The 288,358-nt window shown below is 47.6% G+C and overlaps 4 protein-coding genes, 2 long non-coding RNA genes and 1 other non-coding gene across 30 annotated transcripts in view; 5 read left to right on the top strand and 2 right to left on the bottom strand.

The window, feature by feature from the left end:
- Positions 1–55,503: 55,503 nt before the first annotated feature.
- LOC115511714 (testis development related protein) lies at positions 55,504–95,733 on the top strand. 2 transcript variants are annotated; one of them, XM_030312035.1, is made up of 4 exons: positions 55,504–55,531; positions 56,403–56,595; positions 92,076–92,179; positions 93,324–95,733. In XM_030312035.1, exons 2-4 carry the CDS (start codon positions 56,488–56,490, stop codon positions 93,667–93,669), a joined length of 558 nt encoding a protein of 185 aa, XP_030167895.1. In that variant the 5' UTR covers positions 55,504–55,531; positions 56,403–56,487; the 3' UTR covers positions 93,670–95,733. The 2 variants fall into 2 exon arrangements, with proteins under 2 accessions (XP_030167895.1, XP_030167897.1); XM_030312037.1 differs by lacking the exon at positions 55,504–55,531 and adding an exon at positions 90,977–91,094 and having other exon boundaries at positions 56,526–56,595.
- On the top strand, positions 56,608–58,304 carry LOC115511715. Its single transcript, XR_003968142.1, has 2 exons — positions 56,608–57,030; positions 57,220–58,304. It is a non-coding gene; the product is annotated as an uncharacterized LOC115511715 (long non-coding RNA).
- On the bottom strand, positions 92,173–236,782 carry FBXO25 (F-box protein 25). 14 transcript variants are annotated; one of them, XM_030312020.1, is made up of 11 exons: positions 236,529–236,782; positions 149,538–149,679; positions 131,577–131,680; positions 130,622–130,671; positions 127,988–128,101; positions 119,559–119,652; positions 117,254–117,438; positions 113,382–113,561; positions 111,957–112,100; positions 109,578–109,604; positions 108,243–109,038 (listed from the first exon to the last, which is right to left on the bottom strand). In XM_030312020.1, exons 1-11 carry the CDS (start codon positions 236,710–236,712, stop codon positions 108,949–108,951), a joined length of 1,314 nt encoding a protein of 437 aa, XP_030167880.1. In that variant the 5' UTR covers positions 236,713–236,782; the 3' UTR covers positions 108,243–108,948. The 14 variants fall into 14 exon arrangements, with proteins under 14 accessions (XP_030167885.1, XP_030167880.1, XP_030167879.1 ...); XM_030312019.1 differs by having other exon boundaries at positions 113,382–113,564; positions 236,529–236,779; XM_030312026.1 differs by having other exon boundaries at positions 108,243–108,975; positions 113,382–113,564; positions 236,529–236,778.
- On the top strand, positions 206,057–206,163 carry LOC115513122. The gene has a single exon (XR_003968549.1). It is a non-coding gene; the product is annotated as a U6 spliceosomal RNA (small nuclear RNA).
- A 15,611-nt stretch (positions 236,783–252,393) lies between the features above and the next one.
- On the bottom strand, positions 252,394–254,751 carry LOC115511710. The gene is made up of 3 exons (XR_003968139.1): positions 254,663–254,751; positions 253,727–253,774; positions 252,394–252,989 (listed from the first exon to the last, which is right to left on the bottom strand). It is a non-coding gene; the product is annotated as an uncharacterized LOC115511710 (long non-coding RNA).
- LOC115511704 (zinc finger protein 596-like) lies at positions 254,746–273,355 on the top strand. 10 transcript variants are annotated; one of them, XM_030312001.1, is made up of 8 exons: positions 256,272–256,632; positions 264,501–264,545; positions 266,118–266,204; positions 266,984–267,149; positions 267,851–267,977; positions 268,706–268,801; positions 269,313–269,395; positions 269,844–273,355. In XM_030312001.1, the coding sequence occupies exons 4-8, from the start codon at positions 267,036–267,038 to the stop codon at positions 271,632–271,634; spliced, it is 2,211 nt and encodes a 736-aa protein (XP_030167861.1). In that variant the 5' UTR covers positions 256,272–256,632; positions 264,501–264,545; positions 266,118–266,204; positions 266,984–267,035; the 3' UTR covers positions 271,635–273,355. The 10 variants fall into 10 exon arrangements, with proteins under 10 accessions (XP_030167866.1, XP_030167863.1, XP_030167861.1 ...); XM_030311997.1 differs by having other exon boundaries at positions 264,501–264,895; XM_030312003.1 differs by lacking the exons at positions 256,272–256,632; positions 264,501–264,545 and adding an exon at positions 254,788–254,812.
- Positions 273,356–288,230: 14,875 nt separating this feature from the next.
- The window catches only part of LOC115511705 (ubiquitin carboxyl-terminal hydrolase 17-like protein 6), a 2,399-nt gene continuing 2,271 nt past the window's right edge, over positions 288,231–288,358 (top strand). The window contains 1 exon segment of the mRNA XM_030312008.1: positions 288,231–288,358. This exon segment is cut by the window's right edge and continues 128 nt beyond it. Within this exon segment, the coding sequence (XP_030167868.1) occupies positions 288,265–288,358 (94 nt within the window). The 5' untranslated portion in view covers positions 288,231–288,264.

Below are 288,358 nucleotides of genomic sequence, written 5' to 3'. Positions count from 1 at the left end.
TAGATGAGTCTCCTTCGTCCTCGTATTGTCTCCAATCTTTCTGAGAAATCCGAGGCTCAGAGAGGTCGAGTGAATTGCCTAAGGGCACGCAGCAAGGAGTGAGCAAATGTGGATGCAGGCCTGGGCCTGTGTTGTCTGTTCTGGTCTGCCTGGTACCACGACCTTGACTGGCCCCTGGTGTCCAACAATGCGTGTGTCCCTGTCCAGCGGGAGCCCCATAACATACGAGTGTGGTCCCCCAAGGAGACCAGGTGTCTCCAGGCTGAGTGCTTAGGAACTACTGAGCTGAATTCCTCTTACCTCCTCTGGAGCTGATCTGAGCCTCGTTTTGGCCTGTCCCGGAGGATCATGTATCGCCCTTGGGAAGGACCACAGGAGCCGAATGCCGCTACGTCTGCTCCGGACGATCTCCCAGCAAGACCGGGACCGCCGTGTGAACGAAGGTTTGTCTTTGCCTCAGATGTTGACTCCTCGGCTCGGAGGCTGGGAGTCTGGGATGACGGTGCCGGCGGGCTCCGCTCCTGGCAAGGACCCCGTCCTGGCTTGGGAACGGCACCTTCCCTCCGAGTCCTCATGTGGCGGGCAGAGAAGCGTCTCCCCTGGTCTTGCGAGGGCCCTGCTCCCATCGCAGCCCGATCCTCACGCCCTCACCTGACCCCAGTCACCCTGAAGCCCCCTCCCAACGGCACCCCCTTGGGGTTAGGGCTCCATCGTGTGTCCGGGGGGCGCACACGTCGGTCCCTAACAGCTGGCCAATGTAGAAAGCGGGACGGAACAGAACACCTTCCAGGACTTAAAGCTGAGTCCGAGCTTAAAGCCACCCCTCGAGGTGGGCCCGGCCTGGAGGGTCCCCAGGCAGGGCAGCCGACCCCTCAGGGCCACGACTCGGCTGTGCCCACCGAGTGTCATGTCTGACCCCGTGACGCTGCTCAGAGCGGCACCTTCTCGGCCCCCGACAGGTCGTCCAGTGACAGTTTCGTCCTTGCGTCTGAGCAGAAGTTCCGTGTACTTCCTCGCGCACACGCCGTCCAGTGGCGTTCAGAAGCGCCCCGCGCCCTGCCCCGCGCACGCAGCGGGGGACCCGGAGTCGCCCGGAAGGAGGGCACGAGGTCTCTGGAGGAGCGACCAACGTCCTTCTCTAAACTGTGCTGAAGTCCTGGACGCCTGGCTCTCAGAAGATGGGCTTTTCTCACCAGACGCAGTCACAGTTTCTCACCAGACGCAGACGGAATTACAGGCAGTTCGTGCGGCGAACTTGAGCCGCGCGTCTGCTCAGATTCCCTGAGACGACGTCAAACCCAGACCAGCCTGCTTTCCCCGGGAAATCTCTCCGGGAAGGCCAAGGTGGGTGGGGGTGCTGTGGAGGTGGTTTGCACGCCTGCAAGATCTGTGTGCAGGGGCGGCGGCGTGGAAGTCTGGTTGGCGCTAAACCTGCACCCCCGATGGGCCGAGCACAGACGTTTCTGAACAACGTGACTGATGGCTATGGCATGGAAAAGTCTGCGTCAGTTTTCTTGTTCAAGGGCATTTTTGGCCCCAGGCGACATCCATGTGGCCTGACTGGAAACACAGGGAGAAATAGCCTGTCCCGGGGTGAAGAGAAGACATAAGTCAGTGAGTCTGGAAACTTGAGGAAGGGGCCTAGGGTGATGCACGGCTCAGAGGCGGGTTTTACACACATCCCCCGAGTGTCCCCTGGGCTAAGGGAGACGTGTGAGCGCCATGATCTGTTCTGCAGCGCGTGTTGGCTCATTCGCTCAAAGTCCGCACCTCGAAGGCTCCCCTGGAACCACCGCGTTGTGCAAACACTGCCTGACGGGGTTGAAAACGCTTGTTGCCCCCAGAGAAAGCCCGTGGCTCCGAGACTTTAGCATCGGCCGCGCTGTCTGCTCACAGCCCCTGGCAGCCTCTCCTCTACCTGTGGGTCTGCGGACGCCCCCCGGGAGTGGGCCCCCTGTGGTCCTCGGGGCCCCGGCCGCGCACCTGCGCAACATGTTCAAGTTTCCGGTGTGTCGGCCCCTCATCCCTTCCCAGGCCAAGTGATGCTCCAGCGTGCACACCGCAACCTGAGATGAGGGACGCGGGCCTGCCGCCACTTGGGGCCGTTAGGAGTGATGCTGCTGGAGCGTTCACGCTCTGCTGTGTGGACACCGCCGTTGCTTCTCCTGCCGCGCCTACACCGGGAGGGACGCGCACACCTGTGGGTCACGGGGCCATTTTATGTTCAACTATTTGGGGAACTGCGGCACCACCCTATTGTTTTTTAAAATTTCTTATTATAAATTTAAAAACACTTTTTTTTAACTTTTATTTATTTTTGAGAGAGAGAGTGCGAGCAGGGGAGGGGCAGAGAGGGAGGGAGACACAGAATCCGAAGCAGGCTCCAGGCTCTGGGCCATCATCCCAGAGCCCGACGCGGGGCTCAAACTCAGGGACCGCGAGATCGTGACCTGAGCTGAAGTCGGACGCTTAACCGACCGAGCCACCCAGGCACCCCTACATTTAATTTTTTTTTTATTATTTTTTTTTAACGTTCATTTATTTTTGAGACAGAGAGAGACAGAGCATGAACAGGGGAGGGGCAGAGAGAGAGGGAGACACAGAATCTGAAACAGGCTCCAGGCTCCGAGCGGTCAGCACAGAGCCCGACGCGGGGCTCGAACTCACAGACCGTGAGATCATGACCTGAGCCGAAGTCGGACGCTCAACCGACCGAGCCACCCAGGCGCCCCACATTTATTTATTTTTGAGAGAGAGAGTGCGAGCAGGGGAGGGGCAGAGAGGGAGGAAGACACAGAATTGGAAGCAGGCTCCAGGCTCCGAGCTGCCTGCACAGAGCCCAATGCGGGGCTCGGACTCACAGACTGGGAGAGCGTGACCTGAGCTGAAGTCAGATGCTCAACCAACTGAGCACCCCTCCACCCCCACCCCGCACCCCGCACCCCATGGCAGCACCATTTTACGTTCTCGTCAGCAATGTGTGCAGCTTGTTTTTCCGTCTCAAGGGCTCCAACCTCCGCGCGTGTCTGACACTCCATGTGGTCTGAGTCCTCGGTTACAGCGGTCCTAGCACCTTGGAGGGACATCTCAGTGTGATTCTGCTTCGCATTTACCTGGCGGCTGCTGAACTTGAACATCTTTTCGTGTCTTATTGGCCATTTGTATGTCTTCTTTGAGGACGTGTTTATTCAAATCCTTTGCTAATTTATGATAGGGTTTTGTGGGGGTTTTTGCCTTTTTATTATCAGGTTAAAAGAGTTCTTTATATACTTTGGAGGCCAGTTCTACCTTAGATCTTGCAAATGATTTGCAGTATTTTCACCCACTTGCAAATATTTTCTCCCATTCTTCTTGGGTTGTCTTACTTTGTTGACACCACTTGCAACAAAAAGTTTTAATTTCAGTGTGGTCTAATTTATCTATTTTTTCTTTTGTCGCTGGGCTTTTGATGTTGAATCTAAGAAACCATCACTGACCAAAGGTCATGAAGACTTACACCTGTTTTCTCCTAAGAATTTTACACTTAGGTCCATGGTTCACATTTAGTTAGTTTTGTGCATAGTGTAAGGACCAGGCCCCAACTGTTGTTCCTTACAGGAATATCGCACTGTCCCAGCACCACTGGTGTGAAAGACTGCCCTTTGCCCGTGGACCTGTCCTGGGACCCTTGTCAAAAATCACCTCACGAGACATAAGAGTCAGGCTGTGGAAGTTTCCTCGTACTGTAGTCTGGCGAGCATTTTTGTAATGGTGGAAAGGTGATGGGTTTTGTCGGGATTATTTTCTGCATCCATCGAGATGCCCGTGTGGGTTTTGTCCTTTGTTCTATTCATCACACGGTGGATTCCATTGATTGCTGTTAAGCCAAATGTACACGGCTGGGTAAATCCTGTTTATGCATGCTGTGTCGTCTGCCTCCGTACGGCTTTCCTCTGTGCTGGTGAGCAGATGGACATTCCGTGTCTGTGTTCCTAGGGGACATCAGGCTGCACTTTTCTCCTCCCCAGGGGTCCGTGCCTGGCTTTGGTGTCAGGGTGGTGAAGAGCTGGGAAGCATCCACACCTCTGACTCGTTGGTAGAATTTGGGAGGTGTCGACGCCAATACCTCTTAGATGTTCTCAGGAAGTCACAGTGCAGCTCTGTGGCCTAGATGCTCATAGAAAGTTTGCATTATTAATATTTCTACTTGTTTTATATCTTTTCAGAGTTCCTCTTTCCTCTTGAGTCTGTTTCAGTGTTTGTGTTTTCCTAGGGTTTATCCACTTCAGTGAACTTTGCTGATCACACTCAATTCTAATCTTCTATTATATTTATAAGGTCATTATTTTTATAAGACATCCCCCCTTGTTCCCGATTTGCTAATTTAATCGTTTTCTTTTTTCCTTAGACTCGTGAGAGGATTGTCATTTTATCTATTTTTTCAAAGAAATATTTTGGATTTGTTGGGTTCTCTATTCTCTTCTCTGATTCATTTTTCTGCTTTAATCTGAATTATTTCCTTCCTTCTGGATTTGGGCGTTCTCTTCTTTTTCTAGTTTCTCAGGGTGAGAAGTTATTGATTTGAGGTCTTTTTTAAATATAGGCATTTGTAGCTATGCTTTTCCCTCTGAGTGCTGTTTTAACCACATACCGTAAATGTTAGCATGCTCGCTAATCTCAAGGGTTTCTAATTTCCCTTGGGATATACTCTTTGACCCAGGATGTGTTGTTTAATGTACATATTTGTGAATTTCACAAATTTCCTTCCATTATTTATTTCATATTTAGTTCCACTGTATGCAGACTGCATACTCTGTATCGTTTCCAGCCTTCTAAATGTACTGGAGTGTTTCATGGCGCCTGACACAGCACCAGAGAACGTCTCGGTGTACTTGCCCACGTCTTCTGCTGTTGGGTGGAGCATTCCCTGGGCATCGGTTAGGTCTAGTGGGTTTGAAGTAGGGTTCCCTTGTGCTCGCTTCGGCAGCACATATACTAAAATTGAAGTAGGGTTCCCTGATGATCTCTGGCCTGGCCATCCCATTAATTATTGACATTGGGTATTGAAGTCTATAACAGCTGTTGTTAAATTGTCTGTTTCCCCTTCACTTCTGTCAGTTTCATGCACTTGGGGTCCCGCTCTTCAGTGCATATAAATTTAAAATTGTTATGTCTTCTTTATTAATTGACCCTTTTATTATTATAAAATGTCCCATTTTATCTCTAATAACATTTCATGATTTATTTATTTATTTACTTATGTATTTATTTTTGTATTAGAACAAAGTAATTTTTCTTTTCTTTATTGAGGTATAATTGACACAAAATATCAGTTAACAACATGGTGATTTAATATTTGTGTACATCACAAAATGATGATTAGCACAGTGAGTCTACCTCTTGTCTCCACCATACAAAATGATTACAATATTATAGACTACATTCCCCATACTATACATTACATCCCCATGACTTATTTATTTTATATTAGAATTTTGTATGACTTGATCTCTTTCACTCATTTAACTGCCCCCAACCGCTCTCTGACAACCACCAATCTGTTTTGTCCCTAATAGTATGGGTTTGGTTTTGTTTCTTTGTTTCGTTCTGTAGATCACACCTGTAAGTGAACCCATGCGATTTTGTCTTTCTCTGTCTGACTTATTCTACTTAGCAAAATAGGCTCATGCGTGTTGTTGCAGACAGCAGATTTCATTATTTTTTTAGGACTAATATTCCATTGAATACTAAACCACATCTTTTTTATCCATTCGTCTATCAAGGGAAACAGTTTACTTCTAAATCTTTACTATTGTAAATAAAGTGGCAATAAACATAGGGGTGCATATATTTTTTCCAAATTAGTGTTTTCGTTTTCTTTGGATAGATAACCAGTAAAGGAATTGCTGAATCTTATGATAGTTCTATTTTTAATTTTTTGAGGAACTTTCCTACTATTTTCCACAGTGGCTGTACCAATATACATTCCCACTAACAGTATGCAAAGTGTTCCTTTTTTTCCATATCCTAGCCAATACTTGTTATTTCTTGTCTTTTTGATAATAGACATTCTGACAGGTGTAGGGTGATACCTCACTGCAATTTTGATTTGTGTTTCCCTAGCGCAAATGACTAGTGATGTTGAGCATCTTTTCATGTGCATGTTGACCATCTGTATGTATTCTTATGAAAAATGTCTATTTAGATTCTTTGCCCATATTTTTAAAATTTTCAGTTCAAGTTTATTGTTTTATTTTATTATGTATTTTTAAATTTGCATCCCAGTTAGTCAGCACATGGTGCAACAATGATTTCAGGAGGAGATTCCTTAATGCCCCTTACCCATTAACCCATCCCCCCTCCCACAATCCCTCCAGTAACCCTCTGTTTGTTCTCCATATTTAAGAGTCTTACGTTTTGTCCCTGTCCCTGTTTTTATATGATTTTTGCTTCCCTTCCCTTATGTTTTTCTGTTCTGTGTCTTAAATTCCTCATATGAGTGAAGTCATATGATATTTGTCTTTCTCTGACTAATTTCACTTAGCATAATACTCTCTAGTTCCATCCACATAGTTACAAATGGCAAGATTTCTTTCTTTTTGTTTGCTGAGCAACACTCCATTGTATATATATACTACATCTTCTTTATCCATTCATCCATCGATGGACATTTGGGCTCTTTCATACTTTGGCTGTTGTTGATAGTGCTGCTATAAACATTAGGGTGAACGTGCTCTTTCAAAACAGCACTCCTGTGTCCCTTGGGTGAATACCTAGTAGTGCAATTACTGGGTCATAGGGTAGTTCTATTTTTAATTTTTTAAGGAACCTCCATACTGTTTTCCAGAGTGGCTGCACCAGTTGGCATTCCCACCAGCAGTGCAAAAGAGATCCTCTCTCTCCGCCTCCTCGCCCATATCTGTTGTGCCTGAGTTGTTAATGTTAGCCATTCTGACAGGTGTGAGGTGGTATCTCATTGTGGTTTTGATTTTTATTTCCCTGATGATGAGTGATGTTGAGCATTTTTTCATGTGTCGGTTGGCCATCTGGATGTCTTCTTTGGAGAAGTGTCTATTCATGTCTTTTGCCCATTTCTTCACTGGATTATTTGGCTTTTGGGTGTTGAGTTTGATAAGTCCTTTATAGATTTTGGATACTAACCCTTTATGTGATATGTCATTTGCAAATATCTTCTCCCATTCCGTCAGTTGCCTTTTAGTTTTGCTGATTGTTTCCTTCACTGAGCAGAAATTTTTATTTTGATGAGGTTCCAATAGTTCATTTTTGCTTTTGTTTCTCTTGACTCCAGAGATGTATTGAGTAAGAAGTTGCTGCAGCCAAGGTCAAAGAGGTTGTTGCCTGCTTTCTCCTCTAGGATTTTGATGGCTTCCTGTCTTATGTTTAGGTCTTTCATCCATTTTGAGTTTATTTTTGTGTATGGTGTAAGGAAGTGGTCCAGGTTCATTTTTCTGCACGCCTCTATCTAGATTTCCCAGCACCATTTGCTGAAGAGACTGTCTTTAGTCCATTGGATATTCTTTCCTGCTTTGTCAAAAATTAGTTGGCCATATGTTTGTGGGTCCATTTCTGGGTTCTCTATTCTGATCCACTGACCTGAGTGTCTGTTCTTGTGCCAGTACCATACTGTCTTGATGATACAGCCTTGTAATACATCTTGAAGTCCAGGATTGTGATGTCTCCAGCTTCAGTTTTCTTTTTCAGGATTGCCTTGGCTATTCGGGGTCTTTTCTGGTTCCATACAAATTTTAGGATTGTTCTAGCTCTGTGAAGAATGCTGGTGTTATTTTGATAGGGATTGCATTGAATATGTAGATTGCTTTGGGTAGTATTGACATTTAACAAGATTTGTTCTTCCTATCCAGGAGAATGGAATATTTTTCCATTTTTTTGTGTGTCTTCTTCAGTTTCTTTCATAAGCTTTCTATAGTTTTCAGTGTATAGATTTTAAACCTCTTTGGTGTATAGGTTTATTCCTAGATACTTTATGGGTTTTGTTGTAATTGCAAATGGGATTGATTCCTTGATTTCTGTTTCTGTTGCTTCATTATTGGTCTATAGGAATATAACCGATTTCTGTGTATTGATTTTATATCCTGTGACTTTGCTGAATTCATGGATCAGTTCTAGAAGTTTTTGGGTGGAATCTTTTGGATTTTCCATATAGTGTAATGTCATCTGCAAAGAGTGAAAGTTTGACTTCCTCCTTGCTGATTTGGATGCCTTTCATTCCTTTGTGTTGTCTGATTGCTGAGGCTAAGACTTCCAATATTATGTTGAATAACAGTGGTGAGAGTGGACATCCCTGTTGTGTTCCTGACCTTAGGGGGAAAGCGCTCAGTTTTTCCCCATTGAGGATGATACAAGCGGTGGGTCTTTTCATATATGACTTTTATGATCTCAAGGTATGATCCTTCTATCCCTACTTTCTTGAGGGTTTTTATCAAGAAAGGATGCTTTGTCAAATGCTTTCTCTGCATCTATTGAGAGGATCATATGGTTCTTGTCCTTTCTTTTATTGGTGTGATGAATCACATTGATTGTTTTGCAGATATTGAACCAGCCCTGCATCCCAGGTATAAATCCCACTTGGTCATGGTGAATGTACTGTTGGATCCAGTTGGTTAGTATCTTATTGAGGATTTTTGCATCCATGTTCATCATGGAGATTGGTCTATAGTTCTCCTTTTTAGTGGGGTCTCTGTCTGGTTTTGGAATCAAGGTAATGCTGGCTTCATAGAGAGAGTTTGGAAGTGTTCCTTCTGTTTCTATTTTTTGGAACACCTTCAAGAGAATAGGTGTTAACTCTTCCTTAAATGTTGGGTAGAATTCCCCTGGAAAGCCACCTGGCCCTGGACTCTTGGTTTTTTGGCAGATTTTTGATTACTAATTTGATTTCCTTACTGGTTATGGGTCTGTTCAAATGTTCTATTTCTTCCTGTTTCCGTTTTGGTAATGTATATGTTTCTAGGAATTTGTCCATTTCTTCCAGATTGCCCATTTTATTGGCATATAATTGCTCATAACATTCTCTTATTATTGTTTGTATTTGTGCTGGGTTGATTTTGATTTCTCCTCTTTTATTCTTAATTTTATGTGTTTAGGTCCTTTCCTTTTTCTTTTTGATCAAACTGGCTAGGGGTTTATCAATTTTGTTACTTCTTTCAAAGAACCAGCTTCTGGTTTCATTGATATGTTCTACTGTTTTTTGGTTTCAATATCATTGATTTCTGTTATAATCTTTATTATTTCCTATTTTCTGCTGGTTTTTTTTATTGATTTGCTGTTCTTTTCCAGCTCTTTACGGTGTAAGGTTAGGTTGTGTATCTGAGTCCTTTCTTCCTTCTTTAGGGAGGCCTAGATTGCTATATACTTCCCTCTAATGACCATCTTTGCTGCATCCCAGAGCTTTTCATTGGCTTCCATGCACTTTTTAATTTCTTCTTTAACTTCTTGGTTAGCCCATTCATTTTTAGTAGGATGGTATTAAGTCTCCAAGTATTATTTTTCCAAATTTTTTCTTGTGGTTGATTTCAAGTTTCATTGTGTTGTGATCTGAAAATATGCACGGTATGATCTCAATCTTTTTGTACTTGTTGAGGGCTGATTTGTGTCGTAGTATATGATCTATTCTGGAGAATGTTCCATGTGCACTGGAGAAGAATGTGTATTATGCTGCTTTAGGATGAAATGTTCTGAATATATCTGTTAAGTCCATCTGGTCCAGTGTGTGATTCAAAGCCATTGTTTCCTTGTTGATTTTCTGTTTAGATGATCTGTGCATTGTTGTAAGTGGAGTCTTGAAGTCCTCTACTATCAAGATATTATTATCAATGAGTTTCTTCATGTTTGTGATTAATTGATTTATATATTTGGGAAATACACATTTGGAGCATGAATATTTACAATTGTTAGATCTTCTTGGTGGATACACCCCTTAATTATGTTATAATGCCCTTCTTCATCTCTTGTTACAGTCTTTATTTTAAAATCTAGACTGTCGGGGCGCCTGGGTGGCTCGGTCGGTTAAGCATCCGACTTCGGCTCAGGTCACGATCTCACGGTCCGTGAGTTCGAGCCCCACGTCGGGCTCTGTGCTGACAGCTCAGAGCCTGGAGCCTGTTTCAGATTCTGTGTCTCCCTCTCTCTCTGCCCCTCCCCTGTTCATGCTCTGTCTCTCTCTGTCTCAAAAATAAATAAACGTTAAAAAAAAATTTTTTTTAAATCTAGACTGTCTGGTATAAGTATGGTTACTCCAGCTTTCTTTTGTTGACCATTAGCATGATAGATGATTCTCCATCCCCTTCCTTTCAGTCTGAAGGTGTCTTTAGGTCTAAAATGGGTCTCTTGTAAACAGAGTATAGATGGGTCTTATTTTCTTATGCATTGTTACCCTATGTCTTTTTATTAGAGCATTTAGTCCATGGACATTTAGAGTGAATAATGAAAGATATGAATTTATTGCCATTATGTTGCCTGTACAGTTGGAGTTTCTGGTAGTCTTCTCTGGTCCTTTCTAGCCTTTTTTGCTTTTGATCTTTTTAGGGGTTTTTGTTGTTGTTTTTTTTTTGTCTTTTCTCCCCTCAGAGAGACCCCTTAAAATTTCTTGCAAAGCTGGTTTAGTGGTCACAAACTCCTTTAATTTTTGTTTGGGAAACTTTTTATTTCTTTCTATTTTGAATGATAGCCTTGCTGGATAAAAAATTCTTGGCTGCATATTTTTCTGATTCAGCCCATTGGATATATCCTGCCACTCCTTTCTGGCCTGCCAAGTTTCTGTGGATAAGTCTGCCATGAACCTGATCTGTCTTCCCTTGTAGGTTAAGGACTTTTTTCCCTTACTGATTTTATAATTCTTTCCTTGTCTGTGTATTTTGTGAATTTTGCCATGATATGCCTTGTTGATGTTCAGTTTTTGTTGAATCTAATGGGAGTTCTCTGTGTTTCCTGGATTTTGATGTCTGTGTCTTTCCCCAGCATAGGAAAATTTTTCTCTAGGATTTGTTAACATAAACCTTCTACCCATTTTTCTCTCTCTTCATCTTCTGGGACCCCTATGATTCTGATGTTGTTACTTTTTAATTAGTCACTGAGTTCTCGAATTCTTAAATCATGCTGTTTTGCCTTAGTCTCCCTTTTTTTTTCTACTTCATTATACTCCATAAGTTTGTCCTCTATATCACTGATTCACTGCTCTGTTTCATCCATCCTTGCCACCATGGCATCCATTTGAGATTGCAGCTCAGTTATGGTATTTTTTATTTCATCCAGTCTAGCTTTTACTTCTTTTATCGCCACAGAAAGGGATTCTAATCTATACTTTCAACCCCCGCTACTATTCTTATTATCATGATTTTAAATTCTGGTTCAGACATCTTGCTTGTATCTGTGTTGGTTAAGCCCCTGGCTGTCATTTCTTCTTGTTCTTTCTTTTGGGGTGAATTCTTTCATTTAGTCATTTTGAAGAGAGAAAAGGAATTAATAAAGTAAAAACAATAAAAATTTAAGAAAAAAAGGAGAAAAGAAAAAAGAAAAAGGACATGTGAAAATTTGAAAAAATGAATACAATAAAATAGAATGAAATGAAATGATGAAAGTAGAATAGAATTTTAAAAATTTATGAAAAGGTAAAAAAATAGAAAAATTAAAGAAAAATCTTTTTAATAAAAATGGAAAATAAAAATTTTTTTCTCTTTCTGTATTCAAGAAAAACAAAAGAAAAAGAAAAAAATTGAATAGACAGACCAGTGAACAGAATGAAGTATGATTGAAATTATATCCAGTTTCTCCTAAAAATTGAACTATCAAGCACTTTATAGTCCATAAACTAAGCAGGCAGAGATACTTGTGGTGTTCCTGAAGAGCAAGGTTGGCCCAGTTGGGCGGGGTTTATTTAGCGTAACATCTCCGTTCTCCACTAGATGGTGCTGCTTAGCTTACTGGGGTGGACCGTTCTGCCAAGTGTAGGTATGTATGTGCATGCACGTGAGGGTTGAAAATGACGTCACCCAACTACCCAGTCTCTAGTATCAGAACTCTGTGCTCTCCCTCACCAGCAATCAAGCACTCCTCCTTTGTCTCCAGCTTCTGTCCACTCACTGCTTCTACACTGTCCCTGACCAAGCCATCAGGCTGCCAGGCAGCACCTCCCTCCTGAGTTTTATCTCAGATGTGGCTGTGTTTCCCAGCCCCTCACTTCTGAAGGACTGTGTCTTTGACACGTTCTGACCCTCTGGGGGAGGGTCTGGCTGAGCAATGGATGGGTGCCGGCCTGCCCCCAGGAACATTCGCGAGTCTGTGCCACTGCTGACGCCAAGACACTAGCCGGGTGCCGGCCTGCCCCAGAAGAAGTTCACACGATTGTGTAGCAGCAGCATCTCAGGGATTGTGGGAAATCACAACATTCATCTGGAGCCAGGCTTCCCCTCAACGTCCTTGTTCCAGCACCAGCAAATGTGTTGTTCTCCAGGGTCTGCTGGGACCTTTGCCTGTGGGATGGCCACACAGCCTCTACCAACGGTCCTCCCAGCAGGGGAACTGCCTCTCCCCATGTGGCCTGAGGATCCCTGGACCTCACTCTACTCCTGGGGATTTGCCTTTGCCACCAGAGCACCGCCAGGTATCGAACTGCAGAGTTTCAGACTCTGCTCTCCTCCTGTGTGTAGAGTCTTAATGGAATTTAAATCCTCTCCTTTCTCCTTTCTCCCTTTTTAGTTCAGTCTCCATGGCTGTTTCCACTCTCCCCTTTCTCTCTGGCTGTTTTTCGGGAGTGGCGGATGCTTTTCCTGTACCCTCCCCCCATTTCTCTGTCCTCTTTCCACAGAAACACCTGCCTACCCTCTGCAACCTCTCTCTCCCCCAGTTCACCTCTGTGTGCCGTGTACCTGCCGAGTTCTGTGGTTCAGGTTGTGCAGAGTGTTGTGTTAATCTTCCACTCAGTTTTTGAGGTGTGCAGGATGGTTTACTGTTGATCTGGCTGCATTTCAGGGACAAGAGATGCAAAAAAACTTCCGTGCTGTTCCGCCATCTTGGCCCCTCAACTTTTTCTGTTTTAAAGTCTATTTTTTCCTGATGTTAGTATGGTGTCCTCATCTCTCTCATGGCTGTGGTTCACATGGCCATCTTTTCCCGCTCCACACTGGCCTCCTGTGGACAGTGTGAATGTGTGGACGTGCGTATGTAGACCCAGCGTGTGCAGTATAGATGCGCGTCTATGTGTATACGCTTCCCTTTACCCAGTCTGATCACCTGTGAGTCCTGAGGAGCCATTCCAGTGATTCACAGACAGTGTCACAGTTGGTGTAATTGGATCCACATTTGCCATTACGCTCTGTTCTCCCTGTATCCCGCTCCTCTGTCCATCCTGCACCACCTTCCGTGCTCAGTGGCTCTTTCCTGGTACGAACGTTTCCATTCCTTTCAGACTTTTTTACCGTACTATTGAGTTGTTTTCTTAGTGGTTGTCCTGGGGCCTACAAGATACATGTTAACACCAGGATCTACTTCAGATGTGTACTGAGTACCCATGAGATACAGAAATGTCACCCTGCACAGCAGCTCTCGTGACTGCATTTTCATGCTGTCACTGTTGTCTTCGCCAGTCTGTGTCTCAAATACAGTGACACATTGTCATAATTATCATTTTATATAATCTTAACTTCTTAAAGAAGCTGAGGGAAGAGAGAGCGGGTATGTATTTACAAAGTTTGCTAAATTCAAGTTCTCATTTGCCATCCGACCCTTCGCCCCTTCCTGTGGGTGGGGGCACCTCTGTCACCCCGTTTCTCCATTGCCTGCCTCCTTGGTGCTGTTTTCAAATGTATTACATTTCTCTATGATACAACCAAATAATACAATTGTACACATATTGTCTTATGCAATTATTCTTAAATCAGTTAAGAGAAGAAAGGGGGAGAAACAAGCCTGGACCATCTTTTAAAAAAAATGTTTAACATTTATTTATTTTTGAGAGAGAGACAGAGTGCTAGCGGGAGAGGGGCAGAGAGGGAGACACAGAATCCAAAGCAGGCTCCAGGCTCTGAGTTGTCACCACGGAGCCTGACGTGGGGCTCGAACTCACGAACTGCGAGATCATGACCTGGGCCGAAGTTGGACACTTTAACCGACTGAGTCACCCAGGTGCCCCAAGCTGGTACCATCTTTCCTAATTATAGATGCAGTAGCCTCTGTTTTACCACATGACCTTGAATTACTCTCTGGAGCCGCTTCCTTCCAGCCCGAAGAGCCTCCTAGCGTATCTCGTAAAGCGATTCTGCCAGCGACAGGATCTGTTTATCTTCATTCGCGGCATTTCTGAAAGACCGTTTTGCTGGATGTGAGATCCCTGACTGACGGCTTTACCTTCAGCACGTGGGGTGTGTCCTTCCACGGCCTTGTGGGCTCCTTTGTCCGCTAACCCAGCTCTTAGCCCTGTTGGGGTGTGTCGGCGGCCTCGGGAGGGGAACGGGACGGCTTCCGAGTCCACATCAAGTGCAGCCTGGTGCTTGGGGCTGCTTCCTGCCAAACAGAGACAGAGGAAACACGGACACAGTCTGAGGAAGACGAGGAGGTGACGAGCCCTCCAGCGTGTCCCAGCCCGTGGCAGGGTTACCCCGGCCTCGCAGGCTCAGAGGAGGCTGAGGGCTGGCGTTGGTGCCCAGGGAATTTTGGCCGCTTGACCTCAGCCGGAAGGCAGAAGTCCTGCAGTGGTGGTGCTGTCCCCGGAGGCAGGTGCCTTCATTAAAGGCCCCGCAGGAAGTGGGGAAGGTCCCTGAACGGGAGAGGCCGGAGTGTCTCCTGACAGGCCTCTTAGCCTCAGTTCCTAAAACAGATGCTCGTCCTACCCTTCCTCAGGCCTAGGCCTCATCCTCCCAAATACGAAAATCAAGCGCTACCCGGATCTGTGCCTCCAGACACAGTTGGATGTAGAGAAACCGTCGTTAATCATCATGTCCTTAGTGTTGCTACACTCGGCTAGTTATTTCCTTCATTGGTACCCTTACGTGTGACATTTAGGACGTATGAATGTACCCACGCAGAGAAGAAATTACCAGAAACACTTCCTTCCTGTGCACGTTCCTGGACGTGATGTAGAACTAATACCAGCAGAGCCGCTCACAGGTCCTGGTAACTCCTGAGCGTTTACATCTTTGAGAAAACAACATTCTACAGTCATCTGGACCATCTGAACTTGGTCATTGAAGAGGATAATTTTCTTAGCTTCTCTTTATTGCATGGGACTGCAGCATCCTCGTGGAAGAGGAAGACTAAGGATTGACAGAAAACAGGAGTTGGAAATCTGTAACAAGATGAAACGTAATTTTCTGTCTCATGCAAGCTGTTACCACACAGATAACAACGGGCGCCTGCCTGTCGTTTCTCTTAATTCACACCCGAGTCGACCCCAAAGCAGCAGAAAATATGTTCTCTTGCTGTGTGGACCGCAACACTGACACAGCATTCCCAGGACACACGCGTCTGGCTGGCTGCGTTACCATGGAAACCATGGGGACCACTTTTTGAGCACAGCCTTTTGCAGGAATGGCATCATCCTACCCAATGCTCGTAGAGGTTAAGAGCCGCCCCGGATGCTGCTGGAGTACTTGGTCCTGTCATCATCCTCACTTTGTGGTGGAGGAAATGAAGTTTAGCAGGACTGACCTTAGGGTCCCTTCCGCCCCCGTGGTCAGCACCTGTCTGTGGATCAGTAAATGTGGAATTAAAGCCGAGACAGTTCATATTCCCCAACCAGCTATTTCTGGGAGTCCCAGGCAGATCTAACACCGACACAGTAGGATGATGACGGACAAAGGTAGCAGCGAATTGACTTACAGAGCTGACCCCGGCTGTTTCAGGTCAAGATCGACACTGTCTTCCTTTTACTGAAATTATTCTGTGTAATGAGTAACTTTCTTAGGAAAGACCCAGGAGCCCAACACTCAGCGATGCAGGGACTTACGGACAGCTGAAATCTGCCGTCCTTCTGCCCAAAGTGGTGTGAATGCAGGTGCGGCTGTAGTCCTTCTGACTGGAAGAAAGCCCACAGCTCAGACCTGTCCCTTGTCCATCTCCCGATACGCGTGATCCACAGACGATCTCATGCAGGCGAGGCACTCTACTGGCTGCGTGGGCTTCCTCCACCCGACTTCCACCCAACCTGAAGGATGCCCTTTTCAGATTAACCAATCTCAACGTCTAAACACCCCTTCCTACTTTTTATTTAGCCCCATATGAAATCCAAAAGGAAAATAAATTCCAGCCCTTACCGGAAAGCACTTGGAATGTGGAAGGGGACACACGCGGCCATCAGTGGTGTCGGCAGGTTACCGCCAGCAACGTGACAGATCTGGTAAGACGCTGCCTGAGTAGCCTTGCATCATCCACACTAATGCAAAGGGGGCTTTGGCAAACCTGGAGCCACGTGACCAAGCGCGCGAATGTTAACACGATCCCAGACCGGAGGAAGTTAAGTGTCTGCGGGCATACGAAGCCTGACCAGATGGCCCCCTTCGGCTTTAAAACAAGGGGGTGAGTGCTGCTCTTTATTTCTGAAAGGTGTGGTCCCAAATCTCAAAGCAAATGAGTTTCCAAAGGATCTGACCGTTCTGCACACCCGTCCCCCAGCCAGCTGAGAAGCCACGTGCAGGACGCAGGTGAAGACAGGCCCACTGCACGGTGGCGGCAAAAGGGCAGCTGGAGACGGTGGACACGGCGGAAGGCGAGGCATGGAGTCGCCCCAGAGAAACGTACGACCGTCCACAGGTTCTCAACAGCAAGCAGCCTGTGGTTTGCAGGCGATTCGGGGACAGAAAGGCGCCGGTGTTCAGACGCCGACTGAGCGGCCTAGAAAGGTGTGCACCGACATTGGCTCAGCTGCCCCTGTTGCCTTCCTGCCTTCTGTCTGTGCTGTGGGGACACTGTTCCTTCTGGACACACTGCTGGAGAGAGCCGGGCCTGTCCTCTCCCCCAGGGACACACGTCTGACAGCCACCACCGCCCCCACTCGCCTGCACTGCTTCAAGAACTTGACAAATATTTAAGGAATAAATGACCAGTCGGGGCGCCTGAGTGGCTCGGTCGGTTAAGTGTCTGACTTCGGCTCAGGTCATGATCTCTCGGTTTGTGAGCTCGAGCCCTGCTTAGGGCTCTGTGCTGACAGCTCGAAGCCTGGAGCCTCCTTCGGGTTCTGTGTCTCCCTCTCTCTCTGCCCCTCCCCCACTTGCTCTCTCTTGCTCTCTCTCTCTCAAAAATAAACAAACATTTTTTTTCAAAATTTAAAGAATAAATGACCAATAAACCAACTCAGCATAGACTTAAAAATTTTCTAGCCAATTTGGGACTTAGATCACATGTCAGAGAACAAAGGCAGAGAGAAACGAAGGAGGGCCTTGCTGATCTCCTCAGTCAGATCAGCTTTGACCAGGATTTCATCACTCACTTCACTCTCCTGTTCCTTAGATCGAGTCTCGCGAATTTTTTATTTCTCCTTAAAAACACGTGGTTGTGTCTGCATATGTGAAATTCAACCAAGCAGACTTAAATTTTCTCACACAAGATGACCAATGCAATTAAAATACACTTGGGCACAGTATTTCGGCCGTGTGTGCACCCATGCTGTTGGGCCACACACTCCATTTATGGTCATGTCGTTTTAAGTAAGTATTGGCAATTACATGAAAATAAGTCTTTTTACTTAGGAGAGTGATCGTTAGTGGAAGATGTAACAGATCTGCAAAGATTTTAGTCATCCTGGGAAGCAGGCCCCGAATGGCTGAGCCGCGTCTTCCAAACGCTGTCATTTTGCCTTCTGTCAGTGCTCACCCTCCATCTTCAAAGTCAGCATTAAATTGTGCCACTTGTGTGTCATCAGTTCTGTTGTCAGTCGCCTTTGAGTCTCTGTGCTTAGAATAGGAAGCTCGTACTTGACATTGACTGGAAAGACCCAGTCTGGCTTCTCTGATCGACCAACACTGATCTCGATGCCTCTGCTCCTGCCTCTACTGATGGTAAGAAATGGAGTTCAGAGAGAAAATAATGATAAAACATAAGCTTTTCTTCCCTGTTTTTTAAGAGTGAATTTCTGTGTGCTGCAGAGAAATTACCCATTTTGTACATCTGTTGGGATTGGTGATTGAAATGGATCGAGAAAGTTTCATTCCTGTGAATTCAGTCATTTGGTGGAAGTTCATGGCTGTAGACCGGCCTGACCTCAGATCATGGCTGCAGGGAGCTGGAATCCTTCACACCCTGGATAGCAAGCATCACCCAGGCTGCTTTGAGGAGCTTGGAGGGAAGCTCGAGCTTGGAGGGCTCTTGAGTGCCCACCTGTCCTCCAGGACGCAGCCCCTGGGGTCCTGTGGGCTGTGTGTTGTGTACAAAGATTCCTGGGGGCCTTATACGCGACAGAGACCGAGCCCCCACGGTTCTGGAGGCTGGAAGACCAGCATCAGGGCACGCTGGCAGGTCCGGTGTCTGGCGAGGACAGCGTCCTCACTCGTCTTCCTGGGAGTCTTCTCGCTGCCTCCCCACGCGGTGTGGGTGGGGGATGGCCAACCCTCATGACCTCATCTCCCCCCCGCATGACTCAGGGAGTTACTTTGTGGGGACACAGACATTGGGTCCATAGCAGCCTTGAACAAGTCAGTGCACTCTGCTTTCCATAACTGTGACATGGGGACGGGACCAGAGGGTCTCTAGGAGAGTCCCTTCTGTGTCATTCCTGCCAGGACTCTGTTTCTTCAGGGATAGCAGATGCCAGGAATCCCACCAGGTCTATTGCTTCCAGAAGTGACAGGACATCGTCAGTTAAAACGTAATGACATTAATAAAACCAGCTGTGTGTAGACATCTTAATGACAAGACCGTTGTCTAACACGTGTGCCGGTCTTCACCCCTGTCACCTGTGGTCACCTTTGGAAAAGCCCTAAGGCCCTGTGACCAGAATTTTCCATGTTTTGCCTATGAGAACATTGAGCAGCCGATTTGAACATCTGTGTTTCCTTCCTTTGGATGGACTGACGGAGCACATGGTGGAATGTGAAACCTAGAAGCAGAGCCCCCAGTGCCCCGGTCTCTCTTCTGGGTCTCAGGCCCCGAGCTCCGACCTCCCCTGTAGGGAGGTGCTGACGTGGGCCTCACTTGCGGTGACTTTCCTGTGGGGCTGTCCGTGCTGAGAAGGCGGTGTCCTGGGAATAACATGTCTGGGGAGAGCCCACGTTCCCCCCAGGGGGTGTTTGGCGCCCGAGATGTGAACGGTAATTACCCGCCCTGGTCCTGGCGGCAGAACCCACCGCGGCTGCATGTCAGGTGCGGTTCGCGCCACGGGTCTTGTCTCCAAAACGGACTGGTCTCTAGCGCTCACACGCCTGAGTCCTAGAAGAAAAAATTCACGTGAAATAAACAGCCATTAACACGTGGTTTCACTAGGCCCACAGAAAACAAACAAATTGTTTGTCTCCCAAGCTAATGTGGGTCTACGGATGTCACTCTGTCAGACCTCCGTCTTCTCAAAAGTCACTTTGGGACACCTTCTTTATGTCTCCGATCTGAGATTAATTTTTCTCATGTCTTTTTGAACCAAACAAAATGTCTGTTGGAACAGTGGTAGCAGTGTCTACGATCTTGCAATTAGGCAAATGCTCGCTGAAATGTCTCCAAATCAGAAGAGAGGGCGCCAGTGGCTCTTCCAATTAGGGCACCCAAAAGGATGTAAAAACTAATATCTGGAACCTGAATGTGGACACAACGACACTGACTGTTCCAAGGTGAAGTAGCCCATTAACCTCCTTTACAAACATTCATTTGAAGACGAAATAGATGAAATTGGCCTCACGGAAGCCAGCGCCCACAGTCTGAGTTCCGGACCACAAGCAGGAACAGCCAAATGTGTTCGTAACTGCAGGCCCTTTATTTAGGAAGTGACAGCCACACTTAGCACTTATTCTGTTGCCCAGAAAAGAGATGTTACAGTATTTTGGTAACGGGGTAATTTTTGGAGAAAAGTTTTATATTATTTTTAAAGCATTTTTCAAACAGATGCTAGTTCTAGAAAAAACACAAATCAAGTAGAAATGAGACAGTTTCTGTTTTGTTGACAAGGCAGTGACCTATTAATTTGCCGTCTGTAGACAAATGTGATGCCAATCATTTATTACAGTCCATTAGAAACCAAGTCATTAGTTACACTGAACAAGCACAGGGCACCTGGTGGCTCAGTCGGTCGAGCACCAGCTCTTGATCTTGGCTTAGGTCATGATCTCCAAGTTCGTGGGATCGAGTCCCAGATGGGGCTCTGTGCTGACCGTACAGAGTGTGCTTGGGATTCGCTCTCTCCAACTTCCTCCCTGCCCCTCCCTCACTTACTACACGCACTCTCTCTTTCTCTTTCAAAATAAATAAGCAAACATTTAAAAAATTTAAACTGATCAAGCACAGATGAATGTCACTAAGATTATCTCCTTGATGTGCTCACATTCACCTGCTAATGGTTTATGTGTCCCGGAGAACTTGCAGCTCTACAGCCAAGGGGCTCATAAAATAGAGCTCGAAAGGCACCCCTCCTCCCCCATGACCTCCGGCCACTACTGTCACTGACAAGTGTTACATAAAATGAGGGCACTGTGCTGGTTTCTTTGCTCCATCCAAGGGGCTGCAATGAACCTTCACGAGCCTGTGAAGAAAGCCGCGTTGTCCCCACTGGCAGTTAAGTCTCAGTGACCCTGACGGCAAGGTGCTAGTGAGTCATGGAGGAGAGGGGCAAGTCAGGTCTTCCGATGCATGCGGGGCTCCTGCCAACCCCATCAGCCACTGAAATCTGCCCATCGGGGGTCTCTCATCAAGTCCCTCCCCTGAGATTTTCCTAGACCGTTAGTTTCCACATCTTTAGGGACAGATGAAGACCATCCTCCACACAAGCTATTCAGACACCTTCTTCATGTGCCTTTATGCTGTTGCATTTTCCCCCAGAAAATCAGACACCTTCTTCATGTGCCTTTATGCTATAGGATTTTTCCCCAGGAAGTTGAATGAGATTAGTATTTTACTGATTTTAAAAAGAATTGGCTTTCCTTGCATACCGTTTGACTTAAACAAGAAACAGAAGTAAGCTCTGACTGTTACAAACAAAAAAGGGACTTAGTGAAAAGATACTGGGAGCCTGAACCAGAACCACAGCCCAGGGAAGCCAACAGAGTTACTGGGAGGTACCCCACGGCCCCCTATGACACCAGGACACAGGGCGACCACTCTCTGGTCCCCAGAGGGGCGGCAGATTCAGAGTCCCAGCAGGGCTAGGTCACTTGCAGCTCTGTGCACCACCCCCATCACTGGACTGTAGTGTGGGAATTGCCCGATGGAGGCAGAAGGATGGGGGGTTGCACGTGCAGAAACTCCCAAAGAATCAATTCAAAAAAACCCCCAAAACAAAAACTCCTGCAACTAATGATTACAGTAAGACTGCAGGATGCAAAGTTTATGTACAAAAGTTAATTGCTTTCTTATATACCAGCCACAAACCAGTAGGATTTGAAAGTAAAAACACAATGCCATTCATTCATATTTTCACTCTCCAAATTAAGTATTTAGGTATGAATTTAATGAAATGTGTGCCAGATCTATGTGAGGAAAACTATTAAATTCTGATGAAATCAAAGAAAAATACGTGGAGAGGCAATTCATGTACATGGTTGGAAGGACTCCATATTGTAAAATGTCGCTTCTTCACAACTAGATCTGTAGAGTCAATGCAGTCCCAGTCAAATCCTGTTATTTTGTGGGTATCAATGAACTAATTTTAAACCTTGCATGGACAGGCAAAGGAGCCACAATAGCCAACACAGTGTCGAGGAGGAAAACGTACTTAAGTGACACTGTCAGACTGGAGCACTTCCCAGAGCAGTAGAGTAACCACGACCACGCGGCATCAACAGAAGAGTAGACACGCGTATTAGTGGAGCAGAATAAGGGTCCAGGAACGGACCTACGCAAATACAGTCCACTGATCTTTGACGAAGAAGCAAATGCAATCCGATAAAGGATGGCCGTTTCAGCAAACGGTGCTGGAAGAAGTGGACATTCACGTGCACGCCAATCACTCTGGACGAGAACCTTACACCCTTTACGAACGTTAGCTCAGATCCGAGACCTCAGTGGAAAATGCAAAACTACAAAACTCCCAGAAGAGAACATAGGAGAACCAAGCCGCCTTTGGGTTTGACAGTCCTTTCTTAGCTAGGACACTGAAAGCATGATCCATGAAAGGAAAATGGACAAGTTCATTAAGGTGAAAAACTGTGCTCTGTGAGAGCTAGTGTTAAGAGAATGAAAAGACAAGCTACAGACTGGGATAAAATCTTCGCAAAACCCCTCCCTGATAAAGGACCTGTATCCAAAATATACAAAGAACTCTCAAAACTCAACAATAAGAAATCAAACAGCCAAATTAAAACTGGACAAAAGATCTGAACGGACACCTCACCATAGAAACTAGACAGCAGATAAGCATATGAAAAGATGTTCCACTCGTATGTCACTAAGAAATTGCAGACTGAAATCATGAGCTACCACCGTGCACCTATTAGAACGGCTAACATACAAAACGTTGACAACATTGAATGTTGATGAGGATGTAGAGTAACAGGATACACACAACAGAACACTACTTGGCTTCGAGAAAGAATGAAATCCTGCCGTTTGCAGCAACGTGGACGGAACAGGAGGGTGTTATGCTGAGTGAAATAAGTCAGTCAGAGAAGGACAGACACCATATGTTTTCACTCATATGTGGATCTTGAGAAACTTAGCAGAAGACCATGGGGGAAGGGTAAAAAATAGTTACAAACAGAGAGGGAGGGAGGCAAACCCTCAGAGACGCTTAAATGCAGAGAACACACTGAAGGTGGATGGGGGGTGGGGGAGACGGGAAAGTGGGTGATGGGCACTGAGGAGGGCGCCTGTGGGGACGAGCACTGGGTGTTGTATGAAAGTGATGAACCACGGGAATCTACCCCAAAAACCAAGAGCACACTTCACACACTGTATGTTTGCCAATGTGACAGTAAATCGTATTAAAAGTAAATAAAAAAGAAACGTGCCATCAAGTCATGAAAGGACATGGAGGAAGCTTGCATGCATATAAACTAAGTGAATCTGAAAAGGCTACACATGGTATAATGCCACCTATATGACCTTCTGGAAAAGGAGAAACTCTGGAAACCGGTTGACCAGAGTTTGGAGGAAGGGGGGTGAGTAGGTGGAGCACCAGAGACTTTTAGGGCAGTGCCACTACTCTGCATGACACCATAATCATGGATATGTGTCATTATACATTTCCCCAAAGCCACAGAATGCACAGCACCAAGAAGGAAGCCTGGACTACTGTCAATAATAATGCGTTAGTGCTGGTTCATCCACTGTAACAAGTCCCCACACTAATAAAATGTGTACGTAACAGGGAAACTGAGAAGGGAGAAGTATGTGGGGACTTTCTGACCAAGTTTCCTGAAAACCTAAAACTACTCAAAAAAAAGTACTGTTTCTAAATGCAATAAACAAAACTACTGCATACATAGAATATGATCCAAATGGTATGTTTAAACATGGAAAAATATGCTACAGTGTTCATTACGGTTGCTGATAAATGGTGTTTATGGGTTGTTTTGATTTTCTTCTTTATATTTTTTTTTTTTTAATTTTTTTTTTTCAACGTTTATTTATTTTTTTTGGGACAGAGAGAGACAGAGCATGAACGGGGGAGGGGCAGGGAGAGAGGGAGACACAGAACCGGAAGCAGGCTCCAGGCTCCGAGCCGTCAGCCCAGAGCCCGACGCGGGGCTCGAACTCACGGACCGCGAGATCGTGACCTGGCTGAAGTCGGACGCTTAACCGACTGCGCCACCCAGGCGCCCCTCTTCTTTATATTTTATGCGTTTTCTTATTTTTAGGCAATGAGAATGATTCTTTAGTAATTAAAGAACAATAAAAGTAGCTCATTTTGTTTTGTTTAAATAGGATACATGTGACTAAAATCTAAATTTAAGAAAAGGGGGAAAGATAAATAAATAAGTAGGATCCACAGTCCCACAAGTGTAACTAACCCTTGGGGACAGTGGCAAAGAATGTTTCAAATTGTTACTGTCCCAGAAAATCCAGGGTCAGTGCTTCCTGTTATTACACGGACCACTCACATCCATCGTTAAGGAGCTGACACTAACGTGAGAACAAATGTTGGACAAACCTGTGTGTCTCTAGCTAGTTCGAGGCGGTCAAAGGTACCCAGGTCGTTGAGAAAAGGATCTGCAGCAAATTCTGACTCCACTAAACCCCTAGCTCATGACCTTGAATAAATCCCTTTTCCTCGTGGAGCCTCAAGTAAAACGAGGGGTTTGGATTGGCTGAGTGGTTTTCAAACTGTTTTCTGGCCATACGACCCTATGTTTAAATGAAGTTTAATTACACAGAAAACCAACCTGGAAAACAGATAAAAGAGGTGTGGTGTTCCTGGCACCTTGCAGCCCCTAATAGGGTACACGTAGAACAAAATCGAGTACGCTTCTGTCCTACGAAGTCTAAATCTACTTTAATCTGTAACACGACACATGGAAGAACATCTCTGCCCTAGGTCAGTCCGTTGGCTTCAGCACCTGGCCAACAACCACATACAGTTTTGAAAAGTTAAACTCTCTTCACACTTACTGGGTATTAAGAGTCACAGCTGGAACAGGAGATAAAATGATAACTAGGATCAAAGCAGAGGGACTGGGTCCTAACCAACCACTGCTGCGGTGTTCTGATATTGGACAAAGGGCTTCGGCAGTCGCTCTGTGATGAGGACGTGATACCCCAGCTGCTAAGCCACAAGTCAGATGACGGGGAGGGAGCAGAATCTGTGAATGGTACTGGGTACGTTCAGCAATGATGCTGGGTACATCAGAGGGAAGTGAAGAAGTCCTTCAAGTATGGTGTCAGGTCTGATGTGGCCGTCATAACATCTGGATAGATGTACTGGCTTTATTTATAACCCGAAACGCACCGTGCAAGACACTTCACCCATGAGTTTAAACTGAAGCCTTATGGATCGTGGAAGGGAAACATCATGGAAAGCTGCTTCCTGCAAAGGATTCTATCTGAGATCAAGACTGTCTGGCACAAAAGCCAAAAATAAAATATTTACCGTTCCTGAAAGGTAATGTCCTTTATGACATATTTGTGAAAGTCCCTCCACTGAAAGGGAGACAGCTCTGATTTCTTTCCTTTCCGCGGAAATGACCGACTAAGGAGGCGCCTGGGTGGCTCAGTCGGGTAAGCGTCCAACTTTGGCTCGGGTCATGATCTCGCAGTTTGTGAGTTCGAGCCCCACATCGGGCTCTGTGCTGTCAGCGCAGAGCCTGCTTTGGGTCCTCTGTCCCCTCTCTTTCTGCCCCTGCCCTGCTTCTGCTCTCTCAAAAAAAAAAAATAATAAGTAAATAAAAACACTGAACAATAAAGAAATGCCCGACTAGGACTTGTGCTCGTGGGAAGGTGCAGTAGCTGTACTTCTCTCCGTTCTTCCCACAAGTGCCAGGAAACCCCACACTGTGTGTCAGGGAAACAAGTGAAGACTCTGAAAGACTGGCTAGGGCCATGACAAGGGTCTTCCTGTTGTCTCGGGGACCTCGGCCTTGGAGCTGAGGAAGCCAGAAGCCTGGACACACCAAGAATTCGGCAACAGGAGCCCCGACAGAGCTGCTCTCTTGACCCAAGGACCAGGGAGGGGGAGCCCAGAAAGACAGAGCTTGAGGCAGAAGCTGCCAGTCACCTACGGAAAGGGCCGCGGCCACAACCCTGCCCCCCGCCCAGCCAAGGACGGGGAAGGACACCTACAGGTGACAGAATCCACGGACCTCCACCAAGACTGACAGAGAAACAGAGAAGACCCAAGTGACGGATACCAGGATGGAAGGGGGGGGGGGTCCATCCTGCACACATCCAGACGACAGGTAGCAGGAGAACACTGTGAGCACCTCTAGACACAGACATTCGACAGCTTCGAGAGACGGACCAATTCTTCAAAACACAGAATACCACACCTCAGCCAGTATGATAGAAGCATTTGAGTAGCCCTATCCGCCATTAAGGTAAATTGAATTCATAATTTAAAATCTCCCCCAAAAGAAGTCTCCAGGCTCAGATGGTTTCACTGGAGAATTCTACAAAACGTTTATAGAAGAATTAACACCAATCCCACGCAACGTTTCAGAAAATAGAAGAGGGAATTCTTCCTAATTCATTATATGAAGATAGTATTATCCTGGTGCAAAAATCAGACAAACAGTGCATAAAAAGAAAACTACACACCTACAGCCATGGACGTAGGTGAAAATGTTTAAAATTATTACTAGTTTAGTTTATTTAAATTCCATTTAGTTACCATACAGTGTAATATTAGTTTCAGATATACAGTATGTAACTCAACACTTCCATACAACGTGCCCATCACAACAGGAGCATCCTTCACCCCCATCACCTCCCCCCAACCTCCCCTCTGGTGACCATCAGTGTGTTCTGTAGAGTTGAGAGTCTGTTTCTTGGTTTGTCTCTCCTTTTGTCCCTTTGTTTTGTTTTGTTTTGTTTCTTAACTTCCACGTATGAGTGAAATCATATGGTGTTTGTCTTTCTCTGACTGACTTCACTTAGCATAATTCTCTCTAGCTCCATCCACATTGTTGCAAATATCAAGATTTCATTCTTTTTATGGCTGAGTAATATTCCATTGCATATATCTACACACATCGTCGTTATCCAGTCATCAGTCTATGGACATTTGGGCTCTTTCCATAATTTGGCTATTGTTGATAACACTGCTATAAACACAGGGGTGCATATGTCCTTTTGAATTAGTGTTTTGTATTCATTGGGTAAATACCTAGTAGTGCAATTGCTGGGTCATAGAGTTCTACTTTTTTTTTAAGTTTATTTATTTTTGAAAGAGAGAGGTGGGGGGGGGGGGTACAGAGAGAAGGAGAGACAGAATCCCAAGCAGGCTCTGTGCCATCAGCGCAAAGCCCGTTGCAGGGCCGAAACTCACAAACTGTGAGATCATGACCTGGGCCAAGATTAAGAGTCGGATGCTTAACCAACTACACCACCCAGGTGCCCCTAGAGTAGTTCCATTCTTAACTTTTTGAGGAACTTCCATATTGTTCTCCAGAGTAGCTATATCAGTTTGCATTCCCACCAGCAGGGGGTTCTCTTATCTCTACATCCTCGCCTTGATTTTAGTCATTCTGACAAGTGTGAGATGGTATCTCATTGTGGTTTTGATTTGCATTTCCCTGATGAGGGATGTTGAGCATCTTTTCATGTGTCTGTTAGCCATCTGGATGTCTTCTTTGGGGAAATGACTATTCATGTCTAATGCCCATTTTTAACTGGATTATTTGTTTTTGGGGTGTTGAATTTGATAAGTTCTTTAGGTTTTGGATACTAACCCTTTATCAGAGATGTCATTTGCAAATATTGTCTCCCATTCCATAGGCTGCCTTTTAGTTTTGTTAATTGTTTCCTTTGCTGTGCAGAAGCTTTTTATCTTGATGAGGTCCCAGTGTTCATTTTTGCTTTTGTTTCCTTTGTCTCAGGAGACATATCTGGTAAGAAGTTGCTACCACTGATGTTAAAGAGGTTACTGCCTGCTTTTTCCTGCAGGATTTTGATGGCTTCCTGTCTGACATTAAGGTCTTTCATCCATTTTGAGTTTATTTTTGTGTATGGTGTAAGAAAGTGGTCCAGGTTCATTCTTCTGCATGTCGCTGTCCAGTTTTCCCAGCACCACTTGCTGAAGAGACTGTCTTTATTCCATTGGATATTCTTTCCTGCTTTGTCAAAGATTAGTTGGCCATACATTTGTGGGTCCATTTCTGGGTTCTCTATTCTGTTCCATCGATCTGAGTGTTTTTGTGCCAGTCCCATACTGTCTTGATGATTACAACTTTGTAATACAGCTTGAAGTCCAGGATTGTGATGTCTCCTGCTTTGGTTTTCTTTTTCAGGATTATTTGGCTATTCGGGGTCTTTCCTGGTTCCATACACATTTTAGGATTGTTTGTTCTAGCTCTGTGAAGAATGCTGTTAGAATTTTGATAGGGATTACATTAATTCTGTAGATTGCTTTGGTTAGTGTAGGCATCTTAAAAATATTTGTTCTTTCGATCCATGAGCATGGGATATCTTCCCATTTCTTCATGTCATTTTTTTAATTTCTTTAATTGGTTTTTTAATTTTTTTATTTTTTAGTGAGAGAGCAAGAGAGCATGCACATATGGGGGAGGGGCAAAGGGAGAGAGAGGGAGGGAGGGAGGGAGAAGGAGAGAGAGAGAGAATCTTAAGCAGGCCCCATGCTCACCATGGAGCTCGATCCCACGAACCTGGGATCATGACCCAAGCCAAAATCAAGAGTTGGATGCTCAACCAACTGAGCCACCCAGGTGCCCCCTTTCATCATTGTTTTATGGTTTTCAGAGTATAGGTCTTTCACCTCTTTGGTTGGGTTTATTCCTAGATATTTTGTTATTTATGGTACAATTGTAAATGGGGTTGTTTTCTTCATTTCTCTTTCTGCTGTTTCATTATTGGTATATAGAAATGCAATAGATTTCTATATGTTGATTTTAAATCTTGTGACTTTGCTGAATTCATTTATCAGGAATAAATTGTGTATGTTTGTATGCATGTATGTATGTTTGTATGTATTTTTTAGAGACGGAGAGCAGGGGAGGGGCAGAGAGAGGTGGAGGGAGAGAGGATCCCTAGCAGGCTCCATGCTATCAGTGCAGAGCCCAACACGGGGCTCAAACTCATGAACCCTGAGATCATGACTTGAGCCAAAATCAGGAGTCAGAGGCCTAACTGACTAAGCCACCCAGGTGCCCCAGACTTCATCAGAATTTTTAAACTTTTGCTACGTGAACGGTCTTGCTAAGAAGATGAGAAAACAAGCTACAACGTGGAAGAAAATATTCCCAAATCATCTTTCCAACAGAAGACTGGTGTCCAGAATATAGACAGGAAGCTGGCAGTTCAACAGGACAAATGAGTAGAACGGAAGAGAACTTCAGCAGAGGATCTACAGATGTGCCCCCTCGTTAGCCGCGAGGGAACACAAATTACAACCACAGTGAGAGGTTCCCTGTCGGAATAGCTAAGATAAACACCAGTGACAACCCCAGGGGCTGGGAGGATCGGGAGTCATCCTTCTTCAACTGGCGGGAACGTGAGGGGGCGCAGACTCTGGAGAAAACAAACGTGCGGCTCCCCTGCGCTCCAGCACCTGCCCGCCTGCGCATTCTTCCCAGAAAAACGACGACGCCTGTGCTCACACAAACCCGCATGCGAATACTTACAGCGGCTTTATGCACAGATCCCATCCTGGGAACTGCGCTGGAATCCTGAAGAAGGTAAAGGGCCAAACAAACACAAACATTCCTCGGAATCCCGCTCGTGGGACGGGGATTGAACACGATCCAGGCCACAACCCAGATGAGTCTCCGGGCAATCGTGCTGAGTGAGTCACATTAGTTCCCAGAGGTTACAGAAAATGTGATTCTATTTATATAACATTCTTGAAATGATGAAACCGCGGAAGGGGAAGCCAGATGAGTCATCGTCAGGGCTGAGAAGGGTGTGGGGATACGAGGGCCACATGGAGGACACTTTGGTGGCAGACGTTCTGTGTCTGGGCCGTGGGCGTGTTCACGACCTTGTCAAGGCTGGAGCATGCTCAATGAAGCACACACTGGACCATCTGTGTTACTTCTTTTTTTATTATTCTTAAATTAAAAAAATTTTTATTTGAGAGAGAGAGTGTGTGCACGCACACACACGAGTGAGGGAGGGGCAGAAAGAGAGGGAGAGAGAGAATCCCAAGCAGGGTCCGGGCTGTCAGCATGGAGCCCAACGTGGGGCTGAAACTCATGAACCATGAGATCACTGCCTGAGCCAAAATCAAGAGTCAGATACTTAACCAACTGAGCCACCCAGGCACCCCTTTATTATTTCTAACCACTGCATGTGAATCTACAATCACCTCCAAAATTAAAACTTTAATTAAGACGCTGAATGGCCAAATCTCTATTTATGAAAACGTGTCTCACCTAATTCTGAAAGCAAGTAGATCTACTGGAAACATCACCTACACTTCCTCTCTAGAATGTTATGTATATTTCCTTACTCTGAAGACCTTAAGGTGCTTTAGGGGTCATCACTGGGAACATCAGTTCTGATACCATTTTTAAAATAATAAGTAATAATGACAATAATCCTGAGCTTCGTGCTGCGTCGGAACTCGTGTCAACAAGGCAGCCGTACCCCCGGTACCACGGAAGCTAGAAGATCCAGCGGTCCGTTTCTCCGTGGGCTCATGTTTGTCACGGTGAACTGTAATGGATGGATGCATCTTTAAAACCCACATGCCATCCTCACCTGGAATGTGCCGGAAGGCAAAGCCATCTCAGAGGAGAGACACTGTCCCCAAGTGCACAAAGGGCCGCCACAGAAAAGAGCCGCCTTCTTCCTGCAAATGGGGGCGGGGGGGCGGTGGGGAGAGGCAGGGGGGCGGGGTTCACAGGAATGGAGATGTTTTCTTCTCCAAACAAGAAAGCTTGGCACAGCTAGAGCAGCAGTGGGGGACGAGAGCTCACAGCGAGGGAGGCCAAGGCGATGGCGCTCTCAAAGCCCCGCTGTCCCCGCTCCCCGGCCTACGCCTGTGCTTCCGGAAACCTCAGCAGCCAGAGCACTACTGTCCGTGGCCACGCTGAGAGCCCCAAGGGCAAGATCCGTGTCTGTCTGCGGGTCCGCCTCAGGCTCCTACACTGGGTGTGTAACTGGGCAGATGTTATTTCTGCCCCCGAGAGTCCTATGCAACACCCAAGTCATGGCCTCATGAGCACAGCTCCCCCCACCTGCTGGCCGGCTCCTCTCCCCTTTTCCCCGAAAGAGGCAGGCATTGTCCACGGGAGCATCTCTGAGCTGGTCTCGGGGGTCTGTCCCCCACCCTTAGTTCTCCGCCACCCTCCCCAAGCGGCGCTCGGAGACACGCGCCTTCCATCCAGCAAACACCGTCTCGCTGTGAGGGTGCACCCATGATGCCGTGTGGCAGTCAGGATCGGAGGTCCGAGGGGCTGGTACACCAGGCCCCCAGTGCGGAGAGGTGGACGGTGCCCCGTGTGGCCCTGCAAGGAGACAGCGGGTGAGACCCCAGTGTTCTCTGGCGTGTGTGGGTTCTGTTCGTCACGGGCGGATAACGCCCCACGTTCCTCGTAGGATCGGGGGACGCGTCCAACGAGCTGACGCAGGTAAGGGTGTTTGGGACGAGACCCGGAGGGCAGGTGGGTTGTTGCGGTGCAGCCGGAGGACTCCACACGCACAGACCCTCGCCCGTGGGCTCTCGAGGTGACACAGTACAGAGGTAGCCACAGGCCACGCCGGCGGCCTCGTGCTGTGCTCGGAGAAAGCACCTGGCAGGACGGGGCACTGGGCGGCGATGCAGACAAGGGCCGAGCAAGGGCTGCACGTGCCGCTGCCGTCTTTCCGCTGTGCCAGGGCGGCGATCTCGTTACGAACGCTGGTGTCCATTGCCTTTCCGAGGAGAGGCTTCCAGAAGGCTCGTGTTACCGTGCTGGTAGACGATCGATTCAGGGCTGGACTTCATCCAGCTCTCTGTTCGCACCCCGTCAGGCTTTGGTCAGAGCCCCCGTCAGGCACCTTGAGCGGAAACCAGCCAAACTCAGAGCCGGGCTGTTCAGACTGTGGGTCTTGCCTGGCGTTTCTGAAATACTAGACCGAGCAGATGATACGAAAGTACAAGCACGGCTTGCGGTAGTTACGCCGGGTCTTGACGTGGAATGGTTTTCGTGGCGTGCTTCGCGGCCAAGAGGGTTTGAAGCCACCGCTCCAGGCTCTGAGTGTTTATTTAGAGCGGTGTCTCTGCGGCTGGTGTTGGGAAGCTGCCCGCCCGAGGGCCCATCCAGGGCTCCCGACGCCCTTGGAGCTGCGACAGGGATCAGGGTCACGGGGCTCCCCACCACTGAGGTGTCGAGCGGGTTCCCCGTCAGGGTCCCCGACCTTCCCAGTCCTCCTGTCCCTGCTCTCCTGGGTCCCGGGGGACAGCCCTCCTTCCATCCACAGGTGATGGAGAGGCTGTGGGGCTTTGAGGGACACGTCTCGGTAGAAACCTCGTGCCTCATGATGCAGCCTGGCGGGGGGGGGGGGGGGGGGGGGGACGAGGACAAAGTGCTTGTGGGCTGAAGTGGTCTGGGTGCCCAACAAAAACCTGTCCTGTCGGTCTCTGCAGCTGCAGCTTAAGTAAATGTCACCGCTTGTTCACCTGTGCATGGAAGGCTCCATCGAAGCCCTCCCCCTTCCTGCCCTCCCACACCGCCTCCTGCCGAGCCCTGCCTCTGTCTCTTTGTCTCTGTGTGTCTTGCTGGGACCCCCTCAGAGCCCGGGGCAGGCACTTCACCTCCATAAGTGTCCCTGTGAGCCTGCCACATGGCCCCTCCTGATGCCTCTGTGAACCTGCAGGGAGGGGGCCACGGAGCACGTTCTCTCCTGCCTCGTTCCCTCTGGGGGCACTGGGGGTGCCGTGTCTGCTTCCCTCAGAGCCAAGGTCGCAAAGCAGGAGCCTCGCCAACTCGCAAGCCCCCCAGACAGCCTGGCCCTGTCCTCCCACAGGGCACGCTCTGCTGCTTTTTCTTCTTTACTTCATTTGCTCACTCAGTCATTCAACAGACGCTCGCCAGTCCACGCTGTGACACGCGTCCCGCTCTGGAGGACGCCACACGCTAGGGGAGTGGGCGCTCCTACATGGACTCCAGTGGGATGTGGTGGTTGGGGAGGTGGGCGCAGACTCGGTCCCGCAGGAGTGACTCCGGAAGACCCCAACCCCAGGCAGATGCTGGCAACCGTCAGGATGCAGTCTCCTCAATTCCCAGCCTCTTGAGCAGGGCTCACGGTGACACCGATGGTCCCCAAGCCCCCTCACTTTGCTAGGAATATGTGGCCCCTCTGGTTTTCCCGGACCCTCTCGGGGTCCCTGGCTGGGTCAGAAAGTTAAATGACAAAACCAGATCAACGGGAGAGAAGCGCCCAAATCTTATTCCGTTTGGACGTGTGCACGAGGACGGTTCGGGGGGGACGCGGCCCCGTAGGAGAGGCCTTCAGACAAACACACACTAAATCCGGGAACAAGTTATGAGCGGGGTTGGGGCTCAGCCTGGTCAGTGGTCGGTGGTCAGCTAGGAGGATGAGGGCCAGGTCAGCAAGGTGAGGCTCAGAGGCTTCTGGCCCCCATTTCCCCGTCTCCCTCCTCCTGGTCCAGGCTGGCACTCCCCCGGGGGTCATGACTGGTTTCCAGGTGGTGAGAGGCACTTCCCGCCTCTGTTCCCTCAAACTCCTCCAGCTTCTGACACTCAGTGCCCCAGGCGCCACGTCCTGAGCCCCTCAACCTCTCTGCCCCCTTTGCCACGTTCCACTTCCCCGTGTCCACTGACAAACGGCCAGCACAGGTGCCCCGTGGGGGGTTGCTGCCCTGGAAGGAGGAGGGCCCACGGGAGAGGAGGGAAGGCAGGCGGGGAGAGCTGGTTCGGGGGCGGGCATGACGGCACAGATACATTTTGAAACATGAAAACAGAGAAAGAAGCATTTCTGGCCGCAAACAAGAGGTGCGGGCGGTGATAGGAGAGGTGGTGCTGGCGGGCGAGAAGGCCCGTAACCCGCCGGGGGCCTTTCTGCAGCAGGTGGGTGGAGACCACCGGCCGTCTGCGGAGAGGAGGCAGGCCCGCCGGGGGGGTGTCCTCCCCAGAAGCCGCGAGAAGGACGTGGGCTGCGCCAGGTCAGAGGTGCGTGGGCTGTGCTGCTGGGAGGGGCCGCGGGTGCTCGGTGGGGGGACACTCCCTCCGTCTGTTGCTCTCCTTTGTGGTCCCGCGGGGGACGGGTGCGGTGAGGGCGACGTTGGCAGGACACTGACTTGCTGCCAGATGCGACTGACCCGGCCCCACGACCTCCAGCAATTCCCCAAGTGCGACCCCCGCCAACGTGAAAACTTCCACGAGGTAGAAAGCAACGTGGCCCCGCTCGTTACTCGTGTCTTAAGTAGAAGTTTGGGAAGTAACGACCACGATCCCGCACGGGCACTGGCCGCCGCCTCCGATTCCGGGGCGATGCCGAGCTGTTTCACACGTGCAAACCCAACCACGTGCTGCCACTTAAAGCACGACTGTGCGTGTCACGCTCCTTCAGGTAAGACTTCTGAAAGCCCGAGGGGAGCTCCAGGTTTATGATGAAAGGTGGCTTCCTTATTGTCAGTGTCTGCTCCCCGCTATTTTAGCGGCTTCCCTCGGTTTGCTCCGCGAGGCTGAAGAACATGTGGCGTTTCGTGGTGTTTTCACGTGGACACCTCGCCTGCTGCTCTCCTGGGAGGGAGCGGAGAGGCCGTCTGCAGGGCGGGGTGTGGGCGAGCGGCGTGGACGCCCGTCTGCCAGCCGGTGGCCTGCTCGCGCCCTTGACGGCTGGGCCCCAGATGCCTCCCCCGCCACGTTAGGACTGCTGCATTCTCCCTGTTTGCCCCACACTTGCCAACGGAAACCTGGGGCGCCCCTCCACAGAGCCGAGCCCTGGGGCCAGCTGGCGGCCCCCCTTCTCCTTGGGGTCACCCCAGGTGGTGGCCGCACCGCCCTCCTGGCGTCGTCCTCCCTCTGCTGGGAGCACATCCTGCAGCGTCGGAGGAAGGGCTGGGGTGAGGCCTCCAGACACCCGCTTGTGTGACCCTGTCCCTCGTCCCCAGACCCGCTGTCCAGATGCACATTGTCCTCTGGCTCCCCGAGTTCCCACGTGTTGTGAGTGAAGACGACGTGGCACCTGTCGCCTGGGTCCCCACATTCACGGGGCTGTGTGCCTCTGAGCTTGTGGCCGGCCGTTCTGGAACCCGGGTGTGGTTTCTGTGAGGTCCCCTCTGACTTCTGGGTTCTCTCCGTATTTCCCCCGTGGCGGGTGCTGGACTGTCCGGGTGGATTCTGTTTCTTTTGTCTTTGCTCTCAAATTCTTCGCGTATGTGTTTTTACGTCCAGGACATGTAAGCTTTTCTTACGTCCAGCGCTTGTGCTGAGTCGTTGATTCCTGCTGGACCTTAACTCCCAGAGGTCCGCGAATGCAGTTTCGTTCTCTCCATTTGGTGAGACAGCTGCCGTTTCTGAGAACATTCTGGGTCTGTTTCTGCCCTCCGTGGACTCTGCCTCCTCCAGGTGTCTGGGTTCTGACTCGTGTTTGGACCTGTCCGGACCTCTGTCCTCTGTCCTTTCACACGGACTTTCCCAGCTCCTGCCTGGGCCCCTGCAAGCCTCAGCGGGCTCCCCAGTGGGGCCAGGCTGGTGGGGGGGCCACTTAGGACCGGGGTCTGTCCCCGTTGGTCTCCCCATGTGACAGCGTCCCTCGGCCGAGGACCAGCCCCCTGTATGCTGTCCCAAGTGTGTCACACGCATCCCCTTGGTTCAGGAGGTGGTATTGCCCATGCGCCCCCGACACTTTCCATCCTTAGTTCCTTTTCAATGACGGCTTTCACTGTTGTTCCTTATTCACGGTTTCCCGAATTCACCTGGTTTACGGAAGTCCCGTGTTTCCTGCCAGACGCTTTCTTCACCTTTGTCACGTTCTTGGCTCACCGTGGACACTTAAGACCAAGGCAGCGAGAGCCATTTGCAGGGCCTGGGGACTCACTTACCAGCGGCCCTTCCCACGGAGTGATCCAGATGACCCGATGCCCTTGCCCTTGTTGGAGACAATGTGAACGTTTGGGTTCTTCCCTCCGGGCCGGTTCTTCTCTGGCCCCACCTCAGGGGGGTCTCAGCACTCAGCAGGTGCCGCCCCTCACCCCACCCGCGGCCCCTGGGGTCTCTAGGTTTCTGCCAGGGGCCCAGACTGACCTGGCTGCAGGGGCCGGGGGGGGCATCTCTGCACCCTTGTCAGGAAGCTCTCGTCTTCGTGCTGCCCCTTAACCTGTTTGTGCCCGCCCTTCCTGACCCAGGTCGCTCCACCCTCCACCCTGTCCCTCGGGCAGGATAATCTGTCCTTCCCCCAAATCAGAGACTCAGCACCTAAAACGTGGGAGCAAAAAAGACTTGAGAGACAGTTTGGTCCCGTGGCCTTTAGTGCAGACCCCACCCCGAAACTTGCCAGCGACCCCACGTTGGTGCGATGTGAGTCCCGTCCCGAGACGGAGGACAGATGTGAAGAACGAAAAGGTGAGGGAGACGGGCCGTGCTGGCTGGGTCTGGAGGGGGAGGGACCCCTGCCAAGATGCATGTCTCGGGAAGACAGGCAGAGAGGGCAGGGGAAGCAGGAGAGCATGATGGCTAGTTTTTATCGGTGCCGTAAATAAAATTTCCTCCTCAGATCTTGGGAGCGGATTCGGAAGAGCTTTACTTGGCCCTTCGTCTACGGGCCCTTCTCTTGCTACTGTTACTGTGTCCTCAGGGCTTACTCCTGTGCGCTCACAGACAGCCCGTAAACTCCCACTGGTTGCGTCTCAGGGCCTGGCGGGTGTAGCCCCTGCTCCTCTGACCCCCTCCGGACAGGGCCGCCTGTTGTGGTGGCCCCCACGCTCCGTTCCCTGATGGCCTCTCACGCCGGCTCACACCGAGCAATCCCATCCCGCGACAGGTGAGGGGAGGCTCACGATAAAACGCACCCGGCTACTCGGGTCAAAATACTGGGGATGCGGCAGAGACGTCTCACTTAGTATCTGGAACATGCTCTCCCCTCCGATGGAGATACAGCACAGAGAGGGCATGCGTAACTCTCATTTACAGCAAGATGTAAAAATGGCCAAGACCATCTTGTGTATTTTCTCTCCCCCCTTTCGTGATCTAAATAAATCAAGCTGTGGGAACGCAGCAGGCCAGGTTTGTGGCACACTGATGGCTCCCCCAGGGACAGCTCATCGGTCCCGTTGTTCTGTGCATGGAGGTGGCCAAGGGTCTTTTCCAGCACGAGGGGTCCAGGACTCACGGAACACTCAGCTCTTGGACAGGGGTCGGTTCCTAGCAGTTGTGGGACTGGAGTCCCTGGCTCGTCACCAGCTGTCCCCCAGGGCCACTCTGCTCCTTGAGGACACCTGTGTCCCGTGTCACATGCCCCCCACCGCTACAGCCAGTAACGTATGCATCGTCCTCCTCATGCCCTTGGCCTCTGACCTCCCTTCTGCCCCCACCTGGGGACCCTCTGCTCTCAGGCTCCTGTGAGACCAAGCCCACCTGGACCATCTCCCTGCCACCATGTAACCACGGAGCACCACAGGGGGCACATGGGACATCCCGACTCCCTCTTGTCACCGAAGCCATTACCATCCCTGAGCAGAGGAACGAGAGGGGAAGTGTGACTGCCCACAGCACGGAAGCTGCCATGCTCTCCGAGGACGGGCAGGGACCGGGGCCCTGACCTTGCCTCCTGCCTTGCTGAACCCTGGAAATGCCGCCCTCGGGTCGGCCCCCTTGCAGTAACCATAATGAGGGAAGGACACGAGGGAAGGACAGGAGGGGGCAGGAGTGAGCAGCGCCCCCACCGCGGGTTTTATGCTGCCGTGAACACCAGCGTCTCTGTCCTCCATCACTTCGGTGCGTCAGTGGCTCGTGAAGTGCCTGGTTGTTTCAACTGCATACCACGCTGCCTCACCAAATCGTCCTATCGCTTGAGGCACTTTTTCAGCTGGTTCTTCCAGACTCTCCAGATTAGGAGAAGAAAATCGTCCCGGTTTTGTTATTGGCATTTTTGGTGGTAAAATGCACAAAACATAAAAGGTGTGATTAGTGGCATTCCGTACATTCACTACACCGTGCACACGTCACCCCGTCTACTTCCAGGACTCTCGTGGCCCCGAGAGGAAGCCCCGAACCCATGAACCAGTGTCTCCCCGTCCCCAGCCCCTGGTAACCAGCGGTCTGCTCTCTGTCTCTGTGGCTCTGCCTGCTCTGCACGCTCCATAAAGTGGAATATTACGTGTCCTCCGTGTCCGGCTTCTCCCCCCTCTCATCATGTGTGTAAGGGTCCTCTGTGTGGAAGTCACCTTGTTCCTTCTGGGGTGAAACAGTATTGCGCTGAATGTCGTACTGCCTTCTGTGTGTCCTGTCATCAGCTGATGGACATTTAGGTTGTCTCCACCCTCTGACTATCGCAAACAGTGCGGTCGTGAACGTCCGTGTGCAAGTTTCTCTGAACGCCAGTTCTCAGTTCTCTGGGGAATGCACCCCAAAGTGCAACGTGGGGCCACCTGGCAGCGGTACATTCACTCACTGAGGGGTCATCCGAGCTTTCCCACGGCGGGAGCTCAGGTTTCCACCGGCAGCGGACGAGCATCCCTGGTTTGCCGCGGCCTCGCCAACGCTTGTCACTTGCCTTTCTCAGAGAGCGAAGCCGCCATACTGGGTTTGGGGCGGAATCTGGAGTGGTCCGGATCCGCGCGTCCCTGACGCCGAGTGATGCTGAGCAAATGTTCACATAACTGTTGGCCACCTGAGTGTCCTCTTTGGAGAGATGTCTGTTCAGATTGTTTACTTGGGTTGTTTGTCCTTTTGCTGTTGAGTAGTAAGAACTTTCGTGTCTTCCAGATCCTAGACACAGTCTGTCAGATACGTAGTTTGCAGACATTTTCTCTGATTCTGTAGGTTGTCTGTCCTTTCACCACTCTGGTTCTGTCCTTTAATGCACTGAGTGTTTTGTTTCAGTGAGGTCTAATTCATCTACTGTTTGTTGTTGTTTGTGTTTGGATGTCACATCTAAGACCTTTACCAAATCCAAGGTCATGAAGATTTAGTCCTGTGTTTTCTTCTAAGAGTTTTATGGCTTTAGCTCTTTAGTTTTTGACTCATTTTTAAAATTTGATTTATTTAGAGAGGGTGAGCACAAGTGGGGGAGGGACAGAGAGAGGGAGAGAGAGAGAGGAGACAGAATCCCAAGCAGGCTCCACGCTGTCAGCAAAGAACCTGATGCAAGACTCGATCCCCAGAATTGTGAGATCATGACCTGAGCCAAAGTCAAGGGTTGGATGCTTAACCAACTGAGCTCCCAGGTGCCCCGAGAAAACTTCTGTTTATAAAGAGAATTTCCATTCATATAGGTTGTCACCTGCCCTACCCTGGACTCTGGACAACCCTTCTCGATGGGGAGACTCCGGCTGAAATCTGCCTGACAAACCCACCTGAACACCCTTGTTCTCCTGCTGTTCTTGGTCACCTTCCCATAGCTGCCTCGGTTCCCTTTCTTTTGGCCCAAGGTGGTGCGTGAGCCCACGCCGTGATGACTGCTCTGGGTTACTCATCATGTGCGTGTGAACATGCGTGTTAACAGACTTCTTTTTTTCTTGCTACTCTGTCTCTTGCCAGCCCGACTTAAGGGTCCTCAGAAGGCAAGTTGAGTAGAGGGGAAAGACCTTTTTTCTGTGACTGGGATCTACGCACCGCATAGCGGTGCACGCGTCCCGTGGTGCATGCCGTGTGCAAGCTGCCCAGCTCCCGGCGTCGGGGTGCGAGCAGGTCGGTGCCAGGGATCCTGCTCATGCTGGCATCACTGCGTGATTGCCGCATTGCTCCCCACACGGGGGAGGGGGGGGTCGGTCTTTGAAAACCCTAGTGAAACAAATCTGTCTTATTTGCAAAGTACTATATCTTATGTGAACGAAAGTAGCTTTAAAAATTAAATCCCTGGGCGCCTGGGTGGCTCTGTCAGTTAAGCGGCCAACTTCAGCTCCGGTCACGATCTCACAGTTGGTGGTTCGAGCTCCACGTCGGGCTCTGTGCTGACCGCTCGGAGCCTGGAGCCTGCTTCAGAGTCTGTGTCTCCCTCTCTCTCTGCCCCTCCCCTGCTCCCTCTGTCTCTCTCTTTCTCTCTCTCTCTCTCTCTCTCTCTCTCAAAAATAAATAAACATTTAAAAAATGAAGTAAGATAAAAATCGAATCCCAAAGTATCGAGACTAAGGAGAGTATCTGCACTTCTCAGGGTCCCAGACTTGAGCGTGCGTGCAGAGCCATCACCTAGAGACTCTGGAGTTGCCGTAGGAAATCTTAGACGTTTTTCTGTCCCCGTTCACGGACTTATTCCAGGCCTTTAGCACAGCATGTAATATAAGCCGGGCACTTAATACCAACTGAACAGCCTGCCAGTCCGGGTAGGGTAAAATGACGGGGACCAAAGGGACAGATTTTTGAGAGGAGTGAGATCCACGGGGCGTCGGACATTGTGATGCCTGTGTGCTGTGAGAAGAAGCAGATTGCGGGAGAGGAGGGAGAAAACCCTGTGTTCAAGAGGAAGTGTGCAGTGCTCCCGTCAACCTCCCTCCCTTCCTGAGTGAGGAAGGGATCTTCTCAGAAGGTCCTCTGTGCCCCAAATTGCCTACAGAACAAGTCACAGTCCAGTGAAATTAGAGAAAAGGAGAACCGGGTAGAAGATAGGATTGAAAATAGGTGTGTGTGGCCTTCCCAGAGAAGATGGCAAGGCCATGTGTCAGGGGCGGGGCTCAAGGAGAGAGGGGGCATTCGTGGAGTGTGTCGGGTGCGGGGGAGGTGGGTGGAAGAAATGGTAGAATGGAAGAATCGTCTGCAGGGGGCAGCGTGAGTTAGCAACAGAGAGAACCACCGCTGGGTGCGGTCCTCCCACGCAGTGGTGGCCACGGCACTGGAAGATGCCGGCGGGCCGGGGCCTGGCAGAAAGAGAGGTGTCACAGGAGTGTGGGGGTGCAGGAGCCCACGGGCAATCAGTGGGGCGCGGACTTTGAAGGAAAACCTGACACGGGACCTTGTGCGTGGCACCTCGGTCGCGGAGGCGGGAGCCCAGGATGTGACTCCACCGGGACGGCTTGCACACTCACAGCGCTCACGCACCCACAGCACCCAGGGCATCCACACGTTGTATAGGGACGGCTTGCACACTCACAGCGCCTGGCCGTCCACACGTCCTGTGGGAGGGCGGAAGACAGGTCGGGAGGAGCAGCCGGGGGCTCTGTTCCATGTTTTCCCGACCTCAGATGTGCTTCCACTCAGGAAAGGATCCTGAGACCTCACTGGACCAGACCTTAAACCCAAATTCTGTTCCCCTCAATCCTCATCACCTTTAATTTGTGTAGTTGCGACCCAGTGGTAAACTTATTTTTAATAAAGTTGTAGCGTTGAAAAAAAATGTGCCGTTAGGTTTTGGTGGGGAGTTTCCAGACAACGGTTTTTTTCTCTCATCCTTGAGGCTTCCTGTCCCCTCCCGGCCACCACCAGAGCCATCTAAGCTGCCAGCAGTTCCCCACAGTGGCTTCCTGGGGACACTCCAGCTTACAGCCAGCCGTGGCACTGAGCAGGACCGCTCTTGCTGCCCCGGGCAGCCCGTGGTACCCGTCAGGCAGCGGGACGCACCTGCCACCAGCAAGGTGACAGACACCTGCCTCCATGTCCTGGGCTGGCCTCATGTGTGACCCCCTCCCTCTGAGTGCAGAAGGTCCAATAACTGGTGTGGAAACAGCCGGGACGCACCGCGGGGGGGCCGGCAGGGGCTGCTGACTCAGAGCCTGCTGTCCCAGGGCCGTCAGCCGGCTCACCTGCCTCTGGCAGAAGGTCACGGGCAGGCACAGGAGCGGGGCCCCCGCCGGGGGGAGGGGGAGGAAGGTCCGTGTCCTGACGCAGGCTGTGGGCGCCGTGAAGTCGGGCCTGGGCAGGCCTGGAGCGTCGTCCTCAGAACTGGTTTGGGGAACGTGTTTGGCTTTCTGTGGTTGGTCCTAAGAGGGAAGTGGGGACAAAATCGGGGAAGCTGTCAGTTACTGATCGAGTTCTGGCTGTGGGGGCAGCTGTCCCGGCATGATTGTTGGGCTTCCTGGGTGGGTTGCTAGAGACAGAGGTCTGACTTCCTAGAGACACGTCTGGCTTCAGCAGGCTGGGCCCGCAGGGCTGGTGACCTCCGAGGACAGGCTGGGCCCCAGGGCTGATGACCTCGAAGGATGGGCTGGGCCCTCAGGGCTGGTGACCTCTGAGGACAGGGCTGGGCCCTCAGGGCTGGTGACCTCTGAGGACAGGGCTGGGCCCCCAGGGCTGGTGACCTCTGAGGACAGGCTGGGACCCCAGGGCTGGTGACCTCTGAGGACAGGGCTGGGCCCCCAGGGCTGGTGACCTCTGAGGACGGGCTGGGACCCCAGGGCTGGTGACCTCTGAGGACAGGGCTGGGCCCTCAGGGCTGGTGACCTCTGAGGATGGGCTGGGTCCCCTGAGTTGGTCACCTTGGAGGATGGGCTGGACCCCCAGGGCTGGTGACCTCTGAGGACAGGGCTGGGTGACCTCTAAGAATAGTCTGGGCCCTCAGGGCTCGTGACCTCAGAGGATGGGCTTGGCCCCCAGCTGATGATGTCATCCAAAACTGGGTTCTCCTCTTGGTGGATGTCCAGCCAAAGAGAATAGGAAAAGGAGGGTTTTACTTGCAACCAGTAAAGGGGAACCCGGGGATCTTTCCAGAAGCAGCATCCCCCCAACAACAGACCTGGGGAAGCTATAAGCCAAGGGGCACACATACCTGCGGAGAGGCTTGCTCAATGGGGAGTTCAGCACCAAACTGGGGCAGAAGTCATTCTAAGGCGACTGCGTCCAGGTCAAAGTCAAGAGCCGCTGCTGGTGGGGGATCTGACTACTCAGAGGGGGTTAGATCTAGATCCTGAAGAGATCAGCAAGCTATGTGAGAGGCCAGTTGGCCCTTCTGAATACGGTTAGGTGTCTCCTGGCCTCATGGTGGCTGTTTGTTCTTAGACTTTCACAAGATGTCCAGGGGCCTGAAATGACTTTTGTTGTGTTAGGAAAGCTGTATCTATCTTTTTCCGGGGATCCCCCCAACTCTTTCTGCCTACGGTGACGGTGGGGGATGGACTGGCCCCCCAGGGCTAACTGGGGGCGGGGGGGATTCTCCCCAGCCCCCAAGGGCTGTGCAGTTCTACTTCCTGTTCTCTTCCATGGTTGCCCGCCAGCCCCATGAGGTAAACTTTGTGGCCAGGGGGCCTCGAATCCACAAAAGGACGTGCATGTGACCATGAAGGTGCTGGAGGGAAAATGAAAATCAGGCCTGTTTGGAGTTCGTCGCATCCCAAACACTGCCTTTGTGAATGAGAAATTCACCCACAGGTTTATAAAGTAACCACAATCGCCTTACAGACCAAACAGCCCTCTTTCCTGTGCTCTGCAGGGAAGGCATTCCAGGAGTTTTTGCTGAGCGGTGGTGGAGGTGGGAGAGGGGGCGGGGGTCCAAGCAAACCTCAATCTCCAGAGCTTTGCACTTCAGTGCTGTCTGAGGGTCCACATTCCGCGTCCTTCTAGAGAGGTATCTTGTTTATGGGTAAGCCAAAGCATTTCTGAATGAAAAAAAGTAATGTTTTCACACCAAATTAGCCATTCAAATGGTAATTTGAAAACCTCCCCCAAATTTGACCATGGATTTTTTTTACTCACTCTGAGGCTACAAGTGTGTTTTCTGAAGGCTCAGAACCCGCTGTGTGATGGGGTCACTCGACTCAATGTGACAGATAACGAGGGAGACACACAGGCGGGCAGGTGCCCCCAAGGAGGTGGGTGGCAGCTGGCAGGAGTGAGGAGGTGGAGGGCAGGGACATCAGCGACCTCAGACCAGCTCGCCTTCAGTCCGGAAGGGTGAGATCCTGTCTCCATTGAAGGAAATGTAATTATTACCAAAGTCTTTGATGCCTGGCTTCCCCAGACAAATAACCGTAGGGGGGAGGCGGGTGGGGGGGGCGTTAGAGAGAGGAAGTCATTTTGTGTTCAGATGGAAATCCTGCCTGGCAACAAGTTCCAGGGCCTGGGTCCCCTCTGGCTGGACAGAGTCCTTGTCCTAGACCCTCCGGGACACAAGCCTCTCAGACGCGAAGCCTGTTTCCAAGCTCTGAGAAATAGCTTGTTTAGAGACAAGAACAGAGATTTAGGGAAGGCGATCAGGCCCAGTGGTCTTTCTAGAACAGGAACACAGCAAAGATGAATGCATTAAGGGCTAATAGTCCACCGCTGTCTGGTGCCCCGGCGAAAGCTGTGTTTATTTTCAAATGGGGACTTCGTGCCACACCCAGATGTTTCTCTTTTATCTCAATAGGTAAACTGGGCCTCTGAGAGGTCAGATATTGTTTTTCACTTCCTTTCCTCATGTGAAAATCAAGAACTCTTGCTAACATGTCTACGTTGTAAAGCCCTGGTTGTACTTTGAGACACGGATCTTCTGCCAACCACGGTCAGTAAACGGTCGTGACAAAAATGACTTCTGGTTTTCCTCCTTCTTGGGCCATGGATCCCGTCACAGAAGAATAATAATAATAAATTATTTTTATTTACTTTTTTCTAATTTTTTTTAATGTCGATTTTTGAGAGAGAGAGAGACAGAGCATGAGTAGGGGAGGGGCAGAAAGAGAGGGAGACCCAGAATCCGAAGCAGGCTTCAGGCTCCGAGCTGTCAGCACAGAGCCCAACACAGGGCTTGAACCCACGAGCCGTGAGATCATGACCTGAGCTGAAGTTGGACACTTAACCATCTGAGCCACCCAGGTGCCGCATTAGTTTTTTTTATTTTTATTTTTTTTAATGTATTTATTTTGAGAGAGAGAGAGAGAGAGTGGGGGAGGGCCAGAGAGGGGGGAGGGGCTGAGAGAGAGAGATCGGGAGGGAGAATCCCAAGCCAACTCCAAGCTGACACAGCATAGAGCCCGATGTAGGGCTCAAACCCATAAACCGTGAGACCATGACCTGCGCGGAAATGGAGAGTTGGACACTTAACCAACTTTCACCGTAATTCCTGCCTATTTTAAAATCTGTGGGCACCCAGTGGGCACCCATTTGAAACCGTGGTTTTTGCTGCACTCATCATGTGGAATTACGGGCTCATCTATCTAGCGGGGTCAGCGTTAGGGACGTGTCTGCTCTGAAGATGCCCCTATAACTGGCCTGTCCTTCCCTTCAGGTGGACCTTGATGTGGTTTAACCTCAGGACTGAATTAACTACAAAATGCACCAGGCAAATACGTGCAGAACCAAGAGACAGGGAGACAGACGGAGGGAGAGACGGGGAGGGAAAGACACAGGGAGTGACAGGGAGGGAGAGACAGAGGAAGAGACAGGGAGAGACAGGGAGAGAGAAACAGAGGAAGAGACAGGGAGGGAGAGACACAGGGAGAAAGACAGAGGGAGAGACAGGGAAGGAGAGACAGGGAGAGAGACAGGGAGAGAGAGATAGAGGGAGAGACAGGGAGAGACGGAGAGGGGAGGCGGGGAGGGAGGGCTGCTGAGGTAGGGTCAGTCACCCACTAGTAAGATGCTCCTGAGTAAGGAGCCCCCTCCTGGAAGGGGTCTGCATGGCCTTGGCCAAGGGGCCCACGTGCCGCCCGATGTGGGCAGAAGGTGATCGACAGGAGCTCCTGGCTCTGGAAGAAGGAAGGACACACAAGGGCCCGGCTCAAGTCCGCCTGTTGGGGGTGGGAAGGGGGCTGGGAACCCCTGGACCCAGGGGGCCCTGAGGTGGGGGTCTGTGCAGGTGCAGGGGCCACGGGGGAAGGATCGGAGCAGGCAGGGCCTGGGGGGGGGTGGCATTATGGTTTAAAATCGCAGCGCCCTGTTGGTCGTGCATCTCAAGTGCCGAGTCGCTGGGCATGATTGCTGAGCTATTGCAGATTGGTAATTGCAAAAGTCTCATTACTCTGTGCTTTTCACTATTTACCAATTGTGAACGTGTGTTATTCTTGTAAGCAGAAAAGATACATATTTTTTAAAACGTATTGAATATTTTCACATGAGTATAGCAAATATATTGCTGTTAAATTGAATGAGAAGGAACAAGCAAATTGTGTAAGAAGACTTTTAAAAATGCAGTTTAGGGGCGCCTGGTGGCTCAGTCTGTTTAGCGACTGACTCCTGGTTTCTGTTCAGGTCAGGATCTCATGGTTTGTGGGATCGAGCCCCACGTCGGGCTCTGTGCTGACAGGCAGAGCCTGCTTGAGAGTCTCTCTCTCTCCCTCTCTCTGCCCCTCCCCTCATAAATAAATGAACAAATAACACAGTTACAAAAAGAAGAACAAACCAAAGAAGAGAAGGCAAAGAGGGGAAGGAAAAGGAGAGCGTGGCATCGTGAAAGGTCCAGGCTCGGGGGGGTGTGGGCCGTGAGCGTCCCCCACCGCGAACACCTCCCTTCCTGGGACTGTGGGCCCAGGGCTTTCTGAGCCGACCTCCCGCCGCCACCCGGTCAGTGCTTCACTCCTCTGGGTTTGGAGTTTGCACAGGGGGGAGGGGGGGAGGCAGCAGTCCTCTGTCGAAGGCTGTAATTGCTGTCCTGCTGTTTTTCTTCTTAAAAAAATTTTTTTTTACATTTAACATCTTTAAAAAGGGACAGATCCGATGGTGAGTTGGGATTTACTCAAGGGTCAACGAAAGCTAATTATTCCCTCAAGTTCTTTGCTGGAGACCATCGGGTCTACCTGGTTCTCCTGCATAGGGCCTCGTGAGCACAGTGTAGACGGGCGGGTTTCCTGCACTTCCAGTGTGTGTGTGTGTGTGTGTGTGTGTGTGTGCGCGCGCACGCGTGTGTGAGCCGAAATGGGCAGCCGGCCCTGTGTGCTGACACCCTGCCAGTGAGCCGGGCACCCAGCTGCCCCAAGACCGGACACTCCCCCAGCCCTGCCCCAGGGGAGTCCTTACGGAAAGTTAACTGAAGGAGTTCAGGACACAGCAGCCCAAAGTTGATGCTTGGGTCTATTGATTACTTTGAGCAGCGGACGATGGAGAACCAGCAGGTGCCTGGAGGGGCTTTCTGTGAATGCTCGCATCTGCCTGCACACAGACCCCCCCGGCTCCCCCTGCCCCCCCCCCCAAGGAAGCACTTGGTACCAATCCCGTCCCTGGAGTCTGACCCACTGGGAGGATGGACGCTTGTCACAGGCCCCACCCCACACTGTTACACATGGCCACACCTCCCAAATGCCCCTCCAAGGGCCCACATCCCCTGCAGTCATTACTCTGCCCGGGAGAAGGGGCGGGGGCCTCAGAACAGCAGTGTTCCCCGTTCAGGAACTCACACACATGATCTCCTGTTGTGTTTGTTTCTTGGGTCCAGCTCTGGAACCCAGGAGGGCAGAGGGGGGGACCCTGGAACCCAGGAGGGCACGGGTGGGGGGGCTTCCTCCCCTACAACCCCCCAAGACCCTGAGACCCCCAGGGAACTGGCCAGCCGCAACTCTAACCCCTTCCCCCTAGGCAGCCTGGCCAGCATCTGTGTACTGGCTCAGGAGCAGGCGTTACTGCCCTGGTAGCGACAGTGGGCCGCTCTCCGTCCTCCAGGTGTCATCCCCCCAGCCCTCCCACCCCCTGCGGCCTTCCTGCTGGAGCAACCCTGAGGCCCCTGATGCAGAAGTAGCTTCCCCGGGGTTCCAGTGGCCCAGTGGCAGGGGTCTGCGGGGACGGAAATCCGTGGGGACAGGGGTCGGGGGACGGGATTCGTGGGGACCAGGGTCCGTGGGGACAGGGGTCGGGGGATGGGGTCCATGGGGACAGGGGTCCGCGGGGACGGGGATCCGTGGGGACGGGGGTCGGGGGACGGGATTCGTGGGGACCAGGGTCCGTGGGGCCAGGGGTCAGGGGACGGGGTCCGTGGGGACAGGGGTCCGTGGAGACAGGGGTCAGGGGACGGGGGTCCCTGGGGACGGGGATCCGCGGGGACGGGGATCCGTGGAGACGGGGGTCAGGGGACGGGGGTCCATGGGGACGGGGGTCCCTGGGGACGGGGATCCGCGGGGACGGGGATCCGTGGAGACGGGGGTCAGGGGACGGGGGTCTGCGGGGACAGGGGTCCGTGGGGACAGGGGTCGGGGGATGGGGTCCGTGGGGACAGGGGTCCGCGGGGACGGGGATCCGTGGGGACGGGGGTCGGGGGACGGGATTCGTGGGGACCAGGGTCTGTGGGGCCAGGGGTCAGGGGACGGGGTCCGTGGGGACAGGTGTCCATGGGGACAGGTCCACGGGGTCGGCCCGTGGCTGAGGCGGTCCCAGCTCCATCTCTGGGTCATCCTCCTCTGGGCTTGGCTGCGGGCCTTCAGGGAGACTGTCTGCAGGTTCTCTGCACTAACTGCGCCCCAGGCACGGCTTGAAGGTCCCCGAGGTGCCACATGATATCACACCTGTCACAGCTCAGGCCTTACTCACCTGTGAGGGCGGGCCAGGCACAGAGAGGTGACGTGACTCAACGTCACAGAGGAGCAGCTGGGGAAGCCGTCCCTGGGTCGGCCGCTTGGGCTCGCCTCTGCTATCCTGTCCCTGATAACAGGTTCTTTAAAAATGATGTTTAGGGAGCCCTGTGGGGGCTCTGTCAGTTAAGCATCCGACTCTTGGTTTCAGCTCAGGTCACGATCTCACAGTTCATGAGCTCAAGCCCTGCTAGGGTCTGTGCTGACTGGGCAGAGCCTGCCTGGGTTTCTCTCTCTGTCTCTCTCCTTTCTCCACACCCCTCCTCAAAACAAATAAACATTGCAAAATGCATATTTATGAGTTTCTGTTTCCATATTTCAAAAACGTATAGATATAACTATTTAAAGATAGAAAGCCTTTTAAAATGACTGTAATTTAAAAAGGAATAAATACCGCCCTTGTTAACTAAGACACAGGAATGACTCAGACGAGACATCAGATACAAACTGCTTTAAAAAGGAAGGATGGGTGGAGGGTGAGGGTGCTTCGTGGCCTTCTTGCCACTGTCTTGGATGATTGCACTCTTACCACCCCCTCGGGAGAAGTGGGGACTAAAAGGTGCTGGCCTTGGGTCTGGTGACGGCGGAGGGGCACTGGGTGGTTGGCTGACCCTCCAAGGTGGCCCTCAGTCAGGGACCAGCCTGCAGGGAAGGGCTCGGAGGCAGGGTGGGGCTCACTGTTTCTGTGCCTTCACACTTACTTTCAGGGTGTGAGGGGTGAATGCTGTTCTAACAAAGGCCGTGTCCCCACCCTTGGCACCTCTGTTTAAGAAAGATTATTCTGGGGCGCCTGGGTGGCGCAGTCGGTTAAGCGTCCGACTTCAGCCAGGTCACGATCTCACGGTCTGTGAGTTCGAGCCCCACGTCGGGGGGGCTCAGATGATGGCTCAGAGCCTGGACCCTGCTTCCGATTCTGTGTCTCCTTCTCTCTCTGCCCCTCCCCCCTTCATGCTCTGTCTCTCTCTGTCTCAAAAATAAATAAACGTTAAAAAAAAAATTTAAAAAAAAAAAAAAAAAAGAAAGATTATTCTGACATGAGGGCTAACGGTGGAAAGGGGCTCCATCTGGCGACCGGTGGGTGGGGCCCAGTGGGTGGGGTGTGCACCCCAGAGCAGGTGGGGCGTGGAGGGACACCACTACGAGGAAGCATCAGGGGCTGGGGGTTCTTCCAGACGGGTTTCATGCTGAAGGCGGGCCAGGCGATCGGACTCACCTGGGGGGCGGTGAGGAGCCTAGTCAGACACGGAGCTGGGGGCTCCCTGAGACTGGGCGACACAGGCCCCACAGGGCTGGCACTAAAGGTCGGACAGTGAGGGTCAGGGCCCTGGAGGAGCCTCCCTGGAGTTTGGTCAAGGGTAGCATTTCTGTCGCCTCACACAGGGCTTGTTAAGTGACCGAGTTCTGACTCAGGTCGCAGAAGCAGGTGTTTTGCCATTTGTGTTGACCCAGAGCCCGCACCTGAGACCCAGAAACTGTGTTCCTGGGGGCTTTACAAGCGAGTGGGAGGTAGAGGAATCATGCTCAGGCTACAGATGGAAATCCAAGGCTCAGGGAGGGTAAGTAACTCTCCCAAAGCCTCACAGCAAATGCACGTCGCATCTCGATGCGTCAGCAAGCCTTCCAGATTCCTCTTTCCTCCTCGGTTTCTTTCCTGTGAGGCGTTCCCATTCCTACCCCACAGCGAGTTGTAGTGCAAATGATGAGATGGCAAAATTTGCCAAGGGATTTTTTAATCTGAAAAACAGAACAGTACCAGAACAGAAAACACATTTCACATGAATATGTACATGACTATTTATAATATATATGGTATACATTATGTTTAATTGCAGGAATGTGAGTCTTTATGTATCACTATGTATGTGTTTGGATGCAGTCGCTGAGGTTATTGTAGGGTTTTTTTATGTGAAAAATAGGAAATAAATTAGAACAAATCAATTATTTGAGTTTGTTGTAAATTCCCTGTCTGTTGCAATGTGTGAACTGTTTATAGTTCACAAAGTAGATTTCTTTTTTTATTTTTTAAATTTTTTAAATGCTTATTTGTATTTGAGAGAGAGAGAGAGAGCACGAGCAGAGGAGGCGCAGAGAGAGGGGAGACACAGAATCCGAAGGGCTCCAGGCTCTGAGCTGTCAGCACAGAGCCTGATGTGGGGCTTGAACTCACGAACCGTGAGATCATGACCTGAGCCGAGGTCAGACGCTTAACCGACTGAGCTACCCAGGCCCCCCTCACAAAGTAGATTTCTTAAAAAATCAAAAGAGCAAATACTTTTTGAACACCTTGCATACATAATTCATAGCAGATATATACCACACGAGGCCCATACACGGTGTGTGACATATACAAATCTATGGTAACAACTTCTATAACTATATAAACCAAAGTGGAGTCTCCTCACTCTGCCCCCAGGCTTACTCCCCACGCATGACGAGCATGCATTTTGGTGAAACTCTTCTCAGGTCTTGTTTTTTCTAAGTAGAGCTAGATTTCTAATCCAGGGCAATGGGCTTCAAATGCTGTGTTCCTTCCATTAAATGAGATAATGTGTATAAAACACAACCACGTGCCTCGTGTGCAGTAAGCGCTCAGTAAATAGTAGCTGCAGTTTCCAGCATTATTTCTACCTGTGCTGTTGAGCTGAGAGAATGAGTGGATCGATTCGCGAATATTTATTTGGCCCACAGTTTGTTCTTGGCACTATGCTAGGAATGCACACGTGTGAGGGGTACCTGAGAAGCTCCGGAGAAGGTGTGATGGGTATAGAACGTTGTGTGGCTCTGTACTCACAGTGAAGGATCTGGAGCTCAGGCCGTTGGACACGGCCTCCGTGGCTCCCAGGCCGTGTGAGGAGTGAGTCCCAGACAGGAAACGCAGCTCACCTCCCTGGGAACTGTGGTCTCCAAGTCGGGAGGCGGGGGGGAGGCATGCACGCTCTCCTGAGGCAGTTGCTTTAGTTTTCAAGTAATTTTGCTAGAAAGTTCTATGTGGTACCATAGGCCATACTTTCATTTGAAATTAATTTTGCCAGGGTAAAATCTAAGTTGAGCCTTCAGGCAGAGATGGTAGGCTCGACCTTTAATAAGTAAAAAGTGTTTCTCCACTAGTGAATTTTCAGGGGCTCTAGGAGCCAGCAAGGGCAATTCAGGCTAAAGTAGCTTCCTCCGAAGGGCGGTGGGGCTCATGGAAGGTTTTTTAACCATGTCTTTCTGGACACAGAAACAAATTCTTTTTTTTTTTTTAATTTTTTTTTTTCAACGTTTATTTATTTTTGGGACAGAGACAGAGCATGAACGGGGGAGGGGCAGAGAGAGAGGGAGACACAGAATCGGAAACAGGCTCCAGGCTCTGAGCCATCAGCCCAGAGCCCGACGCGGGGCTCGAACTCACGGACCGCGAGATCGTGACCTGGCTGAAGTCGGACGCTTAACCGACTGCGCCACCCAGGCGCCCCCAGAAACAAATTCTTACGTGTAAGGTTGTCTTTGTGACACCGAATCGTGTGCAGTGCACCACGTGTGAAGTTTAATTGCATGAGTTAATTTTATAAAAATCATAAATGAGTGACTAAGTGATGGCAGGTCAGAGGCCTAGAGCACGTGGGGAGTGCTTCTCAGATTCCCAGAGGCCAGGGGCACCTGGGGGCTCAGTCGGTTAGGCGTCAGACTCTCGGTTTGGCTCAGGTCATGATCTCTTGGTTTTGTGGGTTTGAGCCCCACATTGGGCTCTGTGCTGACAATGTGGAGCCTGCTTGGGGATTCTTTCTCTCTCTCTCTCTCTCTACTCCTCCCTTGCTCACACTGTCTCTGTCTCTCTCAAAAATAGATAAATAAAACTTTTTAAAAAGTATATAAAAAAAAGAATTCCAGAACCCTGAAGCCCCAAACAGACTTCTCTCTGTTCCCGCCTGCATCAGGCACATGCTGGGGCTGCTGCGTTTCACCTCCTCCGGTCCTAGATGTCCTTCCCTGCCGTGCTCTCCTAGAAATGACACGAATGCTGTTTAAAATAAACTGGAATTTAGCATTTTTTATTTAGTAAGTCTGGCCTTCTTTTCCAGACTGTCCTGGATTCGCAGGGGGTTACAGCTTAACTTAGAGTGAAGATTTTCAAAGCAAAGAAATGTGGCTATATCGCGGAAAGGAAGCCCCTGGTCTGAGCACAGGCCCCTCTTGCATGAATAAAAGGATCTGGGTTATTTGTTGAAGTGTTCTGACTTGGTTTTCCACGTTTTGTTTGTAGTGTCCTTGAAAGGACTGTGTTTGGATCCTGGCTTTGTTTTGTAACCTCTGCTTTGTGGTGTTTGACTTTTATCAGTGTTTGTGCTTGGAGTGTGTTTATTTTGACAGGACCCCATGGGACCTGGGGTATAGACTCTCAGTGTGTTCACAGTTCATACCATAAGCATTGCCACATTGTCTATGCATATTGCACTCTTCAGCCTTTCCAGTCCAAAGGCCGAGCTGGTTGGACCTGGCTGGAAGAAGGAAGAAGCGTGTGTGTGTGTGTGTGTGTGTGTGTGTAAAATTCTAACATTCTTATTTAGTCAAGGAAGCAAGAGTTCCTAAATTTAATACCTACTGGTTATTCTGTACTGTTCTCTTGTGTTACATGATTGAAATATTTGCGTGTGGTGGGTCCGGAGATCTTTCGGGGTGGGTGTGGGTAGGTGCGAGTCTGTATGTGTGACTATTTATCTCATGATCCTCGAGACTTATGGAGTATGTGAGGATTTCTGGGTTACCAGATGGTCTTGATTTCCAGGTAGCTGGCTGCTATTTAAAATTTGGCTTATGCTGCTCAGAAACAGGGCCCCTTCAACACTAACCCTAACCCTTACCCCAACCCTAACATTAACCTAACTCTTACCCCAGCCCTACACCTAACCCTAACACTAAACCTACCTCAACCCTAACACTAACCCTCACACAACCCTGACCCTTACCCCAAAACTGACACTGATGTTAACCATGACCCTGACCCTAATCCTAACCCTAAACCCTAAAGGTTATCGCAACCCTGACCCTGACCCCAACCCCAACCATAACCCTGGCCCTGACCCTTACCCCAACCCTGACCCCAACCCTAACCCTTATCCCAAACCTGACCCTGACCCTAACCCCAACCCTAATCCTAACCCTTACCCCGACCCTGACCCTAACCCTGACCCTGACCCTAACCACTAACCATCACCGTAACCCTGATCCTGACCCTAACCACTAACCCTGACCCTAACCCTAACCCTGACCCTACCCTAACCACTAACCCCACAGGGGCCAGCATGCCTGTCTCCAGTGGGTCTGTTCTTAGGGCTCCTGCAGACCTTCCCCAAAGACAGATTCAGACCCTCTTTTCATTTAAAAGAATGCTGCAAATCACTTCTGAAAGAGCCAAAAGGTGCCCTTGATTATATTATTATTTTTAGAGTAGTAAAGTTACAAAGCTTAAGATAGTGTTTACGGTTCTGGATTCCTTTTATGAAATATATTTGTAAATTATTCAAGTAATATATGAATGTATATTTAGTGTGAAAACACGCTGGGTAGGAGGGTATGCATATTAATATTTTATTTATTTATTTATTTATTTATTTATTTATTTATTTATTTATTTATTTTTACTTAGGCTCCACACCCAGTGTGGAGCCCAACACAGTGCTTGAACTCATGACCTTGAGATCAAGACCTGAGCTGAGACCAAGAGGCAGTGCTTAACCAACTGAGCCACCTAGGTGCCCCATTAAACTTTTGATAGCTATTAGCAAATAGATGAAACTTGCCTTCTAAAATTTTGTACTGTCACTGCTGCCAGCAGCCCATGAGGGTTTTCCTACACTGTTCCCAACACTACATATGTCTTTATAAATGTTTGTTACACCCACTTCGATGGGTGGGTATCTTTTTAATTAAGTTTTTAATTTTAATTCCAGTATAATTAACATAGTGTTGTTAGTTTCAGGCATATAATATTGAAATTGAATAATTCTGTACATTATTCAGTGCTCATCACGACAGGTGCATCCTTTGTCCGCATCACCTGTCTCCCCATCCCCACCCACCTGCTCTCTGGTGACCAGCAGTGTGTTCTCTGGAGTTAAGAATCTGTTTCTTGGTTTGTCTCTTTTCTTTGTTTTGTTTCTTAAATTCCACATATGAGTGAGATCATAAGGTAACTGTCTTTCTCTGATGACTTATTTAGCATCATACTCTCTAGCTCGTTGACAGCTGGACATCTCAATTTGCACTTCTGTGATTGCAGTGGAGTTGAGTATATTTTATCGTTTGACTCTTTCCAGAGACAGGAAATAAAAGTCATTTTGTACTCTGAGATGTGTGAAGTGTCTCTCCGATTTCTGGCTTTATGGGAGGGGCAAGGACTCCTCAGCTTCAAATGGGTCCTCTGACTCTCCAGGTTGGGGTCCAGGCGGGGGGTTCTGTCACACTCCTTATGACTGTGACTGTGACCTATCTTGGCTTAGAAACAGTGTTACTTTTTAGACTGTCAAGATGCCTGTAAAAGTACCTTCAGGTGGTTGTCTGTAACCTGCACCCTGTCTGGCACATCCACACCTGTTTGTCAATAGTCAGGAAACCCTGAAAAGCATTTACACATTCTTTTGCCCCAGAACTGCAGCACTGACTAGTCAGGCTTCGTGAACGCGAGGGGCCAGTGCTGACGCAGGTCAGCTGAGGCCCAGAGCGCTGCTCCAAGGCCTGTGCGGGGTCCAAAGCGGCTAGGGGCTGTTTGACTCTGACCAGGCTACTAGACGTCTAGCCGACTCTGCTGCCTTTTTCCGGACCTCTCCCAGCACGGATCCCTCTAAAGCCGCCCCCCTCCTGTACCCTCCTGCGCCTGCACACAGCGGTCTGCTTCAGTTGGCTCTCAGACCCGGCTAGCCTGGCCGCGCGCACCTGCGGCCGCGCGCACCTGCCGGAGCCAGAATGGGGCGGGTGCGGGGGCAGGCAGGTCGCTTGAGCCGCCGGGTGGGCCTGCGCGCGTGCCGAATCCTGGGCGCGGCCGCGCCCCGGGGCACCTGTGACCCCGGGCTCCTAAGTCGACAGCAGTCGCCCCGGGGCCGAGTCCTCCCGCAGGGGTCACTGCAGCGCGCGCGCCGCCTTTCCTTTTGGGGGCGGAAGCCCGGCGGGCAGAGGGCAGTGGGCATGCGCACTGCGCCCGCCCCGCGTCCGGCGGCCGTTGCCTTGGTGACCGCAGGCCGGCCGCCGGGGCCCCGCCCCCGCGCCGCCGCCCGGCGGACCTGGCCGCGCCCCACGGCCGGGGTGAGGGGTCTGACTGGGTTGGGGTTCCGGGGACTAGGGGGTGGGCTCGGGGTGAAGGGGAGGCCCGGAGTGGGGGGGGGGCCTAGGGTAAGGGGGTCAACTCGGGGTGAGGGGTCGGCCCGGGGTGGGAGACGGGGTAGGGGTGAGGAGTGCGGGCTGTGAGGGGGGCCGAGATCAGGGGTGCGGGGAGGGGTGAGGAGGCCAGCCTGGGGTGGGGGACGGTCTGGCCAGGGGTGAGGGGGCCGGGGTGAAGGGGTCCCGGGTTGAGGGAGGACCCGGGTTGAGAAGGGACCGTGAGGGCTGGGGGTACCCGGGATGAAACAGGGTGGTGAGGGGTCCCCGAAGTAAGATTGTCAACCCGGGGTGGGGGTGGAGGGTCGGACCAGGGTGGGAGTGAAGCGGGAGCGGTCCCAGATGAGTGGGGGCCAGGAGGTATGACCCCGGGATGAAGCTGGTCGTTTTGGGGGCGCCCGAGGTGAAGACCTCCGGGGGACGTAGGCTGCGAGGGGCGGGGTCTTGCGGAGGGGGCGGGGAGGGGGCGGGACCCTCGCCGGACGGAGGGGGAGCTAGGTCCTGGGGGTCTGAGCCCGGACCCCGGGGGCGGGGCCCTCGGCCGGGGTGGGGGCGGTGACCTCCGGTTGGGGGGCTTTAAGGAGGGGTTGGAGGCCGGCGGGGGTAGGCGGGTTGCGGCCTGGTCAGGGGTGGGGGCGCCTGGTTGGGTGCGGGGAGCCCGGTGCCCAGTGGACCTGGGCCTGGCCCGGGGTGGGGGCGGGGGCTCAGGCGGCCGGGGGAGGGACGGGTCCCCGCGGGGTGGGCCGGGCCCCGCCGCCCGGCCCCGCCCTGCCCCACTCGCCGCGTCCCGGTCGTGCAGGAGCCGCAGCCCGAACGTCCGCGCGCTGCGGGCCGGCCGACGAGGGGCGCGCGTCGACGCACGCACCGCGGAGCCTCCTCGGAGCATGTGGAAGCTGAGCCGGAGCCGGGTGCTGCTGGACGAGCCCCCCGAAGACGAGGACGGCCTGCAAGGGGGGCCGCCGCCCGCCGCCGCCTCCGCGGCCTCCGCGCAGGTAGGGGAGGAGGCGGGGCGGGGGGGGGGCGGCGCGCGCGCGAGGCCGGAGCCGGGCGGAGGGAGAGGCGTGCGGCCCGTTCGGATCCGGGGCTCGTCCGGGGGCCCCGGTGCTGTGGTGCTCGCCGCCCGCCCACCCCCACCCCAGGGCAACACCCGGGCGGGAGGGCGCGGGGCGCGCACACCCCGGAGCACCCCGGTCCCGGCGCGCCGGCCTTCCTGCGGAGTGGAGGCTGCCGTCGCCGCGCTGGGCGGTGGGGGGCGGTGGGGGCCTGCCCCGGGGTCGCGGCGAAGTGGGTATTTCCTTCTCTTCAACCTTTGCCTGCCTGGAAGAAGAGGGCAGGTGTCCTTCATGCAGAAGATCGAAAGCCGCTGGCCTTATGAGTTCGGAGATATGCTTGGAATGTTTAGAATTTTTTAATTAAAAGGATCCCAGGTGGGGCCTGTGTGTGTGACACATGTGTTCCCCTCCCCCCCCTTTCCAGTGCATAGTTCTCTTCCTTGTCTCATGAAATTTAGGTCAGAAATTAAGCTTTTTTTTTTGTTTGTTTTGATGACGTAGTCCTAAAATTTCTTTTCTTTTTTTTTTTTGTTAAATGTTTGGAAACTCCTGCTGCTGTTAAAGCTGTGGTGGAAGTTCCCGACGATCTGTATCTGTCTTCTGAGGACCTGGGAACGTTCTCGGGACTGTGTCTTCCTGGCCTGCGACCTGAAGGGGCTCGTGCCGGCGGCTGCTGGTGTCGGGTGCCCGCCCCCGCCCCCGCCCGCCCGGAGAGGGTCTCATGCAGCACCTGGCTCGCTTCCTAGTTAGCTGCTCTCGCATCATTTACTTTCTGGTCATGGAGCGCCCGCGCTCCGTCTGACTTTTTTCATTTCAAACTTTTACGGTTGCTCTAAGCAGCAACCCTCCTGAACATAACGATGAGAATTTGCATGTTGCTTTAAGTGGCAGCAGAATTAGTTTGTACTGGAAATAATTATTGCCGTATCGTTCTTTTTGGAGGAACTCAAAAACTTTAAGCTGACCTTGCTATGTTCTCTGCTCCCATTTCTCTTAATCGTAAAAGCCCTCTTCTTTCTTCTTGCAGAATTGTCACCTTAGCTAACGGTGTATTTTTTTTTTTCTATTTTAGTAAACTTTATTCTTTAGGTACCCAGCAAAATTGAGTGGAAAAGGCAGAGCTGGCATACACTCCCTGTCTCCACACAGCTCAGCCCTCCCCCACTCTCCGGTCCCTTTTGTTACAGTCAGTATCCAGCGCTGACGCCTGCGTGATCTGGTGATCTCGGAGTCCGTGCTGTGCACCGGAGTTCACTCGGGCTGGGGTGCGTCCGATGGATTTTGACGAATGTAACATGAAGTACATCCGCCATTAGAGTACCGTGCACACTACCCTGAAGACCTCCCTGGTCTACTTATTCATCCCTCCCTTACAACCGCTGGTCTTTTCTGTTGTGTCCGTGGCTTTGTCTTTTCCAGAATGTCACACAGTTAGAATCCTCCAGGACGGAGCCTTTTCACGCTGGCTTCTCTTATGTAGCCATATGTGTTCAAGGCTCCTCCGTGTCTCTTCGTGGCTTGGGAGCACATTTCTTTTTAGCCCTAGGTGATTTTCGTTGTGTGCTTGTATCGTTTATCTCTACCTACTGAAGGGTGCGCTGGTCACTTCCAACTTTGGGCGGTTATGAATAAAGATGCTTTGCTATAAATACCTTGGTGCATGTTTTTGTGTGGACATAAAGTTTTACTTGGTTAAATACTGAAGAGTGGGGTTGCTGTGTCATAGGGTAAGACGTTGTCCAGTTTTGTAAGAAACCACCGAACTGTCCTCCAGAGTGGCTGTGACACCCTGCGTCACCTACAGCGGGAGAGGGACAGCTTCCGTTGCTCCGCGTCGTCGTTCGCCAGCACTTGGCGTGCTCAGTGCTCTGGGTTTGGGCTGTCCTCACAGGTGTGGGTGGCGTCTCCTTGTCTGAATTTGCGTTTCCCTGATGACACGGGGTGTGGTGCGTCTTGTCACGTGCCTTTGTCCACCGTACATCTTTGGTGAGGTGTCCGGTCTTCTGCCCCATTTCTTCACTGGGTTACTTGTTTCTTACTGTCTGTGTTGAAGAGTTCTTTGTGTATTTTGGATAATGGTCCTTTATCAGAGATGTCTTTCTCCAGTATTTTCTCCTAGTCTGTGGTTTGTCGTCCTCTCTGGCCAATGTCTTTCACAGAGCAGAAATTTTTTATTTCATTGTGTTCAGAAGTTTTTGGTTTTAATGTAGTCCAGGTTGTCAGTTATTTTTTTCATGGATTGTGTCTTTCATGTAGCATCTCAGAAGTCACGGCCACACCCAGAGTCACCTGGGTTTTGTCCGTGTCCTCTTCTAGGGGTGAGAGGTGACTGGGCTGTTGTGTTACTTTATCAAGTGTACGTGTGGTCTGATGTGTGGAAACTCTTTGCTCTAGAAGACAGAGCCGTGTTTACTCGTGATGGGTTAGTCCCACTCCACAGTTAGTTCCTGCAGGAGGGTTTGTCCCAAAGCCAGCTCTTCTTAGAATGAAATGTGAAAATTGAAGGCCAGTCTACTGTAGAACTTCTGCCTCCAAACATGGGAATTCCCAGGCAGGAGGGACTGGGGGATCGTGGCGGGGGGGGGGGGGGGAGGGCCCGTTGGTGGCCTGGGGTCAGTGGCGCGGGGCCGGGGATTGTGGACGGGGCGTCTCCCGAGCAGGAAGCTGGTGCAAGCTCTTCCCGGCTGCTGGGTGGCAGAGTGCGGGCTAGGAGTGCTGGCCTCACTCAAGAAGGTGTTAGCATTCCTCTCTGGAAAATCAGGTCATGCGGCTGTAATCCGAGTTTTGTGTAAAAAGAAAGCAATAGCTTAATGTTAAGTTTTAATAAGTTTGAGATTTGAGGCCTTCAAAATCAGTACTTGGAGTCGAGTAAAGCCTGTTAGTTTTTACACCGTAGAAAAAAACTTTGAGCAGTTCTTTGCGCCTTGGCCTTTATTGTCCTGAACACAGGCTGTTTTGCATTGGAATACAGTTAAGGTTTATAAAGCGAGTTCTTCAGTGCAGTCATTTAATAAGGAGAGACGAGTTTCTTTTTTTAATAATGTATTTTTTTAACTTGCGTCCAAGTTAGTTAGCACGTAGCGCAATAATGATTTCAGGAGTAGAGTCCAGCGAGTCTCCCCTGCGTATAACACCCAGCGCTCATCCCAGCAAGAAGGAGAGACAAGCTTTGATGAGTCTAATGTTTATTTTTAAAAGCCTCCTATGCATATAGGGAGGGATTTCTGCATATTCCGTGTTAGCTCTTCTTCCCACCTTCCCATAGGAAGTGTCGTCACTTTTTTTTGTATGGCTATCCATGAGAAATATTTATGCACACACACAAACACATTTCCTACTGTAAACATCTTTCTGCATCTTGAATTGTTCCCTCAGTAATGTATGTCTCATGGAGCACTTCCTGTTTAGGTGCAGTGGCTGAAAACAATCTCATTTTTAAGGCTGCATTTTTTTCTTAGAGAGTGCATCAGCGGGGCAGAGGGGAAGAGAGGGAGGGAGAATCAATCCTAAGCAGGCTCCATGCCCAGAGTCGGGGCTTGACATGGGGCTCGATCTCAGGACCCTGGGATCATGACCTGAGCTGAAATCGAGAGTTGGACGCTTGGCCGACCAAGCCACCCAGGCGCTCCTTATTGGACCTCTCCTGATGGACATGGAGGCTGAGCCTTTTCTGAGATCCCTGCCTGTCGGTTTTATGCAGTAGCAGAGAGGGGGGCTCGGGGCGAACTACACTGTGGGAGTTTAGACCATTCTTGGGTTGCTTTGAGCTGGGCTGCAAAGCGATTCAGCTAGCTTTAAGTTAATGCCTTTATTTTATTTTAAAGGTTTTACTTTTAAAAAGTGTTTATTTTGGAGAGCAAGAGAGCAAGCGACCAAGCAGGGGAGGGCAGAGAGAGAGGGGGACAGAGGATCTGAAGCAGGCTCCAGGCTCTGTGCTGACAGCAGAGATCCCAATGTAGGACTCAAACTCACGAACTGTGAGATCATGACCTGAGCCGAAGTCAGATGCTTAACCACCTAAACCACCCAGTCGCCCCTGGCTATGTTGACTTTTAAGAAAGCAGTCCTCTGTAGATGACCTTTAGGAGGTTATTTCTAGTCCCTTTCTGTTACAACACGCAGCATGAGTCATTTCACGTGTCTGAGGTTACATTTCTAAAAGTGGAGCTACTGAGTCCGGGGGCATATACGTCTGTGATTTGATGGCTGTCTCTAAATTGCTCTCCCAAAGAGGCCGCATGGATGCATGTCGGCCGTGCGTGACCCAACCTGTCACGAGAGGCGTGTCAGTACGGTATAGTGCAGTGTTTGCAAAGTTTTAGACCTGATGGGTGAAAAGTGGTATCTTTTTTTTTAAGTTTACTTATTTATTTTGAAAGAGAGAAAGCGAGAGAGTGAGAGCGTGAGCAGGGGAGGAACAGAGAGTGGGGGAGAAAGGGAGAATCCCAAGCAGGCTGTGTGCACTTTCAGCGTGGACTCATGAACTGTGAGGTCATGACGTGAACCGAAACCGAGGATCCGACACTTAACTGACTGAGCCACCCGGGAGCCTAGAAAAGTGGTATCTTAATTGGGTTTTAATATTTTTCTCATGGATAATATTAAAAAGCTTTTCATATGTTTATAAGCCTAAATAAGAGAGAACTTATTTAGCTTGTGAGAACTTCCTCACCAGTCCTGCCACCACATCATCAGATACGTTAAGCTATAGTCAGAGTAATTGTGTTTCCATGAAAATGTAGCCTGTTATTTCAGATTTGGACCCTGGTTTCTGACGTACTTTGCTTGAGTCTTCCTCTGCCGTTTGTTCGCCAGGTGACCTTGTACAAGCTACTTGACCTAGCCAAGCTCCAGTTTTGTTTTTGAACTGAAAAATTGGGACAAGGGTGCAGTAACACCAGCATTTGTCATCTGTTGTGTTAAGGCCTTGACATGGGTAGTGCGAACGTTTGCCAGATGGAGAGGCCGGTCACAGCAGGAAGGTGATCTAGAAAGGCCATGTAGCTAGTGGGTGGTGACAGAGATTCTCCATGCGGGGACTCCTGGCTGGCCGAGTCGGTTAAGCATCCTACTCCTGATTTCAGCTCAGGTCACGATCTCACAGTTCATGGGTTCTGGGATCGAGCCTCATGTCGGGCTCTGTGCTGACAGTGCAGAGCCTGCTTGAGATTCTCTCTCTCCCTCTCTCTCTGCCCCTGCCCTGCTTTCTCTCTCTCTGAAAATAAATAAATATTAAAAAAAAAAAAAAAAGACTCTTCTTGACCAAGCCTCAGTCAGGCTCATCTGAGCCCTCTCTCCAGGTCTGAGAACATTTGTTAGCACTCAGATGGGCTTGTGCACATCAATTCAGCTGGTGGGGCGCAGATTGACAGGGTGGGAAGGTGTGATTCTACATGCCTGGACAGCTGGCTTTGTGCTCACGATGGAGACTTGTTGCATTTTACTTATTGTCTCCTAGAGCCCTCTAGAATCTAGACAGGACCTCCACAGAGAGAGGACTTCAGGTCTGCTGCTGTGTCCCTAATGCCAACAAAAGTGCCGGGCACCTAGCTGGTGTGCGTCAGTCAGTACTTGTGAAATGAACGGTGTGGGCACAGGGTTTTCGAGGGACACCGCCACTGACAGATGCTGCTCAGAGAACGAAGTCGGGAGGGAATCCGAGAATAGGATGTGTTCTCACTGGACGTGGAGGGAGAAATAGGAGTCGCCCAGCCTCAGAAGATCTGATTCATTTTTATTTTTTTAATTTTTTTAATGTTTATTTATCTTAGAGAGAGACAGAGCAAGAGCAGGGGAGGGGCAGAGACAGAGGGAGACGCAGAATCCAAAAGACAGGCTCCGAGTTGTCAGCACAGAGCCTGATGTGGGGCTCGAACCCACGAACCATGAGATCATGACCTGAGCTCAAGTTGGCTGCTTAACAGACTGAGCCACCCAGGTGCCCCCGATTCATTTTTAGATACAGATTCATTTTGGGGGAAGCAGATACTTCTTTGTAGGGTTGACATATTGGACACTCATATGAGCTAACTTTTGTCAAATATAAGTAACTGAGAATTATGTGTGGGAAGGGGAAGAAAAGGCAGAGTTAGAAAAGAAGGAAGAGAAGAAAGGTTGTAGGTAAAGCAGTCCCTCTCCCTAGATTCATTTGGTTAACTCATTGTTTTAAATTTTTTTAAAGTTTATTTATTTTTGAGGTAGAGAGCGTGCACACAAGAGTGGGGGAAGGGCAGAGAGAGAAGGAGAGAGAGAATCCCAAGCGGTCTCTGCTCTGTCAGTGCAGAGCTCCATGTGGGACCTGAACCCAGAACCCACGAACCGTGAGATCATGACCTGAGCGGAAATCTAGAGTTGGGCGCTCAACTTACTGAAACACCCAGGTGCCCCTGAGTTAACCCATCTTAAAAAAAGAGTTGAGGATTCTTTCACTTTGGTGCTGCCTTAACGGAAATATAATGCAAAACTTTTCTAGTAACCATGTTAAAAAAGTTTTTAAAAAAAGGTGAAATCAATTTTGGTGTAATTTTCAAAATTCGGTGTGTCTAAAATATTAATTATATCAGTATGTAAACAATATAAAAATTTGTGAATGAGATTTTTCTTTCCCATACTAAGTCTTTGAAATCTGATATGCATTTTATACTTACCAGCATGTTCAATTTGGATGCTAACTTTTCATCAGAAATACTTGATAAATATTTAGATACTATAAAATTCTAAGTTGAAAAAGTAAACCATTTATCCAGGTTGTTCCAAACACGCTGAAAAGTTTTCCAATAGCTGAGTTGAGTATCTGTTTTTAAGCTGACATTTAGGGGCATCTGGGTCACTCAATTGATAAAACATCCTACTCTTGATTTCGGTTCAGTTTATGGGATTGAGCCCCACACAATGCAGAGCCTGCTTGGGATTCTCTCTCTCTCTCTCTCTCTCTCTCTCTCTCTCTCACTCTCTCACTCTCTCACTCTCTCACTCTCACTCTCTCACTCTCACTCTCCCCCCCCATTCCCCCTCTCACTCTGCCCCTCCCCTGTGTTCATGCTTTCTCTCCCTCTCAAAATAAACAAACATTACAAAAAACAGACCTTTAGATACTTACAAATGCAGTTCCTCAGCTGTGCTAGCCTGTGTCCGTCCTCTGCACCCTCACTGTGTTTAGCTGGGGTTTTGAAGGCACAGTGCAGCTCCAGAACTCTCCCAGATTCAGGTGGGCTCATCCGAGAGGGTCTGTGGGTTCTTGTGCGTGCCTGGCCTGCCCGGCACGGGATGAGGCCCACGGCCCTGTCCTTCGGCACAGTGAGCGAGGTGAGGACAGAGCCGTGCGTGCTCGATGTCTGTCTCTCCCAGGCCCCAGCACACTGCTGCATAATGTTCACCCGGAGATGCTAAGGTTAAGAATTTAGATGAAAATTGTTACTCCAGGAGTTTAATATCCTGATTGATAAGTTTACTTTCACTGGTTTTTAGTAGAGTCTAAGGCAGCATGACTCGGAATATTCTGGAAAAATCGCCACTCCTTGTCACATTTGCGTCGGACGGTGCGGGTTTCCGTGACAGACCGGGAGTCACTGAACAGAGTCCCACTTACGTCTCCTGCTCTGAGGGCATCTCACCTCACTGAGCCCTTCCTTGGTAGGTGACCCCACGAGGCCAGTGGTGAGGTATTTATCCTGCCTTTATTGGGTCATCTGGTGGGAAGCGTGGCCTTCTTTGCCTTATGTGTGGGGTTGGGATTTGGGGCTTGGGTGTACGAATAGGGGCTCATCAGCCCCAGTTATAGGATTAAAAGCCAAAGACCAAATGAAACTCAGGAGGGCCTTCACCTGTTATTTGAAAACCAATCAAGATCCAGACCAGGGACAGTGACGAGCGTTTTGTAGACTGTTGTTTCCCTGTCTGGTCATGCATCCCACATCGAGGGAGTTCTTCTTGGTCTGAGAGCTGTGGATGGTCAGATAACAGAGTTTCTTCTCCCAGAAGTCTAGTCTGAGGAAAGACTGGCTCTTCTCACTTCTGTCCATCTCGGAAATGGACGAGGGACCCCAGCAGGCAGGGTAGGAGGGGAGCAGGCAGCACCTGTCCCGTGGGGCCACCATGTGGGCTTTTCACCTTGCGCGACGGTAACAGGTGTGTGTTAAGGGAAGAAACATAACAGAGTGGACGGGAGTGCGTCATTCTGTGCGGAATTCTTATCGTCGGAACTGAGTGGCTGATGTGAATTGGTTCTACTGTTTGAAAGGTACTTTGAACCCTCTTGTGAGTGCTTGCTGTGATGTATAGTAAGTGGGGTTCCTTCCTCAGTAGGAATGGTTTCTAAAGTAAGTGACCCTGTCTCGGTTCCCACCGTGTGCCAGCCACTGTGGTGACACGTAACATGTGTCACTGCAGATCCTCACAGTGGCCCTGAGAAGTGGGCACACGCAGCCCTTGTTATTTGCAGACTCCCCTCCTCACTGAACTGTATTCGGGCCCCCAGCGCCAGTCCTGGCTGTCATGGTCGTGTCCTGCGCACACGCAGAGGCTGACCGGGCGCTGCTCTGCCTTCTTGGTCCAGCGCTCGCACTGCTAACAGGTGTCCTTTCTGCAGTCTTTTTGGTGCCTCGTTTTCGTGTTTATTTTTTATTGGTGAGTTTGCTTAGCCCTAAAGTGCCGTCTGATGTTCCTGAGGGCAAGAAGGCCGTGATGTGCCTTACAGAGAAAACACATGTGAAGTAAGCTTTTGCCCAGGCGTGGGTTACCGTGTGTGGGCTGTTAGCTCAGTGGTAATGAATCAAGATATATTAAATAAGAGGTCTTTATACAGAAATACATAAAACAAGGTTATGTAGTGATTGATCGATGGCGATGTGGCCAGAGGCTCACAGAAACCTGGCCCTGTATTTCCCCCAAGAACAGGGATTTAGTAGCTGCTAATTTCAGTGTTCAAGGCCACTTTTACCGCAGCCCTACCTCAAATGATGACAATCCACAACATTTTACATTTGAGGAAACTCGTGTGGAGTTATGTAGTCACTAACAGGAATTTGAGTGCTGATTCCTCTGTGTGTGTGTGTGTGTGTACAGATATTTGTGTCCATGTGTATGTATACGTATATGCATGTATATACATGTATATATATATTTTTTGAGTGGGTTCCATGCTCAACATGGGGCTTGAACTCATGACCCTGAGATTCAGAGTTGCTTGCTCTACAGACTGAGCCTGCCAGGCACCCCAAGTTTGTATTTTTTTTGCTACACTGTTTCTCTTACCTTATTAGGATATCATAAACTTGTGATGTCATTTTTCGTTTTGCAAATATTGATATATTTTTCCCTTCCCCTCTCCCAAATATTGGTATTTTATATAAAGAAAAATTTCAGGACTTCAGAGATCAGTGCCTAGGAACTGATGAAATTGTGTTCTGGCTCAAATTCCAACGTAGCAAACCTCATAGTATCGTTTTACTTTTTGCTGTCCTGATGTTTTGTAATAACGAGTGTACTGATAGAAGTGTTGTGTGGGGGTAAGCAGCCCTCTCTGGTGGAAAGTGCTGGAACAGGGTGGGAAGAGAACTGTCATAGACACCCACCCTCTTCTGCATCCACCCCTCGCCTCACTTCATTACTCACTGCGTGGTTTGAGTAGGAGGGTAGGAGTTCCTCTGGCCTGAGGGTACTGACCGAGGCCCCCCAGTGCCGGTTAGTTGGCACGGGAGGTGTGTACCAGGGAGGGAGGGGGGGGAGGGCTGCCGAAGCCTCGTGCAGGAGTTTAGACAAACAGTCACGATACTTTACAAAGAATACATGTCTCCGGAGGAGGGAGTGCGGGCGGGGTGCGGATAAAACGGGAAGGATTCCAGCGTAGCTGTTCAGATGCGAAATCAGAGCCTGAATTTTAGATTGAAGGGGAGTGAGCTGGTCAGTGAGCCTGTGCCTTGGGAGGTGAGGGAGCAGGACAGAGATGTCACCTGTGGCTTTGGGGGCGGTAGGGGGCACGTCTGACCTCAGACTGAAGAGTCTGGCAGGTGACGTGATGAGGGGCAGAGGCCGAGTGCTCATCTTTGGTAGCACTCTGGGAAATCTGCGGCAGTGGCTCCGTTCAGAAGCCCGAATTCCATCGGTCCGTAAGTTGGAACCAGGGAAAAGGGAGTGGGTAGCGAGGTGTGTTGACAAAGTCCCCGTCCAAGAGTGGACAGGCAGATCTGGGTCCCAGGTGTTTCTAGAATTTTGTGACCTGAAGCAAATAGTCATTCTGTGTCCCGAACCCTCCCTTACTGTAAAGGGCACATAGTAAATAGTTTAAGCTTGTCTGTGGGCAAGATGGTCTCTGTCACTTCTCAGCTTTGCCCTTGTGGCAGACAGACAGCCATTGAATATGTAAACGAATGTGTGTGGGTGTTCCAGTGAAACTTTATGTATAAAAACACCTGGGTTGGTCTGTGGGCCATTGTTTGCTAACCTCTATTTATATTTTATTGATGTGCAGTCGATATAAAATATTACACTAGTTTCTGGTGTACCATATACTGATTCAACCTTTCTGTGCGTTGGGAAGTGACCCCCACTGTGAATGGAGCTCCCAGCTGTCACCGTGTGGAGTTGTTACAGTGTTACTGGCTGTATCCCCTGTGCTGTCCTCTTAATTAATCTATAACTGGAAGTCTGTACCTTTTATCCCTTCCCCTGTTTTGCTCGTGCCCCCCCCACTCCCCCCCCCCCGCCCCCCGCAACCACCAGATAGTTCTTTGTATCTAGGAGTCTGTTTTTGTTTTGTTTGTTCTTTTTTTTTTTTTTTTTTTAGATTCCACGTAGAGGTAAAATCATATGGTATTTGTTCTCTATCTGACTTATCTCACTTAGTGTAATATGCTATAGTTCATCCATGTTGTTGGAACTGGTGAGATTTCATTCATTTTTTTTTTAAATAGCTGAATAATATTCCTGTGTATGTGTGTGTACATGCACGATATCTCCTTTATGTGTTCATCAATCAGTGGACACTTGGGCTGCTTCTGTAGCTTGACTTTTGTAAGTAATGATGCAGTGAGGATACAGGTGCATGTGTCTTATTCTATTTATATTTAAGTAAACTTATTCACTCTTATTCATTATTAGGGATAGAACTCAGGAACAAGCACAGGGAAGAGGTGCACGGGCAGGGTGTGTGTATGTTGCAGGGGCGGTGGGGGGCGGGGGTCCAGAGCTACCTTGCCCCCTGTGGACAGGCCGGCCTCCTAGCACAGGAATGTGGTCACCACCCTGGAGTCTCCCAGAGCCCTGTCATTTAGGAGATTTTATGGAGGTTCTGTTCCTGGGGCCTGATCAATTAAACCACTGGCCAATTTCCAGGGCTCTCCTACCCAGAGGTCAGGGGAAGGGAAGGGGGGGCTGCAAGTGCTGCAGGGGTTGGCTTTTCTGGTGGCCAGCCCCACACCGGGGCTCCCTGGCCCCCTCTCCAGTCCTGCATCGGCATACAAAAGGCTGTAAATTCCCAGGAAGCTTTGTGCCAGGAAACTGGGACAGAGACCAAATATTTTTTAGTCTACCACACCCAATATTTGATGTGTTATAAATACGCATGGATTTCAAATTAGACATTTTATCAAGATAGGTAAATGATTTCTTTAAGAACTTGGAAAGTGATAAAATCTCTATTTCTTTTTGTTTTTTCCTTCTTGCTTTTATGCTTAGAAAGGCATTTCCTTCCTTGAAATCAGGTTTCTTCCAGTTCCTTTATGGCTTCATTTAAAAGGAGTAAGTCTTTCACCTCTGTGGACTTTATTTTCCTGTCTGTTGTGTAAATAAGGATTTAACTCCCCCCCCCCCCCAAAATACATTACCGGTTGTTTTAAATCCATTAAAAATTTGTTCTTTCACCCTCTTTTCATGCCACTTACTCTCTACTGAAACTGATGAGGTCTTTTGGGGGTGACTGTGGGGTCCGGGGCCAATGGCCAAGAAAGAATTCTCGAAGATGTTTTTGGTGCAGAAAGTGATTTTATGGAAGCCCAGGGGCAGGACTATGGGCCGGAAGAGCCGCGCTGGGACCCTGAGGAGAGACTGGTTATATACCCTGGGGCTGGGAGAGGTGAGGTCCAGGGGAGGTTTCCAGTGAGACTTTCATATGCTAAAGACTCCCGGATACTGGAGGTCTGGCCGTAGTCAGGCTAAGGTTTTTCCCTCCAGCAAAGCATTAGCATTAGGTCAGGAGGGAGTCCTGGAGAAACTGCCTCCCTCCAGTGTCTGTCAGTGGGCTGCAGGTTATGAGGACATTTCCTTCTACCTGCCACTTCCTTCTGCCTTTGTTCCCACGTCACATTGAGTGAGAGTTCCTGTTTCTGCACGTCTTTGTCAGCACTTGGTGGTGTCAGAGTGTTTCGCATTTTGGCCGTTGTGACGGTTGTATAATGGTGTCTCGTTGCTGTCATTTCAGTTCCTTGATGACGTATGATACTTGATCTTTTCCTGCGTTCATTCACCATCTGTATATCTTTAGTTAATGCTTAGTTTTTTTACTGAAATCAACGTACCACGTACCCTCTGCTTTTGATGAGCATAGACGGCTTCCCTAAGACCGGATGCCAGTTACAGCCGTGTTCCACATTACCGTGTTTGCTCACGGAAGTGGAGGACAGGGGCGCCTGGGTGGCTCAGTGGGTTAAGCATCTGCCTCGATTTCAGCTCAGGTCATTATCTCACGTTTCTTGGGATCAGGCCCCATGTCCGGCTCTGTGCTGAGCATGGAGCCTGCTTGGGATTCATCCTCTCTCTCTCTCTGCCTCTGTGTCTCCCTCTGCCCCTCTCCCCTGCTCATGCTTTCTCTTTCAAATAAATAAACAACAAAAAAAGTGGAAAACAGACCCTGTTTTTGTTTGACAAATAGGAATTCACCCCTTCAGTTTTAGCCTGTATATTTTCTTTGATGAGATGTTTGTGTAAGTCTTTTGGACCCATTTTTAAATTCGGTTTTCATTTTCTTACTGTTGAGTTTTAAGAATTCTTTATATATTTTGGACAGTGGTCCTTTATCAGGTTTGTCTTTTGCAAATATTTTGGGGTATGGATTTTCCTCTCATCCTCTTGAATTTTTATCTTTGTTCTTGTCTTCCACATCCCTGAGGGCTGTGCCCTAGTGCGGCACTGACAGGAGCTCACTCTGTCTGGGGGCCTTGGGGGAAAGCAGTGCACTTGGATCTGAGCCTTCAGAGGCCTGGATGACTTGGGACCTACAGCAGATCCCGTCCTCCGCCCCATTAGGCGATCACCCTACCAGACAAGTAGAGTAATGCAAGAAGAGAGAAGATTTCTACTGTCATTTGCCATTCCAGTAATGATTTTATAATCCTCATTTATTCAAATCTTCTTTTTAATATAGTTTACGAAGGCAACACGTAACTTTTTTTTCTGAATATTTCTAATGTTTTTGTCCTTGTGAATGGTTTTTTTTCTATTGTCTTTAACTGTAATAAAGCAATTTTTTTATATTTAGCCATTTCCTTAGGTCTAATGGCTCATTTGATGCTTTGTTCTCTAGTCTAAATAATAATAAATATAATTTCCTTTCCAGTAGTTTTAACTCGTTTCTGTTTTATGCCTTGTATTGATTAGAACTTACAGAACGTTACTGAGTAATTGTGCTGGAGAGCTGCTGTGTGTTCTTGCTGACTGTGGGCTTTGCCGGCTAGTTTGTTTTGATGGGACTTTAAACATGCTAATATACACAACATTTTATACTAGTTGTATTCAGAGAGACTTCATAGTATTACAGACACAATTTTTTTTTGTTTTTTGTTTTTTGTTGTTTGTTGTTTTGCTGTCCCAGAGATTGATAAATGAGCATTTAAAAGTCCTAGCTCAGAAAGGTACTGGAAGTCAGTGTGAAGAAGGGAAGGGACTGTGATTAGCCAGCGGCCCTGCTGCCTGTCCCTGGCAATGTGGGTGGACTCAGGAGGCCCTCCTAACGTCCTGCTCCGTCAGGCCCTGAAACCTGACCGAATCCCCGGTATTTACGATCTTCACTCAGCGTTAGTAGCCAAAGCATAATAAATTCTGAATTGTAAAACTCTTCCTTTTATAGCTTTTTCTTTTTGGGTAAATTCCTTCAAAGTTCAGTTCCTTCATCTTACCAAACGAGAAGCTTAGTTTTAAGGGGCTTCTGGGTGGCGCACTCGGGAAGTGTCTGACTCTTGATCTCGACTCATGTCATGAGCTCACAGTTTGAGGGTTCAAGCCCCACGCTGAGCTCTGCATTGATGGTGTAGAGCCTGCTTGGGATTTGGTCTCCTCTCTGCCCCTCACCCGCTTGTGCTCTCTTTCTCTCTCTCCAAATAAATAAACTTAAAAAAATTTTTTTAAGGTAGCTCTTCCTCCTCAGGAACAAATACTGTCCTGCCCATTGGTGTGAGCCCTGGAGGGAGAGGGGATCAGGCTATGAGGGCACATTACATTGGCTCACTTAGCATGTGTTCCCAGGTGCTGGTGGGGCCTCCTCTCGCAGAACTGGGAAGAGAACACTTACATTTCTCATTGTGTTTGGAGGCAGCCAGACTCCCTATGCCCGAGTTACCTGGGAAAGATTGAACTTGGAACGGAGTTGACTGGGGAGGGAGGAGGAGAGGGCTTGAGGTTCTGTTTCGCTGATGTGGCCTGTCAGTCATGGGCTGGCTTGGTTCTTGGTGCTGCCGCACGTACAGGTGACATGTTATCCTGGAGTCAACAGGTTTCTCAGAGGCATCCTGATCTCTGGACTGGGACGGAGAAGTTCGATCTAGAGCAACGCTGAGGACAGCACCCTCCAGTTCCTCTAGCTTGCTGGTTGTATGTGATTTACAGAGGCATTGAGGGTGGAGGTCTCCTATGGCTCCTGTGTGGTGGAGAGAAGCATGGAGGCCCGCCTCTCCTGCTGTCTTCGCTTTCTTGATAGTGTCCTTTGAGGCAGTTTTTAAAAATTAGCATGAGCTCCAGTTTCTCTCTTGTTTTCCTTTGTTGCTTATGGTCTTGATATCTTCGCTAAGAATCCTTTTCCAAATCCAACCTCATAAAGATTTAACCCCTGTGTTTTCTTTTAAGAGTTTTAGTTCCTACATTTAGATCTTTGATCCATTTTGAATTAATATTTGTATATGGTGTGAGGTAAGAGTCCAATTTCATTTTTTTGCTTGTGGCTATGTAGTATTCACAGCCTCATTTGTTGAAAAAGACTATTCTTTTCTTATTTCGTGGTCTTAGCTCCCTTCAAAAAAGCCAGTCGACCTTAGATGTATGGGTTCGTTTCTGGCTTCTCTTGCATTCATCTATTCATTTGTTCATGTGCCAGTGCTGCATTGTCTTGATTACCATTGCTTTGTAGTGAGTTCTTTTTAAAAATATTTTTTTTATTTGAATGTCATTGACACATAATGTTATGTTAGTTTCAGGTGTATGACATTGTAGTTCAACTTCTTTATATATTATGCTGCACTCACCACAAGTGTATCTGCTCTCTGTCACCGTATAGCACTGTTACGCCACCACTGACTGTATTCCCTCTGGTGTGTCTTTCATCCCCAGGACTTCCTCATCCTATACCTGGAAGCCTGTACCTCCCACTCCTCTTCATCCACTTTGCCTGTCACACTGTCCCTTTCCCTCTGGCAACTGTCAGTTTGTTCTTTGTGTGGGTGCTTTGTGGTAAGTTTTTTTGTGAGTGCTTCTACTTTTTTTTTTTTTAAACATTGTTTTGACCATTTGGAATCTCTTGTGATTCCATATAAGTTTTAGAATAGCCTTATCATTTTCTACAAAGAAGTCAGGTAGGATTGTGATAAAGGATTGGATTGAACCTATAGCTCAGTTTGGGGACATTGCTGTCTTGACAATGTTATGTCTTGTGATCCATGAACATGGTATGATTTTCCATTCAAATATTTTAAAACTTTATTTTAGTAATATTTTGTAGTTTTCAGGAAATAAATTTTCACCTTTTATAAAATTTATTTCTAAGTATTCCTTTTGATGTGTTTTTAAATGGGATGGTTTTCTTAATTTCTTTTTTTGATCATTGCTGGTGTATAGGAACACAACTGATTTTTGTATATTGATCATGTGTTCTCTCAACTTGTTTCTTTATTAGTTGTAATAGGTTTTTGGTGGATTCCTTATGATTTTCTATGTAAAAGATGATGTTATTGCAAAGAGAGCTAGTTGTACCTCTTCCTTTCCAACCTGGATGCTTTTTATTTTATTTTTTCCTGTTGCCATGTTGGCTCCTTCAACACAGTCTTCAATCAGAGCGGCACGATTGGCATCCTTGTTCGTTCTTGAGCTCAGGGGAAAAGCTTTTAATATTTAACTGTTTAGTATGATATTATCTGTGGGTTTTTCTTAGGTGCCTATTGTCAAATTGAGGAAGTCCTTTTTAAAAAAGAAAAAAAACAAACACTTAAAATTTATTGCTGCCATACTTAGAGACTACGGTGAGTTTTATTGTAATTATGTATGCAAATTGTACTTAAACTTGAATGGACTACTTCCAATTTATGTGTTTAACATTAGATAGTAGGTCAGAATAACAGACTTTGTGCTAATAACACATTAAAATGGGTCTTAAAAACACTTAAAAATAATGTATTCTTAGACAATTTTTAAAATTTATTTTTCTGAGAAAGAAAATGAGAGTGCGTGTGAGTAGAGGAGGGGCAGAGAGAGAGAATCCCAAGCAGGCTCCACACTGTCAGCACAGAGCCCAGTACGGGTCTCAATCCCAGGAACTGCGGATCGTGACCGGAGCTGAGATCAAGAGCTGCCCAGTCTTTTTTTTTTTTTTTTTTTTAATTTTTTTTTTTTTAACATTTATTTATTTTGGGACAGAGAGAGACAGAGCATGAACGGGGGAGGGGCAGAGAGAGAGGGAGACACAGAATCGGAAACAGGCTCCAGGCTCTGAGCCATCAGCCCAGAGCCTGACGCGGGGCTCGAACTCCCGGACCGCGAGATCGTGACCTGGCTGAAGTCGGACGCTTAACCGACTGCGCCACCCAGGCGCCCCTAGAGCTGCCCAGTCTTAAAATAATTTCTGATTAGAAAAGTTACATGTGTTTTAGGTAGGAGATTTATATAAAATAAATACACACATATATAAGGAAAAAAGTAGAAATAGTTTATAGCCCTCTACCAGGGGAGAGCTGTTACTTGAATATTTTTATCATGAAAGGGTGTTGATTTTGTCCAATGTTTTTTCTTCTCTATTGAGATGATTATGTAATTTTTGTTATCTATTTTCATGAAATGATTTTATTATATTATTGATTTTCAAATGTTGAACCAACCTTGCATTCCTGGGATAATTCCCACTGAGCTATGGTGCACAATGCTTTTTAATTTTTGCTGGATTTAGTTTGCTAGTATTCTGTTGATGATTTTTTTGTTTATATTTGTATGAGATACTGGTCTATTTCCTTTTCTTATGATGTATTTGTCTGGTTTTGGTATAAGGGTAATATTTCTGTTAGAAAATGAGTTAGGATGGGAATGCAAGCTGGTGCAGCCACTGTGGAAAACAGTATGGAGGTTCCTCAAAAAACTAAAAATAGAACTACCCTACGACCCAGCAATTACACTACTAGGCATTTATCCAAGGGATCCAGGTGTGCTGTTTCAAAGGGACACATGCACCCCCATGTTCAGAGCAGCACTATCAACAATAGCCAAAGTATGGAAAGAGCCTGAACGTCCATCGATGGATAAATGGATAAGGAAGATGTGGTAGATACATACAATGGAGTATTACTTGGCAATCAAAAAGAATGAAATCTTGCCATTTGCAACTATGTGGATGGAACTGGAGGGTATTATGCTAAGTGAAATTAGTCAGAGAAAGACAAAAATCACATGACTTCACTCATATGAGGACTTTAAGAGACAAAACAGATGAACATAAGGGAAGGGAAACAAAAATAATATAAAAACAGGGAGGGGGACAAAACAGAAGAGACTCCTAAAGATGGAGAACAAACTGAGGGTTACTGGAGGGGTTGTGGGAGGGGGGATGGGCCAAATGGGTAAGGGGCACTAAGGAATCTACTCCTGAAATCATTGTTGCACTAAATGCTAACTAATTTGGATGTAAATTTTAAAAAATAAAAAATAAAAGTAAAAGTAAAAAAAGAAAAAGAAAATGAGTTAGGAAGTGTTTCTTCCTCTTACATACTTTGGAAGAATTTGTGAATAAATGATATTTATTCTTTTAAGTGTTTGGTAGGATTCGGTGGTGAAGACATCTGAGCCTGTGCCTTTCTTTTAGAGTAGCTTCTGGATTATTGATTCAATTTGTCCGATTGTTTTAGAAGTCTATTCAGATTTTTTGTTTTCTTGAGTCCATTTTGGTAGTGTGTCTATGTAGGAATTTGATTTGTGTTATGTAATTTGTTGACATACAGTTGTTCAGAGTTCTCATTTTTTAAGGTTTTTTAAAAAAATATTCATTTTGAGAGAGCGCACAAGAGACTGTGAATGGGGGAGGGGTGGAGACAGAGAGGGAGAGAGAGAATCCTAAGCAGGCTCTGTGCTGTCAGCACAGCACAGCACAGAGCCTGACTCGGGGCTTGAACTCACAAACCCTGAGATCATGACCTGAGCTAAAATCAAGCCTCAACTTAACTGACTGAGCCCACCCAAGCATCCCTATTATCCTTATTTTTGTAAAGTCAATAATAATGTCTCCTCTTTCATTACTGATTCTAGTAATTTGAGTCTCCTCTCTTTTTCCTTTGGTCAGTCTAAAGATTTGTCAATTTTGTTGATCTTTTGAAAGAGCCAGCTTTTGTTTTTGTTAACTGTTATTTTCTTCTCTCTGATTGGTTTCTGCTTTCATCTTTTTTATTTCTTTCCTTCTCCTTTGTGTTAGGTTATTTGTTTTTCCAGTGTTAAGGTGGAAGTTTAGATTATTTATTTGAAATCCTTGTTCTTTATATAGACATTTAAAGGTAAACATTTTCCTGTAAGCACTGCTTAACTGAATCCCATGAGTTTGGGTAGGTTGTGTCTTGTCTGTAATTTATTTCGAACTATTTTTGGTTTCCCTTTTCAGTCCCTGTTTGACTCGGTGGTTGTTTAGGAATGTGTTGTTTAATTTCCAGTATTTGTGAGTTTTCTTGCTGTTGATTTCTGATCTCATACCACTGTTATCAGAGAACCTACTCAGAAGGAGTTCATCCTGTTAACAAATATACGGAGGTTTGTTCTGGGTCTGGTGTACATTCCCTCCTGTACCCTGCTCTTTGCACACTTCAGAGTGTGCTCTGTTGTTGGAGTGTTTTTGTTGCTCCTGTGGCTTATTGTATGTGTAGGGGTGTTCATGTTTGATAGTGGCACAGCTTTCATTGTAGGCTTATCTCATTCTCCCTTTATTTCTGTCTGGTTTTGCTTCCTTTTTATTTTACTTAAAAAAAAATGTTTTATTTTATTTTTGAGAGAGAGAGTGCAAGCAGGGGAGGGGCAGAGAGAGAGGGAGACACAGAATCCGAAGCAGGCTCCAGGCTCTGAGCTGTTAGCACAGAGCCCGACGTGAGGCTCAAACCCACAAACTGAGATCGTGACCTGAGCCAAAGTCAGATGCTTAACTGACTGAGCCACCCAGGCGCCCCTATTTTTTTAAACTTTAAGTTTATTTATTTTGACACACACACACACACACACACACACACACACACACACAGAGCAAGAATCCCAAGCAGGCTCTGCACTGTCAGCATACAGCCCGACACTAGGTTTGAACTCTTAAACCATGAGATCATGACCTGAGCCGAAATACAGTCGGACGCCCAACTGACTGAGCTACCCAGGCGCCCCCATTTTTCCTTTTGCATTTTGTTGTTAGTATGAGTCTGTATGTCTTTAATTGTCATATCCATTTGTCATTATGAAATTTCTCTTTATCTTTAGCAACTTTTGAAATTTTAATGTTTATCTTATTCACTGATGGAACTGCTCCAGCTTTGTGTGTGTGTGTGTGTGTGTGTGTGTGTGTGTGGGGTTGCTTGTTTCTATGATCTCTCTTCCTTTTACTTTCAGTCTCCTGTATCTTTGAAGTTAGGGTATGTTTCCTGTAGGCACCCTTTAGTAGGATCAGATTTTATAATTCAGTATGGCAGTCTCTGCCTTTGACTGATTATTTAATCCGCTTACATGTAATAGTATCACTGTGGTGGGGTTTACATCTGACATTTTACTTTTTGTTTTCTGTGTCCCAGGTTTTTTTGCTTCTCTATTTCTCTTCTGTTCCCTTTTGCGTTGTGTGTATTTTCTCACATAACATTTTAGTTTGTCACTTACTGTCTGTAGTAATTAGTCCAGTACACTTTTCTTCCCACCCACTTCCTTTATGTCGTTACTGGCAAATACATTACACATGCATTATATTTGTAGATGTTGTGGGCCCAACATTGTATTATATACATATTGTATTATATACTTTTTTAAGTTAATTATAAGAAGGCAAAAAAGGAGGCCTTATACTGTGTTTTATATGAAATGACCTCATCTCCTTACCATGTTCTTTGTGTTCCCTGTGGATCTGCTCACTGTGTTACTTGCTTTTAGCCCAAGGGGCTTCCTGTAGTGCTTCTTGTAAGGCAACACATTCTTTCAAACTTGTTTATCTAGGGAAGTCTTGATTTCATCTTTCTTTCTGAAAGATAGCTTTAATGGGTAAGGATTTTTGTTTGACAGCCGTTGTTTGCTGGTGCTTTGGATGTGATACTCCACGGCCTCCTCGCCTCCACTGTTGTCTTGGGAGAGTCAGCTTTCAGTCTTCCTAGGGCTTCCTTGGTAAGCGACTAATCATTTTCTCTTGTAGTTTTCAAGATTCTCTCCTTGTCTTTGTGTGGTGTAATAAAAAATGTGTGTGGTCCTTGCTCCTGATACCTAGCACAGAGGCTCTAAAATCCTTGAGATTTCCTGAATGTGAGGAGCGTTTGTTTTGCTAACACAGTGACTGAAGATGAGGATTCGTCACTAGAAGGACCAGGCCTGTGACGAGAGGCTTGAGATTTCCAGAAGGGAGAAGACTGGACATTGAAATCTAGCTTCTGGCCAGTGATTTAGTCAGTCATGCCTGCAGCATGAAACTCCAATAAAAACTTTGCACACGAGACTTAGTGGAGCTTTGTGGCTGGTGAGCACACAGAGGTGCAGGGGGTGGGGGGTGAAGAGCGGGCCGGCTCTGGAGGAGGGCGCCGAGGCCCTGCACGGCCTCCCCCGCCTCCCCTGTGTGTCTCTTCATTCGGTCGTTGCCCGGCTGACACCTGTAGTCTTCGGTCTGGAGGTTTCCTTAGTTCTGTGAAGTTTTCTTTCAGTTCTGGTACCGGAACGGATCATGGGAGCCCTGCATTGATCTCTCTTCCATCCGAAGTGGAGGTGTCCCGGGACGCCTGCAGTCCGGCTGCGGGCAGGTCAGTCCTGCAGGACGGAGACCACTCCTGGTGCTTCACGTTGGGACGGTGTCCCGTGAACCGGCGGCGGATGGATTTTGGTGTGTGTGTGTTTGCGGGTGGGTGTTCATCCCATTTGTACTTTGTTAAGCTTTCCGGACATACTGGTTTTTGGTTTTCAGTGAAGCCAGGTAACGTTCTGTCGACTCTCCCTTCTCCTGGCGCTTTTGGTTGGGCATGTGCCGCTGCCTTGTTTTTCTTCATTCTCGTTGTCCCTGGTTGTTGGCTTCGTAATCGATCTGTGCTGATCCTTCTTTGGGTTGGGGGGGTCTTTAGTCTCCAAATTAAGACCTGCTGAAACCCGCCAGTAAGTTTTTGTTTCATTTGTTGTACTTCCTGGTCTTCATGGTCACGTCTGTGTCTTTACTGATGTTTTCTCGTGGGGCAGCGTTGCCGTCATACCTTTATTTATTCTTTGACGTTGTTTCCCTCAGTCCTGTTAGAACATATTGATAATGGCTGCTTTGTAGTACTTCTGTTGTTGTTAAATCCAACATCTGGGTGCTCTCACACCCAGCTTTTGTGTAAATTGGGGTGTGTGTGTGTGTGTGTGTGTCTGTGGTTGGTCATGCATTCTTTTTTTTTTTTTTTTGGCTGCTTCAAAATTATTTTTGGAAAGCGGACTTTTTTAAAACTTTTATCTATGTATCTGTCTTTTTATTACTCAGAGATCTCTATTGATTAAGGGATTTTCTTTATATTGTACCATTTGTTTAAAAAAAAGAGTGGCATTCCGTACAATTAACCTCCACACTCAAAACGTGGTTTCTGAGAGAAATGCCAATTGTCATGTCCTTGAAATTGATTTTAAAAGTTAAGAATTCAGCTTGCTAATTGTAATTGGTATCCCTTCCAAGTGATATCCAACAGCCTGGTTTAACAAAAACCCCACGTAAACAAAATCTAAATAGAAGAGGGGGGGAATGAAATATGATCATTGTCTTGGGGGTGCACACACAGGTCAGAAAACACGTGATGATAAATGACTCCTGTTTGATTGTTCTCATTACTTTTAAGAAGAGAGCATGGAAATAAAACCTTTATTTTCAGTTATTACCCACCAAGAAGTAAGACAAGGTTAGGTCCAGTTTTAGCTCTTGACACAAGGTGAACCAGGAGGCAAATTTACATCCGTCAGGTACAACTAATGGACCAACTTTTTCAAGTTCAGACTGCCTTGAAATCTTGCAGCCTATGGGATATCGCTCTGTTCTAGCCTACGGGGTATCTAGAAAGCCAGCAATGGCTGATGCTGAGCAGAGCTTGTGAATTGTTTTTAATAGGAGGTCAGCCCCTTTGGATAGAAAGTCTTTTTCTTCCAGAGCTGCTCCCCAAGTCCCGCTCCCCCCCACCCCTGCCGCCGGCCGGTTACTGGAGCCGACGAGTGCCGACCACAGGTGCGCGTGGATTCCCACGGAGCAGTAATGTGTCCGGTGCCTGCTGGATGGGAGGGCGCCTGTGCCCAGGAGGCCGCGCCAGGCCGCTCTGTGCCACAGACAGGCGTGCGTGCTGTTCGGTGCGAGATCGCCGAAGCCCTCCACGTGCTCTGATTAACACGTTTGTTTCCATCCGGCGTTCAAGACTCCATGCAGTTACGGTTTGTGTAGACTGAACGTTAACTCGTCATTTAGGAAGGTTAATTTTCATTTCCACGAAGTACTTTGTTAGGCGGCTGGGTGTGGGAAGTACAAATGCCCTCTTCCCCGCTCCAGATTCTCCTTGCTCTAAATAAGTAGTTACCACTGTCAGTTTACCGTTTGGTTTTCAAACAGATATTGTGAAGGACATAAGGTAGAAATCTCTAGGGATGGGAAATGATTAAAAATGCCACTTAAAATCAGTTCTGAGTGAGTTTATTATTATTAACTTTGGGTTGCAGAATGTGCCCAAGCAAAGAACACAAGCTCGCTTGTCCGAGTGGCTGTCTCGCCGCCGTCCTCGCTGGCTTTTGGCACATTGATTGGTCTGAAATGTAAATGCTAGCGTGTGAAGACGTGGGTTGACTGAGGGTGTATGCTGGCCACACTCACAGGAATTGACAGGTCGCGTGCGGCTTACCCACCTCTTCCTGACAGTCTGTGGGTATTAAGTGCAGAGGTTTTACGGTGCTGGACTGAGTGTGCTGGTCCGGAGGCTCCGCAGTGCCCCCGACTTCCCTTCTCTGAGCATCTTGTAAACTTGATCCTCACACTCACTTGGTAAACAAATTGATTAGGGACACTGCCTTCTGTCACTGTGTCCTGGCCTCATGACTCTTAATTAGCACGTCACTGCCGCGTCCCAAGGCTAAACGAGACAAAGAAGACTAAAGAGAGAAAGGAACACGTTGTTACCCCAAATGCAGCATCTCAGCTTTTCAGAGAAACCCGAGGAGCCCCTGTGGGTGCTGCCCCATCAGCCGAGCCATCCCCTCCTGGCAGGGATCACAACTGGGTCACAACCCGGGGCAGAACAGGAGAGCTATTTAAATGACAGCAGCTCAGCCGCCACCGAGATCCTTTGTTCTTCCACCCCCATGGATACAGTGAACTTGCAGAGCTGACCTGAGGTGGCGAGGCCGAGACCCAGGTCTCCCAGGCAGCTCCCAGGTCACCATCTCTGGACACCATGTGTCCAGAGACTGGCTTTTCCTTTGTTGTGCCCATTTTTCTACTTGGCTGTTTTTAGTTTTATAAAATTCATGTTGAAGGCTGGATTTTTTGAAGTTTTTATCTTAATTCCGGTGTAGCTAACACACTGTGTAATATTAGTTCCAGGTGTGCAATACAGTGACCTTGCACGTCCACACCACAGCCGGTGCGCTCACCACAAGTGTATCCTTTGTCCCCAACACCTGCTTCCCTCCCCCCGCCCCCCTCCCCTCTGGTGACCACCCGTGTGTTCTCTGGAGTTAAGAGTCTCTTTTTTGGTTTGTCTCTCTCTCTTTCTCCTTTGCTGGTTTGTTTCCCAAATTCCACATCTGAGTGAAATCATAAGTTGTCTTTCTCTCGCTGATTTCTTTCACTTAGGCATTATCCTCTTCAGCTCCATCCACATCGTTGTTAATTCTTTTTAATGGCCGAGTGACATTCTAGTGTGTGTGTGTGTGCATGTGTGTGTCATCAGGCGATGGACACTTGGGCTGCTTCCATAGTTTTTCTGTTGTAGGTAATGCTGCTGTAAACATCCAGGTGCATGTATCCCTTTGAATTAGCATTTTTGCATTCTTTGGGCAAGAACCTAGTGCAGTTGCTGAATATCAGGTAGCTCTATTTTTAACTTTTTGAGGACCCTCAGTATTGTGGCTGCACCAGGTTGCATTCCTACCAACAGTGCAAGAGGGTTCTTTTCTCTCCACGTCCTCGCTAACACTGGTTTCCTGTGTTGCTAATTTATTAGCCATTCTGACAGGTGTGAGGTGATCTCTCATTGTAGTTTTGATTTGCATTTCCCTGATGATGAGTGATGTCAGGCATCTTTTCATGTGTCTGTTGGCTGTCTGTACCTCATCTTTGGAAAATTCTCTATTCATGTCTTCTTATATTTTAATTGCTTTTTTGGATATCAAGTTTGAGAAGTTCTTTTTTTGTATGTATGTATGTATGTATGTATGTATTTATTGAGAGCGAGCGAGTGAGCAAGCTGAGGAGGGGCAGAGACAGAGAGAGGGAGAGAGAAATCCCAAGCAGGCTCTGCACTGTCAGCACAGGGCCTGATGCAGGGCTCAAACTCACTAACAGTGAGATAATGACCTGAGCCGACATCAAGACCTGGACACTTAACCGACAGAGCCACCCAGGCGCCCTTGATAAATTTTTTATGTAGGTTGGGTACTAACTCCTTTTTGGCTATATCATTTGCAAAGTTGCCTTTAGTTTTGTTGTTACCTTCACTGTGCAAGAGCTTTTTATTTTGATATAGTCCCAGTAGTTTACTTTTGCTTTTGTTTCCCTTGCCTACAGAGACGTGTCTCGTAAAGTTACTGTGGCCGTAGTCAAAGAGGTGGCTGCCTGTGTTCTTGTCTAGGATTTTGATAGTTTCCTGCCTCATATTTAGGACTTTCATTCATTTTGAATTTATTTTTGTGTATGGTGTTAAGAAAGTGGTCCAGTTCTTCATTCTTCTGCATGCCACCCTCCAGTTTTCCTAGCACCGTTTGTTGAAGAGACCGTCTTTTTTTCCATCAAATTCTTTCCTGCTTTGTCGAAGATGAGTTGGCCATATAGTTGTGGGTCCATTTCTGGGTTTTCTATTCTGTTGTATTGATATACTTCCTATTTCTGTGCCAGTACCATACTGTTTCTATCACTATAGCTTTGTAATATAACTCGAAGTTGAATGGTGATGCCTCCAGCTTTACTTTTCTTTTTCAAGATTTCTTCGGCTATTTGGGGTCTTTTGTGGTTCCATACAAATTTTAGGATTGTTTGTTCTAGCTCTGTGAAGAATGCTGTTGGTATTTTGATAGGGATTGCATTAATTCTGTAGATTGTTTTGGGTAGTATTGACATTTTAACAATATTTGTCCTTCCTATCCATGAGCATGGGATGTCCTTGCATTTCTTTGTGTCTTTTTCAGTTTCTTTTATCAGTGTTTTATAGTTTCCAGAGTACAGATCTTTTACCTCTTTGGTTAGGTTTATTTCTGGGTATCTTATTTTTGGTGCATTTGTAAGTGGAATTATTTTCCTAATTTATGTTTTTGCTGCCTTATTATTGGTACATAGAAATGCAACAGATTTCTTTATGTTGATTTTGTATCCTGCCACTTTCCTGAATTTATTTTATCAGTTGTAGCCATTTTTTGGTGGAGTCTTTCAGATTTTCTCCATAGAGTATCCTGTCATCTGCAAATAGTGAAAGTTTACTTCTTCCTTGTCAATCTGTTATTTTTCTCTGTTGTCTGAGTGCCAGGCTGGGAGAGGTCACTGGATGTTATTATATATGCCAACCGTTCCTAGTGTTTTTCTTGTTTTTTATTTTTCCAGGTAAAAAAGACCTATAAAGTCACAAGTAAAAGAAGCAGTTCCCAACTCGTTCTCTCTCCACCATAACTTTTGCTCTTCAGAATTTATCAGTTTTAATGTTTTAAGCTATCCCTCAAGACACTGGATTCCGCGCTTCCGAGTGCAGTGCTCACTCTGCAGTATATGGGCTAGGAGTTCTGTAGAGAGTGCACGCTGTGTGTGTGAACCGTCCTCTCCCTGTTCGGCCGATTTAGAGCGGAGCACTTGCAGGACGGGCTCCTCCGCAGCATGAGAGACGCTTTCCACGGTCGGAGAGTGGCTCTTATTTCTTGTTGCGGTTTTTTGCTTTCACATGTCACCTGTGGCACAAAATTCTAGACGCAGTTATTGTCCCTTAGGACGTCTCCCTCCGGCCTCCACTGCTGCCCAGAGGCGTGCTGAAAACATGGGCTCTTGCCACGGTCCTGGAACCGATCTTTCTCAGCAGGTGTAAACGTGCGTGCTGTCCTTTGTCCCCACGTGTGTGCGTGTGGGCTTGAGAAGGGGTTTTGTTCTGTGCCGGGGGCACTGCTGCGGCTGGCGTTCCCCACCATCGTCTTGTGTTTCCTCGTGAAACTCGCATCTGGACGCAACAGCGTTTACATTCGTTTTGTCCTAAACCTTTCTCTCTTGCGTGTGGTTCTTCTCCCATTTGACTTCGTATCTCTTCAGTAATGTCTGGTCTCCTTTTTGTGTCCTCATCTGCATTTTGATTTGCCCTGCCTGCCCGCCCGCCCCAACCCCTGCCCTGTCTTCCCTGCTTTCCTGGTGAGCTGTGTTTACCTAAGGACCAGGAGGACAGGCCACGTGGAGGGCTCTGCCTGCCTTTCACTTCCTGGGCCGCCTGAGTGTCGCTGTGTGGGGGGCACCGTGTGCCCTCTTTCCTGCCCCTTCCCACAGGTGGGAGGGGCTGAGAGGGGTTGCTGCGATGGGAGCCTCTGCCAGTCTGCTGATCTGGCAAGAGTTCAGATGTGATACAAGGTGAATTACTTCCTCTTCTGTGCAGCCAGGATGGGGTCAGGTCATAATCCCCAGAGAGAACTGAGAAAACAGTGACTCAGTTACTTGCTGCCTTTGTGGCTCAGAGGAGGAACGCCGACTCACCAGGTCTTAGGACGGCAGCTCAAGACACGTACGTTTTTGGTGGATATACGTTCACTAGTGCTATAGGCTGTGTCTGTGTCCCCCTCGATTTCATTCGGTGAAACCTAAGCCCCAGGGTGACAGTTCAGAAGGGGGGCTTTGTGAGGAGAGGAGGTCGTGAGGGTGCAGCCTCCGTGATGGGGTCAGGGTCCTTACAGAGGAGACCCCACGGCGCTCCTGGCCCTTCCTCCTCCACACGGGGACACAGGGAAGACACTGTCTGTGCACCAGGAGGAGGTGGACCCTCACCTGACCCCAGATCTGCCCGTCCGGCCTCCAGCACTGGGAGGATTAAGTGTTGGGTGAGCCGCTCCGTCAGTGGTCTGTTACAACTGCCCAAACTAAGACACTCAAAGGGTGAAAAAGGAGTCTCTTTTTAATTTGCCAGCCAACCAGTTCTTTCCTTGCTGTGCTGTTGGCATAGCAGATACACGTCTAAAAGACAGGTGTAAACATATAAAAACTTCAATGCCCCACGCAGGGATGGCTCCATCAGGACATGTACGTGAACACGTACACGTAACTGTATAAAGACTAGACATGGCTGCACCTGCACGTACAGGGGCACCACCCGGTAGGGAGTGGGGACTGTTGGCATTCTGCCTTTGTGATTCGTGTGCACATGTTGCTGGCAGTGTCGTGGTCGCGCCCGTGGGCCCTTCTAGCTGGGTGCAGACGCACCCTGCTGTCTCACTGAGCCCTCTGCTGACGGGCATTGGGTTTGGACCCTGTTTGGGACCACAGAGTGTGTTTTCTTGTTCACTGGCCTCGTCCACACAAAGATCGCTTTCCTCTGAATCCCAGGCTTCCCTTCCACCCGTGTGAACGGTTCAGAGCTGGTGTGGATGCTCGGGGTCTGTGAAAGAAGAGACGTGCACACACGTCTAAGGGTCCTGAGTTCCTGTGTGTGTCCCGTCCGTGGGCACGGCCACGGGACTGTGCACCTCAGAGTGAGTGGCCGCGTGCGGCTCCTGCGCCCTGTAGTTACAAGTGCCTTTGACCCGCAGGCCCCCAGGGAGCACCTGTGCAGGACACGGTCACTTACTGTGCTGGTCTCGGGACCGTGTGTGCCACTCACGCTTCACCCCAGCCTGACCGAGGGCCGTCAGCGGGTGCCCCTGGGGTCTCAGAAGGCCGGCTCTCCAGCAGGGCGGCCTATGGCCCCTTGTTTCGGGCGGAGGGCCGGCCCATCTCACTCTTACCCACCTCAAGGACCCCGGTTAGTCACACGCCCTCAGTGGAGGGAGGGATGCTTGTCACCATTGCCTCTGCATCTGCGTGTACCCAAGCCGTCTCTGTCATCCGGTCCTCCAGGTGGGACAGTGGGGACAAGCAGGGTTTGGGAACCAGGCTGCCCCTGTCGGCTTCACACTGGCCCAGTGCCTCCCTCTGCCAGGAAGGCCAGGTCTCTGCCTCCCCGGCGCGGCCTCCGAGCTTCTCTCCACGCCAGCGGGAGTCAGACCACGTCCCTCTGAGGTATTTTCAGCGTGCGCTTCCTGTGGGCTGCTGAGTGTCCCGGTCAGAATTGTCCCTGTGGCCCGACACCTCTACAGAGCTGGGGATATGGATTCACAGTCTGACCTAGAGGTGGTGAAACTGGGTGGTGAAAGCATTTTCTCCAGGATTACCAGTGTGTCAGTAACCTCTGGGTGTGTAAACGTAAGATTATTGTGAGTTCTCAGGTTTAGAATGGTCTAGAAAAAGTCTCTGAAAATGACACCGTAATTGGAACCCTTGGCCTGGCTGTGGCTCTCCGTGTTCCTTGAGACACGGCAGCCCGTGCCCATTCCCGCGTGGGCCGCTCGTAGCTTGGGAGCGAGGCTGTAGAGCAGGTGTCGTCTCCACGGCCTTCAGGCAGAGTGAGCACACGGTGGCTGATGCCGATGCCAAGGAGAGGCTCTGGGGAGGTTCCCGTGGCCCTGCCGCCAACACACGCGCCGTCACCTCCCTTCCCTGGGTGCAGAGTGCGACCCGGGAGCCCCGCGTGCGATCCGCCATGGCTGGGAACGTGGTTCTCCGGTTCTTCTGCGTCGACACCAGAAGATGCGTTTAGCGTGCGAGCGATTCTGGGCATCAGGGCACTCGTGGGTTCACGTACGTAAGTCACTCGCACCAGGTCACACACCGCACACCTGGTGACTTACATGCTGACCTTGAACTCTCACCACATAATTACTGACAACAGTGATCCCCTAATACAATATTGGCATACCTGACCCAACGATTTTTAACTTTCTCCCCTAAAAATCCCCTGTGAACTCAAATACCTTGAAAAAGTACACACATTTAATTGCTTTTATTAAAGTATTGGCATTACGCAGGACATGGACGGAACCAGTGCCCACGGGTTACGTGGCATGTGTGGGACTTAACCAGTGTGTTGTGTCGTATTCTTCTTTGGGGTCCCTGCATTAGTTCCTGTTTTTCAGAGGTATTTTGGTGTAATATTCCCTTTGTCCTCTCCAATGAAATGGTGTGGCTCATCCGTCACCATTCAGGGCTTTGTTTTTGGTTTTTTTTAGGTTTATTTATTTTGAGAGAGTGTTTGCACATGCGAGCAGGGGAGGGACAGAGACAGAGAGAGAGAAAATCCCAAGCAGGCTCTGCACTGTCAGCACAGACCCTGACTCGGGGCTTCATGCCATGAACTGTGAGATAATGACCTGAGCTGAGATCAAGAGTCAGGCACTTAGCTGACTGAACCCCCCAGACGCCCCCATCACCATTCAGTGTTGTAGTTTTTCCTGTTGTGGTAAAATCTGTGTATTGGTACATTTTGGACCACGAGTTGCAGCAGGCCCCTGGGGACAGTAGCCGCTGCTTTCTCAGTACCGTGAACAGGTGCTTCTGGGGTTGCTCATGATGCCAGGAATTAAAGAGTTTGCCCTTGCTGCCTTGGGGTAACTAAAGCACTTCAGCCTAGCATTTTATTGCCTGAGGAGCAACCGAAGACAATGCAGATGACTCTCTATTTGGTCTTCAAGTAATTTGGGGACATCTCGTTGGAGATAATGAAGTGTGAGACTGAAGTTTGAAGGACGGCATGGATAAGGGTCTGTATCCTGATCCAAGGAGGTGAAGTTTGCAGGTTCCCTTGTTTTATTTCTCATTTTGTGGATGTGTCGCTGCAGACGGCACCGCTGAGCACCAGACGTGCAGCACGGCGGCTGGAATTCTGGGCACAGCGACATCGTGTCACCTACGTGAGAAGGAAAGATGTTTTTTCTTTTCGTAGAACTTCTAGGATGTATCACAGACTCGGCCGTGTCCCCATGCCGTACGTTGCACCTCAGTACTTCCTTATCCTCTGGCTGGGGGTTTGTACCGCTGGATCCCTTCCTCCAATTCCGCACCCCCTCAGTGTGCCTCCAGTATCCACAAATCTGTTCGCTTTTTCTTGAGCTTGTTTTCAAGACGCCATTAACAAGTGAGACCCCAGTATTTGTGTTTCTCTGATTTCTCCGTTGGTACAGTCCCTTCGAGGTCCATCCACGTTGTCACAAACAGCGGGACCTCCTTCTTGTTTTATGGCTGAACGCTATTCCCTTGTGTGTGTACTACGTTTCCTTCATGCGTCAGTGGAAACTCAGGCTATTTCCTTATCTTGGCTCTTGTGAATAATGCTCGTGCTGCTCTGAAAACGGGGTGCGGGTGCCCCTTCAGTGTCGGTTTTGCCTCCTTGGAGTGAAATGCTGGATCACATGGTACTTCCATTTTCAGTCGTTTGAGAAACCTCTACACTGTTTTCCACAGTGGCTGCACCCAGGTACCTTCCCACCGGTGGTTTCTCCCCATCCTCACCAGCACCTGCAGTTTCTAATTTTTGAGTCCGGACATTGTGACAGAAGTGCCTCGTATCTCCCTGGTGAGGGGTGACGTGGGGCACCTTAGTGTGTACGTGGCCTTGGAAAAGTTCCTATTCAGATCTTTTCCCCATTTTAAAATAGGATTATTGTTTTGTTGTTATTAAGGTAGAGTTCTTTATATATTTTGGATATCACCACCCTATCAGCTACATGGTTTGCACATTTTTTCCTTATTCTGCAGGCTGGGGTGTTTTTTTGTTTGTTTGTTTGTTTTTTCATTTTGCTGGTCATTTGTTCTATGCAGACTCTGGTTTGGTCCCAGTTGTGTAGTCTTGCTTTCATCGCTTATGCCTTCCTTAGGTGTCACACTCAAAAGGCATCACCACGACCCATGTCAAGGGGCTTTGTCCTGTTCTCTTCTAGGACTTCCATGATTTTCCAGTCTCTTTTTCTTTCCTTCAAAATTTTTTTAAATGTTTATTTTTGAGAGAGAGAGACACACACAGCGTGAGCAGGGGAGGGGCACAGAGAGAGGGAGACACAGAATCTGAAGCAGGCTCCAGGCTCTGAGCTGTCAGCACAGAGCCTGACGCGGGGCTCGAACCCATGAACCGTGATCATGAGCTGAGCTGAAGTTGGATGCTCAACCAGCTGGGCCACCCAGGTGCCCCGTATGGTTTTCCAGTCTTAAATTTAAGTCTTTAATGCATTTCTAGCTAATTTTTGTGAGTGCTACAAGACAGTGGGCCAGTTTTCCCGAAAACTTTTACTGAGGAAGCTTGTCTTTTCTACACTGAATGTTAATGGCTCTCATTAGGTACTGGGTGACTGTGTATAAGGGTTTATTTCTGGGCTGCTGGTTCTGTTCCCTGTATGTCCTTGTGTCTTTGCCAGTGCCATGGGGTTTTCTTATGCCAGCTTCGTAATCCAGGAGCGTGGAGCTTCCCACTTTTTCTTTCTTAGTGGTTTGGCTATCTGGGGTCTTTTGTGGTTCTGTACACATTTTTAGGATTGTTTGTCAAAAAAAAAATACCATTGGAATCATTCAGGGATCACACTGAGTGTGTAGTCAGCTTTGGGAAGTATGGAGATTTGGGCAGTATCGCTGGAGTCCGTGAACAGAGGATACTCTCTCTTTCTGTCCTCTGCACTTTTCTTTCGCCAGTGTCTTGTAGTTTTCAGTGTAGAGCTCTTTCACCAGTTGATTAAATTTATTGTTAAGTAGTTTATTGTTTTTGATGCTGTTGTAAAGGGGAGCATTTTATTTCCTTTTTAGAAAATTCACTGTTAACATAAAGAAAGGTTACTGAATTCTGAATGTTAATTTGCACGCTGCAGATGCACTGAAATCGTGGATTAGACCTGACAGTGGTTTGCTGGAGTCTGTGGGGTTTTCTGTATATAAAATCATGTATTCTGCAAACAGAGACAGTTTCACATAATCCTTTCCAGTTCTGACGCCCCTTCCTCCTTTTCCTTGTCCAGTTGCCCTCGCTAGGACATGCATTGCTAGGTTGAACAGGGGTGAGCGTCCTTGTTTCGTTTTTGATCTGAGGGAAGCTTTCAGCCTTTCACCATCGAGTGCGATGTTAGCTGTGGGCTTGTCATTTATTACCTTTACTCAGTTGTTCTGTTCCTTCTATACCGAATTTGTTGAGTTTTTAATCATGAGTGGGTGTTGCATTTTGTTAAATACTTCTTTTGCATCTACTGAGGTAAGATTGTTTCCTTTGATTCTTTCATTTATGAAGGACTGTGTTTATCAACTTGCACATTTGAACCATTCTCACATCCCAGGGATAAATCTCACTTGACCACGGCAAGGGATTCTTACAGCGTGCTGCAAAGTTGGGTCTGCTAGTATTTTATTGAGAATTTTTGCATCTGTATTCATCAGGGGTACTGGCCTATATATATATATATATATATATAAATTTTTTTTTTTTTTTTTTTTTTTGAAGTGTCCTTTTCTGGCTTTGCTGTTAGGATAATGCGGGCCTTCCTTGTAAATGAGTTTGGGAGTGTTCCCTCCTCTTTTAGTTTTTGGAACAGTTTGAGAAGGATTAGTGTTAATTCTTTTAAAGTGTTCGGTAGAGTCACCAGTGAAGCCCACTGGTCCGGGGCTTTCCTTCCTTGGGAGACTTCTGATTATGGATTCAGTCTCCTTCGTAGTAATGGTTTGTGCAGATTTTCTGTTTCTTCCTACTTCAGTCTTGGTAGGTTGTATGTTTCTAAGAATTTATCCATTTTTTTGAGGTCATTTAGTTTGCTGGTGTATGTTGTTCATAGCTTCTTACCATCCTGTGGTCATGAGCGATATATCAGCTGTCATGTCTTCTGTCTTTTACATAGAATTTTGTTCACGTGGCTCCTGTTTTCCTTGGTGAGTCTAGCTAAAGATTTGTCCGTTTTATGTTCTGTATTTCGCTTATTTCTCCTCTAATCTTTACCGTTTCCTTCATTCCGCCAGCTTTGGGCTCAGTTTGTTATTCTTTTTCTAGCACCTTGAGACACAGTGTTAGGTGGTTTACTTGCAGGCTTTCTTGTTTCTGTACGAGCGTTCTCTTAGCACAGCTTTTGCTACATCCCCCGGGTTTCTGTATGTTGTTTTCCATTTTTGTTCGTCTCAAGATTTTTGTTTAAATTTCTCCTTTGATCCGTCGGCTGTTCAGAAGAATGGTTTTTAATTTCCAGGTGTTCCTGAGTTTCTCGCTTTCCTCCTTTAACGATGTCTAGTTTTCTACCACTGTGGTCAGAGCTCAGTCTGTGGCACGGGCGTCAGGCCCACAGAGCCGAGTGCCCGGCCGGCCGTGGCTGCACACAGTTCCACCCGCCCCACCGAGTCACACGGGCACTCACCGCCGGCTCCTCTGCTTTGCGGGCCTGCTGCCATCTGTCATCTGTCCGTGTAGTTCCATGTGACTTCTGCCTCTTCCAGTGTCACCTGTCCGTAGAGACCCCCATCCTCACTGCCTGAACCCAGGTCTTCAACAGATCTGTGAACTAACAAGGATTTGATGTCCCACAGAATGAGCCCAAGAACTCTGACCTTCCTGGTAAAAGATGCTTTTGGCTTCTGGGGAGGGTGAGGAACGGCCGGGGCACACGGTAGAAAGACTGAAAAGTTACAAATGGAAATTTATTAACGTGCAGAAGTTGATACAGAGTCGACAGGGAAGCTGAGAACAAAGAGGACCCCGGGGCTGGACAGCACTGCTGCTGGCTCACGTCCCCCCCGCCTGGTGACCGCAGCACTGGAGGACGTAGCCGTCTCCCCAGCTCATCTGCACACTCTGAAAAGGCCTCCTCGTCGAGAACAGTTCTCCCATGGGGCGGCCCTGACCAGCTCGCACCCACATTTACACTCAGGATTGGGCTGGACCCTCTCAGGGCTGCTGGGCCATCGGGTCACCCAGCAGGTTCGTTAACGAGCCATTTTCTCTGTTCTCAGATACTGTCGGAAGCCGTGGCCATCATGCAGCCTCTTGGTCCAGTGTCCACAGTCACTTTATGTTACATATTTAACATGTCAAAGTATCTGAAAGCTAGGTCTGCCCCCTAGGAGTCCCCCTCTGTTCCCCTCCACTCCCTCACAAACAGGAGAAATCCAGGCCCAGCTCGGTGAGTTCATGCACAAGGCACCTGCTCGGGGGACCTGCCTTTTCCTCCATTCCTTATTAACACAGACCTTTGAGTCTGAGGTGCCAGGCATTGACTGAGACACATCTGGACTGGGACAGACTCACTAAAGTGACCTCCTCTCCAACCCCCCCCCCCCCAGCCTGGTATGGCTGTCCCAACATAGGACTGTTGGCCAGCCTGTTCCGGAGCGTGGGGGAGTGACCCTGGCGGCCTGGACATGCTGGTGGCGGGTGCCATGTGTGTGACCTCTGTGGTCACCTACAGCCAGGGGGAACTGCCCGTGTGCAGACACGGCGGAGGAAGGCAGGCCATGCTGGTTTCTTTTCTAACTTCAAGCTCCATGGTTACTGTTTATTTACTACCTCAGATTTTATCTTTTTCTAACCTCTTACTAGGTTCAGGGAGCAAGTTTCCGAGGCTGGAAGGAAGTGACTTCTCTGTTTAATAAAGACGATGAACAGCACCTGCTTGAAAGATGTAAATCCCCCAAGTCCAAAGGGTAAGTGTCCGTGGGTTCAAGTGCTATGGTCTCCAGGGAGGCAGGTGCCACGGGTGACGTTACCTCAAAACTGTGGTCCGTCCCTCCGTCTCGCAGGCAGATAGGAGGGTTTCCTTCCCCGGGGAGTAGACAGAAGTGGGTTGTACTAGTTTTGACATTCAGGAGACAAAACGAGTAAAATGTTTTTCTGGGAGAAGGTCACAAGGGTGGCTAGAAGGACCTTTTGAGAGGTTATGGAAAAGTGGAAGAAGGCGTTTCCTCAGACGAGCTCTTGAACTCAGAATTGTAAGTGGAACGCGTTAGCCTTCCAGGGCCTGTAGCCGTGCTGGAGATATTCTAGCTTTAAAAAATCAAGGGAAAAAAGTTAAAAATGCAAAGGACTGGTGAGCTGTAAAAGATTTTGGAAAATTGAATATATTTAAACTGACACATTGACGTTTACTGTAACTAAAATTCTAAAAAGCGTATTTAAACACGAAAATACCAAATTCAGCAACAGTTAAGTGGTATTGCCAACTGCACGTCTGACTGGAGGGGAGTTCCTGCGAGCCGGACCGCAGACCAGGTGCCCAGTTGAGGCCCAAGGATGCCTGGGCGGCACCCTGGCCGTGACCTCTCCGCACGCCTCCATGGCCGGACTGTGCGCGGGCCCCTCGGTCCAGGCCGGCTGTGGGACCAGCCCGCGACACACACATCCTGATGCTCCGTGCCGCCCCCCCCACCCCACCCCGCGGTGTCCCGTCTTCACGGGGCATGGTTTCCAAGAGTTCCCCACTCAGCGCTTCAGCCAAGCCTGCTAAGTGTGATAAGCCTGCTGAAGACCGATTTGATAAGAGGAATGTCCATCCCTGTGTTTCTGAATTTGACCCCGCGTTTCTTGTTGCACTCAAAACACTCGAGTGTCGCCCTGGGAGCCAGCTCTCTGCCTGTGTGCCGCCTGGCATGTCTTCTTAAAATACGGCCTTTGGTCTCTCTGACGTGTAGGGACTAAGTTTTCTTTTCTTTCAAGTTTGACACTGCAGGTTTGTGTTCCCCTTCTAAATGATTTAAAGTTTTCACCAAAGAATGTTCTGTGTATACAGCAGACCCTGCTTGAGGCCCCGAGGGCCGCGGCCACCGACACTTTCCCTCTTGTCTCCCGCAGAGCTAACTTACGGTTGAGGGAAGAGCTGAAGACAGAGAAGAAATCGGGATTTTGGGACAATTTGGGTTTAAAACAGAACATACAGTCGAAGAAGCCAGATGAGATCGAAGGCTGGGAGCCTCCCCGACTTGCTGTGGAGGACGTGAGCGCTGGGCCAGGCGACCCCGCGAGCGGCCGCCCGTCCGGGCCGGGCTGGGAGGAGGGCGCTGGCGGCTGCAGCAAATACACCAGCCTGGCCAGCTCGGGGAACAGCTCGCGCTGGAGCCTCCGGTCGGCCGGGAAGCTGGTTGGCATCCGACGGCAGAGCCGAGGCCACCTGACCGACGACTGGGAGGAGCTGGAGTGACCTGCGGGCACGCCGCCCCCTAGAGGGGCCCGCGCAGCCCCTCTGGTGGCGTGCGGGCTCTCGGTCTGCTGATTCCCGGCGTGTCCATTTGCGTCGGGGCGTCCGGGCCTTTCGTGTGGACGGCGGGGGCTCTCCTCTGCGTGCCCACATTTGGACTGTCCCCCTCCGCGGGCTTGGCGGGGGCCCCCAGAGGGTGTGTGTGCGTCCGAGGCGGCCCCACGACAGCCCCCACAGCTTGGCGTCCGGCCGCGGAGCCGCCTCGCGCGGTCTTCATCATGTCCCCCGCCCCCCGCATGTGGCATCCGTGCGCCTCTGTGACTCTCGAGACCGTAGCAGCCGCGCCGTCCTCCCGTCAGCGGGAGTCTGTCATCCGGGCGCCAAACCAGTCTTCCCGAGGTCACGTTCAGTTGCATTTAACCCGGTTAACCCAGCAAGTTGAACTTCTTCTCATTTTAGATACCGGGAAAGCAGAGGCTACATTCGGTCAAGCGTGAAATGCCACCACGTGCACACGTCTTCGTCTTGTGCCCTGGGAGGAGGGGTCTCGTGTGCGTGCTGGGTGGTGGCTGTGGTCTCGACCCGCGTGCGCGCTGGCTGGTGACCAAGCGTGCCTGTCACTGGTCCTGAACTTCATGGCTTGATCTTCACGTTCTCTGATGGCAGGTTAAGGAACCATAAAGTGTGGATCCATTTAGCCACTGAGTTTAGACACTCTTGTGTTTGGCAAATCCCGACTTGCTGATGGAGTTTAAACTGTATAAAACACTGCAAGTGCCTCTCTGTGATGTCCAGGTGTTGGGTGTTCGAAGGGGAGGCCACACAGGTCTCCACAGCAGGTGGCACTCCAGTCTGTCTTAGGTAACGTGGTTTGAAAGAAAAGGCATAGGGGTTTTTTGGGTGAAAAACAAAAACCTCCAGTTACACTGTGCATACCTCTCGTGAAAAACACTGTCCTCCTCCGTGCTGCTCATTTAACCTTCTTGGGGGTCACCGCGCGGGCCTGACGGCAGGACTCCCAAGGGGGAACAGTGTCCGTCTGTCGTCTATCCATGTAGCTTTCTCCCGTCTTGTGCTAACTGAACAAGGAGCTTACCTGACCAAGTCTGGAAAGGGGGGGGCACGTTTTAGTGGTGTTTAGTCCAGTTTGTGTTCGAACCTTGAAATGCCGGGGGTTTCGCGTTGCAGGGAAAGCCTTGTTTCCTCAGGTAAATGGGTCGGTAGCTAGGCCGCCACCCGGCGTCCCCTCCAGCTATGCCCACGGTGGCGGGTTTATGCAAGGATTCTGCAGCGGGAGCCAGAGGCCCGGGGAAATAAACACTGTGTCCGAGGCTCTGCGAAGCTGCCTCGTTTGGGGGGGGGGGGGGTTCCCGGCCGGCAGGTGTGAGTCGCACCCTGTGGGCCGCTGCAGAGTCATGTGGGGATGCTAAGTGCCTGTCACTCACCGCTGTGGAAGTCTGTGACGTGGGGTTGGCCACCTACGCCTTCATAATACTGTTTCTCAAATCTGAAGACAAAGCCAGATGGGAAGTGGAGCGTGCACTGTAAATCATTTTTCCTGTCTGCAAAGATTAACGTAAAAATAAACTCTTCTGTTGCATCTGATTACATGAAAATAAGTATGTTTGTGGTTTTTAATGTATTTATTGATGTGCTTTGGGAGAAAAGTATTTTTCCTTGATCAGAATTTACCAAAGCAACTTTGTGTGGTTCACAGGTTAAAGAGAATGTGGTTTTGATGTGGGGTTTTGTTTGCAGCCTGTGAACACACACCTTCACTGTGTAAAGTGGTCTGTGCTCCTCCTACTGTTGCTGGTTTTTTTTAAGGAGAGTGAGTGGCTTCAAAGAAAGTTAGAATTCATTCTTAATGCTGAGGTTTTTAAAAAAAATCAATTTCCTCTTTCATTATTAGTTTGCATGACTATTGGCATCTACTCCAAGGTAAATGCTCCGGTGACTTTAACCACTATAAAGCTAATGGCACTTTTCTTGATACCTTAAACCTCATTTTAAAATGCAAACAGTACGTGTAGACTTTTTCATAAATAAATGCCAATTTCAACCTAAGTTTCCAAGATGTATCTTTTGCATATCTGCCTTTTTCCGCCCTCAGTCTGTCAGGAGCCAGGTCGCAGCACCTGTGCGGGGGGGGGGGGGGGGGGTGCGTGCTCTGGGGCTTAAAGATAAAAGCGTCGTAATAAGCAGGCTTTCCCTTCACGTAGCTAAGCACCAGGAACACATCCGCAACAGTTTTACTTAATCACCGAAGTGTTTTTCAGAGAGAGTGGGGTGCGGGGTGGGGGGGCCAGAGAAAGAGGGAGACACAGAATCTGAAGCAGGTTCCAGACTGAGCTGTCAGCACAGAGCCTGATCTGGGGCTCAAACCCGCGAACCGTGAGATCATGCCCTGAGTGGGACGCTCAGCTGACTGAGCCACCCAGGTGCCCCAGCACCTTTATCTTTTAAGAAGATGACCATCGCTTAGACAGAAGTCTTTGAGAAGGTGGCCCGTGTCAGAGGAGACAGGTACGTGCCTCAAGAGCCGGGGAAGCACGCGGACGGACATCCATGGGTCTCAGGGAGCAGGCACTTTCGGGGAGGCACGGGGGGTGGGGGGGGCACTGATTTCCTTCCCTATCCATGGGTGCCTGAGTGGCGGTTTCCCTTCCTTGTTTCAGTGCAGAGCCAGTCCGTGTCCCGTCACCCTGGTCGTCCACACCCTGCCTCACCCGTGGGGCCACGCCCCGGCTGCCCCCCAAACCTGCCTGCGGTGCGGGGGTCCCCGTGCATCCTGGGAGCTTCCTCTGCCCGCTCTCTGCTCCTGCTCACTCCTGGTCTCCTGGCTTCTCTGCTTATTCCTCAGCGGCTCTTCCTTTGCCTGTATAGAAGACCAGCGGGTGGCGCGCTATTCAGTAAGCCACGAAGACTAATTGGCTGACACCGCTTTTCCAATGATGGGATACTTTTCAATAAAGGTTCCCCACCGTCCCCCGGGTGAGGAGCTGAACCCCGGGGTGGGTTCTGTCGCAAAAGCAGTGCAAACCTCTGACGAGGCGGCGTCAGACATTCCCTGAGCGATTCAGTGTGCTCCTAGGGGCCGGGGAGCTGTCCCCGTCCACGCGTGGGTGGGCTGGCCGTGGAGGACTCGTCTGCTGTCGGGCTGGCCGTGGGCAGGTCCTTGCTGGTTCTAGACGCCGGTTCCCTGGAGCTGGGCTCCCACGGGATCCATTCACGGGCCCAGCCTGGGCCGCACTGAGGCACTGTATCCTCAGTACAAGGGGTTCACAGGGGCTCCCACCTGGCCACGGCTCAGGTCCCAGGAGGGCTGGTCACAAGATGCTGGGCTCCCGGCCCAGGTAATTTATAAATTAGGCACAGTGATGATCACAACAGCATGCTGTGGGAGGAGTCAAGGGAGCGTCGTCTTTCTCAGAACACCCCCACCGTGCTGTGCCGACCAGACAGGGCAGTCGCAGTGAGGGCAGTGACGCGGCCTCAGGCCACTAATGGCCATCTGGTTGGGAGAACACAGGAGCGAAACTGTCATTTCTTTGCTCCTGGGAGTGTGGCTGCAGAGGCTATGACCCTGGGGTGACCGCAGGGCCGGCTCGGATACCGACGTCCATCGAGGGTCCTTTCAGTAACTGCCGTCAGGTGCCTGTGCAGTCGGAGCCCCTCGGTGGGTGTCGGGAGCGCCTGGGCATCCCGGTGTCCCTCGACAGGGCACTTGGCAGGCCCTCTAAACCCTCAGAGCTCCCCTACCTCCTCACCTCGTGCTGGCAGCTCCACTGCGCTTCGGTCGCACCAGGCTGGCCCTGGGAGCACAGGCTCTGGCTGCAGCACTGTGGTGGCGTCAGCAGCAGCAAGGCCTTCCTCCGGCACGTTGCGTCCAGACCAGGGTCTGCACCGCGTGCGGGTGGAACAAAGTCACCGTGCGCACAAGTGGCTGCGACCAGCCAGCTGCCCAGGCCCAGGGGTTGGAGCGGTGAGGTTGTGTGTGCTTGTATCTAGAGGTGAAAATACAGGCTCGTCAGGTGCGTCACCTGCCAGTAAGACTTTCAGTTCAGACCCTGCCTCTTCCGAGTATTCTTTGACTTTCTCAATAAAGCATTGGTGGCACCTTTCCGTAAGTAAGACGGCTGTCACCCACACGGCCTGGTTACGTCCTTGGTTTTGAAGGCCTGCCCTACACCATCCGCCCCGCTGTGAACGCAGTTCCATGCACATCTCCTTCCCGGGGAGCCGGGCTCCACCACAGCCGAGGACCTGCTGGGACGGAATCCGTTCTCCTCAGCGGGCACCTTTGGGTCTGCTGCAAGCCTCCCCCACCTCCCGGCCTCTCACCCACGGTCTCCGATTGAACCAGCACCACGTTCCTCCTCCACGGACCGAAGGCCGTTCACGCGGTGATCTCGGGGACTTCCACCTGGGCTCTTCCCTTTTCGCGTAAAAAGGAAGCACTTTCTGTGACGGGCCATCTGACAGCCCAGCCAGCTACCAAGTCACTTTTCAACATTTAAGCATTTAGATGTAAACTACAGACATCACGACATTTCAACCCTAAATGCTGCCAGTATACACATCTAAAAATGATACTCCCCTGAACCACCACTGTGTCACAGGCACAACTGACAAAATTATTCAAGGAGAGTTTTCCATGTGGCTGAAAAATGTCTTTTTAGCTTCTTTTTCCTCAAAACCAGGATATGGTATATGAATCGTATCTGGCTTGGTAAAAACTCATAAATGTTAGACATGGTATAAGTTAGGGTTAAGTTTCCCCAAGCAGTGGAGGCAGGTCTGCCATGCTGGAGGCTGTGTCCCTTTCCACCATCCTGGGTGGGCGCCATCATCAGGACGTACCCACGCAGGGGTCGGACACTCCGAGTCGTTCTCTGGTGCCGGCCAGGCTGCCTCCCACCTGTAGTCTGGTGGCGGGTCTCCAGAGGCTCCGATCATGTCGCCAGGCCCTTATAACCTCCGTCTGTTGGCCCGGATTCTCATGTCCACCTCGGTAGCAGCCGTGCTGCGCAACAAGGATGTCCATTTGGATGGATAAACGTATGCAATTAGAAATGGTCTTAACATGGTTTTCCAGAATTGCAGAGGAGAGATTTTCATTTGGTGATAAAGGCTGTGTATAATTTCAGCTTTCCGAACAACTCATTATTACTGATCTCTTTGGGATTACTTCCATCGACTGTGATTTCCTTACTAAGTCAAGATCAGTGTTAGAGTTTTAGGAAAATATTTACAGGATTTTAAAAAGTGCAAAGTTTAACTATTTTCAAGAAAGCTGAACAAGTCTGGAAGTGGGAGGGGAATACCATTCACTCCAGTGGAGTTTGGAGAAGTGGGTTCCCCCAACCCCCCAATCACTAGAATTTCAGAATTCTCCTCCCTGGAGACTTCAGAACCGGTCAGTAGGGTACCTGGAGAGACACCAAGAATTTCTGTTCCGAAAGAAGTCTCCAAGCTCAACACGTGGAAGCACACGAAGCCAACTTTCCCAGGAACCAGAGGAGAAACCATCCCTCCGGAGACACTCAACTCGGGCTGCTCCGGGAGGGCACCACATCCTCCTCTCTCCCTCACTTTATGTTTGGGAGCTTATGTGTCTTCAAAAGTAACATAAAAATATTGGGAAAATGTATCCAAATATGAATAATTACCTCAAGTAGAATTATGGGTAGCATTTAAAATTTTCTGTGGATTGGCTTTTTAAGAAAGCTTTTTACAGTGGACATATACTACTTTTTGAAATACCTGTTACCTGTTTTTTTTTTTTACTGCAAAAGTAAAATGGAAAATATCAAACATACTTTTCTATAAGCAATGGGTTGGCCAACTACTGCCTACTAGCTAAATTTGGCCCACCACCTGTTTTTGCATGGCCCACAGGAATTATTTTTACATTTTTAAATGGTGAAAACACTTAAAAGAATCCTATATCACAACACACGGGAAGTCTATGAAATGCATGTTTCTGTGTCCACAAAGTCTGGCACGTGGCACAGTCACTCGTGGGGAGGCTGCCTGCATCGCGGTGTCGCAGCCAAGCCCTTGGGGGTAAGGCAGCATGTAGCCCACAAAGCCCAGAATGTCTACACGAGTCTGCCAAGCCTGGGTATAAAGTCCTGTGTGTACCCACCCATCCGGCCAGTGATGACCCCATTTTGTTTTATCGAGGTGCCCCTGACTGACCAAAGACATTAAAGTCAATCACAGACATCCTATAATTTTATCATCTTCATGTTGTTTAAATAAAGAAAACAGTTGAGAATTCATCAAGAAGATCGATAATCACACCTGCAGCCAACAGTGATAGAATTGAAGGAGGAAATTGGAAACTCCAGGGTACAGTGCAAAAAACATCAATCCCTCCACTTTCAGTAAGGGATAAAATCCACTGAGTGGTAAAACAACTTACCATACACGTTAACAGAGAGAAGGGAAAAACATGATCATTTCAACCAATGGAGAAAAGCCACTTGGTAAAAAAAAATAAATAATTAATTAAGATAGGATTCTGCCTGATCTTACAAAGGGACATAAAAAAAGCCCACAACTAACATCCTCCTTATTGACAAAAGACCAAGAGCTTTTCTTCTAAGATCCAGAGTGAGACAAGGACCCTCTCTCACCACTCCTTCTCCACATAGCACTGGAAGTCTTTGCCACAGCACTTAGACAAGAAATAAAAGGCATCCGAATTGGAGGAAGACACAAAATTATGTTTATAGATAACATGATCTTCTTTGTAGAAAACCCTAAAGATTCTTCCAAGACAAAAAAAAAAAAAAAAAAAATGAAGAAAACCAAAAACCACCATAAAGTGTTAATAAACAAGCTCAGGAAAGTTGAAGGATAAAAAATCAGCATCAAAACAACAGATGCATCCATTTATACACGCTAACAATGAGAAATCACAAAAGGCAATTAAGAACATTTCATTTATAAAAGCAACAAAGAATAAAATACTTAAGAATAAACGCAATGGCAGAGGCTAAGTATTGTACACCGAAACTACAAAACGTGGCTTAAAGAAACTAGAGGAGACACAGATACATAGACCCCCCTGTGCCTGTGGGTGTAAGACTTCATATTAAGACGGTAGCACCACCAGATTGATCTTTAGATTAAATGCAATCTCATCAAAATCCCATGGCATTTTTTTGCAGAAACAAAAAAGATGGTAAAATTTACATAGAATCTCAAGGGATCCCAAGTAGCCAAAACAATCCTGAAAAAGAACAAAGTTGGAGGACACACACATCCTGATTTCAAAACGCACTATGAAAGGGCACCTGGGTGGCTCAGTTGGTTGAGTGTCCAACTCTTGATTTCAGCTCAGGTTATGATTCCAAGATCTTGGGTCGTGGGATTGGGCCTCACGTCAGGCTCTGGGCTGAGCACGGAGCCTGCTTGGGATTCTTCCCTCCCTCTTGGGAGGGAGAGAGTGGGAGAGGGAGGGGCTCCCTCTGCCCCTCCCCTACTTGTGTGCACTCTCTCTCTGTAAAATGCTACAGTAATGAAAATAGTTTGGTTCTGGCATAAGAACACATTTAGACCAATAGAGACCAATGAGTAGAACAGAGAGCCTGGGAAGAAACCCTCACACCATGATTTTAGACAAGGGTGCCAACACCATACAGGGACAGAAAGGGCAGTGTTTTCAACAAATGGTGCTCGGAAAACCGGATGTCCACACATGAAAGAATGAAGTCAGGCTCTTACCTTCCACCATACCTTTCACCAAATGCCTAAACACAAAACCTAAATAAAACTAAAAGCCTTGGACAAAAGCAGGGAGAGAATTTCATGACCCTGGATTTGTCAGTGATCTCTACAGAGATGAAAAGGCCAGCCAACAACAGGAGAAAGAGAGAAATGGGCTCCATTAAATTGCCAAGTGTAAGCATCAAAGACATAACCATGAGAAGACAACCCGCACAGTGGGGCAGGATCTTCAAGTCACATACCTGTAAGGAGTATCCAGAATATAGGTAGAACTCCTGCAACTAGACAACGAAAACACAACTTCACTAAAACGTGGGCAGAGGACTTGAATAGACCTCTCTCCAAACACAACACACACATGCCAGCGGACACATGGAACGATGCTCAACGTCACTCTTCATCAGGGACATGCGAATCCAAACCACCAAGACACCTCATGCCCGTTAGGGTGGTTACTGTACAGGAACGAACAACAACCTCAGAAGGTGACAAGCGTGGGAAAAATATGGAGAAGCCGGACCGCTTTGGCATTGTTGGCAGGGTACGAAACGGTACAGTGTCTGGGGAACACAGTACAGCACTTCCTCAAGACAGGATTAACACAATTAGCAACTGATCCAGCAGTTCTGTTTCTGGGTATTTATCCAAAGGAGTCAAAATAGAATCTTAAACTTTTTTTTAATATTACATATTTTTGACAGAGACAGAGGATGAGCAGGGGAGGGGCAGAGAAAGAGGAAGACACAAAATCCGAAGCAGGAACCAGGCTCTGAGCTGTCAGCACAGAGCCCGACGTGGGGCTTGAACCCACAAACTGTGAGATCATGACCTGAGCAGAAGTCAGACGCTCAACTGAGCCACCCAGGCACACCGTTCTTTTTCTTTTTTTTTTAATTTACATCCAAATTAGATAGCATATAGTGCAACAATGATTTCAGGAGTAGATTCCTTAGTGCCCCTTACCCATTTAGTCCAGCCCCGCTCCCACAATAACCCTCCAGTAACCCTGCAGTACTGGAGGGTCCCTCCAGTAACCCTGTTTTCCATATTTAGGAGTCTCTTCTGTTTTGTCCCCCTCCCTGTTTGTATATTATTTTTGTTTCCCTTCCCTTATGTTCATCTGTTTTGTCTCTTAAAGTCCTCATATGAGTGAAGTCATATGATTTTTGTCTTTCTCTGACTAATTTCACTTAGCATAATAACCTCCAGTTCCATCCATGTAGTTGCAAATGGCAAGATTTCATTCTTTTTAATTGCTGAGTAATACTCCACCGTATGTATGTGTGTGTGTGTGTGTGTGTGTGTGTGTATGTATACACACACACACACACACACATACATACACACGCACATATATATATATATCACACATCTTCTTTATCCATTCATCCATCAGTGGATGTTTGGGCTCTTTCCACACTTTGGCTGTTGTCGATAGTGCTGCTATAGACATTAGGGTGAATGTGTCCCTTCGAAACAGCACACCTGTATCCCTTGGATAAATACCTAGTAGTGCAATTGCTGGGTCGTAGGGTAGTTCTATTTTTAGTTTTTTGAGGAACCTCCACACTATTTTCCAGAGTGGCTGCACCAGCTTGCATTCCCACCAGCAGCGCAAGAGAGATTCCCTTTCTCCGCATCCTCGCCCATATCTGTTGTGCCTGAGTTGTTAATGTTAGCCATTCTGACAGGTGTCAGATGGTATCTCCTTGTGGTTTTGATTTGTATTTCCCTGATGACAAGTCATGTTGAGCATTTTTTTCATGTGTCGGTTGGCCCTCTGGATGTCTTCTTTGGAGAAGTGTCTATTCATGTCTTTTGCCCATTTCTTCCTTGGATCATTTGTTCTCTGGATGCTGAGTTTGAGAAGTTCTTTGTAGATTTTGGATACTAACCCTTTATCTGATATGCCATTTGCAAATACTCTTCCCATTCTGTCAGTTGCCTTTTAGTTTTGCTGATTGTTTCCTTTGCTGTGCAGAAGCTTTTTATTTTGATGAGGTCCCAGTAGTTCATTTTTGCTTTTGTTTCCCTTGCCTCTGGAGACGTGTTGAGTAAGGAGTTGCTGTGGCCAAGATCAAAGAGGGTTTTGCCTGCTTTCTCCTTGAGGATTTTGATGGCTTCCTGTCAGACATTGAGGTCTTCCATCCACTTTGAGTTTATTCTTGCGTATGGTGTAAGAAAGTGGTCCAGGTTCATTCTTCTGCATGTCGCTGTCCAGTTTTCCCAGCACCACTTGCTGAAGAGACTGTCTTTATTCCATGGAATATTCTTTCCTGCTTTGTCAAAGATGAGTTGGCATACGTTTGTGGGTCCATTTCTGGGTTCTCTATTCTGTTCCATTGATCTGAGTGTCTGTTCTTGTGCCAGTCCCATACTGTCTTGATGATGACGGCTTTGTAGTATAGCTTGAAGTCTGGGATTGTGATGCCTCCTGCTTTGGTTTTCTTTTTCAAGATTGCTTTGGCTATTCGGGGGCTTTTCTGGTTCCATACAGATTTTAGGATTATTTGTTCTAGCTCTGTGAAGAATGCTGGTGTTACTTTGATGGGATTGCACTGAATATGTAGATTGCTTTGGGTAGTATCGACCCTTTAACAGTATTTGGTCTTCCTATCCAGGAGCATGGAATCTTTTTCCATTTTTTTGTGTCTTCAATTTCTTTCATAAGCTTTCTATAGTTTTCAGCGTATGGATTTTTCACCTCTTTGGTTGGATTTATTCCTAGGTACTTTATGGTTTTTGGTGCAACTGTAAATGGGATGGATTCCTTGATCTCTCTGTCACTCCATTGTTGGTGTATAGGAATGCAACTGATTTCTGTGCATTGATTTTATATCCTGCAACTTTGCCGAATTCGTGAATCAATTCTAGCAGTTTTTTGGTGGAATCTTTTGGGTTTTCCCTATACGGTATCATGTCATCTGCGAAGAGTGAAAGTTTCACCTCCTCCTGGCCGATCTGGATGCCCAGGCGCCCCATTCTTGAGGACATATTTACACACCCATGTTCACAGCAGTCAAAAAGTGGAAGCCACCAAGTGTCTGGTCACAGATGAACACAACAAAACAACAGGATATCATTTAGCCTTAAAGAGTCAGGAAACTCTCACACCTACTACAACACAGATGGACCTTGAGGACATTATTTTAAGTGAGAAAGGCAGTCACAAAGGGACAGATGCTGTGTGAATCCAGGTATTGTATGTATCCAGGGTAGGTCATCCACGGAGACAATAGATGGCAGTGCCAGGGGCTTGGGACCAGAAGTCAGCGTTTAATGGGGACAGAGTTTCAGTCTGGGAAGGTGGAAAGTTCTGGAAGGGGACAGTGGTGGTGGCTGTTCAATCTGAATGTACTTAATGCCCCTGGACACTTACCAGTGGTTAAGATTATGAATTTTGTGTGTGTTTTACCATAATTAAAGTTTTAAAAATGACACTGGAGTTTTTTGCATAAAGAGTAGAAACGTGGTTGTATTTACCTGCGCAAATTCCTCAAAATGACTACCAAATAAAAGTGATTTTTTCTATTCCAAAAAAACAACACACAACGTGACGTGGCAGGTCGTATCCTAAACAGAAGAGCAGTGTCGGTCGGAGGAGTCCAGGTGCCTGGACAGCTGCCTCCTGGCTCCTCTCTGGCTGAGGGCCACAAGCCCAGTTCTTGGCTGCAGCACTTGCTGCAGGCCTGACCCTGGGTGAGAGGACAGGACAGCGAGGGACACACGGCGGGTCACCCACCTCTTCCAGCGTGGGTGGTCTGTGGGACAACACCTGCTGCCACGCCACCCTCGGGGCTCCAGAGACACCCACTCAGGTCAGTCACGGGGACACTGGTGTCTACATGCCAGGAACCTGTGCAGGACAACAGACGGGCAAGGCTGCATTGGGAACCGGGTGGAAACGGGGACTGTCAGCCCGGAGGGTGCTGGCAGGCGGGCGCCCAGGGCGGGTAGGTCCTGACGGCCTTCCTCGTGTCTGTGCACACCCTCTGGTGGGTCACTGCGCAGTGTCTGATGGCACGCAAGGTGGGGAGGAGGGAGGAGGACGGGTGGAGCATGATTTGCACACACAGTTCATGAAGGAAGTGATGTCATGTTTCATAAACCATGAGCGCTTTTGTTTTTTTGGTTTTTTTTTTTTTTTTTTTACAAATTTTTAAAATTTATTCATTTTTTGAGAGAGTGCATGAATGGGGAGGGGCAGAAAGAGGAAGACACAGAATCCGAAGGGCTCCAGGCTCCGAGCTGTCAGCACAGAACCCGACGTGGGGCTTGAACTCACGAAGTGTAAGATGATGACCTGAGCCGAAGTCAGATGCTCAACTGACTGAGCCACCCAGGCACCCTGACCTTTTGCCTCTTCAAACTGGTTTTCAGAGGGCAGCACCCGTCACTGGCAGTGACCGTGGAGAAAGCATCCTGGCCGTTGCTGAAGCGCAGGCTCCTCGGGAGAGGAGCTCCAAGCAAACACGCAGAACCGGGCGGCCTTATCCTCTGACACGGAGCAGGTTTTCCGACAGGGAAGCTTCTCAGTAACCACGACTCACATGGAGTTCTACCCAATGTTTAAAGGAGAATTAACATGAGTCCTCCACACACCCTTCCACCAGAGGGCAGCTGGACCACTTCCAGGGCAAGGTCATTCTCGGAAGCCGTCTTCACCCTGGTGCCCAAACCAGGCAGCACGACGACGTGCAGACTGAGGCCTCTTACATAAAACCCCGCACCTGACGCCGGAAGACCCAAACCCACAACCATGTACGCAGGGCCTCAGCTCACAATGCAAGGGTGGTGCAACCTGCAGAGATCAAGGGATGTGGGCGCCTGGCGGGCTCAGCTGGTGGTTGAGCTGGAGCCCCACATTGAGGGTAGGGATTAAAGATAAAATCTTAAATTAGCCAATGTGATACCCAAATAGGATGAAGGATGAAACCACATGATCTCAACAGATGCAGAAAAAACACTTGACAGAGTCCAATACTCGTAATTTAAAAACTCCCCAAAAAGTAGAACTGGAAGCTTCACCCTCAACCTGATAGAGGCGTCTGCAGAAAGCACACAGCTGACCTCGCAGCCGCCCTCACATGAGAGAGACGACAGCCGTCTACACCCTGCTGTTAACCTAGCAGTTCCAGTCCGTATTCCCCGCTGCCGAGGATGTCGCTGCTCGTAAGGAATCTATACAACTGCTCTGGGCCGAGTCAGGGGTTCAGCAAGGTCAGAGGACACAAGCGAACACATGTTTTACACAGGTGTCTGCACAGCAAGACAGTGGCAGCATTCACGCACGGCACGCGTCAGACGCAGTCAGATCCTCGAATACGGTCTCACAGCAGACCTACTTCTCAGGACCAAGGCCTCAACAGTCAACAGTGCCACCTGCTGAACTGTGACAGGGACCGCCTCGGTCCTCTGGGTCCACACCGGGTGAGAAACATCTTTCTGTGCCTTGAGACGGGCGAAGTGGGGCTGCGTCTGGATGGGCTTCCTGGGCTGGCAGTGCCCGCAGGGCTCACCTCATGCATACCCCGTCTCGGGACCAAAGGCACATGAGACTGACCGCAGGGTCTCCAGCTGTCCGTGCCCTCATGCCTCCCCGTCCCCTGCTCTGGAAGGCTCTCCACAGACCGGAATTCCCAAGTACCTGCATTCCACGGTGTGGATTTACGACCAGGCTGCGTCTCGCCCCATCCTGGAGGATGGATCTGTGCCTCCACGTGGCTGTTTGCTGCCTTAGTCCGCGGCCTCAACTCCGTGTCTTCCTGGACACGGCTGAGATTGCCACTAGCTCGGGCCGGGCTCGTGCACGCACCTGGGCCTCGCGCATCCCAGGTCTGGGTCTGACTGCGTCCCCTGTGCAGAGACAGGCTGTGCTCCTGTCCCTGCGACACCATCACCGTTGTTTGGGGGAAAAGAGCCCAAACTTCAGTATCCTCTTAAGAAGAAATCAACACAAAAGGCAACCGGCAAAAGGTACACGTCAGGTAACCGACCAAAAGCAGAAGCGAACGGCCGACAAAGAAAAGGAAATGTCGCCGCGCCTCGTCCTTCCCTTAGGAGAAGCGCCGAGGGAACAGGACGTGGGGGCGGCCGTCCTTAGGGACTCAACACCGTTGTCTCCGGTTGTGACAACTTCTGTTCACAGGACAGTCTGAAAACATCCTTCGACACGTTCGTCTTGAGGAGGTACCAGCTGCACAGCCCGCGGGCCCTGACAACAAAGACCGGCCTGGATGGTGCTGAGCAACCAATGAAAACCATGCTTTCCAAATGCTGTTGAGAAAACGGTTGCTCATAAAGTGAAAACGGTCAACGGAGGCTTACGCTCCACGAGAAGCTCTTACACAAGACACAGACGCCCTGGGCTCCACGGCCGTTCCGCGGGAAGCGACTGTGCACCGTGTACAAGCTGTGCCCCCAGCACCCGGGCAATACAGGACAGGACACCGAAGGTGCAGAATCTTTACTTACAAGTATGCAAAACTGCAAACCATTCCAACACACTTGGCAGAAACAAACACTGAAGGACAAAGTAGAAATGATTCCGCGGGGGGGTGGGCGGGTGGTCCCTGACACTACTGAAAGACCGGAATCCACGATGTGTTTCTCTCCAACAGCGGGTGGGGGTGGCAACACCCTCTCTAGCAAGAGACAGCAGGCCCCTCCAGGGGCAGGGTTATGGGGGATTTTTATATTCTTTTTTAACACCTTTATTTTCAAAATTATCTAAAATAGACGTGCATTATTTTAAAAATAAGGTAATCTTTTTTAAAAGTTTAAATAAATGATATCCAAATCACTCACACTTTTCCAGAAAGATGCAAAACAGAAGCTCCATCGGTAGACAGACAAGATTTATTACTCTGTCTGTAAAAGGAGCTCCAGTACAGGGCAGTCGAGGCCGAGGGCTGTCCCTCCTCCTCCTTGCCATGGCACATGCTCCGTGGGCGGCTGCTGCCCCATGGTTCACCAGGAGCACCCCCCACCGCCTCTGCCGGCCACGAACCTGTGCAGAGCTCACAGCCCGACCACCGAACACAGAGACACCACACGTCTCCCAAGGTTCAATGCGCAGAGGGTTCACTTGGACACAGCCAGTGCAGTTAACACACACGAAGAAAAATAAATACTCTGCACCCGGTACCTACAAGGCTCACTTACTCTGTCCCCTGCCTCTCATGACTGCGAAATCAGGAAACCATCATTGGACAGTTAGGAAGAACAGCATTAGCTGTTAGTGTCAGCTCAGCACACAGTGTGCTGCTAAAAATCCAGAATCTGACTGAACCGTACTTACAAATCTGCAAAGTTGCCAATTTTAGTAGACTTGGATGAAAAGGACTTTCCAGAGGAGAGAGTAGAAATGCTTTTGCTTGGGTTCCCTGACCCCCTTTGTCACTGAAACCAGCCCCACAGCCCTGGCCACACGGGGGGCGTTCTCCACGTCGTCCTCGTCCTCATGTCCCTATCCTCACCACTGGCTGCTGCCTGGTGTGGGTGCCACCCGGTGTTGACGCCCCTCCCGCAGCGACGGCACCTTCAGAACCGGAACAGGTCGATGAAGTGCTGTGGAGACACAGGCATGAAGCAGCTGTCGGGGTCGGCGGCCGTGCAGGGGTGCCCCGAGTCCTGCGGGGGGAGGGAGAGGCGTCAGCACCCAGCAGCTGCCCCGTCACAACACGTGGGAAGTACATGGGCCACGGCAGCTTGTCAGAAGAGATAGGGGCCGGGGGTTTCTGCCTCCCTGGCCTGGCGCCACACGCTGTGTTCCCCCGCAGCCGCTCTGCCCCCACCCTGCCCCGTGGGGTCAGGCCCACGCCCATCAGCTCGCAGGCAGCGTGCAGCTGGGGACCAGGGCCACACCTAACAGGACAGAGGACTAAGGACACAGGCTTTCTGTGGACTGAGAGCCCAGGCCGATGGGAGCCCTCGGCCACGCCAGGGCAGCACCTGCGCGGGAGGTCTAAGGACTAGTCTACGATTTCCCCTCCGGCTGAGCCTGCCGCTCGAGCGCTGGCCTGCAGGGTCTTCCCTGAACCCTGGTGGGGCTGGAGCGAGCAGGAGCCCACCTCTGGCCGCAGGCCCCACGCATGCTGGGAGCCCAGGCCAGCCGGTCGGTGGGGAGCATGCATGGGACGCGACACAGGCCTGGTCTAGCACGAAGGTACCTTGAACAACAAAGCAAGGCGGCAGTCCTTCGAGATCGTGGAGAAAGAACCGGGAGGAGTGCGGGCAGGGGCGGGAGAGAAAGGAAAACCAGCATTAGAGCGAGCGAGAGAGTGGGCTGCACTGAACACTGGCTCTGATAGCAGGCGTTTGAGTGTTAACCAGAACCATCGGGTAATTAGACCAGGCCACACACGTGTCATTAAAGCGAGCGTGGGTGGCAGCACCGAGGACCCCTCGACTTGAGGACGGTCCTGTGGCAGCGACAAAGATGCCCGTTTCCACATCCACCTCCACTGACCACTCGGTGCCCAAGCTCTTCGCGACTGTTCACTAGAACACGCAAAGCAGAGCTGGTGTTTCCACGTACGTTTTGTACTGAAAGGTTTACAACAGGTTTAGGAAAGCCCTTTGTTCCTTCCCTCACAGCTGAGCGCCTGCTGCTGAATCAAGTGAACTAGATCCCACAGGTGCCAGGAGCCTCGTGGCCACCCGCCCACCACCCACTGGGGTCAAGAGGAAGGAGACCACCACCCACCCGCCACGCGTGGGCCTGGCTGCAGGGACCTGGGGCTGGACACCAGCGTATTGTCACTGCGTCGTGGAGGCAGAGTGCACGAGGCGGCCCGGGAACCTCCTGCACACAGGCATAGCCAGCTGTGATCACTCCCACTCCCACCCAGAGCCCCAGACCTGCAGTGTCATCAACACTGGTCTCTACTCGATCTGATCTCTGGTGGCAGACACCCCAAGACAGGTGACATGGTCCCAGGCAGTACCTGGACTCTGTCTGGCTCCCAACACCCCCCCCCCAACCTGACACCACTCTCCCTGGAGCTGCGGGGGCGGGAGGGGGGGGTCCAGACACTCAGCTGCAGAACAGGCAGGAGGAAGGAGCAGGGCCCCCAGTGTAGGCACTGAGCAAGGGGCCCTGAGACCAGATCGCATGCGGGGACCCGCTCCAATGGCATCAGGGGACACACCGTGGTGGGTTGGCATCAGTGCTGGGACTGCAGACAGAGGTCGGTCTGGTCCTGTCAGGTGAGGCCCCAACACCTCTCTGTCCACAAGGACCTGTCTGTCGTGAGACGCGGCCCCCATCACACTATCGTCTGTGCCCTTCGACTGGTGACCCAGGCCCCTCTGCCCCCACCTGGAGCCCCACTCATCCTCTGACAGACATGAGACCGAGGGAGGGACGGGCCTGCTCACAGACGCTCTGCTCTTGAACTGTGTTCTAGAGAACATGTTCTACAGGACAGCCACTGCCAGACACATGACATGTTCTGTCTTTTCCGTTCTGAGAAGGAAGTCCTGCTAAAGTGTAAGCCAGCGAGTCAGAAACACGATCGCATGTAGCTGGCGCAAGGAGGCATCAGGAAGGATCCGTGACGCTGCCCACCTTTCACAGGGTAAATAAACCTCCATTAAAATAATACAGCAAACAACACCATTACATTCACTGCCACGGATAACCTGAAATCCCAGAAGTGACACTACCGTAAATGTAACGTGAAATGAGAAAAATCTCAAGCAGTCCTCTCTTTTCCGACAACCTAGGGCTTGCTACATGGTCTACCTAACAAATCACAGGTAGAAGCGAACAGATAGGGCTGGATCGGCCAGGTAGACGCGGATGGCGGGAGAGCGCGAGAGGGCCATGCCGCACACGGGACGCGCACCGGGTCACCCTCAGCAGGGTCTGCCCCCCTCTCCCGTGGAAATCTCACAACATAAACACACAGTCCCAGATGCAGAGTATCAGCAGGTGAGGAAGACGAGGGGCTGCCCAGGGCAGGTGTGCACGTGCTCACCTCCGCCTGGAGGGCCCAGGAGAGCCCCGGGTCTGCGTGGCGGGAGGTGACAGGGTGCCGGGCGCCCAGCACACTGGGTACTCGGGTTCAAGTGTGAGTCAGGAAACCCCGGTCCAGTTTCTGTCAGGTAAGTCGGGAGACCCCCTGTGCGTCTGGAAGGCTGTGCCCTCCCTACTGCGGGGGCTGGGCCTGGAGGGGGAGCCTGTGGAGGCACCTCCAAGGGGTCCCGGGACAGCTCCGGACGGGCCCCGCCCAGGAGTACAAAGGACAGTTCACCCCTGCCCTCCAGTTGTGGGCCGGTAGGGCATCCAGAACCGCGGGCAGGAGATGCGGCAGGAGCCCGGCACCGGCCCAGGACCGGGAGCCACGGGCCCCACCAACCCGGGACACGTCCTGCCAGCGAGTGCCCGGCAAAGGCAGAAACGCGTTCTGATTCAGACTCCAAGTCCTACGTTTTACTTCCGTGACTTGGTCCCCCTGCCGTGACACTGAGGAAACTGCCACCTTCTTACTGTTGGGCCTACAGTGGACAGCCGTGTCCAGGATGCAGCCGCCCAGCTGCCTCACCTTCCAGAAGAGGATGCTGCAGTGCCGGCAGAAGTGCAGGGTGTCCCCGTACTGCTCGCGGGTCGGGTAGTGCTTCTCCAGCACGAAGTACATGAGCTTCCACTCCACGTGGCCCTTCTCCGAAACGATCAGGTGTCTACAAAACTGGACACACACAACTCTGTTCAGCACGTGGCTCTCACAGACGGTATCAGGCGCAGCTTGATTTCACAAGGCAGCGGAGCGCAGGACACAGTCACCTGAAATGCAACTCACCTGGATCAAATCAGAGGGGACCAGGACAGGGCAGCATCCCCGCCCAGGAGACCTGTGCCCTCCTGGGGCTCCGCCACCGTCAGAGACAGCGCCCAAGGCAAGTCCCACCTGCCGCCTCCATCCTGGAGAGCCTTCTCTCTCCTTCCCTGGCTTCTCCCCCTGCTCCCTCCAAAGAATTCAACACCCCTCATCCGTGCTGACCTTAGAACCCCAGTCTTCCTCGCAGCTGAAATTCATCCTGACTTCTCTGATTCTCCCACAGCAAATCCACCTTGACCATTTTCTCTGGGGTCACAGAGGCCTCCGACTAAACCCAGTGGCCCTTTGCTTAGCTGACGGCCCAGGACCTCCGGCACCAGGTCTGGTGGGTCCCTTACGCCCTGGACTCCGTCTGGTCCCCAGGGCAGGTGGCCCGCTCACTTCCCTGTGCCACTCCGGCCCCAGCTCCTCCTCCAGGAGCCGTGCCGCCCTCCTGGCCTCGGAGGCATCCTCACACTCTCCTGAACGTTCTTCCAGAGGACCAACAATCTCACAGAAACTGCACTCTGCTCCCAGTGCTCTCGTGGCTCCTCTCAGCCCGCTGGGGAAACCCCGGGACACGGCGTGGCTGCAGCACCCTCACGCACACCACAACCTGCCCTTTCTCAAGGACACCCGCCGCCCTCTCCTCTGAGAGCGACGGCCTCCCCCGGAGCACACATCCAAGGCTCTGTCTACTGCCCTCGTCTGTCCCCACGGCAGCCACACTCTCCTCTGACAGGTGGCCTGGTTCCTGACCGTCCCACCTGGCCCACACGTGTGTGAGACTCCAGCGCTGGTCCCGGAGGCACGACGGCAGGTCGCCGGTTCTCAGAACTGGGTCTGAAGGCACGGGCTGCGGGGAGGGGAGCGCAGAGAGCCGTGTACGGCTGGCTGCTGGGCACAGGCTCGGGTTCAGGGGGCACGGCACCTACAGGGCATGCGGCGCGGCGGAGGCCGGCGGGCAAGGAACAGATGCCCTGGTGCCAACCGGGGACCCATCTGTGCTGGGTCACATCTGCCTCGCTCTGCCATCTGTGCTGGGTCACATCTGCCGTCACGGACCCTCCCCAACGTGGAAACTGAACTTCACAAGCTCCCGAGGAGAAATCACGGGGTCCTGCACAAGCTCTGAGGGGCCCCCACACTCACCTGCTTCTCCGCGAAGTGGTACTGACACAGCCGCTTCCACAGCTGCCGGTCCTCACTGAGCGCAGACAGGGTCGGGGTCACCTGGCCCAGCGTCACGATGTCCCAGCCATCGGAGAATCTGTACAGGATGTTGTTGAGCATGTGCAGTGGGAGGTCGCTGAGGGTGAGGCCGTCGTTCACCTGCTGGAAGGGACACGGACGGCGGTTCACTGCGCGCAGCACGAGAGGGCGCCAGGCCGTAAGGAAGCCCAGCAGCCGAGCCTGAGCAGAAGCCCCGACTGACGCGCCGCCCGAATGCCACCGTCCCTCCCTCCTGGCAGTGGAGTCCTGTGCTGCCCCAGGCCCCAGGGGTCACACCCTCCCCCTGCGCAAGATTCACGTCTTCCACGTGGCATGGACGCGGCTGGGGGCCAGGGGGTCCTGAGCAGGGAAGGGGGTGGCGGGGAGTCACTGGCTGATGGCAGAGGCCCCGGTAGCGCTGGGTATCCAGTTTCTAATGTAGAAGCTATGCCCTCCCCGCTCCCTCCCGAGGGTGCAGCTCCAGGGGATGGGGTGGAGCCTGTGCACATCCCATGGGGGGGGTGGAGGGGAGGGAGGGGAGGGGACCCGGATGGAGAGAGAGGCGACAGAGGGAAGGAGGCAGGCACCCTGTCAGCACCCCCACCTCCCGGCAGGAACCCCTCACTAGCACACGGGGAGCGCAGTGAGGGTTAAACGAGGGTGCAGAGTCCTGTGGGCTCGGGGACGCGTGCACACCCGTGCACACTCCTGATGTGGCTGAGTGGCTGAGAGACTGCCCTCGTCCCTGACGGTCAGCCCCAGGGACAGCCGGCTCCCTCTGGTTTCTGTTCTCTTGGGCAGCCCAGTTCCCCAGGCACAGTCGGTGCCTGTGGAGGGAGCACTCCTCAAGCTTGGTCCCCAAATCCCCGGCAGGTGCGGAGAGGGGCCAGGCCGTGCGCTCTCGGTCCACATCGTCGCTGTGTCACTGCCCAGCAGCAGTCCCGATACGGGTGCATCGTGGCACTTTGCGGGGGCCGTGAGGAGGATTCCCATGCCTCCGGGTGTGGTGACAGCTCAGGGCACATCTCTGAGGATGTTTCCCCTCGTCGGACCCTTAGCCACCAGCCTGGGAGACGTCACCGGGCAGTGCTGCACAGGCGTGTCCCGTGTTCCTGCCATCGCACTGACAAACGTGTCCCCGCCCCCGCTGGACAGCACGGCGCCCGCAGACACGAGCTGTCAGTGCTGCTGGCACACGGCAGAGGGCGCACGCGCGGGCCCACACACACATGCTCCGTGGGCACCACAGCAGGAATGTGACGGCTCCTTCTGCTCCTGTGCTCCTCCTTCCTCCTCCCCAGAGGAACCTGCGCGTCACACCGGAGCTCATGAACACCCGCTGCCCTCACAAGGCGCAGGAAACGCCCTGACTGGCGAGGCCGGACGGTCCAGTGTGACTGCACCAGACGGCACCACAGAAAACACCAGCGTGGCTCATCACGACTTCTGACGGCGCAAACGTGAGGCGGCACAAACCCCGGCTGGACCGTCAGTTGGAAGCCGAAGCTGCGGTGCCTTCCACTCAGCTGTCCCCCCCCCCCCCCCCCCCCCACTGCTGAGCCATTTCCCGTTGAGCTCCACAAGCAGGTCCCCAGGCGGGCAGGAACGCGGCTCCTCCCCTCCTGCTCTGGCCCTCCTGGCACATCGCACGCACCCGATCCCACTCCTGCGGAAGCACGCCCACCTTCGCTGCAGGCCCTCGAGCTGCCCTGGCTCCCACAGGACCCAGTGAGGACCCGCCTCCGCCCTCGACTTTCTCCCCTCACAGCAGGGCTGCCTGTCGTTGCCCTGGGGGAGTTTCCGCCACCTTTCAGCAGCAGCCACAGCAAGGGGTCTGCTCCCCGCAGGCAGGACCCCAGACTCAGGCACCATGACTCTCACACCCACGAGCTGGACTGACCTGCGGTCACGCACAGTCCCCTGCAGTCTCGCCCGGGCTGCCTGGGCTCCCAGCACACAATGACCCCCTGATGCAGATGCCCACAACCTGGCCACACAGTTCCGGGAGGCCAGGAGCCTGCATTTAAGGGTCACCACGCTGACTTCTTTCCTGGAACTTGGAAGAGGAGGCCACCGCTGCCACCAGGGACACGGGACGCGGTGTCCGAGGCCGGCGGGGCTCAGCTCCAGGCGGTGCTCTTGGACCCACACCGTCCATGCCCCGGGCGCATGCTCGGCTGCCCTGCTCCACTGGCGTCTACACAAGCGTCCTGTGAATAATCCAAGGTGGAGCTCAAGGCTCGCTGGCCTGTGGCCTCAGCCTGATGCCCTGAGGAGCTCCTGCCTCCGAGTTCCTGTAACCTTCCCACCCGTGAGCCTCCCCGCACTGCCCGCCGTGAGGGTACAAAGCCCAGGTCACGCAGGCAGAGAGGGAGTCCATGGCGCAATATCAGATATCAGGACCGGCGTGGACATGACCGTGTCACTTGACACACCAGTCTTTCCGTTTCCTCCCTGGTGCGAGTGACTGCAGGGACCATGCCCCAGGAAAGCCAGCTCTGAGCGCAGAGCGGGGCCCAGGTCAGGAGACAGTCCCCGCCCCTGCCCTCCCTTGGGGCCTCCTCCAAGCTGCCGTAAATGACAGGAGGACCCACCAGGAGGCGGGTGCCTTCTCGGTCCTGCTAGCGGCCAAGGCCTCTGCCTGCCTTCCCCTCGTGATGCAACGTGCGCCAGCCCAACCGTGTGCTTGTCTGCCCTCCCGTGGGGGCTGCTGTCACCGCACGTTTCTCTCTCCACGAGCTCCCTTCATGGGGTCCTGCCCTCAGACCCCTGCTGGCCGCCCACCCCCGGCTCACTAATTCAGGCGGCACCTCCGGGCTGTCTGGCCACGCACGCGAGAGACAAGTGGGGCACAGGTGTGAGGTCTGGCCACTTGTGCAAGGCTTCCACACGGCGTGCGTGTCCCTCTCACAGGCGGACTTTCCAGTCACAGCCCTCAGCCGCGGGGGGGGACACCACATCCGCTGCACAGACGATGCTTCTGTCAAGTCTGTTGAGTGCTTACCAACACTGAACGTAAGAGAATCTGTTGTAACTTCAAGCCATAGTTAGGGAACCTCTACTCTTTCCGTAAATCCCATATTCAGATGGCAAATAAGTGGCCCACAGTTAAGGTTTTCCAGATCACTTCTGAAAGCAGCCGCCTTCGTGTGGAGCCTCAGGCTCACTGACGGGAGGGGACCTCAGCCCCATCAGAAGGGCAATCTGGAGAATCCATCACCTGCTGGGCACCGCAGGCCATTCCGTCCACTCTCTCCTTTACGGCATCCTGGACGTGGACAGAATACCACCTGCAACACTGACTTAACTGGGCGCCACTCAACTGGGCGAACACTTTCAGTTCCTGGAATAAGCCCTTTCCGGACAAGTGACGGGATCTGCACCCTCTTCTGCCCAAGCGCGTTCTTGCAGAGCTCCAGGCGGATGCATGTGACAACAGGGACAGCAGGCTCGTGGGGCAAACGCGGACCCTGGAGAAGCAGCACTGTGTGCACAGGAGTCGCTGGCAGTACAAGGCAGATGGACTCACGGGGTGTTATTCTGGCCCCAAACACCTAACTTCCTTTAGAGGCAAGTTAACGCGCTGCCTCACGACCCATCCTCTCAGTGATGGCCACCCCCACGGTCTTCTCAAAGGCGATGGAAGCCATCACGGGGCCATCTGGCCCATATCATCTTCAAGCAGTAATTACAAACACACAAAGAAAAAACCCGTCCAAAAGCTGTACCAGCCGCTCAGGCCCTGTGGTCACCGGGAAGCATCCTGTGACGCGGACTCCCCGCACGCGGCTGTCGGGCCCACGAGCCCCTACCTTAGTCATCTGAAGGTTCTGCAGCTGCTGCTGCCAGGCAAGAACGGTCTCCAGACGGCACACCCAGATGTTGCTGTTCCCCACCAGCACGGACTTCCCGACCCCGCGGACAAGGATGCACAGGGTGGAGCTCAGGTCCTGGAGAAGATCCTTGATAAGGCGGGGGTTCTGGTGGTCGTCGAGCACTGGGTAGGACAAAACACAAGACTGTGGATCTGTACAAGTCAACTCCTCGTCCACCGACAGCATTCACAGACGCGCCACAGAGCGGAGCACTGCTCTGCCCCAACAGGGGTGAATCCAGGGGGTGGTGTCCCGTAACGGGGAGGGAGGGGGGCATCGCGAAGGGACAGACCCCATGCGGAGCCCGTTCTGAGACAAGGCGGGGTGGGCGCCAGGGAGGGGTCAGAGTCCACGGGGATGTTCCGGAGGCAGATGGAGGGGTGGTCACACAACCATGTGAATGTGCTTGAAAATGATTATGGTGGTGAATTTAGGTCATGTATATTCAACCAAAACAAAACACGATGACCTAATTTCACCACAACCCCAAACTGGCATCACTTCTGAGATACCAGAAACATGATAAAATTTAGAAAAACATGAAAATATTGCCTAATAGTAGAATTTTGGTTGAGTCTATAATTTCGCCTTTAAAATTGGCAGCCTCTACTTCCTTTATACTCATCATAAAGAGAACTGATATTTAAAAATGCCTTACACATACAATCCTAAATTTACACGGGAGCATAAACTCATGGTGTGAAATTTAAACTCCATTTATTATTAGCCAGTAATTAATCAAGACAAGCGTTAAATTAAAAATAAAGCTCCAGGCTTGTTTGATGCCTAAATGTCTACAACCTTGGTCACGGAAACATAAAGCAAGCACGACATGCACCTGGTTACCTGTGACAAGGTGAACTCTCTCTCTAGAAATCGGGGATCACCCCTGACAAGGTGAACTCTCTCTCTAGAAATCGGGGATCGCCCCTGACAAGGAGAACTCTCTCTCTAGAAATCGGGGATCGCCCCTGACAAGGAGAACTCTCTCTCTCTCTAGAACTCGGGGACTCCCCCTGACAAGGTGAACTCTCTTTCTAGAAATTGGGGATTCCCCCTGACAAAGTGAACTCTCTCTCTCTAGAACTTGGGGATCCCCCCTGACAAGGTGAACTCTCTAGAAATTGGGGATTCCCTGTGACAAGGTGAACTCTCTCTCTAGAAATTGGGGATTCCCTGTGACAAGGTGAACTCTCTCTCTAGAAATCAGGAATCACCCCTGACAAGGTGAACTCTCTCTCTAGAAATCAGGGATCACCCTTGACAAAGTGAACACTCTCTCTCTAGAACTCGGGGATTCCCCCTGACAAGGTGAACTCTCTTTCTAGAAATTGGGGATTCCCCCTGACAAAGTGAACTCTCTCTCTCTAGAACTTGGGGATCCCCCCTGACAAGGTGAACTCTCTAGAAATTGGGGATTCCCTGTGACAAGGTGAACTCTCTCTCTAGAAATTGGGGATCCCCTGTGACAAGGTGAACTCTCTCTAGAAATCGGGAATCACCCCTGACAAGGTGAACTCTCTCTCTAGAAATCGGGGATCGCCCCTGACAAGGAGAACTCTCTCTCTCTAAAACTCGGGGATTCCCCCTGACAAGGTGAACTCTTTCTAGAAATTGGGGATTCCCCCTGACAAAGTGAACTCTCTCTCTCTAGAACTTGGGGATCCCCCCTGACAAGGTGAACTCTCTCTCTAAAACTCGGGGATCCCCGTGACTAGATGACCTCTCTCTCTAGAACTCGGGGATTCCCTGTGACAAGGTGACCTCTCTCTCTAGAACTCACGGATTCCCCATGACTAGATGACCTCTCTCTAGAACTCGGGGATTCCCTATGACAAGGTGACTTCTCTCTCTAGAACTCGGGGATTCCCTGTGACAAGGTGAACTCTACCTCTAGAAATTGGGGATCCCCCCGACAAGGTGAACTCTCTAGAAATCAGGGATCCCCCCGACAAGGTGAACTCTCTCTCTAGAACTCGGGGATGCCCCGTGACAAGAGGAATTCTCTTTCTAGAACTCGGGGTAACTATCTTCTGTATCATGCTCCTTTGTGTGCACAGCAACCTTGAGGAAAGGAAACCACAGGAACAGAAGGGTAGAACCACAGACTGACCTACACTCGGCTCTAGAAACTACCGCGTCATTGGACAGTGCGGTTCCTGACCACACTGGCGAGTAATAAAGAGGAATCCCGTCCCCGTCTCCTTATCTAGGTTGTTAAACACATGGGTCAGCAGCTCACCCTTCTGGACGATTTTGTCCAAAATGTTGAAGTAATTCTTCTGGGCGACGCCACTCAGCGAGGTCAGCTGGGATTTCGCGATGAGCTGCAGGAGCTGGAACGGGAGAGGATGCATCAGCTGATGGGGAGGCAGGAGCCGCGCTGGCCCCTGGCCTGTCACCGTCCTCAGCGTCCTCAGCGCAGTGATTTCCGAGGCTGGACGCGGGCTCGAGGGGCGGATCCAAGGCGATTTTCACCTCAGGCAAGTCTCCTGAATGCGTCCTTACAGCGTGCTGGGCCGCACCTTTGGCCGCCACCAGCCCTCTCCCCATTACGCTCTCTCTCCCTTTCGTTCTTCCTCATTTGCCCGCTCCTGTCCCTCCGTCCGGTCCGTACCCGCGTCTCTCTGGCCCCTGGCCCACCCACTGCCGCCTCCCACGACAGCCCCGTCCGATTCCGGCACCGCCACCGGGGTCTGCCTGCACAGTCTCACTCCCACCGGCGGGGGCGCCACAGGCTCTCCACGCCCCCCTCCCACTCTGTTCTGAGAGACGCGCGCTCCCTCCTGCAGGGCCTGTTCGGCAGGGCCCCCCCCCCCCGCTCCTGCAGGCCCCAAACGGGATTCTCTGGGGGCCACAGCCAGGCCTCCCCGGCGCCGGCACGAGTGTCTTCTGGTGGCCCCCACACCTGCCCCCACCCCCGGTCGGAACACGTCTGTTCCCGGCTTCCTGCACCGTCTCTGCCCAATCTCGGCTGCTTTCCGCAAGCGTGAACCCGCCTCAGAGTGCGTGAGCACCCGCCTCCTGTCTCCCGGAACGTGGATTTTCCACCCTCCCTCCAGTTCACCGTGCCGGTGTCCAGAGGGAGAAAAGGAATCCAGGGAGGCCGCTAAAGTCCAAACCAGGCGTTACAAGGATGAGATCCTCCCATCTCTAACATGCTTACACACGTGCGCTCCGCTGCCATGGTCACAGACACACACACACACACGTCAGGGCGGGGCCGACAGGTCCTAGCCGATCACACCAGACGTGTCTGAGACGATCCAGCCCCTCGGCTCCTGCTCCTGATCTGCTCACTGCTGAGCATCTTCCTAGTTCGAAAGTCCTCACAGCCAGCATCGTGGGGCTGAACAACACCCGCTTTCTCCTGAGTTTAGAACCACACTAGACAGAATTCAGGCCAACTGGGAGGAAGGGATGGGCTCTGTTCCAGGAAGTGCTGCACCAGTGACAGGTCTCCGGCCACCGCGGCCTCCCAGACCTCGCGCCACGGCCCTGCAGACAACCTGCCCGCGTGGCATCGCTACTAAACACAGGGTCCCGCTGCCACAACACGGGGCCTCGGAGACACAGACCAGCCATGCAGACACACGTCTCTTCTGCTCCCCAGAGCACAGAGGGAGGAGGAGGGGAGCGCCCCACCCAGCAGTCTGTCCATGTCCCCAAATGCCACTGTGAGGTTTCCAAGTCGGCCAGACTCCCGGGGTGCGTGATGAAGGGCTCCAGGGGCAGTTGGATGGGGTGCGGCCACAGACACGAAGGAGGCTCGCAAAGGGAGTGCCGCCCACTCTTCACTTTTACACAGAGAAGTAACAGTTGTTTTTATCTCTACGCAGTATCAACTGAGACAACTCCTGTAAGTGAAGTGTCTCCGGGGTCCTCAGCAACCTCAGAGCAGAGAACACGCTGAGGCCAAGCTGGAGGCCTCCTGCCCTCATGAGCGCTCCTTCCCCGTGGGGACCAGGGTCCATGGGGCTGCGTCTTCCCAAGCACCCCCCCCCCCACCACCACCACGGTTTTCCACTATCGTGTAAAATATCCACATGAGACAGACCGGGCCATCACTCACAGGGGCTGGAGGATGGACGGACACCTGCCAGAGACCAGCACATGGGCCTGTGCAAACCCAAGGAAAACCAGAGCAGCCATGGTAACGGGTGACAAGTGACACTTCAGGCTGGAATGGTAATTAGGGGTGTCCGGGGGGCTCAGTCAGTTAAGCGTCCGACCCTTAGGTTTGGCTCAGGTCACGATCTCACGGTGAGTTCGAGCCCCTCGTCACGCTCTGCACTGGCAGGGTGAAGCCTTCTTGGGATTCTCTCTCGCTCTCTGCACTTCTCCTGCTCATGTTCTGCCTCTCAAAATAAAACTTAAAATGGTAATTAAGATAAAAGGGCAAAAGATACAATTTACAAAGAAAATACAATGAAACATTAGCCTTTATTTAGTTAGATATACGAAGAAAATCTGTTGCAAATTTAATGAAAGTTTGGTGTTTTTCTTTTTAAATGTTTATTATTTTTGAGAGAGAGACAGAGAGACAGACAGCAAGCAGGGGAGGGGGCAGAGAGAGAGAGGGAGACACAGAATCAGAAGCAGGCTCCAGGCTCTGAGCTGTCAGCACAGACCACAACCCACAGACCACAAGATCATGACCTGAGCTGAAGTCGGCCGTCCAACCGACTGAGCCACCCAGGCGCCCCATGAAAGTTTGTTATGGAGATTTTTATGTATCTCTTCAAATTTGAAAATTCAAAATGAGAAAGCTTTGGAAGGATTAACATAACCACCAAATCTTGTTTAAATATAAGCAGAGAAAAATTACATCCTTCAAATAGAGAATGTGGATTTTTCTCATGGGTCAAGAGAACCCTTACAAAAATGAATTACGAAAATGGCCACAAAGGAAAATGTAACACATTTCAAAGCCACAGAGCACTTAGGGTCCAACTCTGTCAGAATGTAACAAAACTAGAACTGAATTCAGCTAAATAAAGCACCAGGGTGCACTCCTGATTAACCATGGCTCCGAGAGAAAGCTCAAGGCTCCACGCATACAGGTATTTCTGAATGATCACACGAGCACAGGGAGGTGCAGAAAGACCAACAAAAAGGGCCAATAAGTTTCCTGTTTAAACGAAGTCTGTTCCAGACTTTTACATGGGACACTCTTCACGGGCACAGCCACACCACTGCTCCACCAGCACGCTCACAATCACTGGAAAGCAGAGTGATGACCACAGACACTGTCTGTGGGGCCTGATGTCACTGGCCTCTCACCGCACCCTGGGGCGGGGGGACATGACTGGGACCGTCCGCAGAGCTCAGGAAAGTGACATCACAGGGAGCAGAGCCAGGACCTGTGCACAGGCATCTTTCAAACCCAGGCCGTTGCCCCCAACTGCCAGGTTCAAACAGCCCTCAGTGACTTAGAATTTCATGATCTGATTTTTAGAAGTCTTCTCAATTTCACAGCATTTAACGATATAGGAGCATGGCCGAAACTCTGTGAGAGCAGAGAGTTCTAACCAGATGTCACAGGCAGGAGCAGAACCGTTACCCTAACCCTGGATGCGACAGGGCAGTCTGTGCAGAATCCCAGGGAGGGCGTCTGGCAGACGCGGCCAAGGCCTGGGACCCCGTCCCTCTGCTCAAGGGCCAATGGGCATCACAGTTGACACAGGCTGCATTAAAACCAAGCCTCCCATTTGGGAACCAGCTTGAGCAGATGGTTTGTGAGTCAGGATTTCTACTGCTTGCAATATCCCTTTTCTCCACTTTCCTCGGACTAATAGCCCATGGACTCGCATCTTATTCACAGATTTCTCGAACCGGCAGAAAGAAAGACTGCTATTTCATCTATGTTATACTGTTACACAATTTATAATCTTCCTCATTAAAGGGAGCCTTGGCGGCTCTGATTCTCACACAGGTCATCTCACTGACAGGATCAGCGTGTGGACAGTTGAAGATTAAAGCCGAGGCCGCAGCCCATAGACCCAGGAGAACGACATTGTGGATTTCTGGGTGACGTGCATTCACTGGGAGGACTCACTGTCTAAAGAACCAAAGCCTACGTTCCCAGTGCACAACCATGACCATCAGTTTATGCTACGTTGCTTTAAAATGTCAGAGCTACAAGGTCGAACTTAATTTTACTGAGAACAAAATGTCAAGTGAGCTGAAGAGCGCTTCCTTCGACTGAAAGCAGGTGTCTCACAGGTGAAAGCAGGTGTCTCATAGAATACCGATATAAAACAGGAGTTTCTCAAAGTTATACGCTTTCTGATACTGTTTTAGTAGTATACAATTTTAAACAAAAGACACAAACAATAGAACTACTTGCCAACAGTAAGAGAAGGATAAACAGGAAGGGCGTTGGGGACACAGCAGTGAGCAAAGCAGACCAAGTCCCCACGCTCCTGGGGCTCCAGATGGGGACCTGGGCGGTGATGACTGAGGCTCAGAGGCTCTGAAGCAATGACCAAACGGGCACACACAGGCTGCCCACGCAGGAGCCAGACGCTGACCGGGGGGCAGGGACCAGCCACACTGAACTGGCCCGGAAATGTGGCTTCACCACCAGACAGCACAAGTGTTTACCGCACAGTGTGAATGGAATCTGCTTTACAAGAGTCTCTGAAATGCTGGTTTGGTGGGTTTCCAAATGTGTGCTTAATTTTCTTAAGTAGAATTCTCAAAATCCCACTAAATCCGAGTCTTTATCTTAAAGAAGGTAAGCTCATAAAACTGACCAGAAATGCATCTACTTGTACATGATTTACAAATGGGGTAAATGGAAACTGAGCTGGGTTATGGACCAGGTATTAAGAACCGTTCACTCACCAGGGGTCAAATGTAAGCTGCATCTTGACTTGTCTTTATTTCTTCATCAATAAGGAAACTTCTCAGGCCATATTATGAAATAATAGCTGTGGACAGTCACTTAATGAGAGGAAAATTACTAGTAAGTGAAAACATTTCAGTTTGCATTGATTTTCTGGGAGTGAAGAAATTTAATAGCTCAATAAATTATGGTAAGGCTCTTTAGTAACAGGCCAGGACAATTTTCACAAACTATTAAAACAAGAAGAAGGTGTTTGTGGATTAGAGCCAGGATTTAAGAGCAGTCTGCCATCACCGATAACCAATCAGCCTGACACTGACATACGGCAGCACCCTCATGACGAGAGAGCAGACAGTGGTGACGAAGGACCATGGTTTCTCAAGTATGCAAACAGCTGGGCAGTGCGGGAGGCGTGAGTGCTGGTGCACACGGGCGTCAGCCCAGAGCAGGAAGTGCTGTCCTGCTCCCCAGCTGCGTGGACAGGAAAGTCAAGACCTGCCCTGGTGCAGGAGGAGGGGGCCGACCCCATCCCGCACTTGGAGCTCTACGCAGCCCATACCCGCTCACAGGTCTCCCTGGGGGCCCCACCAGCACGCGGCTGCAGAAGTGATGCTCAGCTCAGCCTCTGTTCCACGTCAGCCACAGGTATTGGACACACACAGCACCTAAAGTTAATTTTTCTTCTCCTTCATAAAGTTGAGTGAATGCGGCTCAGATAAACAACACTTACTCCTCAAAATCAGACTGAAATTTTGAAAAATTATTAAAGTAATCTAGATATGAAAACATTTCAATTTTTAAAAAATTTTTTTAATGTTTATTTATTATCGAGAGACAGAGAGAGACAGAGCATGAGCATGGGAGGGGCACAGAGAGGAGGAGACATGGAATCTGAAGCAGGCTCCAGGCTCTGAGCTGTTAGCACAGAGCCCGATGCCGGGCTCGAACTCACAGACCACGAGGTCATGACCTGAGCTGAAGTCGGACGCTTAACCAACTGAACCACCCAGGCACCCCTACGTTTCAAATATTTCTTCACAGATAATCCCAAGAATGGCTTACCCCCATTACGTACAGGACTGGAGAGGACAATTGAGTCTGAATTTGTTTTTTAGAGGATACTGAATTTTCATTCCTGCCAAGGTGAGAATGAAGGCTATACCCCCACTCCAACTGCTTACTTTCACTTTGGCAACAGAAACAGTCCATAATTGAACACAAAACTTTTATTCAGAAGACGTGTAATAATTATTCATTAGTCTCAGTTTAAATTTGCTAATTTTAGGGAAACAAAGGGATCTCATGGAATATCGAGAAGTACAAACTCTCAATTTCTTTTGCAAATTTTCAAGGAAAACATCACTGAATGCCACTGGAAACCTAAGGAAACAATGAAGCATTTCACATCTGGTTTATTTTAACAACACTGACGAGGGCGGACTGCTCAGCATCAACTACAGGAGATCACCCGACTGACAACTCCAAGACAATCCTCTTAGCTGCCGATGTAGAAAGCATTGCTACAAACATTTAAAGCAGCACAGAAACATCAAGCAGTGGCTCCTGCGGGCAAAACTGGCTGTATCAGTGCAGGTAATGAAGCCCCACGAACCCCTCTCTGGGGCACACACACCCCATGAACCCCTTGGGGCACACGCACTCCCTGAGCCCCTCTCTGGGGCGCACACACGCACCCCGCGAGCCCCTCCCTGGGGCGCACACACGCACCCCGCGAGCCCCTCCCTGGGGCGCACGCACCCGCTGGGCAACAAGGGAAGCGCCTCCCGGCCAAGCGTGTGGAGGCCCTGCATCTCCACGGAGAAGGTGGCAGCTAGCGGAGTGGAGCTGGTGGGGTTGGCGGGGGGTCCCCGGGGTGAAAACCCAGACCGCAACTGGGAGAGGGCAGGAGAGCTGGCGTGGGCAGAAAAGGTGCCGGAGGGCCAGTTCTGTGCCTTTGCTTTTAGTGGAAGGTGGGCATAAGCGAGGGGTCTTTGGAGGGGGATGTGAAGGGCAGGGGGGCAGGTGAGAAGGCAAGGATTCTCGCTGGGCAGTGATGGAGCCGGGAGGCCCTGCGGGCAGGAGGAGCCACTGAGGCTGGGAGCACTGCCCCTGGGGGCCTCCCCCACCACCTCCCCAGGTCACCAGGTCCCTATGACACTGCCCAGTACTGCCAACTGCACGAAACCACGGCAGTTGGCAGTGGACAGTACGTTTTAATTTTATACGTATGCGTTTTTTTTATGTGTTAGGGAGAAAATTCACAGTTTCACAGGTTTACTGTTTAGGATGAGGCTAAAGTAGGTATTTTCATTTTCAGAAAGATGAAGGACGTGTGAAGAAAGGTTTCTGAGCAGATAAGAGTGCAGCATACAGAGAAAAAAGTTCATGAGGGGTTTGAGCAACGGAAATGCAGGCGTCTGACCGCAGTCCATGGACCCTCCCCCGTCACAGCACCTGGCCCAGTTCTGGAAATGTCTGAGCCTGACCACACAGAGCCCTTTTCTCCCCCACCACCCCCCGTCTCTGCCTGGCTGCCAATTTCCAGTACCCCAGCACAAGTGAACTCTCTGGTCGGGGGCGGGGGGGGGTGGTTGTTAAGAATGGCTAGGACGAAACAACACAGCAGGATCCGAACTTTGGGAGACCACCATGAGGGGACGCCTGGGAGGCTCAGTCGGTTAAGCGTCCGACTTCAGCTCAGGTCATGATCTCGCAGTTTGTGGGTTCGAGCCCCACATCTATCTGGCTCTGTGCTGACAGCTCAGAGCCTGGAGTCTGCTTCAGATTCTATGTCTCCCTCTCTCTGCCCTTCTTCCACTCATACTCTCTCAAAAATAAATAAATATTAAAAAAAAAAAAAAAAGGGAGAGAGAGAGAGAGAGACAAAGAGCACCATGGGGAAATACCTACAGGAAAACAGACCCCTGTGCAGACGTATGGTTTTCCTGGACCCTGGATTCTTGCCACCGTGACGGGGCTGGGTCACATGCCAGCACCTCACCTGGAGAAGAGGTGAGCAGCAGCCACGCCCCGATGGCCAGTGTGTACACCTGGGTGACAACTCAGAACATACTCTGGCCCTGGTGCTGGAACCTCCCGGCCATGGGGCCCCACGTGCTGGTCACTCTCGATGCCCTGGCCAACTGTGACCACGGCCAAACCAAGCAGGTACCATTACCTCAGGTGTCAAGTTATTTAACCCCCAATATTCTTGTCCTTCCGCTCACGCTTTTAACTTCCTAAGAGCTGTTACTAGGGAAATATTTCCAATGTGTCACAGCCCTATTTAAAAACCCAAAATTAACAGCATCACAAACCATCACTTACACTTTGCCTACAACATTACAGGTGACACGTGCTCTTTTTGAGCCAAGACAGAAACTCCTTCTACGAGTAGACAATCCACACACTCAAGGCCTCTGTGGAGATCTACTCTGATGAACCCCTTTCTCCTACCAGCTTGCTGCCTGTTGTCACGCTTACGACAAACACCAAGTACAAAACGCATGTGACATCATCAGGTCAGAGTCTCACGAAAGACCTGCTCTTCCCTCTGTCCCTCTGACTGCAATGACCCCAACAGACCAGACCGCCCGGTGCGTGTGGCCGGTGAACCCGCAGTGCAGGGCAGCCCAGAAGAAAGCACGTGGGACACGGGGCACCCGAAACCCCCGTTACTTCTGTTTTCTCCTCAATGCCTCCCCGTGCTCTCTGCTGCCATCTGCACCACTGCCAGACGTGCTTAGACACCTGTACACCCGTCACCTCAAAAACCAGGCAATAAAGTGTCATCAAAATGGCTTTTGAAACAGAAGACTTACCTTGACCACGTAATTGAACCTCCGAACATCCTGAATTGCACTGGAGAAGTCTAAGCGATTAAAAGCCTCTCCCAAAGTACAATAGCCGTGCCTCTGGAAACAGACACAGAACAGCTGAAATCCATAATTAGTCAATTAGTCAAAATCAAGTCAGTTAATGTGAATGAGTCAGTGCAAATTTTTTTTGAATTTCGGCAAAGGGCATTTGTTTTTATGATTTATTCCATATTCGGATGAACATGGAGTGAAACAGCAATGCTCAGCGGAAGCCATTTATACTCAAGACGTGACACGCTGCCATTTTATACCACTGTTGACACAAATATTACATATCTTGTTGATTTCTCCTGTTGGAACACGTGGGGGGCTGAAGTCACAATGCAACGTGTATCATGAAGCGCCTACATCTGCCGGGCTGTCGTGAAGACCAGAAGGTTACAGAGGCCCGGGTTGAGGCGCCCAATCCCCCTGCAGCTCCAGAAGGCGTTCAGCCACACAGGACAGAGGACAAGGCCCAGGGCTGAGGGCACCGCGTGCAATTTCCAAGTGGGGGCAGGGGATATTGGGCACCGAAACCCAGGAGCCAATCATCAGACCCACACGGCCCAGAGTACAAGGAAACAGGTGAAATACGGAATCGTTTTCAGTACTGAAAGCAGTGCCATGTAGCTCAGCTGTTTGTCCTTCACGACGCACCTGACACTCTACAGTCTGTAGAGACCCGTACCGTGGGTTTCAGGAGTCAGTTCCACTCGATCTTCTGTGTCTCAAGTACCGAGAGTATAGATTTTTTCAATTCGCAGTTGTGGGGTTAGATGAGCTGCTGATAACCCTAGAAACACGAGGTGGCACCCTCTCCCTCTCATCCTAACGAGGCAGGAAGGGGCTGGCAGAGCAGCATCTGATGGAAGATGCCCCGCAAAGGAGGATTTGGTTTTGCACCCGAACCCCAAGCCCACTCCTACTGTGTGCAGAACCCCAAGCCCAGTCCTAATGTGTGCAGAACCCCAAGCCCAGTCCTGTGTGCAGAACCCCAAGCACACTCCTACTGTGTGCAGAACCCCAAGCCCAGTCCTACTGTGTGCAGAACCCCAAGCCCACTCCTACTGTGTGCAGAACCCCAAGCACACTCCTACTGTGTGCAGAACCCAACGCACACTCCTACTGTGTGCAGAACCCAAAGCACAGTCCTATTATGTTCACACACAATAGCTGTTATTAAAGAACACAATACTCGTTATTGAGGAGTATCTGCTACAGGCACAATATTTTCCTGGGAGTTGTGCAGGAAGCAAAGAGTAATTATAGATTATAATCTGAAATCAATCACTGCTGATACTTCCACGTTAATTCCTTTGTCTTCTCAATCAACACAGCTCTAAATGCCTATATGGCCACAGACGCCTCTCCAGGTAGCCACCATGTCACAACAGCCTCTTCTATTCTGAGGAATTAAATCTGATTCACAGACTGCAGAACACAGTTTGGACCACGTGAGCCCACCCACCCGTGTGGGGGCCCAGAACCACACGTGGAGCCGCAAACAGGCTGTGGGGCAGCCACAGCTGGCGCTAAATGTACAGATGCACGCCGCCGTGCAGGGAGAGGGGCTGGCTGGGAGTCACGACCCCACACCCTCCTGAGATGGCCTGTGTCCCTGCCACAGCTCTGCAGACTCATGACAAACTCCCCCTGTTGTTCACGCTATCCCAAACGGATGTGTGTTCTGTAGTCAGTGTGGCAATACAGAGCAAACGAAAAATTAAACAGTCTTTCAGAAGCTCACGCTACTCAGATTCTGCCACAGGCTCTTCTGATGGTGTCTCACTCAGAGTGGCCGTGAGCTGAGCACTGTCTCAGACCACATGTGACAGTATGAACCAGCACCCGACAGGGCCAATGTATCTTCTGTTTCAGAAGCCAACCCGGAAGCCTATCGGGAGCCGGGCTAGTTTCAGAACATCCACTAATAACACCTCTGGAACATTTAACTTAAATATATACTAAACATCTGCTCCCTAAATTATTCTCCCGGCAGCGGCAGGATAAGGCAAATGCGGATTCTGAGAATGCAAAAGGAAGGAGGCTTCCCTGGATACTAAACAGAGAAAACGGAAGCAGAGTTGAAGTCAACTGTTTACGGCTCAAGGAAAAGCTGCAGCCAACTAGAGGACACAGGGGCGTGGCTCACCCTGCTCCCGAAGCTCAGACTTGACCACAATGTCCTGCTCGTACTCGACGGGGCGGTGCGCACCAAGGCTCCCACCAGCCACGGCACACGACAACAAGGATACACATCCCACCAGTACCACAGGTTCTCATCAACAGTTTCTGGGGAGTCATGGGGAAAAACGTCAAACTGTCTGAAGGTCCACACTTGTTCCAAAACAGCCCTTCTGCTGATTCAGATCTGTACTGGCACTAACCACACACCGCATGTGCACAGGTACGTACACGTGTGCACGCACACACGCACGCGCACACGCGAATCACCGCTTCAAAGATCCTATGTTTTCACCTACTAGAATGTGAACTGTAGATTCATACTGGAAAAGAAATCGTTTATTTAATAGGACATTATGTATTCAACAAAAACAATACCAAATATACTCTTACTTAAAACAGAATACTTACTTCTCTCGTGCTTTCTTTATGGACATAGATCCATTTCTCACGATAAAAACCTAGAATAAAAATTAACTTTGTTTTTAAAACCTGGCAAATCATTCAAAGTGAAGATTTTTAAGGAACTTCCAACATTGCACATGCTAACAAAATTATGTGACTCATCACATAGATAAGAGATGCTTTCACCTGGTTAAACGTAAACAGAATTACTTTGTTTCCTAACATCAGTGTAAGAGGTGCTGAAACACCTTTACATGAAAAATTATTTAAGACAGCACCACATCTTAGTAACTTAGAAGAAAATAGCGTCTGAACAACGGCAATAATACCAAAACATAAGACTATAAAAATGTGATTGTTAATTCTTATGTCTCCTAATAAAAATTCTTCTTTTCTTGCCTTTTTCATATACCTCAAATCCCAGAGCTTCAAGGACCATGATGATGCTGGTATCTATAAGACCCTGTCTTGGTCAGTAGCCTGATTACCCCCAAACTGTTCTCATGCCTCCCTCTGTGCTGCAGAGCAGAGTGGCGCCTGTCACGCAGGCGAGGTACTGCCACCAGGCTCCCAGATCCGTCCCCCCTGCCCCCAGCCTACACACTTCTGGGTGTTGCTAATCCACCTCTGCCTGGGGTCTCCTGGACACAAGCCCACACTCAAGACGTCCTGCGGTCCGGCCTCCTTGTGTGGGAGCGAGCTGGTGCACTGAACCACGAACATGCTCAGGCATTCAGACGTATGAGCTGTTCTGTGGGTTTTGTTATCTTTTGTTGTTGCAAAGCTTACTAAAGAAATGGTTAAGCTGTGAACAGTCTGATGACTAAGTGGGCAACACTGGATATAGTGGCCATTCGCATATCACCTCTTATTTCTTAAGACAGCACTGTCAAACGATGTAGTAGATCAATAATAGTAAACATGTAAAAAGTCATAAAATTATTAATAAAAGTGATCTTACATTGAGTATTTGTATCGTTTCTAAAATGATCCTTTTTCCTCTTTTTGGATGTGTATTCCTGCTCTTCGTTACTGAATATTTCTTCATCATCACTATTTAAGATACTGAAATAAAGACACATTTTATTAGATACTTTTACAGGGATTATCTTCATTTGACTTTTCTTTTATTAAAAACAAAGATAATATTGGCTTGCAATTCAGGAGACCAAAATAAAGATTGTGTTAAATTCTGAAAGCAACCAGTAACTTTCAAAAGCAGCATATCACAGGTTTGAAATTACAAGGCTAATGCCTCGTGTATTTTTTGACTTGAGAAATCTGAGATTTCTCCTGGTTCTTTTGAAAATGTGCTGCCAGGAAGGACCGAATATGTTTCAGACTCTCTCTCTCTGGCTCAACCAAGGTGGTTTCAGACTTCAGAGCACTTTACTACGACACAGAGATCATAAACGCTCTGGAGAAATGGTAATGGGGGAACATGATGGCCAGCACTGACGTGATTTGCCATTTCCCTGCTCCGGTATTGAGGACACACACTCAACATGTCTGTTGGCCTCCCACATGTTCCACGACTTCCCCAGAACCACTACCACACAGGAGCATTTTCTTAGCATCAACCAAATAACGCTGTTAGGGCACCTAACTGAAGCCAGGGGAATGAAAATGTTCCTTTCTCCACTTTAAATACATCTAATTAAGAGCTTCCCAATTTTTCTTTTCTTTTTGGCTAAAACACAGAAACAAAATTTAAAGAGGTAACCTAACAACCTGAACACACTTTCTTTCAAAAGATAATTTATAGTTCTAAAAATAACATAAAATAGCTTAAAACGCCTCAAGAGTAAAGACGCACACAATTTTTATTTTCAACACACTGGCGTTGGGTTGATTTTGGTCTGCAATCAGGGAAAGGCTGGCTGGCGGAGGTCCCGGCCCCATGCCCGAGCTGAGGACTAGCACCGCTGCTTCCCCAGCTCGCTCAACAAGAAGGCCGCATGAGGCTCCTTTCACTAACCAGCTGCATGTGCCAAGGGAATCTATTCATCACAGTCAAAACAGACTTAAACCTCACTGCGGATAGTTGTAAATCATCAAGATGAGCACAAGTGTGTTTACAAAAACATGCAAAAGCTTTCCATTCAGCACGGGCGTTAAATAACACCAACTCGTCGAAGCTGGTGGGTCCTCGTGTCGCATCTTTGATCTTACACTGGCTGGTTGTCATTGATTCAGATCCTGAACGCGGAAGCTTTCAAAGCTGTGCAGCTTGGCTTTTCTAACTACAATCTTGACCACACCAAGGAAAAGCATACAGCTGCTGTTCTCCACAAAGTATGCCCCAGGAACGACAGAGGCAGCACAGGGGGAGCAGAGGAGGCAGGCCTGGGTGGCACCCCAGACTCTGCCCTGGAGGGTGGCCCCCAGATCCTCCTACACCTGTAGGGAGGAACGGTCCCCTTTCATTCGTGGGACACATGGGCAGGGCTGGTTGCATGAGCCATGTCCTTCCAGCAGGTGGACCACAGGTGGTGTGGACTGGGGCCCCTGGGCTCCCCACACTGGAGTACGCGGAACATGGAGTCAACCTGCTTGGCTGTGTGGGCAGTGAAGGAGCCCAGCAGACCTCGGTCAGGCCCCTGGGATCTGCACCAGACACGGCACCACCCCGCCACGTCTCACACCTAGTAGGACAGCTACTATAAATCGCCCAGAAAATAACAAGTGTTGACAAGGACACAGAGAAACCAGAGCCCCCTGTGCTGGTGGGAATGAAAAAGGGCAGCCTCTTTAGAAAACACATATTCGCAGTGATTCCTCAAGAAAGTAAGCACAGATCCACGGGACGGCCCAGCAGTCCCACTGCACAGCGTGTGCCTGAACGATGTGAGTCTCCAGGACATGTCTGCACGCCCACACTCACGGAGGCTGGAAGATGAAAGCACCTCATGCCTGTGCACAGGCAGATGGACAAGCCAAACGAAACATGGTCCACACACACAGTGCAGCATTATTCGGCTTACAGCAGAAGGAAATCCTGGCACACCCTAGATGGTGGGTGAGCCCTAAGGACGTCATAGGAGGTGAAGGAGACGGGTCATAAAAGGACAAACCCCGAGTGATTCCGAGTCTCTGAGGGACACAGGGCCATGGAACCCGCAGAGTCAGAAAGCAGAGTGCACCTGCTGGGCTGGGGAGGGGGTGGGGATTCACTTACTAGGAACCCAGCCTCTATCCTTGAGGGTGAGCAGGGAGGGAGTAGGGACAGCTGCAAAGCCGCAGGAACACGAGGCCACCACACATCGGCCCTCTCTTCACCTACTGCTCAGCCCCCTCACCCACCTCCGATTAAACAGTGTAAACCCCAGTGGGACATGATCTCAGGAGCAAGCAGGCCAGGATGATACCCAGTCCCACTGTGACTGGTGTCCTCACGGAGGAGCTCCGGCCAGCCACCTGGCACGTCCCAGTGTGCACACCGCTGCTGGCGGCCCCTGCTGCTCCCATCGCCTGGACAAGTCATACATCCAACCCAGAAGCCCATCTGGAACTGCATCTGCGTCACCAACTCCCTGCCCCTTCTGATTCACCCAGTCTTCCCCCCACCAGCACGCTACAGACCCACAGCGATCGACCGCATGCACCGTTCCCTTCCCCCCCACCCAGTGTGCCACACATCTCCAGTGTGCACCCATTTTCCTCCCGCCAAGGGTGCTGCAGATCTCCGGTGTTCACCCCATCTTCCCTGATCATGCTACAGGTCTTCTGTGTGCACCCCGTCTTCCCCCCAGCACACCACAGATCTCCTGTGAGCACCCTGTCTTCCCTCCAGTGCACCACAGACCTCCAGTGCACACCCCATCTCCCCCCCAGCACACCACAGATCTCCTGTGTGCACCCCATCTTCCCCCCAGCACACCACAGATCTCCTGTGTGCACCCTGTCTTCCCCCCAGCACACCACAGCACCACAGATGTCCGGCGTGTGCCGTTTCCCTTGAGTACAATATGGACTCACAGAATTCAAGGTAGCGTGTACCTTTTCTCATTCCTAGGACTTTCCTTAGGAACTGTAGCACCTGCTCTGATCCCACTGCCTGAAATGAGAACCTTATATAAACCAGGTGTGTCCACTATTGCATTGGGTTGATTAGAGGCCCTCCAGAACATGTCCAAGTGCTGACCCCGACATCTGCGGTTGTGACCCTAACTGTCCTCATGAAGGTTTTGTGCCCCTTGCTCCAGCTCTTCTTCCTCTAGTGAGAACATTCGTTTGCTTGATGTTGGTCAAGAGACCCCTTAACCTAACCTCATTTTTGAAAACCACCTGGGTGTTTTCCATTCCCGTCTTCCATGTCACGGTGTTCTTCTGCAACCACTCCCTTGGTGTGGAGTCCCCCCGTTCCTGTACTCTTCAGCTCTGACTGGTTCTTTTTTATATTTTTTGCCTCTGCTGAAGGTCTCACCGAGTTCATCCGCCCTTCTCTCCAGCTGAGTGAGCACATTTACGGCTGTTACTTTCAACTCTTCATCAGACACACTGCTTACCACTGTTTCATTTAGTCCTTTCACCAAGGTTTTGTCTTGTTCCTTCTTTTGGAACATATTCCTCACTCTCCCCCTTTTGCTTGACTTTGTGTTTTCCTGAATTAGGCTCATTGTCCTAACCTTGAGGGAAAGGTTCTGCGTATGATCATCCCCTGGGTAGACTATGTGTCTGGTGATGCTGGCTGACTGGCCGGAGCTCTGGCCAGTGTGAGCTAGGGTCACGGGGCCCTCTAAGCAGGGGCTCCCTGGCAGGATGGCCAGAAATGGCAGTAGGCTGTGACAGCCCTGAGGCTCCCCGTGCAGCAGGGACTCTGGCAGGATGGCTGAAGTGGGTGTCAACCAGGGTGCCCCAGGCTGTGTACAGCCGGCAGGGTACCCCGGCAGAGTGGCCAGGGTCGGGGGGGTGAAGATGGAGGGCCCTGGGGACTGCAAGAGCAGAAGTGGGCACTGGCTGGGGTGGTCCCTGGGCTCTCCACACAGAGGGCATCGTGACGAGACAGCTGAAGGTGCTGTGGGTGCAGGCTGGTGCTTGGTGCAGGGGGTGCCCCAGTAGGGGGTCTGGAGCCAAAGCGAGCATCAGCTGGGGGGTCCTGGAGCAGCCCAGCCAGCATCAGAAGCCAAAGTGATGCGGGTCTGGAGCCTCCTGGGGCACACTGTGCAGGAGGAGGGCTGCTGGTGTGGGCCAGCGGCCAGTGAGGACTTCTGGACCCAACCCCCACCCACACTCTCCAGGTCGGGGGAACATAAACCATAGGACTCACAGCTCCTCAGACCCAGAGAGTTCCAGCAGCTCGCCACTGTTGGGTAAAATTTTAAGGATGGCTCTTTTATAAACTAGCTCATCTTTTAAACCGCACCTTTTTTCTGAGCTCAAAACAGACAAATGTGCTACAGGTCCCTCAGCACTGTCCCTGCCCACTGCGGCCCACAGCCTGGGGGTGGGGTCCCTTCCCTGTACAGTCTCTATCTTCCGTGGTGCAGAAGTTGTTCAGTCAGCCCTCAGCTCTTCCTCAGCAGGAATTGCTGGGTTAATAGCGGTGGGTTTGGGGTGTCCTGGAGGAGGTGAAGTCAGGGTCTCCCTATGTCGCCACCGTGGCCCAGGACCAATCCCAATCACAACCTAATTTGGAAAAAGGATCCCTGGTGACGTATTCAAGTGAAGGACCCCGAGATAAAAATCATCCTGGATTAACCACGTGGGCCCTAAATCCAATGGCTGGTGCCCTTATAAGAAGAGGAGAGGCCACAGGGAGACAGACAGGGACAAGGCTGTGTGACAGTGGAGACAGCAGCTGGAGTGATGTGGCCACAAGCCAAGGGATGCCGAGATTGCTGGCAAATGCCACAACCTGGAGAGCCCCGCCCCCCCCCCCAAAGCCTGTAGACACCTGCACTTTGGACTCCTGGCTTCCAAAACCATTAAAATCTGTTGTCTTGTCTTAGGCTGCTGATTTCACGGTTATGGCAGCCACAGAAAATGAGGGCAGTTACCAATCTTTTAAAATTAGTTCAGGTTGATATTAACCTTGAAAACACATATGTGCTATCAATTCTACTATTAAATACAGAAGACACTGGGAGAGAAAAACCCTGCAGACACTGCCTCATGAGAAACATTTTATAAACCAAAGCAAACATCACATCCAAAATGTGGCCATTTTTACCCAAACAAAACACAGTGAAGCCCTCGTGCACAGTCACTAATACGTGGTCCCCAGGTGGCCTCCTTTGGCATCTCTTTCAGAATCCCAGCAGGAACTGGACGGCATGTCAGCTCCTGTCCCCCATGCACCACACTCTGCTCTAACAGCTGCTAATTACTGTTTTCCCTTACACATCGATTCATCAGTGGTTGCCTATTAAACTCAGCTTTTTATCCACACATTTTCCAAAACAGATCAAGGGTTATAGTATCTTCTCCTGCTAGCCAAACACCCACATTTACTCATCTATCTATTTAAAGTCACTTTATTACATCAGATTATTAGTCTGTCTTACAAAAAGAGATTTTAAAAGAAAAAGTTGAATTTATTTGTTTTTAAGAAATGATGAAAAGCTGGGGCGCCTGGGTGGCTCAGTCGGTTAAGCCTCTGACTCTTGATTTCAGCTCAGGTCATGATCTCACGGTTTGTGAGTTCAAGCCCCACGTCAGGCTCTGCGCTGACAGCTCAGAGCCTGCTTGGGATTCTCACTTTCTCCCTCTCTCTGCCCCTCCTCTGCTCAGGCGCTCTCCTTCTCTCAAAACAAATAAATAAACATTTAAAAAAATAAAAAGAAATGATGAAAAACTGTTTTCAGTTTTTAGCAACAATATTGCTAAATCTCCTACCCAACACCCTCAAGGACCGTGAGGCAGGCGTGTTCCGTGGAGCACACTGGGCAGGCGGGAGCCTTTCAGCCTCACGGTTCGCCCAGCAAGGAGAAGCCCCAGCCTGCACACACCATGTGCTCTTGCGAAGGAAACACGGTCTCTCAGAGGTTCAGAGTGGAGCTCCCTGAGCAGGGCGCTCAGGCAGTCCAGCTCCCGCGGCTGCAATGCGGGTGGGGCAGTGCCCTCTGGCCCTGACACCTGCACACAGTGCTGACCGTCACCTCCTGCCTGCTGTCCACCTGACAGACAGACTCACCAGCACTGGTGGTGATATCCATGCAGCTACGAACCCGATCAATTCCTCTCCACTTAAGTTCAGAACCTGTGTCCATAACGCATGATGCAGAGATGACAGCAGTTCTGTGCCAAGGGAGCACATCCCTGGAACAGGTTCAGGAGACAAACTCAGTGAGCCACACACCTATTATCTAGGTAAACCGACTCTCAGGGTCAAGGCCACAGTGAAATTTATGAACGTGCACCAACACGGGAAATAGTGGGCCCAGAAGCTTAGTGAGGAATCCACTACAGAACCTAGTACAGAGTGGATTGTTAGAGACCAAAAGGACCAGAGAGGCAGAGGCAAACAGCTGTTGAGCAAATCGGATGTATTTATGTGCAGAACTACAGCACAGTGTGTATGGTTATCTCAGTGTAGACAGAGAACCACCACGAAAAGTGTGGCAGAGGGGACAGGGAGCGGGGACAGAGGTCAGTAGCTAACTGCAGTTATCAGTTACCGTAGGAGCCAACAGTCGGCATTCAGAACAGAAGGAACCAAGGGTACAATATAAAGGTGTTACTGTAAAGGTGAAAATGAGGGGCAAAAACCTTCCCCAATACTGAAAGAGTAAAGGCGACACGAGATGACAGGCTCTTTGTTGTGTGTGTAGGGAAGACTGTACACAGGCACCGAGATACACACACAGTTACATCTGAAACACTGAGAACTTAAACCAGACAGCAGGAAGTGTGCAAGGCGCAGCCATCAGAAGGACGAGAGCTCTGGATCGGCCCACAGAACAAAATCAAATGCAAATACTGAATACGAGAAACACATCTATGAAAAGATGGTGAAAAACAGAATTTATGGGTCCCAAGAAAAACAACTGTCAAGGGAAATTATAGCATTAAATACAGATATTGATAAAAACAACTTAATGAAAGTAAATAATTTGAACATACAATTCAAAAAGCTAGGAAAAGAATTACTAAAGATAAAAGCAAATACCAGTAAGTAGAAAAAATGGTGGCACTAAAAAATAAATCCAAAGCTAGTTCTCTAGAGAAAACAATCAGCAAGATATACCACAAGATAGCTTATCAGAAAAATAAGAGTACAAATACTTAAATTACAGAATGAGAAGAAAATTACAAATGCAAACAGAAAATTTTAAAACCTGTGAAGGACTATTTTATAAAACACTGTAAATTAGTTACAAGAAATAAAACTGATATTTTTTATTGGTGTCTTACTAAGCTTATATTTTTAAAAAACTATCAGATTTTTTTCCCTTAGAAGTAGGGCAGGTAATTATAAAGTCTACTTAAGAAGCAGCAGCAAGGAAGAAAAAGAAGACAATTGTGAACAAGAATAGTAACGAGGGAGAGCATCTCATCCTGATACTAAAACCCATCATAAAACCTCATGAAAACTGCCTCTGGTCTAGTTAAAGATGGCAACACAGGAGGACTCTGAACTCAATGCCTCCCTTGGATATATCGAATCTGTGACACAGGGAACAATTTCCCCTGGGGGGGCGGGGAAGGCTGAGTAACTCTCAACACATGGAATGAACGAGAAAAAACCTATATGGAAGCAGGTGGGCGAGGCTGAGATACGTCACTGTAAACCCCACCCCCAGCACAGGGACACACAATCAGGAGGGAACTCACAACCCTAAGCCTGTCCTGAGGAGCAAAGGATTTGAACCTGACATTGGGAACCCCAATTTTTACAGCCTGCACCTGAGAGACAAGCCCTCAAAATGTCTAGCTTTGAATGCCAACAGGGCTCAATCCATGGACACAAGGCTGTAGCTAACAGAGGAATGGCTCTGAAAGAGCTCCAACGTGCAGACTCTCCCACCCTGGGGCCCAGCACAGGCGTAGCTGGCTAGAAAGTGCCCAGACTTTCTGTGAACGAGGCTCATGTGCTTTTTTATAAGGCACTGGCCTGGGGGGGCAGGCACATAACACACATCTCGAGGCCTACTGATCCACTCTCCAGAGACAGAAGCTGGCGGGCGACATCTCTGTGCTCTCCTGCCTCACGTTAGGTCTGGAAAGGAGCCTGTACACTCATCAGACATGCTATTTGCTGTGCTCCCACCCCAGAGGCACCCCTAGATCTTCTGGCTCTGGGTAGCCAGCATGGCTCGAGCTGGGGGCTCACAGGACCAGATATACTTGCCTACTCTACAAACTGCTGCCCAAGGGGCTGGCCTCCCATCGATCAGAATCAATGTGCTGGTTGAGATCCTCCCCTTCGGAACAATGACTGGTCTTGACGCACTCAACTACGGGGAGCCATTAAGAATAAAGCAGGCTGCCTGCACAATCACAAAGATGTGAGAGGTGATCAAGACTGAGGGCAGGGTTGACTGAGAAGCTGCAACTCCTACATAAGACCAACCCTTCCAGCCTGGGAGAGGTGGCGGTTTCCTCTAATGCATAAAACTCACACAGAGAGTCCAGCAAAATGAAGAAACAGAGTAATATGTTTGAAACAAAAGAACAAGATAAAACCTAAGGAAATCTTAGTACCACAAAGATAAGTAACTTACCTGATACAAGAGTTCAAAATAATGGTCATAAAGATGCTCCCTGAGCTTGGAGGAAAAAATGAAGAAAGAATCTCAAGAAAGAAACAGAAATATACAAAAGTACTTAGAAATCCAGAGCTAAAGAACACAATAACTAAATGGAAAAATACAGCAGACTAAAGGAAAGCAGAAGAAAGAATCAGTGAACTCTGAAGACAGGGCAATGGAACTCCCCCAATCAGAGAAGCAAAAAAGGTAAAAGAATGAAAAATAATTAAGAGAGCTTAAGGGAAGTGGACCAACATTCTCATTACAGGGAGAACAGAGAGAAAAAGGGCAAAAAAGTTCAGGAAACAATGGCTAGGGGTCCCAGGTAGCTCAGTTGGTTAAATGTCCAACTCGATCTCAGCTCAGGTCTTGATCTCAGGGTCATGAGTTCAAGCCCCACATTGGGATCCGTGCTAGGCGTGGAGCCTACTTAAAAAAAGGAAAAAGAAAAAGAAACAATGGCTGAAAACCTCCTTACTCTGGGAACAGAAACAGACATCCAGACCCAGGAAGCCCAGAGAGTTCCAGTAAGATGAATTCAAAGAGATCCATACTAAGACACATTGTAATTCAACTGTCAAAACTTAAGGACAGGGCAAGAAGTTTAAAAACAGCAAGAGAAAAACAACTGGTTGTATACAAGAAAACCCTGTAAGACTCCCACAGACTTTTCAGTGGAAACTTCGCAGGCTGGAAGGAGGGGCATGATGTATTCAAAGTGCTGGAAGAAAAAAACGCCAACTGAGATTACCGTACCCTGCATAGCTGTCCTGTAGAACTGAGGTGAGATGGTTTCCTAGGCAAGCAGGACTTACAGGAGCTCATCACACTAGATGAGCCTTACAAGAAGTGCCTGAGGGACTTCTTCAACATAGGGGGAGGGGGAGAGGGGGAGAGGGGGAGAGGGGGAGGGAGACACGAAGGAATGATTCCAAACTCAGTTTTAGAGGTCAGCAGTGCTTTCATACTAAATTGGACATGAACAGCATGAGAGAAGAAACTTACAGGTTCATATCCCTGATGAATATAGATGCAAAACCCTTAATCAAATATTAGCAAAGCAAATCAACATAACATTAGAAGCATTATACACTATGATCAAATGGGATTTATTCCAGGGATTCAAAGATGGTTCAACATCTGCACATCAATGTGACATACTACATTAACAAAACAAAGAATAAAAATCATATGATCAACATAACAGATGCACAAAAATCATTTGACAAAATTCGACAAACATTTAGGACAAAAACTCTCAGGAGGGTACAGATGAACCTACCTCAACATAATAAAGGCCATATATGACAAGCCCACAGCTAACATCATACTCAATGAAGAGCTGAAAGCTTCTCCTCTAAGACCAGGAGCAAGACAAGGATAGCCACCACTTCTGCCACTTTTAGTCAACATTAGACTGGAAGTCCTTTCTAATTTTGCAAGAAAAGAAATAGAAAGCATTCAAATTGTAAAGAAAGAAGTAAAACCGTCATTAGCTCCTGGTAACATGATCTTATACATAGAAAACCCTGAAGACTCCATCAAAAGACTATTAGAATAAATGAGGTCAGAAAAATGTAGGATACAAATATATAAAAATCTATGTTTTCTAACACTAATAAGGAACTCTCAAGAAGATAAATTTAAAAATTCAGTAAACAGCTTCATTTACAATTAATTGTGCCAAAAAGAATAAAATACCTAGAAATAAATTTAACCTAGGAGATTAAAGACTTGTACACAGAAAACCACAAGACATTGATGAAATAAGCTGGAGATGACATATAAATGGAAAGATATTCCATGTTCATGGACAGGTACAATTAATATTGTTAAAATGTCCATACCCGAAAGCAATCTACAGAATTAATGTAATCCCTATAGAAATTCCAATGACATTTCTCAAAGAAATAAACAATCCTAACATTTATATATAACCACAAAAGACCCCAAATATCCAAACCAATCTTGAGAAAGAAGTACAAAGCTGGAAGCATCATGCTCCCTGATTTCATACTATGTTATAAAACTATACTAATCAGAACAAAATAGTATAAGTAAATAAAGATGGTCATGGGTGAGTGGAACAGAACAGAGAGTGTAGAAAAAACCCACACATACATGGTCAATAAATCTAAGACAAAGGAGCCAAGAATATCCAATGGGGAAAGGACAGTCCCTTCAGTAAATGGTGCTGGGAAAACTGGACAGCAACATGCAAGGAGGAGGAAGCTGGACCACTTTCTTACCCCATTCACAAAAATTAACCCAAAACGGATTGAAGAATCAAATGTAAGACCTGAAACTATAAAACTTCTAGAAGAAAACAACAGGCAGTAAACTACTTGACGGTCATCTTGGAAATGATTTTTTGGGTTTGACACCAAAAAGCAAAAGTAAACCAGTGGGTCATATCAAAACAAAAAGCTTCTGCAAAGGAAACCATCAACAAAATAAAAAGGCAACCTTCCAAATGGGAGAAAATATTTGCAAATCATGTATCTGATAAGAGGTTAATATAAAAAAGTGTTTTTAAAAACTCATTCAGTAAAAGAAAAGAAAAAAGAAAAAAAAAGAAAAGAAAGAAAAAGAAAAAAAAGGCCAAACAATCCAATTCAAAAAGGAGCAGAGAATGGGGATGGACATTCTTCCAAAGAAGACACACAGATGCCAACAGACATATTACAAGGTGCTCAGTATAGCAGTAATCAGGGAAATCCGCTCAAAACCACAATCAGAGACCACCGCACACCTGTCAGATTGTCTAGTATCAAAAAGGCAAATAGCAAGTGTTGGCGAGGACCTGGAGAAAAGAGAGCCTGCATGCACTGTTGGTGGAGGTGCGAACTGACGCAGCCACTGTGGAAAACAGTGTGGACACTTCTCAAAATATTAAAAATAGATACTCGGGGCGCCTGGGTGGCGCAGTCGGTTAAGCACCCGACTTCAGCCAGGTCACGATCTCGCGGTCCGTGAGTTCGAGCCCCGCGTCGGGCTCTGGGCTGATGGCTCAGAGCCTGGAGCCTGTTTCCGATTCTGTGTCCCCCTCTCTCTCTGCCCCTCCCCCGTTCATGCTCTGTCTCTCTCTGTCCCAAAAATAAAAATAAACGTTGAAAAAAAAAATTAAAAAAAAAAAAAAAATAGAATAGATACCCTATGATCCAGCAATTCCACTTCTGGTTTTGTTTCCAAGAAAACACCAATTTGAAGAGACGTGGCACCCGTATAGTCAGTGCAGCATTACTGACAACAGCCAAGACATGGAAGCAGCCTGAGTGTCCACTGACTGAAGATGATGTGTGCACGTGTACACATATACACGTACATACGTGCGCATATGCACATAGACGCTGGAATATCATTCAGCCATAAAAAAGAAATCCGGCCATTTGTGACAACAAAAAAATAAAAAATAAAGTCCTGCTCCAACGAAACCAAACTCAGGTATTGTGGAGCCTGAAGCTTATAAAAATTTAGGAATCTTAAGAAAAAGAAAATATTTATGTTAAACTTTAAAAACATAATCACAAAATACACATTCTGAAAAGGTCACAAATACTACAAAACAAACACAAAAACAAAACACATTCCAACTACATCCGCTAGATTAAATGATAAAAGCCAAACTCCAGGTGGCGTTCACCAAAGGGGAACCTTCTTACCGTCAGAAGCAGGAAAACGTAGGCCTGATCCTGCTGAGGGCTCACACAAGGTCACAAGGACCTGTCTTTCAGCTCCGCTGCCAGCGGGGACCGCTCTGCTCCCCAACTCCACGGGGTCGCCAACTCCTAGCAGCTCGGCTCCCTTCATCACAATGCTGAGTCTAGCAAGTGGGGGTTGGGACTTCACCAAGAGCTCAAACGGTCCAGAACCCACACCTTCTGACTGCACCTGGCTGAAGCCAGTCACTAAGCCAGGACACAGTATGTGCTGGCCGCTCAGCCGTGCTCACCTAATCCACAATATACAAACATCTGTTGTGGTTCCATATATCAATAACAAGATACCAAAAGGAAAAATTAAGACAGCAATCCCAATTATAATTGCACCGAAAAGAATATCTAAGAACAAATTTAATCGAGGAGGTCAAAGACACGTATGCTGAAAACTAAAGGACACTAAAAAAAAAAAAAAAAAAAAATACAAAAACTGAAGAAGACACAAATAAATCGAAAGACATGCTGTGTTCACAGACTGAAAGAACTAATATTGTTAGCATGTCCACACTACCCAAGACAATCTACCGATTCAACACAATCCCTATCGAAAGTCCAAAGGCACATTTCACAGAAGCAGAACAAATAACCCTAACATATATGGAACCATAAAAGATTGTGAATAGCCAAAGCTATCCTGAGAAAGAAAAACAAAGCTGGGGGCATCATGTACCCCGATTTCAAACTATATCACAAAGCTGTAATACTCAATACAGCGTTGGCATAAAAGGCATGCAAATGAACAGAACAGAGTGTGCAGAAATGAGCCCTCATATACGTGGTCAATTAATTCAGAACGACGGAGTCAAGAGTGAGGAAAGAAGAGGCTCCTTAGTAAATGGTGTTGGGGAAGTGGACACCTTCATGCAAAAGACGGGTACTGGATCACTACCTTACCCCCCCAAGATTAAGTCACAATGGATTAAAGACTTGAACGTAAGACCCGAAACCATAAAACTCCTGGAAGAAAACATAGGGGTGAGCTCCTGGATATTCACTGGTCTGGGTGACGATTTTTAATCTGGCACCAAAAGCACGGGCAACAAAAGCAAAAATAAACAAGTGGAACACATCAAACTAAAAAGCTGTACATACGGGTGCCCAGGAGGCTCAGTCAGTTGAGCGTCTGACTCTTGATTTTGGCTCAAGTCATGATCTCTCAGTCATGGGATCGAGTGTGCAACCTGCTTAAGACTCTTTCCCTGGGGCGCCTGCTGACTCAGTTGGTTAAGTATGATTTCAAGCACCAGAGGATCTCCTGAATTCTCTATCCATCTTCGTGATCAGAGACCCATTTTGCATTCTCGTAGCGGAACCAAAAATACGGCCTCTTTCCTTTTTCCTTGGCGGGGGACCCACAACTGAACTGGTATTTTCAGTAGAGTTGACAATACTTTCTGTGGAGCCCCAAATTTACGATGCCCGCCACTGCTATGTCCACTGAGAAGCAAATGACCAAAATAAACCTTAAATTATTGAAACTGGGATTTGAAACAACGTTCAATGAGATGTCAATAAAAATAATGCAATGAAAAGGTTTAATAAACTAAACGCAAAGGGAGAAGATGCTAGAAAGGTCACTGTTAAGGCAGAGCTAAGCCCCACATAGCTGCCCCCCCCCCCCACCACCACACTTCAGCCTCACAGGAGCACTGCCTTCTCTCAGGGGCCTCCTCAGAGCCTGCAGCTACTAAGCACGGTGCAGTCTGATGGGAAAGGCTACCAATTCTCAAAGACACAGTATCCGGACCCTCCTCTGCAATACCTTCCTTTGCAAAAATCCTACAAGATCTGTCACCAAATGTCACACTGAGTAGCAACAACACCCTGATGGGGGGACCGAGCCAGATGAGGACTTAGTATGGTTCTCCCCAAGCCAAAGGCTCACGGTGTATCTGGGGGCTGCTCCCTTTTCTCCTCATCCAGTCTGTTGCCTACTATCTTGTTGACCATGTTCCCCACCATCCGACTGCACGGACACTGCCCTGGGCACATGCGCATCCTCCCTCCACTAGAATCCCGAACTGGGTATCCCGTCGTCACTGTGTGGCCCAGCCCACCCACCCTCTCTTGTGCATCTACAGGGGAGTGAAGAAACCTCCCCAGGAGGGTGCAAGATGAAGTACCCACGTATCAAACCGTGCTCTGCCGTACAAGACTCTGTACGCTCCACACATCTTTTAAGGGAAGAATGAGGCGTGCAAAATAGAGGTGAATGTTCACTCCATCATCAACCTCCACAGTATCACGAATGTTGCTTGAAAAAGCAGCTTAGTCAGGATTCAAAGTATGAACGGGTCAGCCCTACCTGAATTAACCCTGTTGAACCATGTAATTTCTTACCTACATGCTCAACTTTTAATCCTAAAATGAGGCAAAAGAGAGCAAGGGGATATTTAAAGGTCTTGTATTCTCATGCCCATTATAAAACATTTTACAAAGCTGGTTAGAATCTTGAGTGTGTAAATTATTTTTACTAGCTTTAGAAAGCCCATCTTCAACCAAAGAATTGGGAATGCTGTTTCTCACAGACGTTCAGAGGAAGAGGTAATTTTCCTCAGCAATTTGAAATGGTGGTTACATATGGTTTTATTTTCTGCAAATTTTAGTTCAAAGTTAAATTGCTTTTTCTTCCAGGGCAAGAAAAATATCAGACACTGGCTATATAGTTCTGGGTCATCTGTGGCCTCTCCCCATAGGTTAGGATGTGCATTTTTGTGGAAATGGGCAAAAGGAGGAGAACAACAAAAAAGAGTGGGAAAAAGGGCAACCAGAAGGTGTAAAGGACAGACAGTTAACTCATTCCGCCTTCACTTCACCCAACGAATAAAGCCCTGTCTCAGTAAGCACAACTGGATAGGTTTCGATGGCGCAGAGAAGCATCGGTCAGCAAAGCTTACTATTTCAAAGGATTTTTAAATGAAGTTTGAAAGGGAGTGGATGAGGGGAGAGTTTACAGGGAAGAGGGTGACGGAGACAGGTGGAAACAGAGTTTATCATGCAAAGAAAACATAGCTTGAGTGGATTTTCGCTAATTTTGTGTGTATACAGAAAAATGTGTGGGAATGTGTGGGGAAAAATACACAAGGAAGAAAAGACAAACTCATGCAAATTCCTTAGAGCAGAAGTGGCAGTAACATCGTATTTCACACCTGACATTTCCCAGACTCTTTATCCATCCTAAAATGGTGACTTCTGGAGTCTCCATGTTTAACAGTAGGTCATGAGGAGTCCATGCAGACATCAACCATTTCCACATGTATTCAACCAACCTTGTATTTAAATAATTTGCTACGAAAACCGGAAGACAAAAAATAACTGAAAATTCACAGCTGTGTGACATTATCTAATACTGATAGCATGCATAATTACCAATCTTATATAAAATTTACATTCATCAATATTAAATAAAATTCAGAATGGAAGAGAAATGCCACAATATATACATGTTATCTTTACTATAATTATAATCTGAAATATATCCTATAATTTGAATATAGTCAAATACTGCAAACCAGTCTCTAATCTAAAGCACTACATTTCTGTCAGAAAATCAGACAGGCTGAAGTAAAAAATAAACTATTGGGACTACATCAAAATAAAAAGCTTCTCTATGGCAAAGGAAACAATCAGCAAAACTAAAAGACAACATACAGAACAGGAAAAGATATTTGCAAATGACATATCCGATAAAGGATTAGTATCCAAAGTACATAAAGAACTTATAAAACTCAATACCCCAAAAAACAATTAAAAAATGGGCAGAAAACTTTTCTCCAAAGAAAGCATACAAATGACCCACAGACACATGAAAAGATGCTCAACATCACTCATCATCAGAAAAATGCAAATCAAAACCACAATGAGATATCACCTCACGCACCTGTCAGAACAGTTAAGATCAACAACACCAGAAAGAACAAGCGCGGTTAAGGATGCAGAGAAAGGGGAGCCCTCGTGCACTGCTGCTGGGAATGAAAACTGGTGCAGCCACTCTGGAAAACGCTATGGAGGTTCCTCAAAAAGTTAAAAATAGAACTACCCTACAACCCAGCAATTGCATTACTGGGTATTTACCCAAAAAATATAAAAGCACGAACTCACAGGGATACATGCACCCTTTGTTTATGGTAGCATTAGTTACAAGAGCCAAGATATGGAAGCAGCCCAAGTGTCCACTGACCAATGGATGGATGAAGGAGAAGTGAACGGAATATCACTCAGCCATAAAAAGAATGAAATCTTGCCATTTTCAATGACGTGGATGGAGCTAGAGTACATTATGCTGAGCAAAATAAGTCAAAGACAAATACCAAATGACTTCATTCACATGTGGAATTTAAGAAACAAAGATGAGCAAGGGGAAAAAAAAGTGGCAAAGCTAAGAAACAGACTCTTAACTATAAAGAACAAACTCATGGTCACCAGAGGGGGAGATAGGTGGGCCATGGGTGAAATAGGGGATAGGGATTAATGAGTACATGTCTCATGATGAAAAAAATAATAAAATGATTTCTTAAAAATGAAAATCAGATGTCCTCCCTGTTAAAAATACAGAGTTGGTAATTATGCAAATGCAAAATTAAAATATACAGTGAAACTGAGGTGGCTGGGTGACTCAGTTGGTTGAGTGTCCGAATTCAGGTCAGGTCACGATCTTGCGGTTTGTGGGTTCGAGCCCGGCATCGGGTTCTGTGCTGACATCTCAGAGCCTGGAGCCTGCTTTGGATTGTGTCTCCCTCTCTCCCTGCCCCTCCCCCACTCACGCTCTGTCTCTTCTCTCAAAAACAAACATTAAAAACAATTTTTAAAAAATATATACAGTAAAATCAATTACTAGATCCGTAACACCTTGAAGGAAGAAGCCCGGAGATCTTCCTAATCCTTCGGATGTTCAAATAGCATTTGTGGTAGAGACTGCCAGTCACCATCCCCGCTTCCGTGTTCACACCATCTCTGAGGTTTATCTGAACACACAGCTGTGCATCAGAGAGACCACGCCCCCTAGTTCCCATGCATCTCATGCTCCAGCCAAGATGTGAGCAAATGTGACACACGTGTCCTGCTCCTCTCCTGCCCTGCTGACTGGACCGTGGGCGATACGCCCCCTTCGACTGTGCAGAAGGGCCAGCAGAGCACCAGCACAGAATGTCTTTCCATCCCTGAGCAGAGTCACTACACCAACTCAGGATTTCCAGGGAGAGAAACAGACTTCCTGTCTTGTGCAAGCCACTGTCATCAGGAGTCTCGGCTACATGCTGCCAAGACCGTATCTTCATTTCCTGAGCTCCTCAGCTATAATGTGGGGTCGATGGTAATCCCGTTTCCTCAGATTACTGTAAAGGTTACCTGGTTTACATAGAAGAGAGCAGCACCTGTTGGTGGGCACTACACAGTCTACTGTGTGTCTGGGCAAACTCAGCCAGAGTACAAGTTATGGAGCTTTTCTGGGGCTTCAAAAATAGAAACCATAAATGTTAGGCAGGCAGATGGCGTGGTTCTGCTGTAACTTACATGCTGTGACTCAGGTTGCGCTGGTTATTCTCTCTCTCAAGTTCCCGACTCCAGGATTCACATCTCTTCCATCCATCTTCTGTTTTAATCCAGCTCCATCCAGGAGATCTCCAGTCCTGACCCAAAAATGGCATAGTTCCCCCTGTAAAAGAATTTATGTTAAGAATTTATGTAATTAGCAAGTTTCCTTTCATTCAGAACATTTGTTTTAATGTTTATCTTTGAGAAAGAGAACGTGTGCACACACACGTGCGCACAAGCGGGGGAGGGGCAGAGAGCGAGAGAGACAGAATCAGAGGCAGGATCCAGGCTCTGAGCTGTCAGTGCGGGGCTCGAACCCACGAACTGTGAGATCATGACCTGAAGCTGAAGTCAGATGCTCAACCAACTGAGCCACCCAGGTGCCCCTCATTTTTAAAAATGTTTATTTTGAAAGAGCAGAGGGGAGGGACAGAGAGAGAGAGAGAAAGAGAGAATCCCAAGCAGGCTTTGTGCTGTGTAACACAGGGCTTGATGTCACAAATCAAAGATCATGACTTGAGTTGATATGAAGAGTCAGGATGCTTGACCAACTTGAGCCACCCAGGCGCCCTGAGAACATTCATTGATTCTAAAGAATAAAGCTCTTAATATTTAAATGTCTGCATGTGCCTTAAATGCTGGCTAGACACAGGGGAGCAAAGAGGACACAGTACCTCAGTTGCACCAAAATGATAAGAAGGGCTACGTATTGGTGGACGCACTAGCCCAACATTGCATCTGTCAGGAAAGGTTTACCTGAGGGGCCATCTCAGCTGGGACCTGGAGAACAAGTAGGAGTCAAGGAGTGAGGAAGAACGGGAGCATTACAGCAAACAGAAAAACTCTCTCCACCAGAATTAGAAGCAACGTAACACGAGACATATTTGTGTTCAGCGCTGTCTGTGCGTCAACCTAGTTGCAGCTCACAGTAGGACAGCAAGCACAGGGAGCTGTGAGAAGGGAGACTGGAGCAGTGCCCAAGTCAGAGGACTGGACTTGCCTGCAAGGGCAGCGAGGGGCCGAGAAAGGAACTTCCGCAGGTACACGATTCGATTAGACCCAAGTGTTACAAAAGCCTCAGGGTCCCACTGTGAGGACGGAGGTCGGGGACACGTGGCGGGAAGAAGAGTTAGGACTGGCAGCTGTGGAATACAAGCCCTTACGAGGTGCAAGAGTAGGGCTGCAGAAGACACAGATGCTAGAAGCACTTAGGAGGCAGGGTCACCAGCAATCAAGGCCTTGTTTGTCTTGCTCTCTGACGCTAAGGGGACCAGCTACCACACGCTCAGCTATGCCCGGGAGAGGCCCGTGGGGCACGGAGCAACCCCAGGCTGGCTGCACGTGTGAGGGGAAGTCAGAGAGACAGATTTGAGTTTGTTGAACCTGCCTCTGAGATAAGGAATAAAGAAAGAAGAGACGTTAATTTCAGTTTTGGACAGGCCTGTCAGATCTACTGAGTCCGTGGCGACAGGACAGCACTATACTAGAATCCGCGTATAAGGACCCAGGTATAAAAATCATGACCTTCAGGGCACCTCGGTGGCTCAGTTGGTTAAGTGTCCGACTCCTGGTTTCGGCTCAGGTCATGATTCCACAGTTCCTAAGTTTGAGTCCCACACTGGGCTCTATGCTGACAGCATGGAGCCTGCTTGGGATTCTCTCTCTTTCTGCCCCTCCCCTGCTGGCTCTCTCAAAATAAACAACTTTATAACTTGGTGACAAAAAGAGCTCAAATACTAGCTCTTCCATTGCCCGGACCTGCCTTCCTGTGGCTCAGTGCTTCTCAACCCTCACTGTGCATTAACCTGACAGTCTTAGAAGCTTTTAGAAAATACAAGTGCTTGGCTTCATTCCAGACAATTAAATACAGGTATTTGTGCGTGACAGGTAAGTGCATTTTTTTTTTAACAATGCCAGGCACGCGAGGGAGCTCAACAAACACTGAACGGACGCATATACAGATCCATCGCTCAGAAGAGACAATAAGGCTGGAGAACACAATAGGAAAACCGTCAGCATTCAGGTAGTCATCAAAGCCATAGGAATAATACCTATGGAATGACACCTAGGGATGTTTCCCCCACAGAGAATAGCAGTGGGAAAAAAACAGAGGCAAGGGAAAAACTCTAAGGGACAATGACATTTAAGAGACAAGCAGATAAAGATGAGCCAAGAAAGGAAATTGAAAAGGAAGAGCCTAAGAGGTAGGCGGTAGGGAGCAGGAAGTCAAGAGAAGAATGTATTTCAAATGACTGGCAGAAAGGAAAACATTATTAACAAGCTAGTGTGGTAAATATTCAAAAGTGTATATTGAATTTAGCTACAAAAACATAACTGATAGCTCAACCAAAAATAGTTTCAATAGAATAATGTATTATATTAATCTCAGGTCCAAAGTAGACTTGGAGCATTTCTCTAATGTACAGTATTTCTAACACAGAGTACCTGAGTGATAAAAGTTTTTCAAATATAATCTCCCAACTATATTGTAACTAACAAAAAACAGGCTACTAGATAGACTTTGATACTGCCTTAGAAGAGACAAAAAAAGGAAAGTCCAAGTCTTCAGCAACATTGCTGGGTCAATTCTACATGCTCATTTCCCTAAATGGCATATGAAATGTTCTTGTATACCGAGAGGATCTCAAAACCCCACTCAACTTGAGTTTCCAGCAAGAACACATCTTTTATAGTCACACATTCATTCACTTAAATTCTTACTTTAGAAAGTACTTAAATATCCCTATTTAAATACCAGCACTATTTTGGTAAGCATCATCTTGCAGACTTGTTTCAAGCTACCAACTACCCTAAAATGCAAAAGCTACCAACCATGTCTAGTCAATTCAGTTAACGAGAATCGTCTCCAATAGTATACAATGATTTTCTAAATTTTCATGAAGCTTCAGATATAGTCCAGAGAACACTCCTAACCCAAGAAGGCAAGATGCTCTGAAACAGTTTAGTCTCATAAGACACACACGAGGGAACAATGTGTACGAGGACCATCTCTGAGATCTCTCGTTATCAACAGATTTGGAAAAATCCGTGTTTAAAAAAACTGGCAACCATGCAGAATACTGCTAAACAGACCAAATATAGGGGTGCCTGGGTGGCTCAGTCGGCTCAGGTCATGATCTCACAGTTTGTGAGTTCAAGCCCCACATCAGGCTCTGTGCACAGAGCCTGCTTCAGATCCTCTGTCCCCCACGCCCTCTCTGCCCTTACCCCACTCTTTCTTTCAAAAGTAAACATTTAAAAAAATAAATAAATGGGAGCATCTGGGTCCTGCTTCAGATCCTGTGTCTCCCTCTCTTGCCCCTTCCCCACTCACACGCACACGCTCTCTCTCTTAAAAACAAATAAACATTAAAAAATAAAAAGACAATGCAAGTGAGAAAACACACAATGTATGGAAATATATTTTAAAAACATAAAAAAATGTGTATGTATGTACTGAGTGAGAGAATAACTAAAAGAAATTCAAAGTAAAAATCCAGCCATCTAGGACCTCTAAAGAAAAACTAGGACATGATCTTGGCCTTAAAGCCCATGGTTAGATCTTAAGTGGAGAGACTAGGGAAAAATACCAATCCCAGAAATGGTGGGCAAAAAGAAACGAAGATGGGAATACAAGTGACACCTTTCAGAATAGTGAACAGAACAGGTCGGCTAGGAGAGAAATCTTTGGGAAGGCTGGTAGGTAGGGTGGAAAGGTGTTCAGAAGCCTTGAATATCAAAGGTGTTTAGACTTTATTCTCCAAATAAAAGTTTTTGGGCAATGTGGTGATGTGAGCAGTGTTGTTCTGAGAATGATCTGCCTGGGTCTGTGGAGAAGACGGAACGGGAGGGTGGAGGCGGAAAGCACAAGTAATCAAGCAAGAGACAGCTCTGCCGACACCTCCACTAACACACTTTCTTAAAAGATGATGACGCACGTTGTACTTGTCTAGTCGGGCACTAGGCCCACTCACCACTTAATACACTTCTATTCAGGCCTCAAAAGCAACTTCTATGACGTTTAACCAAAGTTTTCAGTGTAAAGAGTCAGCTTAGTATTTCAAGTAAGATAATCAACTCTTTTACGACTACCTCTGTGAGCAATGAATGGTTAGCCTGAATATTTCACATGTAGGTGTTTATACTTACAGGGATTGGAAGGAATGAAATGCAGCTACATAAAAAACAGTACATTTCTGGGGCGCCTGGGTGGCTCAGTCGGTTGAGCGGCAGACTTCGGCTCACATCGTGATCTCGTGGTTCGTGAGTTCAAGCCCTACATCGGGCTCACTGCTGACGGTGTGGAGCCTGCTTCAGATTCCCTGTCCCTCTCTCTGCCCCTCCTCCACTGGTGCTCTCTCAAAAATAAAACATTTTTAAAAAATAGTACATTTCCAAGGTTTTTATTTTCCACACCGAGGAAAAGATTTGTTCTGCTGTAGACATGAGGATTCCAGAGATTTGACATATTATCTTCTTTGGGTGACAATGAAGCTTCATTTTAAGGTGTAATCCTATACAGTTCATGAACTAAAGCAGACTCTGGAGGAAGACTTACTAGAAACAACAAAAAGCCATCAGGGAAAGGCAAGAAGCAAAATGGACAAGAAGCAATGTGAAAGGTCTGGTACCAAGTTTTCAAAACTGCTCCCAACCTGAGCCATCCACATTTGCAGGTCAGAACTACTACTAAACTTCTGGAATGATGAACCCATCACTTTAGACGGAAATATATTTATCTGCCTTGCTAAAGACCTGAATTGCTACACCTTAATAAATAATTAATAAGTTTTATTATTTATTTTATTATTATTATTATTATATATTATTTATTATTTTATTTATTTATTATTTATTTTAATAAATAGTTAATAAATTTTAACTACAATCACATTTGTTTTGAAAAATTTCAAACACAAAAATAAAAGCAAAACTTACTCCTGAAAATTATTAAGCACGTAAGAGCAGCTACTCAGAGGGGGCTACCCTGTCGTGAAGTAGCTGGTACAATTTGAAATTTTATGCACAGGTCATGCTAACGGATGTCAGAGAGCATAGGGGCTGAACCCTCAAAAATCTTCACTTCATCTCTACTGCACACAGCAGGGCGTGCGGGTGGAAACTCCCAACATGGGAGGCAGGTCAAACCCAGAAAGGTCTTCCTCCAAGCATTTTCCTTTTCTTAACTAATGATACAATAGCAATGTGTATTAGATCTTAGTATGAGTTAGGCATTCTTATGATCAACTTACCTGTATTATCTCAGCCCTCACACTGCCCTAAAAGATAGAAAATGTTGCCATCCCCCCTTTTACAGGCTTAATTCTCCATTTTACAGATGAAGAAACTGAGGCACAACATCTGGCAGAGCTGGGAGTTACATTCCTACAGTATCATTCCACGGTCTATGCTCTATGCCTGCATGTTTATAAAAAAGTTTTTTTTAATGTTTGTTTATTTTTGAGAGAGAGAGAGTAAGAGAGAGAGCGCGCGCGCATGCACGCGCGCGAGCAGGGGAGGGGCAGAGAGAGAGGAAGACACAGAATCCAAAGCAGGCTCCAGGCTCTGAGCTGTCAGCACAGAGCCCGACGCAGGGCTCGAACTCACAAACCATGAGATCATGACCTGAGCTGAAGCCGGACGCTCAACCGACTGAGCCACCAAGCACCCCATATCCCTGCACGTTTGTAACAGCGATTCATGAGCACCCTGTGAAAACAAAGGTCATAAAACTGTGTTTTTTTCTTTGTTTTTTTTTTTTTTTTTTACTGTTACCTTATATAGATCATATCTGGCGCTGTATGCAAAAGTAATGACTGATCTAAATATAAAAACACTCAGGAAAACATACCAGCCTTGTAAAAGGCTACATGTACTTCACTGTTTGTCTTAAGTTAGGTGAAAAGGAACCACAGGAACGGGTACTCACAGCCCTTATTAAGTTCATCCCCCAGACAGTGAAAGCTGTTCTGTGCAGAGCCTGAGGCAATGCTACACATACTATACTCAGATAAGAAAATCACAGATAATAGCAAGGCAGTTCCACAGTCAAGGAAAACAGCTGGCAAACGAGTTTCTTTTCCCCTTATTTCTTATGTCTTACATAAATTTTGAGTAACTTCCATTGTTCTGCGTCAAGAAAGACTGGTCCTCAATTTCACAAGCTCTTGATCTCTTTCACTACTTTCTTATCCTTACAAGATTTCCAAGTAATTCAGAGCCAAACATGAACACGGCTTACAAGCATGGAAGAACTTGATGCCGAAAGAACCGCAAGAGATGGTGAGTGGTGGATTGAGACCCAGAAATGGGATTTCCTGTAACAAGGCCTGAGTGAGGATCACAGAGGCTTCCAAGGAACAGAGACCAGGAAATAAAGAGGGAAACTAAAAAGGAAGAGGAGTATGAATTCTTAGGAAAGAATGCGAAAACGTGTATTCTGATTAGGGATGGAGGTTACAGATTTGGAAAAGGCAAGAAATGAGGGTTTCCAGAGACAAGAACAGATTCTTAAGAACATCCTACTAAAGAGGGGCGCCTGGGTGGCGCAGTCGGTTAAGCGTCCGACTTCAGCCAGGTCACGATCTCGCGGTCCGTGAGTTCGAGCCCCGCGTCAGGCTCTGGGCTGATGGCTCGGAGCCTGGAGCCTGTTTCCGATTCTGTGTCTCCCTCTCTCTCTGCCCCTCCCCCGTTCATGCTCTGTCTCTCTCTGTCCCAAAAATAAATAAAACGTTGAAAAAAAAAAAATTAAAAAAAAAAAAGAACATCCTACTAAAGAATGAATGGGCGAACCAAGAAGTTAAAGAGGAAATTAAAAAGCATATGGAAGTCAATGAAACAACACCACAACCCGAAACCTCTGGGACACAGCAAAGGCGGTCATAAGAGGAAAGTATAGAGCAATCCAGGCCTTCCTAAAGAAGGAAGAAAGGACTCAGATACACAAATTAACCTTATGCCTTAAGGAGCTAGAAAAAGAATAGCAAATAAAACCCAAAACCAGCAGAAGACAGGAAATAATAAAGATTAGAGCAAAAATTAATGCTATCGAAGCCAAAAAAACAAAACAAAACAAAACAAAAAAACCAGTAGAACAGATCAATGAAACCAGAAGCTGGTTCTTTGAAAGAATTAACAAAATTGATAAACCACTAGCCACTTTGATCAAGAAGAAAAAGGAAAGGACCCAAATAAATAAAATCAAGAATGAAAGAGGAGAGATCACAACCAACACAGCAGAAATAAAAACAATAATAAGAGAATATTATGAGCAATTATATGCCAATAAAATGGGCAATCTGGAAGAAACAGACAAATTCCCAGAAACATATACACTACCAAAACTGAAACAGGAGGAAATAGAAAATTTGAACAGACCCATAACCAGTAAGGAAATCAAATTAGTAATCAAAAATCTGCCAAAAAACAAGAGTCCAGGGCCGGATGGCTTTCCAGGGGAATTCTACCAAACATTTAAGGAAGAGCTAACACCTATTCTCTTGAAGGTGTTCCAAAAAATAGAAATGGAAGGAAAACTTCCAAACTCTTTCTATGAAGCCAGCATTACCTTGATTCCAAAACCAGACAGAGACCCCACTAAAAAGGAAGACAATAGACCAATTTCCCTGATGAACATGGATGCAAAAATCCTCAACAAGATATTAGCCAACCAGATCCAACAATACATTAAAAAAATATTTCACCATGACCAAGTGGGATTTCTACCTGGGATGCAGGGCTGGTTCAATATCTGCAAAACAACGCAATTCATCACATCAATAAAAGAAAAGACAAGAACCATATGATCCTCTCAATAGATGCAAAGAAAGCATTTGACAAAATACAGCATCCTTTCTTGATAAAAACCCTCAAGAAAGTAGGGATAGAAGGAGCATACCTTCAGATCACAAAAGCCATACATGAACAACCCAACACTAATATCATCCTCAATGGGGAAAAACAGAGCTTTCCCCCTAAGGTCAGGAACAAGACAGGGATGTCCACTCTCGCCACTGTTATTCAACATAGTATTGGAAGTCTTAGCCTCTGCAATCAGACAACACAAAGAAATAAAAGGCATCCAATTCAGCCAGAAGGAAGTCAAACTTGCACTCTTCACAGGTGACATGGTACTCTATATGGAAAACCCAAAAGATTCCACCAAAAAACTGCTAGAATTGATTCACGAATTCGGCAAAGTTGCAGGATATAAAATCAATGCACAGAAATCAGTTGCATTCCTATACACCAACAATGAAATGACAGAAAGAGAAATCAAGGAATGGATCCCATTTACAGTTGCACAAAAAACCATAAAATACCTAGGAATAAATCCAACCAAAGAGGTGAAAATCCATATGCTGAGAACTATAGAAAGCATATGAAAGAAATTAAAGAAGACACAAAAAAATGGAAAAAGATTCCATGCTCCTGGATAGAACAAATATTGTTAAAAGGTCGATACTATCCAAGGCAACCTACATATTCAATGCAATCCCTACCAAAATAACACCAGCATTCTTCATAGAGCTAGAACAAATAATCCTAAAATTTGTATGGAACCAGAAAAGCCCCCGAATAGCCAAAGCAATCTTGAAAAAGAAAACCAAAGCAGGAGGCATCACAATCCCAGACTTCAAGCTATACTACAAAGCCGTCATCATCAAGACAGTATGGGACTGGCACAAGAACAGACACTCAGATCAATGGAACAGAATAGAGAACCCAGAAATGGACCCACAAGCGTATGGCCAACTAACCTTTGACAAAGCAGGAAAGAATATCCAATGGAATAAAGACAGTCTCTTCAGCAAGTGGTGCTGGGAACACCGGACAGCGACATGCAGAAGAATGAACCTGGACCACTTCCTTACACCATACACAAAAATAAACTCAAAATGGATGAAAGACCTCAATGTCAGACAGGAAGCCATCAAAATCCTCAAGGAGAAAGCAGGCAAAAACCTCTTTGATCTTGGCCACAGCAACTCCTTACTCAACACATCTCCAGAGGCAAGGGAAACAAAAGCAAAAATGAACTACTGGGACCTCATCAAAATAAAAAGCTTCTGCACAGCGAAGGAAACAATCAGCAAAACTAAAAGGCAACCGACAGAATGGGAAGAGATTTTGCAAATGGCATATCAGATAAAGGGTTAGTATCCAAAATCTACAAAGAACTTATCAAACTCAGCATCCAGAGAACAAACAATCCTGGGAAGAAACGGGCAAAAGACATGAATAGACACTTCTCCAAAGAAGACATCCAGATGGCCAACCGACACATGAAAAAAATGCTCAACATCACTCATCATCAGGGAAATACAAATCAAAACCACAAAGAGATACCACCTCACACCTGTCAGAATGGCTAACATTAACAACTCAGGCAGCAACACATGTTGGTGAGGATGTGGAAAGAGGATCTCTTTTGCATTGCTGGTGGGAATGCAAGCTGGTGCGACCACTCTGGAAAACAGTATGGAGGTTTCTCAAAAAACTAAAAATAGAACTACCCTACAACCCAGCAATTGCACTACTAGGCATTTATCCAAGGGATCCAGGTGTGCTGTTTCAGAGGGACACATGCACCCCCATGTTTATAGCAGCACTATCAACAATAGCCAAAGTATGGAAAGAGCCCAGATGTCCATTGATGGATGAATAGATAAAGAAGATGTGGTAGATATATACAATGGAGTATTACCCGGCAATCAAAAAGAATGAAATCTTGTCGTTTGCAACTATGTGGATGGAACTGGAAGGTATTATGCTAAGTGAAATTAGTCAGAGAAAGACAAAAATCATATGACTTCACTCATATGGACTTTAAGAGACAAAACAGATGAACACAAGGGAAAGGAAAAAAATAAAACAGGGAAGGGGACAAAACAGAAGAGACTCATAAATATGGAGAACAAATTGAGGGCTGCTGGAAGGTTCGTGGGAGGGGGGATGGGCTAAATGGGTAAGGGGCACTACGGAATCTACTCCTGAAATCATTGTGGCACTATATGCTAACTCATTTAGATGTAGTTTTTAAAAAATAAAAAAATAAAACAAGTTTAAAAAAAAAAAAGGAAAGAACGGATTCTTCAGATGCGTGAGTTTTCAGAGTCTGAATAGGCCCACAGAGAGCAGTGGAATCCAGCAGGAAGGGTCCAAACGGAGTTCACAGCGAAGAGGAGGACGCAAAGCCCAGGCGTCAGCTGAGAGCTCAGGGAGTCAGGCACTGGGAGGATGCCAGAGCCACGGACGAGGACAGGGGACCGAGGACCGCGCAGCAGGTGCGGCGCGGTGTAGACGAGGGCAGGGGACCCAAGACCGCGCAGCAGGTGCGGTGCGGATAAGGGGCGCAGGGAGCAGGGGGTATCTCTGGGAGGAGAGGCTCGGGGCACGGGGCCACCGGCTCCAAGACACGGAGGAGCCCCAGGAACAGCTGAGAAGGCGGGGACGCGGCAGGGGACGCGCAGACCCCGAGGGAGGCGCCCCCAGCGGGGGAGCGCTGGGCGCGGCGGAATCGCGGGCGTGCGGGGTGGGCGGCGGGCAAGGGAGGCCGCGCCGCGCAACGGAGGACCGCCTCTGTTCCCCACCCGGCGCGCCGAGGGTCCCCAACCCTACCTGGCGCGGGGCGGGCTGGGGGGAGGGGGGATCGCCGTCCCCACCTGGAGCGCAGACGCCCTCGGTCCCCACCTGACGGCCGAGCGGAGGTTTATTGCCGGAAGTCGTCCACCGCCTACTGGGGAGCGCTGACAAGAAGCCCCGCCCCAGGCCGCGCTGATTGGCAGGTGCGGCTCCGCGTGGCCGTGTTGCTACCCGGCTCCCCGAGGCCGAGCCGCGCGCGTGCGCAGTGGGCACCGCCGCCGCCTTTCTGCGCGTGCTCAGTGGGTGCAGCTGGGCTGCAGACCCCCGCGGGCGTGGCGCGGCGTCCCCGCGTGGGAGGGCGCGCGTGCTTCCTGTGCGCGCTCCTGAGGGTGCAGCGGAGAGGGGCTGGGAGGACCGGTTCGCGGAGGGTACCCGGGACCTACCCGCTGTCTGCTCCAGTTTCCAACCGCTGCTCTCCCGGACACGCCTCAATGTCAGAAATGCACTTTGCATTTGCCCCCAGCCTCTGGCGCGCCAGTTACCTTTTGTACTTAAGCTTAAGGCTCAAGCATTTTCGGTTTATAGACGATTTACGGTTTTGAGATCTTCCAGGAAGGGTGGAGACGCCCCGGAGGGTCTTCTTGCACCTGTGGGCTTTTCCAATCACTAAACAAGAACGTTGGTGTTGGTGGAAGGGGAGGAAAGGGGAAGGCCGGCGAGTCAGGTGGCTGAGCTGAGTCCCAGCCAGACTTCGGAGGCTTGCAGGCGGCAATGGCTAGTGATGAGCTGTGGCAAGGAGTAAGGCTTCACCACCCTGTGCCTCATTTTCCCAGAAGTAAAACAAGAATTAAATGACTTAATAGAAAACACTTGAAACCATGCCTGGCATACAGTGAGCAATAAATAGGTACTTGATTTTAGTATTTGTCTTTATAAAATGTTTTTATATTTGGAACACATTGCAGCAAGCATATACTAGGTATTCAGATCTTGGAAAAATACTTTTGTAAATTATTTGATGTGCTCGTTACAGTAGCATTCTTTGACTATGCAGTTTTAAAATAATGTAAAAGTGATTATGGCCCTGGGCGCCTGGGTGGCTCAGTCAGTTAAGCTTTGGACTCTTGGTTTCTACTCAGTTCCTGAGTTCCAGACCCGCATCAGGCTCTGGACCCATAGTGTGGAGCCTGCTTGGGATTCTCTCTCCCTCTCCCCCCCCCCCTTCTCTCTCTCTCAATAAACAAACAAACTTTAAAAAGTGAGTATGGACCGAAGACAGCAATATTCCCCACATGTCCATGGTTCAGAACTGTCACCCTCCTTCCCGTTTCCCTCTCCTGACCCCTCCTTCACTCCCTCCCTTTCACAGCTGCAAGTTATTCCATTACCTGGGTATAGCATAGTTTAAAATCTTCTACATGGATGGGCATTAGGTTCTTTCCAATATTTTGCCATTAGAAATAATACCCAATTAATAACTGTATGGTTTTTCTGTTTATTTTAAAACTTGTAGAGGCATATTTGCAAGTAAATTACTGTAATTAGGATTGTTGCATCAGGGATAACTGGATATAAAATTTTGGTAGATATTGCCAGGCCAAAACCCATTACCACCATGGAGGTCATAAGAACAGTATTAAGTTTAGCCTAATTTGCCAACACCTACATAACTCCTTGTGAAGGAATCCCACTGGTGGGCTGACAGGCAAAGTAACTGGAATCCACGGAGTACAAGGTGGAGTCCCCACACAGTAACAGCAGGAGAGGCCACAGAGAAGTTCAGATTCATTCCGGTCCACGGATATCTCTGACAGCACACTTTGCTCCCATAATTTACTCTATGCTCACAGAAGATAAGCATGTGCACTGCCCTCTGGAAAGTCCACCAGTGGAGAAGAAAACAGGAGAAGGGCAAGGAATATTGCTTCTATGAAGTTGAGGTGTGGCTGGGGATCGTGGAAGAGTCACCCAGGGGGTGGAAGCTCAGTGTGGGGAAATCGTACCCTGAGAAGAGGTGCCTACTTCCCCAAGACTGCACAGGCATTCAATTTATCCAACAAGTTTATCTATTTGGGTGAGGGAAAACATCAAATTTCTCTTCTTTAAAATACCCCAATTCTGATAACGTGTAAGGATTTGGGAACATTTAAGCTCATTGCAGTTCCTCCCCGAAGTTGGGGTCTCTCCTAGCAGAGAGCTGGGGCAGCCACTGGTCACAGGCAGTGCTGGGTGCCTCCATACCTCCCTGGGCAGTGGGGTGATGGGCCAACACACTGACACCCCTGCTTCTGGAAGTACACTACACAGCCATCTCCCTGACCTCCCCAAATGCTGCTCAGAACAGGGTGAGCATCCCTGATCCTCTTGGCACAAGCTTGACTTAGTCCCCGCAAGGCTCAGGGAATGGTCTTTCTTCTTGTTCTACCCTCTCGGGAATACTCATTTTGTGGAGTTTTCATGCAACATATAGAGACTAATTCAGCTTTCTACAGTATACCGAGGGAAGGTACACCAAACCAAATCACCAAAACAAAACCCTCTAACCTTGATAGAGAACCGGTAGGGGAAAATATAAATTAGTGTCTCCAGTGTGTGGTCGTGCAGGCTACATGCTAGGTGCCGTGAGAGATGCTGCGAATACAAATGAAATCAGTTGTCCAGAGCTCCCAACTTAATGCAGATATAGGGGTGGCAAATACACAGAAAATGGAGGATGAGGGCTACAAGGAGGTACAAAATGACAAGGACACCCAGGGGCAAGAACAACCCCCTCTGACAGAGATGCCTCCAGGAGGGCACTGGAAGGTCACACGGACTGTGAACTTCAGAAGCCAATGGGCAGCAGCAGTGAGGCGGGAGACAGGGTCGGGCAATCTTTTTGTTTGCATATTTGTTTCAAATTTCCTCTTGGTGTTGAGTCTCCCTATACTTCAGATAAGGGTTAGAGTAGAATTTTAGGGTTGTAAACTACGTTGGTGGCCAGGAATGCATGGGACAGGTGAGACATCAGAACGGGGAGGCTCATGTGAAGAAAACAGCCGCTCACGGGGGTCTCCTCCACTGACTTCTGAAACTCTACTTGACCAACAAAACGTATCTCCAGCAGGATTCATCCTGGAAGTAGCCAGCTTGCAGCCCCACAACACAGTGTTCAGCTCTGAAAACTTTTCTGTTCAGCCCAGCACGAAGCCACAGCCGGGCTGACCCCACTGCCCAACTGAGCATCATAGCAGAACTGGAACACACACTTTGGAGTTCAACAGACTCGGGACAATCATGTGGACACCTAGATATGCAATTTGGGGCAAGCAACTTAACCTCCGGAGCCTTGGTTTCTCACCTGGAAATGAAGGTACTGGTATCTACCTCTCAGGCTATTAGGAATGTTAAATGTATTAATATTCGTCTCCATTCATCCAGCAAACTTTACTTCCCTCTACCTTTCCTGCACGTGTTAGGCAGTGAACCAATCTACATGTAAAAGGTCAGGCTACCAAGACCACATATTTATCCATATATTTACATTAATACATATGGCCCAGCACATCCTACTCCTAGACATTTATCAAAGATAAAACAGGTTCACAAGAAGCACATGCAGTGTTAGCACCATAGTCATAGCCGTAGTCAGTGGAACGTCCTAGAGATCTATCCACAGGAGAGTGTATTAACTGTGGTGTATTCAAACAATGGAATACTACATCCCAATATAAAAAACAATGTAATACTGATAGATGCAACAAAACATGTGATTAGCAAGATTATCTTAGTGAAAAGAATACAGACACAAAAAAGCATATACTGTATGCTTTACAGGATTCATTCACATGAAATTCTAGAATAGGCAGAAGTAACCTGTGAGGATAGAAATCCCATCAGCAGTGACTTTGGGACTAAGGGAAGTGACAGAGGCAGCTTTCTGGGACTATGGAAATGTTTGGTGTCGTTTGGGGCAAGAATATGAATATGTTAAATCTGATTTCCCATTTCACTCTGGTATACCTCAACAGACCAGTATGTATTTTTTTACTTTGGGAAGAACATTTCTAACATATTCCTAGTCAGAGCTTACCCAACATATCGAATAATAAAAAAAAATCAAACCAACAACTGCATTGAGTGCTTACCCCATACCCAGAATCATATTAAGAGTTGTGGGAAATGCAGAAAATGTGGAGACCTTCCGTGACCTCTGGGAGCTTATGTTCTGTGATTTGTGAGGCAGGAAGTATATTTGAGAACGATTAAAGAGCAATACCAAGATGTCAAACCCAAGGAGGGGTCAAAGCAGTTGCACAAATAGGGAAAGATGTTGATAGGGGGTCATATGTACAAAGAAGTCCTGGTTACCGAGGAGAGTCCAAAGAGGATACTAAAATTCACTTCGGTAGGTGAGAGATGAAAAACCATTTCATAGCTGAGTATGGAATCCAACAGGGCAATGTTTTTTGTAACGTCTCTTGGAGACACTCACTTTCCTCTAATGGTAAACCCTGGAGAGCAGTTACTCCAACCTAGAAATAAGAATGCAGATCTCTAAGTACTTCCCAGTTCTGGGAACTTGAAACTTTATCCACAGCTTGAAGGGCACATCTGCACGGGGTCCCACATGGTTCTTGGCTTGTTTACGTGACCCTGTTCCAAGAGACTTGGATGTAGCAACAACACTGATAATGACACTATTAGTGGTTAACATTTACTTAGCACTCACTACACACCCGGCTCTGTGCCAAATGCTCTGCTTGACGTAGGCTCAAAATAACCTGCAAGGCTATTACTATCGTGTCTTGGAGAGGAGACTCCTGAAGCTCCCAGAAAGCTAAGCACGTTGTCAGGACCCTACAGGGAGGCTGAAGTGGATCCAGGGTTGGATTCTGGCTCGTCTAATCTAGTAACTGCTTTTCCACCATCCCTGGGAAGGACCTTCCCGAGCAGGCCCCAGGTACATATTATCCTTACCATTCACTAGACGACCATAGTATCTTGTAACTTCCTTCAGTTACTTAAGTCCCAAGCCAGCCCTGCCTCAGACTTAAAAAACAACAAAAAAACCTCAGTTCTTCATCAAGACCATAAGCTCTCCGAAGACAAGGACTCAAGTCTCCCACGCTTGTTGGAGGCCTGCAAATCTCACCTTCTGCAGAGAGGGGAGACAGAAGAGTAACAGACTGGCTACCAGTCGCAGCTGGAATTCTTCAATCTAAACATGGCCACCATTGCTGAAACACTAGAACAGTCCAGCCTTCAGAGTCACTCCAAACGTTGTAGTGGTGTTCCCTGGTCATCTTTATTTCCACAGCAGCCTGTGCTGGTTTCGGCTCCATGTTGCTCTACGTGAGATCCAAACGATGAAATAAATGAACAACACATTGCTAAAATGGAGAGACACCTTGGCCAGGGAGCCGAGTCCCTCCTGACAGACAAGGCCCATGTCTTTAGGACTCACATGCAGCTGGCGTAGCGGCTGCAGCCTGCGCACCGGAATCAAGCATCCCACTGCAAAAATGGCTTCTTTCCCCGACACACAGATGGGTCTCTGTGTCTGTTGTCAGCTGAGCCTGAAATTCCTAGATCCTTCTTCCTGTGTCCAAATGCTAGACCACCGTGGGTTGATCTTGGTGGCTGAGGTGCCTGCCCCCTTATAACATCATCATCTTTGGGCTGGATCCCCAACTGCTACAGATTTCCAGTCTCCTTAGGTCACCTTGTTCTCTTGCCTGTTATTACTCTGTCCCTCCGCCTAATAAGGGGAAGGGATGACTGACCATATCCTCCCGGAATGGCACAGCCCCAGAGTAATGGACAAGCAAAGTGTATTAAGGGGAGCCTTCCCTAAGGAGAGAGACAGGAGCAGAGCAACACTGGTGGCCCAGCAGGAAGCTATGGGAAATGGGAGTTCACCTGTCAATAGACAGGAGCTGAGCACTGCTGGCTATTTGTACAGTGGGTTGGTGAGGGAACCGTGCAACTGGTTAGACACTGGAAGGGGTGGGGGTCAGGGAAGCCAAGAAAAAAAAATCAACCACATGGGATAATGTGAGTGAACTCCTCGGCCCTACGGGAAGAGGAGCTCCAAGGACTATCACAAAAGAATCGGGTGAAGTTGTCACTATGAACAGCACAGGCTGTGAAGATTATAGAGTTCTGAAAAATCATGACCCTTGTAGCCAAACGGGAGAGGTCCTCTGGTGTGCGGGCAAACCAGCTTTTCAGAGAAGCGGGGATAGAAGCTCTGGTTGGTAGTGTTTGCTGATTTTTACGGGGTGAACACTCACTCTCACTATGACAAATTTCAAGCTACCAGTGTGAGGTCATTGAATAATGAGGGAAGAGAGGCACTTGGTCAAGTCCGACAAGCAATGTCAGCCAGCTCCAGCACACCTCTCACCTCTGGGTCTATGCCTGTTGAAAACTGGTAGCTGTTGCTATTTCCCATTTCTTAATGAGACCTCATTCCAGCACATTCTGATAAGAGTGTTTATAAGTGCCAGATTGTCCAGTCATTGCGACTTTTCCAAGTTTCTGGTGAGGGTCACTAGTTGTACCCTCAAATTTCCAAGAAATTTTGTCAGGAGTTTACTGCTCTTTTGATTGAATTAAAAACAACGTTAGGGAAGCAGTATTTTTAATGCACCTGGGCTTTACTAAGTCATTATGATAATGTGTTACATAATTTTGAAAAATTAATTCTAGTGTGGTTATAAGCAATAAAATGATGAAGTGATTGATGGCTACATCAATTGTTCTACCAATAACGTCTGGGAGAAAATGAAGTTAAAGCAAATCCAACTAATGTAGAAAAAGAAAGTGGAATTGAATGGGGGAAAGGTCATCCCAAGTGATTCCTGTCTTTCAGGAGAAAATGTCTAGGACACACGGAAAAGAGAAGGGAATGCAGAAATTTAGCTTCTATGTTCTGATAGAGACCTCAGCTTCATCTGAAGTGAGGATGGAAAGACAGGAAGGAGAAAAGATTCATGTCAATAGTGGCTCTGTGTCCTTAGGACCAAGTTGGTGAAAGCCAACGGCAGCCTGGACAGTCGGTCTGTAGAAGGTACAGAATTGGTTTCTGTATACACCAGGACACATGTTTAAAGACAACCAAGTTCAGTGCACCCTGGCTAATTGTAAACAAGGGAGGCACCTCCTGGTGTGGTGGCAGACTTACGTTTTACCTCTGCTCCACGTGCTGACCCAGAGAGCAGAAGTGCCAAACCACCCCCAAGGATAGGTGAGGTAAAACACAGCAAAACATACCAACATTTTTCCCTCAATTTCCCTACAAATGCTCTTTACTTTTACTCCAACATAAAACCTGGGGTGATACAAGTGGTACAAGCCACTGGTGGGTGTAGAACCACTGAAAGCCTAATAGGTTAGGACTATGTTAAGTACAACATGCAACTGCTTGTAACCCCATTCTTGAAAACATTCTTCCTAGGAGAACTTCTCTACTACGTCTGGATGGACTAAAGTAAAGAAAGGCAAATGCCGAAACCAGGAACACATTCAGGCAGGGTACCCAGTCCCAATTGTGTATTTTATACAGATCATGAAAAAAGTTTGAGACATATCCAAACTAAAGAGAAGAACTTGGAAAGTTGACTTATACAAAATTAGAGACGCTAACTAGCTCAGTTAAGCAAGTACAAAGGGAATGTGATGATTAACTGCATCTCTGAAGAGTGTTTATACCCCACCCCATTGACGGTAAGATTTGCATGGAGTAATAGAGGGGACAATCTCATATGACTACGAGTTTACGGAATCCACAGGAGAGTTTTTTTTTTAAAGCCGGGTGGCTCAGTCAGTTAAGAATCAGACTTCAGGTCATGATCTCACCGTTCATGGGTTCAAGCCCCACATCGGGCTCTGTGCTGACAGCTCAGAGCCTGGAGCCTGTTTCAGATTCTGTGTCTCTCTCTCTCTCTCTCTCTCTGCCCCTCCCTCATTCGTGCTCTGTCTCCCTCTGTCTCAAAGATAAACGAACTTTAAAAAAATAAAATAGGGGTGCCTGGGTGGCTCAGTCGGTTAAGCGTCCGACTTCGGCTCAGGTCATGATCTCTCAGTCTGTGAGTTCAAGCCCCGCGTCGGGCTCTGTGCTGACAGCTCAGAGCCTGGAGCCTGTTTCAGATTCTGTGTCTCCTTCTCTCTGACCCTCCCCCATTCATGCTCTGTCTCTGTCTCAAAAATAAATAAACGTTAAAAAAATTTTTTTTAAATAAAATAAAATAAAATAAAATCTTCTAAAGGCCACCTTAAAAGAAGATAAAGGACAATTAAAACGTCAATGTTTCAACCTGAATCTAAAAGAATTATCTGTGAACTTGCCTGCGAGGATTTTAAAAGGCAGAGAAATTTCAGGACCAAAATCATGTGTTGTCTTCAACCAAATTCCAGATGGGTATTTTCTAGTCCCACCCAAGCCTGGGGGTTGGGAGCATTTTTCTTCTAAATTACTGTTACCCACCAGATTGTAAAATGTTTTGCCCTCTCTTATTGGAGACGATACTTCCACATGTCCTAGGCCGTGGTAATTGGAGGTCACAGGTGTGGTCATTTGGTTGGACCTTGGTGAGACTTAAGCATAGGCAGGCTCTTTCTGCTCTATGATCCATGAGTAACATGTAGACAGTTACTCATGGAAATTCCAAAGGATCAGTATGGCCACTCTGCTAAAGTGACTCAATAAAGTTGCTCAAATGATATGTCAAAGTCTAAAGACCTTCATTTTTGTGTGTTGATTACATGGACTCATGTTGAGTGGCTGCAGCAAAAGAAATTGAACATTTAAACTTTGTTCTGCCTTTCAGTTCTGCATCTTTTTAAGGCAATGTGGATATTCTATCCTAGTAGTGCCAAGTCACGTACAACAAGTGAGTAAATGCGGGTCAGGAAGATTACTATTTCAAGATACTATCTCTCCCTACCAGGAGAAAAATTGCACAGATAGAAAATATTCTGTTAGCATGATCAGCCAGACAGCCTCAGTGTTTCCATGGAAAATGGCATGTGTTTTAAAGAAAAATCTTGAAAGGAAAAAATTTATTTTGTACAGATGTCTCTTCTTTGACTGAAGAACAATTATGCAAACATATGTCTACACCAATCAAACTCTAAAAGAAGGAAACACAGATTTACAGCAATTTCTGCTTTTACAAGTGAAGTGCCCTCTTGTTTTACTTTTTATGATCCTGGGATGGAAAGAAAATTGCCCTGTAGACAGTGTCCACACCATGTCTTACAAAAACTGCAGCTTAGTGGAAAAGTCTGGAGAATAGGTACTTCGCAGCTGGAGGGCACTGTACCCTGTGAGTGTCCTACACTTACAAATAATGGCTCCCTCCCCTTATCACATCTTAGTTCAAATGTCACCTCCTCATTAGACCTACCCTTAGTATTTCAGTTACAAGCACAACCTCCCCTTACTCAGAACCACCCCCACTGCCCTATTTTTTCACCGTTTAATATACTGTGTGTTCTACTTCCTAATTGCCCCTAAGATAAAAGCTTTACCGGGGCAGAAATGTTGGTCTCTTTTGTTCATGGATGCATCCCAAGGTCTTAGGACAGTGGCTGGTAAGGAGTAGACACCTAAGAGATACTTGTTGAATGAATGAATGAGTGAATAAATGAATGGAACACATTTCTCATATAAACAATGTTAAATATACAGGTTTTCATTCCAGGCCAAAAGATTCTATTGATCTGACAATATAACTGAAAGAACACATCAGGAGTGTGGATAAAAGAAGATATTTACAGATGCTGTTCCTTATTTACTTGATAAAGTTAGACATCCCTATAGTCTGAATGTCTGTGTCCCCTCAAATTCCTGTGTTGAAGTCCTAGTGCTCAATGTAATGGGACTTCCAAAGGTGAGGCCTTTGGAATGTGCTTAAGCCATGAGGGTGGGGCTCTCAGGAACTGACTTAGCGTCTTATAAAATAGGCTCCAGAGAGCTCCCTTCTACCGTGTGAGGACAGAGAGAGAAGGTGCTGGCCATGGACCAGGAAGAGGGCACCAGATGACCATGCTGGCACTTTGATCTTGGAGTGCCCAGCCTCTGGAACTAGAAGAAGTAAATTTCTGTTGTTGATAAGCCACTTAGTCTGTGGCATTTTGTTATAGTAGCCTCAATGGACTAAGACAGTGTTCTCCTGACTTCTTATATAGAACTGTAGAACGTTAATTTCCCAAAGCTATCCTGAGGAAGAGGAACAAAGCTGGAGGCATCATGCTTCCTGATTTCAAACTATATTACAAAGCTACAGTAATCCTAACAGTAGGATAGGGGTGCCTGGGTGGCACAGTCAGTTGAGCATCCAACTCCTGATCTCAGCTCAGGTCATGATCTCACAGTTCATCAGTTCAAGCCCCACATTGGGCTCTGTGCTGACAGTGTGAAGTCTGCTTGGAATTCTGTCTCTCCCTCTCTCTTCCCCTCCTCATGTTCTCTCTCTCTTGCTGTCTCCCCCTCTTAAAAAAATAAACTTAAAAAAAAATAAATAGTAGGATATTGACATAAACACAGACATGTAGGTCAGTGGAACAGAAAACCTAGAAATAAAAGCCACATATACAAGGTTGATTAGTTTAAGACAAAGAAGCCAAGAGTACAAAATGGAGAAAGGGCAGTCTCTTTAACAAATGGTACTGAAAACTGGACCATTCTCTTACACCATACACAAAAATTAACTTAGTGGATTAAAGAGGTGAACATTGGACCTGAAACCATAAAACCTCTAGATGAAACCATAGGCAGAAAGCCAAATTCAACAAACGGAACTACATCAAACTAAAGAACTTCTGCACAGCAAAGGAAAACATCAATAAAATCAAAAGCGATTTACCAAACAGGAAAAAATGTTCATAAATCATCTAATTGATAAGGGGTTAGGAACCAAAATATATAAAGAACTCACACAACTCAAAAAAAAAAAAAAAAGTCTGAGTTAAAAAATATGGGTGAAGGATCTGAATAGACATTTTTCCAAAGAAGACATACGGATAGCCAACAGACACTTGAAAAGATGCTCAACATCACTCATCAGGGAAATGCCAATCAAAACCACAGATACAACCTCACACCTTTGGAACGGCTATTACCAAAAAGACAAGAAATAACAACAGTGGGCGAGGATGTGGAGAAAGAGGAACCGTCTTGCACTGCTGGTGGGAACGTACACTGGTACGGCCACCATGGAAAACAGTATGGAGGCTCCTCAAAAAATTAACAATAGAACTACCCTGCGATCCAGCAACTCCACTCCTGAGCACCGGTCCAAAGGATGCAAAAACACTAACGCAAGAAGGTAATATGCACCTCCACAGTCATCGCTACATTATTTAAATAGCCAAGACACAAGAGCAAGCTCATTGTATGTTGACAAATGGATAAAGGGGATACGAAGCATGTGCAGACACAACGGAATATCATTCGGCAAGAAGAACGAGATCTTGCTATTTGCTAAAATGCGAATGGACCTTAAGGGCGTTATGCTAAGTGAAGTAAGTCACACAAAGACACATACGTGGAATCTAGAAAACAAAATAAACTTACAGAAACAGAACAGATTGGTGGTTGCCAGATGCACGTGGGTGAGGTGAGGGGGGTCAAGAACTGCAAACTCCGTTATAATAAAATAAGTCTTGGGGTGTCATGTGCAGCACAGGGCCTCTAGGCAATCACACCATGCTCCACGTGTGAAAGTTGTTGAGAGAGTAGATCTTAAAAGTACTCGTCACATTGGGGCGCCTGGGTGGCGCAGTCGGTTAAGCGTCCGACTTCAGCCAGGTCACGATCTCGCGGTCCGGGAGTTCGAGCCCCGCGTCAGGCTCTGGGCTGATGGCTCGGAGCCTGGAGCCTGTTTCCGATTCTGTGTCTCCCTCTCTCTCTGCCCCTCCCCCGTTCATGCTCTGTCTCTCTCTGTCCCAAAAATAAATAAACGTTGAAAAAAAAAATTTTTTAAAAAAAGTACTCGTCACAGGAAAAAAGAATTTGTGTCTATGTGGTGATGGACAGAACTACACTACGGTGCTGATTGCTTCACAATAGGCGCAAACACCGAATCACCGTGCGGCGCACCTGAAACACACGTTGTCAGGCAAGTCTCAAAAAATAAGTAAAATACACTTAATCCCATCAAAGTAAGGCAGTAATTTGCTCCCACGGTAGCATGAAGCTTTCCCTGGATTCACCCGAGATTCCAGGTGAGCAAAGGATGGGGAAGGAGAAGCATGAACACTAAGAGGTGATGGAGAAGACGACTGGAGGGGGACAGGAGGCAAAGCAGAAAGACACGCCTTGTGGGCTCACGAAAGAGAGAGTGCATCTGAAAAGATTAATGTCTCAGCTTGCTCTTGGGAAGTGGGCATAACATACAGTGTTAAGTTCTGTGGAGAAGCTGAAAGCCAAACTCTACAAAACAGGCAAGAATTCCTTTCCAAAACTGTTGCTTAGAAAGGAAGCATGTTTTTCTGTTCTATTCCTGTTTAATTATCATATTTTAAAATTATCACTATTATTATGCTGAAACAATAGATGGATTATAGGCTTAATATTTATTGAAACAACAAATGGATGAAAATAGGGAAAAAAAGGCTTATGAGCATCAAGAAACATTTCAGGCCACTCATAATTCCACCACTCAAACAACTACTGTTTTTATTTTTTTTAATGTTTATTTTGAGAAAGAGAGAGAGCGCGCGCGAGAGAGCGAGTGGGGGAGGGGCAGAGAGAGAGGGAGAGAGAGAATCCCAAGCGGACTCAGCACTGTCAGCACAGAGCCCAACGCAGGGCTCAATCCCACGAACTGTGAGATCATGACCTGAGCCAAAAATCAAGAGTTGGACACTCAGGACTCAGTCAGTAAAGCCTCTGGCTCTTGATTTCGGCTCATGACATCATCTTACAATTTGTGAGTTCAACTCCCAAATCTGGCTCTGTGCTGGCATGGGCAGAGCCTGCTTACAATTCTCTCTCTTTCTCTCTCTCTCTCTGCCCCTGCCCCACTCGCACTCCTCTCTTTCAAAATAAACACTTAAAAAAAAAGAGAGAGAGAGAGAGAGAGAGAGACACTCAACCAACTGAGCCACCCAAGCGCCCCACCACTTTTGTTTGTAAACAAAGCCCTATCTTTAAGCCTCAGATAATTCTGAAGGAAACAGTCACCTTCGGAATTAGGAAGCCATGACTCCCAAAGCCCCAGGCAGGCGGCACGAAAGCCGCTAACTGTGTTCCCATGCTGTGGGGATCCTCTGCATCAGTGTTTCTCTACATGCGGCCCTTAGACTGCCTACATTGTTCATCGGTTGTGCTTATTTAAAATGCAGATTCCCACGGGGCACCTGGGTGGCTCAATCAGTTGAGTGTCTGACTCTCGATTTCAGCTCAGTCATGATCTCAAGGTCATGGGATCAATCCTGTGATATTCTCTCTCTCTCTCTCTCTCTCTCTGTGCCCCTCTCCCCTGCTCGAGTACTCTAAAATAAAAAAATAAAATAAAATAAAATGCAGATTCCAAGGCACCACCGTGGCTACTCAATTTCTGAGGCTGAGGTGTGGGCATTTGCTTATGAGCAAGCCACTTAGGAAATTCTAATACACAGTATGGTTTTGGTTGCTGGTGTGGATAGATGGTTCCCACATATGCTAGGCTGTAACCATGATGATTACCCAGAACTCAGTAAAGCTGCTAATCCCATCCCCATAAAATTATCTTTACTTTGTGCTCAAACCTGCCTTCTTGTACGGTGAGAAGTCTTCCCAGTTGATTCTGGGTAGCCATATTTGGAAACCCCCGCCTAGATCTGTTATTTCCTTAAGCCTCCAAACTCTGAGCGACTGGGCTTTCAATCAGTACGTAAAACCACTGAAAGCAGTTGATGGGTTTGAGTCAGAAAAATCTGGGCAAAGCTCATGCTTCCCCGCATTCCCAAAGGGACGGTGCAGCTTGAAGAGCAGTGCTGGTGCCATCTGACCTGGAGGCTCTCTGAAGCCTGGACAAGTTGTATTCACTTATCTGGCCATCTGCAGGGACACAGCAGAGTCTGGTGTAGGCCACTGAGCCATGAACGTTCATGGAGCAGAGGAGGTGAAGGAGGAACAAAGTTTGCTGACTCAGATGGTCACCACATCCTGGAACGAGGCCCAGTGTGGGTACCAAACTGTGCACACAAGAAAAATACCACCGGGGGGCACCTGGGTGGCTCAGTCAGTTAAGCGTCCGACTTCGGCTCAGGTCATGATCTCACAGCTCGTGGGTTCGAGCCCCGCGTGGGGCTCTGGGCTGACAGCTCAGAGCCTGGAGCCAGCTTCACATTCTGTGTCTCCCTCTCTCTCTGCCCCTCTCCTGCTCACACTCGGTCTCTCTCAAAAATGAACAAACATTAAAAAAATTTTTTTAAACAAGAACAACACCCAAATGCCGCTGGGTCTGCTCTGTAGACACTGCCGTGGGCGTGCACAGCGTTTGCCCCATACCAGCAGTGCTGGTTTCTGAGAGCAAACAGGAGGACTTTTCCAGCAAATGGGGTCACACATACAATGAATCCAGCTTCTGAGAGAAAACTATGAAATGATCCCTGTGCTCTGGACCCCTTGTCCATCTCCAGAGTCCTTCCCACCGCGGTAGTAGGAAAATGGTAGAAGCTTTTCAGACAGCATTTTGGTTAAGAGAAGTGCAAAAATAAGAAAAAAATCAAATTCAATGGCAGGGCTATGCCAGGAGCATGGCAAACAAGAATTCTCGGTGGCCTGCCACCTTCTAGAGGTCCTAATTACCACAGCCCATGGCTTTGACTTTTGTGCTCTATTCTCCCAAGAAGAGGACAGAGAGGGAGAGAGCACAGCGAAACTTCTCGGATTTACGCCGTCCGGGTTAAGATACAGAACACCACATGTGTATCTGGGCAACTACAAGGCATGTTGATTTTGCCAGGGAGAATGGGGAGAGATCAATGTTACATGTTTGATCTCTACCTTTTCAAGTGTGTCAATCAGGATCCCAATAGGAAACCGACAGAACATTCAAATTACGGTAATTTAAAGAGGTCTTTTTTTTTTTTTTAATGTTTATTTATTTTTGAGACAGGGAGAGACAGCATGAATGGGGGAGGGTCAGAGAGAGAGGGAGACACAGAATCTGAAACAGGCTCCAGGCTCTGAGCTGTCAGCACAGAGCCCGACGCGGGGCTCGAACTCACGGACCGCGAGATCATAACCTGCGCTGAAGTCAGACGCTCAACCGACTGAGCCACCCAGGCGCCCCTTAAAGAGGTCTTAATAAGGGGACTATACACACAGGTGTGGGCAGGCTTTTGGAAACCCAGGGGGGCAGTGTGGTCCCCTGGGCTGGGAACAGTGAGAGCAGAGGTGAGACAGCCTGAATAACACATTCGTTAGCTGTAAGACAAAGACCTGCCGATCCAGGACAACAGGTTCATGAATATTATGGAAGGACAGTGAGTCTCCTTATCGATGATGTGCGGACACACAGGGGGCTTGCTTACTGTTTCCACGGTAATCCTACCGGAGCCCTCCCAATGTGGCCATAGGTGTGGGAGGCAGGGAATGTTCTGTGGCTTTACGACCAGGTCCTAGGTTTCCAGTGAGTCCGTGACCTTCATAAGACCTTCTGAGTTTTGTTTTCTCCCCACCCAGGGTTAGACCAAGTGTGGCGAGAGGGGCTGCAGGGAGCCTGGGGTGAAACGCCGGCGGGTCAGGCTCTGGCTCTCCTGCCTCCACCGAGGAGGCCTTGTTAAGAAGAAGGAAAAGGTGTGGCCTGTCTCAGAATGGCTCCTCTTCCCCTCCCCAAACGGTCTTCACTGTGAGGACCTGCCTTAGAGGGAGAGGCATAGCCCAGGCCCTCGCCCCAGGCCTGCATCCCCACCGAGCCTCCAGCAGTTTGTCAGAACACGCAGGTCCCCACCGCTGTTGGTTCCCGCGAAGCCTCCTGTCCCTGAGACGTGAGTCTGACCTACCTGTCTCTCCACCGTTGGGGCTGTGATTCATCCCGTGACCTCAATGCCCTGATGCAGAAGGGCAGGAATGAGGACACTCAGCCTCCTTACCCTCCAGGAGGTAAGCTGTACCCTCCAGACAGGCAGCTCCTCTCGAGGTCAGGTGCGTCTTAGCCCCTGTGGCCCCAGGACTCTACATATTTGCCCCCAGGCCTGCGCAGTTCACGCCTGTTGTGGCCTTGGTGGCCCCACCCCTGCACAGCTGTTGGGCCCGAGCTAAAGAGGTTAGTGGGAACGATGGGCTTTCGGAGGCAAACCTCCCTCACCTGTCCCCGAGGGATGGCAGCCCACACAGGGCAAGCCCCAAGGAGACCCTACCCCATCAGCACACCTCTGCTTCTGTGATGCCAGACAAACTAGCAGGTGGTTTAAGCAGACGATGTTTGACTCAGGGTTTTCTTTCAGGGCGCTGACAGGTTCACCAGCAGAAGATGGTTTTCTTTTCAATCGTGGCAGAAACTATTACTGAGGAGAAAACCTTGGGCCAGCGTGGGCTGACGTTGACGCCTGGTGGGTGTCAGCCGAGACCAAGGTCTTCCCTGGGCGGATTCCTGCCATTTTCCTTACCACAGTGAGCTGTGCTTCTCGCTGGGCCTCTGCGAGCTCCCCAGGGGCCAGAACCACACTGTTCACCCCTGCAGGCCCGACGCCTGGTCAGCAACGGGTGCTTAACAATGAGCTCTGACTGAGCGAGTGCCGGCCTACGGGCTTCTCCCCCTCTTCCAGGGTGAGCTCCGTGCTCGGTGGGGGTCGTTTTCCAGGGCCGCTGGAGGACCAGGGCGGAGGCCCGGAAGACGGCAGCTCCTGGCTGTTCCACCTACCCAGACACAAACCACGATGGAAACATCACTGCTCTTTGTTCTTTCTGGGATTCTCAGATCAGTTGGGACTAAACGAAGCTTAATGGAGCAGTGACTCTGATGTCAAATTTGGTTAAACTCAAACGTGCTCACGCTCCTCACACACTGACACTTGCACGTGCCACACTTGTGCTCACACACCATGCACACAGTTGCACGCTCACACACACACCACCTTAAGGCCAGCCCAGGTCCCTCGTGCAGACGCCGGCAAAGTGCAGCGCGCCCTGAATTGCCCCTCGGAGTCGCTGCTTTAGGCAAGTTGCTTCACCGGGGCCTCTGATTCCTCATCCCTAAAATCAAGCATTCAGGGCTTTCCTGTGAGTGTGTTTGCCCTAGACTAAGAGCTCCAGGAGGAGGATGGGAGCCTGGGAGGCCAGGAGCTGCCCTGATGCTGCTTTGCAGACAGAGAAAGGGGCCGTGATGGGGACTGAGTCTGGACGCTGGGAGACCAAAGGAAGCAGATTCTCCTTGAGGGGTGCCACGAGGAACCCCTGTCAACACCTTAGTTTTTGGACCCTGACCTGCAGAGCCGTGAGGTAACGGAGCCATGCTGTCGAAAGCCACTCAGCACGTGGTAGTTTCCTGCAGCAGAACACGAGACGAACACGGGTGTGCAGAGGGGCTTGTTGGTCCCGAAAGGATTAGAGCTATCGTAGCTGCATTTTTTAAACTATTGCTTCACGTAAAAATCAATGCCATGAGTGAACATTCAGGATGAAAAATCCACCAAATGGTGGTATTGGTTTCTTATTGCGGCTGAAACAAAATTATCATTAACTAACGGCTTGAAACAACACACATTTGCTGTTGGATCGTTCTGGAGCTCAGAGGCTGAAAGGGGCCTTGCTGAGCTGTGTTCCTTTGAGGAGAATTTAATTCCCTGCCTTTTCCAGCTTCTGGAGCTGCTTGTGTTCCTTGGCTCCTGGAACCCTTTCCCCACAGGGCCAGCAGTGACTAGCCATGCCTCTCTCACCTTCTGCTCAGAGGACCCTGTGGTTCTTCCAGGCCCACCTGGATAACCCGGGCTAACCCTCCACCTCCGGTCAGCTGACTAGCAGCCAGAATGTCTTGAATTTCTTTTGCAGTATGACCCAACATATCACCGCTTCCAGGGATTAGGATTTGGACATCTTTGGGGCCCATATCCTGCCGACCACAGCTGGGTTGCTGCCCTTCATGAGGACAGTGGTCCCGCACAGGTGGACGTGTCCTGGGCCATTTCTAGCACGATGATTTTTTTTTATTTATTTTATTTTTTTGTTTATTTATTTTGAGAGAGAGAGAGAGCAAGAGAGGGGCAGAGAGACAGGGAGAGAGAGAATCCCAAGTAGGCTCCACACTGTCATCGCAGAGCCCAATACAGGGCTCAAGTTCACAAGCCGTGAGATCGTGACCTGAGCCAAAACCAAGAGTTGGACACTTAAAGAGTTGGACTGAGCCACCCAGGCGCCCCTCTAGTGTAATGATTTCTGCCGTGATGGACCTGCACCTCCCCTGCAGATTCGCTGGCCGGACTTTGCTGGGCCCCCACCCTGCCCCACCTGCACTGTCCGCTCCACATCCGCAAGCATATCGGTTTCCTGTTGGTGCCACACGGCTCTCAAATAGGGCCCGGGGCTGCAGCACAAGAACACTGTAGAAGCTCACCCCCGGAGCGGGCTGGCCACAGACACTTCGCTTTCCGTGGTTGTCTTACCTATAACCTTTTGTTTCTGAGTGCCGCCCCGTGGTCACGGTCCACGTCTCCCAGGTGGACCGCAACCTCTGTGGGGAAGTACAACTCTGTTTTGTTCCCAATGGGCTCCTGTTCTCTAAGCCCGAGGGACTGAAACCACAGGTCACCGGTGCACGAAGGCTTGACTGAGCGGAGATTTACAGCGGACGATGGGCAGCAGGAGGCCCGACTGTTGGGTGAGCCTGCCTCCAGTTCGATGTCTAACCGCTGCCCTGTTGAATTGCGGGATCACCCTACAGCTTCTAACTTCCCGTCAGCAGACATCACCTGTGACGAGGGCAGTCGTTCAGGCTGCCGAGGTTCAAGTCACAGCTGTTGTTGCCCCGGTCCCAAAACACCTGTGCCTCAGTTTCCTCTTCTGTAAAACAGGGGTAATGGTGGAGCCCCCCGCAGCAATCTTGTGGGCTGCAGTCCCTTGTCTTCAGACTTAGAGCAGAGTCTGGTGCGTGCTGAGCTCCTGGACGTCACGCTTCTCCTTCCTGTCACCACCGTCCTCGGGCAATACCCATGCTGATGCCACCCACAAATGTCACCAGAGGATCTCAGTCAGGAAGTGCAACTTTCCAGGGGAGGGAGGGAGGCTGATTTTGGAAAAGCATGTCAGTGTGGTTTGCATGTCATTTAGTTAGTCCTCTGAAGAAGAAAATACATGTATATGGGGAGTAGAGATTGAGCAACAAGTTATCCTGAGCAGGTGGACCAGGCGTCTTCTGTCCAGACCACACCGGGTGCACACAGATCAGGTGTGATGTCCCCACTCCTTAAACCTCCCTTTTGCTCACTGGAGACCAGTAGATCTCACCTTAGGGATTCCTGACCCTAATTTGAGGTCCATTTCAGTAGTAACAAGTAGTCAGGAGCAAACAATCTGTTACTTGGAGAGAAATATTAGTAAGTTCGCTGACCTCAAAACAAATTAATTAAATCATCAGCCTCTGGGAGGACATGGGAGCGGTGGCATGGGGCTCCCCACACCTGGGGCAGATCGCAGGGACCTCTGGGATAGGAGCAAGGAACTCCAAACGCTTTCTCCATTCTCCAGGAAAGGCGTGGGGAGAGATGATCCTGGCAAGAACAAAACGTTGAGGGTCGAGCAGGATACAAGACACTGAAAGTGAGGCTAATTAGCACGTCAGAGAGCAAGTTGACTGTAGAAGCAGAGGACAGTGATTGCAGACTGCATATGCATCGTGCGGGCTCCAATTGGAGGCTCCCCTGTGGAAGCAGAGAGAAGCTCTGAGAAGCTCAGAGCAACGATCTGCAGATAACACGGAAAGACATTTAATCGTATGTCTTCCTATTTGAAAAGGTTAGCCTGCTGTGTTGCCATGTAGTCATTAATCTGCCAGGGGAAAGAGAAAACAGCCTTGCCCACTGTTTCTTCTCATTTAAAAATATTTTTGGGGGGCGCCTGCATGGCTTAGTGGGCTGAGCGTCCAACTCTGGATTTCAGTTCAGGTCATGATCTCATGGTTATGGGATCGAGTCCTGCATCGGCTCTGTACTGAGTGTAGACTGGGATTCTCTCTCTCTCTCTCTCTCTCTCTCTCTCTCTCCCCCCCCCTTCCCTCCCTCCCTCTGTCTCTCTCTGCTCCCCCTCTCAAAAACAAATATGGTTTTTCTCTGATTGCTTGTTTTCTAACTGGAAAACTTACTGTTTATGCGGTGGCTTATTTCCCTGCTGCTAGACAGTATTACAGGAGGGTGGGAGAGACGCTGATCCTTGCCTCACGGAGCTGAAGAATGAATCTCGCGGACAGCAGAGAGTGAGCAAAGTGATAGAGTTCATTGAGAGAAAGTACAAAGTTCTCAAGAGTGTGGGATCCCTACTGGGTAGCTGCTGAGGGATTTTGTCCCTGACTTTTTATTGGGACCTTATCAGAAACTTTGTGAGTCTCCATGCATGGCGCCTGGCCCAGGTGGGTCTGGAATACGTTTATCCTTTTTTTTCCCCCCCCAAACCCCACCACTTCTTCAGCCTCCCACTTGCAGCTGCCATCTGTCTCCCTGAGAGTCCCTTATCTCTCCCTGCCTAATGTTAACCCTTTGCCCACTCATTAATTGTTTAAATATCCTGGTGTGATAGCAAGGAAAAGCAGACCACCGGGGGTTTCTCAGTGTAACTGTACAGACAGCTAAATTTTGCAGTCGGGTGAATTTGAGGCTTTCTCATACCTGGAAGTCCGTGGTGACAGGTGCAGGGAGGGAAGATGCTAATGGAGCATGAACCACCCAGGGTTTCCAACACCCCAGGGCCACCTGCCCCTCCCCAACTGAGCTTCCTGTCCACACGCAGGGCCCAGAGCAAGAGCAAGAAAGAAAAAGGGGCAGATTTCTTGGGGACACACCAGAGGTGGGGTTTGGGGAAAACCCACACATCGCTCCTCCTGCGTCGCCCCACCCCCCTCTGACCTGCTCACAGAAGGCTCAACTTTACCCCAGAGCCAGGCTGTGTCCCTGTGGTGGGGGTGCAGGTGGGTACCCAGGCGAATGGGAGAAGGGAGGGGCACACCCACCTCCGATGGTGGGAAGTAAAACTGAACATGAATCTTTGTGCTATTTCTGTTGTCTGAGATCCAGCATTTCGGCTGAGAGAGTCAGCCCGAAGGCAAGTGGAGAGTGGGGGAAAGAGAGACTGCCACTCACTGGGTGTGATGTAGGGGAGCAAAGGACAATGCACTTGAAGACAGTGACAACGCCAGCAGTGAATGTGGTCTTTCTGCAGTAGAGATCCTGCAAACATATTAAACAGTGAGGCAGGAAAAACACTGGGCAAACGGAGAGTCTCCATGACCCGTGACAATCAGGAAAAACACCACGCGGCCGTTAGTGCTGCTCTTGTCTGACTGGGGTTCCAAGCCACTGCAGCAAAGTAAAAGATAAAAACAGAGCTGTAGGGAATGAAAAATGCAGAGCATAACTACCACTTTCATGCAGATGATGTGATTGTCTACATATAAAATCCAAGAGAATCTATGAACAAACTACTGAGATTATTAAACATTCAGCAAGATTTGCAGAGAACAAGGGGCACCTGGGTGGCTCAGTCAGTTAAGCGGCCGACTTCAGCTCAGGTCATGATCTCATGGTTTGTGAGTTCAAGCCCTGCATCGGGCTCTGTGCTGACAGCTCAGAGCCTGGAGCCTGCTTCGGATTCTGTGTCTCCCTCTCTCTCTGCCCCTCCCCCACTCATGCTCTGTCTCTCTCTCAGAAATAAATGAACATTAAAAAAAAAAAAAAAAAGATTTGCAGAGAACAAGATCAATGCAAAAATTCATAGCATTTCTTTACAACTGCAATAGCCAGATGGGAAATTGGACTGAAAACTGTGTCATTCATTCACAGTCACAGCAAAATCTAACAAAAAGGGGCAAGACCCTTATGGAGAAAACTATCACATATTATTGAAAGATATAAAGGAAAAATTAAATAAAAGGTGAGAAATGCAGATTGCATGGATGGGAAGATTCAACATTTTAAGGGAATTCTCCAAAATCTTTAAATTCGATGAAAATTCAATCAAAATCCCAGTGAAACATAAGAGGAACGTAAACTGGTTCTAAAGCATATATGGAAAAATATGTGTGAAGAAATAGCTTCAGAAATGTTTGGAATGATAGCGTGCCCAGAATTTGCTTCAGAAGGATCTGGGGTGAGGGTGGGAACTGAGAGGTAGGCTTGAACTAATCATCGTTGAACCCAGGGAATAGGCACATGGGGTGTTCACTGTCCTATAGAGTCTACTTTGGTGTGTTTAAAACATTCTATAATATAAGGTTTTTAAAAAGTTTATGAAATAAAAATAGCTAAAGCTTTTTCTTACAAAAAGCCAAATTAACTTAGGAGAAAGCAAGTATGTGACAAAGGTCCAGTAATATAGAGTGTGACATCAGCACAACAGTAGAGAAGTGGACCCACGGAAACGGACGAGCCCAGAAACACACTTCCACATTTTGGGAATGTGGTGATATGATGGAGGTGGCCTTACGAGTCAGTGAGGGAACCAGGGGACTTTCAGGATAGAGGCAGAGACATTGGATTTCATATGGGGAAAATCATTAAACAAGACTCCTGTTCATGATAAGATGAATAAAAGCCTGAATATGATCAACCAGTAACTAGTGGGATGAAAGACAGGCAATCTAGGACTTTCTAAATCATTAACGTTGTGTGAAAAGAGGGCAGAATCATAAATACAGCATGCAGCCATTTATGGAAAGTAACACTTTCAAAAAACAATTTTATATAATGGATACATGTGAGCGCTAACATTTTTTTAAAAAAAGAATAAAAATATGCGAAGAAAACATACCAAACCAATTACCACTGGGTGAATAAGGATGAGACTATATTTTGTTGTTGTTGTTTGTTTATTTTTTAAGTAAGCTCTACCCCCAACATGGGTCTCGAACTCACAACTCTGAGATCAAGAGTCACATGCTCTAGCCACTGAGCCAGCCAGGTGCCCCCTCTTATTTTCTTTTAAAAAGACTAGAAACGTATCTGACAAGTTAAATCTGGGTTGTGGGAACATGACTGTGTTTTGTAAAAATTCTTTGTACTTTTCCTGTATCTTGAAATTTTTTTCAAAATTGCAAAAAGGCAAAGAAATAAGAAGTCATTCAAAGGAACAACAGAATCACTCAACAAAATCAGGGTCAAGATAAGCTCTCTGAGGAAAAACAAACACTGAAGGAAGAGGTACAGGTGTGTAGGGGGAAGGCAGGGCAAGGCAACAAAGACCCAGCTCAGGAACAATTGGACAAGAATCATGGTCACGTCAGCCACAGCAGAAGCTTCCAGAAGTAGGATAAACATGACAGGAAGCACAGTCCTTGGTGCCGGGAGAGATCAGAGGCCATCACGCTGGATGACGTGCAGAATGGTGAGTGGCTGCAGAGAAGGCGGCCGGGAAAAGCGACAAGGACCATGGAGAAACTGCACCTCCCTGGTGGCTCTCTTAAAGACAAGGACAGGAAACAAGGGGGGAAAAGTGAAGACATGAGAGCATGAAGCTATCTTTAAAAAATGAAAAATTTGTATATGTCGATCTTATGCTCCAGTAAAAAAAGTGATACAGAATGACGTCATAAAACATCTTGATTAAGTCACTGAACTTCAAGGATGGGGAAGGATGTCTGGTGTCTAAAAAGAAAATTTTCCACAGGGGCAGGAAGGGGGTCCCTGAAGAGCTTTCTTTCCAGCGTGCTCCAGTGGTTGACTTTTGACTCTGGTGACACATGTATTCTTACTCCGTAACGCGGGACTTTGTTTAGCTGCAGTTGGATTGGGGTGAATTTTAGTCTTCTAGGTGATTCTTTTTTTTTTTTAAGTTTATTTATTTTAGAAATAGAGACAGAGATAGAGTATGAGTGGGGGAGGGGGAGAGAGAGGGAGAGAGAGAGAGAGAGAGAGAGAGAGAGAGAGAATCCCAAGCAGGCTCTGCACTGTCAGCATGGAGACCAACGCGGGGCTCAGACCCACAAACTGTGAGATCATGACCTGAGCCGAAGTCAGACGCTTAACCGACTGAGCCACCCAGCCACCCCAAGTCTCCTCGGCAATTCTTTAGGCAAGAATCTGTATTTCTGTTGTTAAATAACAGAACTCAAACAGGTGGGTCTGATGCTCTCACTGGCCTTACTAAAGGGTTCGTGATTCGAGCAGCACCCCATCCAAGGAGCTGGGCCAGGGAACCGTGTTACAGAAGTGGGGCGGGGCAAGAGACAAAAGGATGGTTGCAGACGGGGCTGTTTAGGGTGGGGGAGGGGGCGAAAGCAAGGGGTGTTCTCATGCAGATGACCTCATCTTTCTTTGGGGCTGAGACAGAAAGCAACAGTCCCGGCTGACGGCTGACCGGTTGAGGCCACAGCTCTGGGGAGGTCGACACTGGAGTTGCACTGGGTGTTAAGAAGCCCTGATTGGGGAACTCCGTCTAGTTCCACCACCGTGGGCCTGCGGTCTCCTTCGGCACTGTCTAGACGTGTTCTATATTGCTGGCTCTTCCACTCTCTGCAAACAGAATGGCCCTGAATAGCCTCACCGTGTATGTGTATCGTATTTGATCTTGTTTAGACTGAAACATACCGGAAAAGCTTTCTGACCTTGTGTCTTTCACACGCAGTTCGTTTTCCTGTCAGATAGCCTCCTCATTATTATGTTCTTCATGGACATCTGTTTTGCTTTGGATGACTTTTACTGTTTGGGTGTGTACCTTTGTTTGAGAAGGAGTATGATAAGACCAAATGTATTTTTTACTAGGAATCATGGCTGACCATAGTCTTTCTTTCCCTCTTCCCTTTTCCTCCTCCTCCCTGCACCTCCTGTTACAGCAGAAAAAAATGTGCTTTGATTCACTTTCTCTGGTTTCTTCATAAACTGTGCTCAAAGTATACAAGTTATTGTCAGTCCAGCAGGTTTGACTCAGGGGCCAGATTCAGGAAAGCAGAAACCTGAACCACAGTCTGGGCTTTGGGCTCAAGGATGGAAGGGCATCTATTTCCCTGCAGACGTTTGAAACCAGGGGCTGAGCGAGGGTCTGCAGCAGGTGCACAGGGTGGGGAGAACATTTCTCCAGAAGCCAGAGCCAAGGGAGGCTCCTGGGGATGCGGGCCAGAGAGGACAGGGTCTCTCTCAGCGTCCTGGGATCTCACTCCTAGAAGGCAGGTTGCTCAGGAGTCGTGGTTAGGAAGCAGGGGTGATTCACTCAAAAGGAGCCGACTGAAGGTGGCTGACTCAGCCAGCCAGGCAAATTTGCTTCCTTCATCCATCCTCAGTCTGCACTGTCCACTGGGTTACAATTGGCAGGAGAGCTCTGGAAAGACCTCCAGAGGTGGTTCCACCTGGTGGTTCATTCACTGTCCAGACTGGACCAGGTAGCTTAACTGATTTTCCAACACTTCACAGCCAATTAGAGAACACCAAAACTCACTGGTAGTTTTTATTGGATTCTTCTTTCACTATTCTTTATTGAAAAGATCAAGTATCTATTATTTATGTTTTCTCCCTTTAATTTCTTTAAATGCTTAAAAATATTTTGTTTTCATGCATTTATATTTACATTTATATTCTATATATTATATACTATTATACTATGTACTAGATACTATATAGTAATACTATATATAATAGCCGCATATCATAGTTATAATATATGTAACTATACTACATACCATATTTATACTATACTTATTTTGTATACGTACAATGTATATTAGCACATAATGTATACAGTATAATATATATTATACATAGCATGTATTATATAGTATATTTAGTATCTTACAATGGCATTTATTACATATCATGTCATTTATTATTAGTAATATAGTGATAACAGTACAATCATATATAATCATATTATAAAATGATATAATTATATATTATATGTAAGTATGTAATACATAGATATATAATATAGGATCATATAATATGTAATATATATGTGTTTGTGTATATCTCCATCCAAAAGCAATGTACAGAATTATATATAATATATAATGATACATAATAATATATGATCATATAATATGTAACATATATGTGTGTATATCTCCATCCAAAAGCAATGTACAGAATTATATACAATATATAATGATGTATAATAATGTAGGATCAGGGGCGCCTGGGTGGCTCAGTCGGTTAAGCGGCCGACTTCGGCTCAGGTCATGATCTCACGGTCCGTGGGTTCGAGCCCCATGTCGGGCCCTGTGCTGACAGCTCAGAGCCTGGAGCCTGCTTCAGATTCTGTGTCTCCCTCTCTGACCCTCCCCCGTTCATGCTCTGTCTCTGTCTCAAAAATAAATAAATGTTAAAAAAAAATTTAAGGGGCGCCTGGGTGGCGCAGTCGGTTAAGCGTCCGACTTCAGCCAGGTCACGATCTCGCGGTCCGGGAGTTCGAGCCCCGCGTCGGGCTCTGGGCTGATGGCTCAGAGCCTGGAGCTTGTTTCCGATTCTGTGTCTCCCTCTCTCTCTGCCCCTCCCCCGTTCATGCTCTGTCTCTCTCTGTCCCAAAAATAAATAAAAACGTTGAGAAAAAAAAAAAAAATTAAAAAAAAAAAAATTTAATAACGTAGGATCATATATAATATGTAATATATATGCGTGGGTGTATATCTCCATCCAAAAGCAATGTCACTGGGCTCATTCGATGGCCCTCATTGCTGAGCTCATCTGGAGGACACTTTCTTGCAAATCCCCGAGGAGACTCTTCTGCAGCCTCCTGCGTCCCAGGGTCACAATATCTTCTTCGGGGACAAGCCTCGGTTTGTGTTTTCTCATTTATGGCATTTCTTTCTCCTACACACAATGTTGCAACAAAGCTACTTTTTCTCTCTGAAACTCCCAGTTATTTTTTCCATGGACGGTGTTAATCCCCATGGATCCTGGGAGTGGTGCTATCTGTAGGAACCCTCTGCAGCACAGCTCATGGGGAATGAACTGGCCACACACAACTGGGTGGCCAGCAAGTGTTACTTTTCTGCAGACATTCAGAATGATGCTTCGTAGGCTGAGAAAACATCTTATGTAAATAAACTGTGAGGCTGGGATTGAAAAGCAGGAAGCAGCTGGCAGCCGAAACTGCCTTTGGACCCTCATCTGCTTAAACACACAGGAAAGGTCTCGTGAGCCGTAAAGTCAACACAACGGTGCATTTGGGCGATATATAAAAGAGACTTAAAGCAAACCCTGCTTAATCCTTTCAAATGGTGTGTCCCCCCCCCCCCCCGGCCGAAACACAACACGCCAGTTAGATGAACATCCTGACCAACGAAGTGTCTCAGCGCTGCGTGTCTCAGCGCTGCCCCGTGAGGGGACGGGGGTGTGTTTATTTAAGGAGACCTCTCAGGGGGACGCCAGCTGCATTCCCGACCCAGCGCACAGGCGGGCAAGATGCAGGCAGCACGCTAGGAAGGGGGCTGGTGCCAGTGAGTGCTGCAACAGTTACGCAGATGGTGATGGGGAAAGGTAACAACGGACTTTCCCAGCTCGTATCGTGGAAGGAAACCCGCTGGATCTCTCGGTATAATCAACACACACCGCTTGGCCCGGCTGCGGATGCAGGTGGTGTTGGGCGCGAAGTACCGGCCTCACCGGCAAGTGCCGGAGTCCAAAGTTCACGTGCCCTGTTGAGTACAGGCTCGGTGTCAAACAGCCCATCCTTCGTGACCTAAACTGATTAGTAACTCCCCACTCCCCCCTCCGCAGGCCGACCACCACCACCACGCCACTCGGATTCTGGAAACGCAACCATTGCGGGTGCTTCGTGTACGCAGAGTCGTGCGGCATTCATCCACCTGTGACTGCTCTTTTCACTGAGCATCGTGTCCTCCAGTGTCACCCATACTGTCACACACTGAGGAATTTCCTTCTTTCTCAGTCAGACATAACTTCCCCTTGCCCCTTGGCACTACTCAGCCTCGATTTTTCCTCAGTCGTGTTGACCCAGGACGCATCGTTTGCTGTAAGTGGCGACCAAGTGATATTCTGGAATGTGGCAAGAGCAAGGCAAGAGGAAGTGAGGTCTTGAATTAGAGAAGCGGCCTGGGGCCCCAGGAGAGAGCATGGATCTGACGCAGGGAAATCCAGAGGAAGCGGCTTTGTTCTCGCCAGCGATCACCAGGGCAGAGCCCCTGGCAGGGCTGATAAAGTCTAGTGGCTGCAATGGCCTTTGAGATCCCAGCTTGGCAATTTGCTCAAAATTGTTGAACATGCCACGCAGTTAATTTTCCTATTTATGTAACTTTGTCAGCATGTCAACAGAAGCATTCTGGAAAGTCACTTAAAGTGAGCATATGGGTCATGATGTGTCACTTATGAACTTCATCAGTGGAGGAGGCCTACCTTCGTTTACTGGCATGCTGTTTGATTAAGTTTAACCATATTGAGTTATTATCACAATTAGACATCCAAAGTCACCAAAAACCACTTTCCTGAATTCATTAGCAGATGTGCAAAGTCACTGAAGAACATTTTTTTTGTATTTTTTTTTTTTTAACATTTATCTTTGAGACAGAGAGAGACAGAGCGTGAACAGGGGAGGGTCAGAGAGAGAGGGAGACACAGAATCTGAAACAGGCTCCAGGCTCTGAGCCGTCAGTACAGAGCCCGACGCGGGGCTCGAACTCACGGACCGCGAGATCGTGACCTGAGCCGAAGTCGGCCGCTTAACCGACTGAGCCACCCAGGCGCCCCTAGGAACATTTAATCTTATAATGCTCTCAGCAAATCAGCAAAGAAAGTGCCAGAGAGACTTGCACGTAAATCGCTCTTTGGACCTGAAAAATATACTGTGTTCTCTGCCATAGGCCCCAGTTTCTCCTCATGGTCTTAGCAGGATACCCCATTGTTCCAGGGGCTGCAGGCAGAAGCTGGTTCAAGGGCCACCAACCTGCTGTGTGAGCTGAGCAGGTCACGAACCTCACTGTGCCATGAGCCCTCACCTATGAGATGGTGGTAGGAACAGTCACAATAACATTGTTGTAAGGAGGAAGTTCGTGAATATATGTAAAATGTTCAGAATGGCACTGGGGGCACAGTAGTAATACAGGAATTGGCTGTTACTCATGGTCGTTGTGCGTGCCTTCTCTGTCAATATTTTTGTGTGACTGAAAATGTTTTTGTGGTTGTTGTCTTCATAGTCTTATCAGAACATGCCAAAGGCTAACGCTGCAGATGTGGAAGCTTGCACACAAAACATGGTAGTGATGCACGGCACAATATTGTAGAGTATGAGTCAAGGCAGGCTAGACTATGCAACGGTGACACACTGGGAAATCTCAGTCGCTGGAGAGAGAGATCACTATTTCTCGGTCTTGCCATGTGTACATCTTGTCTGAACGGGGGGGCTCTGCTCTGTGTGCTCACAGGAGGTGCTGGGATTCCAGATTCTTTCTAGCAGAGACGGGACCACAGGGACAGGGCCCATCTCTCCTGACTTTGATGTTTTCACTTGTAAGTGACGCACGTGATTTCTGTTTCCATTTCATCGGTTAAAGGAAGTCCCACAGACAGATATAGGGCAGGGAAGGGAGGAGAGCTGGAAACTTCTGGGGAGCAGCCCATTCCGAGCTGAGGTGTGGATCTCCCCTACCACATGCAGAAACAAATGGACAACGTGGCTCAGGAGCAGGGCTAAGGGGCTCCCCATCCCAGCGTGTCTTTTGCAGAACTGTAAAGATTGCATCCTTTCCCCTCTCTCGGAGCCTTTCAATATGTGCTCAATATTTTGAAATTCTCAAATCTTCCCCTGTTACTTTCCTCATTAGTAGGCTACTATCAACTGCTGGAAACACAAAGAGAAGGGGTATTTCTTTGATGGTGATGAGTGCCGGGGGGAGTGTGATGTCTGGGAGAACGCAGAAGAAAGAGAATCAGAGGTTTTCCTGCTGTCCATCCTGGGAATTAGCAGTTTTTAGCCCAGAAGAGCTGTGGTAGGGGTGTACGTTGCTATACACACAGAATGGCCATTTGTACAGTGTCTGTTACACACTTTTCCCATTTTTTTCAGTTCTGAGAAGGTACATAAAGCATATAAGTTAATAAAGTATTCTTTGAGTTTCTTGTTCCATTCAGTGGTGTATAGTAAATTATGATTACTGTAATTAAGGCATTGAAGAATGGGTTAGGATGGCCTGTATTTTAGCTGTATATTGTATACCATTTAGAGTCCGATATATAAAGTAAAATCCCAACTCTGCCAATAGTAGACCTTGGCCACCTCAATTTCCTCATTTGAAAAATGTGCAGGAAATACTGGTTTTTTTTTATCAATTCAAAGCCACAGTGAAAAGCCGCAGCCATATCATAGTTTCTTTCTGTGATACAAAATAATGCTGAGGGGCGCCTGGGGGGCTCAGTCGGTTGGGCGGCCGACTTCGGCTCAGGTCACGATCTCGCGGTCCGTGAGGTCGAGCCCCGTGTCGGGCTCTGTGCTGACATCCCAGAGCCTGGAGCCTGTTTCGGATTCTGTGTCTCCCTCTCGCTGACCCTCCCCCGTTCATGCTCTGTCTCTCTCTGTCTCAAAAATAAATAAAAACGTTAAAAAAAAATTAAAAACAAAAAACAAAAAACAAAACAAAATAATGCTGAGTATTTTCTAAAGATGGTCTTAGGTTTAGCGAAATCCAGAAATAACTGTTTTGGAAGGCCCTTGGGACGGATCAAGATGATATGAATATCAAATATTTTGTAAAGTTGAAGTACTACAAAAACGCTAGTTATTATCTTACAACAGGATTTTCTCAAAATGCCTTTTTTCTCAAATATGTAAAAAATACTAAAAAACAGTTTGAGAAAATCAAAATGATTTTGGTCAGAGCAACTCATATATACGATAGCAATTATAATGTGCACCAGAGATTTTGTGGGCCGCACTGGCATTTCAGGAGGAGGAAATGAGGTGCTGAGGCCAGTGATATTAAAGAATGTCTCCTGTATCCACTCTGTGTACAGTTTCAGCAGCTAATGGAACCACTGAACGTCTTGCACTCCACTCACTCACACTCTAAGCCTTGAAGCGTCCCATGCTCTTGTGTGCTGAAGCCAAAGCTTATCCCACATTCACATACCCCTCCCAGTTTATATCTTTGCGGGTTGGCCATGTTTAAGATTCAGAAAGTGGGGTGAGTGTGGCTTTCTAGCTGTAATGACATTCTAGATAGTGAGGTTCAGAATGCAGACAGAGATGATAGACCCATGGGCCTCAGAGAATCTGAGAGTTAGAAGGAAACTGCATGATCATAGTGTTTTCTCCGGGTGAAGAAACTAAAACTCAGGAAACACAGTAATTTCAAATATTCTCTGGTTCTGTATCACTGAGACCGAGAGCCAGCCACTCGTTTCATTTTCAGTCAGCCTATTTTACTAACGTGCTTAACATGCACCAAGCAACACCTTTTTTCTTTTCCACTTATGGCATGGTAAGTATTTCCCAAGGCTGAAAGAATCAATAGGCAGGAAGTGACTCAAATCCTGGGAAAAGAGAACCCAATTTCTGAAGAAAAATATACTTGTTCAGTGGCAAGTAATGTCCCTGAGTTCTAGGTATGGACAGAATTGCACAGCAAGCGGGAGCCCTGTGTGTTGCTTGTGACTTGAACCTTGGTATCACTAGATTCTGTTTGAAGCCATGTAAAGCTATACTGGCTCTGAGACAGGCCTTCCCCCAACTCTTGGTTCTTGAACAATCTAGACATTTGTATTCTTTCTCTTTTAGCTTCCTACTCTCTTTCAAATCATCCCCACTTGAGCCGGCTCTTCAGTCCCAAGCCAAATTTGAACTCTTCCTTCTTGACTATCAGCTTGGGTTGAAACTTCCCTCTCTCTGAATCCTATCGTGCTAACAGTAGATGCCGTTCACTCGGTGTTTCCTCCTTCCTGATAATGCAGTTAGTGATGTTTGTCAGCCGGCAGACAGGCTTTGTGCGGGCTCAAACTGATGCTAATACATTTCTGTGAGTCAGGACCTGGCTAGTCTTGACTATACCTCTCATGACTCAGCGGGTGATTACAAAGCACACAATTACATCTAAAACTGGAAGTCATTGGGGCGCTTGGGTGGCTCAGTAGGTTAAGCGTCCAACTTCGGCTCACATCATCATCTCACGGTTCATGAGTTTGAGCCCCGCATCGGGCTCTGTGCTGACAGCTCAGAGCCTGGAGCCTGCTTCAGATTCTGCGTCTCCCTCTTTCTCTGCCCCTCCCCTGCTAGTGTTCTGTCTCTAACTCTCTGAAAAATAAACAAATATTAAAAAATATTAAAAAAAATAAAAAATTGTGTCAATGGACAATTTCCTCTGCAATTGTCTCTACAACTAGCAGATTGAGCCCTACCCATTGGGCAAGTACTAATTGAACACACTGAAGGTTGGAGAGACTGAGACACAAGCTCAGCATAAACTCAACCCTGGTGCAGTGCCCCACAATCAGGAAGGAACTCAAAACCTAGAGCTTCTTCCTGAGAGTTAAAGGGTTCCCACATTGGGAACCCCAACTTTTAGGTCCTGCACCTGAGAGAGAAGCCTCCAAAATGTCTAGCTTTGAAGCCTGATGGGACTTATATCCATGATAGCCATAAGGCTATAAAGAACTGAGAAATGGCTCGTAAAAGGCTCGTGTGCTTAGACCCACCCAGTGCAGAGGCAGCCAACTGTGCCCAGACTTATGTGAAGCATGCTCATTTGCTTACATTAAAGTGTAAGCCTAAGGGGCAGGCATCTCATTTAATACACGGATATAGGAACCTACTGGGATACTCTCTGGGGACAGATATTGGCGATCACCATCTTCGTGCTGTCTAGCCTCCAGCTGGTGGGCACAATCTTTTCCCCTCCCGGTGGGTACCATTTGTATGTTCCTGCTCTGCCTTGATCCAGCTGGCAGGTGCCATTTTTGTGCCCCTGTCTGCTGCATTCCAGAGTGCAAGCATCTCCTGGAAGGGAGCTTTTCCTCGCATCTGGGGCCCTGGGTTTGTGGCTGCCACTCAGGGCATTCCCCTTGACTGCCCACTTCTGAAGACCAGGGGACCTTGCATTCTGTGGTCCCACCGGAATGTAAAAATCAGATACAACTTCTGGCAGGCTACCACCCCAAGCCACTAAAGAGATAGCAAACGGAAACACATGCTGTCTTTCTGTGAAAGAGTGCTTATTTGCTTGACCTGGAACTTCAGGCTGAGGCACAAGCTTCAGGTTCAGCACACACCTGTGCAGGTGCGCCCAGGGAAGGTAGGCTGGTGGGTGCCATGTTTGCATTCTCTGTCTACCTCATGACAGCTCACTGGTATCTCCCAAAAAGGAGCCAATACACTCATCTGGAACTCTGCCACCCAGAGACACCTCCAGATTGCCTGATTCCAGTGCTCCATGGGGCTCATTCTTTTAGTCCCACAGGACTGTATATATCTGCATACTTTAAAAGCTTTGGTCTGAGGGCCTGGCTTCCAATCAACCTGCATTAAGGTGCTGAATGAGATCCTCCCCTTTGGAACACTAATAAGTCTTGGCACACCCTTATGTACTCAGAGCTGATAAAAATAAAATAGGCAGCTTAGACAATCATGAAGGTTTGAGAGAAAACCAAGAACTAGGCTAGGTTGAATGCGAACGTTTATTTCCCACACGAGGCCACTCCTCACAACTGGGAGAGGTGGCTGTTTCATCTAATGAGGAGAAACCAACACAGAGTCCATCAAAATGAATAAACAAAAGGATATGTTCCAAATGTAAGAACAAGATAAAAGCTCAGAAAAAAAAAACTTAATAAAATAGAAATAAGTAATTTACCTGATAAAGAGTTTAAAGTAATGGTCATAAAAATAAACAGGAGAAAAATAGACGAACATGGTAAGAACTGTAGCAAAGAGATACTAATATAAGAAAGTACCAAATAGAGGCCACAGAGCTGAAGAATATAATAACTGAACTGGAGAATATGATCAATGGCGTTCAACAGCAAACTGGATGAAGCAGAATAGACCAGCACACTTTGAAGACAAGGCAGTGGACTCATCCACTCACAGGAGCAAAGAGAAAAAAGAGAATGGAAAACCAACGTACAAAACCTACGGGATTTGTGAGACCATCTCAGGTGGGCCAACGTTCGCGTTACAGAGTCCCAGAAGAAGAAGAAGAGAGAGAAAGGAGCAACACACTCACTTGAACAAATAATGGCTGAAAATGTCCTTAACCTGAAGGAAACAGACGTCCAGTTCCAAGAAGCCCAGAAAACAAGTAACAAAATGGCAATAAGAACATAACTATCAGTAATTACGTCAAATGTACATGGATGACATCCTCCGATCAAAAGGCATAGAGTGTTTGAATGGATAAAAAAAACAAGACCCAACTATATGCCGCCTACAAGAGACTCACATCACAGAAACAGGGGGAGATCAGGGAGAGCACATGTAGTTTTTTTACTGCTCAAGGTAATTATGCTGGTACCGATAGTATTTCCTTGTTATTCTGAGGCTGTTGTGTATATAAAGTATGATAAAGTACATGAGTGATTGTGGGATATTTTCATTCTGTCAACTCCATGAGCTTCAGAACTGGCATTCTTTTTATTTTTATATTTTATTTTAGAGAGAGAGTGTGTGAGTCGGGGGGGGGGGGAGAGAGAGAGAGAGAGAGAGAGAGAATATCCCAAGCAGGCTCCACACTCAGGGCAGAGCCCAACTCCAGGCTTGATTCCATGACCTGAGGATCATGACCCGAGCCAAAATCAAGAGTCAGACGCTAAACTGACTAAACCACCCAGGCGCCCAGAGAACTGGGATTCTTTGAGCAGAAGAAGGGGGATATGAATGTGGTACACAAGACATTATGTAAAAACCCTGTGTTCCTGAATTGGATTGGGAAGTAGCAGTGTGAACTCATGACTAACCAGAGCAGTGGGCACCCCTAGTGCACATATCTGTGACCTGAAATACCAAGGTGACCTGCATTATTGGATAGGAAGGAAGCAAGGAAGCAACCAAAGTCTACATGGACTTAAAAGGGTTAAAAGAATTCATGACCAAAATTTAAGAGGTTCCCACTGGCCAAACACAGAATCACTGGAGATTTCGAAAGAATATTGGGGCACCTGGGTGGCTCAGTTGGTTGAGCATCCAACTTCAGCTCAGGCTGTGATCTCACAGTTTGTGGGATCAAGCCCTGCGTCTGGCTCTTTGCTGATAGCGTGGAGCCTGCTTTGGATTCTGTCTCCCTCTCCCTCTCTGCCCCTCTCCTGCTCACTCTCTCTCAAAAATAAACATTAAAAAAGTGTTTTTAAATAAAAAAAGAAAAAGAATAGCAAATTGCAATTGATTGAAACCCATGCATTATATTTTTTTATTTAACTTTTTTACTTTTTAAAATTTACATCCAAATTAGTTAGCATATAGTGAAGCAATGATTTCAGTAGATTCCTTAATGCCCCTTACCCATTTAACCCATTCCCCCCTCCCACAACCCCTCCAGCAACCCTCAGTTTGTTCTCCATATTTATGAGCCTCTTTTGTTTTGTCCCCCTCCCTGTTTTTATATTATTTTTGTTTCCCTTCCCTTATGTTCATCTGTTTTGTCTCTTCAAGTCCTCATATGAGTGAAGTCATATGATTTTTGTCTTTCTCTGACTGACTGATTTCACTTAGCATAATACCCTCCAGTTCCATCCACGTAGTTGCAAATGACAAGATTTCATTCTTTTTGATTGCCAAGTAATACTCCATTGTATATATATACCACATTTTCTTTATCCATTCATCCTTTGATGGACATTTGGGCTCTTTCCATACTTTGGCTATTGTTGATAGTGCTGCTATAAACATGGGGGTGCATGTGTCCCTTTGAAACAGCACACCCATATCCCTTGGATAAATGCCTAGTAGTGCAATTGCTGGGTCGTAGTGTAGTTCTAGTTTTAGTTTTTTGAGAAACCTCCATACTGTTTTCCAGAGTGGCCGCACCAGCTTGCATTCCCACCAGCAGTGCAAAAGAGATAATCTTTCTCCACATCCTCGCCAACATGTGTTGTTGCCTGAGTTGTTAATGTTAGCCATTCTGACAGGTGTCAGGTGGTATCTCCTTGTGGTTTTGATTTGTATTTCCCTGATGATGAGCAATATTGAGCATTTTGTCATGTGTTGGTTGGCCATCTGGATGTCTTCTTTGGAGAAGTGTCTATTCATGTCTTTTGCCCATTTCTTCCCTGGATTATTTGTTCTTTGGGTGTTGAGTTTGATAAGTTCTTTATAGATTTTGGATACTAACCCTTTACCTGATATGTCATTTGCAAATATCTTTTCCCATTCTGTCGGTTGCCTTTTAGTTTTGTTGATTGTTTCCTTCGCTGTGCAGAAGCTTTTTATTTTGATGAGGTCCCAGTAGTTCATTTTTGATTTTGCTTCCCTTGCCTCTGGAGACGTGTTAAGAAATTGCTGCGGGAAAGGTCAAAGAGGTTTTTGCCTGCTTTCTCCTCGAGGATTTTGATGGATTCCTGTCTGACATTGAGGTCTTTCATCCACTTTGAGTTTATTCTTGTGTATGGTGTAAGAAAGTGGTCCAGGTTCATTCTTCTGCATGTCGCTGTCCAGTTTTCCCAGCACCACTTGCTGAAGAGGCTGTCTTTATTCAATTATATATTCTTTCCTGCTTTGTCAAATTTAGTTGCCCATACGTTTGTGGGTCCATTTCTGGGTTCTCTATTCTATTCCATTGATCTGAGTGTCTGTTCTTGTACCACCATGCATTATATTTAAAACCATAACTTCATGATAATGAAAATGGTCATTGGTCACCTTCAGAGAATGATAGCAAATCAATTTTTATCTTGAAAACGGATAAAGGGACATAATCATTTATTTTCCCTTTTCTATATGTACTATACCACTGAGTAATCAAATAGATGAAAGTATCTGTTTTTAAAGGTGTGCCAACTAATAAGTAATATAAATGAGTTGAGCATTTTACTGAACAGATGGATCTATAAATTGAGACTCAACAGCAGGCAACATCCCCCAGAGACAAAGGCGCCTTCTTTGCCGCCTGGTGAAAGAAGACAGTCTTGCAGGACAGATGGTGCCTGAGTCCGAGGGAGCCACCGGACTCAGCTGCCAGTCTGAGCTGCACCAGAATCCACCATCTGCAAACCTGGGCTGTAGGAAACCCTGCAGAAGTGGCCTAGGTTCTCTGTTCTCCCAACTCCCATGGAGGCAAGTGAGAAAGAGAAAGGAACAGAGATGGGCCCTGTGGGGACGAAGCTTTAGAGTAAGACCAGCCACGGGCTGGGGACCGGGAGGAGGCAGAGCACGGGGCTCTAGGGCAGTGAGGCTGCTCCGTGTGACTGCAGCGATGGACACATGTCATCCTACCTCCGTCCAAACCCATAGAACATCCAATGCCAGGAGCAACCTGTGGGCCCTGGGTGATGGCAGCGTGTCCATGTGGGCTCATCACTTGGAACAAAAGTGCCCTCTGTCAGGAGTATTGATGATGGGAGGCGGGGCCTACACAGGAGATCTCTGCACCTTTCCTTCAGTTTTGCTGTAAACCCTACACTACTCTAGAGAAAAAGTAAACATTTAAAAAAGGAGTAGGTAGAATGAAAGTGTACTGCCTGGGCCTGTACTGTTGGGTAACGAATCTCTCACAAGCACAAGGGAGCCCTTCCTTGAGGGGTCAGGACCCTGGTTGGCACCAGGGGAGAAGGGGTGGAGAACAAGACAGGGCGCAAGGATGGGCCTCTATTGTCATTCCAAAGGTGCTATCCTCGTAGTAAATCACCGAGCTAAACATATGTGTTGTACTCTTTTTGGTATCTGTGATCTATTAAAAATAAAAGAGTTACAAATGGTTGAATTCCAGAGAAGGTGAACCCTCTAATGGACTCAGTAACTGGCAGATGAAAGGTGCGAGGTTTGGGACCAGTGTCAGGTCTACAAGCAAGAAGTTGGGTTAATTTAGATCCACCCATCCTTCATCTGTTAGGATGTGAAATACATTTGTCTTCAGGTTTTGTCTCACTTCCAAAAGCTACTGTATCGTCCTCCATGAGTTAGGACTTGGCTGGAGCACAGATCTGGTGGTGGTCCACAGGAAGAGGCAGGCAGTGGGAGGTGGGGTGTGGGGGCCACTGGGCGGCTGCAGACCACGGGCAAAGCCAGGCTGAGAGTGACACGTGGAGGAAATTCAAGGAGGCCAGGGGGTGCCAGCAGGAGGCCTTTTCACCTAACCCTGTTGCTCCTGGCCACCTCTACAGGCGACCTCTTCCAAGCAGACATATGTGAGACCCTGGTATCCCCACACTGGGCTCCCCTTCACAGGATCTTTGAGACTAGAATGCTCTCAAGAACTCTACTTTCCAGTGGCTTATGGTGTCGTATATTATGCTTGTCAAACGTACAGTGACTTTTCCTTTGCATTTTGATCAGAACCTTTCCAAATATGTTCATCCTTTTACAGTTACTGAGTGGCCTTGAAGACTTCCTCTATATTCAACAGGCGGCCCCAGCCTTTGTCTGATAGGAGTACTGATTTGTAAATTTGCAAATTCAGGCTGCTCTATAAATATTCCGGTGCCTTCTAAAGGTTGCCTTGAAAAGCGAACACAGTTTCCACAATTGTTCTTCGCAAGGCCCCATCACATGGCCAAAGCACACTTGTCCACTTGGAGGTCTTTACTGTCGTGAAAGACCCGCCCAGCCTGCAAATGCCCTGAGGTAGGGTGCCTGCCCCTGGCTGGGACCAATTCAGCCTTCACCACCGTAAAAATACAAAGTGACTCCCTTGCTTTCCATGTGTTCTCACTGGTTTTCAGTTGATTTGCTGTTCTCCAAATTGGAAAGTCCATGGACACTTTCAATCATGTAACTGGAATGGAGGTCCCCTCTTCTCCCCTGTCCTGCGCCCCCACACTGACCCACATGGTGACTGAAGCTTCAATAGCTTGGCCTGAAGAAAGCAAGATGTTATATGGCCCTTGAGAATCACACAGGGGGGCAAGGCTTTTGGCAACAACCGTGAATAATTCTGCAGGTTTCTCCTGACTCTTTTTTTATTAATTTGCTGACTTTCCTAATTTACACAGTGACTCGTGTTTCATAAGGAGTTCTTCCTAGGACAAAATTATGCTGACAATGAACACACTGTGCAGGAGAGGTGATCTGGACTTGAAAACAGTGTTTCTTCTGAAAGCCTACCTGTGTTTCAGCAGAAATAGAAAAGCTACTGAACCAAACAACAGACAAGGGTCACCGTCTCTGCTTTGACCTCAGGCAAGGGGCTCAATGGGAAGGGAGGGAGAGCAGGACCTGAGTTTTTTGAGTAGCAATTCTAAAAAGCCACCTGTGCTTTATTTCCTGGATTTGAAACAGTTTATCAAAAGTCTGACCAATTTGTTCAATTGCTGGAGAGGCTTTTTAGGAAATCACTTTCTAAGCTTTGTAGGAGCACACAGAAGCCAATGGTAACGTCTTAACCACCTTTTGGAAATACACATTTACTCTCTTTTCTGTGGGAGACTGAAAATACCTTTCCAGCTATTTAAAAATTTTTTAATGTTTGTTTTTTTTTTTTCAGAGAGAGAGAGAGAAACAGAATGTGAGCAAGGGAGGGGCAGAGAGAGAGGGAGACACAGAATCCAAAGCAGGCTCCAGGCTCCTAGCTGTCAGCACAGAGCCTGATGCAGGGCTCAGACCCACAAACCATGAGATCATGACCTGAGCCAAAGTCGGCACTTAACTGACTGAGCCACCCAGGCACCCCTTCCTGGCTGTCTAAAGACACGATGGGTGTAAGTCCTACTTGGTCCACTAAATAAGATGCTCAAAAGTATAGGAGCCATGAGGATTTCAGAAAACTAGTCAAATTAGGCATCCCAGGTGACATTCTGACCAAATCTATCTTAAAAGCAATCGTGAAAACTGCAATTTTGAACAAAGATTCTCTCTGACGTGGCGTGGACCCCAGAAACACACAGGGCACCAATTTCCAAGCCAGGCTACACAGACTACTTACTCAGAAGCAGATTGGACTGCAGGTCTCAGCTCTGCCCGGGACAACAGTGGCTCCACAGGGGGTGAGCTACTGATGGAACAGGTGGTGGTGGTGGTGGTGGCTGTGGAGGGGCCCTGGGTGGTGGTGGTGAGGCCCTGGAGGTGGAGTCCCATAGGCTTGTTGTTGAGAGGAGGTCCCTGTGCAGCCAGTCCCTCCGCTCAGAGGGCCTGCCTTTGGGAATCACAGGTGCACGTGGACCGCGGTGCGGGAAGTGTTCATAGTCCAGGCAGTGCATCTGCAGCCCAGGGTCCTGTGTCTTCTCACACACGGGACCCTCTGAGTCACACCACAGCCCCACTGTACAGGTGTGTTCGCTGACGTGGTTTGTCTCTGGTGCTTTGTTTCCTTCTCACTTTTTTTCTTTTCCCCCTTCCCATATGTTCATCTATTTTCTATAAGTTTGATCATGTGATTTTTTGTGGATCCTGGCTATTGACCACTTTTATTATATACTACTTGCAAGAATATCAGCCCTTCCAAGAACATCTATGCTTGTATTTCCATTAAATATATATGTATCTGTTTTTTAAAAATAAAAATGGTATCATTCTATACAAAGTTTTTGATTAAAATGTTAACGATACTGGAAATCTTCCATACAATTCATTAAAATCGACCTCAAGTTTCACTGTATTCCATTTTATGGCAGTATGTTCGTTTATTTGACCAAAGTCTTTTTCATGAGTATTTCTATTATTTCCAACAGATGTGAGGGGTTATTTTTCTATGACTTCAGTTATATTATTTATTGAAAAGTTAATTTTTTATTTCAATACACTTATTACCATTTAAATTTTATCTTTTCATACGCTCACTGATCATTTAATTATTTTCAGTGAAATTACTTTTGTCCTTTGTCCATCCTGATTTGCTTTTCCTTTTGTTTGTTGATTTATAAAAAGCCCTTTGCATATTAACGTAATTGGTCATTTTTCTGTCATATTTCTTGAAAACACTTTTTGTCAGTTTTACATTATATTCTAGCTTTGTTTACGATATTTTAAAAAATAATGTAGAAATTTAAAATTTTTATGTGGTCAAATCTGTCATATTTTTCTTTATAGTTTTCATAGTTTGGATTGTTTATAATTTTTCTGCTCCAAGATTATAACATCAATTCTGTCATGTTTTCTTAATGTACTTTTACTATTTCATTTGTTTGTTTAAATCATTTGTCAAACTGGAATTTATTTTGGTATAAAGAGTGAAATGGAATTCAGCACAAACTACTGAACAGTCCGCTTCTTCCCAGTGATCTGAAGTGATGTTTTATGATACCAAGTCTCATATGTACTTGGATGTCTGTCTGGCAGCGAAACTACTTTAGTGGTATGTCATTTCTACAATAACAGGGAAATTTTTCCTGGGGATTTTCCTTGCTTAGAGGACTCAGCAGTCCCTCCCGCCTCCTGCCAGCCAGCCTTCCTCTCCTCAGTTTCCTGGGGATCATAAAGCAGCCACCCCTGCAAGGCTGAGGTGGCTCCTAAGGGACTCTGCATGCATGAGCCTTTCTCAGGGCACTACAGAGCCCGCCTTACCTCATGCCTCTCCAGGTTTCAATGTTTAGGGTGAAGGGCAGAGGGCCTCCCAGGTGGGGTCACACTTATGCACCTAGAGCGGTCAGCTGTGAGGGGATGCTCCCTAAGCCTTCTCCACCCAGTCACATCTAAGAGCAACAAAGGGACACCTCAGGCCCCCACATACAGCCACCTTGTCCTCCTCTCCTTTCTTAGCATCTCCCCGTGATGTCTGTCCCAAGGATGCTGTCACACCCCTTCCTGGCCACAGAGGTCACCTCCTCCAGGGACATCACCTCTGGACACGCCCAAAGCTGCCATGGCGGCCTTCTTCAGCTGGGCACTGCCCTATCCTTGAGGCTGGCATTTTTGGCTCCTCGTGTGGTGCTGTCTTACCCAGGGTGGGTGGACGCCCTGCGGGATGCATCCTCCAGTCAACGCATCACCCGGTTGTCCTAATCCATTTTGGAAATGAACGGGAAGAAGGCAGGCCCTCTCAACGCCCCTTCCCGAAGACAATTTCTTCACTCCAAAGACTAACTTTGGTTTCTTCTGCAAGAAGACTGCACAAACCCAAAAACGTCTTAAATTCTCAGAGAGCACCCCTTCCGGTTCCAGCTGGACTTCCCTTTCGGCACTGCCTGCACAAATACGTTATGAAAGGAACAATCTCACAGACAATATAACAAATACACTTGGACACAACTGACTCCTCCAAAATAGTACCAAAAGTTTAATGATATAAATTTGGCACCACGATTATTGGCAACATTCAAAGTGAATGCTTCATTTTCAGAGTGACTAAAAGGCTTTCCTTCAACGCAACGGTAGGAATGGGCTAAAACAAATGATAGTTACCACAGAATATGTACCGAAATTGAAACCGTTAATGAAGATCAAATGTAACATGACACGGTTCCAGAATTGTGGAGTTCTTGAAAATGCAACATACACAAGCTTTTAATAAAATTATATTTAAGTGATTAATAAATTGTTAAATTAAGAAATCATTAAAACATTGTTTTGATTGTATTTAAAATATTTGAAGTTTCTCATGGCTAGACTCTAATGTAGCTAGGACCGTAATTCAGATTTCCTCAGTTCTGCCCAGTGTTTTGTCCTGGCACTAGATTGTCTCCCATTCACCTAGTAATAATAATAACTGGAATTATTTCATGAGAGATTAGGGTGTAGGAGTCTAGTAAATTAACGAGAACATCTCTAATAAATTTGAAATAATGATTTTGTTCTTAGCATGCTATACTGAGAAAATGTTTAATACAGAATTTCTGCAGAACACCAGCCCCACGAAATGCATTGGGGGAAAATGGCCTTCCAGGTCAAGGACACTTGATGATGCCTACTGCTATGTTCACATGTGTTATAGCACACATGAACACATTAGATGTTTCCAGAAATCCTGCAATAATGTTATTTAACGCTAGTTTATCCAAACTTGACTCACTGTAGAAGATTTTGCCTTAATACCTGTTACAATCCCATGAATCAATAGTTCACAAAAATCCTTATTTATAAACTCTGCTTTAAATTAACCTTTTAGCGGCACCTGGGTGGCTCAGTCAGGTAAGCATCTGACTCTTGGTTTTGGCTCAGGTCATGATCTCACAGTTTCATCAGTTCAAGCCCTGGGTCAGGCTCTGTGCTAACAGCATGGAGCCTACTTGGGATTCTCATTCTCTCTCTCTCTCTCTCTCTCTCTCTCTCTCTCTCTCTCTCTCCTTCTCTCACTGCCCCTCCCCTGCTCACACTGTCTCTGTCTCTCTCAAAATAAATAAATAAGCTTAAAATTTTTTTAACAAAATAAAATAAAGTCTGTTTTAAAAAAAATGCACTGGGGCACCTGGGTGGCGCAGTCGGTTAAGCGTCCGACTTCAGCCAGGTCACGATCTCGCGGTCCGTGAGTTCGAGCCCCGCGTCAGGCTCCGGGCTGATGGCTCAGAGCCTGGAGCCTGTTTCCCATTCTGTCTCTCCCTCTCTCTCTGCCCCTCCCCCGTTCATGCTCTGTCTCTCTCTGTCCCAAAAATAAATAAACATTGAAAAAAAAAATAAAAAAAATAAAAAAATAAAAAAATAAAAAAAATGCACTGAGGGGCTCCTGGGGGGCTCAGTCAGTTGAGCATCTGACTTCAACTCAGGTCATGATCTTGTGGTTTGAGCCCACGTCGGGCTCTGTGCTGACAGCTCAGAGCCTGGAGCCTGCTTCAGATTCTGTGTCTCCCTCTTTCTCTGCCCCTCCCCTACTAGTGTTGTGTAACTAACTATCTGAAAAATAAACAAACATTAAAAAACATTTTTAAAAATTAAAAATGCACCAAAGAGGCCAGAAATCTACAGAGCCAACGCAAAGTGATGCTCACGTAAGACCCAGGTATAATCGAGATGTGAAACATGATTGTTCTAGAGAAGCTGAGCTTCCAGAAGACACTTCTTATTGAGCACCTATTATATGCTTACCTGCTGCTCAGTCATATGCATTAGCTGCTATAACTACTAAGTAATCTAACAACAAAGTCACTGCTCTCAGGGTAGCATCAGTCTTATGGCAGTAAAGCTAACAAATTAATGTCAACAGAATGATGATATAAATAGGAGCATCTCCCAGAACAGGTACCGTGGAACACCTATTCTGGTGGTTATGCACAGCTGTTATTTGTGAAAGGGTCTGTGTAAGTTTGGGAAATGCCAGCTTGACAAACATTAATGGGCATCTTTACTGAAAGATTTCTCCGAGTCCATGTGCATTTTAAATGTCTAAGAGGGTGACATAGTGAGCAATGTTTACCATCATGTTTGACCACAGGAAGAGTTCCTTGGGGAGACACCAGGGCAGATGCTTGTGTCCAGAATCAGCGCTAAGTTGGTGGTAGAGATTAATCAATTATTTGCATTCTAGCCAGGCTCCAGAGTGTAGGAGGTCTGGAGGAACGGACTGTGTCACTGAGAGGGTGTAGGTGGAGAAGGGAGTGAGCACAAGGCAGTAGGGTCTCCTGCTGCCAGCTGCAGAGCAAGGACAAGAAATCCCGGCACAGATGCTAACTCTGTATGAGGCTGGAAGACAGTGGGGTGAGTAGACAGAAAAAAGAGACTGAGAGATTTTCAAAGGAACCAATCAATCTCACTGATGGATTTCCAGCATCAGTGGCAGCGTCTATGGCAGCATCTGGCACAAAGTAGGAATCTGAGTGAGTGGGTATAGGATTGAACTGAGCTCTGGAATAGTGGGGACCAACTCTGTAGACATGAGGAATATGGCCAGGGTCTCCTGGGATCCGGATGGCTGGAAAGAAGAAATGGTGGTCCATGTGGAAGAGGACATCACGAATATTTCCATTTCTTCTAAGGTAACACTTCCCTTCTATCAAGATCCACAATCATCTTACAAGAAGTTAGCTATTTCTGTGTCTTTCTGCCTTGAATAGGTTACCTTTCATTGAGTCCCAACCATGAAGTAGCACTGGCAGCCACATTACACATGCTTGAGATAACACTCTGAGGTTTACACTGTCTGATGGATCAGGACATTGAGGTTCAGGTGTTGTTAAGTCATCTTCCTGACCCTTAGTTAAGAGATAGAACTAGGATTTGGTGGTTGTTTTTTTGTTTTTTGTTTGTTTGGGTTTTTTGGTTTGTTTAGGACTTGAATTCATACAAATTAGATTCCAAAGCCTGTGGTCTTAACCGTGGTGTCATCTTAGCCAATGGGCCCTTTGGGGAAGGTTAAGGGCAGGGTCTGGCACCACGTAGAACTCTGTTGGATTTTCCTATGAACCCTATGACATGGCTGGCACCGTGCCCTGTGAGATCTGAATGCAGCCAGCGGTTACTGAAGAAATGAAGAAACCAAGCACATACATGGAACTATGTGCTCACAGGGTTTCCTTGAGGCTTTGGCACCCGTGGGTCTAGAGCACAGGGTAGGAACTGGGAATTACTAGGAAATATTTCTGAATAATTATGAAAGCCCAATCTCAGAGTTTAGGTTTGATCCTTATTGCAGTTAAGCTAACAAATAATGTCAACAGAATGATATGAATATGAAAGAGGGAGTCATGAAAGAAAATGAAAAAGGGTGTGTCCAAGGTGGATCAGTTTGGGAAAGCTATGAAATAGGACTAGAACTCAGAAAATATTCCCTGAAAGAAATGGTACATTATGAATGGAGGTAGAACTTTTGGAGAGAAATGAACCTGTATATAAGAGTAACCACGTGAAGGTAATGCTCGCTTCGGCAGCACATGTTCTAAAATTGGAATGATACAGAGAAGATTAGCATGGCCCCTGCAAAAGGATGACACGCAAATTCATGACGCTTCCACATTTTTTTGCTCTTCACAGATGACATGATGTTCTATATGGAAAACCCAAAAGATTCCACCAAAAAACTGCTAGAACTGATCCATGAATTTGGCAAAGTTGCAGGATATAAAATCAACGCACAGAAATCGGTTGCATTGCTATTCACCAACAATGAAGCAACAGAAAGAGAAATCAAGGAATAGATCTCATTTGCAGTTGCACCAAAAACCATAAAATACCTAGGAATAAATCTAGCCAAAGAGGTGAAAAATGTATACGCTGAAAACTACAGAAAGCTTATGAAAGAAATTAAAGAAGACACAAAAAAATGGAAAAAGATTCCATGCTCCTGCATAGGAAGAACAAATATGGTTAAAAGGTCGATACTGGGGCACCTGGGTGGCTCAGTCGGTTGAGCATCTGACTTTGGCTCAGGTCATGATCTCGCAGTTTGTGAGTTCAAGCCCCGCGTCGAGCTCTGTGCTGACAGTTCGGAGCCTGGAGCCTGCTTCGGATTCTGTGTCTCCTTCTCTCTCTGTCCCTTCCCCGCTCATGCCCTGTCTCTCTCTGTCTCTCAAAAATGAATAAACGTTAAAAAAAATTTTTTCTTAATTAAAAAAAAAGGTCGATACTATCCAAAGCAATCTACATATTCAATGCAATCCCTATCAAAATAATAACAGCATTCTTCACAGAGCTAGAACAAATAATCCCAAAATTTGTATGGAACCAGAAAAGCCCCCGAATAGCCAAAGCAATCTTGAAAAAGAAAACCAAAGCAGGAGGCATCACAATCCCAGACTTCAAGCTATACTACAAAGCCGTCATCATCAAGACAGTATGGGACTGGCACAAGAACAGACACTCAGATCAATGGAACAGAATAGAGAACCCAGAAATGGACCCACAAGCGTATGGCCAACTAACCTTTGACAAAGCAGGAAAGAATATCCAATGGAATAAAGACGGTCTCTTCAGCAAGTGGTACTGGGAACACCGGACAGCGACATGCAGAAGAATGAACCTGGACCACTTCCTTACACCATACACAAAAATAAACTCAAAATGGATGAAAGACCTCAATGTCAGACAGGAAGCCATCAAAATCCTCAAGGAGAAAGCAAGCAAAAACCTCTTTGATCTTGGCCTCAGCAACTCCTTACTCAACACATCTCCAGAGGCAAGGGAAACAAAAGCAAAAATGAACTACTGGGACCTCATCAAAATAAAAAGCTTCTGCACAGTGAAGGAAACAATCAGCAAAACTAAAAGGCAACCGACAGAATGGGAAAAGATATTTGCAAATGGCATATCAGATAAAAAGTTAGTATCCAAAATCTACAAAGATGTTATCAAACTCAACACCCAAAGAACAAATGATCCAGGGAAGAAATGGGCAAAAGACATGAATAGACACTTCTCCAAGGAAGACATCCAGATGGCCAACCGACACATGAAAAAAATGCTCAACATCGCTCATCATCAGGGAAATGCAAATCAAAACCACAAGGAGATACCACCTCACACCTGTCAGAATGGCTAACATTAACAACTCAGGCAACAACACATGTTGGCGAGGATGCAGAGAAAGAGGATCTCTTTTGCATTGTTGGTGGGAATGCAAGCTGGTGCGGCCACTCTGGAAAACAGTATGGAGTTTCCTCAAAAAGCTAAAAATAGAACTACCCTACAACCCAGCAATTGCACTACTAGGCATTTATCCAAGGGATCCGGGTGTGCTCTTTCGAAGGGACACATGCACCCCCATGTTTATAGCAGCACTATCAACAATAGCCAAAGTATGGAAAGAGCCCAGATGTCCATTGATGGATGAATGGATAAAGAAGATGTGGTATATATGTATATATATGTGTATATATATATGCATACATATGTATGCATATATATATATACATTACATATATATGTATATATATGTATATATATATACATACATATGTATGTGTATATATATATGTATATATATATACACACACACACACACACACACACACACACAATGCAGCATTACTTGGCAATCAAAAAGAAGGAAATTTTGCCATTTGCAACTACATGGATGGAACTAGAGGGTATTATGCTAAGCAAAATTAGAGAAAGACAAAAATCATATGACTTCACTCATACGAGGACTTTAAGACACAGCATAGATGAACACAAGGGAAGGGAAGCAAAAATAACATAAAAACATGGAGGAGGACAAAACATAAGAGACTCATAAATATGAAAAACAAACAGAGGGTTGCTGGAGGGGGTGTGGGAGGGGGGATGGGCTAAATGGGTAAGAGGCATTAAGGAATCTACTCCTGAATCATTATTGCCTTATATGCTAACTAACTTGCATATAAATTTTTAAAATTAAATTAAAAAAAAGTAACCATTTGAGGGTACATTGCTTAAATGGGGTCTTCAGAATCCATGAGGTCCTTTGATACCTGCTCTGGGATCTCTACCTGCTTGAGAAACACATTTCTTAGTGGAAAGATGAGGATTATCCCACATCTCTTAACTCATGCTCATGATGAGTTGTGTGTTTTTTTTTTTTAACATTTATTTATTATTGAGAGACAGACACAGAGCATGAGCAGGGGAGGGGGCAAGAGATGGAGAGACACAGAATCTGAAGCAGGCTCCAGGCTCTGAGCAGTCAGCACAGAGCCCGACACCGGGCTCGAACTCACATACCACGAGATCATGACCTGAGCCGAAGCTGGACGCTCAACCTACTGAGCTACCCAGGCACCCACCGCATGATGAGTTATTTTTAAGTTGAATGCTAGGAAGAAAATACCTCTCCTCTGTAGTGTTATTTCACAATTAAAAGGTGTTTTCTTGAACTAGATGTTGGTCTCTCATGTAAGAACTGCTCGGGGCCCTGGAATCTTTGAGGACTCTGACTTCTCAATTTGATGGCACTGGTCTAAGTGGCTGTCATAGCAATTCAGGCACCAGGGAGATAGAGCTGGAGAAGCTACAGTCAAAACAGCTCCTGAAGGAAGATGTCAAAAAACACGTTGCTTTGCACTGAGTAGCCTGTGGGCCTGAGCACAGCTAGCTCTCACTGGGAACCGCCCTCGCCAGAAACACGCCCTTGCCAAAAACGCGTCCTCGCCAGGAACAGCCCTCAGGAGAAACACACCTCCACCGGGAACCGCCCTCGCCAGAAACACGCCCTCCCAGGGAGCCGCCCTCACCGGGAACCGCCCTTCCCAGGAACCGCCCTTGCCGGGAACAGGAACCGCCCACACCGGGAACCTGCCCTCCCCAGAAACACGCCCTCGCCAGGAACCGCCCTCGCCAGAAACACGCCCTCACAGGGAACCGCCTTTATCGGGAACCGCCCTTGCCAGGAACCACCCTCACCGGGAACTGCCCTCGCCAGAAACACGCCCTCACAGGGAACCGCCCTCTACGAACCGCCCTCATGAGAAACACGCCACCACCGGGAACACGCCCTCGCCAGGAACACCCTTCACCGGGAACCGCCCTCGCCAGAAACACGCCCTCACAGGGAACCGCCCTCATCAGGAACACGCCCTCTTTGGGAACAGCCCCCACCAGACACGCGCCCTCACCAGGAACCGCCCTTATCGGGAACCGCCCTTGCCAGGAACCACCCTCACTGGGAACCCGCCCTCACTGGGTACCGCCCAGCCCTCTGCTCTGCTGGGACTATTTTGCCAGAAGAGAGGTATCTCTCCACTGCTCCATTGTCTTCTGAACCCACAACAGAAACAAAGCCCTTAACTTGTCTATGACATATACAGTTCAAGAGGGAAAGGCTTACACGGAAACAGAAAAGACTGACCTTTGACATCATTCTTCTCCTTTTAAGCCTCACAATGTATCTCTAGTGGATTGAAGTTGTTCACCTTCTTTGACATTAGCTAAGGATGTGGTGAGACCCTGCTGTAAAACGAATGTAGTCTTATTCAAAAGCAAAGGTATATGATGATTTTGGTGGGTCTCACCCCGTATCGCAATCCAATAGTTGGTCAACACAAGAGGGACGCAAGGGGAAAAATTATACTTGTAACTCTAGCATTAGGAAGGAAACTTCTGAATAGAAGACGCCAGCTCTACAGATGTGTGTGTCTACTCTTTTTATAGGCAGTTTTAAGAAGAATGCATTGATTCCGGGACATGGTCTTATAAACCATCCAAGACTATTTATTCCTTCATTTAAGACAGGTGCATTTTCCCATTTGGGGTGTGACAAACTGTGGTGTTCACTCATTGTATTTTCCCTCTGGTCTCTCCTTCCCTGGTTTTTGAAGACTCTCCAAAGATGAAACGGCCTGATATGTAAAAGGTCTCCTCTCTGAGAAGACTAGCTGTGAGAAACACATATCCATTTCCAATGACTTCAAAATGGCTCATAAAGATGGAGTGATGAATGGGAGCAGCAAGGAAGGGGCTGATACAAGGCAGTGTTAGTGTGTCCACTTGGAGAAACACACGCATTTTTTACTGATGGCCATTTTTGTACAGCCTCATTCGTGGTAGTGATTCATCACATACCCAAACCAGTCTGCAATCACTCATCACGGGCCATCTTCCCTGAAAAGTGATTATCTGGAGATTTAAAACCCAGTGTTCTGTGCCAAATGGGCTGAAAAACCTTTAGATGAGGATCCTGATTTGGAGACTCTTCTGAAGCAGTGGTTTGTGGCAGTGGTGCCCAGAGGCTGGGCCTTGAGGCCACCCTCACTCTGGGGCCAGTGGGCACTCCCACTCCTGGGAGGGCTGGCCGTGATAGTCCATTCATGTGTGGCATCTTTAACCTAAGGCAACCCCCACCCTTATTCCTTAATAGTCTTTTCAAGTATCAGTCAGCAGACAGCTCTGCTGTGCACTCAGCTTGGGCTGTCAGCAAATAATAAACAGTGTAGATCTAAACATAGAAGGAACAGGGTTTCTTCTCCATGGAGATCCAGATCTATGCGTGTGTCTGTCACCTGCTTCTTCAAGAGCTGCTACTGCACCCTGCTGGCTCCTCACTCTATCTGTGCCTGGGACAGCCGGGTCCCTCTGGCTGTCAAAGTCCTCATGCTACACTGATAAGATTTTTTTACTTAAACATTTAAAAAGTAGAAGTCAGAGAATGCAGGACATAAATGACCATCTGAGAAACAGCATTTTCTCTCCTGTGTGCCCTTCTGCTTTTCCCTTTGGTCCTAGAACATTCAGGAATTCAGGAGGATCCAGGAAGGCTCAGAGTCACAGGCAACAGGGACACCCTGCTGCTCTTCATCACGTCATGAACAAGAGATGAGTCAGACTGTGGGCTATTCTAGGTCTGCACATCTTGGATTGTAGGTGGTTCTAAATCTGTCCCAGGTTCTCATCCCAGCCTTGGAATTCCACCCTTCAGAAGCGGGACAGGGGCTGCACCTCTGTAAACAGAGGTCGTCCCATCCTTTATTTTTTCAAAAAATTTGAACATTTATTTATTTTTTAGAGAGAGAGAGAGAGACAGAGCACAAGTGGGGGAGGGACAGAGGGAGAGAGGGAGACACACAATCCAAAGCAGGCTCCAGGCTCTGAGCTCTCAGCACTGAGCCCGACACGGGGCTTGAACCCATGAACTGTGAGATCACAACCTGAGAGGTTGGACGTTCAACCGACTGAGCCACCAAGGCGCCCCAAGATAGCCCCATCCTTGACAGTGAGTCTGTGCTCAGTGAATCCGAGACTCTGAGAGACTGAAATTTTATGAGATTTTCACAGTTAAAGATGCTGAGAAGTGCCTTGCTCAGTGACTACACAGTTGGAAACAAGAAATTACATCCTTTAGAATGACAATATGTGTCCAAATAAAGCACCACACCTTCAATGGAATAAAGACACAGAAATACTTTTAGAATAATGGTTTATCCATGGAGAAATTCCTTGAATGAGACAAAGTATCCGACACAATTACCTACCAGAGATTTCTTACAAAGAAGAGGCGTAGGAGGGGTAAATACGGTAGAACGGCATGGAAGTTTTTTTTTTGCATCTCATGTCCATGAAATACAGCCAGATCAATAGTAAACTATCCTGCACACCTAGAAAACTGATTTGAAGATTAACACAACAATCTGCCCAACAGTTCTGAACCACAGAACTTGCCAGGTATGCAGCATGGAGAAGTAAAGTGAGGGAGAGAGAAGCTATGGAGGGCAGGGAGCTGTTTTTGCTTGCAGAGAGAGGATGGAGACTGGGATGGGGGGAGAGTATGGGAAAAGCACCCCCTCCCCCAAAAGGAGCTGGAGAGAAGGTGTGAAAGAGGAAACAGCCACAGGGACAAAAAAAAAAGGAGAAAGGAGGTTTCAATTCCATTAAGACTCTATAAACAGGGGGAGTGAAGAGTCTGAAATATCACAGCTCAATACCTGGCGATGCTCTGGTGGGAAGGGCGAATCCCCAGGAGCAGAGTGAGGTCTGAGGGTCCTTGGGTCACACAGGGAGAGGCAGTTCCCCTAATGGAAGTACATTTGGTAGAGGCTGTGCAGTCACCCCACAGGCAAAGGTCCCAGCAGACCCTGGAGAACAGCCACATTCGCTGGTGCTGGAACAAGGATGTTAAGGGGGAAGCCTGGCACCAGGTGTGTGTTGATAGTCCATAATCCCTGAAATGCTGCTGCTACACAATCACGTGAACTTTTTCTGGGGCTGGCTGGCACCCATCTACAAGCTCTCAGCATCAGCAGCAGCACGGCCCTACAAATATTCCCCAGTATGGCTGGCACCTGGCCATTGCTTGGTGAGACCCTCACGCAGAATGGGTCAAAGCTGTAGTCCCTCTGAAATAAGGGGTCGGGAAAAACAGCTCCATCTGAGATAAAACTAAGGAGGGAGATTGCCACCTGGCAATCTGATGGCTTTATCACACACAGTGTAAAAACAGGAAGTGGACGGAAGCCAGAGACAAAGGATGGGTGCACGACTGCTGATCTGGGAAAACAGAGTTCCAGTACTAGAAACTGGGTAGTTGGGTGACGCCATTTTCACCACTCCTGGGCATGCGCATACATACCTACAAGCGCCACAACAATCACCCCAGTAAGCTAAGCAGCACCATCTAGTGGAGAACAGAGTCGATGCACTAAGCCCCGCCCAAGTGGGCCAACCTTGCTCTTCAGGGACACAAGTCTTTCTGCCTCTTTAGTTTATGGACTATAAACTGCTTCATAGTTTGACTTCTAGGAGAAAACAATGTAATTTTATCATATTTCAGTCTGTCGCTGGCCCATCTATTCACTTTTTTCTCTTTTTGTTTCTTTTTCTTGAATACAGAAAAGAGAAAAAAATTATTTTTATCAATTTTTATTAAAAATATTTTTCTGTAATTTTTTCTACTGTATTTTTTACTTTTTCATAAATTTTTCAAATTCTATTTTACTTCCATTATTTCATTTTATTCTATTTTATTGCATTCATTTTATCAAAATTTCAAATGTTTACCTTTTGTTCTTGTTTTTTTTTTTCCGTTTTTTGTCTAATCTGTCAAGCTCCTTTCAACAACCAGACCAAAACACACCTAGTATCTAGCATCCTTTATTTGATTTTGTGTGTGTGTGTGTGTTGTTTTTTTAACTTTTTACTTTTACCTTTTTTTTTACCTTATTAATTCCTTTTCTTCCTTCAAAATAATGAAACAAAGGAGTTCACCCCAAAAGAAAGAGCAGGAAGAAACAACAGCCAGGACTTAATCAACACAGATATAAGCAAGATGTCTGAACCAGAATTCAGAATACAATAATAAGAATACTAACTGGGGTTGAAAATAGATTAGCATCCCTTTCTGCGGAGATAAAAGAAGTAAAAGCTAGTCAGGATGAAATAAAAAATGCTATAACTGATTGCAATCTTGAATGGATGCCATGGTGGCAGGAAGGATGAGACTGAGCAGCAAATAAGTGATATAGAGGACAAACTTATAGAGAATAATGAAGCAGAAAAAAAGAGGGAGACTAAAAGAGCACAATTTAAGAATTAGAGGAATCAGTGATTCATTACAAAGGAACATCAAAACCATAGGGGTCCCAGAAAATGAAGAGAGAGAAAAAGGGGTAGAAGGGTTGTGTGAGCAAACATAGTGGAAAACTTTCCTAACCTAGGGAAAGACACAGACATCAAAATCCAAGAAACACAGAGGACTCCCATCAGATTCAACAAAAACTGAACATCAACCAGGCATATCACAGTCAAATTCACAAAATACACAGGCAAGGAAAGAATCATGAAAGCAGCAAGGGAAAAAAAGTCCTTAACCTACAAGGGAAGATAGATCAGGTCTGCAGCAGGCCTATCCACAGAAACCTGGCACGCCAGAAAGGAGTGGCAGGATATATTCACTGTGCTAAATCAGAAAAATATGCAGCCAAGAATTCTTTATCCAGCAAGGCTGTGATTCAAAATAGAAGGAGAGAGAAAAAGTTTCCCAGACAAACAAAAATTAAAGGAGTTTGTGACCACTACACCAGCCCTGCAAGAAATTTTAAGGGGTACTCTCTGAGGGGAGAAAAGTTGGAAAAAAAAAAAAAAGACCAAAAACAACAAAGACTAGAAAGGCCCAGAGAACACCACCAGAAACTCCAACTCTACAGGCAACATAATGGCAATAAATTCATATCTTTCAGTACTCACTCCCAACGTCAATGGACTAAACACTCCAATCAAAAGACATAGGGTAACAGAATGCATAAGAAAACAAGATCCATCTATATGCTGTTTACAAGATACCCACTTTAGACCTAAAGACATATTCACATTGAAAGTAAGGGGATGGGGAATCATCTACCATGTTAATGGTCAACAAAAGAAAGCCAGAGTAGCCATACTTATATCAGACAATCAAGACTTTAAATAAACACTGTAACAAAAGACAAAGAATGGTATTATATAATAAATAAGGAGTCTATCCACCAAGAAGACCTAACAATTGTAAACATTTATGCTCCAAATGTTCAAGCACCCAAATATATAAATCAATTAATAACAAACATAAAGAATCTCATTGATAATAATATCATAATAGTAGGGGACTTCAACACCCCACTCACAGCAATAGACAGAACACCTAAACAGAAAATCAGCAAGGAAACAATATCTTTGAATGTCACATTGGACCAGATGTACTTAACAGATATATTCAGAACATTTCTTCTAAAGCAGCAGAATACACATTCTTCTCCAGTGCATTTGGAACATTCGCCAGAATAGATCACATACTAGGACACAAATCAGCCCATAACAAGTACAAAAAGATTGAGATAATTGCTTATAATATTTTCATATTTTCAGACCACAAAGATACGAAACTCAAAATCAACCACAAAAAAAAATTGGAAAGATAACAAATAGTTGGAGACTAAAGACCATCTACTAAAGAATGAATGGGTTAACCAAGAACTTAAAGAGGAAATTAAAAAGTACATGGAAAACAATGAAAATGGTAACACCACAACCCAAACCATCTGGGACACAGCAAAGCTGGTCAGAAGACAGATGTATATCCAGGCCTTTCTAAAGAAGGGAGAAAGGTCTCAGATACACAACCTAACCTTACACCTTAAATAGCTGGAAAAAGAAGGAGTTTGTGACCAGCAGAAGACAGGAAATAATAATGATTAGAGCAGAAATCAATGCTATCGAAACCAAAAAAAAAACAAAAACAAAAACACAAAACAAAACAAAAAAACAGATCAATGAAAACAAGAAGCTGGTTCTTTGAAAGAATTAACAAAATTGATTAACCCCTAGCCAGTTTGATCAAAAAGAAAAAGGAAAGGACCCAAATAAAATCAAGAATGAAAGAGGAGAGATCACAACCAACACAACAGAAATACAAACAATAAAAAGAGAATGTTATGAGCAATTATACACCAATAAAATGGGCAATCTGGAAGAAACGGACAAATTCCCAGAAACATATGAACTACTGAAACTAAAGCCAGAAGAGAAAATTTGAACAGACCCATAACCAGTACAGAAATTGAATTAGTAATCAAAAATCTCCCAAAAACAAGAGTCCAGGGCCAGATGGCTTTCGGGGAATTCTACCAAACATTTAAGGGAGAGTTAACACCTATTCTCATGAAGCTTTTCCAAAAATAGAAATGGAAGGAAAACTTCCAAACTCTTTCTATGAAGCCAGCATTATCTTGATTCCAAAACCAAACAGAGACCCCACTAAAAAGGAGAACTACAGACCAATTTCCCTGATGAACATGGATGTAAAAATCCTCAACAAGATACTAGCCAACCAGATCCAACAATACATTAAAAAAAAGTATTCACCATGACCAAGTGGGATTTATACCTGGGATGCAGGGCTGGTTCGATATCCGCAAAACAATTAATGCGATTCATCAGATCAATAAAAGAAAGGACAAGAACCATATGATCCTCTCAATAGATGCAGAGAAAGCATTTGACAAAATACATCATCCTTTCTTCATAAAAACCATCAAGAAAGTATCTTGATACTTGATACAAGTATCCCTTCTATCAAGGGATAGAAGGATCATACCTCAAGGTCATAAAAGCCATATATGAAAGACTCACCAATAATATCCTCAATGGGGAAAAACAGAGAGCTTTCCTCCTAAGGTCAGGAACACGACAGAGATGTCCACTCTCTCCACTGTTATTTAACACAGTATTGGAAGACTTAGCCTCAGCAATCAGACAACACATAGGAATAAAAGGCATCCAAATCGGCCAGGAGGAGGTGAAACTTTCACTCTTCGCAGATGACATGATACTCTATATGGAAAACTCAAAAGATTCCAACCAAAAACTGCTAGAATTGATCCATGAATTCAGCAAAGTTGCAGGACATAAAATCCATGTACAGAAGTCAGTTGCATTCCTATTCACCAACAATGAAGCAACAGAAAGAGAAATCAAGGAATGGATCCCATTTACAGTTGCACCAAAAACCATAAAATACATAGGAATAAATCTAACCAAAGAGGTGAAAAATCTATTCACTGAAAAGTATAGAAAGCTTATGAAAGAAATTGAAGAAGACACAAAAATATGGAAAAAGATTCCATGCTCCTGGATAGGAAGAACAAATATTGTTAAAATGTCCATACCACCCAAAGCAATCTACATATTCAATGCAATACCTATCAAAATAATAACAGCATTCTTCACAGACTAGAACAAATAATCCTAAAATTTGTATGGATCCAGAAAAGACCCTGAAGAGCCAAAGCAATCCTGAAAAAAAAAACACAAAAGCAGGAGGCATCACAATCCTGGACTTCAGGCTGTATTACAAAGCTGTAATCATCAAGACAGTATGGGACTGGCACAAAACCAGACACTGAGATCAGTGGAACAGAATAGAGAACCCAGAAATGGACCCACAAACTTATGGTCAACTGATCTTTGACAAAGCAGGAAAGAATATCCAATGGAATAAAGATGGTCTCTTCAGCAAGTGGTGCTGGGAAAACTGGACAGCAACACGCAGAAGAATGGACATGGACCACTTTCTTACACCACACACAAAAATAAACTCAAAATGGATGAAAGACCTAAATGTAAGACAGGGAGCCATCAAAATCCTCAAGGAGAAAGCAGGCAAAAACCTCTTTGATCTTGGCCACAGCAATTTCTTACTCAACACGTCTCCAGAGGCAAGGGAAACAAAAGCAAAAATGAACTACTGGGACCTCATCAAAATAAAAAGCTTCTGCACAGCGAAGGAAACAATCAGCAAAACTAAAAGGCAACCGACAGAATGGGAAAAGATATTTGCAAATGACATTATCAGATAAAGGGTTAGTATCCAAAATCTATAAAGAACTTATCAAACTCAACACCCAAAGAACAAATAATCCAGGGAAGAAATGGGCAAAAGACAGGAATAGTCACTTCTCCAAAGAAGACATCCAGATGGCCAACCAACACATGACAAAATGCTCAATATTGCTCATCATCAGGGAAATACAAATCAAAACCACAAGGAGATACCACGTCACACCTGTCAGAATGGCTAACATTAACAACTCAGGCAGCAACACATGTTGGCAAGGATGTAGAAAGAGGATCTCTTTTGCACTGCTGGTGGGAATGCAAACTGGTGTGGCCACTCTGGAAAACAGTGTGGAGGTTCCTCAAAAAATTAAAAATAGAACTACCCTATGACCTAGCAATTGTATCACTAGGTATTTATCCAAGGGATACAGGTATGCTGTTTTGAAGGGGCACATGCACCCCAATGTTTATAGCAGCACTATCAACAATAGCCAAAGTATGGAAAGAGCCCAAATGTCCATAGATGGATGAATGGATAAAGAAGATGTGGTAGAGGAGGAGCCAAGATGGCAGAACAGCATGGAAGTTTTTTTGTGTGTCTTGCGTCCATGAAATACAGCCACACCAACACTAAACCATCATACACACCTAGAAAACTGATTGGAGGATTAACACAACAATCTGCACAACCTGAACCATAGAATTCAGCAGGTACATGGAGAGGTGAACTTGGGGAGCGAGAAGGTGCAGGAAGGGATGTGCTTTTGCGAGCAGAGAGAGGACAGAGACTGGGGGTTGGGGGGGAGAAAATGGGAAAAGCACCCCTTCCCAAAAGCAGCTGAAGAGAAAGTGGAAAATTGGAAACAGCTGCAGGGACTGAACTAAAAAGGGAGAAAGGAGAGGGTTTAAATTCCATTAAGACTGTAAACAAGGGGAGCACAAAGGCTGCAACTCCACAGCTCCATACCTGGCAGTGCTTTGGTGGGAAGGGCAAATCCCCAGGAACAGAGTGGGGTCTAGGAGGTTCTCGGGACCCACAGGGAAAAGCAGTTCCACTGCTGGAAGGACATTTGGTAGAGGCTATTGAAGGCACCTGGTCCCAGCAGACCCCAGAAAATGGCCACATTCGCTGGTGCTGGAACAAGGTCATTAAGGGTGAAGGCTGGTGCCAGATGTGTGTTGTGATTTTCCATAATCCCTAAAGAGCTGCTGCTACACTATCTCGCGAACTTTTTCTGGGGTGGGCTGGCACCTGGCCATAGTCTCGGGGCACTGGCAGCAGCAGGGTCCAGCAAGCATTCCTGGGTGCAGCCAACATTTGGCCATTGCTCATTTGGCCATTGCTCGGTGAGACCCTCCCGCAGAGGGGCAGAAGGGGTCAAAGCCACAGTCCTTTGGAAGTAAGGGGCCAGGGAAAACAGCTGCATCTGGGACAAAACTCGGGAGAGAGGTACTGCCTGCAGCCTGGTCACGGAGAGTGAAAAAGCGGGGAGTAGAGGAGAGCTGAAGACAGAGGATGGGTGTGCGATTGCTGACCCGGGAGAACAGACTGGATAGCTGGGTGGAGCCATTTTCACCGCTCCCACGCATGCACATACGCACCTACAAGCACAGCAACAACCCACCCCAGTAGGCTAGCAGCGCCACCTAGTAGAGAGTGGAGCTGTTACACTGAGCCCCGCCCAACTGGGCCAACTTCGCTCTTCAAGAACAGGAGTCTCACTGCGGGCTTAGTTTATGGACTATAAAGTGCCACATAGACTGACTTCTAGAGAAAACGAAGTAATTTCAGTCCTACTTCAATCTGTTAGCAGATCCATCTATTCAATTTTCTTTTTTTTTTCTCTTTACACTTCTTTTTCTTGAATACAGAAAGAGAAAAAATTTTTTTATTTTCAAATTTTATTAAATATATTTTTATTTAATTTTTACTACTATACCTTTTGCTTTTATGTAACTTTTTTCAAATTCTATTTTACTTGCATCACTTTATTTTAGTCTACTACAGTGTATTCACTGTTTCAAATTTTCAAACGATTTCCTTTTTTTCTTTTTCCTCTTTCTTCTCTTTTTCATTTATTTTCTTTTTCTTGAATATAGAAAAAGAAAAAGTTCATTTTTAATTTTTATTAAAAATGTTTTTATTTAATTTTCTACTATGTTCTTTACTTTTCTGTATATTTTTTCAAATTCTATTTTACTTCCATCATTTCATTTTAGTCTACTTCAGTGTATTCATCTTTTCAAATTCTCAGACGATTTCCTTTTTTTTTTATCCCCCCCCTTTTTTTCTCTAATCTGTCAAACCACTTTCAACACCCAGACCAAAACACACCTAGGATCTAGCATCATTTATTCGATTTCTGTGTGTGTGTGTATGTGTGTTTAATTTTTTAATTTTAATATTTTTTAATTTTAATTTTTTTAATTTTACTTTTTCTACCTCATTAATTCCTTTTCTCCCTTCAAAAATGACAAAATGAAAGAATACACCCCAAAAGGAAGAGCACGAAGGAACGACAGCCAGGGATTTAACCAACACAGATACAAGCAAGATGTCTGAAACAGAATTTAGAATCACGATAATAAGAATACTAGCTGGAGTCGAAAATAGATTAGAATCCCTTTCTGCAGGGATAAAATAAGTAAAAAATAGCCAGAATGAAATTAATAACTGAGCTGCAATCATGGATGGATGCAGCAGTGGCAAGGATGGATGAGGAAGAACAGAGAATCAGCGATATAGAAGACAAACTTGTAGAGAATAATTAAGCAGAAAAAAGAAGGAGATTAAGGCAAAAGAGCACGATTTAAGAATTAGAGAAATCAGGGGCACCTGGGTGGCTCAGTCGGTTGAGCGTCCCACTTTGGCTCAGGTCATGATCTCGCAGTTCGTGAGTTCAAGCCCCACGTTGGGCTCTGTGCTGACAGCTCAGAGCCTGGAGCCTGCTTCTGATTCTGTGTCTCCCTCTCTCTGCCCCTTCCCCACTCATGCTCTGTCTCTCTCTGTCTCTCAAAGATGAATAAACGTCAATAAAAAATTAAGAATTAGAGAAATCAGTGGCTCATTAAAAAGGAACAACATCAGAATCATAGGGGTCCCAGAAGAGGAAGAGAGAGAAATAGGAGAAGGGTTACGTGAGCAAATCGTAGCAGAAAACGTTCCTAACATGGGGAAAGACAGACATCAAAATCCAGGAAGCACAGAGGACCTCCATTAGATTCACCAAAACCGACCATCAACAAGGCATATCATAGTCAAATTCACAAAATACTCAGGCAAGGAGAGAATCATGAGAGCAACAAGGGAAAAAAAAAAAGTCTTTACCCTACAAGGGAAGACAGATCAGGTTTGCAGCAGAACTATCCACAGAAATTTGGCAGGCCAGAAAGGAGTGGCAGGATATATTCAGTGTGCTGAATCAGAAAAATATGCAGCCAAGAATTCTATCCAGCAAAATAGAAGTAGAGATAAAAAGTTTCCCACACAAACAAAAATTAAAGGAGTTTGTGACCACTAAAGCAGCCCTGTAAGAAATTTTAAGGGGGACTCTCTGAGGGGAGAAAAGATGGAAAAAAAAAAAAAAAATATATATATATATATATACATATATATATATATATATATATATATATATATATATATATATATTAAAAGCAACAAAGATTAGAAAGGACCAGAGAACCCAACCAGAAACACCAACTCTACAAGCATCATAATGGCAATAAATTCATATCTTTCAGTACTCACTCTAAATGTCAATGAACTCAATGCTCCAATCAAAAGACATAGGGTAACAGAATGCATAAGAAAACAAGACCCATCGATATGCTGTTTACAATGCATAAGAAAACAAGACCCATCTATATGCTGTTTACAAGAGACCCACTTTAGACCTAAGACACCTTCAGATTGAAAATAAGGGGATGGAGAACCATCTATCATGCTAATGGTCAACAAAAGAAAGCCAGAGTAGCCATACGTATATCAGACAATCTAGACTTTAAAATAAAGACTGTATCAAGAGATGCAGAAGGGCATTATATCATAATCAAGGGGTCTATCCACCAGGAAGACATAACAATTGTAAACATTTATGTGCCAAATGTGAAGGCACCCAAATATATAAATCAATTAATCACAAACATAAAGAAACTCATCGATAGTAATACCATAATTGTAGGAGTCTTCAACACCCCACTCACAGCAATGGACATATCATCTAATCAAAAAATCAACAAGGAAACAATGGCTTTGAATGACACACTGGACCAGATGGACTTAACAGATATATTCAGAACATTTCATCGAAAGCAGCAGAATACACATTCTTCTCCAGTGCACATGGAACGTTCTCCAGAATAGACCAAATACTGGGACACAAATCAGCCCTCAGCAAGTACAAAAAGACTGAGATTATACTGTGCATATTTTCAGACCACAACGCTATGAAACTCGAAATCAACCACAAGAAAAAACTTGGAAAGGTAACAAACACTTGGAGACTGAAGAACATCCTACTAAAGAATGAATGGGTGAACCAAGAAGTTAAAGAGGAAATTAAAAAGTATGTGGAGGGGCGCCTGGGTGGCGCAGTCGGTTAAGCGTCCGACTTCAGCCAGGTCACGATCTCGCGGTCCGTGAGTTCGAGCCCCGCGTCAGGCTCTGGGCGGATGGCTCGGAGCCTGGAGCCTGTTTCGATTCTGTGTCTCCCTCTCTCTCTGCCCCTCCCCCGTTCATGCTCTGTCTCTCTCCGTCCCAAAAATAAATAAAAACGTTGAAAAAATTTAAAAAAATAAAAAGTATGTGGAAGTCAATGAAAATGATTACACCATAACCCAAAACCTCTAGGGATGCAGCAAAGGCGGTCATAAGAGGAAAGTATAGAGCAATCCAGGCCTTCCTAAAGAAGGAAAAAAGATCTCAGATACACAACCCAAACTTACGCCTTAAGGAGCTGGAAAAAGAACAGCAAATAAAACCCAAAACCAGTAGAAGACAGGAAATAATAAAGATTAGAGCAAAAATTAATGCTATCGAAGCCAAAAAAAAAAACAAAACAAAAACAAAAACAAAACAGTAGATCATATCAATTAAACCAGAAGCTGGTTCTTTGAAAGAATTAACAAAATTGATAAACCACTAGCCAATCTGATCAAGAAGAAAAAGGAAAGGACCCAAATAAATAAAATCAAGAATGAAAGAGGAGAGATCACAACCAACACAGCAGAAATAAAAACAATAATAAGAGAATATTATGAGCAATTATATGCCAATAAAATGGGCAATCTGGAAGAAACAGACAAATTCCCAGAAACATATACACTACCAAAACTGAAACAGGAGGAAATAGAAAATTTGAACAGACCCATAACCAGTAAGGAAATCAAATTAGTAATCAAAAATCTGCCAAAAAACAAGAGTCCAGGGCTGGATGGCTTTCCAGGGGAATTCTACCAAACATTTAAGGAAGAGCTAACACCTATTCTCTTGAAGGTGTTCCAAAAAATAGAAATGGAAGGAAAACTTCCAAACTCTTTCTATGAAGCCAGCATTACCTTGATTCCAAAACCAGACAGAGACCCCACTAAAAAGGAGGACTATAGACCAATTTCCCTGATGAACATGGATGCAAAAATCCTCAACAAGATATTAGCCAACCGGATCCACCAATACATTAAAAAAATATTTCACCACGACCAAGTGGGATTTATACCTGGGATACACGGCTGGTTCAATATCTGCAAAAACAATTAATGCAATTCATCACATCAATAAAATAAAGGACAAGAATCATATGATTGATCCTCTCAATAGATGCAGAGAAAGCATTTGACAAAATACAGCATCCTTTCTTGATAAAAACCCTCAAAAATGTAGGGATAGAAGGAGCATACCTCGAGATCATAAAAGCCATATATGAACGACCCAACACTAATACCATCCTTACTGAGGAAAAACTGACCCAACACTAATATCATCCTCAATGGGGAAAAACTGACAGCTTTCACCCTAAGGTCAGGAACAAGACAGGGATGTCTACTCTCGCCACTATTATTCAACATAGTATTGGAAGTCTTAGCCTCTGCAATCAGACAACACAAAGTAATAAGAGGCATCCAAATCAGTCAGTAGGAGGTGAAACTTTCACTCTTCGCAGATGACATGATACTCTATATGGAAAACCCAAAAGATTCCACCAAAAAACTGCTAGAATTGATTCACGAATTAGCAAAGTTGCAGGATATAAAATCAAGTTGGTGCAGGTTCCTATACACCAACAATGAAGTGACAGAAAGAAAAATCAAGGAATGGATTCCATTTACAGTTGCACCAAAAACCATAAAATACCTAGGAATAAACCTAACCAGAGGTGAAAAACCCATACACTGAAAACTACAGAAAGCTTATGAAAGAAACTGAAGAAGACAAAAAAAAAAAAAAAAAATGGAAAAAGATCCCATGCTCCTGGATAGGAAGAATAAATATTGTTAAAATGTCAATACTACCCAAAGCAATCTACATATTCAATGAAATCCCTGTCACAATAACACATTCTAGCATTCTTCACAGAGGTAGAACAAATAATCCTAAAATTTGTATGGAACCAGAAAAGCCCCCGAATAGCCAAAGCAACCTTGAAAAAGAAAACCAAAGCAGGAGGCATCACAATCCCAGACTTTAAGCTGTATTACAAAGCTGTAATCATCAAGACAGTATGGGACTGGCACAAGAACAGACACTCAGATCAATGGAACAGAATAGAGAACCCAGAAAGGAACCCACAAACGTATGGCCAACTAACCTTTGACAAAGCAGGAAAGAATATCCAATGTAATAAAGACGGTCTCTTCAGCAAGCGGTGCTGGGAACACTGGACAGCGACATGCAGAAGAATGAGCCTGGACCACTTTCTTACACCACACACAAAAACTCAAAATGGATGAAAGACCTAAATGTAAGACAGGGAGCCATCAAAATCCTCAAGGAGAAAGCAGGCAAAAACCTCTTTGATCTTGGCCACAGCAACTTCTTACTCAACATGTCTCCAGAGGCAAGGGAAACAAAAGCAAAAATGAACTACTGGGACCTCATCAAAATAAAAAGCTTCTGTACAGCGAGGGAAACAATCAGCAAAACTAAAAGGCAACCGACAGAATGGGAGAAGATATTTGCAAACGACATATCAGATAAAGGATTAGTATCCAAAATCTACAAAGATCTTATCAAACTCAACACCTAAAAGAACAAATAATCCAGGGAAGAAATGGGCAAAAGACATGAATAGACACTTCTCCAAAGAAGACATCCAGATGGCCAACCGACACATGAAAAAAATGCTCAACATCACTCATCATCAGGGAAATACAAATGAAAACCACAAGGAGATACCACGTCACACCTGTCAGAATGGCTAACATTAACAACTCAGGCAACAACACATGTTGGCGAGGATGTGGAGAAAGATCTCCTTTGCACTGCTGGTGGGAATGCAAACTGGTGTGGCCACTCTGGAAAACAGTATGGAGGTTCGTCAAAAGATTAAAAATAGAACTACCCTATGACCCAGCAATTACATTACTAGGCATTTATCCAAGGGATCCAGGTGTGCTGTTTCAAAGGGACACATGCACCCGCATGTTCATAGCAGCACTATCAACAATAGCCAAAGTATGGAAAGAGCCCAGATGTCCATTGATGGATGAATGGATAAAGAAGATGTGGTGTATATATATACAATGGAGTATTACTCAGCATTCAAAAAGAATGAAATCTTACCATTTGCAACTACGTGGATGGAACTGGAGGGTATTATGCTAAGTGAAATTAGTCAGAGAAAGACAAAAATCATATGACTTCACTCATGAGGACTTTAAGACACAGATGAACATAACAGAAGGGAAGCAAAAATTTTAACTAATTAATTAATTTTAATTTAAAAAATTAAAAATAAAATTAAAAAAACGATGTGATATAGATATATATACACATATATGTATATACATATCTATATAGATATACATATCTATATATACATATATGTATATATATCTGTAAGGAAGTATTACTCTGCAATCAAAAAGAATGAAATCTTGCCATTTTCAAATACATGGATGGAACTAGAGAGTATTATGCTAAGTGAAATTAGTCAGAGAAAGACAAATATCATATGACTTCACTCATATGAGGACTTTAAGACACAGAACAGATGAACATAACGGAAGGGAAGCAAAAATATATAAAAACAGGGAGGGGGACAAAACATAAGAGACTCTTAAATACAGAGAACAGAGGGTTGCTGGAGGGGCTGTGGGAAGGGGGGATGGGCTACATGGGTAAGGTAAGGGGCACTAAGGAATCTACTCCTGAAATCACTGTTGCACTATATGCTAACTAACTCGCATGTAAATTAAAAAAAGAAAAAAAGAAAAAGACAAAGAAGAAAATGAATAAAAATAAAAACTCCACAGTGGCATTGGTGACATTAGAGCTATTTTGTGTCACTTCACCTAAGATCCCGTCAATTAACTGATTATTTCTGTGAGGACACCTGCATAATTGCTAAAAGCGTGCTAAAAATGAACCTGATTCAATTGCAGGTTTCTTGTGGTTCAGGGCATGGATTGTTCTAGTACATCTTCCTCCAGCTCTGCTACCACCACACCCTCACTCTCCTGCTGGGGCTTGTGACTGAAGCCAGTGCCATCCTGCCCCCCCCACCCCGACCCGTGCTGGGTCCCTCTTGTCACCTACGCCTACCACTTAGGGCCTGGGCTGCCTCCACATCGTTTCCACAGGAGTAGCTTCCAGCGCCTCAGCACCCTCCCAGTGTCTTCCACCCCGGCCTCTGATGGAGACTCTCACCAGCACCTGGTGACAGCATGCATCTCTCTCTTCTGAGAAGGCCCTCCCACTCCTGTTTGCATGTCCTGTCTGCAGGTGACCTTCACGACCACCCCGGCCACTTACTCATCCTGACAGGAACATGCGTGACACACGCTCTCTCCACCAGGCCAGGGGTGAGAGCCTGCCTGGTGCCGGCAGGAGGGTGTGTGGGTTTCTCTCTTCCCCCGCGTGACTTTGGCAAGCACTTAGCCTCCTTGAGGCCCTGTTTCCACGCCTGTAAAATAAAAGAGACGATGCCTGCCTCACCTGTTTCTCAGAAGAGTTTAAGAACTGATACCTGAGACGTGACAGGTGTGAAGACACGTGAGAAGTAAAACCCAGCCAACACATGGGTCGTGTTACTAACACTCTCATTATCAACCCCTTCTTATGACTGTGATAATGTCCCATACCCTTTGAGGTTTATCACAACCATGTGATAATGAAGGTGACGAGCACATTTGCCAATTGATAGACGGCTTTATCTTCAGGCTTCAATAATTCCATTTTGAACAGCAAACATGACCCGTGATCAGTCATAAAGCTGTGGAGAATAGGTTTCACACTTTGAAAGCATCTCAACCGTCAGCATTTACAGGTGCTCAGCATGAGCTACTCAAGGAGGAAACACGTTGTCTTTCTATCTTTGAAACGAGGACAGCCTGTGTGCTTTCTCTGTACATAAGGACAAGCCCATAGAGGGCGTGGAGAAGGATCTGAAAGATAAGGTAGAAACACGAGGACAGAAGATACAATATGGATTTCATACAAAGGCTGCCACGCACACTATCATCTCCTAGTCTGTACTAGGTCTGCCGCCACAACAAAGTAGCACAGACAGCGGCTTACACCAGACAGTCAGGAAACCTGAGACCTGGGTGTGAGCCTGCCGGTTCCTCCTGAGGCCACTCACTGCCCTGCAGACACCGTGTGTCCCGTGTCCTCACACGGTCGTCCCTCTGCGTGTCTGTGTCCTCCCTCCTCCCCCTGTGAGGACAGCAGCCCTGTTGCATTACGGCCGCCCTGATGGTCCCCTAATGGTCCAAACACAGTCACCTTCTGAGGTTTGGGGGGCTAAGGGTTCAGCATATGAATCTGGGGGGATACAATTCAGTCCGTGACACTGTCCAAATACCTCAGCCTCTTAAAACCAGTGTGGCCCTGGGGACCTCTATCAGCAGACATGTTGTGATAGGCTGAACTTTGGTGCTGGCGTGTTGACACGTGTTCTGTGAGGTTTACAACCTGCGGTCCTCGGACTCAGACGGAGGGCTGTGTGTCCATCACCCTGGGGGTGACGCAGTGGCTTGGCACCTGGGGCGTCCATTGTCTTGCAGATGCCTGAGTTTCCTAGTGCACCTGTGTCCCGTGCATGTGCATGCCTGCGTGTGTGTATGTGTGTGCACAGGTGTGTTGGAGTGCAAGAGCTGGTGCCGGTGGAGAGGACTCAGAAGCAGAAAGGAAGAGGGAAGCAGGGGGGAGAGGACTCAGAAGCAGAAAGGAAGAGGGAAGCAGGGGGGAGAGGACTCAGAAGCAGAAAGGAAGAGGGAAGCAGGGTGGAGAGGACTCAGAAGCAGAAAGGAAGAGGGAAGCAGGGGGGAGAGGACTCAGAAGCAGAAAGGAAGAGGGAAGCAGGGTGGAGAGGACTCAGAAGCAGAAAGGAAGAGGGAAGCAGGGGGGAGAGGACTCAGAAGCAGAAAGGAAGAGGGAAGCAGGGGGGATTAATATCTGAATTTATTCGTCATTTCCATGGATACATCCTCATCACAGAGACTTGCGGTTCGGGGCCATGGCCCTTGCACACCCATCCACAGAGGAGCCTCGGGAGACTCATGGGAGTGAGGACTCAGGAGGTGGAGACATGGGCAGTCAGAACTGTGAAACAGACAAGACGCCAACACAAACGTAATTCGTAAATGTGCAGAAAAACTTACTTTCATTTTCAAATCTTAGTTATGTTAAAGAACATTATGCTTTTCGGGGCAACTATATGGCTCAGTCAGTTAAGCGTCCAACTCTTGGTTTCAGCTTAGGTTATGAGCTCACTTCATGGGTTCCAGTCCTGCGTTGGGCTCTGTGCTGATAGATTGGAGCCTGCTTGAGATTCTCTCTCTCTCTCTCTGCCCCTCCCCTGATCATTCATTGTCTCTCTCTCTCTCTCTCTCTCTCTCTCTCAAAAACAGAAAATTCGGGGCGCCTGCATGGCTTAGTCGGTTAAGCATCCAACTTCGGCTCAGGTCGTGATCTCGCGGTTCATGGATTCCAGCCCCGCATCGGGCTCTGTGCTGACAGCTCACAGCCTGAAGCCTGCTTCAGATTCTGTGTCTCCCTCTCTTCTGCCCCTCCCCACACAAGAGAGCTTGTGTGCTCTCTCTCTTAAAAATAGACATTTTTTTCAATTAAAAACAAAATTAAATGCCAGCACGTGTCTTGTCTTCTTACATCTGATTCGAATGTTGGAGCGTCCTTACTTCACACCCTGAAAGGCAGAGAAATGAGCCTCCAGTGTTCCCCTCCAGTGTTCCTCTTGGTGGGACCAAGAATGTTGTCTGGGTGGCAGCTGTCTGTGAGAAGAGGTGCTGCAGCCCGCTTGTCTCTACTCTGCCTCAGACAGAGGCTAGTGGGGCCTTGTGGCCTCTACGTACCCTCCACTGGGAAAAAATACATCTGCACAGGCCGCAAGTTCCTTTGAGGTCGAATCTTCATTTCTCTCGAGAGTTCACTTTTCCAAGCCACCCTTTGGCACGGAGTGCAATGGCCACGGTTCTTGTGCAGTCTGTGAGGCCAGGGAAGCATCTGGCTAAGGAAATCAGACATCGGCCACCAAGTCTCCGAGCAGGGGGACGCTGCCATCAGGCAGCCCGTCTCCTCTGTCCCATAGGGCAGGGAATTTAGGTTAGACTTGATCCATGTGCGCCAAAGCGGATCGACATTTTCCTGCAAACCACTATTTAGTTCAGGCTCCCAGCAACCCCTGGGACACAGCTCTGTGCCAGCAAGGCATGGGGCGCACTGGGGTAGGAAGGCACGGCCCCTGCCATCTCAAGTTCCTGCCGACTGCAGAAGTACAGGCCCCTCTGAGAAAGTAGGACAGAACGAGTCAGGATTTGATAATAACCACAGTGGACACTTCGGCCAGCCATTCGAACAAGGAGCAAAACAGGGACCACAGATACCCCTTCGCACAGGCTAGAAACACTGATAAGAGGATTCACACCAGTTACTAAACCTCGAGCTTACTGAGAACTTCTACCTTTATCAAGGACGTCCTTCCAGATCCCCGTGGCTTTATTTTTTTCTTTCTCTTGGATCAACCCATCAATCTGCAGACATGCTGATCTCTGCCCAAAACCAAAACAGGAATCAAACAAAAACCCGACTTTACTCTCCCTCCAGATTCCACTCACTTTTCCATTCTCCTTTACTTCAAACTCTCCAGCCTCTTAAAATCGAGTGTGGCACTGTGGACCTCTTGCAGCAGACACACTGCAATAAGGCTGAGCTTTGGTGCCGGCATGGTGATGCACATGTCTTGTGAGGTCTACAACCTGGGGTCCTCAGATTCTCCAGGAGAATTGCACATTCCATTCCCCTTCTCGTTCTCTCTGGAACATAGCCAAGCAGGCTTCCAACCCCAGAGCCCGCCTGAAACTGCTCTTGACAGAGTCTCCATCAACTCCCCGTCGGCGAAACCCAATGGCAACCTCAGCCCTCATCCTCCTCTCCACAGTATTTGGACACTTGAGCTGATGGGAGTTAAGAGTAGTGTTCTTGCTTATACACACACACACACACACACACACATTCTGTTTATCAACACATGATGTTTGTTATAAGAAGGGAACATTTTATTCAACACTCCCATTCTTTATTACATTCTTTGCAGAAAGCTTCCTTTTGCTGTGGTTAAAACCATGGCACTCTATTTCTTGAACCTGAAGGAGCTTCTCAAGATGAGCTGAATTCAAAATACTCAGAGCTTAATATGCTGTGTCCGCTTGTGGAAACTACTTCTCCAGATGTTTGTGGAGTCTTGCATAGCAACATTTCAGAGGCAAACCATCAGCAGATGTGAACACATATGAGCTACTTCTTCAATTTGCCAGAAAAATTAACCAAAAATTACCTCTCTTTCTCCCCTAGGGATGTTGGAAGCTAAAATTCATGAAGATGGCAAACGAGCACATGAAAAGATGCTCCACATTATAGTTATCAGAGAAAGGCACATTAAAACAACAAGGAGATACCACTGTCCAGTGAGAATGGCCAGAACCCACAACACTGGCCGCAACAAGTGCTGACAACCTGGACGAACACGGACTCGCACTCACTGCTGGCAGGAATGCAAAATGGCGCGGCCACCTTGGAAGGCAGTTTGGTGGTTTCTTACAAAACTAAACATGCTCTGGGGCGCCTGGGTGGCTCAGTCGGTTGGGCGTCCGACTTCGGCTCAGGTCATGATCTCTCAGTTCATGAGTTCGAGCCCCGTGTCTGGCTCTGTGCTGACAGCTCAGGGCCTGGAGTCTGTTTCAGATTCTGTGTCTCCCTCTCTCTGACCCTCCCCCACTCATGCTCTGTCTCTCTGTCTCAAAAATAAATAAACGTTAAAAAAAATTAAAAAAAAACAAAACTAAACATGCTCTTATCTTGCAATCCAGCAATTACGCTCTTTGCTATTTACTCGAAGGAGTCGAAAACATATCCACACAAAAACCTGCAGTGGGTGTTTACAGCAGCTTAATTCATAACTGCCAAATTGTGGAAGCAGCCAAGAAAGACATCCTTCGGTAGGGGATACATAAATAAATGGATTCACCCAGACAATGGATATAACTGAGCACTAAAAAGAAATGAGCTATGAGGCCATGAAAACATGGAGGAAACTTGGACACAGGTCACCAAGTGAAAGAAGCAACAGACTGCATAACGCACTGTGACACGCAGAGGACCCTGTGGTGGAAAAGCAATACACAGAATTCAACAGAAATGATACCAGGAGCAAATTCCAGTCAGCAGGGCCTTGAGCGGCTCAGACCAACTCTCGGCAGGACCAGCTGGGCAGGAAACCACCCCCGCCCTCCCACCGAGGACCCCGAGGCCCAGGTGCCAGATGTGAAAACCCAGCCCTTAGGGGCGCCTGGGTGGCGCAGTCGGTTGAGCATCCGACTTCAGCCAGGTCACGATCTCGCGGTCTGTGAGTTCGAGCCCCGCGTCGGGCTCTGGGCTGATGGCTCAGAGCCTGGAGCCTGTTTCCGATTCTGTGTCTCCCTCTCTCTCTGCCCCTCCCCCGTTCATGCTCTGTCTCTCTCTGTCCCAAAAATAAAATAAACGTTGAAAAAAAAAAATTAAAAAAAAAAAAAAAAAAGAAAACCCGGCCCTTAGTCGGGGGCGCCTGGCACCCATGTGCAGGTTGCTGACACGGAGCCCTCTCCTAAACCCCGATCCCATGAGAAGGGGCTCAGGGCAGCAGCCTGCTGGACCCAGCCCGCCTGTGCCCACAACTCCATCGGGACCACACGTCCCCCATGCCCACACCGGTCCCCTCTCCCTCGGGTGTGGTCCCATGGCCAAGACTGTAACTGGTTTAACTGAAACACTGATTCCTTTCCCTTCCAGATGAGTGCTTTCAAATAATGTCACATTGAGGCCCTGAACCCACTGGAGCCACGCCTGCCGGGTGAGTCACGCTCCTTTTTCCTGCCTTCCCACCTTGGTCCGAGTCCCACAGTCACCCCAGTGGCCCCAAGCCTTTTCTCAGGACCCCTGTAGCTGAGGACGCAGTATCTGCCAGGCACAGAGCAGGCACAAGGGTCCTGATAAAGGGGAGGCAGGAGGATCAGAGTCCAAGAGAGAGGCTGAGGGGGGACGCAGGGTCCAGAAAAAAGCAATATTGCATGGAAGGGAGCCACAGGCAAGGAACACAGGCACCTCCAGAAGCTGGACAAAGGCGGGGAAACATTCTCACCCAGAGCTTCCTGGGAACTGGCCCTCTCAGTTTAGGCTTGTGATCTCCAGAACTATAATAAAATCTGTGTTGCGTTAAGCCAGTAAAGTTTTGGTGATTTTTTTTTTTTTTAACAGCAGCAATAGAAGCCTAATTCATCACTCATTTCCTCATGAACCGTTTTCAGGTTTCTGCACCTGCTTCATGGTACGTGGTGATCAGCGTGGCATTCTGCTCTGCAGGAAGACAGAGTAACATTGGCCACGTGGCAGGCCACGAAAATCACTTCCTTTTTAAAAAAAATTTTTAATGTTTGTTTATTTTTGAGAGAGAGAGAGAGAGAGAGAGAGAGACAAAGAGACGGGGGGGGGGCAGAGAGAGGGAGACACAGAATCTGGAAGCAGGCTCCAGATTCTGAGCTGTCTGCACAGAGCCTGATTGCGGCTGGAACTCACAAGCTGTGAGATCATGACCTGAGCTGAAGTCGGACACTCAAACGACTGAGCCACCCAGGAGCCCCAGGAAAATCACTTCCTAATCCTGAGAGCTCACTGCCTGCCACAACCTTTGGGGATCAGACTTCCGGGTACCAGACAGTCACACGGAGTTTGAATTTTAGTGAAAGATTATATTGCACAACAGGGCAATGCACTCTTGTCCCTTTAGCGCACAGGAATACATTCCATGTGGAGTTTTTGCAGAGATGGACATGTATTGATGTTTCCTATAACCAGCCCAGTCCCACGTTTCATCAGGGAGTTAGTTAAAAGCCCATTAGAGGGAGACTGGGGAGATGGTGGCAGTGTGGTGCCATTTTTACCTCCCCCAGTTCTCCCAGAAACAGACACAGTAGACTTGACAGGAAAACTGATGGCCTACTGAGGACAGCTACCACTAAACAGAGGACCACATGCTCCCACCAACCCCAGTGGCAGGGCAGGTGAGCCGCCTGCAGCTGAAGGCATCCATGAGGGATTTGGGAAAGGGAACGGAGCTCCTGGTGGCCTCCTGGACCGAAGCCCTGGAGTAGACACGGGAAAGTGGAAGGGACCACGGAGAGACAGCCTTCTATTTGTGGCTCCGCGCACAGGAAGGGGCCAGGGCCCCATAGCTCTGGAGCATCCAGTCCCCGTAAACTAGCAAGACAGACAAGGCCCCTGCAGCCCCAAGTTCCCTCACCCGGGAGAAGCTGGGGGAACTGAACTCACGGCCAACTGCACGTGGGGGGCGCAGTGGGGTCAGAGAGGGGCAACACCCACGTGCAGGAGGGGAGGGGGCCCTCCGGGGGCGCCGGACCACGAAAGAACAGCACCAGCGGCTGTGCGCACGCCACACTCTCCTGCAGGTGCAGGCACATCCTTCCTGCCTTTTCGTACTTCTAGTATAAGCCGCAGCAAAGGATCACGGGAAAATCTATGTAACCATTGTCAGATCCCGGCCAACGAGGAAAGCGTGCCAGGAAGATACAGACCCTCACTTACCAGACCCTCCCCGGCACAAACGCCCCAAGGACCCTCCCTCCACCCCACCTTCCCCCACGAATGCCCACTCGGACCCTCACTCGTGTGCGCGTTTGCACATCGGAGGCACCTGTGCAGGTGGCAGCCTCCACCTGCCAGCTGTGTCCGCACGTGCAGGGGGTAGTGGTGGGTAGCTCTGCAGCCTCCTGTGTAAGGGCACTAACTCCATCAGGACCTGTCTCCTCGGCGGGAGTCAGGATTTCAACAGAAGAACTTGAGGACACAAGCCGTTCCTCTGTCACAGGGCCCCGGTCACCAGGGCCCTCCTGGCTCCAAGGCCCACAGGCCCAGCTGAATCCACTCTCTCCGGAGACCCCAGACGAGAGACAAAGGACGCTCCAGCCACCCACGTTTGTCCATCATCATTTGGCAAGAAACAAGCCACGAGTCTGAGTTGCATCAAACCTCCAGGTCTAAGGCAGGACGCGGTGAAATGTGGAATGACCCCCACAGGAGAGCTGTCAGTGGTGTGTGCCTTGTGGGCACCTAAAAGCATCTGAGCGATACAAACTGTAAAGCCAGAGAACGTGAAGAGGGAGGGATGACGTTCTGACTGAGAGACTATCATTGCTGGGGCCCTCCAATCCAAACCAAAAAAGTATAATTTCGAGCCACTGGAGGAAGAACGCTGAATTCTGCTCCTCTGTTGTGCAAAAATGCCACTCCAAACTTAATGGCTTAAACTAGCGCGCTTCGTTTGCTCCCATTTTGGAGCCAGGCACAGCAGGACGGCTGATTTTGAGGCACTCTGGCGGGCGGGGGGGGGGGGGGGGGGGGACTGACCTGCCCCGATGGCCCCTCCACCCAGGTGTGAGGCCCTCCCACGTTGGAGGCCTGTGGGCGCTCCCTCTCTCCTTTCCCAAAAGGTCTCTCCCCTGTGCTTAAGGCCACAGTGATGTCTGGCGTGGGACAAAAGGGAGTCAGTCCTGAAGGCTGAGCCCCCCCAGGAGCTCCGCCCCCCATCCTACTGGCTAAACAGGACTCAGCTGCCTAAGATGACTACAGCCGGTGCTTTATTTTGCTAAGCAATTACTATTAACTTTTGCTTGCTGGGAGTTCTGCAGTTCCGTTTGCAAAGCGTTCCCATCCTTTAGAGACCCTCAGGGTAGATGAAAGGATATGCAGATGCCCTGGGGGAGAGGGAGGCAGGGTAAGGACAGACGCAGGCTCACCAAGCTGTGGAACTGTTGAAGCTGGCTGGTGCACACCTTTCTCTATTTTTGCATGTGCTGGTAAATTTCCGTAATACAAAGAAAAAACAAAACAAGTACACACCAAGCCCCAGACTCATTTAAATGAGAGCAGGAATGCACTGGGTGCTCCAGGGCTCCTGTGTGCTGGAGCAAATGCAATAGTGGCCAGTGGCCGAACCTGGCCACAGGTCTAGCACCTTCTGTGTGCGCAGCACTTTACCCGGTGCCCAAACTCTCATCGGTGAGAGTCCCCCTGATTCAGCACAGCAAGGATGTCAGTTTTATCTGTTCCAACTTGAAGCAGCCGGGGGGGGGGGGGGGGGGGGGGGGGGGGGGGGGGCAAAGCCATGGGGGAGGAGTCAGTCCCGGACCTCCTGCAGGGCACGATGACCATGGTGAACAATACCGCACTGAATACTGGAACTTGGTAGGAGAGCAGGCCTCAGGTGCTCTCAGGACGCACGCGGTTGACCGTGAGGACAGGAGCCATGAATTCGTTTGGCCGCGGGAATCATTCCGCTGTGTGCGGCCCTCAGAACATACTGTTGTACACCGTCCACATTCACGACGGTATTTTTCAATGCGCTTTAAATTCCTCTGCTCAGGAGCCCCCTCCCCCCGGGGGGGGGCGGGATGCAGTCCTACCTTTGCATCTGCTGAGAGGTGGGGCTCTGCCTAGTGCCTCTGGCCTCCTGGTGCCTTGGGGCTCCAAGGAGGGAGGTGTGGGGCTGCGATCCGACTTCCCCTTCTCCAGCTTGCTCAGGCTCCTCCTCCCTGCCCCGCCCCCTCTCCCTCCCTCTCCCCTTCCTCCCCTTCCCCTCTCCCCCCTCCCCTCCCCACCCCTCCACTCTCCTTCCTCCCCTCCCCCCTCCCCTCTCCCTTCCCCTCTCCCTCCTCCTACCGCTACCCCTCCTAACCCTCCTCCCCCTCCCTATCCTTCCCCCACCTCCCTCCTCCTACTCCTTCCCCTCCCCCTCCTACCCCCTCTTCCCCCTAACCCTCCTCCTCCTCCTCCTCCTGAGCTGCTCGCAGAGCCGCTTCCCATACACCAGGAGTAGAGGCCCACTTACCTCTCCTCAGGGCTGAATCCCTGGGGGTCTCCCAGACGAGGCACACTGTCCTCACAGCCGGGGCCTGATGCCTCTGCACGCCTGGGAGAGCTCTGGCAGCTGGGTGGGCCTCCTGCAAACTTCCTTTCCCTCCCTCCTTCCTCCCTCTCTCCAGTCCCAGAGCACTTCCCGGTGGCTCATCCATCCCTGCGCCACCCTTCAGGGGAGCCTCTGCCAGGGCCTCCGGGCAGCTCCGCCCAGTCTGCCTCCTGCCCCCCTCTGCACAGACGGGTGAGGCGAATTAGGTAGGTCTGTCCGAGCTCCTGGCAACCCCTCTGCTCCTCCAGCGCCCCCTTAGTCACGTGGCTCCAGCCTCCCTGGGCTCCTCTTTGAACTAGGCGCCCCTCCCCCCCCCCCAGGACCCTGACTCTCACTTTTGCAGGTCTTACATTTCTCCAATGTCCCTGCAGATGGGACACAGCCGCCCCCGACTCAGACTCCACACCCGTGTCGTCTGTTCCTCCTCTGCCCACTAGCCGCAGGCCCTCCTCCTGGCTCCTGTGCGCCCCCCTCCTCCTAACGGGGCCCAGGACAGTGCCCGCCTCCTAGTGGGCATGGGGGTCCTGCTGTTTCCCCAGGGAAACTTTCTATAAACTCCCCCCACAGGACAGTTTCTCCTTTTTTTTTTTTTTTAAAGTGAGAGGCAGGGTGCAAAGCCTTCCTAAGCCAAGGACAGATTTCACTTCAGTGGATTTTTCTTTTTTCTTTTCAATTTTTTGTTTTGCTGTTATTTATTTTTGAGACAGAGGGAGAGAGACAGAGTGCAAACCGGATGGGACAGACGCGCACACACACACATACACACACACACACACAGAGCTGTCAGCACAGAGTCCAACACTGCACTCCAACTTAGCCAAGCTGTGAGATCCTGACTTGAGCCAAAGTTGGACGCTTAACCGGCTGAGCCACCCAAGCGCCCCTCAGTGGATTTTCCTTGTGTGCAGGCTGTTAGAAAGTGTATCTGGGGCACCAGGCAGCCTTTCCTGAGCCTCTGAGTCTGTTTATCAACAGCATGAGAAAGGTGAGGTGTGGCGCTGTGGGACAGGAGTGTGCTGAGACCGGTGCAAGGGGAGCTGAGAAGCAAGCACCCCAAATGCCCATGGACCACTTGCAGACACCCCCTGGCCCCAAATTCATTTTCCTTCTGAAAAGCATGCTGTCCCTCCTTCTCCTGTTACTGGCTGTCAAGAGACAAGATCTGTCCTGAGCCCTTGCAACACTGGACCCCAAGAGAGTCTCACTGGGGAATCTGATGTTCATGGACAGGTCAGGTCTCTGTTCACCAGCCCCAACTGCTGGAAGAAACATTCCTTCTAAGGAAAAATCAAACCCAAACTCCTGCAGTTATTTCAAGTTAATTAAAAAAAAAATCACCATTGGGGCGCCTGGGTGGCTCAGTGGGTTGAGTGTCCAACTTTGGCTTAAGTCATGATCTCAAGAACCGATCTCACGGTTCCCACCTCAGACTCTGCACTGACAGCACAGGGCCAGCTGGGGATTCTCTGGCTCCCTCTCTCTCTGCCCCTCCCCTGTTCGCGTGCCGGCGGGAGCTCGCTCGCGCGCGCTCTCTCTCTCTCTCTCTCTCTCCCTCTCTCTATCTCTCCCTCTCTCAAAAATAAGTAACTATAAAAAACAATCATCAGTCTAAGTGTGCGCTGTTTGCTTTAAATAAAAGCTTGCTGCCTCTTCTAGAAAAAGGTGGCATAGCTGTAAATGTCACCACGGAGCAGCCCCTGGCTGCGGGGAGGGTGGGGGTGGGGGGGCGTTGCATATCTCTAGTTGCTCAGTTCAGACTGGGACTGGATGCCTCCGGAAGGAAATTTTGTTCTCTTGACCTTGAGTGCTGGACAGTCAGGAGTCCCTTCTGACTGAAAATCCTTTCAAATGTTCACTGGCCTGGAAAGAACAATTTTTTTCAGGCTTAATCAGCCAAGATACATTATTCAAAAATGTAATTTGCTGTGTAAACAAACAGCAGATCAGCTTGCTTTGTTGGCTTGATCCCCATCTGGGCTGACAGTCTTTCCCAAACTGCCTTCCTGCCATGAGGCCTTATTATCCAAGGGCCCCAGAAAGGTTTAAATGTTGGGGAAAGCCTGGAGTCTGCATGAAAAGTGAATTTAATCCTTATTTAACCAAGTTCATTTGCCTCTTGCCTCATGTGCCTGAATGGTCACAGGAAGCACCTGGCTTTGAAAAGAACTGAGCGTAGACATTTTTCCACAACTGGATTATTTCAAACCCTCAACTGGTATGCAGGCTTCCCCATGCTAATCCTGTCTGAGAGTCTGCCCCGCCTGTTTGGATTGCATCGTTCCTAGGGAGGGCACCAGGGATGTGTCTGCAGAGGAGCTGGGGGGCCCCACTGCTACGTCCTCTGCACCTCCCCGCCCCTGCGTGGGCTCTCTGTCTGCTCTGGCTTATTTCCTCCTTCCTCTCAGCCGGCAGGGACCTGCCCTCGTCCTGGTCACCGGCCTGGCCACCAGAGGGATATGAGTGAGTGGTGAGCATGAGAACGCATGCTTTGGGGAAGGCCATGCGCTTCCCTGTTTCTGTACGCTGGCCTCACCACAGTGCGTGTGGCTTTCCAGAGGGCCAGAGAATGTGTCTGATCAAGGGACCCCCACACTGTGTTCAGGATCCAGTCCCTGAGCTCCGTGGGGCAGAGGCCAGGGGAATTGCAGGATCACAGGAGGAATGTGGGCTTAGGCGGAAACTAGACCTGGGTTTGAATCATGGCTTTGTCGTTCAGTACTTTGGGGACAACATACTCTACCTTTCTGAACTGGAGTTCCTGCACCAGTACATGGGGGTGATGCTGGCTTCCACATACTGATGCAGAGGGGAAGGTGCACGGAGTGCCCTCAGCATCCCACCTGGCCACGACAGGTGCTCACCACACCCAGGTCCTCCCACTCCTCTGTGATCTGCACCTGACACCCTACACCCTGGAGGGGCAAGGGGGGACGGCTCCCTTTCCTACTGAGAGTGCACCAGCTCCTTCCTTCCTGCCTCCAGACCTCCAATGTGAAGGAATCACCATGGTCCCTAGGCACAGCTGGGGTGTCGGGCTCACAGCAAGGAGTGAGGAACCCCAACAGAACTCACTTTCCCACCCCCATGGTGCTGCAAACAAGACAGGGACAGATCTGACTTCCTGCCAAAGTCTCGCTACAACATCTCCTCCTGCCCAGGGACTGGGGAGTCAGCGGCAGTCACGCCCACGGGACAGGGGCCTGGGCACTTGGGTGATGCCTGCACATGCTCTGGTTGTCACGGAGGAGAGGGATGCCAGCTCCTGGCTTATCCGGTGGGTGACAGAGAGATGCGGCTTGACCTAGTACCCCCCAGACAGAGGACTGTCGACCCAAAGTGGCAAAAATGTGGAGCCTGACACACTGTCCTGGGTCAGCACTGTCCAGTAGGAATAAACGCAATTTTAAATTTTCTGGTAACTACAGTAAAAAAAAAAAAAAGTGGAAAGAACCAGGTAAATTGATTTTATAATGTATCTCATTGAAGCCATAGATCCAAAATATTATTCTCTCAACATCTACTCAATCTAATTATCAGCAAGGTATCTTACACTGTTTTTTGTTTGCTTGTTTGTTTGTTTACCAAGTCTTTGGATTGTAGCGTGTATTCTACACTGACGCCACTTCCCGAATCGGCCCACCTGCGTTTCCGGGGCTTGGTTGGCCGCCACCATTTGTAGACCGTCCCTGGACAGGTTCCTCTGTGTGTCCCCTTTACTGAGCAATAGGAGAACACTGACCGGACTCTGAATTCAGTCTTCATCATTTATCGGCTGGTGTTATTCCCACCTGGCTCAAAGGTTTTCTGAGATTTTACACTTTATTTGTCTCCCCAAAGCCCCTGGGCCAAAGGGACAGCTGTCTTAGTCCACTTGGGCCACTAAAACAAAGTACCATGGCCAGACGGCTGGCTTAGACAACACGCTTTCTCACAGTCCCAGAGGCTGGACATCCAAGACCAAAGTGCTGCCTGACCCGGTGTTTGGTGGGGCTCCTCCTGCTTTGTAGACTCCTCTCCTCTGTGTCCTCATAAGGCAGAGAGCAGAGGGAGGGGCAAACTCTCCCCATCTCTTCTTAGGAGGTTGCTGATCCCATCCGTGGGCTCCCCCCTTGTGACCCCATCACCTCCCGGAGGCCCTCCTCCCAGTACCATCACCGCAGAGCGAATCCGGGGGACACAGACGTACGGACCACAGCACTCACCAGATGTGTTTGGGTCCCCACTTCCCTCGTGGTGCTTGGAGGAGGGTCCTTGGGGGAGAAGACCCACAAGAGCACAGCAAGGACGTTCACTGAGCCCCTATCCACATCTGTCTCCCCCATTATTTCAGTTCCCTGACAGCCCCTCTTCAGGAGGAAACTGACTTCAGAGATGTTTGCCAGCCTGCCAAAGGTCATGGGGGGGTGGGGGGGGGTCTGCTGAGTCCTGTGCTGGTGCCTCCGGCTGCCTCCTTCAGAAGGAAGCCACCCAAGGTGAGCACCAGGCATGGGGGTCCCTGAGGCAGACCTCAGGTTCACTGCACCCCCAAAACAACTCAAATCAGAGACACAACGGAGGCAGCGGGTGGTTGATCTGCTGCCTGTGGGGACATTTTAAAATATCTCCCTTCCAGGCCCTTGCTGGTTTCTGAAATTTCCACCAACTGAACAGTCCACAGGGGGTGCCTGCGGGGCACTGCCTTTCTCAGCGGCCCCAGAATCTCCATGTGGCAGAGGGTTCCAGTTCCCGGCTCAGGGCAGATGTGGTCAGACCACGTCCTGCGGGTGTTTGGATGCCGTGGATGCCGTGAGCAGTGCTGAGCATTCTCCAGGCGGCCCATCTAGGGCTGGAGGACCCCTCACCACCTGTCTCCCCGCATGCGGGCCGACAGGCAGGATGCACGGTGCCGGTACCACGTGACCTGGGACACCGGGACTCCTGCTTGTTTGCTGCCAGAGAAGAACTCACCCGTCCTGATCACACAGCAGGCTGGCTGGCAGTCGTGCGAGAATTTAAGCCGGCCCTGGGCTCTTGGTGGCTCAGTCCCCCCATCGCTGCCTTTGCTAGGGGCAGGAGTACACCCCGCGGCTAAGGGGGGCTGTTTGAAGCTTGGAGGACTCTGCAGTCACAGGCGCTAGGCCCCTGGAGGCTGGGACGGGAGGGGAGGATGAGCCTTGGTCAAAACTCGTGTAGGCCCTCAATTTTCTTTTTCACGTATACAATGAGTTCAGTGGACATTGCATCAGCGTCTTTTGTATAATCACGTGCTAGACACGATCATAAGTGACGAGCTGTGAAAATAAACAAGACCTCTGAGTTGTACACTTGGAAATGGTTTGGGTGTCAAGATAGAGACATGGTGGCACCTGGGAGGCTCGGTCAGTTAAGCGTCTGGCTGTTGGGTCCAGCTCAGGTCATGATCTCACGGTTCGTGAGTTCAAGCCCCACATCTGTGCAGACAGCGTGGAGGCTGCTTGGGATTCTCTCCCTCTCTCTCTCTCTGTCCCTCCTCCGCTTACCCTCTCTCTCTCAAAATAAATAAACTTAAACAAAGATTTCTTTGAAAAAATAAAGGAGACACGGTGGCAGAGTGTGACAGAGCCAGGGGGTTGGGTGCAGAGAAGGGAGAAGATGCTTCTGGTGACATGTTTGTCCCATTTGACCTGTGAAAGCTTGAGCGCACAAGGGCTGCCTGGAGGGTTCTACCCACACAGGTAACTCAGGGTGTCCTGCTTCTCCCTGAATCGGAGGAGCTGCGTGTCCCGGTGCAGAGGGACACAGACACACAGCAATGAGACTTCCTTTGCCCTTGAGTAGAGTGACGTGGCTGAATGGGGCAGAGACTGTAACACTTTATGTGGGACTTCTCTGTGTGTTCTTGCCGCACCGGTTCGAACACCGACTCTTGGCTCGCAGGACCCTCTCCCGCGGGCACAGATGTGAAGGATCCGACGTGCTCCAGTTGGGCTCTGCGGGAGGGCGGTGGAGGTGCGGATGCCGTGGCGGCAATGTGGGGAAGGTTCCAGAACCTAGGCAGGTGTGCTCAGTGCGTTTGCCCTTCCAGAAAATGTCCCCACAGGCAGCAGGCTCCTGGAGGGCTGAGGTGGGCCTGCAGGTCATGATCTCACGGCTGGTGAGCGCAAGCCCCACAGGGGGCACTGTGCTGATCGGGGCCGCTTAACGGAGTCACCTGGGCGCCCCAAACCAGTTGCGGGTCTTACATAAGAACTGCGAGCACATTATTTGGCCCCTAATAAACAAGCTGAAGTTCAGATTGAAACAAATTTCAAAAGTATATCATATTCTCAGAGCTGCTCCTCCCCGACCTCAGTGCCAGGTCTCAGCTGAGCGAGCGAGCCGAGCCAGGGTCGGGTCCAGCACACGACCGAACCCAACCACGGATTCTGTCGCTGCCACCGCTGCCCTTCACTGACACGCTTCTGGATCTGGACGAAACATTAAATGGTCTCCTTCCCTTCTCCATCACGTGCACAGCTTTTATACTATCGGTGGCATTTCAAGTCTTCTGAAAACAGTGTGGCAGTATGTGTGAGGTCCACAGCACAGTACAAGCAGCATCTAATAACAGTTTCCATTGTAGAATGTTTTCAGATACTTGAAGAAATCAAATCTTTAATTGAGAAAAAAATATATATATATATATATATTATACTTTCTAAATTGGTCCAGTGGGTTAAACACAGACACACACATGGAAGAGGGAGAGAGAGAGAGAGCGGAGCCTGCTTCTGATTCTCTCTCCCTCGCTCTCTGCCCCTCCCCTGCTCTCTCTCAGGGAGGGGGGGGGAGATCCACAACTGGTTAAACAAAGCATTTTTTATAATGCGTCAGAACATGTGCTGCAGCCCGAACACAAGGAAGCATCTCATTGGTCCCTGTTCTCGAGGTGTGGTTTCCACGGAAGGTGTGCTGCTCGCACAGGCAGGGGACACAATGGTGCACAATGAACTGTTCATGCCAGAGCCCCAATTCCATGGCAGCCTAGTAGGCATTTCTTGACCCTCAAGCATCTTTATTTTTTTATTTAAAAAATTGTTTTAAATGTTTATTTATTTTTGAGAGAGAGAGAGAGAGAGATGGAACACGAACAGGAGAATCGGAAGCAGGCTCCAGACTCCAAGCTGTCAGCACTGACCCCGACACGGGGCTGGAACTTACAAGCCTTCGAGCTGTGAGATCATGACCTGAGCCGAAGTTGGCCACTTAACCAACTGAGCCATGTAGGCACCCCTCATCTTTATTTTTTAAGTGATACCATTTAGAAGGCTGTCAAGATTCAAGATCCTCATATAAGGCAATATATTTAACTTCCTCTCCTTCCCACAATGACAGGAGAATGACCAAAAATGAGGAAATCTTTTTTGATAGTAGAAAGGAGAATCATAGACTTGTCAGGAAATTTTAGAGATTTCTGAGTAATATGGTGAGGACAAGCCAGGCTGTAGGATCCAGCACGTGAGAGGTCTGCCCTTACTCTTGCAGGATCAGGGCCTACGGAATATTTGAGGATGATGGACACAGAATATAAAGAAATAGTGGTGATCAGAACAACCCACACTACTGAGAGTTCATGTGGAAATAGTTGTTTCCTATACGATTATAAAACCTAATTTAATGTGAATAATACACATTCTTCTGAAAGAAACATTTCATAATGTTAAAAGAATTTGAACAATAATTTGACACAAAAATGCAAGATTATTTCCACAAACCCGAGAGGTAGGGGGAGATCAAGGACACATTAGAACACAAAAACAAGGGGCACCTGGGGAGCTTAGTCAGTTGGGCGTCCAACCTCAGGTCATGATCTCACAGTTGGTGGATTCAAGCCCCACATCGAGCTCTGTGCTGACAGCTCAGAGCATGGAGCCTGCTTCAGATTCTGTGTGTGTGTCTCTCTCTCTGCCCCTCCCCTGCTCGTTCTCTCTCTCTCTTTCTCTCTCTCTCTCTCTCATAGGAATAAACACTAAAAATTTTTTTTAATAAAAAACCCACAAAAACAAAACAAAAAATGCCAGAGAACTTGATGCTGAATATATTACCAAAATATAAAAATCAGTGCAAAAGCACCAAACTCCCAACAGATGAAACAGCTCACTTCTAAAATTCTGTGCTTTGGATTGTAAACTGGGGCTAACTCACATAGGATGGATCTTCTTCAAACAGTACCCACCAAGCCTTCCTGTCCTTCAGCAGAACCATCATAAAATGGGTCCATGAGCTCACAAGTTCAACGGCATCCTGAGTGCATACAAGGGTCCAGCATTTCGACAGGTGTTGGAAGTTCCCGATGGCTCCTTCAATCTCCTGGGAAGGCTGGGCTGCATACCAGTGTTTGTGGGATGGTCTGATGCCGTGAGAACAAAGGCCTGCAGTCGCCCAGGGCAGGGCAGGGCATGGATGTCTCTGCTTGACCAGAACCCCGGGAGACTCATTCATTACACTAAGGTTTATTTGGCACCAACAATGTTCCTGGCATCGGTCCGTGGCATGGGGTAAAAGCACAGGTTTGGGAGAGGGAATGTCCAGGTTTTGTTTCCAATGCTTATGAGCCAAATCATTTTGAGCCGGTATCTCAGTAGGTCTGTGTCCATTTCTGTAGATAAGGAAGAGGACACCAGCCTCAGGGCTGAGGTGGGGATTAAATGCATTAATGCGCTTCAGTGACTGAAATAGAATGTGCCATCAACCAATCCACGGAGGGTCTGAATAGAACAAAAGGGCAGAGGAAGGGCGAATCTGTGACTGTGTGAGCTGGGACAGCATCGCCTCCCCTCCGACATCCGCTCCCCAGCTCACAGACCTTTGGACTTGGACCGAGCAACACCAGCAGCTTTGCTGGGCCTCCAGCTCGCGGACGGCAGATTCTCAGCCTTCATAATCACATGGGCCAGTCCCTCGTGATGAATCTTCCCACATATCCAGACGGTTCTCTGCAGAAGCCTGGCTAACGGAGCACTGCTGTGGTAACCCACGCCAGGCAGGCTCCAGCCAGCATCCGGGGGTGCCACTGCCCAGCGTCCCCCTGTGACGTCCCTCCCACACCACAGGCCAATAACCAGTGGCACCTGCCCCTCCTTCCCTCCCCCTGAGGCTGAGCACCATCGGTCACAGCAGAAGCCAGCCCCAGCAGAAGCCAGCCCCGTCCTTCCCCTCATGCTGGTTTTCTCTCCTGTCTTCCTCCCCACCCCTCAGGATGTGGCCCGGGGTCACATCTCACACGGTCTTCACGCAAGCCTTCGTCTCTCTCAGAGTCGGCTTTGGCCCAGGAAGAGCCCTGCACAGGCTGAGGTCAGGAGCCAGACTGTGTACAAGGAAGCGTGCGGTGTGTCAGTGCTAAGGAGCCAAAGAAAGCAGAGAAGAGATGTCCTGGGTTGGAGATGCTGTGGTGGCTCCTCAGTGGTCCGCACGCCTGGAGACCCTTGGTGCGTCTCTCGGGGGAGAGTTCTCCAGGCAGAGGGGAGGCATGGGGAGGCGTCCCAAGTGCATTCTCTGTGTTTGAAGAATGGCACGGTGAGAGGACAGCCACAGGCTGGATCACAGAGGCTGTAGGGGTGCACATTCTGGAGGGCCGGTTTGGTGCCCTGGAGACTGTGGCTTTAACTCCAACGCTGAAGCCACCAGGGATTTGGGTAAAAGGGAGACATAGTGGGACCCAGCTTGTCAGGGACAACCATGTCAGTGCTGGATCTGCATGCCAGAGGATGGAGGGCGAGGTCACCAAGTGGTTAAGAGGGCGTTCTGGGAATCCGGGGAGAGCAGACGGTGCCGCCCTGAGCCTCAGGGACAGCAACGGCCAGCAGAATGCCAAAGGTCCCCCACCAACAGCCTCTGGAGCAGGTGGCCGGTGTCCAGCCGCATGCAGTGCCTCAGGGGTGGGCAGGGAGCACCTGGGGCTGGACTGCAGCCAGGCCCGCATCCAGCCTTGTGGACGAGGAGGAAGGACACAGGACAAGGGAGTCACAGGTAAAGTCAAAGGTGGACACAGCAGCTTAGAAACCCGCGCTTTGTCTGAGAGAAGGTCCCAGAAGCGGAGGAAGAGCAGGAGGCGCTCCTGGGGAGTTGCGGCTGGGGGTGGAGTTCGGTGGTCAAGGGAAGAGGAGGCCAGGCTTGGGCGGGAGGGTGACAGTGGACGGGGATGGCTCTGGCTGTCCCTACTGCTGGTCGTCTGTGCCACACCCAGCCAGGCCTCAGGAACTGAACAGACACAAAACTTTTCCCTCCAAGGACCGTCTGTTTGCTGGGTATTGTTTGAACACACACAACAGTCTCTCTGCTCCCTCCATACAGATGCTTCACGGCACGAACTGGGAAGGGACACGGAGACACCAGCTGGCACAGGTGACCCAATGACTCAGTAGGTGCGCTGAGGGGAGGGGGCTTTAGAACTGGGGGTTCTGAGTGTTTGTTCCCTGAAACCCCTGTGTCGGCTCCATGTCACTGAGCCATCGCCTGCCTGGCAGTCTGGAGAGGGTGCAGGGCCGAGTCTCCACAGCTTGAACACTCGGCCAACACACTTGGCAAGGTGTGCCGGGAACACTGGCAAGCATGGTGACCTCTCGTGAAGTTGGGGATCCTGTGTGCAGTTTCGGAGTTCTGAGGAAATCCCGCGTGTAAATCATAATTAACTGTGTCAAAGTGCCTTTGCAACAAATGCAATATATAGAAAATTCAATAAATAGCAGCACCCTAACTTTTTAAAATTAACTTTTCCATTGTATTGGCATTGGTCCAGAGGGCAGCCACTACATATGTTACAGGACGATAGTTGAAGATGAAATGTGAAGCCAAGAGTTTCATTCATTTATGCAAGTCTCGGGGCACAGCTAGTGTGTGTGTGTGTGTGTGTGTGTGTGTGTGTGAAAACACGTAGGATTGCATGTCGAGAGCTCCAGTCACTACTGTGAGGGGTAAGTTACCCAGAAAGACTCAAGAGTTCCTCAAAGTTCCTAAAGTGCTTAATTATTTTCAAGTAACTGTGTGTGAAAAAAAGAGCTGTTTCTTGCCTTTTGCATAACCTGATTTTACTGCATTAGGTTTTTAGAATGCAATAAGTGCATTTTTTTTTTTTTAGGGAAGATGCATAGGATGGCTTTTTACAGCAAACTCTGTCCAAGGTTGTAAAAAACAAGACTTGTGAGGATATCCACTTGTCAGCCTGGTGTTTGCTCTGTGGCAGATGCCATGTGGTCACTGACCATATTAGCTCATACAACGCACACTTCTCGGTGCCTGGGTCTTCTTGTCTGGTAATGGATCTAAGTGATATTTTATTTTATTTTCTTCTTTAATGTTTCTTTATTTTTGAGACACAGAGAGAGAACACAAATGGGGGGAGGGGCAGACAGGGAGGTAGAGAGAGGATCCCAAGCAACAGTCACGCCCAGTGGAGCCCCATGTGAGACTCCATCTCACGGTTGTGAGATCATGACATGAGCCTAACGGAGGCTTAACTGACTGAGCCACCAGGCGCCCCTCTAGGTGATATTTTCATGAACACAACCCATCTTTTATTTCATGCCCACTCCAGGAACTGGTCCCCAGTGCCTCTCTCCAGACCCTGACCTGCCACGTGCCACTCTTGGTCTCCACATAGTGCTTCCAGTCCCTTCAGCCCCTTTCTGGGTCGCCCTGCAGCCCACTCCCAGCCCCCTCCAGGACCCCCGCCTTAAGAAAGGTGCAGAGATTTCCCATACACCCCCTGCCTCACTCATGCACAGCCTCCCTGTTATCAACCAGATGGTACATCTGTTGGGTCCATGAACAGTGACACATCATTATCACCCACAGTTCACAGTTTACATTAGAATTCACTCTTGGCATTTTATACTGTATGAGTTTTGACAAATTTAGACTGACATGTACAGACATTTTTTATTTTATTAAAATCCGTGTAATCAATTTTTTTCTTACATGGCTTGGTTTTTGCTGTTGTAAATAAAAATATCACCAAACCCAAGGTCATGTAGCTTTCCTTCTGTGGTTTCCTCCAGAATTTTCAGTTTTGCATTTTAAATTTAAGTCTATTGACAACTTTGAATACATTTTTGTGTAGTTTGTAAGGCTGGTATAAAATGTTCACTTTTTCCCATATGGGTCTTTTGGGGGGGCTCCCATTGTTCCTGTTTGCTCTGTGATGAGGGAGCTTGGGGCAAACTGAGGGCAAAATACATGCTGGGGCACACACACACACACACACACACGGAATACGTGGTATTCCGAGGACGCTCCTGCCTACCCAAGAACAAAGGAAAAGGGTTTAGGTGCTTGCCATAGTGATGTGGGAAACTAAGGCAAATGAAAAATTAAATTCCCTAACTGACTACAGCCCATTGACAAGTCCTTGGAACCGGCAGAGTGACCTCCCTCTAGGAGCTCAGCTGCCTCCATGACGACACTTTGCTGGTGGCAAAAGAGAACCTTAGCTTAACATTATCCCAACCTCGAGGCTCCTGTAAGTCTATTTTCTTTATCTCAAGTCCCCCAAGATATATGCTGGCAATCATACTCCAAGCGTATGCCCCCCCCCCCCCCATATACATCTGAAGGGTCTCATGACTGGGGTTTTATTAAACGGTAACAAATGGCATTTCCCTAGCAACAGCTAGCCCCTCAAGGCCCTGGAAACCTTGCTTCCAATATACCTTAGAGACTTACTCTATCCCTGCCCCCCTCCCAACCTGAGGGTATAGAATGAGTTACTCCTCACGACCCCAAACAGCTCTTCCTGCCCATGGGTCCTGTCCCCATGCTTTAACAAAATCGCCTTTTTGCACCAAAGACATCTTCAGGAATTCTTTCTTGGCCATCGGCTCTGGACCACCCCACCATCACCCCAAAACTTCATCATCTGCATCTAGTTCCTCGCCAAGATCACTCACTTCATTATTTATACTTATGTAAGTCTTGGAATGTGGGTGTGTGAGTTCTTTAGCTTTGTTCCTCAGTCCTATGTTGTGTATTCTAGCACATCCCTTTGCTCCCATTTTGGTTGGGACTTAGCTGAATCTGTACATCAAATTAGGAAGAATTGTCATTTTAAGAATATTGAGTCTGTGGATCATGAAAAACTAACATCTCCGCATTTCCGTTTTATTTGCGACCTTTCAGCAGGGTTATGATGTTTCTGAATGCAGATTTTTACATATGTTGTTAGGTTCATGCCAAAGGAACTTCAATTTGAAGGTTGCCAAATGGCTATTAAAAATGGCATTTTTAAATGTTCAAATTCCAACCGTTAATTATTAGTGGGTGGGAAAGCAGTTGGCCTTAATAAGCTGACTTTATGCTTTGATTCCTGGTCTCTGAGTGCATTGCAGTCAAAGCCAGGAGCGGCGGGTGCATTTCATTAACATCCACACCCACGAAGACCAGGAGGGGTGCCAGGCAACACTAAACGGGAAGCTCTGAGCCCCTGCGCTGTTCCCTGCGGCCAGCAGGGGGCGCGTGCACTTTGCGCCAGCTGGGGGACCCTGGAGAGCGACCACCGGGGACAGGCGCACTGACCGCTATGGGCTGGGGAGGAGCTGCGCCCCGCCTCCTGGAGGCTCCTCTCAGGCAGGGAACGCAGAGCCTCGCTCCAGGGTGTCCCCGCGTGGGCCACTCTCCGCCTTCGCAGTGCCGCTTTAGGGGCACTCGGCGCGGGCGCTCAAAGGACAGCCGCCGCGGGAGTCTGCGAGGCCAAAGTGGAACTTCCGGGGCAGTCGGAGCAGGTCCAGATGGACCCCAGCCTCCACCCAGAGGCAACTTTGCCTGAGCACGCATTCCTTGCTAGTACACTTTTTCTTTTTAATCCCCTCCTTTGGCCTTTAAAAACCTTTTCCTGTTTCGCTCAGAGAAGCCCCCTCTCCTTGCCTGATGCGATGTGCCCCCACCCACAAACCGTTTAACAAAGCCAATTAGACCTTCAAATTGACAGGGTTGAATGCAGTTTTTTTAGCACACCAAGGGGAAATGGGGCCCCTATGTACATGCTTCCACTGGCTTTTAATGTTTTATTTCCTTATAACTCTATAAAGTAGCTGAAAAAGACAGATGCACTAACATATTTGAAATTCCAAAATTTTATTTACACCCCAAACGGAAGTATTCCAGTACCTTACCTTTTTTTCCAAATTCAGAAAGTGTATTTCTAAGTTCTTTTAAAGTTTCACGTACATCTAACAGGCTTCCAAAGTCACTTTCTCTCATTTGTTTTAAGCAAGGGGACAGGCCTTCTAATAGCACACAACTTCATATATTGCCAGTCCCTCCTTTGTTCAAAATAATGTATCACACTGATAATTTGCGTTTTAAAAACGGTTTTGATTTCAGCAGTGTGCACTTCCTCTTTTGACATTATGTATATTAGTACTTGGTAAAATGTTAATTTGTGAGGAAATTGTTCCGGTAGCATTCAAACTTGGTGCCCCGTGTCTATCTGTGTGTCTACAGGTAGTTTTCTGAAAAGAAATGAGAATATCCCATGTGCTTGCTGAATTAGAAAAAAATGGATTTATACTTTGTACCCTATTTTAAAAGGTTATTCTATTTATATTTATAGAAACGGAAGTTTTAAATACTTGAGATCGTGAGCTGAACACAGATTGGCACAATGATTTTGGGAAGGGGACATAATAACTTCTCCCTTTATCTAGGTTGCCAAAATTGACCATTATCGTATCTCTGGCCAAAAGCAGTTTTATATCAGTATCATGTTGCCAATTAATAATTACCTAACCTAGTCCATTTCCATTTTTTTAAAGCAAAATGATGTAATACAGGTTCAGTGCAAGGTAAAAGGTGAACAGCTAGGAAAACCTCCTGCATGTCGTTATTCTCTACATTGTAGAAGTGTGTTTTTCTTCTAAAGAGTAAACCAGGTCTCTGTAAAATGTTATTTAGTCCTATCTCATATTTTATTTAACATGATGGCTGATATTCTGTGTTTAACTTTCCCTCATGTAAAATATTTTAGGTAAGTAATTTAACTTTACATTGCTCAAGACAAAAACACATGACAACCTATGTCCTAACACGGTTTTGCATTTCTTTCTTACGTTGCAAGAAACTATAGCTGAAGCAAAAAACAAAAAACAAAAAACAACAACAACAAAAAAAAGGAGGGGGTAAAAAGCTTAATGCTAATTTCTGTTGCACCTGCATTCATTTTTTTAATGTTTATTTACTTTTGAGAGAGAGAGACTGAACATGAGTTGGGGAGGGGTAGAGAGAGAGGAAGACACAGAATCTGAAATAGGCTCCAGACTCTGAGCTGTCAGCACAGAGCTGGACATGGGGCTCAAACTCGGGAACAGCAAGATCATGACCTAGGCTGAAGTCAGACACTTAACCAACTGAGCCACCCAGGCGCCCCACTGTATTCACTTTTCTAATCTAGACTCTGGGAAACTGCGTTGTACAGAATGCGAGAGGAGTTACACTGAGCAGACACGCTACAAACATCCCCCAGTTAGGGTGAGATGTGTAGACTATTCCTCAGGTACTGGTGACTGCCTGAGAACAGAGGCAGGGAGAAAAGAAATAGTTGATGTGGAAAACAAAAGCAAAAGGAAATGCAGATAACATCATTTACACTCATGTTGGGTATGAAACTTCCACTAGAGTTTGTGACTGTCTTTTTTGTTTGTTTGTTTTTTAAGAAAGAGAGAGTGAGCAGGGGACAGGGACAGAGGGAGAGAGAATCTTAAGCAGGCTCCATGCTCAGCCAGCACCCCGAGGCAGGGATCAATCCCATGACCCTGGCATCATGACCTGAGCCAAAATCAAGAGCCAGGCACTCAAACAACTGAGCCACCCAGGCGCCCAGCTTCTAACTGTCTTAATGATTTACAAGAAAAACACCATGTTTAACAATGGACCTCCAGGAACCTATAGGCTCAATTTCCTGGAGCCTTAAGGTCACCCTCCCCTCTACAGGATGGAAAACCTTTTAGTAGTCAGTCTTCATAATCTCAGTGCAGTGCTTTCTGCCTACAGGTCCTGTTCCCATGCTTTAACAAAACCACCTTTTTTTTTTTTTTTTTTTTTTGCACCAAAACCTTTTCAAGAATTCCTTCTTGGCCGTCAGCTTAGAAACAATTCATTTCAACATCGGTGTCTACCTGCTGCTGCCTGTGCAGAATTTTCTAAGTACGTGTCAGAACCTGGGATGCCATCCCAAGTCATCCTCTAGGGGCTGGGAAACACTGACAGGATACCCAGGGACCTCCTGGTGGTCCATCAACAGCCCCAGACAAAGAACACAAACCCAGAAGGCCAGACATGAGGGTGGCTGGCAGGAAGTGCAGAAAGGCAGTCATCACGGAGACAGGGCTGCGGCCTGATGTTTGGTATAGGCAGGGCTTTGGAGACAGGCAGAAATGGATCCTAAGTCCAGCTTCCCTGGAAAACACATGCACACACCAAAATAAGAATTGTCTCTGAATGACAGATTGTTTTCAGACGAATTTTCATGCCCTATCCTATTCTGTGAATTTCTATTTTCAGCATTTTGGAAAAATGAACACATATAAATAGTAATCTGGTGTTTTAAGAAGAGAGAAGAAAAATGAATATTGCTCCTAGGATATGAATTGGATTATATAAGAAATAAGGATGACAATCTATTCTAGGGCCTTATGCTAAACATATAATGTGCCATTTGGAAACCACATCATAAGGAAATAAAACCCATGAGTACTTTTTTTACATTAAGTTTGATAGTTTCCATGCATCACTTGACCTAGTGATGACAAAAACCATGAGCTCTATGAAAGTGAGTTCTTGCTGCCCCTAAGTAACTGTTTCTAATGAATGATGCTAAAAAAGGTATAAATATTATCTAATAAGGCTTCCACGACACATGACACATTACGTGTAACATAAAAACCTTGTCCTGACTGTTGGCCTGTTGGTCTTTCATATCTCACACATGGTACACACTTCATAGATATCACTTCTTGAAAAGAAGCCTCATAAATTTCGTATTTGTATTTCCATTCTAAAAATACTGAAACAAGCTCACTGCAGTCGTACCATATGAAAACCACATCTGAAGAAAAAAATGGATATTGTATGTATGGTACCATAGCAAAAACTGAATACCAAAATAGGATATTCACTCACTCCCTTTCACTTACTCCGTCGTTCCAGGTCCATTAGACAACCTACATCCTGTATTTCAGCTTCTTTTTCCAGTGGGCCACGGGAACAGTGAAAACAGCAGCCAGGGCATTTTGACCCATCAGAGCCACCGGAAAACAAAAAAAGAAAAAAGTCTAAGTCATGCCAGGAACCACTTTCTGTGGTTACTGTGGACCCCCGCGAACTTCACCTATGCTCTGCCTGACTCTGGAAATATTCTAAGTGGCCATGAGGACCCAAGAGCCACTAGTCTGCCTGGAAAGGTTGGAGACGGTGTCTATGCTACTGAATTCCTATCCAGAACTTCCTAGGTTACTTCAGGAGCACGGGAAGTGCCACTGCCCCAAATGGGAATCTCAAGGGAAGCTTTCTAGGCCTGCCTGGAAAGGCTGCTGCTGGACTAGAAGCCGCTGAGAAGGTGGTGCGCACACTGAAAAACGACAACAAATTTTCTAAGTCCTGGGGGGCGGGGAGGGGCCGGGAACAACTTGTACCATCCCTGAACATTTGTACAAAAAGGACACAGGGAACTTGAAAATACAGTTGGAAACCTTAGCTCACAGCCAGCTCAGTCAAAAGATGACAAGAACGACGGGAAGCTGTTAGACTAGTCCTGTTAATATAACAAATGATCAATATCCTCACGGAGTGCACATGAAATTGGTGAAAATTGCTTAGGACCCAACAATATTTTCAAAATGTCACGAAGGCTGGGAAAGCACGGAGACCTCTAGCATGACCCTCACACAATACGGTTAAAAGGGAATGCATTCGGGATGTGCCCCCTGCTACCCACCCCACCCCCCCGCCCCTCTGCCAGCCCTCCGCTGCTCCCGCTGGGTCGAGCCCGGGCACTCCCGTCCACTAGGACCGTTTCCCCCGGTGCACAGGACCCCCCACGTGGCATCCTCTAGGCTGCTCATTTTACTCACTCTCCCTTCGCGGTCGCCCGGCGTCTCCCTCCCGGTCTTTCTTCCCTCAAGTCGCCGCCCACTCGGCACTCGGCGACGGAACGGATGCCGTCTACGTCCTAGCAGCTCACTTTCCAGTGGGATATCGGGAATGTAGGCACACTCTGGCAGGTACGGCCGGGGGAACAGGTTTGGGGACAGAACAGCACGAGGTGTCACACAACGGGGTGGTCCCCTCCCCCAGCCCGGGGCCCAGGGGCCTCGCCCACAAGGTGACCGCGAATGGAAGGCCTGGCGACGGCAGGGCCTCACTGCAGGAGGATGAGAATGGCTCGGATGTGGGTCTTGTGCGAGGAATGGAGTGTGCCGAATGTCATGGCCAGGGGCGGGAGGCGGCAGCCCCGGCACTAGCGGGGTGTGTGGGGGGGGAACATGAAGACTAAGATTTCATGTACTGAGTGCGGACACGGCGTGGGCGGGGACTAGGGAGGGAGAGCAGAGACCACGAGGGGATGTCTGCGGAGGGGCCGGGCCGGTGTAGGACGTGACCAGCGTGGGGCGGACCCTAAGGAAGGTGAGCGGAAACGGGGCCTGTGCAGGACGTAGACACCGTGAGGCGGCACTTAGGCAGGGGATGTGGGGACCGGCGTCAGCGGAAGGGCGGGGCCGGTGCAGGGCGTAGCCGGCGTAGGGCTGGGCCTAGGGACGGCAAGAAGAAATCAGAAGGGTACGTAAGCGGAGAGGCGGTGCCGGTGCCGGACGTCTCACACATGGGGCGGGGCAAAGGGAGGGAAAGCGGGGAAGGTACGTCAGCGGAGGGGCTGGGCCTAGGGAGGTTGATCTTAGGGCTCAGACAGGACTTCAGGGAGGGAGGGTGCCAGAAGCGTTAGGAGGGGCGGGACCTGTGAAGGACGTGGCCAGCGTGTGGCGGGACCTGGGGAGAGAGTAAAGAACAGGGTCGGGGCGTAAACGGAGGGGCGGGGCTAATATATGACGCGACGGCCGTTGGGCGGGGCCTATGGACGGTCGACGGGAACGGGACCATAGCCATGGGGCGGGCCCGGTCTAGGACGCTGCCGTCATAGGCGGGACCTGGGGACGTTATAGTGTAACCTGAAGGACACGTAATCGGACGGGCGGGGCTACGGAGGATGAGCGGGGAAAGGGGCGTTGACCGAAGGGCGTGGTCGGTACAGGGCGTAGCCAGTGTAGGGCGGGGTCTAGGGACGGTCAGCAGAGAACAGAAGGGGAGGTAAGATAAGGGGCGGGGCTGTTGCAGGACGTGACCAGCGTGGGGCGGGGCTAAGGGAGGGTGAGACAGTGGGAACGTCTGCAGAGGGGCAGGGCCTAGGGTGTTTGGCGGGGGCGGGGCGGGGTCAGTGCCGGTTAGGGATTGGTCAGCTTGAGGCCGGGCCTGGGAGGATTTGGGGGGGAGGGGAAAAGAAGTCAGCGGAGGGGCGTGGCCGGCGTGAGACGTGCCTGGCGTAAGGCAGGGTTAGGGAGGGTGAGTGGAGGACCCAACAAGGCGTCAGCGGAGGGGCGGGCGCTAGGAAGAAGAGCGGGGGCGGGGGCCGGTGCAGGACGTGGCCAGCGTCAGGCGGGGTCTGGGGGGGGGGGGTGAGCGGGGAGGCTACGTCACCGGATGGGCGTGGCCGGTGTAGGATGTGGCCCGCGTGGTTCGGGGCCTAGAGAAGGTGAGCGAAGAGCGGGAACGGTACGTCAGTGGAGGGGCGGTGCTTGTGCAGGACGTTTCCAGCGTGGGGCGTGGCCTAGAGAAGTTGAGCCAAGGTCCGGCTGGTTTCTGACGTGGCTAGCGTGGGGCGGGGCCTGATCGGGGCGTGGCCCCGTGCCGCCCCGCCTTTCCGGGTCCTCCCCTCCTTCCGTCCCACGCGCCGGCAGCCTGGCCGCTCTGTTCGGTTTGTGGGTTTTTGGTGTCCGAGGGATCCTACTGCTGCTTCTCTACCTACAGAGACTGTTTCGGGCAGTTCCAGGTGAGACTCAGAGCCCTGGGGCCTCTTGCACTAAACGCGCCGATGTGTCCTCGTTAGGGTGACAGGTGTGTGTATAGCCCGTTGACTGGACACGCCGGGCTGGGGGTGCGGGCCTCGCGGGACCTCGGAGGCCGCCCTTGGCGCGGGTTGTGGGCCGACCAGGGCAGGCGGGGTCTGTGCTGTTGGCGGAGAGCCGGCGGGATCGGCGCGACGTGGCCCAGAGCAGGGGGTGCTCAGCGGGAGGCTGAGTGTCCGGGACTTGGGGAGAAGCGTGGGTGCCACCGAGAATCGCTTTAGGTCGTTAAGTCGTCGGTGTTGCAGCTTCACGTTTTCCTGGGGCGACTCCCAGAGCTATCTGAAGATGGTTTTTTTATTTTGAGAAGTATGAGATATTCTTTTATTTTCTTTTTGTTGTATTTAGAGAGAGTGCAAGTGGGGGAGGGGCAGAGGGAGGGACAGAATCCAAAGCAGGCTGCAACCCGGCATCTAGCCAATACAGCATTGAATCTCAGACCCTGGGATGATGACCTGAGTCAAAATCAACTCCGATGCTCAACCATCTGAGCCACCCAGGCGCCCAGAGAAGTATGGGGTATTTTAATCACTGTTTTTGTTTTCTGTTTCTTAATGCTTTATGTCAAGTTGGGATAATGAATGAGGCCTGTAAAATGGATTCCATTTAGGGAATGTGTGGATTTTGATTTTAATTGATGAAAATTTAATTTTCAATATCTGAGGACATTTGAGAGGGATGTTTCTTGTTTCCCATTGTTAACCTTAAAAACAAAACTGCCAGGGGGCGCCTGGGTGGCTCAGTCGGTGGGCATGGGACTCTGGATTTCTCATCCCTTGATGGCAGGGTCATGGGATCGAACCCCAAGTCGGGCTCCGCGCTGAGTGTGGAGAATGCTTGGATTGTCTCTCTCCCTGCGCCCCTCCTTCCCTCCCTCCAAGAGCGCTTGCTTGCTCGCTCTTTCTCCCTCTCTTAAAAAAAAAAAAAAAAAAAAAAAAGAACTGCGTGTTATTTTAGCAGCAACTGTTGGGGCTATTGGGGAATGAATAAAAGAGAATTGCAATCTGGGACAAACAAAGCTTTAGAAAAACTGTAGGGAAGCATGGGAACCAAGGGGAGGCTTGCTTTTTTAAGGAGAAAAGGGGTAATTTGGGAAGGTTGCTGTGAACTAAAAGTCCATTGGAGTAAACAGAGTTTGAAGTGTGGTGGTTTCTCACTGGCTGAACTGTTGTTCTAGGGGATAAGGAAAATGTCTCTTCCTCCTGCTGGACTTGTTGAGTAGTATCCACGTGCAAGGCCAAGTCCCCAGAGGGTCCAGTCCCTCTTCCTGTTGGGCCTGCAATTGACTGTGTGTTCTAGGGTGTAAAAGTTTTCCCTGCCACATCTGCCCACTCCATTTTAGGGAGGTTTCCTATTACTAGGTTTCACACCATAAACATTAAAAATCAGTAAGGAAATTAGATTTTCAAATTTAAATAGCTTCATTTATATCTTTTTAAAAGATTTATTTATTTTGAGAGATCATGAGAGGGGAGGGGCAGAGAGAGAGGGAGACAGAGAATTCCAGGCAGGCTCCGCACTGTCAGCAAAGAGCCCAGTGTGGAGCTCAAACTCATGAACCATGAGATCATGACCTAAGCCAAAATTGGGAGTTGGACGCTCAACCCACTGAGCCCCTCCAGGTGCCCCTATGTACACGTCATAAACTTTAACGTGGAGGTGTAAGTTAACATCTCTTCTTTATATTTCCTTTGGAAAATCTGATCCTGGTTGGAACTTGGCACTACCTGACTCTAAATACTCTGCTGCATAACTTCTCAAAGATTATTTACAAGAGAAGACATTCTTCTGGCTTTCTCGAAACTTTTTTTTAATAGTTTCTTTTTTTAATGTTTATTTATTTTTGAGAGAGAGCGAGCAAGCAGGGGAGGGACAAAGAGACAGACGGAGGATCTGAAGCGATCTACATGCTAACCACAGAGAGCTGAATGCGGGGCTTAAACTCATGAAACATGAGATCATGACCTGACCCGAAGTCAGATGCTTAACCAACTGAGCCACCCAGGTGCCCTCTTTCTCAAAAGTTTTAAGTTGATTTAATATTAGTATTTGAACTCAAATCGGTTCAGAAATTGGAAGATATATTTCTGTTAGGCAACAGAACAGTAACCACCCTGGAGGTCCTACAAAGAAGAGGACCCAGTGCTCCTCCAAGTCTCCAAATCTCCATTCCCCTGAGCTCAACTTACTCCACTCAGACCTGCTGGGAAGTGGACTCCATTAAGGAGCCAGGACTTTACATCATTGGTGGTTAAGTGACCTTGACATTTGGACTCTCCGTTTGGTTTTTTTTTTTCCCCTTTATGCTTACCTACGAGTCCAGTGATAGAATTCTGTCTCTGACCCATCCAGCCTCCAGACCACCTTCTCTGTTAAATCTTCAGTGATTAGGTGTATACATAATATGCACTTGGGAGTCGCCACATTAGATGGAGTGAGTTTTCTTGGGTCTATGTGGGGTACATATCCCTATGAGTAACTGAGCCCAAAAGGTGGGTATCTTGAGTAAACCAAACTCTGTACACAATGTCTTCAAGTCTCTGTTTTCCTGGGTCCTTTTTTCAGGAGAAAATTCAACCCTACATAAGTACTGTTTATTATAATGGAAACTATTATTAAACCACTTTTCATTGAGGTTACAAGTTATTTCACATAACTGTGAATTTTTACTTGTGCATTGGCTTTTTCATGTGTGAATCTGCATGTTATCAAAACTCTCTGAAGAAAGAGCTCTGAACACATGGCTACAGAGCATACACACACAAACCACTGGTAGCGTTTGCTGAAATGTAATAGCTGGTCAGGCCTGGGGATTATTGATGCTTTAATAGCATGGAGAACAATGATGAGTGATGTCAGCTGACTCAACACATGACAAATCACATTGGTGATCTTTAAAGACTCAAAAGGATGACTGAACCTGATAGGTTGAAGACAGCATCTCCTCTCTCACCTGAATGACCATTGTCCTGTGACTGAATGTTAACACTCGACTGCATAACTGAGACAAAAATCAGGATGTCAGAACTTCAAGTGACCCACCACTCCTGTATTGAAACCTTGAGCCACTCTGCCTCTTCCTGACACCTGGACATAGCAGCTGTCTCTCAGTCATATTGAGCTTCCATCAAGGAAGCTTGCCTGTTCCATTAGAAGCCCTGTAGATATCAAAGATGCATAAAACATTGCAACATAAGAACTAGGATATCCTGGGAAATCTTTGGGAATTATATATTAACAGGGCAGAGCCTAGGGATTTGATATTCTCTAATTGTTTTCCAGATTGAACACTGCTCATGTTCTGTCTGGTAAACACTAATTATCTTGCACTGCTGAGTTAAAGGGTAGAAGGAACCATGGGCTCCTGGGTGGCTCAGTTGATTGTGCAAACGGCTTTGGCTCAGGTCATGATCTCACGGTTCATGGGTTTGAGCCCTACGTCGGGCTCTGTGCCAACAGCTCAGAGCCTGGAGTCTGCTTTCAATTCTGTGTCTCCCTCTCACTCTGCCCCTTCCCCTCTCACACTCTCTCTAAATAAATAAATAAATAAATAAATAAATAAATAAATAAAACATAGCAATAATTTTAAAAACGATAGAAGGAACCAGCAGTAGGAAGCCAACTATCTCGGACCCAGTATAAGTGTCTCTATCTTATTACTTTAAGATCAGTGTCTGCTTTCTCCTCTCTGCCTCAGATATCATTGTATTGGGATAAATATAAGGAGCTCTGTCTCAGTAATTGTATCATAATCCTTCTATTCATTTTCCTTTCAAAACAAGTTTCCATATTGTCTTTTGTTTGCCTAAAAATTACACAAACTGATTTTAATACTTTTTGCCAGTGATGAAAACAGCACAAAAGATATTTAATAAATGCTGAAACCTAGCTAGCTTATTAGCTGTCATCAGAGGGCTGTTACTGTGACTTTCTATCCCAGTGCCTAGACCCACTTGCACATTCACAGTCCTGTTTGGCTTGTCCCACCTTAGAACATTTGTACTTGTCTGTTCTTCTCTGTATGGCTCTTCCCCAGATCTCGTCATGAACGCCTGCCACTATCATTTCTCTACTTTCTCAGAACCGCATTCTCTGAACACATGTTTTTACAACAAATTTTCTTTTCTAACAACAAATATTTTCAGGATTTATTCAAGTAGGTCATATTTACAACTGTGCCTAGGGGCCCCTGGGTGGCTCAGTTGGTTAAGCATCCGACTTCAGCTCAGGTCATGATCTCACAGTTCACGGGTTCAAGCACTATGTCTGGCTTTGTGCTGACAGCTCAGCCTGGAGCCTGCTTCAGATTCTGTGTGTGTGTCTCTGCCCCTCCGCTCTCACTGCCTCTCTCACTCTCTCCCTCTCTCTTTCACAAATAAATACACATTAAAAAAAAAAAGAACTGCCTAATATTCAAAAAGGGGAAGCTCTTATGTCTGTTTTTGGATTTTTTTTCTTATAGAGATCTTTGTAAATTTTTATTCCTGTATAATTTATCAACATTCTGGGTCTTGAATCCATATGTCTGTGACCCCACTGCCCCTGCCATTCTGCAGAATGGATGTCGTGTTAGCAGGCATGAAAACTACAGTAATCTTCTTGTCCATTTCCATCAGAGTTCTTGGGTGACCAGGTGCATTGTCAATGAGCAGTGATATTTTGAAAAGGTTATTTTTTCTGAGCGGTAGGTCTCAACAGTGGGCTTAAAATACGCAGCAAACCACATTGTAAAGAGATGCGCTATCATCCAGCCTTTGTTGTCTGTTGATGGAGCTCAGCCAGGGTAGACTTAGTATAATTCTTAAGGGCCCCAGGATTTTCAGGATGGTACATGGGCGTTGGCTTCAACTTAGTCACCAGCCGCATTAGCTCCTAACAAGAGAGTCAGTCTGTCCTTTGCAGTTTGAAACCAGCCACTGACTTCTCTCTGGCTATGAAAGTCCTGGATGGCATCTTCTTCCGACAGAAGGCTTCCAGTAGATTTTCCAACTTAAAAGCTGTTGGTCGGTGCAGCCACCAGCATGAATTGTCTCAGCCAGATCCTCTGGGTAACTGGCTGCAGCTTCTGTATCAGCACTCGCTGCCTCACCTTGCAGTTTTATGTTATGGAGACGACTGCTTTTCCTTACTCCCACCAACCATCCACTGCTCGCATCAGATGTTTTTCTGAAGTTTCTTCACCTCCCTCATCCTTCAGAGAATTAATTGAAGAGAGTCAGGGCCTTGCTCTGGATTGGGCTTTGGCTTAAGGGAATCGTGACCTTCTATACAGACCACACAAACCTTCTCCATATCTACAATAGGTCTGTTTCAGTTCACTTCCTTTTTTTTAATGTGTATTTATTTTTGAGATAGAGACAGAGGACGAGCAGAGGAGGGGCAGAGAGAGACACACACACACACACACACAATCCTAAGCAGGCTCCAGACTCTGAGCTGTCAGCACAGAGCCCAACACGGGGCCGGATCCCATGAACCGTGAGATCGTGACCTGAGCCGAAGTCGGACGCTTAACCGACTGAGCCACCCAGGCTCCCCTCACTTCACATTCTTATCACCCATGTGTCCACTGGACTTGCACTTTTAATTTCCTTCAAGGACTCTTCCTTTGCATTCACAGCTTGGCTGACTTTTTGGCACAAGACACCTAGCTTTCAGCCTGTGTCTGCTTTCAGCATGCCTTTCTCACGAAGCTCATTCATTTCTAGCTCTTGATTTAACGTGACAGACCTTGAACACTTAGGAGGCTGGTGTACGGCTGTCTCATGGAAAAGAGGCCCAAGGAGAGGAGAAGAGGGACAGCTGGTAGGTGGAGCGGTCAGAATACACTCAACACTTACTGATTAAGGTAGCCCACACCTATGGGCACAGCTCGTGGCACCCCAAAACAATTGCAATAGTAACATCAAAGATCACTGAGCACAGACCACAGTAACAAATATGATAATGAAAATGTTTTAAATATTGTGAGAATTCCCAAAATGTGACACAGAGATAATGTGAGCAATTGCCCTTGGAAAAATGGCACCGATCCACATGGCGTTGCCACACACCTTTGTAAAAAGCAGTATCTGTAAAGCACAATACAACAAAGTGTGCCTACCTATAGTTAAGACCTGGAGGAGAAGAGGTTCTATATTCTTCTGGGCCCAGGCCACCACCTTCAGCAGCCCCCTCCTCTTCATCTCCAGGCAAGCAAATGAAATCCTAGAGCAGACCCTTCCTCTTCTCCAAGTCAGATTTAGTTGACGTCCTACCGACTGCCATGCTCTACACGCACAAAATAGGATAGGTTCCATGAATAAATTATACCTTCAATGTTCATTTTCCCATACATAGGATGTGTTTCATCTATTTTTGAATAATACGAAAAAGTATATACGTCTTAGGATCTCTCTTCATATATAAAAGAATAAATTACTTGTGAAGAAAAATCAGGCAATGTATTTTCAGTTCAGGCACAGGCATTTGGTTCCCAAAAGAACAGTTTGTCCCTTTTTTCTTCTTAACGTGTTTGTATCAAATATAAAAGTGAACCTATAGTAACTCTCAAAAGGGAGCATTATTTTTACAGCGGGAATTTAAGGTAATCAGGTTCTCATTTCCCTGGTTCTCTGACACGTTCCTGTCTTGCCAGCCTCGTCACACTGCACCATCCTTGAGGCAGTGAGGGCTTCTGCTCATCAGAAAGGAGTGTCTGCGGTAGGGGACTGTGGACCAGGCTTGTGCCACACAGAGAGTGGAGCTCTGTTAGAGAGTAAAAAGGATACGTGGTCATATCCTGCGTTGTTTAAGGGCTCATTTAGAAGAGATCATTTAAAGAAATTTTTAAAAAACAAGAAAACTTTGTGTACAGAATGTCAAAGGATATATCTTTTAGGAAAACTTGTAGAAAATACAGATGTTTTAGTCAGTTTCCTATAAACTTATTTGAGCAAAGCCTTAGGACTCCCCATGGAGGTAGGCAGGAGCACTATTAGAGACTTTTCCCCCCTCCCCTGGTAACAGAACTTGTGTAAAATTGCTGAGAGAAGCCAAACCATTTGTGTCCCAGGGGCTGAGAGCAAACTACAGTCAGGTGAGTTGGGTGGACTGGACGGGGAGGCAGGCTAGTGGATTTCTGAAGATGATGGCAGGTCTAAAGGTCCTACTTGCAAGGCCAGTGAGAAAGCAGGGAAGAAGTTAAAGCTGGAGAGTGTTAGGAATGAAATTTGTGCTTGTAAGTGATATTAGCCCCACCCAGCAGCCTCTGGAGAGGGGAGTGGTTGCTGGAGGTTGAGCTCTAGAAACACTCTTGAACACTGGAGACCAACCTCCAGGCTGGTGAGAGCTTCCATCTGCTGGAGGGTAATCCTGCCCGCCTCCATGGGGACTGATGGATCCTGCCCTGGGGACGCTTCTGGACCTCACCCCGTGTACCTCTTCATCTGACTGTTCATCCTTGTAATAAACAAGTAAAACTGAGTAAAGTGTTTTCCTAAATTCTAGGAGTCATTCTAGAAAATTGCCAAGCCTAATTTGAGGGATTGTGAGAACCCTTGAATCCACAATGCTCTCGGCAGAAAATGTGGGCAGCTGGGCACTACATTTATGGTTGGCATCTGAAGTAGAGAAAGTCTCATGGGGCTAAGACTTTGAACTTGTGGGATCTGATGCTGACTCCAGGAAGATGGTGTCAGAATGAACTGAATCCTTGGACACCCAGGCAATGTCAGAGAATTAGTTGCTGGTGTGAAGAAAACTATTTATATGAATTTTTAGATTTTGAGAAATCTATGACTGTTGTCTGTTACAGGGTGTTGGTCAGTAAGTGGGTGGAAGAAATGGACGTATAAGGAAGGTAAGAAGGCAGAACTAACAAAATATGCTTTTCTTTGGTCTCAGATGTTATTGAGCACGAGCCATGTAACCAGGCATTGGGATAGGTCATGCGTATGCAGTTGGAATAAAACAGCTTTTTTTATTTTTGGGGGGTGGATGCATGCAGAAAGGATTACATGGGAATTGAAGTGGGCACTAAAAGGAATGGAATTAGGGGCTGATAGACTTCAAGTGGTGTCAGAGGACTGTAGGTTCCCAGGTGTGAGGAGAACCTGGGCATGGGGAATGATTCTGTGGACAAGCTGGAATGAGAGAGGCTGTGATTGCTGGAGGGATCTCAGATTCTTCATCTAACAGGGGGAATTCCTGGTAAGTCCTGGCAGGGGGCTGTACCTGTGACCATGTTTAGAAATCTGAATTTGGGAAACAACATAATTGAAATACTGGCTGTATCATTCCTTACCATGTAACTTTCTCATATTACTAATGCTCTCTGAAACTGTTCCTGTCATTTGTTAATGTCATTCTGGGCTGCAATAGTAAAATATGTGGGGGCTTGAGCAACCCACATTTATTTTTCACAGTTCTCGGGACTGGGAACTCCCAAGACCAAGGTGTCAGCAGATTCAGACAGACCAGTTCCTGGCTTGCAGAAGCCTGTCTTTTCACTGTGTCCCAATTTGGTAGAGAGAGAGCAAGTGAGCTGTGGTCAGTTCCTCTAAGAATGACTTCAATCCCTTCATGGGGGACCTCCTTTCATGACCTCATCTAAACCTAATTACCTCTAAAACGCCACACGTCCAGATACCATCATGGGAATTAGGGCTTTGACATAGGGATTTGGGTGGGAGTGGAGGGGACACAGGAATTCAGTCCATAAGAGTGACTATGCTGAAATCAGCAGAGTCTTTGTGAGGATTAATTAAGTGAATGTTTTTAAGTTTCCAAGCAGAGAGTCCTATTATTAAACTTTGAATTTGTCTTCCTTATTTTTTGGACTCCAGGTGTAAGGAGGTGAGTTACGTCTACTTTTGTTTGTGATACAATATCATTTTTCCATGAAATACATTTAAGTAGAAACAAAATTTTGGTACGAATTCAGTTTACCAATATGTTTAAATATACAATTTATGAAATGCTGGAGTGTCATTTGTGGTGATGACTAATATACGACAATATTCCAGTTACAACTTTACTAAAATGTCAGATTGAACAAATATATTCCCTCATAAAACAAAACCTCTGCCTTGTACATTTTGTAAGTCAAGCAGTTTTAGGTTTGGCGTTCAGAGAGAGAATTAAATATCCCTATGAAAAAGTTGGCAGTTAACTGAAAAATAATGATTTTCATTGCCTCGTCTGTGAAAATAAAAAAGAATATTCCTATCTTATTGATGAGCAGCAGTAGCCAAAGCCTTGTCACTTCTGATCCGAGCGGAAGTGAGAGCTCCCACAATTGTCTCAGGGCATGTGGCGTGTTCTTGTAGGGGGAGCTGGGGGGTTGCATGCAGGCGCATCAGGGATTCATGACCAAGGGGTCTGGGAATTGTGGGTAAGACTGGAGTCTCTTGGCTTCTCTCTCCTTGCCCAGCTTTTCCTGCATATGGTTTGCACTCTCTGTGAGTGGAAATCCGGAGGAAGAGACGTGGTGGCCGAACTCTTGATGATGCAACTGCAGGTGGGTGGATATGCGATCCTTCTCCTGAATGATGCCTCTGTTGCCTGTGGCTGGGAAGGCTTCTCTTGGCCCAAGTCATCTAAGTGCATCCAGGCAGTTTTCAAGGGTCTGGGTTCTAGTTCATTGTTGCCAGGACGCGCGGATACTTTTTGTTGGTCAGGGATGGATCAGGAAGAAGTCTCGTTTCCAGCATTTACACCAGTGCATCTCATGCTCCTTAAGGATGTCCTTGCAGAAAAGAAATATGCAGAGTTTTCCTTCCTCGTGCAGTGTATGGGCTTGGTTGGGGGGTGATTTACCCGTGGGCCATGGTAGTGGCTGCAGTGACCTCGGCACGTGGTGACAGGTGATAGAGATGAGCAAGACCAGCAGTTTACGCTCCACTGAGGAGGCGGGCCTTTGAGCAGGTCAGCTCTGCAGTTTTCCAGAGAGTACAAGAAACATTTGTATGAGAGAGGAAATCAGCCATCATTTCTTTTCCTCTCAGTTTTAAGCTTACTAAAGGTTTGGTAACATACACTTGACTAATCTGGAAACTTCCAAAGATGACTAAATCCTCTTTACTACCCTTATCCCTTTTCACCCATTTTCCCTCGTTATAATTAAACTTTTTAAAATTGGAAATCTGAAAACAGTGCCTAGGGAGTATTTTTCAAAAAATTAACTCTGTATTTGGCAGAATGTGGATAAAACTAGAGTCAAATTTAGAATCCTGTTGCAATTTTAGAAGGATTGGAGAGGCTACAAGTAATCGAGAGGATTCTATTGCCTTTCAACAGAAAAACAGGATTAACATACAGAGGATTGATGCAGTGATCATTGTTGTTAAGAATGGAGAGCTCACTGCAGGAGAGATCACTGTGGGGCCATCCTTCGGACGAGCCATCTCAGGAGCCCCTAACCGGACCGCAGGACCTGTCTGCCCTGATACCTTATAAAGAACAAGTGAGTTTTTAAGATGAGAGGTGTGACTTGTTGACCCCAAGTTCTGCATGAAAGTTGTTCATCCTGCAGAATGCTGGGCATTGCTTCATAGGTGTCTGCCTTTAATGTTAATATACCTACACTTGTACGTATGAAGTGTTTGCTTTAAAAGAAGCATCTGCACATTAGCTCACTGGAACTCTCAGTACCACTACGTATGTATATATGTGTGTGTGTATATATACGTGTGTGTGTGTGTGTGTGTGTGTATATATATATATATATATATATATATACACACACATATTTTTTTCTTTTTTTAGTAATGTCTACAGCAAGCTGGCACCCAAACTCATGATCCTGAGGCCAAGAGTCACATGCTCTTCCAACTGAGCCAGCCAAGTGCTTCTCAATAGTACTTACTATTTAACCTATGTTATAATTGCCACCCAGGATGTCAAAATTACCAGCTTATTTGAAAATTGCCAGGTTATTGCATATTGAGATTCCTTTATGATGAAGTAATTGTGTGTGTATTTCTGTTTGAATGTGTCTGAAGGGCAGAAGGCAGATCGGCACAGTAGAACATTTGATTTGAACCACAAATGGAATTTCAGTTTTCTATACATACAGCTCCCCCATCTGCTATCACTATCATGTTGACAGCTGCCCCATAGGGATTGTTCAGCCTGGCCCTACTGAAACAATATCTGATATTTTAGGAATCTGTGACCTACAAAGATGTAGCTGTAGACTTCACCCAGGAAGAGTGGGCCCTGATGGACACATCCCAGAGAACGCTGTACAGAGATGTGACGCTGGAAAACATTAGTCATCTGGTCTCTGTGGGTGAGTCTGTCACCATGTATTCATTCATTCATCCATCCTTCCATACATCCATCCATCTTTTTGTTTATTAACCTTGTATCCAGGAGAGCTTCCACATATTCTAATACAGCTGTCTGCCCTAACTCATATCTTTTGTAGCATTTCTGAAGACTAGATGGAATTTGTAACTTTCTTTACTTTCATCCTGTGTGTTACATGATAATTTGAATACAGTCTTCTTGGCCACAAGTGTGTATCTACTGCACTTTCTCCAAGACCCAGAACAATGCTGGGAATACAATGAATATTTTTTGAATGAATAAATAAATATCCTGAATATTTTCTGTCCTGGGCAGTATGATGAAGGGTGAGCACTGTAGAAAATGTAATATCTTATATCACTTTCCACATAAAACTCCACAGAATATTCTGGTGGAGCTTATGTGTATTGTATTCCTTTGAAAATAGTGTTAATCCCCTTGTGAGAACATTTAATTCCTTTTGGATGCAAACACTAAGCCTTCTGCTCTCTCTCAGCTTGGGCAGGAGCATCAGCAATCAGAGATCTTACTGTCCTTGGGTGCAGTGTCAGGCTCAGAACATTTATCAATGTTTTTAGTGTTCAAGGTGTTATTCTCTGGGCTGTTCTTCCACGCTCATGTTCTTCCTTGGTTGCCTGTACAGTAGAACATCAGGCGCTGTTCTTGGCACAGAACTGAAAATTCACATACCATTCTCCATTGATATAGGGTGTCATTTCTTCAGATCAGATGTGATCTCCCAGTGGGAGCAAAGAGGGGAGCTGTGGAGGGAAGAAAGAGGACCTCCCCAAGGCTGGAGTCCAGGTGAGCTGCAGACATGCGCTCAGTGTGAGAAGGCTAGTGAGTAAGCAGGGTCTTATTGATGTCAGTGCAGATTTCCTTGAGTGAACGACAGCTTCAGAAACTGTGAGTGGCCAATGAGACAACATTCCTCAGACTGTGTCATTATTTCTTCCATATGAGTTTCTCTTCATGTACCTGTACTTACATTTCACCTCAGGCAAGCAAATGTTCCTGTCCTCGTTGGAGGTAAAATTTCACATTGTCGTCTTTGTCATGATTTCTTTTAGGATTTCCACTCTTGATATTCTCTGCAACAGCCCATCATTATTTTATTTTTCTTTAACTTAAACATTGAGTTTTGTTCTAATTCATATTATTCTAAAATGTATGTCTGTTCACCAGTATTTTCCTCAATTTCACATCATTTGGTCACATGTGCTTACGTGGTCTCGTGAGCTTTTCAACACTTTAATTTCCTACTCTACTCAAGGTATTTCTTAGGTTTATTTCGTTTTTTCCTCAATTATTTTAGGCATGAAAAACAGCCATAACAAGCAAGAAATAATACCTATGCAAGATATCTGCATGAACGACCCACCTAACTGCTGGACAGTAGTAAGTGTCATGAGGAGGAACCTTGCCTATCCACGTTCAAGGCCTGGGAGGAGCCTAAATTATCAATTTAGAAGGATCATATAACGATTGTTACAGTTTGATATAAGTACCTTCTCAGAGAATGTGATTGAAAATTTAAATATGGGGAAGAAATTATCCTGGACTTAAGATAAAATTCTGATAAGCGGATAATTGTATAACTATGGTTTATTGGCATGACACGTAATGATATCTTCATAAACTCTCAGCCCTGCAATAAGGATGCTACAAAGGGTAAAAATGTGCATGCTGGAGATGAATGCCCCATGTATATGTAAGTAAGTGATCTGGGGAAGGTTTTAGTTGGAGATTATCACTGAGTGGTCAGCCTGGAATTCATAGGTAGAGAACTGGGTGCATGCATTTTTGGGAGAAGTCCTATAACAGTCTCTCATCTCTTTGCCAACAGCAGAAATGTCACACGGGAGAAGACCTCTCTGTATATAGTGGGTTTGATGAAGTTTTTACTCACACGTACACATTGACTCAACATGTCTTAACTCACACTGTACGGAAACCCTATAAATGTAATGAATGTGGAAAACACTTCACCCGAAACGCCAACCTTCGTACTCATAAAATAACTCACACAGGAGAGAATCCATTTGCTTGTAATCAGTGTGGGAGGCGCTTCAGGTATTTTTCATCTTTAACTAGACATAAGCGAATTCATACTGGAGAGAAGCCTTATGAATGTCGTCTATGTGGCAAAGCCTTTGTTCGAAGTTCCATTAAACGACATGAGAGAACTCACACTGGAGAGAAACCATTTAAATGTCATCTATGTGGAAAAGGCTTCGTTACTAGGTCTAATCTTCGAGAACATGAGAGAACTCACACCGGAGAAAAACCATATACATGTCATCAGTGTGGAAAAGCCTTTGTTACAAGCTCTAATCTTCGAGAACATGAGAGAACTCACAGTGGAGAGAAACCATATAAGTGTCATCTATGTGGAAAAGCCTTTGTTCAAAGCTCTTGTCTTAGAGACCATGAGAGAATTCATACTGGAGAGAAACCATATAAATGTCCTATATGTGGAAGAGCCTTTGTTACAAGCTCTTGTCTTCGAAAACATGAGAGAACTCACACTGGAGAGAGACCATATGCATGTCATCTATGTGGAAAAGCTTTTATTCAAAGCTCTAATCTTAGAGACCACGAGAGAACTCACACTGGAGAGAAACCATATACTTGTCATCTATGTGGAAAAGCCTTTGTTACAAGCTCTAATCTTCGAGAACATGAGAGAACTCACAGTGGAGAGAAACCATACAAATGTCATCTATGTGGAAAAGCCTTTGTTCAAAGTTCTTATCTTAGAGATCATGAGAGAACTCACACCGGAGAGAAACCATATAAATGTCATCTATGTGGAAAAGCCTTTGTTACAAGCTCTTGTCTTAGAAAACATGAGAGAACTCACACTGGTGAGAAACCATATACATGTCATCTATGCGGAAAATCCTTTGTTCAAAGTTCTAATCTTCGAGAACATGAGAGAACTCACACTGGTGAGAAACCATACAAATGTCATCTATGTGGAAAAGCCTTTGTTACAAGCTCTAATCTTAGAAAGCACGAGAAAACTCACACTGGAGAGAAACCATATACATGTCACCTATGTGGAAAAGCCTTTGTTCAAAGCTCTTATCTTAGAGAACATGAGAGGATTCACACTGGAGAGAAACCATATACATGTCATCTATGTGGAAAAGCCTTTGTTCAAAGCTCTTGTCTTAGAAAACATGAGAGAGCTCACACTGGAGAGGAACAGTATATATGTCATCTATGTGGAAAAGCCTTTGTTACAAGCTCTGATCTTAGAGACCATGAAGGAACTCACACTGGAGAGGAACAATATATATGTCATCTATGTGGAAAAGCCTTTGTTACAAACTCTGACCTTAGAGACCATGAGGACACTCACACTGGAGAGGAACAATATATATGCCATCTATGTGGAAAAGCCTTTGTTACAAATTCTGATCTTAGAGACCATGAGGGGACTCACACTGGAGAGGAACAATATATATGTCATCTATGTGGAAAAGCCTTTGTTACAAATTCTGATCTTAGAGACCATGAGGGGACTCACACTGGAGAGGAACAATATATTTGTCATCTATGTGGAAAAGCCTTTGTTACAAGCTCCGATCTTAGAGACCATGAGGGAACTCACTTTAATTATAGTGAATGAACATGGAAGTGCCTTTAGCCACAGCTCTAATATAATATCAACCACAAGACTCATGTGGGGGAAGTTCTATGGTCATATTCATTATGGAAATGCCTTCATTTTTAATTTATCCTTACATAACATGAGTGAACTGCATGTGGAGGAGCCCTATATTTATAATCAAGGAGGAAGAGACATTAGCTGGTCTCTGGTCATAGGTTGGACAAGAAAATCCAGTATGAATAATAATCTAATCTCCCTTAAATGGGAAATTACGCAGGAAAATCTTTACAGAAGGAGATCACTCCAGGACAATAACAGAAAAATTAATGCTGAAGAAGTTATTCATTATTATATGCATGGAAAACCTTTACTAGTAGAAAAACTGTTGTAGGCATGTGAAGTTTCACACTCTATATAATAGTGAATGAATGAAAGTCTTCAGTGATTTTAATTCCGTAGTCAACATGTAGTTTCTCACACTGTATATATACATTGATAGAATCAGATGAAAGGTTAGACTTTGCGTTAGAAATCCCTGACTAGGAAAAACATTTATCAAGAATGTCTTAATAGAGTTTAGTCATTAAATTGTAATTTTGCCTAACGGCCTCTTACTATAAAAATATAAGAAAGATATGTAGAATTGTGACATCATCTGGGAATTCTAAATTCAGTATTTTGTAACAATAATTTTTTTGCAGTAGTTCTTGGAACTGCATATGAGGCAAACTTGTTGCTGAAAAAGCCATTATGTTGGTCAGGGTCCTATTTTTCATGCAGCAATAGTAATTATGATGATTGGATTCAACTAGAAAGTGTCTTTGAATATTAACTGAAAAACATAGAACACAAGATGATGCGTCATTACTACATATCGTTAACCACGTATGTAGGTCGTAATGATGAATTAAAGATTCTTACATAGATAGTTTGTGACCGAACCCTGTATAAATTTTCATTTTAAAATGCCATTATTGAAACAAAGAATGGTATTACCTAACAATAAGGGGGTCTATTCAACAACAGGATATAACATCTGTAAATATTCATGCGCTCAACATAGGAGCACCTACATATATAAAACAAATACGAACAGATGTCAAGGGAGAGACAGTTATGCAGTAGAAGGGGGATGTTAATACACACTTTCATCAATGAACGAATCATCCGGACAAAAATCAGATAACATCTACCGTAAGTGACACGTTAGATGAGATGGACTTCACAGAGGTACACCGCACACTTCATCCCAAAGCAGCAGAACAACATACTCTTGGCAAGCTTCCATGAGACATTCTCCAGAATTGGTCATAGTTACTGCCTGTTAGTAGCAATGAGTAATTTTTTTTTTCTCTTTTACCCAAGCCATGTAATTGCCCCTCTTCCTCTTTCTCCTATAAAGCCCTTGCTTTCACCCCACAGATAGGACACTTTTCTGGTTACTGCTGGAATCGGTGCTCCCCAAACTGCAAATCTTTAATCCCAAGTAAACACTCATCTGCCTCTCGTTGCAGCTCTTGTTTTCAGGTGGCAATGGGGACAAGTAATGTTTCTTTTCCTTTCTTGGCCAGGCGCTACAGAGCGTGACCTGGGAGAGCTGACTTTGGAAGGAACTCTCTATTCTGGCTCTCCCAGTTTTCAGGATCCAACCCGCAGCTCCAGAATGAGTGTGATCACTCTGCCACTGCCTCAAAAGGTGCCATCATAGGCCACCAAACGATTGAAGAAAAATAATAGTTTAAAAAAAAACTGTTAATATTTATTCATTTTGGAGAGGGAGAAGGAGAGAGAGCATGAGCAGGGGAGGGACAAGAGGGGGAGAGAAAAAATCCAAGCAGGCTCTGCGCTGTCAGTGCAGAGCCCGATGTGAGGCTCAAACTCACGAACTGAGATCATGACCTAAGCCAAAATCAAGAGTCAGATGCTCACTCGACTGAGCCACCCAGGCGCCCCTCCATTACATGTTTTGATGACTGCCCAGCAACGGTGTGTTCGAACTCAACAACTCAGCCACTCATAGCCCCCATCACTGGTGCACACAGATTTCCCCATCTCTGAACCATTCAGACCCTGGATTCCAGTTTCACACTGGTCAGGATCTGGCCTTTCCTTCACCACGGCCCTAACAATTCTCACAGGCCTGATGCCACGATGCTACTTTCCCTTCTCCCAGGCTCCCCAGTGGCCTGTGGGCCTGTAGTGGACTCGCTGGTGCTCCGGGGTTTGAACTGTTGCCAGGCAGACCTTGCTTTTCACCTCCTGCATGCACTGATCCCACGGTGAACAAAACGCCCTCGACACACACACGCAATCTGATAACATGTTCTGACAATCACATGTAGACCTTCCACCCTGACCACACTCTCAACAGACACAATAATGGCCAACACCCCCACAGTCAGACAATGCAGGGACACACAACTGTATACAGATCATATGACTATATACTTTCTGACCACACAGAATTGGTGACACACATATAGTCATCATATAAAGGGAATCTGGCTGTGCATGTGTGTTTTGGTGTTGAGGCGTTTCACATGTTGCCATCAACATGACAACCCAGGGCTTAGAGGGGAGAGGCTCAAGGCACAGAATGTGTGCTGATGCCCATCAGAGCCTGGCAGTGCTCGTTCTTGGTATATTGTGTAAGAGGCAGGTGGAGCCTAAGGATCTGCATACTAAGTGTTTGATACAAACATATCAGCCAAAAAAAAAATTTGGGGGGTAGAAAAAAATGCAGAAAATTTAGCCAGGGTCCCGTGAGAATGCATGAAGGATTCAGTATGAGTCCAAACTGTCAGCTGAGGATTTTTCCTCAGAAGATTCATATTGCTCTTAAAACTTGCATATAAATGTTGTATACCTATAAATACTGAAGCATTCTTTGCGTTAAAATATTTCAAGTAGGGGTAACCTGGATGGCTCGGTCGGTTAAGTGTCCAACTTTGGCTCAGGTCATGACCTCACAGTTAGTGGGTTCGAGCCCCACATTGGGCTCTGCACTGGCAGTTTGGAGCCTGGAATCTGCTTCGGATTCTGTGTCTCCCTCTCTCTACCCCGCACCTGCTTGTGCAGGCTCGCTCGCTCGCTCTCTCTCCCAAAAATAAATTTAAAAAAATAAAATACTTGGCGTGCCTGGGTGACTAAGTCGGTTAAGCGTCCGACTTCGGCTCAGGTCATGATCTCACGGTTCATGAGTTCGAGCCCCACTGACAACTCAGAGCCTGAAGCCTGCAGCCTGCTTTGAATTCTGTGTCTCCCTCTCTCTCTGCCCCACCCCCGCTTGTGCTCTGTCTCTCACAAATGAATAAACGTTAAAAAAATTTAAATAGAAATAAAAAATGTTTGGAGTAAAAGAAGTTCAGTTTCTGCCATGACTGAGTAGATTTTATTGGTCTTACCCATAAAAAGCAACATCAAAACCTGATTAAAATATACAGATCTTTGAAGATTTGTCATGTTACCTGTTTAAACAGGAGTTTTTGAGGTACAATCCATGAGACTAGGGAAATCCAATGAGATGACTGGCACATCCACACTGGATTTTCTACTGAGGCAATTGAAAATTAGCGGGGTGGGAGAATGAAATTCCAGGAAAAAAGATGGAGCCTTTCTGGGCTTGGTAGAAATAAGTTTGAATTTTGTGCATGCAAAATAGTGGGGCTTTTGCTTCCAGATAAGGTGTGAGTAGAGGTGGAATAACAGTAGAAATTAAATATTCACTTAAAAGGTGTATTTGTTAAAGTCTAAAACGTTGTGGAACCAGAAAGGATTACCTGAACTGAGATTCCACCCGGGTAAAAGCCTTCGTTAGTGGAGGTGAGATCACCAGACATTTCCACACCTGAAGAAATTGCTTAGTGTGGACACTGACAGTCTCAGGGAGAAAGACATCACCAGGGAAGAAAAACAAGCTGATAGGCACATAGACTGTCGTGGCAGCTTGAAATCAGCAAGAGTCCCCCCAAACGGGGCTGCTTTTCTTTACAGGCTATTAGGTCGGGACTGGCAAGAAAGGTGGTGTAATACAATCCCATGGTTTTGGGAGATTACTTCCAACAGCAGGAAGACATCTGCAGTGATTTTAGAAGAATGAACGTGAAGGCATGAAGGTCAGATTCACTCCAATCAAAGTGGCAACACAGGCAGAGTGCATTCCGATTACCGAATGGGGAAAATGTGATGTGTCCCAATTCTATCTGCCTAAGGAAGGGGATAGTCACCATCTCTATGTAAAACAACATCAGTGCCAGCGTCTCCCTTTTAGAAGATCTCAGAGCAGCGCCCTGCCGGCTCACTCGGTGGAGCATGCAACTCTTGACCTCGGGGTTGTGAGTTCAAGCCCCATGTTGGAAATCAAGATTACTGAAAAGTAAAATCTTCAAAAAGAAGGAGAAAAAGGAGAAGGAGGAGGAGGAGAAGAAGAGGAAGAAGAAAATCTCAGGTATACAAGAAAAAAAGTAAGGAAACGTGATGGGGGGTGGGGGTAAAGGACAAATATAGACAAGACCAAAAAACCCATGCATATTTTTAGATTGGAGTCATGAAGAAAGGAATTTACAATAATTATGTTAAATAGAGTAAAGTAATAAAAATATATTTGAATAGAGACAAGTGCAATGGCTCTGGTTTTAGCAAACTCTGGTCTATAAGTGAAATTAATGGAGGAGGTTAACAAACTTTACATAGAAAACCAAATTAGTGGGGCGCATGGTGGCTCAGTCAGTTAAGTGCCCAACTCGGTTTTGGCTCAGGTCATGACTCACAGTTCGGGCTGATGGCGCAGAACCTGCTCGGGATTCTGTCTGTCTGTCTGTCTGCCTCTTTCTCTGTCTCTCTGCCTTTCTCTGCCCCTCCTCTGCTTATGCTCTCTCTCTCTCCCTCAAAATAACTTTTAAAAAGTTAAAAAAAAAATAGAAAACCAAATTAGCGAACCGTGGATGTTTATATGAAATATTCACACAAAAGCCCAAGAGATAAAGTGGGGGAACTGAGAAAGGCATTGTAATACCCTTCAAAAAGCACAGGATAATTAGATTCTCAGTGTTCCCACATATGAAAGAGGGATATTAGTCATTTCTAAATGAACAGTAGGAGCCAGTTACTGCCTTGTCCTCCTGAAAGAGGAGAAGCTCGCTCTCTCTCTCTCTCTCTCACCTCAGACTTCTACATGTATTTATGGGAGGGACTAATATGGGACTCATTCCCATTTAGTGATTTGGGGATTCATGGCTGTTGAGAAAAATCAGATTTTCATAGCTTCTTTCTGCGCTACGAGTTTTGCCAAACAGTATACAGCCTGTCACTAGAAGAGATGATGATTTTTTTACATGATTATTTAGATTCAAGTTAGTTAACATATAGTGCAGTACAGGTTTCAGGAACAGAATTTAGTGATTCAGCACTTACATACAACACCCAGTGCTCAACACAAGTGCCCTCCTCAATGCCTGTCACCCATCTAGCCCAACCCCCCACCCACGTCCCTCCATTCATCCTCAGTTTGTTCTCTTTATTTAAGATTCTCTATGGGCGCCTGGGTGGCTCAGTCAGTTGAGCGTCTGACTTCGGCTCAGGTCATGATCTCACGGTCCGTCAGTTCGAGCCCCGCATCGGGCTCTGTGTTGTCAGCAGAGCCTGGAGTCTGCTTCAGATTCTGTGTCTCCCTCTCTCTGCCCCTCCCCCCACCCACGCTCCGTCTCTCTCTCCCTGTCAAAAATAAATAAACTTTAAAAAGATTCTCTTATGGTTTGCTTCCCTCTCTGTTTTTATCTTTTATTTCCTGTCCCTAGGCATACCTGTTTGGTTTCATAAATTCCACATATGAGTGAAATTATATGATGTTTGTGTTTCTCTGATGACTTATTTCGCTTAGCATAATACACTCTAGTTCCATCCATGTTGTTCCAAATGGCAAGATTTCATTCCTTTTGATTGCCGAGTAGTATTCCAGCGCGTGCGCGCGCACGTGTGTGTGTGTGTGTGTGTGTGTGTGTGTGTGTGTGTACACACCAACTTCTCTTTTATCCGCTCATCAGTCGATGGACCTTTGAGCTCTTTCCATAATTTGGCTCTTCTTGACAGTGCGTCTATAAACATTGGGGTGCACGTTCCCCTTAGAATCAGCACTTTTGTAGTGTTTAAATACCTAGTAGTGCAACTGCTGGGTTGTAGGGTGGCTCTATTTTTTAACTTTTTTGAGGAGCCTGCATAGGGTTTTCCACAGTAGCTGACAGTTGGCATTCCTTCCAATGATGCAAAAGGGTTCCCATTTCTCCACCTCTGTGCCAGCACCTGCACCTGCGCCTGTTGTTTCGTGAGTTGTTAATTTCAGCCATTCTGACAGGTGTGAGGTGGCATCTCCTTGTGGTTTTGATTTGTACTTCCTTGATGATGAGTGACGTTGAGCATTTTTTCGTGTGTCTGTTACCCATGTGGATGTCTTCTTTGGAAAAGTGTCTATTCATGTCCTCTGCCCATCTCTTCACCGGATTAGTTGTTTTTTGGGTCTTGAGTTTGATAAGTTCTTTATAGATTTTGGATACTAACCCTTTATCTGAAATGTCATTTGCAAATATCTTCTCCCATTCCGTCGGTGGTCTTCTAGTTTTGCTGATTGTTTCCTTTGCCTTGCAGAAGCTTTTGATCTTGATGAGGGTCCAATAGCTCATTTTTGCTTTTGGTTCCTTTGCCTCCGGAGTCAAGTTGAGTAAGAAGTTGGTGCGGCCAAGGTCAAAGAGGCTGTTGACTGTTTTCTCCTCTAGGGTTTTGATGACTTCCTGTCTTACGTTTAGATCTTTTGTCCACTTTGAGTTTATTTTTGTGTATGGTGTTAAGAAAGTGGCCCAGGTTCATTCTTCTGCATGTCGCTGTCCAGTTTTCCCAACACCATTTGCTGAAGAGACTGTCTTTATTCCATTGGATGTTCTTTCCTGCTTTGTCAAAGATTAGTTGGCCATACGTTTGCGGGTCCATTTCAGGGTTCTCTATTCTGTTCCATTGATCTGAATGTCTATTTTTGTGCCAGTACCATATTTTCTTGATGATTACAGCTTTGCAATACATCTTCAAGTCTGGCATTGTGATGCCTCCAGGTTTGGTTTTCTTTTTCAGGATTGTTTTTGACTATTAGGTCTTTTCTGCTTCCATACAAATTGTTTGTTCTAGCTCTGTGAAGAATGCTGGTGTTATTTTGATGGGGATTGCACTGAATGTGTAGATTGCCTTGGGTAGTATCGACATTTTAACAATGTTTGTTCTTCCAATCCATGTCCATGGAATGTTTTTCCTGTGTGTGTGTGTGTGTGTGTGTGTGTGTGTGTGTCTTCTTCTATTTCTTTCATAAGCTTTCTATAGTTTTCTGTGTATAGATTTTTCACCTGTTTGGTTAGGTTTATTCCTAGGTATTTTATGGGTTTTGGTGCAGTTGTAAATGGGATTGATTCCTTGGTTTCTCTTTCTGCTGCTTCATTATTAGTGTCTAGAAGTGCAACCCATTTCTGTGCATTGATTTTTGTCACAGACTATGAGTCTGGAGTTTTCTCTTGTGCAGCAGAAGAGTGGACACAGAAGTGAATACAAGAGAGGCTAATGTCCAGGAGGAGACAAGAGCCCCAAACAGGGGTTTCGTCTCCATATTTATTGAGCTCACGAGCTATTACCCGTGTAGTGAACGTGAAGAAAACAAGATCTTACACACGTGAACATAGAGCAAACAGTCACATAGTAATCATTAACTTGTGTGAGTAAGAAGCAAAGGGTCTGGGGGCATGTGGAGTTTGTGATCAAGGCACATTGGCACCAGTTGGAAAGTAATTTCCTTCAGGTGATATAACAAGTTTCCTTCATGATCCCATTACAGTATCTCACTAGCTAACCTCGGGCGTTTTCGCCCCGTGGTGGTGGTTTTCCTCCCTAAGCATTTTTCTAACCCATTACGTAAATAGAACCTGTTTCCCCAAGATTTTAAATCCTGCGACTTTGCTGAATTCATGGATCCGTTGTAGCAGGTTTTTGGTGCAGTCTTTTGGGTTTTCCACATAGAGTATCCTGTTGTCGGTGAAGAGTGAAAATTTGACTTCCTCCTTGCTGATTTGGATGCCTTTTATTTCTTTGTGTTGTCTGATTGCTGAGGCTAGGACTTCCAACTCTATGTTGAATAACAGTGGTGAGACCTTGGGGAGAAAGCGTTTCTGTCGCCTTCCTGACCTTAGGGGGAAAGCTGTCAGTTTTTCCCCCATGAGGGTAATATTAGTGGTGGGCCTTTCGTATATGGCTTTTATGATCTTGAGGTATGATCCTTCTATCCCTACTTTCTTGAGGTTTTTTTTTTTTTTTTTTTTTTTTTGGTCAAGAAAGGATGCTGTACTTTGTCAAATGCTTTCTCTGCGTCTATTGAGAGGATCATGTGGTTCTTATTATTTCTTTTATTAATGTGATGTATCACATTGATTGATTTGTGGACATTGAACAAGCCCTGCATCCCAGGTATAAATCCCACTTGATCCTGGTGAATAATTCTTTGAATGCCTGTTGGATCCGGTTGGCTAGTATCTTGTTGAGAACTTTTGCATCCATGTCCATTATGGATATTGGACTGTAGTTCTCCTTTTTAGTGGGGTCTTTGTCTGGTTTTGGAAACAAGGTAATGCTGGTGTTGTAGAATGAGATTGGAAGTTTTCCTTCCATTTCTATTTGTTGGAACAGCTTCAAAAGAATAAGGGTTAACTCTTCTTTAAATGTTTGGTAGAATTCCCCTGGAAAGCCATCTGGCCCTGGACTCGATTTTTGGGAGATTTTTGATTACTAATTCAATTTCATTACTGGTTATGGGTCTGTTCAAACTTTCTATTTCTTTCTGTTTCAGTGTTGGTCACTTAGATATTCCTAGGAATTTGTCCACTTCTTCTGGATTGCCAAATTTACTGGCATATAACTGCTCATGATATTCTCTTACTTTTGTTTGTATTTCTGCAGTGTTGGTTGTGATCTCTCCTCTTTCACTCGAGATTTTATTAATTTGGGTCCTTATTCTTTTTGATCAATCTGGCTACGGGTTTGTCAATTTGTTAATTCTTTCAAAAAACCAGCTCCTGGTTTCATCGATCCGTTCTACTGGGTTTTATTTGTTTTCTTTTTTTTTTTCCTCGATATCATTGATTTCTGCTCTAATCTGTATTCTTTCCCATCTTCTGCTGGTTTGGGGCTTTGTTTGCTGTTCTTTTTCCAGCTCTTTAAGGTGGCAGATTAGATTGTGTAGCTGAGACCTTTCTTCCTTCTTTAGGAAGGCCTGGATTGCTGTACACTTACCTCTTATGACTGCCTTTGCTGCATTCCAGAGGTTTTGGGCTGTCGTGTTATAATTTTCATTGGCTTCCATGTACTTTTTAAAAATGTTTGCTTATTTTTGAGAGAGAGAGAGTGCGAGTGGGAGAGGGGCAGAGGCAGAGGGGGAGACAGAATCCCAAGCAGGGTCCAGGCTCTGAGCTATCAGCACCAAGCCCGACACAGGGCTCAAACTCACGGACCTGAGATGGTCACGTAACCGACTGAGCCACCCAGACACCCTGGCTTCCATGTACTTTTTAATCTCCTCTTTAATTTCTTGGTTAACCCATTCATTCTTCAGTAGGATGTTCATTAATCTCCGAGTATTTGTGGCCTTTCCAAATGTTTTCTTGTGGTTGATTTCAAGTTTCATATCATTGTGGTCTGAAAATACACACCGTATGATCTCAATCCCTTTGTACTTGTTGAGGGCTGATTTGTGTCCCAGTATGTGATGTCTTCCGGAGAATGTTCCATGTGCACTGGAGAAGAACGTATATTGTGCTGCTTTAGGACAAAATGTTCTGAATATATCTGTTAAGTACATCTGGTCCCATGTGTCATTCAAAGATATTGTTTCCTTGTTGATTTTCTGCTTAGATGATCTGTCCATTGTTGTAAATGGGGTGTTGAAGTCCCCTACCACTATGGCGTTATTATCAGTGAGTTTCATTGTGCTTGTGATTATTTGATTTATATACTTGGGTGCTCCCAAACTGGCGGTATAAATGTTTACAATTGTGAGATCTTCTTGGTGGATAGGCACCTTCACTATGATATAATGCCCTTCTTCATGTCTTGTTACAGTCTTTATTTTAAAATCTAGTTTGTCTGATATAAGTATGGCTACTCTGGGTTCCTTTGGCGACCATTAGCATGATAGATGGTTCTGGATCCCCTTACTTTCCATCTGAAGGTGGCTTTAGGTCTAAAATGGATCTCTCGTGGGGCACCTGGGTGGCTCAGTCAGTTGAGCGTCCGACTTCGGCTCAGATCATGATCTCGCGGTCTATGAGTTCGAGCCCTGCGTCGGGCTCTGTGCTGACAGCTCAGAGCTTGGAGCCTGCTTTGGATTCTGTGTCTCCCTCGCTCTCTCTGCCCCTCTCCCGCTCATGCTCTGTCTCTCTCTCTCTCTCTCTCTCTGGCAAAAATAAACATTAAAATAATTGAAAAAAAATAAAATGGATCTCTTGTAAGCAGCCTATATATGGATCTTGTTTTCTTATCCATTCTGATACCCTATTTCTTTTGATTGGAGAGTTTAGTTCATTGACATTTAGAGTGACTACTGAAAGATATGAATCTATTGCCATTGTGTTGCCTGTAGAGTTTGGAGTTTCTGGTGATGTTCTCTGGTCCTTTCCACTCTTTGTTACTTTTGGTCTATTTTGTTTTGTTTCATCTTTTCTCCCCTCAGAGAGTTCCCCTTAAAATTTCTTGCAGGGCTGGTTTAGTGGTCATGAACTCTTTTATTTTTTGTTTGTCTGGGAAATTCTATCCGCCTTCTATTTTGGATGACAGCCTTGCTGGATAAAGGATTCTTGGCTCCATATTTTTCTGATTCAGCACGTTGAATATGTCCTGCCACCCCTTTCTGGCCTGCCAAGTTTCTGTGGATAGGTCTGTTGAGTCCCTGATCTGTCTTCCCATAGAGGTTAAGTGTCATAGACTCTGGGTCTGGAGTTCTCTCTTGTCCAGAAAGAGAGCGGATGCAGGATTACAATGAGAGAGAGGCTAATGTCTGGGAGGAGACAAGAGCCCCGAGTAAGGTCCTTGCTCCATTGTTGTCAGGATCAGAGGCTTACAAGCATGATGGATGTGCACAAAGGGACAATGCAATCGTGAACATTAACTCATGGGTGTGAGGGAAAGGGGATTTTGAAGATATGTGCTGTTAGGGGTTTGGGTCAATACAAAACAAAATCCTGGCACTGGCCAGAAGGTTGTTTACAGCAGACGTGAGGCACCACCTCTGTTTACCTAAACTGGCCTAGGGGATAAGAAAGACAGAGCATGCTACCTCAGGGTCAACAAGGCGTCTTTCTTTTGCTAATTAGCTCAGCTCTGGGCAATTTTGCCCTTCTGTGGTCTAAAGTCCTGTTTTCCTCTTTTTGTCCTTCCTTTCCTTCCCTCCCTCCTTCCTTCCCTCCTTCCTTCCTTCCTTCCTTCCATCCTTCCTTCCTTCCTTCCTTCATGTGAAAGCAGCTTTCTGCTATTGTACTAGATCAGGGGGCGCTTCTGCCCTGAATACCTAATCTTACTTACCTAATCTTGGATGTTTTCATCTTGAGATTTCCTATTCCTACACCTTTGTCCTATACTGGGGGCCTTTGCCCTGTTTACCTAATCTTGTTTACCTAATCTCGGAGGCATTCATCCTGTGGCTTTCTATTTCTTTATGCCTTGTTAACCCACTGGTGTAAGCTCAGGGAATTCCTAAGCTTATTCCCCACAGTTAAGGACTTTTTTCCCCTTGCTGCTTTCATCACCCTTTCCTTGTCTGTATATTATGTGAATTTGACTATGATACGCCTTGATCATGGTCGGTGTTTGTTGAATCTAATCGAGTTCTCTGTGCTTCTTGGATTTTGATAGGTCTTTCCCCAGATTAGGAATGTTTTCTGCTATAATTTGCTCACAAAAACCTACTACCCCTTATTCTCTCTCTTCATCATCGGGGACTCCTATGATTTGGGTGTTACTCCTGTAAAAAAAATTTTTTTAACAATTTATTTATTATTGAGAGACACAGAGAGACAGAGCATGAGCGGGGGTGGGGGGCGGGTAGAGAGAGAGGGACATACAGAATCCAAAGCACGCTCCAGGCTGTGAGCTGTCAGCACAGAGCCCAACGCGGGGCTCCAACTCATGAACCGTGGGATCATGACCTGAGCTGCCCACTGAGCAACCCAGGTGCCCCACGGTTATAGCATTTTTAATATCGTCCTTACTAGCTTTTACTTCTTTTACCCCTGCAGAAAAGGATTCTATGCTTTTTTTCAGCCCAGCTAGTATTCTTATTATCGTGGTTCTATATTCTAGTTCAGACATTTTGCTTATGTCTGTATTGATTAAGCCTCTGGCTGTCATTTCTTCCTCTTTCTTTTGGGGTGAATTCCTTCGTTTGTCATTTTGCAGGAAGAAAAAGAATTAATAAAATGGAAAAGTTAAAAATTAAAAACAACACAAAAAATCAAATAAAGGAATCTAGACCCTAGGTGTGTTTGGTCTGGTTGCTGAAAGAAGCTTGACAAAATAGAGATAAAAGGGAAAGAAAAAAAAAGTAAGAAAAAGTTCAAAAACTACAAAAAGGATATAAAATAGAATAAAATGAAATGAAGAAAGAGAAAAAATTACCAAAACATAAAAAAGCATAGTAAAAAGAATTTCAAGAAAAATTTAAAGAAAAATGAAAAGAAGCTTTTCTCTTGCTTTATCCAAGAAAAAGAAAAGGGAGAAAAAAAATAGCAATGTAAACAAAAGCAGGAAAGAAACCCCACAAATAGACGGACCAGTAAACAGAATGAAACCCGAATGAAGTTACCTCACGTTTCCCCTAGGACTCAGACTATGAAGCACTCTATAGTCCGTACACTAAGCAGCGGGAGTGACATCTGGTGGTACTCCAGGGCTTGGTTGGTGCAGTTGGGCGGGGCTCGGTGTAACTGCTCCGTTCTCCACTAGGAGGCGCTGCTTAGCTTACTGCTGCGGATCCGTGTGGTGCGTGTGCGCATGTATGCACATGCACAGGAGAGGTGTAAATGGCTTCACCCAACTTCCTAGTTTCTGGCACAGGAACTCTATGCTCTCACCGACCCTCAATCAAGCACCGCTTCTCTGTCTCCAGTGTCCGTCCACTCCCTGCTTCTATACTGCCCGTGTCCAAGCTGTCAGCCTGCCAGGCAGGACCTCCCTCCTGAGTTTTACCTCAGATGAGGCTGTGTTTCCAAACCCTTAACTCCTGAGGCCCCTGCAGCTTGGACCCACTCTGACTCTCTGGGGCAGGGTCTTGCTGAGCAATGGTCAGGTGCCACCTTGCCACAGACAACATTCGTGTGATTCCGCTGCAGCAGAGGTTCAGAGACTGTGGCCAGGTGCCTGCTTGTCCCAGAAAAAGTTCATGCAATCGCACAGCAGCAGAGGTTCAGAGATTATGGCAATTCACAACACACAGCCCGCACCAGGTTTTACTGAACTCTGGCATTTTTGTTCTAATACCAGCAAACGTGGCTGTTCTCCGGGGCTCACTGGGATCTTTGCCTGTGGGGAAGCCATATGGCCTCTACCACATGCCCTCCAAGCAGGGGAACTACTTCTCCCCTTGTGGCCCACAGACTCCTTGGAGCCAACTGCCTGTTCCTGGGGATTCGCCCCTCCTCCCCACCAGAGCATGGCCAGGCACTGACCTCTGAAACCTCAGACTCTGCACGCCCCTGTTTATAGAGTCATAATGGTATTAAAACCCTCTCCTTTCTCCTTTTCTTGTTCAGTCACTGGTGGGTGTTTCTACTCTTTCTCTCTAGCTACTTTTGGGTGGAGTGCTTTCCCTCTACATTCCCCCCATCCCCCGCCCCTTCTCTGTCCTCTCTCCACAAAACAGCTCCCTACCCTCCGTGGCTTCTCTCTCCCCCAGTTCACCTCTCACACCATGTACCCGCCAAGTTCTGTAGCTCAAGTTGTGCAGATTATTGTGTTAATCCTCAGATCAATTACCTATGTGCCCAAAATGGTTTGGTGCTGACCTAGCTGCATTTCAGGGATGAGAGAAGCCGAGAACTTCCATGCTGTTCCGCCATCTGGGAAACATGAGGTTTAGTTCACTTAAGTGTGTGTGTGTGTGTGTGTGTGTGTGTGTGTGTGTGTGTGATGCCGATGTCAACTCAGGAAGAGAAGGTTGGATACCAATATTTCTACAGGTTGACTTATATTTGTGGATATTTCTGAAGCTATTTCCTTTATGGCTAATGTGCACTGCTCTGTGGGCATTTTCCCTAAGATTCTCCTCAATTTATTTATTTATTTATTTATTTATTTATAATTTATTTTTGGGACAGAGAGAGACAGAGCATGAACGGGGGAGGGGCAGAGAGAGAGGGAGACACAGAATCGGAAACAGGCTCCAGGCTCTGAGCCATCAGCCCAGAGCCTGACGCGGGGCTCGAACTCATGGACCGCGAGATCGTGACCTGGCTGAAGTCGGACGCTTAACCGACTGCGCCACCCAGGCGCCCCTCCTCAATTTAGATAAAATAAAAAGCAAAACTAATTTCTTTTGATTAAGTCTTCAAGATCCAAAATCCATTTAGTCAATTTGAACTCTTTCAATTACAAAACTGAAATATCATGAAGGGTATTCCGGTTAAGACATCTTATTGATCTCCAGAGGTTGTATAAGCAATTACCAAAAACTTGGTGGCTTCAAAGGAGAGAACGTTATTCTCTCACAGTCTGGAGATGAGAAGTCAAAATCAAGATGCTATTCAGGCCACATTCCCTCTGAAGCCAAGTCAGTGACAAGGGCCAGGCAAAGTGCTCCTATATTTCTTGGCCTCTATTTACCAAAGAGGAGAAACAGACTTTGGTGTCTTCTCTTCTTAAGCTGTAGCTCCTCTTCCCAAGTGTTATGACTTCCAGATATGATTTTTTTTGTTGTTGTTTTTTGGTCATTGCAAATTACATGGTGCACCAGCATTACTCATTTTCTAAAAGGACCTGATCATCGTAACATGTGAAAGAATTCTCTTGTCCACTCAAAAATATATCGAATTTAATAAACCAAACAGAAGAACACAGGGGAAGGGATGAGAGAGAGAGAGACAGAGACAGAGAGACACAGAGAGAGAGACACACACACAGAGAAGCAAACCTTAAGAGGCTCTTAAATACAGGGAACAAACTTAACTGATGGAGGGCAGGTGGGCGGGGGGGGGGGGGGGGGGGCTAGATGGGTGATGGAAATTATGGAGGGCGCTTGTGATGAGCACTGGCTGTTGTATGTAAGTGATGAATCACTAAATTCTAATCCTGAGACCAATCTCACCCTACATGTTAAGTCACTAGAATTTAAATAAAAACTTGAAGTCAAAAAGCAAACAAACAAGGGGAGCCTGGAGGGCTCAGTCAATTAAGCATCCAACTCTTTTGATTTCAGCTTAGGTCATGTTTTCACAGTTTATCAGTTTGAACCCCACGTTCGTTGGCCTCTGCACTAACAGCATGGAGCTTGCTTGGGATTCTCTCTCTTTCTTCTCTGCCCCTCCTCGGCTTGCCCACGTGGGCTCTCTTTCTCTCTCTCTCTCTCTCAATAAACAAACAGTACAAAAATAAAAACAAACAATAGAGGGGGAAAAACACAATTTCGGTGGACCCTGCCGTTCTGACACCTGGTTGAGTGAGAGATACTGACACATTAAAGCCACAGCTTAAATGAGGGTGCACTGTTCCCTGCATTTCCAAATTCCAACCTCCAACTGTGTATCAATGTCACAAATCCACAACAAACGTGTCCTGAAACAAGTGAACCTAAAACTACCTTGCAGTGTAATGTCCCAGTAGCACCAGTTAAAATTTGGCAAATAAACGATGGGTATAGGATATGTACTCATATTGGGAAGGGAGCTAAAAAAAAATAAAAAAAATAAAAAAAATAAAAAAGATTTTACAAAGCATGAAACCAGCCACAGGATGTCTCTTGTTAGCATTTCTAGGCCACACCTTGATAGACAAATATGTTTATAAACACCTTCATGATAGTTGTATATACGGACCATATGGAGAGAGTTCAGGAAGTTTAGAAGCACAGTCATGGACAGTAATCATCCCCAAATAATTTGCTGGTGCCACATGCATTCTGGCTGGTGGGGAAGAAGTCCTCCTACATGACACCTGAACTCAATTTGCAAAATGATCTTCCACATCCTAGGAAAAATTATATCCATCAGTGCTTGACTCACTTGATATTACTCTGAAAGCAAAGTGGACACTCAAAAAGGATTTCCACGGGGAAGTTGGAAACTCTCAAGTCAGGCTGTCCAGAAAGGGAGCAGTGGAAATGAGGGAGGTGGAGAAAGTGCTGAAATGTGTGTCTATCCATTGAGGGAGGCAGGGGAAGGAGACAGGCTGGGCTGAGTGGTCTCTCTGCAGAAGAGGGACCACACCCTAAAACCCTTAGTCCCACCTCGAGCCTGTGGCTGATTGGATGACGTGTTCCTAGTCGTGTGGGTGGGGCGAGCAATAAAAGGGCTGGGGAGAGGGCCACAGCTATCATTCTGAGACAGGTCTCCTGAGAGAAGCATCGCTCTGCAACGTGAGGCTCCACATGGGAGATCCTATGAAAGCTCTTTCTGGAGACATGAGGGCTGTTTTGTCCTACTGCCAAGAAGAGTTTCAGTTCAATGTCTTTCCCAAACTCA

The sequence above is a fragment of the Lynx canadensis genome, chromosome B1 (genome assembly GCF_007474595.2).
Source record: "Lynx canadensis isolate LIC74 chromosome B1, mLynCan4.pri.v2, whole genome shotgun sequence".
Classification (NCBI taxonomy): Eukaryota; Metazoa; Chordata; class Mammalia; order Carnivora; family Felidae; genus Lynx; species Lynx canadensis.
Note: the sequence above shows the minus strand (reverse complement) of the source record. Positions and strands in the feature narration are given on the sequence as shown.

Coding starts and splice junctions, on each gene's coding strand:
- LOC115511714 (XM_030312035.1), top strand. CDS start 56,488: ATGTGGAAGCTGAGCCGGAGCCGGGTGCTGCTGGACGAGCCCCCCGAA. Junction 56,596..92,075: donor CCTCCGCGGCCTCCGCGCAG/GTAGGGGAGGAG, acceptor ACCTCTTACTAG/GTTCAGGGAGCAAGTTTCCG. Junction 92,180..93,323: donor AAATCCCCCAAGTCCAAAGG/GTAAGTGTCCGT, acceptor TGTCTCCCGCAG/AGCTAACTTACGGTTGAGGG.
- FBXO25 (XM_030312019.1), bottom strand. CDS start 236,712: ATGGATGAGCCACCGGGAAGTGCTCTGGGACTGGAGAGAGGGAGGAAG. Junction 112,101..113,381: donor ACCACTTCGCGGAGAAGCAG/GTGAGTGTGGGG, acceptor GTGTGTGTCCAG/TTTTGTAGACACCTGATCGT. Junction 109,605..111,956: donor GCAGCATCCTCTTCTGGAAG/GTGAGGCAGCTG, acceptor ACGATCTCGAAG/GACTGCCGCCTTGCTTTGTT.
- LOC115511704 (XM_030312006.1), top strand. CDS start 267,036: ATGGAGAGCTCACTGCAGGAGAGATCACTGTGGGGCCATCCTTCGGAC. Junction 267,978..268,705: donor TAGTCATCTGGTCTCTGTGG/GTGAGTCTGTCA, acceptor CCATTGATATAG/GGTGTCATTTCTTCAGATCA. Junction 268,802..269,312: donor TCCCCAAGGCTGGAGTCCAG/GTGAGCTGCAGA, acceptor CAATTATTTTAG/GCATGAAAAACAGCCATAAC.